The sequence below is a fragment of the Pelophylax lessonae genome, assembly GCF_965119305.1.
Source record: "Pelophylax lessonae genome assembly, chromosome: 9".
Lineage (NCBI taxonomy): Eukaryota > Metazoa > Chordata > Amphibia > Anura > Ranidae > Pelophylax > Pelophylax lessonae.
The window spans coordinates 50,566,878-50,810,670 of record NC_138776.1 but is presented as its reverse complement, the minus strand read 5'-3'; the positions used below and the strand labels follow the sequence as shown (position 1 = coordinate 50,810,670).

The 243,793-nt window shown below is 43.2% G+C and overlaps 1 protein-coding gene across 1 annotated transcript; it reads right to left on the bottom strand.

The window, feature by feature from the left end:
- Positions 1 to 1,680: 1,680 nt before the first annotated feature.
- Positions 1,681 to 141,655, bottom strand: HABP2 (hyaluronan binding protein 2; the record flags this gene model as incomplete). The annotated part of the gene is made up of 13 exons (XM_082268834.1): positions 1,681 to 1,917; positions 5,409 to 5,548; positions 7,559 to 7,693; positions 9,480 to 9,622; positions 12,800 to 13,103; positions 16,501 to 16,595; positions 19,182 to 19,353; positions 23,435 to 23,551; positions 27,817 to 27,933; positions 31,209 to 31,316; positions 38,093 to 38,170; positions 39,672 to 39,772; positions 141,459 to 141,655. 13 exons carry the CDS (start codon positions 141,653 to 141,655, stop codon positions 1,753 to 1,755), a joined length of 1,872 nt encoding a protein of 623 aa, XP_082124960.1. The 3' UTR covers positions 1,681 to 1,752.
- Positions 141,656 to 243,793: the final 102,138 nt, after the last annotated feature.

Sequence of the window (243,793 nt, the reverse complement as noted above, 5' to 3'; positions counted from 1 at the left end):
CCGAATTTAAATCCTTGCAAAAATTTGGAATTCATTAGAAAATGAATAAAGTAAATTAAATGAAACAAAACTAAACTAAATGAATTTCCGAAACAAATCAACAAAACACAATTAGTAACATAACAATTCTATCCGAAACAAAACACAGTTTTTCGTTCTGCACATGACTAGTCAATCTACAGATCGACTTCTGTTCAAACACCCTATCGGAAAAAAGCCAGTGACTCCAGTGCTCATCTGTGTATACTAACAGAGGGGGTGCAGCGCTAAGGATTCCCCCATCTACCTTGAGGAGGTGTGTCAGACCTCTACATAGAGACCACTGCTTTTAACACACTATTAGAGGTCCAACATCCCTACTGGCAGTGTCAGCATGCTGCAGACAAGGACCCTTGCTTGCTGTGTGGAAGCAGTGGTCTCTGTGCAGAGGTCTGACATGCCCCTTGCTGAATCAGAGCCAGAGCTTCCTATTAACGATGGAGTCTGAGATTTGAGAATTAAAGAACGCCAACTATGATTTAGCTTGGAGGTGCATTAGACCTCTGCAGAGACCGCTGCCTCTGCACAGCATGCTGGCAGGAGATAGGCTTTTCTACTCAGACTGCGGCTGGTTTGTAAAGAAAATTAGTGATAAGACTTTGCACACCTTTTGTTTTGAAGCACCTGGAATAAGCATAGCTAATTTAAACTGAAAGTTAATTTAGGATTTTAAATTTCATATTTACCTTGTTTTAGCCAGGGCTATTTTTCTCAGAGAATAGGTGCAGGAACTCCCCATATTTGAGTCACTCCTTGTCTCTGCTCCCTACCCATCTCCAAGGACTGTCTCTTGGTTCTGCCCCCTACACACCTACCAGTACCGTCCCTTGGTTCCACCCCCCCACCCACCTCACAGTACCGTCCCTTGGTTCCACCCACTACCCACCTCACAGTACCGTCCCTTGGTTCCACCCACTACCCACCTCACAGTACCGTCCCTTGGTTCCACCCCCCCACCCACCTCACAGTACTGTCCCTTGGTTCCACCCCCCCCACCCACCTCACAGTACCGTCCCTTGGTTCCACCCCCCCCACCCACCTCACAGTACCGTCCCTTGGTTCCACCCACTACCCACCTCACAGTACTGTCCCTTGGTTCCACCCACTACCCACCTCACACTACTGTGCCTTGGTTCCACCCCCTACCCACCTCACAGTACTGTCCCTTGGTTCCACCCCCCACCCACCTCACACTACTGTCCCTTGGTTCCACCCCCTACCCACCTCACAGTACTGTCCCTTGGTTCCACCCCCCCCCCACCCACCTCACACTACTGTCCCTTGGTTCCACCCACTACCCACCTCACAGTACCGTCCCTTGGTTCCTCCCCCTACCCACCTCACAGTACCGTTTCTTGGTTCCACCCACTACCCACCTCAAAAAAACATTTGTGTTGCGTGTAACCAGTGACAATGCTTCTTGTATCTTTAGGTTTGGCTATTGCATGTTGATTGCAGAATATTGTTGTCTTTCCTGTTTTTAATTATATTTATACAATTACAATGGTAAGAACACAATATCTTTTATGGTGCTTCCAAATATACATAAAATTACATAACAAGAGTGGCCCTTCAGAGGCCCAAAACAGACAATGTCCAGTACTTTGTTATTTCCTGTGTCCACTGATGGCTATAAATCTGCCAGGTAAAGTCCCAGTGTGTCCACAAGAGCGGCGCTATAGTATAAATTTTATCATATTCATAATTGCAGTTTTATGGATTTGCTTTGATGTTTTCTTTGATCCAAGGAATGAATCTGTAGACATGGGAGTAGACCCCTGGCTTGTCTTTCTCACCGCACTTTTCTCCCCAGCTAACCACGCCGGCGACTTGAACCACTCCGTTCTGTTCACAGGCAAGGGGTCCACCGGAATCACCCTGGAGGGGACACAAGAGGGATTAGAGAGTTGTGTGCCATTGTTAATGGTGTATTCTGTTAATGGTATATTCTGGAGGATTCAGGAAAAAGAGCGCAACTGTTGCCCATTGCGAGCAAACAGGTTACACGGACGGTAAGAGGTACAAATATACTCTAGTAAAACTTTCAATTTTCTGTGCCTGGGGAGTCGAAGTTGGTGTGGAGGATGCGGCCCTTGTCCTCATAAACATGAGGACAAGGTGCTTTGTTGGGGAGGAAGTGGTGGAAATACCCCCTCATGTTGAGGGCATCTGGCTTGGTTTGATTTGATGGGGGGGTTGGGCACGCCCTGGTTCTTCCCCCTTTCTGACCAGCCAGGCTGCATACTTGGATTAAGGTCTGGTATGGATTTCCTAGGGGGGCCCTTTATTTTTTTTTGTCTGAGGTCCCTCTATTAGGCTCCGTTCACACCTACGCAGATACAATAGTGCGTATGTGTATTTACAGGATTTCGTATACTGTGTTTATGGGAGCCCATTCATTTCAGGGGGCTGCCCTTTACGTGAAAATTGCACCAAAGAAGCACATGACCCTTTTTTTGGATGGGACAGTGACTTGGTCCATATCTGCTATTTAGTGATGTCTGATTTACAGTAACATTGATCAGAGCAACTTTAACTCAAACCCAGGGCATCCAAACTTTGTTGAAGTTCCTTGAACCATACTCAAACCAAACCCAAGTTCTGCTCATCACTAAGAGGAACTGTAAATGAGACATCACTAAATGGCGGATCCGGACCAAGTCTCTGTCCCATCCGGACCTCCGAGGTTGCGTCATTTAGGAGCCAGTTCTTTTTCCCCAGTCTCTGCTGCTGTCATTCTCACTGCAGAGCGGAGAGCAGAAGGCACAGCAGCACTGGATGCAGGGCAAAAGAGGGAGCTGCCCAAGTTAACCGGCAGGTGATTGGTTGCTAGGACAATGGGTGGTCATAGCAGCTAATCACCAGCTTGTTAATATGAAGAGTTAACTCCAGCAACTCCCATCCTCTGTCCAGTGCTGCTATACCCCCCCCCTCCCTGCTGCTGTGTATTGTGTAAGGTAGGAGAGTAAAAGGGGGCTAGGACGATGTGAAGGAGGGGGGGAGGGCACTGCTGTGGAGGGGATGATGTAAAGGGGGACAAAGAAGGGCACTGCTGTGGGGGGGAGGGGGGGTTGAAGTGATGCGAGATAGTGGAGGGCACTGCTTTGGGGAGATAAGGTGAAGGGGGGACAGAGGAGGACACTGCTGTGGAGGAAGGGGGATGATGTAAAGGGGGACAGTGAAGGGCACTGCTTTGGGGGAGATGGGATAAGGGGGAGCAGAGGAGGGCACTGCTTTGGGGAGGATTATGTGAAGGGGGGCAGAGGAGGATACTGCAGCGGGAGGGCAGGGGATGATGTGAAGGGGGAAAGAGGAAGACACTGCTGTGGAGGAAGGGGGGGGGGTGATGTGAAGGGGGACATAGGAGGATACTGCTTTGGGGGAGATCGGATGAAAGGAGAGCAGAGGAGGGCACTGCTTTGGGGAGTATTATGTGAAGGGGGGCAGAGGAGGATACTGTTGTGAGGGGGGAGGTTACAGTGAAAGGGGAGAGAGGAGGGCACTGCTTTGGGCAGGGGATGATGTGAGTGGTGTAGAGGAGGGCACTGCTTTGGGTGGGGGATGATGTGAGTGAGGTAGGTAGAGGAAGGCCCTGCTTTGGGGGGGGGGGGGTATAGTGTGAAGGGGGGCAGGGGAGGGCACTGCTTTAGGAGGGATGATGTAAAGGAGGGGAGGACACTGCTTTTGGGGGGATGATGTAAAGGGGGGCAGAGGAGGGCACTGCTATGGGGGGAATGATGTAAAGGGGGGCAGAGGAGGGCACTGCTATGGGGGGAATGATGTAAAGGGGGGCAGAGGAGGGCACTGCTTTAGGAGGGATGATGTAAAGGAGGGGAGGACACTGCTTTGGGGGGGATGTAAAGGGGGGCAGAGGAGGGCACTGCTTTGGGGGGATGATGTAAAGGGGGGCAGAGGAGGGCACTGCTTTGGGGGGGGGATGATTTAAAGTGGGGCAGAGGAGGGCACTGCTTTAGGGGGGATGATTTAAAGTGGGGCAGAGGAGGGCACTGCTTTAGGGGGGATGATGTAAAGGGGGGCAGAGGAGGGCACTGCTTTGGGGGGAATGATGTAAAGGGGGGCAGAGGAGGACACTGCTTTGGGGGGGATTATGTGAAGGAGGACAGAGGAGGACATTGCTTTAGGGCAGATAATGTAAAGGGAGGGAAAGGAGGATACTGCAGTGTGAAGTAAAAGGGAGACTGAAGACACTGATGTAAGAATGGGGTTTTGATATAAGAGGAGGGGGCTTTGATGTGAAGAATCTGAATCATTGCGCAAACATGCAGTTCTGACCTCTGCTGGAAGAAAATTGCTCTAACCAGTCCTCCAGGAATTTTAATTCAATGTCCCTTGATTTATTCTCCCAGGAGAAGAGACGCCTGAGAGGGGACATGATAGCAATTTATAAATATCTCAATGGTGATCTCGGCATAGAAAAAAAAAAATATTCAGTCGGAAGGATTGCATGAGGACTAGAGGGCATACAATGCGATTAGAGGAGAAGCGTTTTAACCTCAGGCAACGTGGGGGGTTCTTTACTGTTAGGGCTACAAGATTGTGGAATTTTCTACCACAAGAGGTGGTTTCTGCGGGAAGTATGGTGGTTTTCAAAAGACTCTTAGACGTACATCTCAAGAATCACAACATTCAGGGGTATGAGAGATGATTACGGCCACATACACCTGCACAGGTTGAACTGGATGGACTATTGTCTTTATTCAACCTCAACTACTATGTAACTATGTAACTATGTCCATGCTGAAAACCACTGGCACCTGCAATCCAGTTATCCACTCTTAGGCCCATATTGGCTTCTGTTAGTTGTCTCATATTGCTCTGAAAATCCACATATCAAAGTACTTATTGTACAATTCTTATTATGGATTTTATGGAATTCTTTAAAATAAATAATACGATGAATACATTTCATACATTCTTATTATTATGCAGTAGGGATGGGGGAGACTCATTGCAGTAAAGAAACAATTGCCACCATTTCGGCGGTGGGCACCTCACTGTAAGGCCAGATTCACACGTGAACATTCCGTCAATGAGCACCTAATTGTGTGTTTTTCATGCATGTTTTACGCTACACACATAGGGCAGCACATTCATTTTATTGGGGTGCCGTACACACAACAAATGAGCCAAAGTAGCTCATGAGTGATTAGCTTTGTGCATTTTTTAACTGCACCGCAATACCATGCGTCTACGTTCTGTGTTTGGGATGCCAATAATGATAAATGGCACCACAAACGCAATTCTTTTTTTTTTTTTTTTGCGCATTTCATAAACGAACAGTTTTGCGTGCGTTCACAAAACTCTCAGGTGTGAATAGAGCCTGAAGACACAGGAATAGTGAGACTGACCTGACAAGCATCAACTCCCCCCATGGGAACTCCGGCACACAGCATACTCCGGTCGATAAATTTGCCGTACATTGCGGGGTTGGAGCAGTTGGCTTCAGAGATGACCTGGACGGTGGCTTCCAGCAAGTCGTTGAAGAAACCTGCGTCAGAACAGAGTGAGATAATATTAATCCTGGAATTGGGTTTGTACACATGAGCCATTCTATTGGCCTCCATGGGCTCTGATTTATGTCCACCAACCTAATTGGCAGATCCCATTGAGTTTGAGGACAAGTAAATATCTGTAGGAAATACCTTCTTAAGGTAGTTGTAAACCCTTACATTACCCTCAGAGATACACAGAGATGAAACAAATCCTCCTACGTTGTACCTGTTTATCTGCAGCTGTCTTTCCCCTACATCCATTTAAAGTGCAGAATTTACAGAGGATCTCCCAGCTCTAAAAAGAAGGGGGAAATGAGCTCTGAGAGCTGATTGGAGGGAAGGGAGAGCTGATTGGAGGGAAGGGACAACCCCCCCCCCCTTCAAACAGCACACAGGAACAGAGCTAAGGCTGTCAATCAGCTGGAGGTCCCTCCCCTGTCACCATTTTTTTCTTGGTGTCAGGAAAACTTGTCAGAAGTGATTCATGCTGATAGCAGAAAAACCAGACAGTGGATAGAAATGACACTTATTGCTCAGGATTAAGACAAGTACATGCTATAGAAAGATGTGCTTTGTTCATATTTCATATCTAAGTTTTACAATCCACTTTAAGTACGGTTATGTGCTTAGTTAGCACCATCTGCTTGCTGCTGACTCTCACCTTGCGACTTGCTACAAAGTTACAATGTTACAGTCTGATCACTGGGGGAGAGGAGACTGAGGACATGCTTCCTCCCGCCTGCAATACACTGATGGCATCATCTCAGCCTAGGCAAAGTCACTAATTTGTAGTTTAACCGCTTGCTGACCATATGCCGCCTATTTAATGCGGCAGTGTGGCTCTCCCAGGCAAATTGACGTAGGGCTACGTTGGAAGCAGCTAGGAAGCTCCCGCCCCCCCCCCCTCGGCAGTGGGAAAGCCGATGCAGCGGGCAGGCGGCTCTAATTGCCGCCTGACACCCACGATCATTCCCCGCTGAGAGAGAAGAATGGTCGGATGTTGTAAACACAGCCGACCGTCCTTCTCCCTGGAATGGTCATAGAGCCCATGTGATCCTTCTATATAGGATCACATGTCTCTATGGTCATTCCATAAGCCCCCCCCCCCCTAGTTAGAAACATGCCCCTAGGTACACATTTAACCCCTTGATCACCCACAATGTTAACCCCTTCCCTGCCAGTGTCATTATTACAGTAACAGTGCATATTTTTAGCACTGATTACTGTAGTAATGTCACTGGTCCCCCCAAAAGGGTCAAAAATGTTAGTCAGGGGTCCGATATGTCCGCCGCAATGTTGCAGTCCCACAAAAAAAAGAAAAAAAAATTGCAGATCGCTGCCATTACTAGTAAAAAAAATAAAAACAATAAAAATGACATAAATCTTTCCCGTAGTTAGACGCAATAACTTTTGCGCAAACCAATCAAAATACGCTTATTGCAATTTTTTTTTACCAAAAATATGTAGCAGAAAACAAATTGGCCTAAAGTGTTAAAAAAAATATATTTTTTTATTAATGTTATATAGCAGAAAGTGAAAAATATTGTTTTTTTTTTTTTCAGAATTGTCGCTCTTTTTTTGTTTGTAGCGCAAAAAATATATATTGCAGAGGTGATCAAATACCACCAAAAGAAAGCTCTATTTGTGGGAAAAAAGGACATCAATTTTATTCAGGTACAGCGTTGCACGACTGCGCAATTGTCCATTAAAATAACGCAGTGCCGAATTGCAAAATATGGCCTGGTCATTAAGGGGGCAAATCCTTCCGGTCCAGAAATGGTTAAGGATGGCTATTTAATGATATCTTATTGGAGAAATGGTACCATTGCTAAATATTGTAACATGGCAGGAATTTATCCCTGCAGACTAGTGAAGTTACTGACAGGTCCACTAAGAAAAACAACAAAAACTAATTTAAAATATTAAAAAAATATAAAAAACATTTAGTTTGAGGTGTAACATTGCAACCTTTTTTCCTGTTCTGGTTACTGGAGATATTAACTCACCTCTCTCTGTCCTCCCCCACCCAGAGATGGCGCACATCTTTCCAGGGGGAAATTCCCAGTCTGGTAAACACGCCGTCTTTACAAAGCGCGTCTCCCTGGCGCATTTCCCCTTCACCTTCTTCAGTTTCATAAGAGCTGCAATCAGAAAGAAACAAAAATCGAATCAGAGGTGAAGTTTTAATCTACTTATATTTTGTCTTCAGTGGTTCTCTTCTCCCGCTTATCAAAATTTTTGTTAAAAAATGCAATGCAGGCAGATCATGGCTAGTGGGAGGGGCCATCAGGCTGGTGGGAGGGGCTGTATATAGCTTCCTGAAAACATCCCAGCACACTACCTCTGTACTGCTCTTGCGAGTCCTCAGTCCTGATCCAAGCAGTGGGAGGAGTTATGCAAATATCAAAACCCATTGATGGGTGGGTGTCAGTCTGAAAGAGTGGGCGTTCCTAAGCAGGCTTCATTAGCATGCAGACCACCGTAGGTAAGGCCCACATGTGATGCTGAGCTTCTATGATTGAAAGAACTACGGCCCCTTTCACGTGGGCGCACCACCCGACGGAGTCCGTTCTGCTTAGCGGGGATCGTTCCGCCGATCCCCGCTGAGCAGGCGGATGACAGGTCTGTCTCCGCTCTGTGTGCAGAGACGGAGCTGTCAGATCCCCGCTGTCCTCTCAACATAAGTGCAAGCATTCAGAGATGCATCTCCACACCTGAGGACTCCGCTACCAGTGCCGTAACATATTCTGCGGTCAGTTTTTTATTGTGGTCAGCCCTACCAATTAGTCCGTCAGTCTGTTCTGCCCGCCTGGTCCAATGCACAGTGGGGTCAGTGTAAGTCACACCTATATTTGATGTGATATATTTATTTGCTTTCTATCTAAAAATATGTATGCCTCTTTTTTAGTAATTGTTTGTGTTTCAGATATTAATTTTGTTGTTGTATATATACAATTGTAGAAATACCGGTCTGTCTTGGTCTCTCTGGCCCTTTGGAAGCCTTGTGTGAAACGCGTCGGCTTGCTGGGGACCCTTAGACCGTGCTCCATCAGAGACCCTTAAACATCTGATACCAAGTAGCCCCATTCCCTTATGGGAATTTATTTCTACACATGTGTTTTTCTGTTTTTTTTCTTTTTTATATATGTATGGGATTTATGCCCTTTTGATGTACATTTTTAATATGTGTCTAATAAAGACGTGTATTTTTATAAATAGTGTGATGTTCATGATCCTCCTCCTCCCATCTGATCTAAAAAGCCCCATCTTTTCTTTCCTTTTGCAATTCCCTGCTGTTCTCTATGGGGAGATCGGATGAGAACGGACCGCCTGTCCGTTCTCATCCGATCCCATCCGATCCTCCAGACGGATGCAAAATAGGGTTTCCATCCGTCCGGATTTCACGGACAGGATCGGAATCGGATAGCAGCGGGTGTCAGCGGAGATGTCTCCGCTGACACCCGCTGCCCCATAGGGATGCATGGAGCATCCGATCAGATCCACCTAAGAAACTGAGAGGCGGATCAGATTGCCCATGTGAAAGGGACCTAAAACCCAATGGCATCAGCAGGCAAGGGACTAGGGGGGGGGGGGGTGGGGGGGGGGGAGCTAGACGATGTTGGATGTCCTCCAACCAGTAAACAGGACAGGCTCTATCTGACCTGCTGCAGCTTTCTAACGCACATTGTGAGAAGCTCACAGTGTGCAGTGAAATCAGAGTAAGCCATTTAGGTACATTAGAGGAGCCGCTACAACTGTACAAGACTGGAGGCAGAAAGATCTTGCTCACGCAATTTTTACAAAACTCACAAAAAAAAATTGATTTTGGAAAAAAAATTTATAAAAAAATAATAATTTCAAAGCAGACACAAATTCTAGAACCTAAACTGAGCACGGCTCGATCGAATCTCCAGCATAGTCACCCACCCAAATCGTAGTGCAGGCTGTAGGATCCCTCTATAAAGTTTTCATGCATGATGATCTTCTCCACCTCCAGCTCCTGCTCCCAGCTCTCATTCTTCCTTAAGACTGATTTTCCCAGGAACACTTTCCAGAGGCGAGGCAGCGGTCTGCGTGAAAGAGAAATAATTCTTTATGTACAGGGGGCAACTTTGTTAGTTCATTACATATGCAGGCATTGCTTCCTTCTCAGTGACAGTGTCATATTCCTCTATCCCGGGAAAGTCTAATGCCCCATACACACGTGCAGATTATCTGCAGACTTTTGTCTGCAGACTTACCAAAACCATATAATATGAGGTCAAACCTAAACACTTTCAATTTGTATGCAATCCGGCAGGCCCTTGCACTACATAGAAAAGGTAAGTCTGCAGACAAAAGTCTGCAGATAATCTGCACGTGTGTATGGGGCATTAGGCAGGCCATACACAGTGCAAATTTCTTTCCTGCAACCCGCCCCCCTGGGAGAGGACAGTGATGACCCCTAGTGGCTGTAGCAGCCACTGGTGATAATTGTAAGAGAATCTGGTTGTACCCAAGCTGATCGAACCGTGTATAGCCGACCAAAAGCTGGCCATAGATGTGTGATTTTCTTTCCTGCAACCACAATTCCTTCATCAACAGAGTTAGGCCCAGTGTTGGTCATCTTACTTTAACCACTTTCAAACCGGAGGATTTGGCTGCTCAATGACCAGGCCCTATTTTGCGATTCGGCACTGCGTGAATTTAACGGGCAATTTCCCGGTCGTGCGACGCTGTACCTAAACAAAATTGGCATCCTTTCTTCCCCACAAACAGAGCTTTCTTTTGGTGATATTTGATCACCCGTGTGATTTTTATTTTTTGCGCTATAAACAAAAAAAGAGCGACAATTTTGAAAAAAAATATATATATATTTTTCACATTCTTTTATATGAAATTCTCAAAAAAAAAAAAAGTAAAAAATCAAAATTTAACATTTTAGGCCAATTTGTTTTCTGCTACATATTTTTGGTAAAAAAAAAAAAAATCGCAATAAGCGTATTTTGATTGCTTTGCGCAAAAGTTATTGCGTTTACTAACTACAGGAAAGATTTATGTCATTTTTATTGTTTTTTTTTTTTTTTTTTTTTTTTACTAGTAATGGCGACGATCTGCGATTGTGTGCGGGACTGCGACATTGCGGCGGGCAGATCGGACCCCTAACTGACATTTTTTACACTTTTGGGGGTACCAGTGACATTACTACAGTAATCAGTGCTAAAAATATGCACTGTTACTGTAAAATGGACACTGGCAGAGAAGGGGTTAACCCTGTTGGTGATGAAGGGGTTAAATGTGACCCTAGGGGCGTGATTCTAACTGTGGGGGGCGTGGCTTGTGAAGTCATCACAGAGACATGTGATCCTTATATCATGTTGACAGTCTCTGACCTTCTCTTGTGTGATGCTCACAGTCTTTGACCTTCTCTTGTGTGATGCTCATAGTCTCTGACCTTCTCTTGTGTGATGCTCATAGTCTCTGATCTTCTCTTGTGTGATGCTCATAGTCTCTGATCGTCTCTTGTGTGATGCTCACAGCCTCTGACCTTCTTTTGTGTGATGCTCATTGTCTCTGACCTTCTCTTGTGTGATGCTCATTGTCTCTGACCTTCTCTTGTGTGATGCTCACAGTCTCTGACCTTCTCTTGTGTGATGCTCACAGTCTCTGACCTTCTCTTGTGTGATGCTCATAGTCTCTGACCTTCTCTTGTGTGATGCTCATAGTCTCTGACCTTCTCTTGTGTGATGCTCATAGTCTCTGACCTTCTCTTGTGTGATGATCACAGTCTCTGACCTTCTCTTGTGTGATGCTCATAGTCTCTGATCTTCTCTTGTGTGATGCTCACAGTCTCTGACCTTCTCTTGTGTGATGCTCACAGCCTCTGACCTTCTTTTGTGTGATGCTCATTGTCTCTGACCTTCTCTTGTGTGATGCTCATTGTCTCTGACCTTCTCTTGTGTGATGCTCACAGTCTCTGACCTTCTCTTGTGTGATGCTCATAGTCTCTGACCTTCTCTTGTGTGATGCTCATAGTCTCTGACCTTCTCTTGTGTGATGCTCATAGTCTCTGACCTTCTCTTGTGTGATGCTCATAGTCTCTGACCTTCTCTTGTGTGATGCTCACAGTCTCTGACCTTCTCTTGTGTGATGCTCATAGTCTCTGACCTTCTCTTGTGTGATGCTCATAGTCTCTGACCTTCTCTTGTGTGATGCTCACAGCCTCTGACCTTCTTTTGTGTGATGCTCATTGTCTCTGACCTTCTCTTGTGTGATGCTCATTGTCTCTGACCTTCTCTTGTGTGATGCTCACAGTCTCTGACCTTCTCTTGTGTGATGCTCACAGCCTCTGACCTTCTTTTGTGTGATGCTCATTGTCTCTGACCTTCTCTTGTGTAATGCTCACAGTCTCTGACCTTCTCTTGTGTAATGCTCACAGTCTCTGACTTTCTCTTGTGTAATGCTCACAGTCTCTGACCTTCTCTTGTGTAATGCTCACAGTCTCTGACCTCTTGTGTGATTCTCACAGTCTCTGACCGTCTCTTGTGTGATGCTCACAGTCTCTGAACATCTCTTGTGTGATGCTCACAGTCCCTGGCCATCTCTTGTAACACATCAATAGTCTCTGGCCATCTCTTGTATCGTGTTCACAGTCTCTGACCATCTCTTGTATGATGCCTACAGTCCCTGACCATCTCTTGTAACACATTAATGGTCTCTGGCCATCTCATGTATCATGTTCACAATCTCACAATGCCTACAGTCCCTGACCATCTCTTGCCTCATGCTTGCAGTCTTCCTCTAATTTTTTCCAAAGGTTCCGACTGTCTCTTGTATAGTCTTTGACTAGATCCTGTATTGTGTCTGCTGTCTTTCACACTAATTATTCACTTAGATTTATGTGCGGCCCTATGGTGATTCTGGGAGCCATGCATGAGGCCCCCTTATCAAGAAAGTTGACGACCACTGTTCTAAGTGGGGTCAAACTGACGGTCATTTTTGACCGCAGTGGTAAAAAGATTCACATTTTTTCCTTAAATGTATGTGATTTTTGTTTGGTAAAGTCCATTCATTCCAAAATCAAATGTTAAAAGCAAATAAAATCTTGAAATATTTTTAAATGACATTCGAATGTACTGAGAATTTTTAGATGACATTTTATCAGTATAAACCCAGCTTTAGGCTTTGACACTCAACCGGATGGGAGTGTCTGCATCTAACCTGTACTACCAAAAGAGAGTGAGAACAATGTTATTGCTGGTACTCACAGTGGTTTAACACAGTGGGCAGCCGTCAGAATCCAGCACTCAGCTATTAGAGTGCCACCACACAAATGGCCCGAGGGGTACTCGCCGTAAGGCACCTTCAGCTGCAGCGAAGCCAACCAAGGGTGTTTTCCTGGTTGTGTCCTCTTCCCCCCAATGATCCTGCCACGGCTGTGTAAAGACAGTTCTATCATTCCACACGTGGAGAACGAAGCATTCACCTTGGCTGTTGTGCTGGGGATGGTCGTGGTTTTAGGCGGCTTCACGGTCGCAGTGATGTTAGGGCGCAAAACTGGAAGCTTCTTCTCTTTTCATGAAAACAAGATTTGAAAATCATTAAACTGAATGTCAGAATGCTCTAATAAGAAATGAAAGAACTTTTGAAACTGAAGAAGTTATGTGTTACATTCCTCTCTGGATGTGGCAGTGAGTAATACAGACAATTTTAAAGGTCAGAATTGCAAAAACGGGTTCGGTGAACGATGTGTATTTTCATTAAAAGTGGGGTGGAGGCTACTGTGTATGCTGGGTGCTTAGGCCATTTTCACATGGGCATTCCATTTTCTTCATCCGTTTCGTCACGTTTTTTTGTGTTAGAAAATCATATGAAAAACAGATGCAGACTTTTTTTGCCCTCTTGTGACTTCATTGACCCAGCATGCCCCTGGTCAATGATGCCACAAGGGGGAGGGGTCACTGTCCCTTAAGAACTGTCAGACTGCAGGGCGGGCAGATGGCAGGAGCCTTCGTCGGGAGCAGAGTGTTTTTTTCTACGGTCAGTGATCGACGATAAATGAGTAGGGGTACTATGTACCCATTATTCCTTCTTATAGGGGGGGGGGGCGGGATCCGGGAACCCCCTTGGTAAAAGGGAGCTTCCAGATTCCAATAAGCCCCAACCCGCAAATGCCCACAACCACCGGCTAGGGTTGTGGGAAGAGGCTCCCCCTGCCCCAAAGCACCCCCCATGTTGAGGGCATGTGGTCTGGTATGGTTCAGGAGGGGAGGGCACTCGCTCACCACCCCCTCTTTCCTAGCCTGCATGTTTGAATAGGGGACTGGTATGTATATGGGGGGGGGGGGGGGGGAACGCCGTTTTTTTAAAAAATTTGGTGTGGGATTACCCTAAAAATCCATACTAGACCCTAAGGGCCTGGTATGGATTTAGGGGGGGGGGGGGCTGTTTTTTTTCACAATTTTCTTATTGCCGGCAATTGTTTTTACATTCTGCTGCCAGCAGGGATCCCCACTGACAGCCAATGAGTCATCAGTTGTTAGGACGTCAGCGGGTTCTGGCTCCTAACAATGAATGGAAAAAAGGACCGTTTGACCGTTGACATCCATTTAGGTCTGCTTCCATTTTTTAAATAGAAGAAAAATAGGCCTTTGTTCCATTACAAAAAATGGATGTTAATGAAGGCAGATGTCAGCTGATATCATAGGATGATCATCCGCTTGCCCATAGGAATGCATGGGTGTCCGTTTTTCATTCGTCATCAGAACACCATGTGTGCCTTAGACTATTGTTTTGCGTAGGGTGAGGCTGCTGTGTTGGGGATGGTCATGGATTTAGGCAGCTTCACATTTCCAATGATGTCAGGGAACAAAACTGCAAACTTCTTTTCATGTCATTAAAACAATTTTTAAAAATCCTTAAGCTGAATTTCTGAATTCTTTAATTAGAAATGAAAGAACTTTTGCCTCTCTGAAGAAGTTATCTGTTACACTCCTGTCTGGATGTGGCAGCCAGTAATACAGACTTTTTTTTTTAGGTCAGATTTGCAACACCGGGTGCTGTGAACAATGTGTATTTACATTCAAATGTGTAGTGGAGGCTTCTGTCTGTGTGAGCTGAAAAATCTCTGCGCAGAGTGAGCAGGGCCGGCCTTAGGTGATCAGGCGCCCTGTGCGAGCTAATCCCGTGGCGCCCCCCCCCCCCCCCCCGCGCAAATTTTCTTGCACCTTTTTTGCACTTTATTTGACTTTTCTTTTTTATGATCACTAATAACTTAGCCCCCCTTACATAAGAGCCCCCCTTACATCAGAGACCCCCCACACAAAGCCCCCCTTAAATCAGAGACCCCACACACAGAGCCCCCCTCACATCAGAGACCCCCAACACAAAGCCCCCCTCACATCATAGACCCCCGACACAAAGCCCCCCTCACATCATAGACCCCCGACATAAAGCCCCCCTTACATCAGAGACCCCCCACACAAAGCCCCCCTCACATCAGAGACCCCCCACAGAGAGCCCCCCTCACATCAGAGACCCCCGACACAAAGCCCCCCTCACATCAGAGACCCCCCACACAGAGACCCCCTCACATCAGAGACCCCCCACACAGAGCCCCCCTCACATCAGAGACCCCGACACAAAGCCCCCCTCACATCAGAGACCCCCCACACAGAGCCCCCCTCACATCAGAGACCCCCCACACAGAGCCCCCCTCACATCAGAGACCCCCCACACAGAGCCCCCCTCACATCAGAGACCCCCCACACAGAGCCCCCCCGACACAAAGCCCCCCTCACATCAGAGACCCCTGACACAAAGCCCCCCTTACATCAGACCCCCCCCTCCCCACGGAGCCCCCCACATCAGAGACCCCTACACAAAGCCCCCCTAACATCAGAGACCCCCTACACACACACACACACACACACACAAAGCCCCCCTCACATCAGAGACCCGCCCACAAAAAGCCCCCCTTACATCAGACCCCCCCTCCCCACGGAGCCCCCCACATCAGAGAGCCCCCCCTTACATCACAGACCCCCCACAAAAAGCCCCCCACACACAGAGCCCCCCCCCACACATAGCCCCCCACATCAGAGAGCCCCCCCTTACATCACAGACCCCCACACATAGCCCCCCTCACACAGAGCCCCCCCCCCCCACACATAGAGCCCCCCCTTACATCACAGACCCCCCCCCTTACATTTTTTGAAGGAGAGAGATGTCACTTACTTTACTTTGTCTGCAGCTTTTTTTTTTCTTTACTTTGTCTGCAGCTTTTTTTTTTCTTTAAACATCCCCGGGAGTGTGGGCGGGCGGGAGGAGGAGAAGGGGCGGGGCGAGGAGGAGCTGACGATCTCTCCTCCCTCCCTGCACTGACGCCAGAGGAGAGATCGTCAGCTCCTCCTCGCCCCGCCCCTTCTCCTCCTCCCGCCCGCCCACACTCCCGGGGATGTGTGGGCACTGGGCAGGAAGTCAGCGTGGATTCCGTGGAAGGATCGGAGGCTGAGCTGTGTGAGAGATACACAGCTCGCCTCACTGCAGCAATAGGTGATCGAGGCACGGCTGCACAGCGGGAGGTAAGCGGCGGCCGCGGCCTGTGTTAACCCTGTCCAGGCCGCAGTCGCCGCTCACCTCCCGCTGTGCAGCCGTGCCTCGATCACCTATTGTTGCAGTGAGGCGGGCTGTGTATCTCTCACACAGCTCAGCCTGATCCTCTGCGAGCTGTGATGGCCGCACGGCGCCCTTGTTGCCCATGGCGCCCTGTGCGGCCGCACAGCTCGCACACCCCAAAGGCCGGCCCTGAGAGTGAGGCTGGGAGTGTAATCTTCACAAGCACTAACCCTTGTCCACTCCAAAAAAAAAAAAAAAGGCTTTGGTATTAGATATACAGTATGCTTGACGGGAATGGGTTTTCCTACACCGAGCAGCCAATCAGGTAGCAAGCTATAACATCAATACATACCCACAGGGCAGGCAGGAACTTCGCATGCATCCCATCTCAATTGCTTCTTCTCATCCAGGTAATAGCACCATGGTTTATTGGCTGCATCCGGATTCCTGTGTGGATGTGGCAGAGGTAAGACTTGGAGGTACATACAGAACATCAACCTTCTAAGCATTACTCAATAAATACTAACTAGCTACCTAGGGTAAAAAAAAAAAAAAAAAATAATAATTATAGATAATTTATTAAAGTTAAAATTTTATTCTGTTTTATATTTTGCCTTGCGTGGTTCCTCCATTCCCCCTCATCTAATTAATTTTTAAAAATAAAACCTTTCCATTTTCTTTGTATACTTTATTTTAGACATATCCCTGGGTCTCTGTGATTTTCTATGCAATGCAGGCAGGGAGCTGTACATAACTTACCATAAAACTGCTGCACCCCCAGTACCCCTCTCAGGAGCCCTCAGTCCTGATGCAAGCAGTGGGCTGGCTCTTGGGAGGCGTTATGATACCTTGATGGATGGATGTCAATCTGGAGGAGTGGGCATGGCTGTATTTGCATGCAGGCCATCCTAAGTAAGGCCCATGTGTGATATTCAACCTCCATGATAGAAAGAACTGAAATCCAGTAAATAAAAAGGGGCGGACAAGGAACAGCCAGGCTGGGGAGAAAAGAGCTAAATGATCCTGCACAGTGCACACCCTCAAGCCAGGAAATGAGGCAGGATGTATCTGACTTGCTGAGGCTTCTAATGCATCCTGTGAGAAGCTCACAGTGTGCAGTGAAATCAGAGTAAGCCATTTCAGTACAGGAGAGGAGTCGGTACAACTGTGCAATAGTAACAGGAAGCTTGTAGGTCAGATTTAATTATAAACAATTTATCAAATTAAAATAGTCATCCAAATCCTTACCCCCCCCCAAAAAAAAAAAAAAAAAAATGAAATAAATAAAAAAGGTATACTCCCTACATTTCACAAGGGAGCATATTCCTCTTCAAAAAACAAATTTACGGTAAAAATATGTTACATAGTTACATAGTCAGGTTGAAAAAAAGACACAAGTCCATCTAGCTCAACCAATAAAGAAAGAAAAAAGAAAAACACAACCATACAATCCCATATACACAATCCTATACCCGCAGTTGATCCAGAGGAAGGTGAAAAACCCCAGTAAAGCATGATCCAATTTGCTACAGCAGGGGAAAAATTCCTTCCTGATCCCCCGAGAGGCAATCAGATATTCCCTGGATCAACTTTACCTTTAAATGTTAATATCCAGTGATATTATGTACACTTAGGAAATAATCCAGGCCTTTTTAAAAGAAATCTACTGAGCTGGGCAGAACCACCTCTGGAGGGAGTCTCTTCCACATTTTCACAGCCCTTACTGTGAAGAAACCTTTCCGTCTTTTCCTCTAGATGTAAAGAGTGCCCCCTTGTCCTCTGTGATGACCTTAAAGTGAACAACTCAACACCAAGTTCACTATATGGACCCCTTCTGTATTTTTTTACATGTTGATCATATCCCCCCTTAATCTCTTCTTCTCAAGAGAGAATAAATTCAGTTCCTCTAATCTTTCTTCATAGTTGAGCTCCTCCATGCCTCTTATCAGTTTGGTTGCCCTTCTCTGCACTTTCTCCAGTTCTCCGATATCCTTTTTAAGAACTGATGCCCAAAACTGAACTGTATATTTCAGATGAGGTCTTACTAATAACTTGTAAAGGGGCAAAATAATATCTCTGTCTCTGCAGTCCATGCCTCCCATCCTGTATGTGTTCCAAAATGGCTACTGAACTGGGAAGGACTCTGGCCCCAACAGTGCTATAATGTATCCAACATACCAGAAAATATAATGTGATCATCAAGTTCCAAGGATGCAAACAAGGAATGAGCAAAATGAAGAGCTTTTGTTTTCCTATATTTTTTGGCAATAATTGGGAGATTTTGGCAAAATGTCCCCATTGCGGTCAAAATGCTTTTGAGCCAATGAAAGTTTGGTGGTTTTTAAGGACACAGTGGGCTTTTATTGGTGGTTTATTTGTTTTTTTGTTTGGTTAAGCCCATTTGTTCCAAAATTTTTTGTTAAAAGCAAACAAAATTGTCAGGATAAAAGGAAATTTGTACAGTTTCTAAGGGTGGATTGCCAGGCCAGTATCAAGGCAGACAACCTCTGCCTGAACAATTTGGGAGAATGGGCCTCCAAGTCCCAATGCATTACTATTATTCATATCCCCTGGTCTGGTGTAAACACGTGCACTTAAAGCACTGGGTTTCCCTGGAACAGGCCCAGTCTCCCATTTCCTTGAAGGTACTTCCATGGTTACGGGACCCCTGACCTCTTCATTTCGAGACCTCAGCAGCAAGTTCTCACCACCATAGTTCTTGGCTTCATTCCTAGGCATGGAGTTTAGGGTGCTTCCACCCACCATGGTGTGATGCCATTCCTAATGCTGCATTCTCTGTATTACAAAATGAATCCAGCAAGGATGGAGGGAACTTTTCATTAAGGCCATAACAGGTGTGAACAACCAGAATCTAAGGACAAAGATCAAAGATGTCACCACTTGAGTTCCTCAGAAATCATGAGGTGGCTTTTCTCTCTGTCTTCTACTAAAAAGTGAAGTATTAGTTTTAGGAGGACAGACCCTTGTTAGAAGAAGTAGTATTAGCAGTCAGCTATTAATGAGTAAACCTACCGGCAAAAGTTGTGCTCCCCAATCCCACGCTGCCAGATGTCTGGAATGAAGGCGTTGATATGCTCTCTACTCAAATGGTAAGAATCCCATGGCAGGCAGTTGTGTCCAGCCTCTGTGCGGCTGACATAGCCACGGTATCGAAATCCATTGTTTCGGAAGCAGTCCTGTGACTCTGGAAAACATTTTGATACATTGTGTCAAACATAAAAGGAGTAAAATACTTCTCTAAATGAATCTTTTCCACCTGGCCATGTATACACAAACCCTGTCCAAAAATAGCAGGCAGATCCAATCTATGCTTGACCATTCAATCAAAACTCAAGCAATAGTCTTTTATATCGGGTAGAATATAGAAATTTAATACCTTCATAAATGTTTGTTGTCTCTAAACCCCATTGGGGAGATCTTCAGCTTACTTTTAGTTCACATGTGACAGCAAGGGGTTTGCTTGAGTTCAATTTTCCGGTTGCCAACTCTAGTGTCTATTTTTTTATATTTCTATAGAAATGACAATAGGGGAATTCTCCGTAGCGCTCTACCCCATAAGGGCTGCTGGTTTGCTTCCTGGATTAGTACAACAGCAGCCAGGCACATAGCATCAGTCACTCTTCTGGCTCAATGAACAATCTAGGGGTTGCCTTTTTTAAATATATTGGTGAATAACTGGGGTAGGGTATAGGAAGTTGTGGCATACTCCATGAACGCCAAACAGTACAGCATAGCTGGGACCTCAATGAGTGTAGGTAGAAGCTGGGCTGCCTAGTAGGGCAGTAGACCTTCATGCTGGGAACTTTTCCTCCTGGACAAGAACAGGACCATTCCAGACCCCAGACTATTTATGTGCTCTACAACCACCTACTGGGCGCACCTCCCCAGGGACTGGCTGAGAGCCCATTAATATTCAGACTGCTCATTTGACCTGCTCCACTGGCACCTTCCAAAAGACAGGGAGAAGAAATCACATGCAGTCGTGAGACCCCGATCAGTCCAAAACAATCAGCCACTGCTCCACTGATTATAGAGGAGCCTAAAAAAACTACATTTACCTAGCCTATCCAGTAACCTCCCTAGAAAGGTGCTACATCTCTATAGGAATTTATTAAGAATCCACATAGCAGATAGAGCCTAGGTATTTAGTTCACAGCCAAGATTTGACTTCCTCATCAAGACGCCAGCAAAAAAAAAAAAAGACAAGAAGGGTCAAACCCTTTCTCATTCCACCAGTTTGGTGAAACTTTACTTTAAATTGGCTAATCCTGGCCATAAATCATGTTTATCCCTAGACAAAGCTAATCTATTCTAATCTTGGTTTTATATTAATCAAAGTCTAACCTTCATCAAGTCTTTCTAATCATTTTCCATTCTAATCACAGTTCCCTTAAACATCTAGTCTATTCTAACACAGAAGGTAAATGGTACCTAAACCAACTCTGGCCTTCAGACATGACAACTCTAATTCTGACCATAAAATATATAGTCAGCTCCATTGGGAGACAATCAGTGATCACCTTTGGACACTCCCAAATAATCCTTTCCAGGTCAGTTATCTCTGCTGACTTTTCCTGGACAATCGCTATTGTATTCAACAAGATAAGACAAGTCATTGAGGCAAGGGATATAAAGCTAGACTGGATTGTGACCACAATTTTCACTGTCATCTAATCTATTTTAAAGGTGACAATCAACCACAAAAGGTCATCACAGATCTTAAACAGGCCATGCATGGATTGAAATTTGGCTGGCCCAACAGCTGGTTCAGGACAGGTCAATTTCATATTATCACTGTATTCTGATTGCGGGGAAGTCAATACAATACCTCAGCGGGAGATATTCCCCCATCTGTAACAAGTGTGTGGATGGTGGAATCAAGTCATTTTTTTTGTTCAACCTCATGGTGAATGGAAAAAAAAAAAAAATGAATCACTTATGGGCTGTTTTAACCACTTGCCGACCGCACGCCTGCTGTAGGATTACTGCGGCAGGGCGGCTCGGCTGCGCTCAGTCACGTAGTACTATATGACTGAGCGCACGTGTTTTCGGCGGCGCCACGGGAGGCGGGCCGCGGGAGGAGCGGCGGCGATTGCCGCTGCCCTCCCACGATCATCGTAGAAACCGAGAGAAGACCCGCCTGCTTATGTAAACAAAGCAGGCTGATCTTCTGTCAGACAGGCAGCGAGAGATCAGCAGTTTCAGCTAAGCTGAAACTGCGATCTGTCTGTACCTGTCACAGAACCCCCCCCCCCCCCCAAAGTCAGTAAGCACTTTAGGCATACATTTAACCCCTTTGATCACCCCAGTATTAACCCCTGCCATGCCACTGTCATTTATACAGTAACAGTGCATATTATTTAGCACTGATTATTGTATTAGTGTCACTGGTCCCCAAAAAGTGTCAAAAATGTCAGTTAGGGGTCCGATCTGTCCGCCGCAATGTCGCAGTCCCGGTAAAAATCGCAGATCGCGGCCATTACTAATAAAAATAAATAAATAAAAAGTCCAAAAATCGATCCCGTAGTTTGTAAACGCTATAACTTTTCATGCGCTGGTGACGTCACCGGATGCTACTATATTAAATATCTCCTAAACGGTGCACGTATAGGAGAAATTTACAGTGCCTACAGGTAAGCCTTATTGTAGGCTCACCTGTAGGTAAAAGTAAACAATAGGGCTTTACTGTCACTTTTATATGGTCACATTAAAGCAATTGTAAATTCTCGCTTTTTTTTCTAAAAAAAATAACAAACATGTTATACTTACCTCCTCTGTTGCAGTTGGATTTGCACAGAGCAGCCCGGATCCTCCTCTTCTCAGGTCCCTCTTCTGTGCTCCTGGCCCCTCCCTCCTGTTCAGTGCCCCCACAGTAAGCAACTTGCTATGGGGGCACCCGAGTCGAGTCACAGCTCCCTGTGCCATTCAGACACAGAGCCCAGCCCATCTAACTCCTGATTGGCTAGCTGACTTTGATTGACAGCAGTGGCAGCCAATGGCTGTGTCTCAGCCAATCAGGAGGGAGAATCTCGGACAGCTGAGACACTTGTGGGCATTGCTGGACAGATAGGGACCTCAGGTAAGTATTAGGGGGGCTGCTGCACACAGAAGGCTTGTTATCTTAATGCATAGAATTCATTAAGATAAAAAACCTTCCAACTTTACAACTCCTATAACAAGAGGTAGATGCTACAGAATGGGGGAGGAGAAACATTGTCACCATCATATTATTATGGAGAAAACAGTAGTGGTTGGTTGTATAAGCGTTTCTAACCTGTCTCATTCAAATGTGGGGTGTCTGCTGCCGGCACAGGAAAGAGATTGAAAACCAATTGAAATCAAGATTAGGTGATGAACATTTCATGTATGGCCATCTTAATCATAGAATCTCCAGACACTCATCATACACTATATTAGCAAAAGTATTGGGACACCTGCCTTTACACACACATGAACTTTAATGGCATCCCAGTCTTAGTCTGTAGGCTTCAATATTGAGTTGGCGCACCCTTTGCAGCTATAACAGCTTCAACTCTTCTGGGAAGGCTGTCCACAAGGTTTAGGAGTGTGCCTGTGGGAGTGTTTGACCATTCTTCCAGAAGCACATTTGTAAAGTCAGGCACTGATGCTGGATGAGAAGGCCTGGCTCGCAGTCTCCACTCTAATTCATTCATCGGGTTAAGGTCAGGATCTGTGCAGGCCCCTCAAGTTCCTCCACCCCAAACTCGCTCATCCATGTCTTTATGTACCTTGCTTCATGCACTGGTCCAAATCATTTGGTAGAGGGGGATTATGGTGTGGGGTTGTTTTTCAGGGGTTGGGCTTGGCCCCTTAGTTCCAGTGAAGGGAACTCTTAAGGTGTCAGCATACCAAGACATTTTGGACAATTTCATGCTCCTAACTTTGTGGGAACAGTTTGGGGATGGCCCCTTCCTATTCCAACATGACTGCACACCAGTGTACAAAGCAAGGTCCATAAAGACATGGATGAGTTTGGGATGGAGGAACTTTACTGGCCTGCACAGAGTCCTGACCTCAACCTGATATAACACCTTTGGGACCTCACAAATGCGCTTCTGGAATAATACTCAAACATTCCCATAGACACTCCTAAACCTTGTAGACAGCCTGGAAAGTTCATGTGCGTGTAAAGGCAGGCGTCCCAAAACTTTTGGTAATATAGTGTATTTTTATATTTATAAGAGAAATAGAATTATGTTGAAATTAAAGAACTCTTTTTATAATAATATATTATTAGTACATACCCATTTCACAAAACTTCCCTTTGTGAGTCTTCGTACAGATACAGGCAAACTTGTTGAGCCCCTTCGGCACACATGTTCCTCCGTTCTTACACGGGTTCTGCTTGCAGGCTTCTTCCACTGACACAAAAAAGAGGAGTATTAACATACAAAAGGTAGACTTTACAAATCCCGGGAATAACTTCAGTATGTTCAATTTCCACAATAGTTGAGAAGAAATTTCTCAAAAGTGAAGGGAAATTTCCTCTTAGAGAGTTGTCACTGGAACAAGTGTCCCCATTGGGATCTTTCCAGTAATCGCCAGGACCAGTAGAAAGGGCAAACCTAACCCTCCCCTACTCAAAAACTAAACCTAAATTTGCTAAATCACACTGGGTAGTGACATTGCAACATCTCCTCCATCCTGTATGGTTGTGCTAATTAGATATACGCACACCGGAAATTTTTGTTTAGTTTCAGATGCAATCATTAATTGAAGAATTTTGTTTCGTCATATTCGTTATTGAACTGATTCGTTTTCAGGATTTCTTTTGTATCTTCGGGAATTCATTTCATATATATATATATATATATACACACACACACACACACACACAGTAAACCCCCGCTCCATCGCGGTTCAGTTTTTGCAGTCCCGGTATATTGCGTTTTTTTCTGTAATGTTATTTTACTAATTAAAACATTGAAAATTAAATATTTTTGTGTTTTCCATAGCTTTTGCTCTGTCTCTCAGTATCTTTTATGTGTTTAAATTAGTTTCTATTGTTTTAAAGTGTGTTTAAAGACCTTAAAATGCTTTTAAATGTACAGGGACAGTAAACAAACATGCCTACAATGCATTTTAATAGGGTTTTTCTATTTAGCGGATTTTCACTTTTCGCGGGTGGGTCCGGAATGTAACCCCCGCAATGAAGGGGGGTTTACTGTGTGTATATATATATATATATATATATATATATATATATATATATATATATATATATATATATATATATATATACACAGTGGGTACGGAAAGTATTCAGACCCCCTTAAATTTTTCACTATTTGTTATATTGCAGCCATTTGCTAAAATCATTTAAGTTCATTCTTCTTCCTCATGAATGTACACATAGCACCCCATACTGACAGAAAAACACAGAATTGTTGACATTGTTGCAGATTTATTAAAAAAGAAAAACTGAAATATCACATGGTCCTAAGTATTCAGACCCTTTGCTCAGTATTTAGTAGAAGCCCCCTTTTGATCTAATACAGCCAGGAGTCTTTTTGGGAAAGATGCAACAAGTCTTTCACACCTGGATTTGGGGATCCTCTGCCATTCCTCCTTGCAGATCCTCTCCAGTTCTGTCAGGTTGGATGGTAAACGTTGGTGGACAGCCATTTTTAGGTCTCTCCAGAGATGCTCAATTGGGTTTAAGTCAGGGCTCTGGCTGGGCCATTCAAGAACAGTCACGGAGTTGTTGTGAAGCCACTCCTTCGTTATTTTAGCTGTGTGCTTAGGGTCATTGTCTTGTTGGAAGGTAAACCTTTGGCCCAGTCTGAGGTCCAGAGCACTCTGGAGAAGGTTTTTGTCCAGGATATCCCTGTACTTGGCCGCATTCATCTTTCCCTCGATTGCAACCAGTCGTCCTGTCCCTGCAGCTGATAAACACCCCCACAGCATGATGCTGCCACCACCATGCTTCACTGTTGGGACTGTATTGGACAGGTGATGAGCAGTGCCTGGTTTTCTCCACACATACCGCTTAGAATTAAGGCCAAAAAGTTCTATTTTGGTCTCATCAGACCAGAGAATCTTATTTCTCACCATCTTGGAGTCCTTCAGGTGTTTTTTAGCAAACTCCATGCGGGCTTTCATGTGTCTTACACTGAGGAGAGGCTTCCGTTGGGCCACTCTGCCAATAAAGCCCCGACTGGTGGAGGGCTGCAGTGATGGTTGACTTTCTACAACTTTCTCCCATCTCCTGACTGCATCTCTGGAGCTCAGCCACAGTGATCTTTGGGTTCTTCTTTACTTCTCTCACCAAGGCTCTTCTCCCCCGATAGCTCAGTTTGGCCGGACGGCCAGCTCTAGGAAGGGTTCTGGTCGTCCCAAACGTCTTCCATTTGAGGATTATGGAGGCCACTGTGCTCTTAGGAACCTTAAGTGCAGCAGAAATCTTTTTGTAACCTTGGCCAGATCTGTGCCTTGCCACAATTCTGTCTCTGAGCTCTTCAGGCAGTTCCTTTGACCTCATGATTCTCATTTGCTCTGACATGCATTGTGATCTGGAAGGTCTTATATAGACAGGTGTGTGGCTTTCCTAATCAAGTCCAATCAGTATAATCAAACACAGCTGGACTCAAATGAAGGTGTAGAACCATCTCAAGGATGATCAGAAGAAATGGAAAGCACCTGAGTTAAATATATGAGTGTCACGGCAAAGGGTCTGAATACTCAGGACCACGTGATATTTCAGTTTTTCTTTTTTAATAAATCTGCAACAATGTCAACAATTCTGTGTTTTTCTGTCAGTATGGGGTGCTATGTGTACATTCATGAGGAAGAAGAATGAACTTAAATGATTTTAGCAAATGGCTGCAATATAACAAAGAGTGAAAAATTTAAGAGGGTCTGAATACTTTCCGTACCCACTATATATACATATATATATATATATAGAGAGAGAGAGTGTGAGAGTGTGAGAGAGAGAGAGTGTGAGAGTGTGAGAGAGAGAGAGAGAGAGAGAGAGAGAGAGAGAGAGAGAGAGAGAGAGTGAGAGTGAGAGTGAGAGTGAGAGTGAGAGTGAGAGTGAGAGTGAGAGTGAGAGTGAGAGTGAGAGTGAGAGTGAGAGTGAGAGAGATTTATATCTCTATATATACACTGTATCTATCTATCTATCTATATATATATTCAATACATTATCAATTATAACAGATTCAGTAACCCACCAAGAGAAATGGCATAATCCAATTGAACAACATTGACTGGCATCATGTGCATCCGAATTAACGAATGGAACGAAATTCAAATCCATTTGTTATCTGAATCAGAATTATCAAACTAATTTGAAAATTAAATGATTTTCCCATGGGCCTGAACCATTATCACATCACGGGATGCCATCCTAATGAAACAAATGCATTTGTTAATTTAGTTATAACTTGTTTCAGATTCGTTGACATTCCTTACTACGTCCATTCGGAGATTCGTATTTGTTCGAATTTACAAAAAAAATCGATTTTTCGTTGTAAATTAATTCATTACGAAACAAAACGCACATGTCTAGTCCTAACTGTGGTGGGCCCAGGGTGAGTAGACAGCAGCTGTCATTTCTGTACTCTGCCCAAGCTTAGACATTTTTCAAGCTTCATCCATATCAGTTTGGGAGCAGAAGGTTGTATTTTGGTATCTTTGCTTTGGGTGCCAATGGAACTTGTTCCAGATCTGTCTACTGTATGTTACAGGAGTGGCGGCCCGTGTATATGGGGCGCAGGGGCGCCGCCCCCCCATCCATGCGTCCGACCCCCTAATCTGCATGCAGGGCACCGGACGTATGGAGCTTAATGGGGATTTTATTTTTTTTTACATCACCTGATTAGAGCCAGAGGCTCTAATAGGGCGATGCAAAGGGTGGAGCCGGGGCGCAGAGCAGTGCGTCCCGACTCCACCCATTCTGTGACAATAGCGAATGAAAATTCGCTATTGCCACACCGATCCTCCTCCTGGCCAATCAGGAAGCGTGTCCGATACGCGTTTCCTGATTGGCCGCAAGGCAAACCCCTTGCCATTGGCAGAGGAGGAGGCGGGACCGGAAGTACTCGTGGAGACGCGCCGGAGGACAGAGTGAGGAAAAGCCGCCGCCGCCGGGACTGAAGAGAAGCCGCCGACAGGTAAGTGCATTGGTCTCGGGGGGGGGGGGGAAGCCCACACTGCATTGAAGGGGCACGCTGTGGCGCTCTGCAATGATTGGGGACAATGCTGTGGCGCTCTGCAATGATTGGGTACAATGCTGTGGCGCACACTGCAATGATTGGGGACAATGCTGTGGCGCACACTGCAATGATTGGGGACAATGCTGTGGCGCACACTGCAATGATTGGGGACAATGCTGTGGCGCTCTGCAATGATTGGGGACAATGCTGTGGCGCTCTGCAATGATAGGGGACAATGCTGTGGCACTCTGCATTGATTGGGGGGCACGCTGTGGCACTCTGCATTGATTGGGGGGCATGTTGTGGCATTCTGCATTGATGGGGGCATGCTGTGGCACTCTGCATTGATTGGGGGCACGCTGGTCACTCATTTTTCTGTTTGCGCCCCCCCAAAAATTTTGAGCACCAGCCGCTACTGCAGGAGACTAACAATTCATATAATTTCAGAAGCTATAAACACATCATACCTAGGTTGCAGGACAATCCATGATATGGGTAATGACATCGACACTTGTAGTAAGGAGCCAGTTTCTTTAGGACGCACTCTCCGTTGGGGCACGTGGTATTTTTACATGGGCGAATACCTACAATTAAATATAAATTAGATTTCATTTTCAACACAATGAAGAGAAGATATTTTCCATGGGACTTTAAGATCTCAACACCCAGATATTGGAAGGGGACAGTCCCCCACTTTTAAGAGCAATTACAAAGAAGTTTATTAGATATTGTGACACGTTGGAGTTTCATAGCGCAATGGCAGTGCTAAAACAGTGAGTTTACTCCATGGCAGATATCGTTTTCAGGGCTGTCCTGCCTACTTTTATTTAAAGGAAAGTCAAAAAAGTTCATTTAGGTATATCTTCCCACGCAAGGGGTTCTCACCATGAGTGCAACAAACATAACATTCAGCCTCCTGGCTCTCTTTGTGGTAGCTTTGGTCCTCCTGACCATCAAACATGTCCCAGTGTTTGTGCGCAGACCCTCTGTGTCTTTCCTCACAGCTCCCTAGCTGCTCTATCCCTCCTGGACTCTCTCAGTCTCGGGCCTTGGGCTGTCCTGACTTGGACAGTGTGATGCATGCCACTGATGCCAGCACCTCTCACGGCTCCCTTTACACACTGACCTCCTCGGGAGGGTGGGGCTCTGAACTCAAACTCTGGCTCTCATATGAAGCCAACACACACCTGTGCCATTAATGTGCTTGCTTCCTACAAAATCTGGCGTAAACTACCATTTTACCCAGTGGCATGGGGTCACCCTGCTACAATATCCACAAATTTATAATAAAACGTACCTTTCAGTTTAAATAGTTACATAAATTGGGGTGCTTATAAATGTAGCACCCTCCTAGGTAGGTGCTAGGCAAAACATATGTGTGGCCCTGTTCTGCTTATCAGGAGGGCCTGATCTGTCAGTTTAGCCTGTCACATGCTTCCAGGTGTGACTTATTGAGTCTGGGGAGTCTCCCCACTGTATCCAATGAGGGATCTTGTTGGACAGTGGAGGAAACCTAGCCAATGGCACACCAGGGTTTATGACTGTCCCAGTGGGTGGGTATTGCTGCAATGCATCCTGGGATTGGGAATAAATCCTGAGGGGGCATGTGACAGGGTGTCTTTTGGAGGGAGCAAAGTCCCAGGAGGAGGTGGACGGCTGTCTGTCCTCCTGCTGAAGTGAGGAAGGTGGTCCAGACAGTCGGCCTAGGAGCCAGGGGTTGAGCTGTGCTGCAGAAGATCCAGTGTGCTGACAAAGTGGAGCTGCTGGGCAGAATACTTCTGGAAAAACAGTATTGTGAGTACTTAAGGATCTGCCCAGGGGTCTGCCTGAGAGAGGGGACCACTCCAGAGGGGTCAAGGGGATTGAGGAGCCAGCTAATCCAGAGTGAAACAGTAAAGGGGGTGCCAAGTTGTCAAGCCCTGAAGATTAGGCGGTAAAGGGGGTGCCAGGAAGGGCCCTGAAGTCTCAGCGATACAGTCTACCTTAAAGATTAGCTGCCTCAGGAAGCTTTAAGGACTCTTTCACAGTCAAGGGCAAAGTGAATTAGCGGCCTAGCCGTGATTATCTCAACATCACCGACTCACAGCACTGTAGCCATCTTCTCTTTTTCAAGTATACCTACCTACAAAATGATGTGTACATTGGAAATCAGGCATCTTCCTCTAGTGGTATACTTTACCGGTTTTTAATTGACAGCTCATCTCTATTTATATGAAAACCCAAATGGTACATTTCGTGTTTTGAACTCTGGTTGACCCCTGAAGAAGGGTATTCACCCGAAACGCGTATGGTCTCTCCGGTTCTCCTCACCACTTGTACCCTGGAGTCTACCATAATGAGGGTGAACTGTCATTGCATGCAATTTTAGCCCACATTGTCATGTTATTGTCTATTTGTTCAAATTTCTTCTTTTTTATGTACAACTATAAAGTTTTGATGTTTTTTACTTTTTAGTTTTTTTCTTCTCTAAGTGTCTAGTCGCATTCATAGTCCCAACCAATCGGGGGTTTCCTCTTATTTCAACATAGTCGAAGATGTGTCTGAGGATTAAAGGGTGCAGTGCAGTCTGATTGGTCCGGTACCAAGAGGGGAGACTTCCCTACAGCTTAAAGCGGAGCGCCACCCAAAAGGGGAAGCTCCACTTGTCTGCCTCCCCCCCCCTCCGGTGTCACATTTGACAGGTACCCGCTCCCACTTCTCGCTGAGCTGAAAGTTCGACCCTCGCCGCAGCCGGCCCATTATGAAAGCGCAGCATGAATCGCGCATGCACAGTGAGGAATCTGCTGTGAAGCTGCAAGGCTTCACTACTGGTTTCCCTTACCCAAGATGGAGGCGCCAGCACCTGAGAGCCGATTCAAGAATTGGCTCAGATGAAGACAACGTGGGATCCCTGGACAGGTAAGTGTCCTAATAGTAAAAGTCAACAGCTACAGTATTTGTAGCTGACTTTATATTTTATTGGTGGGGGGGCTGGAGCTCCGCTTTAACAAAATGCTAGCCTTTCCCTCCTGATCAGGAACCTTTCCCTCCTGCTAGTTGAGGGCAGGGACTTAAATAGACTTCAAAAAAGAAAAATGCGATGCTTAGCACCTGGCTCCTGCGCTCAGAATCTGGTTCTCAGACTGCCTCTTTCTCGGGACTCTCACTTGGCATCCATAATGGCTAAAACTTGCTGCCCTCTACGACCGGGGTGGTCGACAAAACACTGTAGGCATAAACACAAGAAAAAAAGGCGCACCAGCCTAGCGCATTATCCTCAGTAGGCTTTTATTAGTAAATCATTAAAATGTCTACTCACAAACAGAGGCTCGGAGGAAGAGGCATTGCTTCGAAACACGTCAGCCCTTCATAGGATATAGGACTCCAACATTTTGGACATTGTTCGTCGGAGTTGACATGCTGGTTTACATCCCTTGTTTGCGAGTAGACATTTTAATGATTTACTAATAAAAGCCTACTGAGGATAATGCGCTAGGCTGGTGCGCCCTTTTTTCTTGTGTTTATACTTATATATACTTTGCTGACCAAAGATGGCCACCAAGGGTCACATGCCTGCAGCGTAGCCAACCGGAAAAGCTGCTCCATTGACCAAGGAGACCATAGAGAAACGGTATTTCCCGTTGACTTCCTCTCCAGGCTGTGGTACCGCTAAGATTGAGCGCCACCTACAGTGCAGACAACAGACTGCACCTGCCTACAGGCTCATCATCTCAGCCTAGGCAAAGTCACGGGTGGCTTTTTACCAATAAAAGGTGGAGCTTTTCTGAGAAATGATACTATTGCTGTATATTGCGACATGTCAGGACATATTCATGAAAACTTGTAAAGTCACTGAAAATGTTGATTCTTCTTCTCTCACCTTTCTCACAGTTTAATCCAGTAAAGAATTCTGTGCAGCGGCACATGTATCCCCGTTCAGTAGCCACACATGTCCCATGGTTAAAACACGGCTGCGATAGGCAGGGATCTATGGAAAAATGATTGGCACAAAACAGATTTTCTACATTGAATTTCTATCGCAACAATATTAAATTAGTCTGATGTGTGATGGAAACGCTGAGTGCAGAGATGTCACTGTGGGGTTAGCAAGCTGCTCATGTACTATAATGTAATATAAGGTAAAGTGGTAATAAACCCAAAGCCAAAAATGTAATATATTGCAGCTTACCAATCATTAGATGTGGTGGCTGCATTTGTTTTCTTTTTAAGGCTTCTTTCCCTCTGTTTTGACCTGGTGATCTGGCCAGTAACACACTTGGATTACAAAGCCTCAAACACTCTGGATGAAGGAGCACAGGGGGCACATTTGGACCACAACATTGTTAATCTAGGGGGTGGGGTGCTGGATGTACTAGCAGATTTAAATACAATAACAAATTGAAGCCAAACTCCAGCTAATACTTTATAAGCAATTACAGCAAACAGTTTTTCAAGTTTTAAATAAATGAAAGCTGACTAGCCACTTCAGCACCGGAAGGTTTTACCCCCTTAATGACCAGGCCATTTTTTGCGATACGACACTGCGTTACTTTAACTGACAATTGCGCGGTCGTGCAACGCTGTACCCAAATAAAACTTATATCTTTTTTTTTTTCCCCACAAATAGAGCTTTCTTTTGGTGGTATTTGGTCACCTCTGCGATTTTTATATTTTTTCTCTATAAACAAAAAGGCAGACAATATTTTTTACTTTCTGCTATAAAACACATCCAATAAAAAAAAAAAATTTAAAAATCAAAATTTCTTTATCAGTTTAGACCAATTTGTATTCTGCTACATATTTTTGGTAAAAAAAAATCCCAAAAAGCGTATATTGATTGGTTTGCGCAAAAGTTATAATGTCTACAAACTATGGGATAGATTTATGGACTTTTTATTATTTTATTGTTTTTATTAGTAATTGCGGCGATCAGTGATTTTTAGCGGGACCGCGACATTGCAGTGGACAAATCTGACACTTTTTGGGGACCAGTGAAACCAATACAGTGATCAGTGCTAAACATATGCACTGTTACTGTACTGTATAAATGACACTGGCAGGGAAGGGGTTAACAAGGGTTAAATGTGCTCCTAGGTAGTGCTTTCTAACTGTTTGGAGGATGGACGGACTACAGGAAGAGAGAGATCTTTGTTCCTGATTAGTAGGAACACAAGATCTCTCTCTTCCTGTCTGACAGAACGGTGGTCTGCCTTGTTTACATACTTTGTACTTTCCTTGGATATACTTGTTTCCTGATCCCTTGCATGGAACTACCTGCTTCTATTGAAACAATATTGGATGGGCTTTTGAGGAGACTGCTATCCCTCTTTTGGAAATTGAAAAATGGCTTCTATATTGCATAGCTGTCTTTTTTACCCTACGTGCATACGGCATTGCTCCCTCAGCTCCCGGGTCAGATGGTATTAGAGGGCCCTCCTTCACAAGTCTCATGAGGCAACAGCTTGGATAGATTTATAATCGATTGTACCAGCTCCTGAGGAAGTGTAGAAACACGAAACGCGTAGAGCATACATGGATGCAGTCTTTATGAATTTGTACCATGATTCATAATGCCTCTGTCTTTATAACCAATTTATTTCAAATTGTAACCTTAGTATCAATCATTGTACATTTGTTAACCACTTTAACACTGCTCACTGTGCCGCTACTGCGGCACAGTGGCTCGTTATCGTCTGGCGACGTAGACCTACATCACCAGACATTCCCCTCTCTCAGCGGCGCGCGCACCGCCGGAGGCTCGCTCCCGCTGTATTCAGTCACAGCGGGAGTCGGGCCAGGGGAGGAGTGGCGGTGATCACCGCTGCTCTTCCCCGATCGTTGGGGATCGAGTGTGGAGATCCGCCCGCTTTGTTTACACAAAGTGACAGGCAGGGTCAGATTGCAGGATTCAGCATAGCTGAACCTGCGATCTGTCCCTGTGTCACATAGTCCCCTCCCCCCCACACACACGTTAGTAAGCACCAGGCATACATTAACCCACTGATCACCAGTAAAAGTTAACCCCTTCCCTGCCAGTGTCATTATTACAGTAACAGTGCATATTTATAGCACTGATTACTGTAGTAATGTCACTGGTAACCCCAAAAGTGTCAAAAATGTCAGTCAAGGGTCCGATCTGTCCGCCACAATGTCGCAGTCCCGCAAAAAAAAAAAAACGCAGATCACCGCCATTACTAGTTAAAAAAAAAAAAAACATAAAAATTACATAAATTTCCCGTAGTTAGTAGCTGCGATATCTTTTGCACAAACCAAACCAAATTTTAATACGCTTATTGCGATTTTTTTTTACCAAAAATATGTAGCAGAAAACAAATTGGCCTAAAATGTTAACAAAAAATTTGATTTTTACATTTTTTTGGGGGGGAATTTCATATAAAAAAATGTGAAAAATATTATTATTTTTTCAAAATTGTCGCTCTTTTTTTTGTTTATAGCGCAAAAAGTAAAAATCGCACAGGTGATCAAATACCACCAAAAGAAAGCTCTGTTTGTGGGGAAGCAAAGGACGTCAATTTAATTTGGGCACAGCATCGCACGACCGCGCAATTGTCCATTAAATCAACGCAGTGCCGAATCGCAAAATATGGCCTGGTCAGGAATGGGGTAAAATCTTCCGGTTTTAAAGTGGTTAAAAATACACTTATTGAGAATTTTTTTGTCAAAGACATGTAGCTAAATACATTTTGGCCTAAATATATGACAAAAATTGAATATATTGGATATTTTTTAACTGTCAAAGTAGAAAAATATTGTTATTTTTTCTAAATTGTTGCATTTTAAATTTATATCGCAAAAAATAAAAATTACAGAGATGATCAAATACCACTAAAAGAAATCTCTGTTTGTGGGAAAAAAAGGACGTATAGTTTGTTTGGGTACGGCGTTGCATGACCGCGCAATTGTCAGTTAAAGTCGCACAGTGCCGAATCGCAAAAAGTGGCCCAGGCGTAAGACAGCAAAATCCTCCGGTGGTAAAGTGGTTAACATGCTTTGGTCACGTTGGACAATTTATATATATATATATATGCTATCTACTGTCTTTGCTATGTCACATGATTTCACCATCTATGGTATACAATTAAATTAATTTATATTTTGACATATTTCTTGGTCATATGGTCTTATTTGGTCACACGCCTCATTCAAAGTCCCAAACCCCTCTCTTTTTGCTTCTGAATTAGGGATGGAGGTACAACTCATCTTGAAACCTCATTTAAAGTCCCACTTTTCTACTGTTTATACATGTCTATTACAGTGATTTCCAGCTTCCAGGGGCATCGGCCCGGTATGGCACATCTATAGTTATATTAGTCCAAGCTGGATCAATGTAACTATGCAAAAATAGCCATATCTGACATTCAGCTTAAAGAAAATGTAAAGCCATTTTTTTTTAACTTAGGCTATAGTAGGGAAGGGTCAAAGCTCTGTTTTTGCCATTTGTGTCCCTTCACTTCCTTTCACAGGGACTCAATGGGAAGCAAAAATCCCTTCTTGGACTATTGTCATAAGAACAGGTGTCCCCATGCAAAGATTTCCACTCTATTCTTGTTCTAGTGACAACTGCAAACTTTTGGATTTCTCATCATTCCCTGACTTTGTGACACCAGGGCGAGTAGAGCAGTGTTAATTTTGGCAGCAAATTTCAATTTAGTTTTAGTCTTAGTCTTAGGACTTAAATGGCATTTTAGTTTTAGTCCTATTTTAGTCTTCTGCAAGTGTTTTAGTTTTAGTCGTATTTAGTCGACTAAAACTCCAGTATATTTTAGTCGACTAAAACGCCCTACATTTTAGTCGACTAAAACTCATTTTAGTCATCTATAATCAAATGGGTGTAGTTCAATTGTAATTTGTAATGCATTATTTAAGCATTTCTCTACAATTTCCAAACTCATTATATACTACTGCTGGTCCTGGAGTGAAAAATCTAATATGTTATTATTTATGCTTTGAGCATGCACCAGTGTTAATTTTTGGCAGCAAATTTCGATTTAGTTTGTTATAGTCTTTTGACTAAAATTCCATTTTAGTTTTAGTCGTATTTTAGTCTTAAGACTAAAATGCCATTTTAGTTTTAGTCGTATTTTAGTCATCTGAATTGTGTTAGTCGACGAAAACATTTTAGTCGGTTTTAGTCGACGAAATTAACACTGGAGTAGAGAGAACGAATCTCCCCAGCAGGGACACAGACAACAATAAAAACCTGACAGGGGTTCTCACAGAAAGGTTTCATCTATAAAGGATCTTTGCAGACTGTATATATGAAGGTTGCCATTGATGAACTTCTTCTGAAAATGTTACCTGCAGGGCTGACAGGCAATGCCATGTTGAACAGAAGATGCCATTATTGGCAGAATATGTGTTTTTTCAGTTGCTAAAAATCATAGGTGTGCTCAGGCTATTGCATTAGGGTGTGCACCTCAAAGCTCAAACACATACATGTGTGTATATATACTGATGGTGTCAGTAGAGCAGTGGTGGGTGTCAGTAGGGCAGAGATTGGTGTCAGAAGTTTTAATTTTTTATGAAATTTTACAATTTTATTATTTTTTTATAACAATTGTAGGAACCATTAGGGGGCTTTGCTAAAATACCAGGGGTTTAAATGGGGGAATCTGCGCCACACAGAGTGATTAGGGTGTGCCCAGGCACACCTGGCACACCCTGTGCGCACGCCTATGCTAAGAATACTTCATTAATCTTAGTGTGAAATAACCTGTATTTGTATAGTGCCAACCTAGTGTGTAGCGCTGTGAAAATGACATAAACTGGCCCCCACACTCTGGGGCCAGTTAGAACAGACACCACCAATGATGCCACAACAAAATGAAGAAATGTTGGCTCCATAGAAGGTTTATAGGAAAAGTATCTATACAGGGCTTTTCTTCAGCACTGGATATATGTTATGGCAAGGAGCACTAGGGTATGCTGGAGGGTCTATTAATGCTGGCTGCTGGGGAATCTATTGTTGAGGGAGGGATCTATTGTTGTTGAGGGGGTCTTATATTTTAGGGGGATTAGTTGTTGCCTAGAGCGATCTACTGCTGGGGGAGGGGTCTATTGCTGCTGACTGCTTGGAGATCTGTTGTTGCCAGGGGTCCATTTTTGCTGAGGCATCTATTGTTGTTGGGGGGATCTATTATTTTTGGGGCTTCCATTATTGCTGGAGGATCTATTGCTGTTGCGGGAATCTATTATTGATGGGGGATCTGTTCTTGCTTGGGTGGATCTATTTTTGCTGGGGGGGGGGGGGGGGGGGGAGTATATTGTTGCCGGGGGGGGTCATTATTGCTTGGGTAGGATATATTGTTGTTGGGGTAGGATAAATTATTGCTGGTGGATCTATTGTTGTTGGGGGATCTATTATTGTTGGGGGATCTATTATCGCTGGGGTAGGATATATTGTTGTTGGGGTAGGATATATTATTGCTGGGGTGGTCCATTATTGTTGGGGAATCTATTGTTGTTGGGGACTTTCTATTATTGTTGGGGGATCTATTCTGGCTGGGGGGTCCATTATTGTTGGGGATTTATTGTTGTTGGGGATCTATTATTGCTGGGGGGTCAAATATCGCTGGGGTAGGATATATTGTTGTTGGGGTAGGATCGATTATTGCTGGGGGATCTATTTATTGCTGGGGGATCAGTTATCATTGAGGTAGGATATATTGTTGTTGGGGTAAGATACTGTATATTGATTCTGGGGTGTTCCATTATTGCTGGGGATCGATTTTGTTAAGGGGGGGGGGTGTCTATTGTTGCTAGGGGGGCTTTTATTGCTGTGTAGAATCTAGTGCAACTGAGGGTAATGTATTATTGCTGGATGGTCTATTGTTGCCGAGAGGGTTTTTGTTGCTGGCTGCAGCAAGATCAATTTTTCTGCCTTTGTTATCATTAAAGTAGGAACTATGGGCAAAAATTATTATTTTTTTTTTTCATTTTGGATAGAACAAGGGAGGGTTATAACCCCTGTCGGAATTTTTTTCTGTCAACTCTGTCTAATTGTGGAGATTTCCCTTCATTTCCTGTCCCATAGCCAAACAGGAAGTGAGCGGAAATCCCTGCAAATTAGGAGAATTCCTTGGGGACCCCCAGCTCACCAAAATTAGTGTCCCCATTGGAAGTTTTCCCATCTACTACTCTTCTGGGGACAACCCAAAATTTGGGATTTTCTTTTATTTTCACTTTCAATGAGAATGGTAAACAAGACAAATAGAGAGGATGAATCTCCATAAGGTTCTAATACATCTCCACTCTATCCAAAGCTAAAAAAAAAGTTTTGCATTTAGTTATACTTGAACAAATTCCATACAAATTACTTAGCACCACAAAATGATACTTTGTTCTATGTTCTCTAAAAGGGGCAATAAGGGGAAATGGGGGGGGGGGGGGGGGGGGAGTAAGGGACGGTGCTCGGGGGTAAGTAAAAGGGAGGGGACAAGGGGGGGACCTGCATCTATTTATTGAGAAAAACAGCCCTGGATATATACAGTATCTCACAAAAGTAAGTACACCCACAGTTATTTTGAGGGGACAGCAAATTTACACTGTTATACAAGCTGTACACTCACTACTTTACATTGTAGCAAAGTGTCATTTCTTCAGTGTTGTCACATGAAAAGATAGAATAAAATATTTACAAAAATGTGAGGGGTGTACTCACTTTTGTGAGATACTGTATTTTTTAGCATTGTATAAGACACAATACTTATCGGTCTGAATTTATGGGATATATATATTTGGTACCCTCTATTTCATCATAGTGATACAGGCTCAGAGCGCGCAAATTCTCTGCAATGCTTTCCTCCAGTTCTTTCAAAATACCTGCAGAAGATAAAGAGCAACATGTCAGGACAGAAACTCTGGTATGCAACCTAGAAATACTGCCAATACTGCTCTTTATTATCCGCATACAGATGCTAAAATCTCTCCATGGAGTCCAGTCACAGCATTTATAAGCCCCGATGAAGGAGTAGAGTCTAAATACCCGAAACGTGTTGGATGTTCTATGTGGTCTTGTTATGAGCAAATACTAATAATAAATCCTTTCCACCTGCCCTAGTGTCCCTTTATAATGTTCTGAACGCCTGGGGGAAACGATTGGCAATCATGTAGGCATTGTGATTGGCTATCACAATGGTCACGTCTACTGATCATTAGTGGGGACCAAGAGCCGTCTGACATCAGTTGCACAGAGCCACATAAGGGCATTAACCACTTTACGACCACCTGCCACAGATGTACTGTGGCAGGCAGCCGCTCCCAGGCAAATCGCCGTACACGTATGGCGCTCGCTCTCGGGAGGCTAGGGAACGAGCGCGCGTCACCGGCGGCGCACCCCTGCCCCCACTCGTCAGCGGGGAAGCCGATGCACAGGTCAGGTGGCTCCGCAATCGCTCCCCGCTGAGAGAGAACGGTCGGCTGTTGTAAACACAACCGACCGTTCTTCTCCCTGGAATGATCATAGAGCCCCTGTGATCCTTCTATATAGGATCATATGTCTCTATGGTCATTTCAGAAGCCACGCCCCCCCCCCCCCCACAGTTAGAATCACTCCCCTAGGCTTACATTTAACCCCTTGATCACCCACAATGTTAAACCCCTTCCCTGCCATTGTCATTATTACAGTAACAGTGCATATTTTTAGCACTGATTACTGTAGTAATGTCACTGGTCCCTCCAAAAGTGTCAAAAATGTCAGTCAGGGGTCCGATCTGTCCGCCGCAATGTCGCAGTCCCGCAAAAAAAAAAATCGCAGATCGCCACCATTACTAGTAAAAATAAATAAATAAAAATAACCTAAATCTTTCTCATAGTTAGTAGACGTGATAACTTTTGCACAAACCAATCAAAATACGCATTTTTTTTTTTTAATAAAATTATGTAGCAGAAAACAAATTGGCCTAAAATGTTAAAAAAAAATTTTTGGGAATGTTATATAGCAGAATGTGAAAAATATTGTTTTTTTTTTCAAAATTGTCGCTATTTTTTTTGTTTATAGCGCAAAAATTAAAAATGGCACAGGTGATCAAATAACATCAAAAGAAAGCTCTATTTGTGGGGAAAAAAGGATATCAATTTTATTTGGGTACAGTGTCGCACGACCGTGCAATTGTCCGTTAAAATAACGCAGTGCTGAATGGCAAAATAGGGCCTGGTCAGGAAAGGGGGTCAAATCTTCCGGTCTTAAAGTGGTTAAAGTCCACCCCATATGTGATATGAAGCTGGTAAGAGGTAAAAAAAACTTTAGACTTCGGCTCTCATTGGACTCTACAGTTCACAGTCAGTGGCATTTCTTTGTTTAGGAACAAAGCCATGCGATCACCATGATGGCACTGATCCTGAATAAGCCATGAAATCCTGCTATAGAGTGATACAAGAGGGTTATTTACCGTGATGGCGATGATGACGGGTTCGATGAAGATGCTGTGGAGAGAAAAAAACAAAAGTGTGATTGTTTAAAAGTATTTTTAGGTAGTGCCGTTTTAAGCCATAGTTGTAAAAATTACCTAAGAAGTCATTTTTCCTTTTTATTTGTTCTATATACTTTCCACATGGAGTTTGCATGTTGTCCTTTTACTTGCGTGGGGTCCCGACGTGTACCCTTGTAAGAGGGGCTTTGTGGTTGGCTGAATTTGGTGCCAAAAACACAAGGCCAAACATCTGCTCCAACCCTTCTAAGAACCCTCCTCCTGCTGAGGCCGAACCCTCGACCATCTTGTTCCCTGCTTCTTGCCATTGGCCTCCATGTGACATTCCCGGCCATAGACCTTTGCATCTCCAAGGAAGGAATGTCCACACATAAAAGTTGTTTTGCTGCACTATACTGGCGGTGCTCAGTAAACAGCAATACAGTCACATCACAAGGACACACATTCCAGAGCAGTGTCGGGACAAGGTCACCTAGAGCCCAGGGCGAACATGCCAAACTGTTCCCAGGGCCGGTGCAAGATTATTTTGCGCCCTAGGCAAGACCAGCTACTTGCACCCCCCCCCAAAAAAATCTGTACACATTGCCCCCCTTCCTGCACATAATGCCCCCCTTTAACCCTACACTCCCTTTCTGAACACACTGTCCTCCCTTCCTGCACATAGTGACCCCCCCCTTAACGCTACACCCTCTTCCTGCATACACTCCTGTATACTCGGCCCTCTTTAACCCTATACCTCCCTTCCTGAACACACTGCCCCCCCCCCTCCAGCACACAGTGCCCCCCCTTTAACGCTACACCCTCTTCCTGCACACATTGCCCTCCTTTAATGCTTCACCCCCTTTAACCCTACACCCCCCTTCCTATACACACTGCCCCCCTTTAATCCTACACAACCCTTCCTGTACACACTGCCCCCCTCTCTAGAGGTGACATCCACTGGGGATGAGGAGGTGACAGGAGAGGAATGTGGCACTGGCCATGGTTGCGCCCTAGGTGGCAGTGCGCCCTAGGCGGCTGCCTAGTTCGCCTAGTGGTAGCACCGGCCCTGACTGTTCCCCCCCATCGACACACTTGTATAAAGTACTCGAAACCCATACTTGAGTAAAAGTACAAGTGCTCGATCAAAAAGTGACTTGAGTAGAAGTGGAAGTGCTCTATCAAAAAGTGACTTGAGTAGAAGTACTAAAGTATTCAACATTTTTTGTACTTAAGTATTGCAAGTAGTTTTTTTTTTTTTAATTTTGCTACTCAAGTACTGAAAGTAAAAGTACCAGCAGTTTTTATAAAAAAAATTGCTACTCAAGTACTGAAAGTAAAAGTACAAGTACTGTGTTATGTAGTTTTTAAAGAAAGAAGTCAAAAGTTTGAACATCATATTGTTTTTTATTATTTCAAATGATTAACCTAAAGGACAATCACAATTCCTTTGGCTGTACACATGACATTATACACATTTTTTTGAACTTCATGAAACCTGCCATCTACTGTTCTGGCAGTGGTAATTTTTATAATTGTAACGAGTAACTATGGAGCACAAAAAACAAATATCGGAGTAGAAGTATTGAAATCATTGAAAAAATGTAGTGAAGTAAAAGTGTAAGTAGGAGAAAAAAATTCTACTCTAGGAAAGTACAGATACCGCCTTTCGGTACTTAAGTACAGTAGTGAAGTAGTTCTACTTAGTTACTATACATCTCTGCCCATCGACATGTATGAGCATTATGTGTCAGCAAAAATCCCCCTACAAAAACACTGAATATTAGGCTCCTTTCACACTTGTGCGACTTGTACTGCGACTTGGGACTGCAAAGTCGCACGACAAGTCGTACTCCATGATTTCCACTGAGTACCGTTCATATCTGTGCGATTTCAAGTCACAACGACATCAAAGTAGTCCCTGCACTACTTTGGGCTGATTTTAATGGATTTTGAGGTCCATAGACATAGGCATTGCTTCAAGTCCAGTCAAAATCGTGTCAAAATCACCCCTCTCAGCACAAACCTTTGCCCCGCTCCTCCCAAAAATAAATAAAAAAATCACCCCTCCTAGCACAAATCCTCTACCTCTAAAATTTCCCCTCCTAGTAAACAGATTTCGTCTCCAAATACAGAAAGGTTTCTTCACCGTAAGAGCTGTGAAAATGTGGAATAGACTCCCTCCAGAGGTGGTACTGCCAAGTTCACTAGATTGCTTTAAAAAAAGGCCTGGATTCTTTCCTAGGTGTACATAATATAAGTGGGTACTAAAAATTTTTTTTAGGAACAGTTGATCCAGGGAATATCTGAATGCCTCTCGGGGGATCAGGAAGGAATTTTTTTCCCCTGCTGTAGAAAATTGTTGGGGTTTTTTTTCGTCTTCCTCTGGATCAACAGCGGTTATAGGATTGTGTATATGGGATTGTATGGTTGGGTTTTCATTACTGTTTTTTTTTTTTTTTTGGTTGAACCAGATGGACTGGTTTGGTTGAACCAGATAGATATATATTGTAAGGGATTAGCTCGGTGGTAGGCGTGGATGACCCCTTTGGGGGTGCGTTTTCACAGAGAGATAGCCGACAAGTGCTTGCAAACAAACAGTGTGGTTTATTAAATGGTGTTTTCTTCACCAGGCTGTATGCAGCAAAACATCCAAAATAAAATAAAACACAAAATAAATCCTTGCCTCTGTGGGCGGCTACCTTCTCACAGCTGGAACCTACCTAAGAAGTCTTTCCAACCTACTGTTGGGCCGACACTGCTGATCCTACAGCAGACACTCAAATGTCCATTTGTTTGCTTTTCACACAGCACAAACATTGTCCATTGAACATGTCCCTTTGTTTTCTTTCACACAGCACATGTTCATTTATAACAGGATCCTTTACTCTTCAGACTCTTCACATTGAACACAGTTCATTTAACAGGTCCCTTTACTCTTCACACTCTTCACATGGAACACTTCTCTTCACACTCTTCACATGGAACACTTTGTCTTCTCACCTTTGAGACGTCTTCACTCGTGGTTACCCTCCTTAGCTTCACATCGCTGTAGGGGGTCTTCTCCCATGCTCACCAGCTTGTCGGGAGGCACACATCCGACTGTCCCCCTCTCCCAGCCCACACGGCGACAGGCGGCAGCAGTCCTTCTCCCATGCCCACACGGCGTCGGGAGGTACACGTATGTCTGTCCTCCTCTCCCAGCCCACACGGCGACAGGCGGCAGCAGTCCTTCTCCCATGCCCACACGGCGTCGGGAGGTACACGTATGTCTGTCCTCCTCTTCCCAGCTCACACAGCGACAGGAGGCAGCACTCAATAGATTTTCTCTGGACAAATTATAGAGTCCTTGATCTCCTCATTCTGAACAGCTGAATGGTTTTCAACTTCCTGCTGGCTCTCTCTGCAGCCAACACCCTATAGTATCAGTGAACTTTCAAAGCAGGTGGGAATGTGTCTCCTCTCAGTGACTACATTCCCAGATTTACCTGACTTCCTGTCACAATATATATATATATATATATATATAATCTATCATACATACACTTTTACTTGCAGGACTCTGCCCCGCCAGAACATAATGAATGAGCTGCTTTAATGCAATGCACCTTGCTGCATGCCCAAGCACATTGATTGTAATTGTGAACGTGCATGTTTGTGTTGCATTATATTACACAGAATGGTCATGTGGTGGTGTTATCTTATGCCATATCTATGGCCACAGGAAGAAAAATCAAATATTAAGCAGCCACTGGACAGGGCATCTAAGGCAGCCCATACATTGATCATTTGTTTCTGTTCAACCAGCAGGTTTCCCGAAAAAAACCTACGTTGGTCGTGCACCTGTAGCTAGGGGGCGAGCGCGCGCTGGCAGCGCATGTTCGCCCCCACTCGGCAGCGGGGAAGCCGATGCACAGGCAGGTGGCTCCGATTGCCCCTGACACTCGGGATCGTTCTCCGCTGAGAGAGAACAGGCAGCCGTTGTAAACACAGCTGACCATTCTTCTCTCTGGAATGATCATAGAGCCCCTGTGAACCTTCTATATAGGATCACATGTCTCTGTGATTATTTCACAAGCCACGCCCCCCCCCACAGTTAGAATCACTAACCTAGGCTCACATTTAACCCCTTGAGCGCCCACAATGTTAACCCCTTCCCTGCCAGTGTCATTATTACAGTAACAGTGCATATTTTTAGCACTGATTACTTTAGTAACGTCACTGGTACCCCCAAAAGTGTCAAAAATGTCAGTTAGAGGTCTGATCTGTCTGCCGCAATGTTGCAGTCCCACTAATAATCGCAGATTGCCATCATTACTAGAAAAAAACAAACAAAAAAACAATAAAAAATTACATAAATCTTTCCTGTAGTTAGTAGACGCGATAACTTCTGTGCAAACCAATCAAAATACGCTTATTGCAATTTTTTTTTACCAAAAATATGTAGCAGAAAACAATTTGGCCTAAAATGTTAAAAAATTTTGATTTTTAAATTTTTGTTTTTGAGAATGATATATAGCAGAAAGTGAAGAATTTTTCTTTATTGTATTATTGTTTATTTATAGCGCAAAATATTAAAATCGCACAGGTGATCAAATACCACCAAAAGAAAGCTCTATTTGTGGGACAAAAAGGACATCAATTTTATTTGCGTACAGCGTTGCGCGACTGCACAATTGTCCGTTAAATTAACGCAGTGCTGAATCGCAAAATATGGCCTGATCATTAAGGGGGAAAATCTTCCGGTCCAGAAGTTGTTAAAAAACGCCCCTCCATGTTTTTCTATGGCCTCATGCACTTTTAGGGGCTGTAAGTGGCATAGGCATTTTTAACCACTTGCCGAACGATCACTCGAGCTCTACTGCGGCAAAGTGGTTAGTTCCCGTCCAGCGATGTAGGCCTACGTCGATGGACTCCTCCCCTTGTGGGTGGCGCTCGCGCTCCCCCGGAGGCTCGCTCCCGATGTATTCAGTCACAGCGGGAGTCGGGCCAGGGGAGGAGCGGCGGCGATCGCTGCTGCTCTTCCCCGATCGTCGGGGAATCGAGTCTGGAGATCCGCCCGCTTCTGTAAACAAAGTGGGCAGATCTCCTAAATGACAGACAGGGTCAGATTTCAGGGTTCAGCATAGCTGAACCTGCGATCTGTCCTTGTGTCACACAGTCCCCTCCCCCCACACATGTCAGTAAGCACCAGGCATACATTAACCCCTCCCTCTCCAATAAAATTAACCCCTTCCCTGCCAGTGTCATTTTTACAGTAACAGTGCATATTTATAGCACTGATTACTGTAGTAATGTCACTGGTACCCCCAAAAGTGTCAAAAATGTCAGTCAAGGGTCCGATCTGTCTGCCGCAATGTCGAAGTCCCGCAAAAAAAAAAAAGAAACGCAGATCGCCACCATTACGCGTTAAAAAAAAAACACCAAAAATGACAGAAATCTTTCCCTTAGATAGTAAACGCAATAACTTTTGAGCAAACCAATCAAAATACGCTTATTGTGATTTTTTTTTTACCAAACATAGGTAGCAGAAAACAAATTTTAATTTAAAAATTTAGATTTTTACATTTTTTGGGGGGGAATTTCATATAAAAAAATGTGAAAAATATTGTTATTTTTTCAAAATTTACGCTCTTTTTGTTTATAGCGCAAAAAGTAAAAATCGCACAGGTGATCAAATACCACCAAAAGAAAGCTCTGTTTGTAGGAAAAAATGGACGTAAATTTCGTTTGGGTACGGCGTCGCACGACCGCACAATTGTCAGTTAAATTCGCACAGTGCTGAATCGCAAAAAGTGGCCTGGACGTAAGACAGCAAAATCCTCCGGTTGTAAAGTGGTTAAGCTGTAAAAAAAAAAAAACCCAGGGCCAGCGCCTTCTGAAGTAGCAGCGTTAAGCTGTAAAAACGCCTGACGCTGCTTAAGGCTGCTTAACCCTGCATACAGCAATAGGCCATGTCAGATGTTTTTAAGCTGTAGTAGTTGGATTTGAGGTTGGTAAATAGAAGAGGGCAGAGAAAGGCTGCCAAATGCTAACGCTGCTAAACGTGGCTAAAACGTGCATTAACACCAATACAAAACGCTTCTAAAAGTGCGTTTTTACAGCTGCTTTTTTCTGGCGTCAGAACTGGCTTTGCAGCTCGTTTTTTCAAATGCTCTGTGTGAATGAGGGCTAAAAGTGCTGAGCTTGAGTGAAAGTCTGCTTTAAACTAAAAATCAAAGCCACTTACTCTTCTAAGTGCCGGTTCACATTATTGCGGCTGCGGAGATCGCATGTAATTCGGAGCGCACTGCTCCTTCATTACATGCGATCTCATGTGCGGGAATGCGAATTCAGCCATACACTTTGTATGGCTGAATTTGCACTGTATACACACCAAAGACGCACAGGACCCTTCTTTTCAGCCGCATCAGGATCGGATCGCACAGTGGTTCACACTTGTGCGATCCGATCCTGTGCGAACTGTCAGATCGCACTGCGATATGGGATCAAACTGGGGGTGTCGTTAACATTTAATTGACACCCCCTGCGTATCGCATATGGCAGTGTGAACTGCCAGATGTGCGGATGCGATGCGGGAACAGGCTGCGAATTCGCAGCCTTCCCGCATCGCACAAGTGTGAACCGAGCCTAAATGTAGGTATCCGAGAGCATTTGGTGAGCAATAGAAACACATACAGAGGCCAATATGTATGGGACTGGCTAGACGCAGGGATCCGCAAACTACAACCCTCCAGCTGTTGCGGAACTACTCGTCCCATGAGGCATTGTAAAACTCTGACATTCACAGAAATGACTAGGCATGATGGGAATTGTAGTTTCTGAACAACTGGAGGGCCATAGTTTAAAAGACCCCTGGCACGCTGAAGCTTACACCCGAAGAAAGGGGGGGGGGGGGGGAGTTGATTCAATAACAACCGTCCAACATAGCCAATGGTATTAGCCAAATGTGTCGAAAATAGCAGCAATACATAAAGCCCAAAACTGACACCACTTCTTATATTTGCAACAAAACAAGTAATGAGATGAGAAAAATTGTTTCAAAATTTTCTCCCCACAGAAGGTTGTATTTTATACAAATTCCCAACATACTTTTTCTATAAACTGGATTGAAATGCGGTGCTGGTAATTTAGTTAAAATTAAAAAGTTAAATAAAAGTTAGACTTGAACAAAATAATGGACCATGGTGAAAATGTAGTGGACAAAAATTTGATGGACATTGAAGAAAATTTGATGGACACTGATGAGAATTTGATGAAAATGTGATAGACCCTGGTGAAAATGTGATAGATCCTGATGGGAATTTGATGAAAATTTGATGGACACTGATGGGATTTTGATGTAAAGCCCCGTACACACGTACCGAACGTCGGCGAACGATCGGCCGTCTTTTGTCCGAGGGCTATCTTGTCTGTTGAAAACTGCAAAAGACTGCACACGAATTTTGTCGGCCAACAACAGCCGACTGCAGAAGTGATGTCAAGTGATGGTTAACTTTACTTGTCTTTTTTCTTTTCTGAGCATGCCCAGTCTTGCAAATCTGCTGTCGGCCGAATTCTGTACTGACTGGCGAACCATCGGCCGTTCTGGTGTTGGCCAACAAAAATTTTAATGCTTGCACGACAGATTCTGTTCAGCCGAAAATGCGCTGTCGGCAGCATCATACTAACAAGCCTACAATCGGCCGATCGGTCGTCGGCTGAATATTTACGGCCGACAATTGGTACGTGTGTACGGGGCAAAAGTTTGATAGACCCTGGTGAAAATGTGATGGACCCTGATGAGAATTTGATGAAAATTTGATAGATCCTGGTAAAAATGTGATGGACCATGATGGGAATTTGATGAAAATTTTATGGACACTGATGAAAATGTGATGAACCCAGATAGGAATTTGATGAAAATTTTAATAGACCCTGGTAATAATGTAATGGACCCTGATAGGAATTTGATGAAAATTTGATAGATCCTGGTAAAAATGTGATGGACCCAGGTAAAAAATGTGATGGACCATGATGGGAATTTGATGAAAGTTTGATAGACCCTAGTAAAAATGTAATGTACCCTGATAGGAATTTTATGAAAATTTGATAGATCCTGGTAAAAATGTAATGGACCCTGATGGGAATTTTATGAAAATTTGATAGATCCTGGTAAAAATGTAATGGACCCTGATAGGAATTTTATGAAAATTTGATAGATCCTGGTAAAAATGTAATGGACCCTGATGGGAATTTTATGAAAATTTGATAGATCCTGGTAAAAATGTAATGGACCCTGATGGGAATTTTATGAAAATTTGATAGATCCTGGTAAAAATGTAATGGACCCTGATGGGAATTTGATGAAAATTTGATAGACCCTGGTAAAAAATGTGATGGACCCTGGTAAAATTTAGTTTTCTCACCTGGTTTTGTTCACCCCCGACATATTTACATTGTACAATAAAGAAGTCTGGTTACTGATACCCTCAACTAGATTCCTCAACCCCCATATCCAATGGATCCCCAATACTTACAGAGGATGAGGCGATGGTCAGAAGGGAAAGGATCCCGATGAGCTGAGTGGGGCTCATGGCTGGTCAGGTCCTTCTCCAGTGCACACAGTACAGAGTCTATGTTGACCTGGACAGTTTACACACTCCTTGTGTCCAACCTCCTTTACATTAGTAAACAATGGATCCAATGGAGGGGGTGGTCAGTCCGACCTGAATGTAAACATGCAAGTACAAGTCCTGGAACAGGGCAGATCCCCCATTCCATGCTGTGAGACCTCTTTAGAAAAATTAGCACAATAATTGATACTGTTTTGCTGCGCTCCGTCCTATGTTGTTGCTATTTTTCCCCTCCCTTCTATTAGGTTTCACAATAGTGCACTGCAGCAAAGTAAATTTAAAAAATCTATACTGCCCTCAGGAAAGTTCACTCTTTAGGGAAAATATTCAGCTATTCCAATTAGCCCTCCTTCCCATTGACTGCAGCTTTGAAGTTGTGGGACTTCATCTGAAATCGCACGATCTCAATGCCCCATGTCAGTGCCACTTCGAGTGCAACTTGGAAGATATTTGTGCGGCTTCATGCACAGATGTCTATTCATGTCACAACCCAAATCGCCAAAAGTAGTGCAGAAACTACTTATGCAAATCGGTGCAAATCGCATGACAAGTCGCTCCAATGTGAATGAGGGGGGGGGGGGGGGGTAAAGGGTAAAGCAAATTTGGCAAATTGGCCTGCAATAAAACATGAAGTATTGAGGTCGGGTTCACAGTAGCTGCGGCCGCGGCTCGCAGCATGGGGTCCAGGGCGTCCCTGTTCTCCATTTCAGGTGTGAATCAGGTCTGAATTTTTGCCAAAGTTCGGACCAGAAACTGAGCCAAAGACGCACAGGACCCTTTTCCAGTGCGGACCGCGACCACCCTGGAGGTCTGTGAACTGGCTCCATTGACAGCCGGTCGCACTCTCCTGCCATGCGAATTGGATGCAGGGAAACCCACATCCAATTCGCATAAATGTAAACCCAGCCTAAAGCAGATGTAAACCTAATCATTAAAATCTCATGGAAGCTTTAACATGTTCATGTCATTTTAAATGTCACTTTTAACCCTTGTTAATCTGCAGCATTTATTTAAATATATGCAGGTGATCCCGCCATAAAGGTCTTTGATTAACCACTTCTGGACCGGAAGGTTTTTCCCCCCACCAGGCCATTTTTTGTGATTCGGCACTGTGTTATTTTAACTGACAATTGCGCGGTCGTGCGACGCTGTACCCAAATAAAATTGATGTCCTTTTTTTCCCACAAACAGAGCTTTCTTTTGGTGGTATTTGACCACCTGTGCGATTCTTATTTTTTGCGCTATAAACAAAAGAAAAGCGACAATTTTGAAAAAATAACAATATTTTTCACATACTTTTATTTGAAATTCTCAAAAAAAAATTAAAAAAATCTACATTTTTTTTAACATTTTAGGCCAGTTTGTTTTCTGCTACATATTTTTGGTAAAAAAAAATCCCAATAAGCGTATTTTGATTGGTTTGCGCAAAAGTTATCGGGTCTACAAACTAGGGGAAAGATTATGTAATTTTTATTTTTTTTAACTAGTAATGGCAGCGATCAGCGAATTTTTAACAGGACTGCGACCTGGCCATGGACAGATCGGACCCCTAACTGACATTTTTGATACTTTTGGGGGGACCAGTGACATTACTACAGTAATCAGTGCTAAAAATATTCACTGTTACTGTAATAGTGACACTGGCAGGGAAGGGGTTAACCCAGGGGCGACCAAAGGGTAAGTGTGAGCCTAGGGGGTGTTTTCTAACTGTACGTCACTTTGCGGGACCGCAAATGGGGGCACGTGTGCACCAAGGGGAAAGCTGATCTACGGGTCCAGTGGCCACGATTGCCGCCGGGCACCCGCGATCTCTCCCTGTGGAGACAGAACGGCTGTCTGCCGTTGTAAAAACAGCAGATCGCTGTTCTGTCAGCAATGAACACAGGGATCCTGTGTTCCTCTTATTTAGGAACACAGGTCCCTGTGTTCATTCCAAAAGTCCATCCCCCACACAGTTAGAAAGCACCCCCTAGGCACACATTTAACTCTTTGATCGCCCCTGGTGTTAACCCCTTCCCTGCTAGTGTCAGTAACAGTGCATATTTTTAGTAATATCACTGATCCCCCCCAAAAGTGTCAAAATTGTCAGTTAGGTGTCCGATCTGTCCGCCGCAATGTCACAGTCCCGCTAAAAATCGCTGATCGTCGCCATTACTAGTAAATAAATAAAAATGACAAATCTCTCCCCTAGTTTGTAGATGCGATAACTTTTGCGCAAGCCAATCAAAATACGCTTAATGGAATTTTTTCTACCAAAAATATGTAGCAGAATACAAATTGGCCTAAAATGATGAAAAATATTAGATTTTTACATTTTTTTTTTTAATTGGTAATGTTATATAGCAAAAAGTGCAAAATGCCCCAAAAAAACCACCTGCAATAACACACCTGGGCGTTTTTTTTTTTGGCGCAGGCGTTTTTTGGGGTCTTTGGAGGCAGGCAAAACATCTGAACTTCTGTATAGGGGTATATATACACACACATGTATGTATATATACACATATAGGTGTGATAGGAGCGGAGCCATATGCCTGTTAATTTTTTCATTAGCGCAAGCTAATATATATGTGTAGGTGTATATATACATACATGTGTGTGTATATATACCCCTATACAGAAGTTCAGATGTCATGCCTGACTCCAAACAGGTCCTCAAAAAAGCCCTATAAACGCCTGCAGCAAAAAGCAGGCTGACCGGAGAGAAGCCAAATCCCTGTTCTATAAGTGACCTAAGAGAAACGATCTTTTCTCTATAGCGGTCACCCTGAAATGGAAGGGTTTGGTCACCCTGCCATAGCAGTCAGAGTCAGTTCACCCTACACTACACTACGGTCACCCTGGCACTTAACACTTTCCCTACAGAAACTAGATTTTTGAAGCTAACTAAAGTGGAAAATAGCACCCTAACTACACTAGATATCCCTTTCCTCACAATAATAATTGGTAAATGACACAGAAGTAACAGAACTGCTTCCACTCTCTTCCACGTTCCTGTATTACAATGCTAGGAATTTGGCGGGGCTATCTTATATACTGGGGGGCATATTCACTAATGATTGGCCTCTGGACCCCCTAGTCACTCCAATCACATTCCTAGCATTCTCCTGCCACCCTCAATTGGCTTTTACTAATGGTTCTGGTCCAATCACGGGCTTTTAAAGCCCAGTTCCTGTCCCATTGCATTTTGGTCGGTTCAGGTTGCCGAATTCCGAACTTTTTCAGCAAAAAGTTTGGAATTCGGCCGAATTTCGAACACCCAATGTTCGGGTCGAACCAATGGTCGACCCGAACCGTTCGATCATCCCTAGACAGGAGTGCTTTAAAACATTTTTTGTTATTATTTGTTTTATCATTTTGATTTTACTTTAAGACTCGATTCACACCAGCGCGACTTGTCAGGCGACTTGTCAGCCTGACAAGTCGCGGTCCATTGACTGCTACAGGACCCGTTCTAATAGGAGCGACACAAGTCGCTCCGACTTAGAAAAAGGGTCCTGTACTACTTCGGGGCGACCTCGGAGCGACTTGCATAGACACTCATTATATGAAGTCCGTGCAAGTCGCGCCAAAGTCGCGGTGCACTGGACTTCACAAGTCGCCCCCGAAGTAATACAGAGTCGTGTCGCCATAGTGTGAACTGACTCTTACACTGTCTTTTAATTTTTTTTTTTTTATTACTTTTATTCCTATTACAAGAAATGTAAACATCCCTTATAATAGGAATAAGGTGTGACATGTCCTCTTTATGGAGACATCTGGGGTCAATAAGACCCCAGATATCTCCTCTACCCTGGAAAGCATGAGAAAAAAAAAAAAAACATTGATCATTGCTTTCCAGGGTAAAAAAAGCTGGCAGTGTTTACATCTGCCAGTGCCGGAAGTGACATCATGACATCGCTTCTGGCCTCCCAGGATCATCTTGGCCTGGGACCATCCGGACTATGGATGGGTTCACTGGGTCCGAATTTGCATGGGAGAGCCCAGAGAGGCACTAGAGAGCGTTGAGAGGGAGGGGCATTGTGAGTGAGGGGCGTCCCCTCCCGCTGCCTGTAAAAGCCATCCAGCACCTCATGAGCCCCTTGGATGGTTTTTACAAGATAGGGAATCGCTGGCTGAAAACAAAGATATCTGGATGATGCCTGTAGCAGCAGGCATCATCCAGATATCACTGCTTCAAGTCCAGGACGTCATATGAAGGCCTTCCGGCGGGAAGCGGTTAAGGCCAGTGGTGGCTTGTGTTTAAAATGTTTGGGGGGGCGCAAACAGAAAAAATCTAATAGGCATTGCTTTGCGGCAAAAAACGCGGCAAAAAATTGCATGACTTTGAGGTCACAAAAGTGTGAAAGGGGCCTTCAGTAATCAAAGTATAGTGGGCCCCCATCAATGCAGAGTTACTACAGTGTGCCCCCATTCAATGCAGAGTCACTACAGAGTGCCCCCATTCAATGCAGAGTTACTACAGCGTGCCCCCATTCAATGCAGAGTTACCACAGCATGCCCCCATTCAATGCAGTGACCAGCATGCCCCCCATCAATGCAGTGACCAGCATGCCCCCCATCAATGCAGTGACCAGCGTGCCGTGCCCCCTTCAATGCAATGACCAGCGTGCCGTGCCCCCTTCAATGCAGTGACCAGCGTGCTGTGCCCCCATCAATGCAGTGACCAGCGTGCAGTGCCCCATCAATGCTGTGACCAGCGTGCCGTGCCCCCATCAATGCAGGGACCAGCGTGCCGTGCCCCCATCAATGCAAGGACCAGCGTGCCGTGCCCCCATCAATGCAGTGACCAGCGTGCCGTGCCCCTTTCAATGCAGTGACCAGCGTGCCGTGCCCCCTTCAATGCAGTGACCAGCGTGCCGTGCCCCCATCAATGCAGAGAGACTTACCTGCAGCGGCGGATTCTCCTCAGTCCCCCGGCGTCTCCTCGAGTCCTCCTGCCTCCTCCTCGGCCAATGGCATGCGCTCGCCTTTCGGCCAATCAGGAGCGGGTATCGGACCCACTTCCTGATTGGCCAGGAGGAGAATCCGTGTGACAATAGCAAATTTTCATTTGCTATTGTCACACAATGGGTGGGCTCGGGGCGCACTGCTCTGCGCCCCGAGTCCACCCTCATCTGAAGCCTATTAGAGCCTCTGGTTCTAATCAGGTGACTAAAAAAAAAAAATCCCATTGAACTCCATATGTCCGGCCCCCAACACACCGGCCACCACTGGTTAAGGCCCTGTTGACCCTAGACCGCAGTGCGGGAAACCCACGATCTGTGTGCGTTTCCCGCACCATGTGCAGTTGCCATCTGTGGCGGATGTTAATGTTAAATAAATGACACCCCAAACGCAGGCCACTAACTCAGGGCGTTTGCCTGCACCGGATAGCTACAGGAGTACTATGTGATCCGGTTGCAGTGGGATTCCAAAAACAGTGCATGGACTACTTATGGTGTAGTGCAGTGCAATTTGAGTCCATTTAAAATTAATAGGCTCAAATCACACCACACTGAACCGCTATTGAAATGCACAAGAAAAACACAGTTCATTCCTGTACATTGCGGCCCCATGTGACTCTGGCAGCCATCTTGGGTCAGGCAGACCCTAGCCAGTCAAGTTCCTCCACCCCAAACTCGCTCATCCATGCATAGGTGTGCGCACAGGGTGTGCCAGGTGTGCCCAGGCACACCCTAATCACCCTGTGCAGCACAGGTTCCCCCTACTACCCTGGTTCCCTTTCCCCTTACCCCAACAGCTCTTCTGGCTTCCCTCCTCTCCTTTCCAGCCGGCTGTTGCTGTGGGGATGTTTTAGGATGAGTGGGGAAAGGGGCCGATAAATATATAATTTGCCGGCCCGCTCCCTTTCTGAATGAACATCGTGAGTGATCGGTAGTGTGTATTTGAGCTTTGGTGTGCACACCCTAATGCTTTAGGCTGCGCACACCTATGCATCCATGTCTTTATGGATCTTGCTTTGTGCACTGGTGTGCAGTCATGTTGGAACGGAAAGGGGCCATCCCCAAACTGTTCCCACAGATGTGGGAGCATGAAATTGTCCAAAATGTCTTGGTATGCTGAAGTTCCCTTCACTGGAATTAAGGGGTCAACCCCAACCCCTGAAAACCACCCCACACCATAATCCCTTCCCCCTCCAACTAATGATTTGGACCAGTGCACAAAGCAAGGTCCATAAATACATGGATGAGCGAGGTTGGGATGGAGGAACTTGACTGGCCTGCACAGATGGCTGACCTCAACCTGATAGAACACCTTTGGGATGAATTAGAGCGGAGTCTGCAAGCCAGGCCTTCTCGTCCAACATCAGTGCCTGACCTGACAAAAGCACTTCTGGAAGAATGGTCAAACATTCCCATAGACACACTCCTAAACCTTGTGGACAGCCTTCCCAGAAGAGTTGAAGCTGTTGTAGCTGCAAAGGGTGGGCCAATTCAATATTGATCCCTACGGACTAAGACTGGGATGCCATTAAAGTTCATGTGCGTGTAGCAAGGTTTCCAGGCCTATGGCCTGATGTGGGTCTGCCATTAGTACCGGGATCCTCTCCAGCCCATGTGAGCTGAGTCCCTGGGTGTGACAACTGAAGTAACGACAACTCTGGCATCTTTCTTTGTGTTTTTTTTATAAGTTATAAGTTTTATAAGTTGAAGGGGATGGGAGAAGGGAATGAGTGGGATACTCCTTTAGGCTCAAACTAATTACAATTGGGACTTTGATCCTGAAAATGCCAGTTGGCGCTTCCTTGATGCCAGCCAAAGCTCACTAACACTGAGTACACACTGCAACTTGATAGAAGCGCTGAATCCTCGACTGAAAGCCCAGAAGATCCAGGACTGTGAAACTGTAGAACTCCTGACACTGTTATGCTGTGTAAGTCACTGAATACTGTCCCCCGCTTTGGCCAGCATGAGGTAGTATGAAGTAGAACTCTGCAAATCTGTACTTGCAACTGACACACTCTATACAATTCAGGGCCCAGATGCAGATGACCCCTTGACTGTAACTCTTCAGGGTCCACTGACTATGCACCCCCTTTGTAACTTCAGGGTCCTCAACCTAGGTACCCCCTTTACCGCTAGCTGACACTGGATCCTAGAACCTCTTCCGGAGTGGTCCCCTCTGACTCTAGGCAGACCCCCAGGGGCAATCCTCAGTACTTACGACCTGTAGGCTTTCCTGGGACTGGACCCCTCTCTCTCTCCGCAGGTTCTCGGCACACCGGATCCCCTTCAGCTTAACTCAGCACTCTTTGGATCCTCAGGCGACACCCCGAGACATCCACCTTCCTCAGACAGGAGACAGCCGTACTCTCCTTCCTGGGACTCTGCTCCCGCCAAAGACACCGTGCCACGCACTTCCCCCCAAACTTATACCCACTCCCAGAATCCTTTGCAGCCTATTCTGCCTTCTGGGGTAGTTACAAGCTGGGATGTGTCCCCTGATTGGACTTCCCCCACTGCCCTATGAGAAGCCTCTCACAGGAGCCAATGGGGATACTTCTCCCCTCAGCAGGCACATCTGGAAGCCCTGACACCCTAACTAAATAAATCACAGCCCTGCTGTTAGGCAGACAAGGGCCACTATACATTTACCTAGCACCTACCTGTAGGGGGCTACATGCGTGTAAAGGCAAGCGTCCCAATACTTTTGGTAATATAGAGTATGCATTCATATGCAGGTGCCCCGACACACTTGCTCTTATGTATGTTATGTGGAGGCTTTTTTTTTTTTTGTGGGGGGGGGGGGGGATGTTAATTGCTTGGGTGTAGCTTTATTTCTTTTTACATTAAAACTTTATTTATATACCATAGGGAACCAAAAGTCTCCAATGTAACACGATTTTGCCGTGCCAAGTTCTCTTTATTGAGACCCCTGATATCTCACTTGCCCTCTATTAACCACTTAAGCCCCGGAAGATTTTACCCCCTTCCTGACCAGGGGGTATTTTGCGATTCGGCACTGCGTGATTTTAACGGAAAATTGCTCGGTCGTGCGACGCTGTACCTAAACTAATTCGACGTCCTTTTTTTTCCCCACAAACAGAGTTTTCTTTTGGTGGTATTTGATCACCTGTGCGATTTTTTGATCATGCGCTATAAACAAAAAAAGAGCATAAATTTTGCAAAAATAACAATATTTTTCACATTTTTTTTATATGAAATTCCCCCCCAAAAAAATTTAAAAATCAAAATTTTTTAACATTTTCGCCCAATTTGTTTTATGCTACATATGTTTGGTAAAAAAAAATTGCAAAAAACGTGTTTTGATTGGTTTGCGCAAAAGTTATTGCGTTTACTAACAAAGGGAAAGATTTTTGTCATTTTTGTTGTTTTTTTTAACGCGTAATGGCGGTGATCTGCAATTTTTTTTGCGGTACAGATCGGACCCTTGACTGACATTTTTGACACTTTTGGGGTTACCAGTGACATTTCTACAGTAATCAGTGCTATACATATGCACTGTTACTGTAAAAATACACTGGTAGTGAAGGGGTTAACTTTATTTGAGAGGGAGGGGCTGTGTGTGTCCCTAGGGGCGTGATTCTAACTGTGATTGGCTGTGGCTTGAGCTGTAGGAACAATGATTAACGGTCCTACATAGTAGAACCGTGTGATCAGTGTTTCTACACCAGGGAGAATGACAGGAGGCTTGTTTACACTAGCCCCCTGACTTTCTCCCTCTCCCCCGACGATCGCCGAGTGACCGGCAGACATCGGGTCCGCCGGTCACACGCGCGGGGGGGTCCGTGACCGCGTGGGAGCGCGCCTCCGGCGGCGCGCGCTCGCTCCCCAGAGCCTCACAGGCTAGCGACGTAAACCTACTTCGCTCTGCCTGTGAGGGGCTGACTGCCGCAGTAAACTATACAGTCGGCAAGCGGTTAATGGAGCACAGATCACAGGTCCTAAAGTGTTACTAAACCCACAACAGTAAAATCAGTCTGTATATGCAGTAAAGCATGCTTGTTATACTCACTGTGGAACCTAAGGGGTTAATCCTCCGCATTGTGTAAAAAGGCTGTTTGATCCTGTCTTCTCTGTTCCTCCCGTTCTTCCACTGTCCCCAATCCATCTCCTGATAGAGCAGAGGCTAGGGGACAAGCTACACATTCTCATTTGGGTGTGTATTGCTAGAGAGTTTCATTTGGGTGTGTATTGCTAGAGAGTTTTTCTTGGGAGGGTACATGTGATTAGCAAAGGGCCAATCAGCACTGTCTAGACAGAGGGTCAGGGGTCCTGCAGCCTGATAGGACAATCAGAGGAGAATGAAAACTCCTCCTACAAGCTTTAACCAGACACTGATAGAAGTCACAAGACTGCTATATACTGCTGATGAGAAAAGGTATTTAGCAGTTTATATTTACTAAAATAATTGCATTTCCATGTTCTGTGTACTGTGGGAGACCAGATTTAGTGAATGCAGGATCCTGGGGAGACCAGATATAATGAATGAAGGATACCGGGGAGACCAGATATAGTGAATGCAGAATCCTGGGGAGACCATATATAGTGAATGCAGGCTCCTGGGGAGACCAGATATAGTGAATGCAGGGCCCTGGGGAGACCAGATATAGTGAATGCAGGCTCCTGGGGAGACCAGGTATAGTGAATGCATGGGCCCTGGGGAGACCAGATATAGTGAATGCAGGCTCCTGGGGAGACCAGATATAGTGAATGCAGGCTCCTGGGGAGACCAGATATAGTGAATGCAGGCTCCTGGGGAGACCAGATATAGTGAATGCAGGCTCCTGGGGAGACCAGATATAGTGAATGCAGGATCCTGGGGAGACCAGATATAGTGAATGCAGGATCCTGGGGAGACCAGATATAGTGAATGCATGATCCTGGGGAGACCAGTTATAGTGAATGCAGGCTCCTGGGGAGACCAGATATAGTGAATGCAGGCTCCTGGGGAGACCAGGTATAGTGAATGCATGGGCCCTGGGGAGACCAGATATAGTGAATGCAGGCTCCTGGGGAGACCAGATATAGTGAATGCATGGTCCTGGGGAGACCAGTTATAGTGAATGCAGGCTCCTGGGGAGACCAGATATAGTGAATGCAGGGCCCTGGGGAGACCAGATATAGTGAATGCAGGCTCCTGGGGAGACCAGATATAGTGAATGCATGGGCAAAGCACAGGTTGATTTTAACCAAGCACAATGCAAATCTGTTATCAAAAGCCAGAAGAGCAAACAAATCAAAACTGGCTTTCAGGTAAGAGTTACAATAAGTCCTCCTAATGTGCCTTCACTATATATAGGTCCGCTTTTAGAAGTACATGTTGTTGTATCACACCTTTGCACCTTACATACATCAAAGCAAATCACACGTTAGCAAATATAACTATACCATGGCTCAGCAGGGAATGTCCTTGGACTTTGTTGCGGCATCAACCGAAGGTTGTATTCCAGCTACACTCAGTGCATCGACTGCCTGGGACTTGTCAGGGACATTGTATTGTTTAAAGATCTCATGTTCATGGCATTCAATTACACTAAACTCCTAAAAACAAATCTAAATTTCTCAAAAATGTACCTTCTTTTCCTCCAAATCCCTTTTCTTTTTGCTGCTGTTAGCTCACTTCCTGTTAGAGGGTGGCTACATTTGTTCTCCATGGTCCTACTGTATGTAGGAATGTAGCCACTCTCCCTTGCTTGCTCCCAAGATAGACTAGGGGCAGGGTATAGACAATGGACTAGGGACTAGAGACGATAGACTAGGGACTAAGAACTATGGACCATGGACTATGGAATATGGACTAGAGACTAGGGACTATGGAATATGGACTAAAAAAAAAAAGGCACTTACAGTGCATCTGGAAAGTATTTACAGCGCTTCACTTTTTCCACATTTTGTTATGTTACAGCCTTATTCCAAAATTGATTAAATTATTTAAATTCTACAAACAATACCCCATAATGACAATGTGAAAGATGTTTGTTTAACCACTTTACCACCGGAGGATTTTGCTGTCTTACGTCTGGGCCACTTTTTGCGATTCGGCGCTGTGCGACTTTAACTGACAATTGCGCGGTCGTGCGACGCCGTACCCAAACGAAATTTACGTCCTTTTTTTCTCACAAACAGAGCTTTCTTTTGGTGGTATTTGATCACCTGTGCGATTTTTACTTTTTGCGCTATAAACAAAAAAATAGCGTAAATTTTGAAAAAATAACAATATTTTAAAATTTTTTTTATATGAAATTCCCCCCAAAAAAGATGTAAAAACCAATTTTTGGCCAATTTGTTTTCTGCTACCTATGTTTGGTAAAAAAAATTGCAATAAGCGTATTTTGATTGGTTTGCGCAAAAGTTATTGCGTTTACTAACTAAGGGAAAGATTTCTGTCATTTTTGGTGTTTTTTTTTTTAACGAGTAATGGCGGCGATCTGCATTTTTTTTTGCGGTACTGCGACATTGCGGCAGACAGATCGGACCCTTGACTGACATTTTTTACACTTTTGGGGGTACCAGTGACATTACTGCAGTAATCAGTGCTATACATATGCACTGTTACTGTGCAAATGACACTGGCAGGGAAGGGGTTAATTTTATTGGAGAGGGAGGGGTTAATGTATGTCTGGTGCTTACTGACGTGTGGGGGGGGGGGGGGAGGTGACTGAGTGAGCCAGGGACAGATTGGATGTTCAGCTATGCTGAACAGTCCGATCTGTCACTCCCTGTCACTTAGGAGATCCGCCCGCTCTGTTTACACAGGCGGGCGGATCTCCAAACTAGATTCCCCGACGATCGGGGCAGAGCAGCGGCTGTCGCCGCCGCTCCTCCCCTGGCCCGACTCCCGCTGTGAATGAAAACAGCGGGAGCGTGCCTCCGGCGGCGCGCGAGCGCCGCCTACAGGGGGAGGAGTCTAGCGACATAGGTCTACGTCGCTAGACGATAACGAGCCACTGTGCCGCAGTAGCAGCACAGTGGCTAGTGGTAAAGAGGTTAACCACTTAAGCCCCGGAGGATTTGGCTGCTCAAAGACCAGGCCCTATTTTGCGATTTGGCCCTTGCGTGACTTTAACAGACAATTGCGCGGTTGTGCGACACTGTACCCAAATGAAATTGATGTCCTTTTTTCCCACAAACAGAGCTTTATTTTGGTGGTATTTGATCACCTGTGTGATTTTTATTTTTTGCGCTATAAACAAAAAAAAAAAAAAAAACGACAATTTTGAAAAAATAACAATATTTTTCACATTTTTTTAATATGAAATTCTCAAAAAAAAATGTAAAAATCTAAATTTTTTAACATTTTAGGCCAATTTGTTTTCTGCTACATATTTTCGGTAAAAAAAAAAATCGCAATAAGCATATTTTGATTGGTTTGCGCAAAAGTTATTGCGTTTACTAACTACGGGAAAGATTTATGTCATTTTTATTGTTTCTTTTTTTAACTAGTAATGGCGGCGATATGCGATTTTTTTTTTTTCCGGGACTGTGACATAGCGGCCAACAGATCGGACCCCTGACTGGCATTTTTGACACTTTTGGGGTTACCAGTGACATTACTACAGTAATCAGTGCTATACATATGCACTGTTACTGTCAAAATGACACTGGCAGGGAAGGGGTTAACTTTATAGGTGATCAAGGGGTTAAATGTGGTGAGCCTAGGGGCGTGATTCTAACTGTCAGGGGGCGTGGCTTGTTAGGTCATCACAGAGACATGCTATCCTACATAGCAGGATTGCATAGCCTCTGTGTTGATCTAAGGGAGAATGACAGACGGCTGAGGGAGATCGCGAGTGACCGGCAGACATCGGAGCCGCCGGTCACACGCAGAAGACAAAACTGAAGGGAAAATGCCCCAAGAACAAGCAGGAACTGAAGACAGTTGCAGTAGAGGCCTGGCAGAGCATCACCAGGAATGAAACCCAGCGTCTGGTGATGTCTATGCGTAATTGACTGCAAAAAGTGAAAGTTTGATTTATGATTGTTAATCTGTCCCATTACTTTTAGTCCCTTAAAAAGTGGTAGGCACATATACAAACTGTTGTAATTTCTACACCGTTCACCTGATTTGGATGTAAATACCCTCAAATTAAAGCGAAAAGTCTGCAGTTAAAGCACATCTTGTCTGTTTCATTTCAAATCTATTGTGTTGGTGTATATAGCCAAAAGGATTATAATTGTGTTGATGCCCCAATATTTATGGACCTGACTGTAAGTATAATCTCCCCAATATCACAATGGGTAAAAAATATACTAAAAGGAAAGTATCATCATTTATAAATTACACATTCCTTTATTGGGTCACTGGGATAAAAGTATCAGGTATTGGGGCAATGTATTCTCCTGGAAGGTGTCTTATGCAGCTGATGTTGGACGCAAAGACCTGGCTCACAATTGGTGTTCAACTTTTTCCCCAAAAAAGTTGGAAATTTTTTTGGTTGGAACCGTCGCTCAGTTTACCTCGAGACCACTAGAGGGCAATCTTGTACCAGAGAAATATAAACCCCATGAAATCTCTTATTCTCTTACCTGCTCTCCACAAACCTTAGATGCCAGACATCTGAGGCTCGAATTCAGCTTTACGAATTGGGCATTTATTAAAACCGCGGGCGACCATTGGGGAATGAGCTGTGTATCTTACACCTGTACGCTACAAAGTTAAGATGAATATGTTGTTTTTTGCAATATACTCTGCAGAATTAAACAAAGTTTAATGCACACCTACAACAGTTACGGTTTTGTTCTTGCTTGCACATTTAATAATGAAGGATATCTCTGAAAACCGGTAAAACATTAAAGTGATGTGCTTTTCACGGGGAGTAAAAAAAAAAAAAAAAAAACAAGTTTACAAACCCTTTCACAAAAAGTCAATTTTTTTTTGTGCTTATTGATTAATAATCCACTTTTGCATCTGTATCAACTTGACAACAGCTGCCATTATTTTTCTGTAAAACTCAGGGAAAAAGTTTGTTTATTTGTAAAAAAAAATGAAAATGCGGATGTGTCTAATATTTCATTACAGTAAAACTTGTTTTTGCTTCTATGATTCTATCCCTGTATGTAAGTTTAATGGAACGCGGCCAATCAAACTCTCTAACAATGCATTTCTGACAAAAGTGATTAATGTAAAGCAGAACTTTAGGCTAAGCAGCGCTAATGTGGAGACCTGCTCGCAGTGTGAGGATTCTCTAGGGGGCAGTAATGAGCATTGAAGTATTTAACTTTAGAGGATTGTGTTGTTGATGTAAAGGTAATCTAGCAATAAATTGGATCTCTCAGTAAATTTTTAAATCTGCAGAAATAAATTTCCAACGTCACATTATACAATATGCAGCAACAGTGTATTTTTTTTTTTTTGTTCATGCTCTACCTTTATTAATTAAAATGCAATTATTGTCAGTGATTTTGCCTAGGCTCGTGTGATGTCATCAGTCTGCTGCAAGAAGAAAGAAACATTTCCTCCGTCTCCTCTCCTCCAATGATCAGACTGCAGCATTGTAGCTTTGTAGCAAGTCACAAGGGGAGAATGGGCTGCCTTAACAAAACGCAAATTAACGTGTGCTGTGCATTAATACATTGCAATGGATCACTTACCTGTTAACTGTTAACCTGTTAACGCTTTTCTTTTAACTATATTGTATTCTACCCTAATGTATTTTTTTTTTTCTTTTAAGACACATATAGCTCTAGTCTGGTAGTGGGTTTGGTTAAATGTAATTTTAAACCCTTGGTTTTAATTCAGGAAAAAATAGGAAATTGTTTTTTTTGTTTTTTGTTTTTTTTTTTTTTTTTAAATGCATTTCCTGTATTTTTTCCTCTAGGCAAAAAAAAAAAATTGCATTTTCCTGTAATTTTTCCTCTAGGCAAAAAAATTGCATTTTCCTGTAATTTTTCCCCTCTTCAGAAAAAAAATATTTAACCTGTAATTTTCCCCTAAACAAAAAAGCAATTTTTCCTATATTATTTTCTCTACACAATTTTTACACAATACACAAATGTTTTACTTGTAAATGTCCCCTAAACAAAAATGCATTTCCTGTAATTTTTCCTCTAGGCAAAAAAAAAATAAAATAAATAAAAAAATAGCATTTTCCTGTAATTTTTCCTCTAGGCAAAAAAAATTGCATTTTCCTGTAATTTTTCCCCTCTTCAGAAAAAAAAATATTTAACCTCTAATTTTCCCCTAAACAAAAAAGCAATCTTTTGTTATTTTTCCCCCATGCAAAAACAAAACCAAAATAAAAAAACAATTTTTCCTCTAGGCACAAAAATTGCATTTTCCTGTAATTTTTCCCCTCTTCAGGAAAAAAATATTTAACCTCTAATTTTCCCCTAAACAAAAAAGCAATCTTTTGTTATTTTTCCCCCATGCAAAAACAAAACCAAAATTAAAAAACAATTTTTCCTCTAGGCAAAAAAATTGCATTTTCCTGTCATTTTCCTCTAGGCAAAAAAAAAAAAAATTGCATTTTCCTGTAATGTTTCCCCTCTCCGGAAAAAAAAATGTTTAACTTATAAATTTACCCTAAACAAAAAAGCAATTTTTTCGTAATTTTCCCCCTATGCAAATACAAAAACAAAATAAAAAAAAAATTCCTATATTATTTTCCCTACGCAATACACAAATGTTTAACTTGTAAATTTCCACTTAACAGAAAGCATTTTTTTTGTAATTTTTCCCCCCATGCAAAAACACAAACAAAATAAAAAAACTTTTTCCTACATTATTTTTCCTACGCAATTTTTACACAATACACACGTTTAACATGTAAAAAAAAACATTTTCCTATATTATTTTCCCTACGCAATTTTTACCCAATACACAAATGTTTAACTTGTAAATTTCATCTAAACAAAAAAGCATTTTCTTGTAATTTTTTCCCCCATTCATAAACTAAAAAAACATTTTCCTATATTATTTTCCCTACACAATTTTTACACAATACACAAATCCCCAAGATATTCACCTGAACCAACAAAATCTTCTGACTAAAAGCATATCACAGAAGTCACGAAATGGTAAAACGCCAAATTAAAGTTTGGGAGATTTGTGTATACATCACACAGGAAAAAATAAATTGTGTAAATTGTAACATTAAAGTAAAATTATGTTGGGTTTAAACAGACAAAAATTAGCATGACGGTGACATTTTCAAAGGTTTGTAGTCAACAAAATGTCACTGCGCTCCTGTATGTGGGGGTCCATTTACATTTTTGCGCTGTGATGGAATAATGAATGGGCTACCAATGCACCCTAACATGGCAAAAATCTGACATTGCCCTTTTTTGTAACCCAATGCATCGATTTGTGTTACGGGAGACTGCAACACAGTTTCATTGCCTTAGTCTGTTGGGGCGCCATTTAAAATGGATGGCAATGAATGTAATGACTGGCACTGCAATTCAGGATTGTGAGGAGAGGGGAGCATTTTTTATTTTGTACTGATTTCATAGTTACATAAATAGTTACATTGTTGGTGAGGTTGAATAAAGACACCAGTCCATCCAGTTGAACCTGTGTGCCTGGTGTATGTGTGTTACCATTTCTCATATCCCTGTATATTTTATTCACTAAGATGCACGTCCAAGAGTCTTTGAAAACTATCAATGCTTCCTGCTGGCACCACCGATTGTGGAAGAGAGTTCCACATCCTTACCACCCTTTTCCTTTTTTTTTTATTGATTGATTTGGCTATTAAAATTTCCTACATTTTGTGGTGCATCTAAATCAGATCAGGAGAGGGCTATTCCAGTCCACACATGCACCTCTGTAGAATCAGATCATTTATAATAGGGATCTACTATATCAACAAGCAATAGATCACTGTGGTAGGGATCTGCTACTGCAGAGAAATGCAGGGAAGAACTAATCCTATTCAAAGTATTCTTAATGGTGTAATTGTATAACATTTTCTGTAAAAATAATATATATATATATATATATATATATATATATATATATAATGATATAAAAAAAAGTTATTTATGCTTACATTCTCTTAACCACTTCCAGACCGCCCGTCGCAGTTATACATCAGTACTTTGTCGTTAAATACCAGGGTTATGGCAGCAGATAGCTGTCATAACCCCGGTATTTTTTTACTGGATGGGCCTCTTTCTCATAAAAGTGGTCCTAGAGGCGGATTAGTTGGGGGGCCACCTTTATGGGTGGTGGGAGAGGTGCCCCCTCCCGCTGCTTTCTGGTCATTTTCTCCACTTACCAGAGCCATCAGTAGCGGGGAAAATGATCCGGTCCAATGGAGTCCCAGGCAGGAAGTTAAAGAAAAGAAGAAAGATCCGCGCTTAGGATAAACTATCTATAAAATAGTGCGTAAAATTTCTATAAATAAAACACTAATGGCTGCTGCCCACTCCAAAAGATGCACCCCCAATGGGGGAGCGTCAGGTGTAAATGTCAAAAAGGGGAGTGATTGGCGCTGCCAGGAAGTTAGGTTAATGGGAAATCTGGGTTAGGCTCCTATAGTTCAAGACCAAGTTCAACACATGCAAATGCACATAGAATGTATGTGGGAATGAGAACTATATAAGTAATAGGATATAAAAACACAATGGGTGTGTAATATGTGTGTAAAATTAACACTATATGCTGATACCAAATCAATAAATAAATAAATGTGTTCAATACCTAACAGGCTTATTGAGACTCAACATAAATATGCAAATATATGTAAATGTAGGTATAAAAATATAAAAGCATATAAAGATAGTATTAATAAATTATGGTGATATAGAGAGTTAGTGTGCAAAGGTGCTAAAAAATAAATATAGTGCACTAATCAAACTAAATAAGGTGCATTCCGAATAGTCATAACCATCTATTCAATGAAGTGCAACTGCATACTCATAAGCAATGAAAATAAATAAGTGGGTGAACTATGTGCATCCCACACTGGTGACAATATAAACACTAGTAAATAAATAAGTGCAGCCGTGCAAATAACTATATAAATTATGAAAGTGAGAACCATATAAATTCAAAGGCTCAAAAAGCAGGTTCTGTGTATTTTAAAATTGTCCAAAAATAGTGCAATCAGAGTTGGTACAGAAATCATAAAGTTCTATAGTCCATATATGGATGGAGTAAGGTGCTCTTTTTTTCTATGAAGCCGGGAGTGCAGTGAGTGATTGGAAGATAGGGTGCTCCCCCTCTCCTGGGGTCCTGTGCTTACCGGATGTCCGTACCCCTACAGGGGTAAATGGCGGGTCGATAACAGGGATCGCTCCCATACACCGGCAATCTGGTTCCGTCCTATCCTTCCTATTACCACTCGTATCCACTCCTTGCTCCGGTACACATAGGGGTTAAAGCATCAGGGAGAGAGCTCCAGTACAATTTCCGGGTATATGAAAAAGGGGAAAAACAGAAGCCTCCGATAGTGCAGGATTGCCTTTAAAACTTTTATTTAGATTCCAAAAAAGACATGTACTCACATAAAATCAACATGCAGCGCATCCGTATGGCATAGGGTCCGCAACTACCTCGTTCGCGGTGCTCGCCTGGGATCAGCGTGCGTTCCTAGCCTCGGGATCGTTCAGACGGAAGTGATGTGGTCACGTTCTCGACGCGTTTCGTCACACTCCAGATGACGTCAGTGTGACGAAACGCGTCGAGAACGTGACCACATCACATTGCAGGGATTATAACAACCTTTGTTGCAGATTCCTACCTTTTATTATTCTGAAGAAATCCCTTTGTGTTTCTCTGTGCCCCTGTGGGAAAATGTTTCTAATGGGAGTGGTTTCATAATTATCAATCTGCTGTGGCACCTGCAGAGCACTAATGAGGAAATCTGCTGGGCCTGCATCCCTTTAGACATGTTCCTTTTGGGAGGCTCTCACCAAAAATGACATTTTTGTTGCAGGGGATGCCAGAAATCTGACTTGTATCTTAGTGCAGACTTCTGGGAAAATTGGTGAGCCAATCACACAAGCAGGAAATGATGTTTCAGGGGTGTGGTCAGTATACATTCTGTGTACAGAACCCAGGTAGCCATATTGTATTGCATTTTCAGAAAATTACAACAGCTGCAGATTGAAAAGGAAAGGTCATTTTTTTAATATTCAATTACAATATGATTTGTGTCGCAATTCTATACGCTATATTTGCTATTTGTTTTCCACAAAAGTGGAGTTACCCTTTAAGTGTTGGTCCTTCATTGCTGCTGACATCTTCTTCCAGCCTTCTCCCGGGTTTGGCATCTTAAGCCATCTTGATTGGCTGGCTTGGGATGATGTAACACCAATGCAGGCATTTGGGAGTTGATTTATACTCACACCAAGATTGCCTAGAATATACACTATATTACCAAAAGTATTGGGACACCTGCCTTTACACGCACATGAACTTTAATAGCATTCCAGTCTTAGTCCGTAGGGCTCAATATTGAGTTGGCCCACTCTTTACAGCTATAACAGCTTCAACTCTTCTGGGAAAGCTGTCCACAAGGTTTAGTAGTGTGTCTATGGGAATGTTTGACCATTCTTCCAGAAGTGCATTTGTGAGGTCAGGCACTGATGTTGGAGAGAAGGCCTGGCTTGCAGTCTCCGCTCTAATTCATCACAAAGGTGTTCGATCGGGTTGAGGTCAGGACTCTGTGCAGGCCAGTCAAGCTCCTCTACCCCAAACTTGCTCATCCATGTCATTATGGACCTTCCTTTGTGCACTTCTCCAAATCATTTGGTGGAGGGGGGATTATGGTGTGGGGTTGTTTTTCAGGGGTTGGGTTTGGCCCCTTAGTTCCAGTGAAGGGAACTCCTAAGGCGTCAGCTTACCAAGACATTTAGGACAATTTCATGCTCCCAACTTTGTGGGAACAGTTTGGAGATGGCCCCTTCCTGTTCCAACATGACTGCGCACCAGTGCACAAAGCAAGGTCCATAAAGACATGGATGAGTGAGTTTGGGGTGAAGGCTGTAACCAAATAATATTTATGTCCTTTTTTCCCCTCACAAATATAGCTTTCTTTTGGTGGCATTTGATCATTTCTGTGTTTTAATAAAAAAAAAGACAATTTTGAAATAAAGAAAAAACGAAAATTTTTAATTTCTGCTATAAAACATATCCAATAAAAAAAAGTAAAAAATCAAATCTATTCATCAATTTAGGCCCACATGTATTCTGCTACATGTTTGTGGTAAAAAAAAATCCCAACAGACATATATTGATTGGTTTGTGCAAAAGTTAGGGATATTTTTATTCATTTTTATTTATTTATTATTTTTTGTACTAGCAATGGCGGCGATCAGCAACTTATAGCAGGACTGCGCTATTGGTGTGGACATTCGAACACTGTTACTTTTTGGGGACCAGTGACACTAATACAGTGACCAGTGCTAAAAATTTGCACTGTCACTGTACTAATGACACTGGCTGGGGCAAGGTTAACATTGGGGGCTATCAAAGGGTTAAATGTGCGACTAACCAGTGTTTTACAACAGAGTGGGAGGGGCTTTTACTAGGGGAAGACATGGATCCTTGTCCCTGTTTTGCAGAGACACAGGATCCATGCCTTCCCTCCTGTCAGAAGGGCAATCTGCCTAGTTTACATAGACAGATTCTAGTTCCCTCACTGTGGCTGATGATTGGTGGGTACATTCGCCCCCCCCCCCCCCCCCACGCGGAAGTGCAAGTTTATGGATATATACGTGATCCTGCGCACAGCAGCATCCCTATAGCAGTAAAACTGCAAAAGAGTGGTTGGCAAGTGACACTAAACATAATTGTTTTTTTTTTTTTTTTACATCAATCACTCTAAAATACCAAGTATACCATGATTTTATTTTTATTTATTTTTTTTTTTTTTAATTATCTTACTGTTATCAGGTTTATTTATTTATTTTTTTTTTTTCTGTGCATGCTCTGGAGTCTCCACTGATGCACTTCACAGCTTTTTTTGTAGAGCAAGCAGAGCTGGTATTTCTAGTCCCATGATAGGCTCTGTTATGTGCACTATAATTCCCATAGGGCTGAATGTGTCTGCATGAAAAGGCGTAGTCTAGGGAAAGCAGGAAAGGGTGGCTATGTTCACACACACAGAGGGGGGCATGGAGAATGAACGTAGCCACCCAAATACAGGAAGTCTGAGAATAGAAGAAAAAAGCCTACAAGCCAGAGATGAAACAAAGGAGAGAGATAGATGGTGAATTTTACTTGCATATTACAACCATTATATTTTATTAAATAACGTGCGTTTACTGTCATGTTAACTGTTGTTTTTCCTGCTGTTTTTAATATCTATTTTTCTAATTATTAATATTTAGTTTTCTCTCCATTTATTTATTTTTTTTTTTTTTTTGTGTTGTACTTAAAAATGAACATAATTAAAAGCAAAAAAAGCTGTTAGTTCATTTGTAAAAAAAAAAAAAAAAATGCAATTCTTTGTACTAGAAATAAATATTTAAATAGGACAAATTATTAAATAAAAGTTACACTTTTATCTACACTAAGAGCCCATTCAGACTAGCGCGACGCGACTTTGGGGGGCGACCTGTGAAGTCGCGTGCACCGCTGTGCACCGAGACTTCGGCGCGACTTGCAGGGACTTCACATAATGGAAGTCTATGCAAGTCGCTCCCAGGTCGCCCCAAAGTAGTACAGGACCCTTTTTCTAAGTCGGAGCGACTTGTGTCGCTCCTATTAGAACAGGTCCTGTACTACTCAATGGCGAGCGACCGACCGCGACTTGTCAGGCTGACAAGTCGCCTGACAAGTCGTGCTAGTCTGAATGGGCTCTAACACTATTTTCTTTAGTTTGATCATATTTTAATCCATGGATTGCCCTGAAGCACATTTATGCTTGTGTGGGTTTCCTGTGCATAGAATAATATGGTGTCAGTATAGAAATTCCAGTAAGTGATGTGGATGTGTCTGAGCATGTCCGGCCCCCTGACCCCCCCCCCCCCCCTGCACATACATACATACATACATACATACATACACAGATATACCACAGGGCTGTGCTAGGACCTGAAGGCCAGACAGGGCCTTTAGGCACTTTTGCACATATGAAGACTAAAAAAGATGGCAGCATCAGAGAAAGGGGACTTAAAGCAGAGCTCCACCCAAAAGGGGAAGCTCCTTTTTTGCCTCCTGCCCCCCTCCGCTGCCACATTTGGCACCTTTCGGGGGGGAGCGGGCACCTGGTTTTGACCCATTTCCGGCTGACTTTGCCGGGGGGGGGGACTCACTTGGAAGTTCTACCCCCATCCTCCTTCCCCCACCGCCAAGCCATTCATAAAGTGAGTTTCACGCATGTGCAGTAGGGAACCGGCTGTGAAGCTTCAAGGTTTCCCTTACCCCAGATGGTGGCGGCAGCACCCGAGAGCCGATTGAAAAATTGGCTTGGGTGAAGACACCACTGGATTTGTGGACAGGTAAGTGTCCTAATATTAAAAGTCAGCAGCTACAGTATTTGTAGCTGCTGACTTTTATCTTTTTCTGAAGGAGCCTGGAGCTCCACTTTAAGTTCCTCTTTAAAGAATTACAAAGTTACTGCTGAAGACCTAAAGAATAAAAATTAAATAAATAGAAATTGCTCTGGTCAATAAGGGGTGTACAGGTGGGAGTACTGAGCTGGTTAAATACAATGGGGTTGATTTACTGAAAGTAGAGAGTTCAAAATTTGGTGCAGCTCTGCATTGAAGCCAATCAGCTTCCAGGTTTTTGAAGTTAGAAGCTGATTGGCTACCATGCACCAGATTTTGCACTCTCCAATTGTAGTACGGTAAATCAACCCCACTGAATTTTGTTGAGGTCTCTAGCACAGTCACAAACTTATAGCTTAGGCACACTGGACTCAATTCACTAAAGAATATATCATCAGATATCTGAATCATGTGACACATTTTTTTTCCAAATATCTCAAGCCATGCTGAAAATGTCAATTCACTATCAGCTTATGTAGTATTTATCTCAAAAAACAAAAATGTTTAGTAAATACCTTAACAAAGGGCAATAAGGCCCCTTTCACACTTGTGCGACTTGTCATGCGATTTGGGACTGCAAAATCGCATGACAAGTCGTTCTCCATTATTTCCAATGAGTACCATTCATATCTGTGCGACTTGAAGTCGCACCAACTTCAAAGTAGTCCCTGCACTACTTTGGCACGATTTTGAAGAGTTTTAAGGCCAAAGACATTCAAGCCTAGTCAAAATCGCGGTAAAATTGTGCAACTTTGACATTGCACAAGCGTGAAAGGGGCCTAAAGTTAATTCACTGAAGGAAATAAATTATTATTATTATTAATAATATACAGGATTTATTTAGTGTGCACAGTTTGTGCAGCGCTTTACAAATAAATAAGTTAATTAACCACTTTACCTCTGCTCACATTGCTGCTACTGCAGCAATGGGGCACGATCCCGTCCAGCGACGTAGACCTACGTCGCTGGACTCCTCCCCCTGTATGCGGCGCTCGCGCGCCACCGGAGGCGCGCTCCCGCTGTTTTCAGTCACAGCGGGAGTTGGGCCAGGGGAGGAGCGGCGGCGATCGCCGCCACTCTTCCCCGATCGTCGGGGAATCAAGTGAGGAGATCCGCCCGCTTGTGTAAACAGAACTGGCGGATCTCCTAAGTGACAGGCAGGGACAGATCGGAGTGTTCAGCATAGCTGAACATCCGATCTGTCCTTGTGTCACACAGTCACCTCCCCCCCCACACTTTAGTAAGCACCAGGCATACATTAACCCCTCCCTCTCCAATAAAATTAACCCCTTCCCTGCCAGTGTCATTTTTACAGTAACAGTGCATATATATAGCACTGATTACTGCAGTAATGTCACTGGTACCCCCAAAAGTGTCAAAAATGTCAGTCAAGGGTCCGATCTGTCCGCCGCAATGTCGCAGTCCCGCAAAAGTCCCGCAAAAAAAAAAAAAAAATCGCAGATCGCCGCCATTACACGTTTAAAAAAAAAACCACCAAAAATGACAGAAATCTTTCCCTTAGTTAGTAAACGCAATAACTTTTGCGCAAACCAATCAAAATACGCTTATTGCGATTTGTTTTACAAAACATAGGTAGCAGAAAACAAATTGGCCAAAAATTAAAAAAAAATTAGATTTTTACATTTTTTTGGGGGGAATTTCATATAAAAAAAATGTTAAAAATATTGTTATTTTTTCAAAACAAACGCTCTTTTTTTGTTTATAGCGCAAAAAGTAAAAATCGCACTGGTGATCAAATACCACAAAAAAAAAGCTCTGTTTGTGGGGAAAAAAGGACGTAAATTTTGTTTGGGTACGGCGTTGCATGACCACGCAATTGTCAGTTAAATACGCACAGCGCCGCATCGCAAAAAGTGGCCTGGACGTAAGACAGCAAAATCCTCCGGTGGTAAAGTGGTTAAGTAGTGGTCCAGGCAGGAGGTATTTAAGGAATCTAGTCTTCCTCTATGTTCTCACCCTGCCCTGGGGGGAGCGATTCAGTCGGCACCTCTCCAGTGGGTATCCCAAATCAAATACTTGGGTTTAGTTTTGACTAATTCAGTAGCAGGTTTCATGTCTCTAAATATCTCCCCACTGATCAATGTTCTTAAAAATAGACGAAATGCTTGGAAGAATCTTCCTCTTCCCTTGATAGGGAAAAAAATCAAGATGAATATTTTACCTCTTTTCCTTTATACTCTTAGGAGTTCCCCAATATGGATTCCCAAAGCTATCTTTAAGTCCATTGCTAGTCTCCTTTCCGGTTTCTTTTGGCAAAGAGGGACGCCTCGCCTCAAAATGGCTATTTTACAGCAGCAGTGGTGAGAGAGGGGTCTAGCGCCTACAAATTTCTTTAAGTATTTTCTGGCCGGACAGCTAGTGTTTGTCCATGGTTGTTTGACCACCACCTTCGATGATGCCGCAGTGTCCCTAGAAGCAGCATGCTTGGGATCCTAGGAGGCTTTACAGCAACTATTATACAGGGGTCCTAAGTCTCCACATAGTCTTACTACCTCCATGCGCTCTGTACTTAAGGCTTGGGGTGTGGTTCATGGCTCTGAACCCGACGTAGCCCCTAGGCTTTCTCCACATGTATCCTTGTGGAGAAACCAAAACCTGACTCATTTTTATTTGCATCCTGACCCAATAGTATGGATGAAATCTGGCATTAAAACATTGCAACACATTACATCTCAGGGCTCCTTAAAGTCCTTCGTTGAGTTAAAGGTACTGTACCAACTACCTAATTCCCATTTTTTTAGGTATTTACAATTATGACACTGTTTTCAGGCTCAATTTGGCCTTGGGCATATTTCCACAGAAGTTAGTGATATGGAATTGTTGCTGGGGGATGAGGACCTGATCAAGCCTTTGTCCAACATATACAAAGACCTTTTTCCAGAAACGATTACACTGATACGGCCCTGTAAAGCAGCCTGGGAAGTTGTGGCTCCTGGCCTAGATTAGAAGAAGTGGGGATGGCATTTGGGAAGCTCCCCTTACCAGTCTAGTCTCTGCTAGAGACGGTTTAATACACTTTAAATTCATTCACAGGGTCTATCTCACACCTGTGCTAAGATATGCTAAGATATTTGGGAACCAGTCCTCCCTTTTTTGGCAAAGTTCCACACCAGATGCAGATTTAATGCTGTTTTTTGGAACTGTCCGGCTATAGGTCCCTTCTGGAGGGAGGTTTTGGGATGCATTACTTCTATAGCCAGCATTTCTGTTACCCTCTCCATAGAAGTTTGCTATTAAGTTTGGTTGACTCACTTGCCACTACTAAAGCTATACGAACCCTCCTTATGCTGTTGTTTTGCATCAGAAAGTTGATTATATGTACAATCTTGGAAAAAATCGTCAGCACCCTATGTGGCAACATGGAAATCTTTGGTGAACAAAGCTGTCTCCTGTATAAGGCCAATGCAATTAGGGGTGCATTTACCAAGTTTGATAAAATGTGGAGTGGATGGTTGTCTTCTACGTATACTGTTTCTGACTAATTACCTTATGAACTTACTCTCTTAGCTGTATATTTATGGTTTATTCCCCTGTTGGTTTTTTTTTCATAGCTCTAGAGTTGAATGTACATTTCTTGTTCTGACTGGTGGGGGGATGTTGGGGAGGAGAGTTGGGTATTGGCATTTTTTGTGTATCTGGGAGTGAGTGATATGGGGGGGGGATTGGCATTTCACTGTTCAAGGGTTTTTCACCGGGTTGGGAGACTTAAACACTGGCAACACTGATGAGGCTACTATTGTACTGTTATTTTTACTTTCTTTGTTTAGTTTTTTGTTCTTCTTTTTGAATTGTGTATGGTTGTTACCTGGCAGCTTGTATGCTGCTCTGTTTCTTTTTTTGTAAACCCTTTAAAAATGCAATAAACAGAAGTTTTCAAAAAAAAAAAAATATATATATATATATATATATATATATATATATATATATACACACACACACACACATACACACACAATAGCCAATTTGGAGTAGTCTCTGCCTTTTTGGATCAGTTCTCTCAACACTTCAGGCTCCAGGTTTACTCCCTGGTAATCTCCCGCCTCGACTACAGCCTCCCTCCTCACTGGATTACCTTTACATAGGCTATACCCCCTTCAGTCCATTATGAATGCTGCTGCCAAACTCATCCACCTTACCAACTGTTCAGTGTCTGCTACCCTTCTCTGTCAATCCCTCCGTTGGCTGCCACTCATGCCGCAAATCCAATTCAAAGTACTAACAACTTACAAAGCCATCCACAACTCGGCCCTCAGCTACATCACTAACCTAGTCTCAAACTACCAACCAAATCGTTCTCCACATTCCTCCCAAGACCTCCTGCGCTGTGGCTATCTCGTCACCTCCTCCCATATTCGCTTCCATTTCCCCGGAGCCTCTCCCATCCTCTGAAACTCCCAACCCCAATCTGTCCACTTATCTCCTACTCTGTCCACTTTCAGATGATCCCTGAAACCCCTTCACTTCGGAGAAACCTATCTAATCTCCACCTAACAACTGTAATTTATTTTCTCTATCAGCTCCTCCCCCACAGCTATTAACATTTGTATCACAAGAACCTCTAATTCAAGTCAAATTAATGCCAAAGAGCTACATTTTGGTCTCATCTGACCACAGCACTTTCTCCCAACCCTTCTCTGAATCATTTAGATGTTCATTGGCATGACTGTACGTGTGTCTTCTTGAGGAGGGGGACTTGTCGTGTTTGGAGGAAGAAAAATGCTGACTATGACCCTAAGAGCACCATCCCTACAGTCAAGCACAGAGATGGAAAAATTATGCTTTGGGGCGATTTCTCTTCTAAAGGTACAGACCGACTTTGCCGCATTGAGGGGGCCAATAGATGGGGGCCATGTATAGTAAAATCTTGGATGAGAACCTTCTTCCCTGAGAACTCCCCTTCCCAGAACATTGAAGATGGGTCATGGATGGGTCTTTTAGCATGACAATGACCCAAAACATACCGCCAAGGCAACAAAGGAGTGGCTCAAGAAGAAGCACATTAAGGTCATAGAGTGGCCTAGTCAGTCTCCAGGCCTTAATATTATAGAAAATGTATGAAGGGAGCTGAAAATTCAAGTTGCCAAACGACAGCCAAGAAACCTTAAGGATTTGAAGAAGATCTGTAAAGAAGAGTGGACCAAAATCTCTTTCTTACCTCTGTGCTTGCCAACAAGATTTTCGTCACCAAGTACTAAGTCCTGTTTTGCTTGGAGATTAAATACTTATTTTACTCACTGAACTGGAACTCATTTAATAACATTGGTGTCATGTGTTTCTTCTGTATTTTTTGTTAATATTCTGTCTCTATGATAAAAATGATAGACCCCTAATTTCTTTGTAAGCGGGCAAAATTATCATCATTATCAGGGGATCAAACAATTATTTTCCCAACCGTAACTACAAATATATATATACACACACACACACATACACACATATACATATATATATATATATATATATATATATATATATATATATATATTTATATATATATGTATATATACAGTATCTCACAAAAGTGAGTACATCCCTCACATTTTTGTAAATATTTTATTATATCTTTTCATGTCACAACACTGAAGAAATAACATTTTGCTACAATGTAAAGTAGTGAGTGTACAGCTTGTATAACAGTATAAATTTGCTGTCCCCTCAAAATAAATCAACACACAGCCATTAATGTCTAAACCGCTGGCAACAAAAGTGAGTACACCCCTAAATGTGAGGGGTGTACTCACTTTTGTGAGATACTGTATATATATATATATATATATATATATATATATATATATATATAACATCTTTAACTACATGCTGACTGCCCTATAGCAGTTTTATATAGGTAGGGGGCGCACATGCGCGCCTTCCCTGGCTCACTGTATAATCACAGCGGGAGCTGATCAGCAGGTACCATGGATTCGATGTCTGCTGGCACCCGCCTATCATCCTGCAGAGACACAGAACAGCAGTTGTAAACAAGGCAGATTGCCATTCTGTCCGTAGTGAAGTCATGGATTTCTATGTTCCTGCGAAGCAGGAACATGGATCAATGCCTTCCAGTAGTAAAAGCACCTCCCATACTGTAGTAAAACACCGGCTAGGCACACAGTTAACCCTTTAATTGCCCCAAATGTTAACCCCTCCTCAGCCAGTGTAATTAGTACAGTTACAGTGCACATTTTTTAGCACTGATCACTGTATAAGTGTCACTAGTTCCCAAAAAGTGTCACTTAGTGTTCGAATGTCCACCGCAATATCACATTCCCATTACTGATCGCTGCCATTACTAGTAAAAAAATAAATAATTAAAAATGAATAAAAATATCCAATAGTTTGAAGAAGCTATAACTTTTGCGCAAACCAATCAATATACGCTTATTGGGATTTTTTTTTTTTATACCAAAATATATGTAGCAGAATACATATTGGCCTAAATTTATGAAGAAATTCGATTTTTTTATTGGATATGTTTTATAGTAGAAAGTAAAAAATATTGTTTTTTTTTTTTTCAAAATTGTCGGTCTTTATTTGTTGATAAAGTAAAACTCAAAAGTAAAAAAATAAAAGTGATCAAATACCACTAAAAGAAAGCTCTATTTGTGGGGGGAAAAAGGACATACATTTCATTTGGGTACAACGTTGCACAAATGCGCCATTGTCAGTTAAAATAACACAGTGCCGTATCGCAAAAAATGACCTGGTCCTGAAGGGGGATAAATCTTCCGGAGCTGAAATTCCTGCATTCTACACTTTTGTGACGAGTGACGTAGGTCTACATCGCTAGCCTGTGAGGGTCTAGGGAGCGAGCTCGGACCCCCGGAGGCGCGCTCCCGAGTGGTCACGGACCCCCCCCGCGCGTGTGACCGGCGGACATCGGGTCACTCTGCGATCGTCGGGGGAGAGGGAGAAAGTCAGGCGTCTAGTGTAAACAAGCCGCCTGTCATTCTCCCCTGTGTATGAATGATGATCATACTGTTCTACTATGTAGAACCATTGATCACTGTTCATACATCTGAAGCCACAGCCAATCACAGTTAGAATCACGCCCCTAGGGACACACATAGCCCCTCCCTCTCAAAAAAGTTAACCCCTTCACTGCCAGTGTAATTTTACAGTAACAGTGCATATATATAGCACTGATTACTGTAGAAATGTCACTGGTAACCCCAAAAGTGTCAAAAATGTCAGTCAAGGGTCCGATCTGTCCGCCGCAATGTCGCAGTACCGCAAAAAAAATCGCAGATCGCCGCCATTACGCGTTAAAAAAAAAAACAACAAAAATGACAAAAATCTTTACCTTTGTTAGTAAATGCGATAACTTTTGCGCAAACCAATCAAAATACGCTTTTTGCGATTTTTTTTACCAAACATATGTAGCATAAAACAAATTGGCTGAAAATGTTTTTTTTTTGGGGAATTTCATATAAAAAAATGTGAAAAATATTGTTATTTTTGCAAAATTGTCGCTCTTTTTTTGTTTATAGCGCATGATCAAAAAATCGCACAGGTGATCAAATACCACCAAAAGAAAGCTCTGTTTGTGGGAAAAAAGGACGTCAAATTCGTTTGGGTACAGCGTCGCACGACCGCGCAATTGTCCGTTAAAGTCACGAAGTGCCGAATCGCAAAATACCCCCTGGTCTTTTAGCAGCCAAATCCTCCGGGGCTTAAGTGGTTAAGAAAGAAATTCACAATAGAGTCCAGCAATGCCCTGATTCCTCCATACACCACATGTAGAGCGGATCCATTATGTTATACATATAAATGGCAAAAAAACTAGAATGAGAGATTTTTTTCTTTCTCTAGAAACACAACAAAATTTAAGCATATAAATCATCCAGCTCTTGGATGAGATGAAATAAATCAGTGTCATTTATCGGGCCCTGTAGGGAATTCTATAAGTCCAGGTGTATGGGATTTTTACTGTTTGGTTTATTGTCTGAGTATTTACTGTTTATGCACATAAACCTAGCGGGAAATAATATTAACCCCTTCACTTCAACAAATCATGTTTGATAAATGTAAAGTATTGTTTCTGAGAGCTAAAAACATGCATGAATTATACAATCCGGGAGTTGCTGGGTGAGAAAAATCCTGGTGTCCCAGTAGATCAGAGACATAATATATAATATAATAAAATATAATATAATATAATATAATATAATATATCACATTATAATATAATATAATACATTTTATATTATACTATAATATAATATATAATATTATATTTTATATTATAATAAATAATATAATATTATATAATATGATATAAAATATAATATAGTATACTATAATATAATATAATATAATATTATATAATATTATATTTTATATTATAATATATAATATAATATAACATAACATAATATAAAATATAAAATAATATAATATAAGAGGGGATCAACTCCCTTTGGTTTTACACGAACTTACAAAAACGGACCCTGATCATCCACAATCGATGTGTTCTGCTACCCTCTTTGATGATATGTTGATGACGATCTATGTGGACATTGCTAAACACTGCTCTGTTGATAACACATGTCATTTGACTGCTTTCTGTTTACTATATGTTTGCTTTCCTTAAAAATGTACTAATAGCCATTGTATGAAATTTCTATGCTTGTATAACTTTTTGTTTTTATTCAATAAAACTTTATGGAACAAAATAATATAATATAATACAATAAAAACTATGAACTTCTCTTATTTGCCCCATTTTGCCCCAGAAAAATATGCCATTGAAAGTGTTTTGCGCAAAAAAGCACAAAAAGAAAGCCTGGAAATCAGTTTTAATTTTAAAATGTAAAATTTCTGGTGTTGGGCTTAAATAAGAGCACTCAATGACAATATGCACCCTTTACAGCAAGCCAGATACTTTGAGGTTTAGGGGTTGATTTGCCAAATTAAAATAGGCTAATAATTTTGCAAGAGAAGCAGGGCCGAATAAACCAATTAGGCAGGGAAAGCCTATAAGCCCCTCACTGTTTAAGGGCTTGCAACAACAAATCAAAATAATATTGATTTGATCTTAAAAGAAAATTACAATAAAAAAAAAAACCTTTATGGTAAAGACTCTATAGAGAAAATAGTGTATTAATGTAATGTACCCAGTAATAACCTAAAGTGCATAAACCATGGACATCAGGTTCACATTACAGTTTGCCCCTAAAAACTCATCTTCTTTTAGCTGTCAGTCTGTAAAAAATTTTGGCGCAACTCACGTACGTATAATGTACAGTAGCGATGGTCATCTCCATCCAGCATCCGACGTGCACAATACTTAGCTCAATGCTATCCCACTAGAATGCGCATGAGAAACCTCCAGTCCCCTGCGAGGGTGGCCACCAGGTTTTGAGTAGGAGCTTTTACAAAGTTGAATCTGGCCCTGAAGGGAAATCGTACTTTACAAGGGACTTTGCCTTAGAGCTTAGTGAATACGATGAAGTTTCACTTTGCAAAGAATATTTAACCACTTGCCGACCAGTCACTGGGACTGTACTGCGGCAAAGTGGCTCGTTCCCGTCCAGCGATGTAGACCTACGTCGCTGGACTCCTCCCCTTGTGGGCGGCGCACCGCCAGAGGCTCGCTCCCGCTGTTTTCAGTCACAGTGGGAGTCGGGCCAGGGGAGGAGCGGCGGTAATCACCGCCGCTCTTTACCGATCGTCAGGGAATCGAGTCTGGAGATCTGCCTGCTTGTGTAAACAAAGCGGGCGGATCTCCTAAGTGACAAACAGTGACAGATTGCAGGGTTCAGCATAGCTGAACATGCGATCTGTCCCTGTGTCACTCAGTCACCTCCCCCCCCCCACACGTCAGTAAGCACCAGGCATACATTAACCCCTCCCTCTCCAATAAAATTAACCCCTTCCCTGCCAGTGTAATTTTTACAGTAACAGTGCATATTTATAGCACTGATTACTGTAGAAATGTCACTGGTACCCCCAAAAGTGTCAAAAATGTCAGTCAAGGGTCCGATCTGTCCGCAGCAATGTCGCAGTCCCGCAAAAAAAAAAATCGCAGATCGCCGCCATTACTCGTTAAAAAAAAACACCAAAAATGACAGAAATCTTTCCCTTAGTTAGTAAACGCAATAACTTTTGCGCAAACCAATCAAAATATGCTTATTGTGATTTTTTTTACCAAACATAGGTATCAGAAAACAAATTGGCCAAAAATTTAAAAACATTTAGATTTTTACATTTTTTGTGGGAATTTCATATAAAAAAATGTGAAAAATATTGTTATTTTTTCCAAATTTACGCTATTTTTTTGTTTATAGCGCAAAAAGTAAAAATCACACAGGTGATCAAATGCCACCAAAAGAAAGCTCTGTTTGTGGGAAAAAAAGGACGTAAATTTCGTTTGGGTACAGCGTCGCACGACCGCGCAATTGTCAGTTAAAGTAGCACAGTGCTGAATCGCAAAAAGTGGCCTGGACGTAAGACAGCAAAATACTCCGGTGGTAAAGTGGTTAAAGTGATTGTAAAGTCTTGTGTTTCTTTTTTTAAATACCAAGCATATACTTACCTCCTCTGTGCAGTAGTTTTTTCACAGAGTAGCCCGGATCCTCCTCTTCTCGGGTCCCTCTGTGGCTCTCCTGGCCCCTCCCTCCTATTGATTGCCCCCACAGCAAACAGCTTGCTATGGGGGCACCCGAACCTAGTCACAGCTCCCTGTGTCCATTCAGACACAGAACTGCCGTTTGGCCCTGCCCCCTCTCTCTTCTGATTGGCAAACTGACTTTAAATGACAGCAGCAGGAGCCAATGGCACCACTGCTGTGTCTCAGCCAATCAGGAGGGAGAGTCCTGTACGACTGAGGGACTTGTGGACATCACTGGACAGAGATGGGGCTCAGGTAAGTTTTAGGGGGTGCTGGGGGGGCTGCTGCACACAGAAGGCTTTTTATCTTGATGCATAGAATGCTTTAGGATAAAAAAATTATGACTTTGCAACCATTTTAATCACATGCAAGGAAAATAAAAAAAGAAATGCATTTTGCTTGCACATGATTAGATGATAGAAGGCAGCAGAGCTTCACCTTATTTACTAAGCTCTGGGGCAAATTCTCTTGCAAAATAAACAACATATTTGCCTTGAGTAAATGAACCAAATAGACTCCAGAAAGACGCATAATAATGTCCCTGTTCAAAGCATTAGTAGGGCCTCATCTGCAATATGAAGTTCTGGGCACCAGGATATTAATGGAACTGGGCAGAAAGGGGGCGTAGTGGAGCTCAGCTGTGAGAAAAGATTACCTGGCACAAAATGTACTCACTTTTCAGAAAGGATGAATCTAATCGGAAGATTGGATCTCCTTGAATAAATAGAAAATGCTCCATATGCACTAAAAGGCTAGGTCTGTAGACACCTGACCACCACACCTATATGAGCTTGTTGGATGTCCTATTCCATAACCTCCAATATTTCAACAAGATTTTGTAGTGTATTTGTTGGAATTTGTTCCCATTTGTGAGGTCAGTTACTGAAGTTGGATGAGAAGACCTGGCTCACAATTTGCATTCAAATTTATACCAAAAGTGTTCAGTAGAATTGGGGTCATGGCTCTGTGCAAACCATTTGAGTTCCTCCACACCAAACTTATCAAATCATGTCTATATGGAGCTAGCTTTGTGAAAAGGACCTTCCCCGAACTGTTACTGAAAGAGCACAATTGTCTTAGGGTGCTTTAGCATTACAAGTACTCAGGGCCAGATTTACATCACAGGAGTCTATGGGTAGAGAATTCTGAAGTGCCCCCAATCCCGCCCCACCTCCATTCATCCCCCCAATCCCATCCTGGCTGCATCCACCACCCCGATCCCATCCTGACTCCATCCACCACCGCTCCATCCACTGCCCTGATCCCATCCCGGCTCCATCCACCACCCTGATTCTGTCCCCCCAATCCCATCCCAGCTCCATCCACCACCCTGATCCCATCCCGGCTCCATCCACCACCCTGATCCTATTCTCGCTCTATCCACCACCCCAATCCCATCCTTGCTCCATCCACCACCCCAATCCCATCATGGCTCAATTCCCCGATCCCATCCTGGCTCCATCCACCACCACTCCATCTACCACCTCAATCCCATCCCGTCTCCATCCACCACTCTGATCTCATCCCGGCTCCATCCAACACCTCAATCCCACCCCAGCTCCATCCACCCCCCATATCCCATCCCGGCTCTATCCATCACCCCCATCCCATTTCGTCACCATCCTTCCCCCAACCTATTCCGGTTCCATTCACCACCCTGATCCCATCCCGGCTCTATCCACCATCACTTCATCCAACACCCAGATCCCAGCTCCATCCACCACTCTTATCACATCCCAGCTCCATCCATCCCTCCAATGCCTTCCCGGCTCCATCCACTACCCCAATCCCATCCCAGGTCCATCCAGCACCCCGATCCCATCCTGGCTCCATTCATCCCCCTGATCCCATCCTTGCTTCATCCATCTTCCCGATCCCATCCCGGCTCCATCCACAACCCCGATCCCATCCCGGATCCATCCATCACCACGATCTCATCTTAGCTCCATCCATACCCTGATCCCATCCTGGTTTCATTCATCCCTTGATCCATTCACAGCTACGATACAGCTCACGCTTCATTCAGCCCTCATGTAGGAAGGGGAGCAGGCTACATTTAGCAGAGGAGAGAGGGGGCACACAGCTCAGACCGGACACCCCACCAGCCCCATCCTGGGCTAGTTCTTAGAGAACATCAGGCGGTGTGCGAGGGATGTGATCACACTAATTGCACTGCCACTGTCCCGGGGGATGATCAGGCAGTATGTGGTATGGATCAGGTACCAGACGGAGAATGGAGAGAGGAACCCAATCCCCGGGGTGTAGGGCTGTGAGCATCAGACACCCACAAAACTGAGGTTAATGAGTAAAAAACATGTAAGCAAAGAGATGCATTGACCAACAGAGGGAGTACAAAATATGGCATGGCAAGATATCAACAGCAATATTGATATAAAAGATCATATATCATGGAGTGAGCAGGATACACACAAAATTGTCTTAAATATAGTGTACAACATAGTTGAAAACTCAACGCATTTCGTGGGTCTGTAGCCCACTCATCAGGAGTATATACAGGTAAACCTGTCAAAGAAATAAAAGACTTGTATGTAATGTCAAAAACCAATAGATGTTGGGGATAAATCAGCAAGTATGGATTTTCAACAATTGTATGACCCAAGTGGGGAAACCATACTTACATGGAGCCATATTTCACTGGTGAAAGCAACATTGCCATATGGTGGGGGCGCTAAATGTCTGACACGGGAGCTGAAGGAACATGAGTCCACGGCAATGAGACGGGGAGCCAGGCGAGGACAATGTCGGAGCGAGGATAATGTCTGAGCATGTTTCATAACGCAGCACTGAATAGAAAGATGTAGATATTTTATATCAGAGTATAAGAAGTACAATGTATAACTTAGTAGTAGCCAGAAAGGATATGAATGTATAGCACAAGGCTAGTGTAAAGACCAAGCCAAATCCAAAAGAAAGTGAACTAAAATCGCAGAGTGTGCTTGTCTGAATGTGATCAGAGTGATCCAAGGAGGATGACAGCGAAGTGTGGAAGATAGAAAGGTAAACGAGTATCAGAGTGTGGGAGATACAATGTATCAATTAATAATAGCCAGTCCAAACCTAGAAAAGGTGACAAAATATGCTTGTCTTAATGTGATCGAATAATAAAAGAGGGGCAACAACAATGACCCCACTTGGGTCATACAATTGTTGAAAATCCATACTTGCTGATTTATCCCCAATATCTATTGGTTTTTGACATTACATACAAGTCTTTAATTCCTTCGACAGGTTTACCTGTATATACTCCTGATGAGTGGGCTACAGACCCACGAAACGCGTCGAGTTTTCTACTATGCTGTACACTATATTTAAGACAATTTTGTGTGTATCCTGCTCACTCCATGATATATGATCTTTTATATCAATATTGCTGTTGATATCTTGCCATGCCATATTTTGTACTCCATCTGTTGGTCAATTGGAAGTAATTGATACGTTTGGAAACATCCATGAAGACAGTGAGGCTGTTTACTGGATCCAAGGTCGCTGTTCTTGTCAATATTGACCAATCATTGGAGATATGGATATATCCAAATTCCACGAATTACAGTTTAAACGAAGTTTACTGAATGTTCCTAATAACAAGACGAGGGACGCGGTGGCCATTTTGATGGTGGGATACCCATACGATCTAACCGCTGAATGCTGACTACAAGCAACCTAAATGTAAGCTGCTCTCCTTTTATTTCTAAATAAATATTTGAAATACTACACCATGAGGGGATCATCTTTTTATATTTCCTGAGTGCTTGAAGGAGTTTCTTTGGGGGAACCCAATCCGGTCGCCAGTGGGAGGAAGTGTATGGATGTGATCAGTCCTTCCCTGCCACAGACTTCACTATACTCTGGGCGTGTTTTGACCCTGTGGGGTCTATTAAGTCGGTAAGATTACCTCATTATACTGCTCAGTGGTTGACTTTCCTGTTTGCACCCCTCCATCTCTATGGTTTATGTGGACTCCATCATTGCACTTGGGACTTGTTTTCTCTTTTTTGTCAGCATTGTTTGTGTATTTGGATTAGCGCGACACCATCTCACACCAATGCATGTCTTTGCTTACATGTTTTTTACTCATTGAGCCCCGGTTCACACTTGTGCGAGTGCCGGGTTCGCATGTAATGTCGGAGCACACTGTTCCTTCATTACATGCGATCGGCTGTGCGAGTTTAGCCATACACTTTGTATGGCTAAATTCGCGCCGCAGCAAACACGCACATGACCCTTTTTGGAAGCCGCATCAGGATCGGATCGCACAGCGGTTCACACTTGTGCGATCCGATCCTGTGCGAACTGCACGATCGCACTGCGATATGCGATCAAACTGGGGGTGTCGTTAAGATTACATTGACACCCCCAGCGTATCGCATATGGCAGTGTGAACTGCCGGGGGTGCGTGTGCAATGCAGGAACAGGCTGCGAATTCGCAGCCTTCCCGCATCGCATAAGTGTGAACCGGCACTGAAATCTACTTTTATGCATCAGCAACTCATGCATCCACTTCAATTAAAGTCCCATCTGGGCCATTTTTCTCTTTCTTGCTTGATTTAGGAATGGAAGTGGATGTAATAGACAACATCAGACCATTTCCCAGTTTTTACAAAACTGAGGTGAGTCCCTAATACACCGAACCTACCCAACCCGCACTGCAATGTATCTGCTTCCCGCACCCCATGTGCATAGAGACCAGGAGTCAGGACATTCCAGCTCTGATCACCAGAGGAAATCCCACTGCACTACATACTGCCGCTCTGTTGTCCTCTTCCCCAGGATACCTCTGTGTGTATAGAGAAATCTTCTACAGACTGATCCTTATCCCAGAATTGTGATATCCCCCATCTACAGTCTGTGCTCTGTGTAGATCAGGATCAGTCTGTATATGATCAAAAACAAAAATCATGCAGATGGCTGCCCCTCTAGGAAGGATGCCTGTAGGCACATGCCTACAGTGCTTATTGGGAAATCCGTCTCTGCTAGTACTTTATACTGGGAACACCTGAACTCAATAATTTTGAGGGAAATTTACATACTTTTAGATATATACCTTGGAATTCATAAAGACTGGCACTGGCAGATTTTGCAAAAGTGTTGCTCATGCATGTAAAAAATGGTAAAGAATTTGTCAAATCCATGTACCTGTCTGAAACTTGTACTTGAATTTGGCTCATGCTGCAGCACTTTTAGAACGTATGAGAGACACTTTAAAAAAATCTTTCTGAGACGGATTTTCTCTGTGTGCGCCAAAGGAGCGTTGGTCTTAATAAGCTCCACTTTTACATTTTTTGGTACATTCAGTGCAACACAATGTAAAAGCGGCACATTTTAGAACTATCTGAATTTGGTGCACAAGTCGCTGTAAGAACCAATAGTGGATTTGGTGCATTACAACTGGAGAAAACGTGGTTTAACCCTTACAAAAAGGCTTTTTTACAGTAAGAGCTGTGGAAATATAAAATAGCCTTCAACATTACACACACTTCCTCCGTTAGCTCCCGTACTCATCTACATCATATACATTTCTCTCTAGATGGTATAGAGCCCCATCCCACCTAGCACAGATGTTTCCTGTGACAGACAATCACTGCTGGAGGGGTGTAACCAACAGGGCACTCTTCTTCACATGTGGTGGACATGATCTTGATCAGGGCCCTGATTTGTTGGATTGGGAAAGGGAGGTTGATGCTATCATAGAGGCAGAGAGTCGGATACATATGATCAAAGACCAACAAGATAAATTTAGGGACACCTTGTCACGCTGGATGTATTATTCCCTTGAAATAAATGCTAACTCACAATGAACTCCCACACTCTATCCCCAACGTGTATATATTTACCATCTGATTGGCCAACAGACATACCCAGCAGTAATTGGTAAATTGATTACTAATTTCCTTATATTCCCTTTTCCTGAAGTTGGCTTTCCTTTCCCTACTATCCTTTCTCAATCCTATGATATTCTACTTAAGCCACATCCAACCACCATACATGTATTGCATTGGTTGACCATATCGGATGTGCATACTTGATAGAGGTTCCTGGGGGACCTTGGTCTGCTACCGCCAGGTTGCCCACACTCGTAAAGACGATGGTGTGGGGGTGCGAAGGGGATCCGGATGCTTTTGGTTTCTGTTACATATCTGTTCTGTATATATGTAATGTAGACCCTGTGTCTAGTAGATTACTTTGAGAATGTACATCAGAGGTTGAATCTACAATTAATCCCCTTCTTTTTACTTCTTTGGGATACTCACTGTATACTTTGTATATAGTAATTTTCTGCAAACCTAATAAACTTTTATTATAAAAAAAAAAAAAAAAAAATAGCCTTCAACAAGAGCTGCTCACAGCCAACTCAACCTCTCGCTGACCGGCCTATAGTAAAAAAAAAAGGCATTTATTTGACATTAAATACTGGGGTTATGGCAGTATTTTTTTTTTTTTAGGTAATTCTCTTTCAGGTTTTAGGTAATTCTCTCTCAGGTTTTAGGTAATTCTCTTTCAGATAAAAGTGGTCCCATGGACTCACTGCGGCTTTGCAGTGGGATCACTTTTAACCACTTAAGCCCCGGAAGATTTTACCCCCTTCCTGACCAGGGCCTATTTCGTGATTCGGCACTGCATGACTTTAACGGACAATTGCGCGGTCGTGCGACGCTGTACCTAAACGAATTTGATGTCCTTTTTTTCCCACAAACAGAGCTTTCTTTTGGTGGTATTTGATCACCTGTGCAATTTTTTGATCATGCGCTATAAACAAAAAAAGAGCGACAATTTTGCAAAAATAATAATATTTTTCACATTTTTTTATATGAAATTCCCCCCCAAAAAAATGTAAAAATCTAATTTTTTTAACATTTTAGGCCAATTTGTTTTCTGCTACATATGTTTGGTAAAAAAAAAATTGCAAAAAGCGTATTTTGATTGGTTTGCGCAAAAGTTATTGCGTTTACTAACTAAGGGAAAATTTTTTGTCATTTTTGTTGTTTTTTTTTTAACGGATAATGGCGGCGATCTGCGATTTTTTGTGGGACTGCGACATTGCGTTGGACAGATCGGACCCTTGACTGACATTTTTGACACTTTTGGAGTTACCAGTGACATTACTACAGTAATCAGTGCGATACATATGCACTGTTACTGTAAAAATGACACTGGCAGTGAAGGGGTTAACTTTTTTTGAGAGGGAGGGGTTAAGTGTGTCCCTAGGGGCGTGATTCTAACTGTGATTGGATGTGGCTTGAGGTGTAAGAACAGAGATCAACGGTCCTACATAGCAGAACCGTTTGATCTCCATTCTTACACAGGGAAGAATGACAGGCGGCTTTGTTTACATTAGCCGCCTGCCTTTCTCCCGGTGTAACGGACGATCGCGAGTCACCGGCGGACATCGGGTCCGCCAGGCAGACGCGTGGGGGTTCCGTGACCGAGGGGGCGCTTGCTTGCTCCCTAGAGCCTCACAGGCTAGCGACGTAGTCCTACGTCGCTTTGCCTGTGAGGGGCTGACCGCCGCACTAAATAGTCGTGCAGTGGTCGGCAAGCGGTTAAAAGTGGCAGGAGGGGTGTCCCCTCCCTCCCAAATGAATGTTCAACCTCCCTGAAGTTAACCAGGCCACCTACTCTTAAGCTGGGAAAGGGGGTATATTAGTGGATTGGCAAAGCACCTTGGTCTTATGTTGATGGACGGCATCCCTATGACGTCATCAGTGCCAGGACGAGGTCATTCAGCGCCCAGGGCAAAGATGCCAAACTTCACCCCCCTTTTCTTTGGGGTTAGGGTCAGGGTGCCCCCATCCCTGGAATAAATGATTGCACCCAGGGCAGCCGCCCCTCCTGCCCTTCCCTTGTCCCAGCCCTGGACGCCATTGACCATATATGATGATGTCAATATATGGACAATGACGTCACACGTGCGACTGCCAGATCTGGTATGGTTCAGGAGAGGAAGCATGCTCTTACTGAGATCGCTGTTTCCTGCTAAACAGAATTGTAAAGGAAATTTGTTTTGGAACATGTCCTCCAGGGCAGTGCCTAGCCCCCTATGCAATTTGACTATCCCTAGCATATTAGCCTACAAAATGGCCAGTGAAAGTGCATATTTTAGCACTGTGTTAGTATCATTGGTTCCTGCAAAGTGTCAAAAGTGTGTCTGATTGTCTACCGCAATATCGCAGTCCCGCTATAAGTCGCTGATCGCTGCCATTACTAGTATAAAAAAACAAAACAAATAAAAATTCCATAAATATATCCCTGCAAAGTTCGGGAAATCAACTAGATCGCAGGACACAGGCGTTGCAATCAAAGGAACGCTTATTAAATTAAACAAGGTCACAGCAGAAAAAAAAAAAAAAACACAACAAAGGATAACAGTCTCAGCGACTTGCAGCATTCAGGACTGCTGTTACAGGCAAACAGTCCCCAACTTTTGAAGAGGGTAACTTCCCCTGCCAACAGATTTCCAGGCAGGATACTAATATGCACCCTCACGGCTGTACACAAATCCACCATCCACAGTCTCCTCTATACTCCTCCACACCACACCTGCAACTTCCTGTCTTTTTTTGAAACCACTTTCTCTGACCAGTGAGTTAACCCTTTTATTCCCTTAAAGGGACCACAGTCCAAACATCGGTCTGGACAATTAATTATTTTGAAAATTTTGGTGCTATCAGGACAGGGTGTTGACATAGTGCCGACTTGAGCTCCAAAAAAGCCTTTTTTAGCATCTGCATTCCACTCAACCATGACCAACGTCAGATTGCCGCCAATGTGGCAAAGTTAGGTACAAACCTCCTTCAGTATCTCACAATGCCCAGGAATGCACGTACCTGCTTCTTTGTGTGGGGACGGGGCCAGTTCTGTATTGCCTCTACCTTGTTGACCTGAGGTTTTACCAGCCCTCTACCTATGATATACCCCAGGTATTTCACCTTCTCCATTCCCAAAGCACATTTTTGAGGGATCACTGTGAACCCCTCCTTCCAAAGGGAGTCCAGCATTGCCTGGACTTTGGGCAAGTGTGATTCCAAGTCTCTGCTAAAAATGACTGTCGTCCAAAAATATAGAGGCATGCTCTAGGTGAGGTCGTAAAATCCATTGCTCGCTGGAACGTGGCTAGAGCAGTTTTTAGTCCAAAAGGTATTCTTTTGTACTAAAAACTCCCCTCTGGGGTAGAAAAAGCAGTATTCTCTCTAGCAGGCTTATTCAGGGGGATTTGACCTACCCCTTAGTAAGATCTAATGTAGTGATATACCTGGCTGGACCTAGTCTCTCAATGAGCTCATCTACCTGAGGCATGGGGTAGGCATCAAACCTTGAAACTTCATTAAAGCGGAGTTCCAGCCATTTACTCACCTGTCCAACGGTCCAGCGATGCGGCCGCCGGAAGCCTCGATCCTCTCCCTCGGCGCCGGCATCACTGCTGTGGGCACCCGGCTGTAACAGTTTGCGGCTTCACAGCCGGGTACCCACTGCGCATGCGCGAGTCGCGCTGCGCGCTGTGATTGGCCGGCAATCTTCTGGGACCTCTGACGTGTCCCAGAAGATTGCAGGGAGGGAGGGGGAGAGGAGAACTTCCGCTCAGGGCGCCGCGGCGCTCCGAGCGGAAGTGGGAGCGGGTACCTGTCAAAACTAGGTACCCGCTCCCCCCCCCAAAAAATGACATGCCAAATGTGGCATGTCGGGGGGTCAGGACTCCCTAAAGCGGAAGTTCCACTTTTGGGTGGAATTCCGCTTTAAGTTTCAAAAGCCAAAGTCCATAAATGTAAAAGTCCATAAATGTATCCCCTAGTTTATAGACACTATAACTTTTTCGCAAACCAATCAATATACACTTATAAGGTTTTTTTTTTTTTTTACCAAAAATATGTAGCAGAATACATATTTGCCTAAATTAATAAAAAAATGTGATTTTAAAAAAAAAATATTGGGTATGTATTATAGCAGTAAAAAATATATTTTTTTCAAAATTGTGTTTTTTTTTTTGTTTTTTGTTTATAGCGCAAAAAGTAAAAACCGCAAAAGGTGATCAAATACCACCAAAAGAAAGCTCTATTTGTGGGGGGAAAAAAGATATCAATTTTATTTGGGTACAGCCTTGCACAAAAGCGCAATTGTCAGTTAAAGCAACATAATGTCGTATCGCAAAAAATGGCCTGGTCTTTAAGGGGGTAAAACCTTCCAGGGCTAAAGTGGTTAAAGTCCGATGCAAAAAAAAACAATTTTTTTTTATTCTCCTGTGCCTGTTACACTGCCCTGACCCACATTCTGCACCAGTTGCAAAGTTCGGGAAACAGCTGGATCGCAGGACACAGGCGTTGCAATCAAAGAAACGTTTATTAAAGCGCAGTTGCACCCAAAAGTGGAACTTCTGCTCTTTTGCTTCCTCCCCCCTTCCGGTGCCACATTTCGGACCTTTCAGGTAGGAGGGGGGAACAGGTACCTGTTTTTGACAGGTACCCTTTCCCACTTGCGAGATGCGGCACCACGGTGCTGTCCCTCGGAAGTTTGGCTGGGTTCCCTTACCGGCAATGGCGGCGGCAGCACCCGATAACCGATGGAAACATCGGCTGTGGTTCCGGCATCGCTGGACTCCAGGAAGGTAAGTGTCCTAATATTAAAAGTCAGCAGCTACCGTATGTGTAGCTGCTGACTTTTAATTTTTGGAGGGGGGGTGGAGGGGAAGGCAGAACTCCGCTTTAACTTAAACTGCTTCACAGCAGCGAAAACAAAAAAAAACACAACAAAGGATTACAATGTTACCGACTTGCAGAGTTCATGACTGCTGTTGCAGTTAAAGTCCCCCCAACTTTTGGAAAGGGTAACTTCCCCTGCCAATAGGTTTCCAGGCAGGATAATGACAGGCACCTTCACGGCTGTACAAAAATCCACCATCCACAGTCAGTCTCCCCTATACTCCTCCACACCAAACCTGCAACTTCCTGTCTTTTTTTAAACCCACTTCCTCTGAGCAGTGAGTTAACCATTTTGTTCCCTGAAAGGGACCACAGTCCAAACAGAAGGGAGATATAGCGTCCTTACGGGACCCAGCCACGGCGTCTTGTACAATCTCCTAGTTTGTAGATGCTATAATGTTGTGTAAACCAATCAATATATTGGGATTTTTTTTACCAAAAATGTGTAGCAGAATATATATTCCCCTGAATTGATGAAGAAATTCGATTTTTTACTGGAAATATTTTATAGCAGAAAGTAAAAAATATATATATTTTTTTTTTAAATTGTCTGTATTTTTTGTTTATAGTGCAAAAAATAAAAACCGTAGAGGTGATCAAATACCACCAAAAGAAAACTATTTGTGGGGGAAAAATTACATACCGTATATACTCGAGTATAAGCCGACCCGAATATAAGCCGAGACCCCTACTTTTACCACAAAAAAATGGGAAAAATGATTGACTCGAGTATAAGCCTAGGGTGGGAAATGCAGCAGCTACTGGTAAATTTTAAAAATAAAAATAGATACCAATAAAATTACACCTCCACCTCCAACCCCCCCTCAACCCACATTAGGCCTTCACCTCACCTCCATCCCCCCCCCTCCTCTCAACCTGCATTAGGCCTTCACCTCCAACCTCCAACCCCCCCTCCCCCTCAACTCACATACCAGTAACAGTTTTGATCAGTGGCAGAAAGAGCCATCACCAGCAAATAGGTGGCATCTCAGAGGAAAGCATGTCACTGTCCTTGGGGATGTTACTTGCTTTTATTTAGTCATTACAGGGCTGATTCTGGATGCCATGGAGAACACACGATAATAAAAAGACTCCAACCCAGGTTACCGTAATCATAAATAATAAATACCGGTAAATAAATGGTGGCAGGTGTTCGGGTAATGGTTCCCTCAGTGCCTCCAGCTCACTTCTTCACTACTTCTTCTTCAGCAGCGCGGCTGCCAGCACTGGCTCCTCCCACGGTGTGACGTGCGGGCGCAGCTCGTCCACTGACTCTCCGCTGACTGTCTCCTCCGCTCCTCTGCTACAGAGGAGTCAGGCGGCGGGTCATGTTACTCCAGCATATTACTGTATTAACGGCGGCGGATACGGGGCGGGAGGGTCGGGGGTGAGATACACAGTCATTCCTGATCGTTCCTGGCATTTCTCCATTTTAATATTTTTTCTCACTCGAGTATAAGCCGAGGGGGTGCTTTTTCAGCACAAAAATGTGCTGAAAAAGTCAGCTTATACTCGAGTATATACGGTACATTTTATTTGGGTACATCGTTGCACGACTGCACAATTGTCAGTGTACAGGACGCAAAGGTTGGGTCCTGGAAGGATGCTATATAACCTTAATATTTGGGTTGTGGTCCCTTTAAGGGAAGTGTGGTAGTACTCAGGGGGTCACCTAGGAGGGGTGAGGAATTTCCAGGAATAGCCTTAATCAGGAGAGGACTGACTTGAAAACCCTGAAGTGCTATTCGGGTGGGGAAGGGTCTCCACCTCTGACTACAGGGATTCCAGCATACACAGGGTAAGACCCTCCAGGAAGCAGCTCTTAACCACTTTACCACCGGAGGATTTTGCTGTCTTACGTCCAGGCCACTTTTTGCGATTTGGCGCTGTGCGACTTTAACTGACAATTGCGCGGTCGTGCGACGCCGTACCCAAATGAAATTTACGTCCTTTTTTTCCCACAAACAGAGCTTTCTTTTGGTGGTATGTTGCGCTATAAACAAAAAAAGAGTGTTTATTTTGAAAAAATAACAATATTTTTAACATTTTTTTATATGAAATTCCCCCCCAAAAAAATTTAAAAATCTAAATTTTTTTACATTTTTGGCCAATTTGTTTTCTGCTACCTATGTTTGGTAAAAAGAATCACAATAAGCGTATTTTGATTTGTTTGCGCAAAAGTTATTGCGTTTACTAACTAAGGGAAAGATTTCTGTAATTTTTGGTGTTTTTTTTTAACGCGTAATGGCGGCCATCTGCGATTTTTTTTGCGGGACTGCGACATTGCGGCGGACAGATCGGACCCTTGACTGACATTTTTGACACTTTTGGGGGTACCAGTGACATTACTGCAGTATCAGTGCTATATATATGCACTGTTACTGTAAAAATGACACTGGCAGGGAAGGGGTTAATTTTATTGGAGAGGGAGGGGTTAATGTATGCCTGGTGCTTACTAACGTGTGGGGGGGGGGTGACTGAGTGACACAAGGACAGATCGCATGTTCAGCTATGCTGAACACTGCAATCTGTCACTCCTTGTCACTGAGGAGATCCGCCCGCTCTGTTTACACAAGTGGGCAGATCTCCAAACTAGATTCCCCGACGATCGGGGAAGAGCAGCGGCGATCGCCACTGCTCCTCCCCTGGCCCGACTCCCGCTGTGACTGAAAACAGCGGGAGCGAGCCTCCGGCGGCGCGCGCCACCCACAAGGGGCGGAGTCCAGCGACGTAGGTCTATGACGCCCTCACGATAACGAGCCACATTGCTGCAGTAGCAGCAATGTGAGCAGACCTAAACTGGTTAAAAGACAGGAAGTAGTGATAGGTGTGTTGGTGAGGAGGAGTTGGTGAATACACCTGTCTTGGAGAGCTGTGAGTCTGCTGGAGGCTGGAAAACAGGATTTAACAAGGACTGTTAAACCTTGGGGTGAAGATCCATTTACAAACTGTATGAGCCTTTTTTGCTTTTACTTTGTGCTGAAGACAAGCAGACTTTATTTTGTATTTTGGTGCTTGTGTGCTGCTGGAAGCCGCATTTTGTTTTGCTTGCTGAATAAAAGCCTTTTTGTTTAAAGTCTAACAGTTTTTGCACTCAGTCCTGTGGAGCCACAATCCCCCAAACTTACAACTGGTGCTTTGAATGCGGGCAGAGTGCACTTGCAGCCGCAAAAGCCGTTTAAAACTAAAAACTGACATTTAAAGAGAAAGCGTACCTATGGTATGTCTTGGGTGAAATCAGCACAAACACTGCAAACAGCAGGAAAAGGCATGGAGGAGGTCATCAAAGCATTGGGGCAAGCCACCGTGACCCAGCAGCAAGCCTCAGCAGAGGCAAACCATCGTCATGAGGAAGCGATGGCTCAGCAGCAGCAGGCCCTGGCACAGGCGGTAGCTGCACAACAGGAAAGCACGCGGTCGCTAGCCGCCCAGTTTACTGTCCAGCAGGAGTTCAGTCAAGCACAAGTGGCTGCCTTGCAGGAGGCAGTACAGCGTCTGGCTCAGGGACGAGAGCGAGCAGTCGTCTCCGCTGACAACCAGGTATCCGTGAGAGGCAGGCATTTTTTGCAAAAACACACCCAGCGATGATGTAGAGGCTTTTCTCACCACCTTTGAGAGGATAGCGGGGAGAGAGGGGTGGCCCCGTGACCAATGGGCTGGCATTATGTCCCTTTTCCTCACTGGTGACCCGCAAAAGGCCTACTTTGACCTCCCATCGGAGCACATCAGCGACTATGAGCGTCTGAAGGCAGAGATCCTGGCCTGTCTGGAAGTGACCTCAGCTGTCCGGGCTCAGAGGGTGCACCGCTGGAGTTACAAACCCATCCAACCACCCAGGTCCCAAATGCACAAACTGGTAAAGCTGGTCAAAAAATGGCTGCAACCAGAAAAGTTGACAGGCCCACAAATGGTGGAGCGGGTGGTGATGGACTGGTATCTGTGGTCCCTGCCAGAAGACCTACAGCACTGGTAAGCCATGGAGACCCTGCAACTGCTGACCCGCAGGTAGAGTTAGTTGAAAGGTACACCGTGGTGGAGGACCTGCTCGGGCCTGCCAAGCGTCGGGAACCCACACCAAGGGTAACCAGGCCAGCCACAGCACTTAGGAGAGAAGCCCTGCAAGACGCTGGAACCCAAAAACCTGCATGACCTTCCACAGAACCACGAAAGTTGGTTCCTGTCCCAAGGCTGGGGGAAATACAGTGTTGGCGATGTCGGTCCTGGGGGCATACCCGGGCCCACTGCCCAATTCAGGAGGAGTTAATGGATTTTGGGACTGGTCGGAGAAGCTCCTTCTATGTGCAAAGAGCATGTGCCACTCATCTTGATCTGGCTGCAGGATGGTTTTAGTGTGAAGTGTGGGTGAACCACCTTCCTGCCAAGGCTCTTCTGGCTTCCAGTAGCATGGTGACACTAGTACATGCCAGGGTGATGGGGAGACTCTGTCCAGTAAGTAAGACTCTAAGGGTGGTGTGTATCCATGGGGACACAAGGGAGTACCCCCTGGTTGCCTATGGCTGTACCTCAATGGCACAAGAAGTTGGGGTGGTAAGAAATCTGATATATGACATAATAGTGGGGCGGGACTGTCCACTGTTTTTTGAACTATGGAACCAGGTGCAGTATGAAATGCCTTGACAGCTAAGAGGACTGGGGACACGGGGCCTCGAAGGGACAGAGTCTGAGGGGTCCGGGCCTGAAACCCCCACAACACACACCCCTAATGTGGAAATACCTGTTCTTGCTGAGAATGTTGATAATGTTCCGGTTATAAGTCTCAAAACCAAATTGACCTCTCAAGGGGGGGAAGTCTCCCCATTACAGGTTATGCTGGGGGAGGATGATGAGGAACTCGTTGCAGTTGCAGGTTGAGGAGGTTGAAGGGGAAACATCCTCAAGGCCAGTGCACCAGACCTGGATGTATCCAGGGAAGCGTTCGGCACCACCCAGTTACGGGATACTACCTTGGTCAATGCTCGAGAGCAGATTTCTGTTATTGATGGGATCCCACAACTACCAAGTGCAGACCAGAGGTTTCCTCATTTTGCGTTGAAGGGGGACTTGGTTTATCGAGTGGCTGAAAGCCTAGGGGAAACTGTAGAGCAGTTGCTGGTTCTCCAGCCATATAGGTGGATGCTCCTCGATCTAGCCCACAACAATGCACTGGGAGGACACCTGGGGGCGGAAAAAACAGAGGCCAGGATAACCGACAGGTTTTACTGACCAGGAGTGAAGGCCGAGGTTAAAAGATATTGTGCATCTTGTCCCACTTGCCAGTTAACTGCCCCAGTGTCCCACTACAGAAATCCCCTGGTACCCTTACCAATCATTGAGGTGCCATTTGAGCGGTTTGCTATGGATCTCTTAGGACCCCTGGTGAAGTCAGCAAGGGGGGACCAATATATATTAGTCATCCTAGATTACGCAACTAGGTATCCAGATACAGCCTCTTTAAGGAAAACTTCCTCTAAGGTCATTTCCGGGGAATTGTTTCAGATGTTTTCACGAACTGGGTTCCCTAAAGAGATACTGATGGACCAGGGCACTCCTTTCATGTCAAAGGTGATGGCCAACTTGTGCAAACTATTTCAGATTAAGCAGTTGCGGATGTCCGTCTATCACCCACAGACCAATGGCCTAGTTAAGAGGTTTAATAAAACTCTAAAGTCTATGTTAAAAAGAGTGGTCCAGAAAGACGGGAGGGATTTGGATATGTTACTCCCTGCCCTGTTGTTTGCCATCCGGGAAGTTCCACAAGCGACCACGGGCTTCTCACCGTTTGAGTTAGTTTATGGGCGAAGGCCCCAGGGGTTGCTCAATCTGGTAAAAGAAACATGGGAAAGGGAGTCCTCCCCGCACAAAACCGTAGTAGAGCATATCTCCCAAATGGGAGAGAGGGTGGCTAAGGTGATGCCATTAGTGAGGGAGCATCTGCAGAAGCCTCAGGATGCCCAAAAAAGAGTGTACAACCGGTCGGCTAAAGTCAGACAGTTTCAAATAGGAGACCCGTTGGCTGTTATAATACCCATGGCGGAGAGTAAGTTCTTGGCCAAGTGACAGGGTTCATTTGAGGTAGTAGAAAAGGTGGGTGAGGTGAACTACAAGGTACATCAGCCCAGGAAAAGAAAGCCATACCAGATCTATCATGTAAATTTTTTAAAAACCTGGGGAGCCAGAGAACAGGTATCCACGGTGGTAGGTGTCCAGTCAGGGGACCCTGCAGGGATTGACCTGGTGCAAGTTGCTGCTACCCTGTCTAGGCCCCAAACCCAACAAGCAAAAGAGTTTCTGCAAAGAAATAGGGACATGTTTTCAGGGTTGCCTGGTCTCACCAACGTCATTGAGCATGACATTGTAACTGAGTCCAATTTAAAAATCCGGTAAAAGCCTTATCGTATCACAGAAGCTCATAGGGTGGCAATGTCGGATGAGGTGAAATGAATGCTTGAGCTTGAGGTCATTGAAGAGTCGCAGAGCAAATGGTCAAGTTCAATCACGTTGGTAACTAACCCAACGGCACTCTTCGCTTCTGTAATGACTTTAGAAAACTTAATGAAGTCTCCAAGTTTGATGCATATCCCATGCCCCGGGTAGACGAGCTAATTAAGAAGTTGGGTCCAGCCAGGTATATCACCACGCTGGACCTCACCAAAGGGTACTGGCAGACTCCTCTAACCAAGGAAGCCAGGGAGAAAACATCCTTCTCCACCCTGGAAGGCCACTTCTAATACAAAAGGATGCCATTTGGCCTACAATCTGCCCCCGCCACATTCCAACGGGCCATGGATAAAACTTTGCATCCACATCTATGATATGTTTCCATCTATCTAGATGACAGTCATTTCCAGCACTGATTGGGAGTCTCATCTTCCCCCATGTTCAGGCAGTCGTAGACTCCTTGAGAAGAGCAGGGTTCACCATCAATCCAGAGAAGTGTGCAATTGGGATGGAGAAGGCCATGTACCTAGGGTACATTGCGGGTAGAGGGCTGGTGAAGCCTCAAAGGAGTAAGGTAGAAGCCATACTGGACTGGCCCCGTCCCCTTACCAAAAAACAGGTCAGAGCATCTTTGGGCATAGTTGGCTACTACTGGAGGTTTGTCCCCAACTCTGCCACCGTTGCTGCACCGTTGACTGACTTGACCAAAGGCAAAAAGTCAGTGATGATAAAGTGGAATGCCAATGTCGATGCCGAAGAAGCTTTTCAGAAGCTTAAGAAGGCATTGTGCAAACATCCGGTGCTCGTAGCTCCTGATTTTGCTAGGGATTTTGTAGTGCATACAGATGAAGGTGAAGGGTTAGGGGCAGTTCTTTCTCAAAAGATCAATGGGGAAGAGTACCCCATAGTTTTCTTGAGTAGGAAGCTGACAACAGTGGAGAGAAACTACGCTGTGGTGGAGCAGGAGTGTCTTGCCATCAAGTGGGCTTTGGACTCTCCACGATATTTTCTCCTGAGTAGGAGGTTACGCCTGGTGTCAGACCATGCCCCATTAATCTGGATGAGACAGAAAATGCACACCAATGCCAGGGTGACAAGGTCGTTCCTTTCTCTCCAGGAGTTCAATTTTGTGGTAGAGCACAGACCCGGGAGATAACATAAGAATGCCGATGCCCTCTCTCGAGTCCATTGTATGGTGTCAAATGGTGCCTCCAACACCTCCGCGTTGAGGCAGAGGGGGGGGAGATATGTACAGGACGCCTAGGTTGGGTCCTGGACGGGTGCTATATAGCACCAATATTTGGGTTGTGGTGCCTTTAAGGGAAGTGTGGTAGTTAGTACTCAGTGGGTCACCCAGGAGGGGTGAGGAATTTCAAGGAATAGCCTGAATCAGGAGAGGACTAAATCACAGTTCTCTCTGTGTTAAAAGAGAGATATGTGGGACCTGGAATTTCGGAAACCCTGAAGTGATATTCGGGTGGGAAAGGGTCTCCACCTCTGACTACAGGGATTCAAGCACGCACATATGGTTATGAACCTCCAGGAAGCAGCTCTTAAAAGGCAGGAAGTAGTGATAGGTGTGTTGGTGAGGAGGAGTTGGTGAATACACCTGTCTTGGAGAGCTGTGAGTCTGCTGGAGGCTGGAAAACAGGATTTAACAAGGACTGTTAAAACCTTGGGGTGAAGACCCATCTACAAACTGTATGTGCCTTTTTTGCTTTTACTTTGTGCTGAAGACAAGCGGACTTTATTTTGTATTTTGGTACTTGTGTGCTGCTGGAAGCCCTTGTAGCAATACTCCCTTAGGAGCTGCTCATTACGGGTTCCCCTGGGTTACCATTAGCAACAACATGACATTTTGACTTTTTTCCAAGTGGTTTAGCTCAGTCAGGAAACAGTCCAGTAGCTTTGGTTTTTTTGTGTTTTTATTTGGAACTTGGATAGGAGAAGGGAATGAGTGGGATACTATAACTTTATACAACTATGCACAATTGGCTGGGACGACTTAAAAATGCTGAGTAACGCTGAGTAACGCTAGTCACGGCTAGGCCGCTGCTTCACTTTGCCCTTTGCTGTGAAGTATAAGTGAATGAGCTTTCTGAGGTAATCTGTACTGTACTGCTGAACAACTTCAGTGCCCTTCCTGGCACCCCCTTTGTTCCTAATCTTCAGGGTCAACTACACGGCACCCCCGTTATTGATACACCTCATTTGTGAGCTAGCTCCTTAATCCCCTGACTTCTCTGGAGTGGTCCCCTCTCTCAGGCAGACCCTTAGGCAAATCCTCTGGTACTCACAATACTGTTTTTCCCACAAGACTCTGCCAGCAGCTCCACTTGTCAGCACTCTGGTTCCTTCTGCAGCTCAGCTCAAACACCTGGTTCACTAGGCTGACCGCCTGAACCACCTTCCTCACACCTGCAGGAGGAGAGACAGCCGTCCACCTCTTCCTGGGACTTTTCTCCTGCCAAAAGACACCCTACCTCATGCGCTACCCGCTTTTATTACCAATCCCATGATGCACCTCTCCAGGTGCCAACCCACTGGGACAGTTACAAAAGCTTGTGTATCATTGGTCAGCTTTTCTCCACTGTCCCCAAAGAAAATTGTGATGCTAAGCACCTAACTCCTGCGCTCAAATACCAGGCTCCCAGTTCACTCCTATCACGGGACTCCTAATTGGCATCCTCAATGGCAAGACCTTGCTGCCCACTACGACCAGGGTGGTCAACCAAGAGCTACAAACAAAAAACAAAGAAAGGGCACACCGGCCTAGCGCATTATCCTCAATAGAGCTTTATTGATAACAGATAAAAATATATCTACTCACAAACATATGTCATAAGCCAGCATGTCAGATTCAGATAATGGAGTACATCATTATACAGTCCACAGTCTTAGTGAAATAGCGGCTAACGCGTTTCGAGGCTTTGCCTCTTCATCAGAGTGGCTCTTTTGAGGACATTGCGCGCTTTCTTTGTTTGTTTCTCCACTGTCCAACAGGCCTCCCTATTGGACACAGTGGGGACACGCCCTTAGACCAGATGAATACACACTGAGCACAGAGAGCAGGCCTCCCCTGATAAGCAGCAGCAGCATTAGATGCCTTTACCTAGCACCTATCTAGGAGGGTGCTACATCATATTTTGTTTTGCTTGCTGAAAAAAAACCTTTTTGTTTAAAGTTTAATGGTTTTTGCACTCGGTCCTGTGGAGCCACAATCCCCCAAACTTTACATCAGTTAAAGTGACGCAGTGTCGTATCACAAAAAATGGCCTGGTAACGAAGGAAGTCAAGTGGTAAAAATGTCATTAGCATATTGATGAAAGAGGAGGGCTTAACCAGAGAAGGCAAAATAAAAGCAGAATAAATTGAAGCTTTAAATTAGAACTAAAAATGTATACTTTCACCGAAAAACATGGGAGTGCTGAGATGGTGTGGTGTCATCCAGTCATGTAACCAATGTCAAGGCATCAATCACATGATCTCTACCACAAGCTTGTGTGGCCCTTTTGTTGAAACAGTCTACAAACATTGGGCCCCGGGGTCCTCTACAGCAGTCAAGACCACAAGGCTAATGCCAAGAGGCCAGACCTTCAATGGATTCATATTCTTTACTCTTTAACCACTTGCCGACCAGTCACGTTGACTGTACTGCGGCAAAGTGGCTCGTTCCCGTCCAGCGACATAGACCTACGTCGCTGGACTCCTCCCCTTGTGGGCGGCGCGTGCCGCCGGAGGCTCGCTCCCGCTGTATTCAGTCACAGCGGGAGTCGGGCCAGGGGAGGAGCGGTGGCGATCGCCGCTGCTCTTCCCCGATCGTCAGGGAATCGAGTCTGGAGATCCGCCTGCTTGTGTAAACAAAGCGGACGGATCGCCATAGCTGAACCTGCGATCTGTCCCTGTGTCAGTCAACTCCCCCCACACACGTTAGTAAGCACCAGGCATACATTAACCCCTCCCTCTCCAATAAAATTAACCCTTTCCCTGCCAGTGTCATTTTTACAGTAACAGTGCATATGTATAGCACTGATTATTGCAGTATTGTCACTGGTACCCCCAAAAGTGTCAAAAATGTCAGTCAAGGGTCCGATCTGTCCGCCGCAATGTCGCAGTCACACAAAAAAAAATCGCAGATTGCCGCCATTACTCGTTAAAAAAAAAAACACCAAAAATGACAGAAATCTTTCCCTTAGTCAGTAAACGCAATAACTTTTGCGCAAACCAATCAAAATACGCTTATTGTGATTTTTTTTTACCAAACATAGGTAGCAGAAAACAAATTGGCCAAAAATTAAAAAAAATTTAGATTTTTACATTTTGGGGGGGGGATTCATATAAAAAAATGTGAAAAATATTGTTATTTTTTCAAAATTTACGCTCTTTTTTTGTTTATAGCTCAAAAAGTAAAAATCGCACAGGTGATCAAATACCACCAAAAGAAAGCCGCGCAATTGTCAGTTAAAGTCGCACAGTGCCGAATCGCAAAAAGTAGCCTGGGCGTAAGACAGCAAAATCCTCCATTGGTAAAGTGGTTAAAGTGAAGTTCCACCCAAAAGTGTAACTTCCGCTTTAAGGCCTCCCCCCCGGCTCCTGTTTGTGAAACGGAGCTAGACTTCTGGACCAGTCAGAGAGCGCAGTGCCACTCACGTATGCCCAGCTGTGATGCATCAAGCTATCAGTTGGGTACCCATAGTAAAGATGCCGGTGTCGCCAAGGGAGGACACGGAGGAGACGGCTGGGGTGAGTACACTGCTGGACCGTGGAACGGTTGAGTGGCTGTTTATTAAAAGTCAGCAGTTACAAGCTGCCCTCTGCTCCAGGGATATTGGAAACAAATCATTACCTTCTTACACGACAAAATGGGCTCCCCCGTTGCAGTTGGTCCCTAAACAATGCCTTCTGGGTATATACCCTGATGATGTCATGGACAAATATCTTCTCATTTTTGTGCAGACCACACTGTTTCTAGCCCGGAAGCTGATTGCCAGGCGGTGGATGCGGGATCGCCCGCCCACGATTGGCGCATGTAAGGCCGAGGTTAATACTGTCATACCCTACCACAGACTTATGTACAAAAACAGAGGCAACCCAGCTAAATTTACTAAGATATGGGATAGATGGGTCCAGAGCTCGGATACCTGTCCGTGAGGCACTTTATGTCTATGGCTTGTGTCCCTTTCGGGACGCTATACTATATTTGTTGATTGTCTGTTTACATTGCACTTGATATGCCCTGTAGGCATGCACTGCTCTGATTCTCTATGTATGCACAGTTCTCGTTACTGTTTGTTGTTCTTATGCAACTAATTTTTTTGTATGTTTTTGTTCAATAAACTCAATGCCGGTTCACACTACCGCGACCAGAAAGTCGCCCCGTGACTTGAAGAGACTTGTTTAGAGACTTGGAAGAGACTTGGAAGAGACTTGTGCACTACTTTGAAGAGACAGGCGACTTTGTCTGTGGGGAATGCCTGGCTAATCTCTTTCTTCTTCCTGGAAAGTCTGATAACAAGTCGCTTCAATTAAGATAAGGAGGCGACTCCCATTGAAGTATATGGGACAAGTTGGGTCACAGGTCGCCTCAAAGTAGTACAGGACCCTTTACTGAAGTCGGAGCGACTTCAGTAGTGCCAATTAAGACGGCACTGATTGATTAACATTGCTTTTGTTATGTCAAGCAACCTGGGGCGACACAAGTCGCCTCACAAGTCGTGCTAGTGTGAATGGGCTCTCACTGTTTTGAAAAAAAAAAAAAAAGCCAGCAGTTACAATTTTTGTAGCTGATGACTTTCAAAAAAACAAAAAAATAACTGGGACTCCTCTTTAACCACTTCTGGAACGGAAGGTTTTACCCCGTTAAAGACCAGGCCATTTTTTGTGATACGGCACTGCATGCGCTGTACCCAAATAAAATGTATGTCCTTTTTTTCCCACAAATAGAGATTTCTTTTGGTAGTATGTGATCACCTATGTGGTTTTCATTTTTTGCGCTATAAACAAAAAAGAGCAATAATTCAGAAAAAAAAAACAATAATTTTTACTTTCTGCTTTCAAAAAAAAGTTTAGGCCAATTACTATTCTACTACATAATTTTGGTAAAAAAAATCCTAATAGGTGTATATTGATTGATTTGCACAAAAGTTATTGTGTCTACAAACTAGGGGATAGATTTATGGCATTTTTATTTTATTTATTTTTTTGGAATTATAAGGTCTGCTTCTGTGTTAAATTGTTACATTTTTTTTTTTTTAACACAGAGAAACTCCTTAAAATAACATTCTAGTCTCAGAGAAACCCTGCTAAAAATATTACTATACCTAGATCTCATGATATATTAGTGTGATGATCATTGGGAAGAATTGCCTCCTTGCAGATAGCTAAGAGGATCAATGGTGTCAGTGGGATCTTATCTGCGAGGCAGAAATCGCTCATTACTCATGGAACCCCCAGCAACCTCTGGAGGAACCTTAGTTGAGAAGCCCTGTTTTAGAGTAACTTGAAATGCAGAAAAGCATTTTACTTTTTGTTTTCTTTTATGGTTACATGTTTGTTGTTGCAGACTATCCAGCAGTGATAAACCCAACTGTTTTCTGGCCTTTTTTTTTAACCTCTGTTGCAGTTTTGTCACTCAGCACTCAAGTGAAAGATGATGTAAGAGGCACTTGGGGGGCCACATTAGGTTCAGATCCTTAAAGAGTTGGAGGGTGGGCCATGTTGAAGTATATGTTCAACAACCAGAGGAAATGTTGTATTACATTGTAAGACTATTCTGGACACTGACAGGACATCTTGTGCTCATTAATTAGCGCATCTCAGCACTTTCAAGCGTTCTTTTCAAAGGGGCGAGTTTTCTTTCAGCGACTCTTATCACAGCAAGATATCAGACAAACATTCCATACAGTTTCCACACAATAGTTTGAAAAATAAAACAGTCAAGGTATTGCAAGATGATTCATTCCCAGTCATTAACGACTAAAAAAGTATCATGCATTTAAAGGGGACCTCTCAGTAACTTTACAAATGTGCATGAATAAACTCCTCAATATACAGCAATAATATCATTTTCCAGAAAAGCTCTACCTTTTATCATTAAAAGCCATCCTTAAAGAGGACCTTCAGCCAACCCCCCTTTCATTTTTTTTTTCTATACACCCGCTTACGGGCAGGAGATTTCTGCACAGTTTGGATCAGCCTTTCTCAACCTTTTCAAGACAGAGGAACCCTTGAAATAAATTTCAGGTCTCGGGGAACCCCTGCTAAAAATGAAAAATCTACAACTTATGACACATTAGTGTGACAGTCAGTGGGAAGAATGCTCCTTACTCTTGTCATCATTGGGAAGAATTACCCCCTTACAGATAGCTTAAAGGAACAATGATGTCCTGTGGGAACATATCGGAGAGGCAGAAATTGTTCATTGCTCAAGGAACCCCTAGCAACCTCAGGAGGAACCCTAGTTGAGAAACTCTGGTTTGGATACTTACCAAACCCCTGAATCCAGCGTAGCCCAGCTGACATCCTTATGTTCACAGATACCGCTCATTCCCGTGCCACCATCTTACTTCTGACATCACCAAGAGATCTTCCAGCTCTCCCTAATTTAGTTGGCATGACCTCATGATAATGCACTGCTAGGCCTGACCTAGGGCCGGGACAAGGGGAGGTCAGGAGGGACGGCTGCCCTGGGTGTAATGGTTTCCTCTGGCAATATCCTCTGATGATGTCTGTGCGGACGATACGCGTCAGGAGCTCACAGTAGAACTTAATTTTAACACATTGCCTGTTACCATGCGATTCTTGTAAGTGCGATTCCTTTTATTTCATTAAAAGTTTTTAGCAATATTACGCTATGTGCACTCCTTGTTCTGGTTTTCATGTCATCTGGTCTTTAGAGACTTCCATCCCTCTGCCTACCACCTTATGAGCTGAAAACTACTTCCATGGTAATGATCGTAGGAGGAATCAGGATCACCTTGTAAAGCCTGAACAGGTCTGTTTGCTATATGGCAATTCAGACCCATTTGATCTGGTGAGAGCCCACTTTTACTGTTCACTTGGTGTTGGGATTCTTTTCATCACGTTTGGATTTATATATGTATACCAACAAGATGGATCACTTCTTTGGGACTTTTATTTAAGCCCTATTTCAGTATTGGACTTTATTTCACAATATCCTATATATTTTATATATATATGTTCAATTGTACTCTTGTATGTTATGTACACTGCACTTTTTTCTTCCACTTGTAATGGTTTATTGCAGGGATGGGGGCGCAGTTTGGCATCTTTGCCCTGGGCGCTGGACAACCTTGTCCCGGCACTGCTTGACCCCCTCCTACTCAATGAAAGGCTAAAGGCCTCCTGAGATATGTGATGTGCATATCGCAGGAGGCCCAGTGAGTGCTGTGCACGTCGTTCGTCTAGGCAAATGACATGCATGGAGGGTCAATAAAAAGAAAAAACCTAGCTTATTTGTGTAGAGGTGGGGAGGAGGGTGCAGAGGGAGGAACTTACTTTACATATAGGGTGAAGGTCTACTTTAAGCTCCAGTCCTGTGACTTTGCCTATGCTGAGATGGTTAATTTGCTTTGCATATGTAACATATGTCATTTGAATTTTTGTATCTCGATACAACTATTTTTAAATAATGTATTTGTAGCATCCTACAAGGTAGGTGCTAGGTAATGTATAGTGAGCATTGTCTGCTTAATAGCAGGGCCATGATTTTTAGCTGGACTGTCATGTCTCCCAGGTGTGGCTGTTGGGACTGGGGAGTCTCCCCACTGTACCTAGTGAGAGGGTTCTCATTGGGCAGTAGAGGAAACCCAGCCAATTGTTCACTCAGGCCTGTATCTACCCCAGCAAGGCAGATTCTGCCGCACAGCATTCTGGGACTGGGTATAAGTTGGAGGGGAGCACATGACGCATCGTCTTTTGCGGGAAGCTGAGTCCCTGGAGGAAGAGTGCGGCTGTCTCTCCTCCTGTCAGAGGAATTGGGTGTCCCAGGCGGCTTGCCTGAGGGGACAGAGGGCTGAGCTGAGCTGCAGAGAGGATCCAGTGTGCTGAGGACCAGCGGAGCTGAGAGGGGTCGAGTTTTAGGAAAGCATTCCCAGTTCGTGAGTACTACAAACTGCCCCTGGGGGTCTACCTAGTGATAGGGGACCACTCCGGAGAAGGTCAGAGGGATCCGGGAGCTAGCTAGCCGGTGCAGGAAGCAAGTGTACAAGGGGGTGCCAGTGTTGACCCTGAAGTATAAAGGGGGTGCCAGAGTTTGGGCCATGAAGTGTACAAGGGGGTGCCAGTGTGTGGACACTGAAGAGTAAAGGGGGTGCCAGTGTGTGGATCCTGAAGTGTAGAGGGGGTGCCAGCAGTTGGGCCCTGAAGTGTTCAGTGTACAGCGTGCAGTGTACAGTGTTGAGAGTTGCAGCAGCAGAAGCTCTGGAGGGAGCAGTGTTCAGGACTTTTGAGCTACCCAGAGTGTCAGAAGTCAGTTCTCAGCACAGTCCTGGACTTTTGAGCTAACCAGAGTGTCAGAAGTCAAGTTTCAAGTACAGCACAGCAAGTCAGTGTTTTTGAAGCGCCAGCAAGCGTTGGTCAGCCCCCAGCCGGCGTCAAGACAGCGCTGAAAGGCATTTTTCTTCAAGTGTCCCATTTTGTACCTAGTTGAGCCAGAGGAGTATCCAACTCATTCCCTTCTCCCATCCCCATATAGAATAAACAAAACAAACCAAGGATGCCGGACTGGTCTTTGACTCAAATCTCACACTTGGGTATTCAGCTTAAATGGACTGAAGGCGTTACCAGTGACCATGGCAGATCCACATCAGGCTCAATGCCTGGAAAATCTGCTACATATTAATAACATTTTTTTTTAATTGTTTATTCAGTGTTTGGGTACCGAGATAATCCATTTCTCCTATTGCTCTCTGGCGACCATTGGGGTTGGTCTCTGGTTTCAGTTTATTGTCATAACGTTATGATGGTACCCATCTCTCAAATTACTTTATTATCTCATTAATTATTTTATACTGAGATGATGTCATCAGTCTGCTGCAAGCAGGAGGAAGCATTTCCTCAGTCGCCTCTCCTCCAGTGATCAGACAGCAATATTGAGATACTGCAGCAGGGGCTGATATGTATAGAACATTTGTGAACATCACCAAGAATTGTGCATTCACCAGGATTTACATGATTGTATCATCTCTAAACTCACTTCTCATTTCAAGAAGTAGTTGGTGACTCTGGATGATGTTGCAACATAGATGGCTCTGCATTTCTGGAGAAATAAGGAGATCCCAATGGTACTGGTTTGAGAATGACAGCTCCGACATCAGTCATCAGCTGTATAAGGGAAGAGATGGGGATAGTAGTGACATCCTTAACCCAATATAGCCATGGCCATTATTTGGTCAATGTCATTGCCTAAAAATGAACAGTGATCATATTTGGGTATTGATGCCACTGCTATCTCCGCTCCTTTGCTTACGTGGCTGGGGATTCCTGGCCATGTAAGTCAATGTGCCAGTGACAGCGGAGGTTTGTAGGGATACGCTGCTTTCTTAGGAACCACTGACAGTGGGAAGTTGTCATATATAGAAGAAGAAATGCCACTTCTATATATGATGTATGGCAAATATGATGCATGGCATGCAAATCTCACTCCAAGTCTGAGACTAGCAGTGCCTTAAATAATCTCACAATGCAGATAGAGAGCTATGAGACTACAGAGTGCCTAGGCACAGAAAAGGTTCTGCTCCTTATGTAGCGCTACCCCTAGAAGGCCGCTGGATTTTAGGTCCCCATATTCCTGCAGAGCAAGGCAACATGCATTTTCTCACTTGCATCTAGACACAGAAGCTAGCCCTTGGCTTGTTTTTGTGGTTTTATTGGGGGAATAACAACTTGGATAATGATGAGCTCTTATGGAATGCCCAAAACTGAATATATAAGAGGACACACATCTCTATATACTAGTTGCAGAAAATATAAATGAATCCCAGACTGTACTCCCTCCAGAATAGTTTTAGTCCTTACAGAATTAGTAGCCAATATCCTAACTGTTGTCAGGAGCTCTATGTCCCCTTCCTTCTCCCTTGTTGGCACTGGGGGTGATAGGTAGAGGTACTCACACTGGCCCCTTTGCTCCGATTGCCTTGGTTAAGGGCTCTTTCACACGGGCGATCCGATTAGATCCGCCTGTCAGTTTTTTAGGTGGATCTGATCGGATCCTCCATGCAGCTCTATGGGGCAGCGAGTGTCAGCGGAGACACCTCCGCTGACACCCGCTGCCATCCGTATCCGATCCTGTCCGTGAAATCTGGACGAATGGAAACCCTATTTTTCCATCCGTTCAGTAATCGGATCGGATCGGGTGAGAGCGGACAGGCGGTCCGCTCTCATCCGATCCCCCATAGAGGGCAGCGGGGGCTGAGACACCTCCCTCTCCACTCTGCAAGCAGAGACGGAGCTGTCATCCGCCGGCTCAGCGGGGATCGCGGATCGATCCCCGCTGAGCAACACGGATCCGCCTACGGAGGCGGACCGTTTGAAAGAGCCCTTAGACTGCTGTTCAGCCCTCCTGCTTCCCATGCTAGACAGAGTGTCTCCTGGATGAGACTGAGGGGTGGTGAAGATCCCTCTCTCCAGCTTCCTCTCCTTCCTTCCTCAGCTGCAGCCTGGAAGCAGAGCCCCCCAGCCCCGAGGTCCTCTTCCAGACCTCACGATCCATAGCTCAGCACTTCATCCTCCAACCAGCAACAACAACCCCACTGGCCAGGCTCTTCAGTATTTAAGGCCCATCCAAACCACCTTGTCAGGCCTCCTGCCCAGGGATTGGTTAGATTCTCATAAATATGCAGACCACTGCCTTCTCAGCCCTGCCCACTAGCTTCTAGAACTTTCTGGTAGTTTCTAGAACCAGGGGGAGGCGCCAGACGCCTGACCTGTAGAACCCTGCAGCCTGACTTAAATCTGAACCCACAGAAATTACCCAGACTCACTTAAACTACTATGAGTCAGCTAAATTATGCTAACAACTTTGTGCACTAGAGGGTGCTACACTTATAAGGAGGAATTCAGGACAAAAAAAAAAAAAAAACACAACAATAATTTTTCTGCATACTTCTAGGGTACAAATATGATTTCTATATCTTCAGAAAATCTTCACATTTTGATCTCAGGTCCCATTTGAGGTAAATTAAGTGGACCTCATGATTTTCGCACAGCTGCATTGCTTACTGGATAACAGTTATCAATAGCACTCCACCGACTACCTGGAATTGTTTTTAACTTTAAGGGTTTAGGCTCCTGGTGCCTAACAGGCGGCTTTTGGTACTTTATGTGTGGCCCCTATGGGGGTCCTTGAAGACATTAATCTGTGTTTCCCTATAGCCCTAGTGATTTCATGTAATGTGTCTGGGGTCTATGTCTGTCTGTCTAAAGCATGTCCCACTCCTGTAGCATGTTCGGTCTCTGATCATCTCCTGTACCATGTCTGCACTCTCTGACCATTCCCTGTACCATGTCTGCAGTCTCTGACATCTCTTATATTATGCCTATACTCCTTGACTATATCCTGTTGTGCGCTAAATTCAATCCTAACCTTAACCTCATGGTAATAAACAAAGTCATGATAAACAGTGATGAGGATATTTTGAATGGTAATTTCTCCTAATGCCATATGGCAAACTCATTATTAATATACAGGATTTATATAGCGCCAGCAGTTTGTGCAGTACTTTACAATTTAAAGGGAGACAATACAGCAACAATACAATTCAATACAAGAGGGTTAGGAGGGCCCTGCTCCTGCAAGCTTAAAATCTAATAGGGAGGGGCTGGAGAAACAAAATGTAGTAACTGTGAGGGATGAACTGATGGGAGAAGTAGAGGATTCATTTGTTAGCTGCAGGCTGGATAGAGTTTTCAGAGATTACCTAAAAGTGTACTGAGTAGGAGATAGCCAGACACATTGGGGTAGTGAGTCCCAGAGGATGGCACAGGCTCTGGAGAAGTCCTGGAGATGAGCATGAGAGGTAGAGACAAGGGAGCTAGAGAGCAGGAGGTCTTGGGAGGAGCGGAGAGAACGGTTTGGATGATATTTAGAGACAAGATTGGTGATGTAGCTCGGGGTAGAGTTGTAAATGGCTTTGTATGTTATTGTTAGGGTTTTTAATTGTTTTTGTTGGACAATGGGAAGCCAGTGGACTGTCCAGTTCTGGTCGCCAGTCCTCAGGAGGGATGTGTTTGAGCTGGAGAGAGTCCAGAGAAGGGCAACTAAACTTATTAGGGGATTGGAGGACCTTAATTATGAAGAGCGTCTGCAATCGCTTGATTTATTCTCCCTGGAGAAGAGACGCCTGAGAGGGGACATGATAGCAATTTATAAATACCTCAATGGTGATATCTCAGCATAGAAAAAAAGCTATTCAGTCAAAAGGATTGCATGAGGACTCGAGGGCATACAATGCGATTAAAGGAGAAGCGTTTTAACCTCAGGCAACGCAGGGGGGTTCTTTACTGTTAGGGCTACACGATTGTGGAATTCGCTACCACAAGAGGTGGTTTCTGCGGGAAGTATGGCTACTTTAAAAAGACGCTTGGACGTACATCTCAAGGATCAGAACATTCAGGGGTATGTGAGATGATTACGGCCACACACACCTACACAGGTTGAACTGGATGGACTATTGTCTTTATTCAACCTCAACAACTATATACTATGTAATATGATTGGCAGAGAGGGGTGGCAGACAATGAATGGTTGGTAAGGTGGATGAATCTGGCAACAGCATTCATGATTGACTGAAGAGGGGATAGCCTGTAGGGAGGTAGGCCAATAAGGATGGATTTACGATAGTCAAAGAGGGAGATAACAAGGGAAAGAATAGGTTGCTTTGGGTTTCAATGGTTAAAAAGGGGCGTATTTTGGAGATGTTTCTGGGGTGAAGTATGGAAAATTTGGACAGTGATTGGAATTGGGGTCAGAGTCCAGGATTACACCTAGCACCCTGGCATGAGGAGAGGGACTGATGGTTGTAATATTGATCCTGATGGAGAAGTCAGGGGAGGGGGCACGAGCAAGAAGAAATATTATGAGCTTAGTTTCAGAAATTAAAGGCCATTCATTTTCAGGAAAGTGAAAATCGTTGTTTTCACATTAAAATCTCAATCTACCACCCATTCCTGTGAGGAACACATCTGATGGCTACTATCTTTGATACATGCAGGGCTGTCTTTAACACAGGGCAAAAGGGGCAGCTGCCCCGGGTCTAGTCATTGTTGTGGGGCCCAAAGCAGCTGCCCCTTGAGCCCCCAAATAGTTGATAAGTGGAATCAAGAGGGCCCAAGAAAATTTTTGCCCAGGGTCCAATCAAGAATAAAGACGGCCCTGGATACATGGATAACCTTTTACTGTTGATTTTGTAGTCAATGAGCTGAAATGTGTCTTAAAGGGAAAAGACTGGCCAGGAGGGAAACACCCTAAGCTAGGCGGGACCAAAGCCAGGAACTATGGCGAGGAGAAATCAGCACCAGAGATCCCAAGACTGCTGAAATATGCCATTTGGGTGGGCTGACTTTTTAAATCATAAAAATTAAAAAAAAAAGTAAAAAAAAAAAAAACACTCAGTGTTCTCCACAACAACAAGTCGATTGCCAGATCTTGGGGCAAAGGTCTTCTATTTAAATATGATAAGCTGACCATCCAATCAGCTGCGTATAAATTATGAAATAATGGCTTGAGGCCCAAACACAGCCTGGCGGATCGAAGCCTTCTGACTGACACCCAGGTGCGATTCATAAACTTCCACCATCCATTAGCTGTGACACTTCACAGCTTTCTCGACTCCTTCAAGGAATGGCAAAAAAAAAAATATGGATAATGAGGAATTTATAAAGTGAATCCTGTTCATCTCATATTTTACTCATGTTTTAACAAGATTTGAATAGATGCTAAAGACATGCAAGGAGGATGTCATTATTTCGACATGACGGTACGTTAAGATGAAACCATGTCAGATCGCGCAAGATTAAAGAATCCCAACGCACAGGAAAGAATTACTCCTGTACATCTGTTTAGCAGTAATATATTTCCTTCTTACAGAATGGAACTATCACCGGAGCTAATGGCAGGAAACGTGTATTTAAGAGTGTCAGTCAAGGGATTCAATGATGGAAAAAAAAATACTTTTTTTTTTTTGTGCGGCTTAATCTGTATTTTGAAATTCAGTGGAAAAAAAAAATACTCCTACAATTAAATTATGGGTCAAATTAGAGTTAACTTCCTGAACTGTGAACATCAATTTATTTATCGTGTTATGACTGATAATTAGGTATGTGGTTATAAACTAATACAAATTAGCAAGCAAAAGAATTGGATTTAAATGGCGAAAAATGTGTGTATATATATATATATATATATATATATATATATATATATATATATATATATACATATACAGTTATATATTGCAACTTTTTTCAGTTCTACAATATATGGCTTCACTAGACAAGGGAAAAAAAATATATTTATATTTACTTTTTTTACCACACAGTTAAAATAAATAATAAATCCAATGATGCACCTTAAAAATTTAATTTTTTCATTTATATTTAAAAATATGTTAACTCAACTTATGTAATTTTTTTCTTCTTTTTTACCATAGTTTTTTTTTTAATTAAAAAAGTCTAAGTTTCAAATAATGGACCTTAAATATTAAATTCTTTCATTCATAATTAAAAATTATTAAATTAATTAATTCAAAGGCTACAAATTCAGATCCCCAAATTTTTTTTGTGTTTTGCGCCACCTTCATATATATATATATATATATATATATATATATATATATATATATATATATATATATATATATATATATATATATATATATATATATATATAAAGATATATATATATATATATATATATATATATATATAGATATATATATAGAGATATATATATATATAGAGAGAGAGAGATATCTATCTATATATATATATATATAGATATATATATAGAGATATATATATATATATAGAGAGAGAGAGATATCTATCTATATATATATATAGATATATATATAGAGATATATATATATATAGAGAGAGAGAGAGATATCTATCTATATATATATATAGATATATATATATATAGATATAGATATCTATATATATATATATATATATATATATATATATATATAGATATAGATATATATCATGTGTTCTTTTGTTTTTCACCACACAGTTTCTTTCATTAAAAATATCTACACATCAAATGATGGACTTTAAGAATTAAATTTTTGTCTACTCAACACCAATTTTATTCCTATTAATGTTAACAGTTCTGCCCTAATCAATTAGGGAAGTGTATGATTTTTATTAGTTGAAAAAAAAATGACATTATTGTAGAAGACCTAAAGATTCTGGTTACTAATTACGCCACCTTAGACAGGGCATCTACAGCAGATGACAATTTTTATTTAATATTTGGGAAGCCTCTAGGAAGAAGGCAATTAAAAAAAAAAAAGACAAGACCATGCATTATTTAAATTTACTTTGCAAGCAAGTTGCATCTCAAGAGATTTGAGTTTATTTATTTTTCCCTGCAATTTGGCATGAAGGAAACATGCCACGAATGTATTTTTATTTGCTATGTGCTGTTTCTCTGTGAGCTGCTGGCCGATAGTGATAAGGTTTTTTGCATTTGGAGATGAAAGCTGTATAGAGGAATTATTTCCACACTGAAATGTGGCTGTCAGTTATCCTGGGAGCCTCGTTATGTGGGGATGTGTATGGGGGGATGCTTGGAGCGAATAAATATTTTGTTTCAATCTTCATTGCGGTTCCCTTGCCGACATAAGTACACGGCAAACGCACAATGGCGACATTCTGCATTTGAGGCACAATATGCTACCTCACAAGTAAGTATGGTATTGTCTCTTAATAATATAACAGTTGTGTTTTGCTACATATAATTCTTTTATAAAAAAAGAAAATGCTGAATCTTTTTAAAACTAGGAAAAATAAAAAAAGTTCTCACTGCCATTGATTGTACTGAAACCACCCTCACTTTTTCCGGATGTGAACAACTAATGGGGTTCTTAGAACACTATGCCCCAGTTTGAGCATCTGAACCCCGTGCTAATTCAAACTGATGATCCCGTAAGCCACCTCAGAGTTCTTGGCCTTCTCAATCTTTGAATGGAGGTCAAACAATAAAATAATGTAGGTGCTCTCCAATTAACTCAGGGTGTTAGGTTCCTCACCCACTGTCAATCTTCATGGCATATCCTAGCCAGTCAGTAGGTAGCGTACTTCTTTATTTGGTAACTTGCATATGGCTTGCATAGGTGGGAAAATGCAGGTCGAGATACTTCTTAATTCCATCTGAGTTCCTTCACAGGCAGTGCTGTATCTTGGCCTAGGCCTACAAGGCCCAGGCCTAGGGTGGCACTTTGCAGGGGGGGGCAGCAAAAAAGCTGCACCCCACAGGAAAAAAAAACAGCCTACTCCCAGTTCCCGCACAAAAGGAGTCCCCGCCGACTTGTGCTACACTTTTAGTATAGTGCCAGTCTTATGGGGCGAATTGGGCTGGAGGTCAGGGTCCAGGAGGCAAATCACTAATAAGGCAGCACTAATATGCTGCACTGATGGGCACTGATGAGGCTGAACTTATGGAACTGATGAGGCTGCACTGATGGGCACTGATAGACTGTGGCTGTGGTCTGTGGTTTACAGATGACAGGGCGGGTCATAAACAGGAAGGGGGTGTGACCTTTACAGGAAGGGGTGGCTTATATTTAAATTAGGGGGTGCACAAGTTTAGTCAGGCCTAGGGCAGCACAAAACCTAAATACACCAGTGTTCACAGGTGCATGTGGCCAAAAGTTGACCTTCTAACCCACTGACCTCCTAAGCCTCATTAAGCTGCTGAGCCCTTGAACTCCATGCTGTTTCACACCTATGATCCTGTAAGCCACATCAAGGTTCCTTGCCTCCTCATTCTTTGACTGAAGGTCTAACAATAAGGAAACACGTAGATATTCTCCAAATCAGCATTTCTCAACCTTTTCAACACAGAGGAACCATTGAAATAGCTTACAGGTCTCAGGGAACCCCTGCTAAATACTACTATATCAACATAGTAGAGTCATAGCACAAGTCATACTACAGTAGTGTTATGGTCAATGAGATGAATGCTCCTTACACTTGTGGTTAATGGGGAAGATTACTATCGAACAGATAGCTAAAAAGATCAATGGTGTCAGTGGGACGTATTGGAGAGGCAGAAGCTGCTCAAGTAACCCCTAGCAACCTCTGGAGGAACCCTGGTGTTCCATGGAACTATGGTTGGAAAACCCTGCTCCAAATTACCAAACCTATGAAATTAGGTTCTTTGCTCGATCTTTATGACATATCTTACTAAACCAGGAGCATACTTTCTTATTGGATGACTGGCAGAGGGATTGTGTAGGTGAGCCATTGCAGTTTTAAATACTAATGAATTCCATTTACATTTTTTCACAGGTGCATGTGACCAACAGTTGACCTTCTAACCCACAAATGACCATCTTCTAAGCTACATCAAGATGCTTTTGCATTCCCATTGATTTGTATGGAAAGAAAAGCAGTCCTGAAGTGAACAAAAGCCCATGCACACAGGCACATAATTATATCATAATGGAACATGGGTTTCAGGAATGCAGAAGCTGACTGTTAAAGAGGTCCAACGGGTCCTTTAACCAATATACTTCATGGGGATTTTGAATGAATGGAGTAACTGCAAAGTTTGTGAATATACAGAAACCACTGATGCACCTTTATTATCCCTAAAGAGATAATGTAACCCATACTTATTGTAATCATAAAGAACACAAAGCTTGGGAAAATGGTGGCACACTGACTGGCTGGGATGATTCTCCAAAAATATTCTTATAAATGCAGCCATAAGATAAGGGAAATTTTCACTGGGCCACATGGCAGTATTCCAACATGATAAAGACCCCAAACACACCAAGAAGCTGAGGGTAAAGGTGATGGACTAACCAAGCATGTCTTCAGACCTAAACCCTATTTAGCATCTGTGGGGCCATCCTCAAATGGAAGGTGGAGGAGTGCAAGGTCTCTAACATCCACCAGCTCCGTGATGTCATGATGGAGGAGTGGAGGAGGACTCCAGTGGCAACCTGTAAAGCTCTGCTGAACTCCATGCCCAAGAGGGTTAAGGCAGTGCTGGAAAATAATGGTGGCCATGCAAAATATTGACACATTTTGGGTCCAGTTTGGAGTCTTCACTTAGGGGTGTACTCACTTTGGTTGCCAGCGGTTTAGACATGAATGGCTGTGTGTTGAGATATTTTGAGGGGACAACAAATTTACACTGTTATACAAGCTGTACACTCACTACTTTACATTGTAGCAAATTATCATTTCTTCAGTGTTGTCACATGAAAAGATAGTAAAATATTTACAAAAATGTGAGCGTTGTACTCACTTTTGTGAGATACTGTGTATATATATATATATATATATATATATATATATATATATATATATACACTGTATATATACAGTATAAAACATCCTAAATAGATAGACATATACAATATATTTTCAATACATTTTTTTTTCACCTTTTATTTTCATCTAGCAAACCTGCCAGTATGTAGGCTAGTGCAGTCTACTTTCTCCACTGCAGGTGGTGCTCTTCCATAGTGGTACCATAACTGGAGAGTAAGTATAGAGAAACACAGTTCGTCTATGGTTTCCCGAGTCAATAGAAAGCACCCAATTGATGCTACCCCCCATGTGATTCCCGCAGCCATCTTGGGTCAGGCAGAACCTATTTAAGGCCCTGGCTCCCAGGCTCAGTGCACATTTTGTGCAAGTGGGCAGAATGAGGAAAGGTATCGTTAGAGAAAGGTTTCTGGCGAGGAGGGAAAGAGTAGGGAAGCATCTTTTCTGGACATTTTCCCGATTGGGTACTTAGGAAGCTGAGGAAGGAGGTGTGGCTTGCCCCTAAAAAAGAGTGGTTGTTTTCCTTCGAGGGTTGACACGTTGTTTCCCAGCTATTGACAGGTCGCTCCCCAGCGTCCTCCAACATCTTCCAACCCCTAGACCCCCCCCAGGGGTGTGGATTGACCGCCCGGCTACGGGCGGGACGTTGCTCTGAGCTCTCTCGGGTTACAGACCCCTTACACAGTATACCTTTGTGAGTGTAATTTAAATTTGTTCATAATAAACTGTGCTACACCAAGTGGTCGCCTGACGCCTCTCTCCCCTTCCATCTTTTGTTATCTCTCCCCCTTCCGTCTTTTGTTACAGTATGGGTTTCCAGCCCTTTCGGATTAGGAAGCCTTGCTCCCACTCTGGATCACCGACAGAACTTTTAATATTCTATAGGCATTTTTGGGCTTGATTCAGGTTCTACCCCCCTAAAACTTATCTGGACAGTGCATCATACTATTTTGTGGACATTTGTTATTAACTATTTTTATTGCATTTAGACAGAGAAGGTTAGCGCTGAGAACATTGTTTTCGGATTGGGCACTAGGCTGCATTCTGTCTCCTCTCAACAGTTACTGTCAGTCTGACTGGAATCTGCTTCTTTCATGTTGATGGAAACTGTGTTTGTAACCGCCTGGGTAGCCTTCCCACCTGGTTTGAACTGTTACTGCATTACTGCAATATAGTCTTCTTTTGCACCTACCTGTCAGGGGAGGACTGGACCAGGGGGCAGGGGGGCAATTGCCCCCTGGGCTGCCCTGATTCCCCATAAAAAGGCTGCACCGCTTTTGCCACAGACATGCCTAAAGGATTCCTGGTGAAGAAAAGTAAAAAGTTCTTGCCGCTGACCTACTGAGTGCGGGTTGAAGAAAAGGACAGAGCGCAGGACTCCCCTTAACATGGGTGGTGTAAACTTTGTCTGAGCAGAGGCCGAGTCCATGCCCCAATGGAGACTCTCCTCCCCCTGCCAGCCCCAACCGAGCTGTCCCAGCTCCCCCCCCAACCGCCCCCTGGCCGGATTCAGCCATTGAGTAGAGAGTACCTGGAGCAGGGCTTCGGCCTGGAATGGGGGTCAAGGGGAGGACAGGAAGAGGGTGAGTGGGAGGGGGGGGGCCCATGGGCCTCTGGTTTATACTTGCCCCCTGGGCCAAAAGTTGCCAGTCTGCCCCTGCTACCTGTGTGAATTACAGTATTGCCGCTGCACCACCCCTACAAGTAACACACTTCCTGTTCCTGGGTGACAACGCTCAATCGTTGCATCTATGGAGAAGCAACATTGTCACCCAAGGACAATACTACAAAATATCTCCATCTCTTCTGAACTTTATACCAGGGCAGCCAAACTACAGCCCATGGGTCAAATCTGTCCTGCTGCAACATTTAGGGTCAATGGCCTCTAATGCAGTTTTCACACTTCAGGTCAGCCTGCGGTCTTCATTTCATTTCTCCCCAACATTTACAGTCCCCCTTCCAGGCCCCATAGCAGGTCCCCTGGCTGCACTGTCTTAGCACTGTTGTTGATTACTTGGACCGCTGGTGTCCTAACAACCAAATCATGTAAGCCACCCTTATATCAGAGGTACGGTACCTATTACCCTATCAGTGTCCTCCCCTCCAGGTGCATTGCACGACCCCATTCGGAGTTACACGTTTTCCTGCACTACACTAAAATGTGCTGCCTCCTGCAGACATACGTGGGCTCCATTCATTTTCAAAGTATAAGGCAAAACTTTTTAGAGTGCAGGGGGATTAGTATGCTACTTAAGGCAGTCCATCCTCTCTATTTGCCCTGTTTACCATTGTCACTTAAAGTGAAAGTAAAAGAAAATTCTAAATTTTGGGTTGCCCACAGAAAAAAATAGAGGATTTAATAATAATAGAAATTATTTTCCAATAAGGACACTAGTTCTGGTGACCTGGGGGTCTCCAAGGGATTCCCTAAATTTGCAGGGATTTCCTCTCACTTCCTGTTTGGCTATAGGCCAGGAAGTGAGGAGAAATCTCTGCAATAGGACACAGATGGCAACAAAAAAACCCCAAAAAATCTGACAGGGGTTATAACCCTCCCTTACTCTATCCAAAATGGGAAAAATTGTTTTGCCTATAGTTCTATTTGGGAGTGCTAAAATGCATTGCCTCGCAGTACCATGTGGTTTATTGTGGTACAATTTAAACAGATCATGCCTGCACTTTACTTTTTTCACATTTCACGTGTGTAGGGAAGCCCATTGCAATTAATAGGCAGCCCTACATGCACTTCATACAAACATGTAGAAACACAGAACAAAAAGCATGCTCAGACACACCTTATGGTGTCAATAAACCCTAAAATTTTTTTGTTTTTCCTGTTATGTAAAAAAGCTGTTCCTGTCAGAAATCTTGTGAGCTTATCACTTCCTGGCTGTTTGCCTGTGCTGCACTTTTATCAGTTACATTGTTCCCAGCTCTGTAGACTACAGAACACCTCCCTTCTATGGTCTGGAGCACATGTGTCAAAGACAAGATCCACAAGCCGAATCCGGCCCCCCAGACCATTTCATGTGGCCCTCGCACCTCTTCTGCATCTGCAGCACCCCCTCTTCTCCACCCCCACCTTGTCTCAACAGTTGGCAGCATGGAGGACAGAACCCCACTGCCAGATTCTGCACCTCTTCATGCAACCACTGGAAGGCTTGCCTCTCCTGGGCCCCCCACCTCAGTAGTTGGCAGCAGAGAGGAGGGCAGAACCCCACTGCCAGATTCTGCACTTCTTCATGCAACCACGGAGAGGCTTGCCTCTCCCCGCCCCCCCCCCCCCTCAGTAGTCGGCAGCGGAGGGGAGGACAGAACTCCTCCTACAGATCCTGCACCTTTTTGTGGAGCCGCAGCACCTCCTCCTCTCTGTCTTACCTGGACTCAGTATAGCTGACTCTAGCCCTACTCTGGTCCTCCTCCAGACTCTGAACTTCCTGCTTCCCAGCTCTGCCCCCAGCTTCTTCCTGGTAGCAGCACAAGATAAGGGGGTGCACTGTGATGTAAGGGAGGGTGGAGGACTCTTGACTTCTGATGGTAGGGGGCTCTTGACATCTGATGTAAAGGATGATGGGGTACATCTAGTCTTACAGATACAACCGGCCCACTGAGGGCAACCATAATGCTGATGCGGCCCACAATGAGATTGAGTTTGACACGCCTGGTCTGGAGCATCAATCTCCAAACATCAGAAACTCTAATGTAAACAGGGACTTTCACGTAAAGGGGGGGGGGACTCTGATCTAGACCCTAAAATAACAGGGGACACTGAAGGGGACACTCATATAAGGGAGGACCCTGATGAGGACTCTCATGTTAAGATTCCAGTAAGTACTAATGATTGGTAGTCGGGGGGACCAGCTCCCGATCATGTAATCGCTATGATAGCCAATCACAGTGGTCACGTAATTGGCTGATCCTCTGCCTCCTCCAGGCATTCAGATGCTGCCAAAGGAAAGCCAGGGCTGGGCGGGAAGGGTTTAGGAAAGGTGGATTATCAATAAAAGGAAGCTATAATGGTTTAAAATCTAATTTATGTTAATAAGTGAAGATTGTACATGTTTTAATGTAATTAATCATATAAAATCTCTTTACTTTAGAAAAAAATGAATACAGATAATTCAGACATAATACATTAAGTGTAAAATGTACTTATCCTTTCAAAAACAATGTTTTAAAGTATATCTAAAGCTAAAACTGTATTGTTTTGGTTTTGGATAGAGTAAGGAATGGTTAATATTTATGTCAGGTGTTTTCTTTTGCTGTTTGTATCCATTGGGGGATTTTTTTATTTCTGTTCCTTTAAGTTAAAAAAACAGACATGTAAAAAAAATGTATTTTCAAAAAATAAATGTGTTCTATTGAACCTTTATTAGCTCTTTGGTTACCTATAATTAACACCTAATTAAGCTTTAATTAATTGCTTCTTCTCCTTCTCTGCTTAACTATAATTTTCTTGCTTTTTTTTTCTAGTTTATTTCTATTTTATTTATTATTTAATAATTCTATTTGATTAATATTTAATTTTTTCTTTTTGTTTGTATTCACTTTTATTCACAATTTTAACAGTGTATTTACAAAAGTGCAAAATTCATTTTTTTTTTTATTTGTAAATAACTTTGATTTTACTGTCAGTTAGAGAATAAAAATTTGACTTTTTATCTAATTATCTGTTTCTTTCCCTTCTATGCCTAACTATTATTTTCTGCTGATTTTTCCATTTGTTTCAATATTATTTATTTATTTTTATTTTTATTTTTTCAATTTTATTTATTATTGTTACATTCTATATTATACTATTTTTTGTTTTTATTCATTTAGTTTGTTAATTCTTTTGCATTGCATTAAAAAAAAGTGCAAAATTGAGAAAAATAAAACTTAATTTCATTTATGGAAAAAAAACTTTGATTTTAGTGTCATTTAAACAGAATAGAATTTCTACTTTTATCTACAGTAACAATACCTTTTTTTTTAAATGTAACTTTGATCAAACTAGAGATAAAGTTCTTTTTTTCAGTTTAGTTAAATTTTTTGTCTATGGATTGCACAAAAAATAAAATCATTTTACAAGTTTTTACAGCCATCACCAGAATAGGAATGGAGGGGAAATCTTCCACTGGGGCTACTGTTAGGGACTTTTGAACCATACACAAGGGTAGAGTCGGAGCATGTTCATTTTTTTCAGGAAATGTCCCGAGCATATTTACAGTTAGAACAACAAAAAAATTATTTTCGCAATAAGGGGCTTGGCCCCAGTATGACTCACAGTCACATGATCTTTTTTTTTTGCATACTACACAAATTACATTATTCCCACAACAAATTTTATATTCTCATGTGAAACTATTTCTGCAGAGTCAGACATATCTGAACAAACAAGATGTTATGACTATGAATCAAGGATAGCTACATGAGAAATAGAAAAGAATATGCAGCATGAAAACAGCAATAACCCTTCAGCTACCTGTTATGACGACAACTCTCTAATTTCACCCTCACTTTGGAGAGATTTCTTATTACTTCCTGTTGTTTTTCTGGGACAGGAAGTGAAGGAGAGGCAGACATTAAAATATAAATGGACTGGGATTTTAAACCTTCACTACCTTCCCCAAAACGAAAAAGTTTTGGTTATAAATACACTTTAAGACAGAATCAGAATGAGGATAATAGGATCATTTACACAAAATAAAATAGTTTAAAATGTAACTTCCAAAGTTTTGAAATTCTTATGGTTTTACATATGTAGGGATCCACTGCTCTATACTGTTAGCTGTTAATAACCACAGTGTTTTGTATAATTATGTATCAGCACTTCCTGTCTCTGGGAGGTTGGCTTCAAAACCACAAAAGGAGGAAGCGGGGAGAGGGGCTGACATGACATATCGACGTACAGGAACTGAATTACTGCAATACTGTGTTTTATCCAGACCTAAAGCAGAGACTATAAAGTAATCGTTCCTGGCAGGTTTTCAGGCTGTTCATCTGTAGCGGCCCATAACTTCTTGATCTGTTGACAGTGACAGACAAATCAATGTCCTATTGTTATTATAACCAGATAACCAAGTCTGTGCTACTGTATGTGTTTAGCATATTAGCAGGTGAACCTGTTTATTGCAATAGAGTTCATATGCAGCTCACATAATTTTAGTCATATGCAGCTCCTGTTATTTTTGTTATATGCAGCTCCTGTTATTATTGTTAACCCTGTTCTTTCTGGTCTGGGATTCTATAGCTATTTTTAGCTTAGGGCTCAATAACCAGCATAGACTAGAGCCAAGTTAGGCATCTGATGGCCTCTTCTGGTAGTTAGAGGTCTGGTTGCATAACCGATTAGAAACAACTATGAAGGGACTAAAGCTCAGAGTAGATAGGTTAACTATGAATTTCAGCACAACATCACGTGTCTACGTGTGAGAAGCTACGTTCCAGGCAAGTTGGACAACAGTTGGAGGATCTCCCCCTCACCACTGATCTTGTCTTCAGGTCTCTGAAACAAAGACAGATGGCCACTGCATCTGCACTTTGCTGCAACATTTATCTGGAGGATCTCTATTAATACCTATATATACCCGGATATATGTGCACAATTCCACCAGGACTTTTTTTTTGGGACCTTTGCTGTAAATACCTATTTGCACATTGGATGTAAATACAATTCATAATTTTTTCTTATAGAAATAAATTTCAGTAGAGGAGAGGAGACTGTACAACGATGCAAGACTGAAGGGAAGGCTGGAGGTCAGATTTAAGTGCCATTTGACTAAGATCAAGTGTAGTATCTGTTCTTATCAGTATCCAGTATGGGGTGCTGTGCCTCTATTTTGGCCTTTTTGTAGGAATGGCTGGCTGTATATTATCTCTGCTCAAGGTCTAACCTACTGGAACAGAAACCAAGGTGCCCATGAGATGTGGAGCACAGGAGTAGTTCCCCAGGTAGAAATCGAGGAGCCTAGTGCCTCCTGATTTGAATGGGTCTACCTGGTCTGGCCCTGGTCTGGCCATGGGCTTGGAAGGCAGAGAGTCTGCAGTGTCAGTGCTTCCTGGAAAATGGTCACCCAAGGGGTGCTCTTAGTATTACATGGGCTTGGGAAACCCAACGTGAGACTGAGCACAAGACCACCTTCCCATAAACTTTTTTCTACGCAGCACCTCTTTAGGTTAGGCCTTTTGGTTAAACTCAGGGCAACTTTTGCTACCACTGCACTTGCACTGGCACTATTTATTAAATTTTTTTTTTCTCACTGTTTTGTCACTTGCAATTTTGTCTATGTTTCTTTTTCTCACTAGGATGGAGGATGTGGGTCCTACCCTGAAGTCTAGGGGGAGGATGTGTGGCGGCATTCCCCATCTGGGGGGACATATTGTTCTTGGACTGGAGCAAATCCCTGCCTTAACACACTCAGCTATACGAGGTGTTTAAACCTTGATATCTGGCTTGGACATTCTACCCCTGGGCCCTCTCCACCAGGCTTCGTCATTAATATTCTATATAAATTGCTCCTATCCTGTGAAACATTGTGGCCCATGTCATATGATGACAAAAAATTTTTTTACACAGCCTTGACAACATTGGCATGTGTTTAAGCAGGACGCTCCAGTTCCAATGAACAAATCCCCTCGTTATTCATTACAACCTATAAGGCGCATTTCCTTATAGATATTTGGTACCTGAACTGCTTTCAGATGTTTGCATATACCACTTGCTCCAGAGGAAGCTTACAGTGATAAGCGAAACATGTAGGGCAACCTGGATAAAACTCAACATCTGTTCATCAGCATTGTATTGACGGATTTCAGAGACGGTTGTATATCTTTCTCTATAGCCGTCTCATGAATATATATGTTTCTTTTCTGTGATATATTTTATTGTCGCTATCAATTGAAGACTACATATTATGCTGTGTGATCTAACTTGCACATCGTTTTGAGGCTTACGCCTTATTTTAATGTATGCAAATTGTTTGTCTGTTTTTCATTCTATAAACAATTTTTTGGTTTTGTATTAATGCTTTTTGTGAGTTTACAATAAAAACATATTTTTAATACTGGTGCCAATAAAGTCCAATCTTTCTTCCCCCTTTTCTCTACCTCCTGTTGAAGGCATGTGGCTTAGTGTGGTTCAGGAGGAGGGGAGTGCATGCTTGTCCCCCCTTTTTCTGTACAGCTCAGTTTAAGGGTTTGGTGTGGATTTACTGGGGAACCTCATGCATTTTTTGTTTCTTTCCATGAGATACCCCCTTAAAATCCATTCCAAACTCAATGGGTCTAGTATGTATTTTGGGGAGACTATGTATTTTTGTTTTTATTCATGCTGAAGGATGTGATTTTTTGCATTGGCACATGTTCCCCAGGGCAGTGCCCACATCCCATGCTTATTTATTTTTTTTTTTTTACACCCTTTTCTTTTTAGCCCAGAAAATGGGCTTATTTAATTCAACAGATCTGGCTATCTTTGATTTCAATGGGGTTCGGGTTCAGCATCCAAACTTTTTGAGCAAAACCCAGGGCAGTTCAGCTCATCTAGAATAAGGGTTTGGTACAGATGAAGGGAATCCCAGTTGCCTTGTTTACAAAAAGAACAAAGCACATAGGAACTGTAATTTTGGTGGCAATTTACACACACTTTTTTCTTTGCAACTGTCAGTGTTGCTGTAGTAGGTTGTATACATCACACAGAAGCAGCACTTCACAGGCAGGGTTAGGGCATCCCTCAGGCATGTTTTTTTTAAGGACGTTTGCATTTTTAATGTTTCACTTTATGCATTACTAAAATCCCCGCCAAACAGAATTTTAAAAAATATTTTTGCTTTGGCACATGTTCCCCAGAGCAGTGCCCAACCGTGTTCTGTTTGTTTGACAATCCCTTGCCTATTAGCCTCGAAAAGGGCCCTGTTTGTTAGCATTTACCTCATTGACTTCAATAGGGTTTGGATTTGGCACCCGAATTTGTTTGTTGAACCTGTCCTGCATCAAACCCAAATGTGTTCTGCTCATGGTTAGTAAGCTGCAATATACACTATATTGTCAAAAGTATTAGGACGCCTGCCTTTACATGAACTTTAATGGCATCCCAGTCTTAGTCCGTAGGGTTCAATATTGAGTTGGCCCACCCTTTGCAGCTATAACAGCTTCAACTCTTCTGGGAAGGCTGTCCACAAGGTTTAGGAGTGTGTCTATGGGAATGTTTGACCATTCTTCCAGAAGCGCATTTGTAAGGTCAGGCACTGATGTTGGACGAGCATGGCTAGCAGTCTCCACTCTAATTCATCCCAAAGGTGTTCTATTGGGTGCAGGCCAGTCAAGTTCCTCCACCCCAAACTCGCTCATCCAAGGTATGGACCTTGCTTTGTTCACTGATCCAAATCATTTTGTTGAGGGGGAATTGTGGTGTGGAGTAGTTTTTCAGGTGTTGGGTTTGGGCCCTTAAGGGCCATACACACTATCAGATTATCTGAAGACTTTTTCCTTCAGATTTACCTTTTCTATGTAGTGCAAGGGCCTGCCGGATTGCATACAAATTGAAAGTGTTTAGGTTTGACCTCATATTATATGGTTTTGGTAAGTCTACAGACAAAAGTCTTCAGATAATCTGATAGTGTGTATGGCCCATTAGTTCCAGTAAAGGAAACTTCTAATGGGCCATGCACACTATAAGATTTTCTGAAGACTTTTTCCTTTAGACTTACCAAAACCATATAATATGAGGTCAAACCTAAACACTTTCAATTTGTATGCAATCTGGCAGCCCCCTGCACTACATAGAAAAGGTAAATCTGAAGGAAATCTAACCACAAAAGTTGTATAGTGTGTATTCAGCTTAAGGAGATAGATTCTACAAGGTGTTGGAAACATTCCTCAGGGATTTTGGTCTATAGTGACATGATAGCATCACACAGTTGCTGCAGATTTACAGCTAAGCTGAAACACAGATCTCTTTTTCCTCTAGTACATCCACTCTCCCCACAGTTAGATAGCACTCCCTAGGAGCACACCTAACCACTTGATTGCCCCTAGTGTTAACCCCTTCACTGCCAGTGTAATTTATACAGTAACAGTGCATTTTATTTAGCACTGATCACTGTGTTGGTGTCACTGGTCCCCAAAAAGTGTCACTTAGTGTCAGATTCATCTGCCACAATGTCGCAGTCCCGCTAAAAATCTCTGATCACCGCCATTACTAGTAAAAACAATAAAAAAAAAAAATAAAAGTCTATAAATCTATCTCATAGTTTGTGGACACTATACAAAAAGTGGTCACTTCCCTCACCTATAACTGGTCTAAACAGCAAGGAGCACTGGAAGGGCAAACGCATGTCAAAAAAGCCAAAGAAATTTCCAATCACAACTTACCAACCAGCCTGGGACCAACCGACTTAACCTGTCTAACAGTATGCGTTAAAAACAGGGGTTTAGTTGCACACATTTGCAAATACATGCATAAGCTGCAGTCCCTAGCAAGGCATCCTGATATCATTCTGCAGACCCAAACTCTACCTTTAAAGAGTCTCCTCAATGGGAGCACATATATTCTATTGGACAGATGGAGGACAGGTGACTGGAAAGAGCCACCCCTCCTATAAGGCGCAGGAAGGCACTGAACACACCCAGCACATTGCACAATGGCAGTAAAAGTGTCAGTGCGTTGCCTGACCAATATAACAACAATACAACAAATGGTCACTTCCCCCACCTATAACTGGTCCAAACAGCAAGGAGCACTAGAAGGGCAAACGCATGTGAACGCTACAACTTTTGCGCAAACCAACCAATATACACTTATTGGGATTTTTTTTACCAAAAAATGTAGCAAAATACACGTTGGCCTAAATTGATGAAAAAATTAGATTTCTTAAAAATATTTTTATTGGGAATGTTTTATAGCAGAAAGTAAAAAAAAAAATCTTCAAAATTGTCAGTCTTTTTTTGTTTATAGCGCAAAAAAAAAAAAAAAAATGCAGGGGTGATCAAATGCCACCAAAAGAAAGCTTTATTTGTGGGAAAAAAGGGACATCGATTGTATTTGGGTACAGTGTTGCACGACAGTGCAATTGTCAGTTAAAGCAACGCAGTGCCATATCACAAAAAATTGCCTGGTCATTAACCTTCCTAGCGGTATTCCCGAGCGTGTCTCGGGGTTAGATTTTAGAGCCAAAAGCGGTAACCCCGAGCCACACTCGGGGTAGCGCTAGGAAGATCGCTGGATCCTGGTAGAGGTTTTACTTACCTTTTCTCCGGGATCCAGCGAAGTATGCGGGCGGCATGCGGCGGCGGAGCTTCCTCCCGATCGTCTGCAAGCCCCGGCTTCCGTCTCCGGCGGCAAATTCAAATGTAAAACACACCAAACACACTGATACCATTCAAAATAAAATAAATTCACATTACATTGCCCCCCAGTGCCCTTTCCTGCAGTTTTACTGTACTTTTTATGTAAATATATATATATATATATATATATATATATATATATATATATATATATATATACACATATATATACAGGGCTTTTTTTCTCCGGGAATAGGTGCAGGTACTCCCCTCTTCTGAGTCACCCCTTGTCTCCACCCCCTACCCACCTCCGAGCGCTGTCCTTCGGTTCCCCCCTCTACCCACCCCCAATTACCCCCCCCCCCTTTTTTAGAGATTACAGAACCAAGTATCATGTTGTGGTTCTAGATCATTTCTATAGAATTTGTTAATGATAACTAGAAAAGCAGTAAAATAGATCCCCTGGAATCAGCAACAATAGACTCCCCCAACAATAAATCCCTCCAACTATAGATCCCTCCAGCAACAATAAATCTTCCTCTGCAACAGTAGAAAAAACGGTAAAATAGATCCTCTGCAATCAGCAACAATAAACCCCAACAACAATAGCCCCCCAGCAACAATAAATCCTCCCCTGCAACAATCACCCCCAATAAATCCTCCCCTGCAACAATAGACCCCACCCAATAACAATACAACAATAGAGCCCCAGCAACAATAGTTCCCCCAAGCAACAATAAATCCTGCAACAGTAGCCCCCCCCCCCACAACATAATGCCCTCCAGCAATAACAGATTCACCACAGCAACAATAGATCCCCCAGCAGCCAGCATTAATAGGCCATTCAGCTCACCCCACTGGCCCCAGCACCCCTTTGCCATTGCATACATTCAGACTGGAGGTGCCGGTACTGCGTTCCCCCGCGTTCCCGCTGAAAAAAAGCCCTGTATATATATATATATATATATATATATATATATATACATAATTCTTGTGAATGAGCAGCCCAAACCAACTGTATACATTATATATATATATATATATATATATATATATATACATATATATATATATATATATATATATATATATACATATATATATATATATATATATATATATATATATATATATATATATATATATATATATATAATATATATAATAAATGTATACAGTTGGTTTGGGCTGCTCATTCACAAGAATTACATGCAAAATAATGGTACCGCTTTCAGCACCTAAAATCCAAAAGAATCATACCGCCAGGGAGGTTAAGGGGGTAAAACCTTCCAGAGCTGAAGTGGTTAAACAAAGCTCAGTTGGTACTAAGGGGCCTAAAGTGTGCCAAGAAAATATCCCCCACACCATTACACCACCACCAGCCTGAACTGTTGATACAAGGCAGGATGGATCCATGCTTACGACAAATTCTGGCGCTACCATCTGAATGTCGCAGCTGAAATCGAGACTCATCAGACCAGGCAACGTTTTTCCAATCTTCTATTGTCCAATTTTGGTGAGCCTGTGCCAATTGTAGCCTCAGATTCCTGTTCTTCGCTGACAGGAGTGGCACCTGGTGAGGTCTTCTGCTGTTGTAGTCCATTTTCGATGTGTTGTGCGTTCAGAGATGGTATTCTGCATACCTTGGTTGTAACGAGTGGTTATTTGAGTTACTGTTTGCCTTCTATCATCTGGAACCGTCGCTCACTGGATATTTTCTCTTTTTTAGATCATTCTCTGTAAACCCGAGAGATGGTTGTGCGTGAAAATCTCAGTAGATCAGCAGTTTTTGAAGAAACTCAGACCAGCCCGTCTGGCACCGACAACCATGCCACATTCAAAGTCACTTAAATCCCCTTTCTTCCCCATTATTCTTAATCTTTATGGATAGTCTACAGACGGGAATGGTGCCAGCTGATTGGAAAAAAGCCAACGTGGTACCAATATTTAAAAAAGGGCCGAAATATATCCCGGGTAACTATAGGCCGGTCAGCCTAACATCAGTAGTCTGCAAGATTTTGGAGGGGATGTTAAGGGACCACATACAAGACTTTAGTAATGAAAATGGTATTCTTAGTAGTAATCAGCATGGATTCATGAAAAATCGTTCTTGCCAGACCAATCTATTAACCTTCTATGATGAAGTGAGCTGCCACCTAGATAAAGGAAAGCCTGTGGATGTGGTGTATCTGGACTTTCAAAGCCATTTGACACAGTTCCCCACAAACGCTTACTGTACAAACTAAGGAAGGTAGGTATGGACCATAAGGTGAGTACCTGGATAGAGAACTGGCTCCAGGGGAGAGTACAGAGGGTGGTGATTAATTAGGAGTACACAGATTGGGCGGGGGTGGAAAATGGGGTCCCCCAAGATTCTCTCCTGGGACCAATCCTGTTTAATTTAATCATAAATGATCTAGAGGAGGGGATATCGAGTACAATCTCAGTATTTGCGGTTATAAGCAGGGCAATAACTTCTATGCAGGATGTGGTAACTTTACAAGCGGACCTAAACAAAATAATGGGGTGGGCAACTACATGGCAGATGAGGTTTAATGTAGAAAAATATAAGGTAATGCACTTGAGCATCAGAAACACAAACACAAGCTACTCACTAGGGGGGGGGGGGACCTCTGGGTGAATCTAAGATGGAAAAAGACCTGGGGTACTGGTGGACAACAGGCTTGGCAGTGGCATGCAATGCCAAGCCGCTGCAAGCAAAGCCAACAGAATACTGGGATGTATAAAAAAAGGGATTCACTCCAGAAATAAAGAGATTATTCTCCCACTTTACAAGACTCTGGTCCGGCCACATCTGGAGTATGCTGTCCAGTTCTGGGCACCGGTCCTCAGGAAGGATGTGCTGGAACTGGAGAAAGTCCAGAGAAGGGCAACAAAAATAATTAGGGGAATGAAGGACTTCAGCTATGAGGAAAGACTACAAGCACTGAACCTATTCTCTCTGGAGAAGAGACGCTTGAGAGGGGATATGATATCAATGTACAAATACTGTACTGGTGACCCTAGCATAAGGAACAAACTTTTCAGAGAAAGGGAATACAATAAGACATGTGGCCACTCACTAAAACTAGAGGAAAAATGGTTTAACCTTAAAATACGTAGGGGGTTCTTTACTGTCAGAGCAGTAAGGATGTGGAATTCTCTTCCACAAGCAGTGGTATCAGCGGGGAGCATCGATAGTTTCAAAAAACTATTAGATGGGCACCTTAAAGACCACAACATACAGGGGTATTCAATGTATGGTTAACATCAATCACACACACACACACACATCATAGGTTGAACTGGATGGACTGATGTCTTTTTTCGACCTCACTAACTATGTAACTAGGTAACTATGTAATGCTCAGTTTGAACTTCAGCAAGTCATCTTCGCCACGTCTATATGCCCAAATGCATTGAGCTGCTGCCATGTGATTGGCTAATTAGCAATTTGTGTTATCAAGCAATTAAAGAGGTGTACCTAATAAAGTGGCCAATAAATGTAAGTAGATCTTGTCTTAAGAACAAATAAACTTCCAATGAACTTATAGATTTACAATAACCCCCCCAGATCATATCCGGGGAGCGTCTTCTAATAATATGTGCTGTATGGCAGCACATTTGGACAGGCTGTGTGTGCAGCGTTCATCTTTCGCCCCCCCCCCCCCCCCTAATTTAGATCTGGAGGTGTGTTCTCTGCATTAGTTTGCAGCTGTTAAATCAAACCCCTTCCAATGGAGCGATCATAAATATGGAAAGACAACGCTTTGATTTCATTTTTTCTATTTGTTTCCCTTGTTTAGGGAACAACATAAAAGGGAATTATAAAACACGATCCTGAGCAATATACCTCCTTTCTAGATACTGAATATTAACTGGGGGGGGGGGGGAGGTAGAAAAACACCCATTTGCAATGCAGCAACACGCAGTTACAAGCGCCACATCTGAAAGTGATCCGCCATAGGAAACCAAGACACGTGCTGACTCCAGAATCCTCCGACAGACATCAGGGACTCTGTCATCCCCGCCGCTCCACAGAGACATCAAGGACACATGTCACTCACATGGAGACACATTGGGGGCACCGCGCTCTCCTTACTCTACCCTGGGGGGAGGGGAGGGGGGTTTGTCAGCATATATGTCGCTCTATATACACACACACCACAAATATGTTATTTCATTACCTTATGAACGCTTTAACGGCATATACACAAACCCCAGGCTGTGTTTACACAGAACAATGAGCCTCATTTATGTACAAGTCTCCCTCCCCCAAAACCCAAAACATCAGATTTTTTTGCAAGCAGAGAAATAGGTTTTAGGCATCCATAAATATAAAGGAATGTTAATCAACCATGGTGCGCAAATCTCATCACAACAGCAATCAGCTCTATTCATGTGAAGTGTTATATACACTGATCAGCAATACCATTATGACCACCGCCATAACCCATCGAGGTATGGACTCCAGTAGACCAGTGGTTCTCAACCTCAGTCCTCAAGTACCCCCCAACTGGCCATGTTTTGGGAACGTACCTTAGGTAAAATAGCTCCCATCAATACCATGTCATTGAAATTGAATCAGCTGTGCAAAGTAAAGGAAAACCTCGAAACATGGCCCATTGGGGGTACTTGAGGACTGAGGTTGAGAGCCACTGCACTAGACTAGAGATCGACCGATTATCGGCAAAGCACTTTCCCCCGATATATCGGAATTGGCCACCAAGGTGACCGATATTGACGATATTTCGGGAAAGTGCTTGTACCGGAGTGATGCCTGCAGCTAGAGGCATCACCCCGGTACCAGTGTCCATAGCCGACAGTCGGCTTTCTTGTAATGACAACCGATGCGGCTGAGAAGCTGCTCGGCTGTCATTACAAGGATCGGGAGGGGACGTTCCCCCCTCCCGCCACCGTTCCCCTCCCTCCCGCCACCTTCCGCGGCTCGTCCGGGTCTCCCGTCCAACCGGGAGACCTGGGCAGCCATCCTGCATGGCCGTTGAAAAAACGGTCAAAGCCGCATTTGGCTCTGATCAGGTCTCCATGCAAAAACCCGGAAGCGATGTCATGACATCATTTCCGGGTACTACTGGCGCCAGATTAAAAAAAAATTACAGCATTCAAAACAGCCAAACTTGGCGTTTTGAATGCTTTTAAGTGCAAAGGAGGGGTTTGGGGTCTTTTAGACCCCCAGATCCCTCCACAAGAGTACCTGTCAAGTAAAAAAATAAAAATAAAAAAATAATAATTTTTTTAAATGTATGAAAATATCGGCCCATATCAGCCGATACCGATAAGGGATGACCAAAATATCGGTATCGCCAATGAATAAACTATATCGGTCGATCCCTACACAAGACCTCTGAAGGTGTTCTGTGGTATCTGGCGCCAAGCCGCCATTAACAGACATTGTAAGTTGCAAGGTGGGGGCTCCATGGATCAGACTTTTTTTTCCAGCACAACCCACAGATGCTTGATTGGATTAAGATCTGGTGGGTTCAGTGGCCAAGTCAACACCTGGAACTCGCTATGTTCCTCAAACCATTTTCTCAGTCATCAGACAAGGCCACCTTCTTCTATTGCTCTGTGGTCCAGTTCTAATGTTTATGAGCCCATTGTAGGTACTTTTAGCTGTGGCACGGGTCAGCATGGGCACCCTGACTGGTTTGTGGCTACGCAGCCCCATACACAACAAACTGCAATTCTCTGTGTGTTCTGACACCTTCCTTTGATCCATTGATGCGGTTCCATATCCCTGGGCACCATAACATCACCCAGAAGACTTTTAGACCTGCCTAGGTATACATATGGGTGGGTCCATATCTGTGGATGAGTGCGCACTCTGGTGGGAGTGGGCATGAGGAATTGCAGTGATTATTTGTATGGTTCTGGAGCACCTGTGTATGGAATTTCTTTTGAGGATCTGTTTTCACATCCTTCACCGGGAACACTTCATGGACTTCTTTTTTTAGGTGATATTTTCTGCTGATGACTTTACACTACTTTCATGTATAAGCAGTGCTTTAGGTGGCCCAAAAGAGGTGCCGGTACTCTATTATAGCCTATAAATTTTGTCCCCCCCCCCCCACCCCACATCAGGGTCCCCACAGAGCACCCCCCCTGGCCTGCCCACATGGAAGAAAAATATATTAAAAATATATTTTAAAATAAAATTTTTAACTTCTCCCAAATATATTGGAAATATATTTGAAATGCTACAATATTGGCCATATTCAATATATTTCAAAATATTTTTTCCCTAAATATATTGGAAATACATTTTTCTTCCATATGGGTGGGCTGGGACTCCGGAGCAGGGGGACTCACTGGTGGTGACTGATCTGGCTCTGGAGTGGGAAATATTCTTGGGGGGGGGGGGGGCAATTGAGGGCGCATATGTCCAAAATGAGCATACTGGTACACTAAGGCGCACGGAGAGGTGGGGGTATGCTCAAGAGCCATATTTGGAAGTGGCGGTACTGAGTACCAGTGCATACCGGCCCACTTAAAACACTGTGTATAAGCACTTTTTTATGCACTGCATGGCACTTTATGTATGTATATATTGCACTATTGCACATATTGGTTTGTATATGAATTTGCTTGGTAGCACTTTCATATATCCCAACTAGGTAGGGGGAGCACAGTATTTCCACTTTTAGCACCTTTTTTAAGAAGTTGAGCTACAGTCGCTCTTCTATTGGATCGAACTACACGGGCCAGCCTTCACTCCCCATGTCCATCAATGAGCCTTGGCTGCCAATGAACCTGTTGCCAGTTCTCCAGTTTTTCCTTCCTTGGACCACTTCTGGTTGGTCTTGACCACTGCAGATCGGGAACATTCCACAAGAATTACAATTTGACCAGTGGCGGCCCGTCCATTGGGGGCACAGGGGCGCGCCCCCCCCCCCCCATGCATGCGCCCGGCCCCCTAATGTGTTGCCTGCCAACCAACTGACCGTCGGGAGGGGGGTGCATTTGTTTGCCACCCCCCCCCCTCGAATTTGACCCTTGTCAAAGTCACTCAGATCCTTATGCTTGTCTATTTTTTTGCTTTTGACACTTCAGGGACAACACTTTTTCACCTAATATATTCCTTACACTTTCAGATGTAATTGTAACAAGATAATCAATGTAATTCATTATATATGTCAATGGTAATATTAGTATAGCAGAATGGTGTAAATTCCCCCTGTCATAAACAACTGTAAAGGAAAAAAAAATGTAAAAAATAAATACCCTTTTTTTTTATTTTATTTATTTTTAGTTTTTGCTTCCTGCATCCCCACCTAGTTGAGTATGACACATCCAGCGTGATGTCCCCACATCCTGTGCATGCAAAGATATGCTTTGGATTGGTCTATAGGAGCTGTCAGAGACCCTCATCGTGTCTGCACATGTGCAAAATCCAGAGATTCTCCCCCCAGTGCATGTCCAGATGCGACGCACATCTCTCCCTGTTCCATAGACTGGAAAAAACCTACTGCTTTCCACGCATGGGATTTGCAAGATTTCACGCACGCGCAGACATGGGTGTCCACAGAACTTTTTGCCCCCATAGACCCCCCTTTAGAGCAGGCAAGGCCAGGGTGCCCCATAGATCCTACAAGAAAACAACAAGAGAAGGGCGCACGACCTTGTGCATTACCACTTAAAAGTTTATTAAAATCAAAGAAGGGTAGCGTACAATATACTCACAAACGTAGCATATGAACAAGCATATAGGAAATGGGCGCCGCTCACTTCCAGGACACTTCTCTACTGCTGGATAGCGTGATGGCGTCCTCAAAACCTGATGTGGTTTACGCGTTTCGAGGGAGGACCCTCTTCCTCAGAGCCAAAATCGTCACTCGCCACTTTTTGCCCCCATAGATCCCCCTTTAGAACAGGCAAGGCCAGGGTGCCCCATAGATCCCCCTTTAGAGCAGGCCAGGGTCCCCATAGATCCCTCTTTAGTCTTACCTTTTCACCTATATTCCCCGTGCTACCAGGTTTTTTTGCACCACCAGGTACTCCAGGCTCTACCTTCAAAGAATATGTATATATTTAGCCAATATGACCCCCTTTAGAGCAGGCCAGGGTCCCCATAGATCTCCCGTTAGAGCAGGATTCCCAAGATTCCCATTTTAGAGCAGGCCAGGAAATTTCCAGGGGGAGCACTTGCCCCCCTTGCAGATGCCCATGCATGCAGACATGCCAAGGGTCTCTGCCAGGCCCCATAAATGACATATCTGCAGATGCACAGGATATGTTTCCAAGATGACAGCTCAGGAGCATAATCTGCAAAGAACTTTAGCAGGGAGAGAGACAAAAATGACAGCAATGAACTCCATGGACTAGTAGGTATATATTTTTTATTCTACTTACAGGAGTAATAACTAGGCATTAGAAATAAAAATGTATTTGGATAGGGTGGATATCCCCTTTAAGGGCCTATTCACACTTGTGCTTTGTGGCAACGCACAAAACATGCTCATTAACACCCATTGCTACAACCCATAGCAATGCACCTACTCTATGTGTGGGGAGTTTCAATGCCATTCAATGTGAATGGCACCCAGCTCTGTACAGTAAAGTGTAATGCACAGTACAACACTGCACACCACAACGCACATACGTTGCTAAAAAAGTTGTGTGTTTTTTTTATTTATCATGGTGCATTGGCAGCCCATTCATAATGAATGGGCTACCTTAACTCAACACACAATAATTTATGCCATAACGCATTAACACAAAACAACAGGTTACTTAAAGGGTAACTCCACTTTCGTGGGGAAAAAAAATAGCAAATAAATAAAAAACAATATAGTGTATACAATTGCGACACAAATCATATTGTGATTGAATGTTATTAAAAATGACCTTTCCTTTCCAATCTGCAGCTGTTGTATTTTTCTGATAATGCAATGCAATATGGCCGCCTGGAGCTGTTCTGTACACATAATGTATACTGACCACACCCCCAGAAACATCATTTCCTGCTTGTGTGATTGGCTCACTAATTTTCCCAGAAGTCTGCACTAAGATATAAGTCAGATTTCTGGCATCCCCTGAAACAAAAATGTCATTTTTGGTGAGATTCTCCCAATAGGAACACGTCTAAAGGGATGCAGACCCAGCAGCTTTCCTCATTAGAGCCCTGCAGCTGCCACAACTGATAGATAATTATGAAACCACTCCCATTTAACCCACTCAGCACAGAGGAATAAACAATGATTTCTTCAGAATAACAAAAGGAAGGAATCTGCAACAAAGTTTGGTAAAATCCTTGTAATGTACAGAGATAACCCAGGGGGGAATGTTACGCTTTAACCACTTTAACCCCGCCCACCGTACATTCACTGTGGCACTCAGCCGCTGCTGGGCAAAGCGACGTAGGGCTACGTCGCTTGCTCAGGAGACTGTAGGGGGCGAGCCCCACTCATTCCCTGGGGAGCCAGCGCGTGTGACCAGCGCCTCCGATGACCGCCAGCCACTCGTGATCTCCCGCAGCAGAGGGAGAAAGACAGACGGCTGATGTAAACACAGCAGTCTGTCATCCTCCCTGAAGTGATCACAGAGGCTATGCGATCCTGCTATATATAGGATCGCATGGCTCTGTGGTTACTTCACTAGCCACGCCCCCTGACAGTTAGAATCACGCCCCTAGGGACACACTTAACTCCTTGATCACCAGTAAAGTTAACCCCTTCCCTGCCAGTGTCATTTTCATAGTAACAGTGCATATTTTTAGCACTGATTACTGTAGTAATGTCACTGGTACCCCCAAAAGGTGTCAAAAATGTCATTTAGGGGTCCGATCTGTCCGTCCCAATGTCGCAATCCCGCAAAAAAAAAATCGCAGATCGCCGCCATTACTAGTAAAAAAATAAAAATTAGATAAATCTTTCCCATAGTTAGTAAACGCAATAACTTTTGCGCAAACCAATCAAAATACGCTTATTGCTTATTTTTTTACCAAAAATATGTAGCAGAAAATAAATTGGCCTAAACTGTTAAAAAATTTGGATTTTTAAATTTTTTTTTGTGAATTTCATATAAAAAAATGTGAAACATATTGTTATTTTTTCAAAATTGTCGCTCTTCTTTTGTTTAAAGCGCAAAAAATAAAAATCGCACAGGTGATCAAATACCACCAAAAGAAAGATCTGTTTGTGGGAAAAAAAGTATGTCAATTTAATTTAGGTACAACATCGCACGACCGCGCAATTGTCCGTTAAAGTCACGCAGTGCCGAATCACAAAATAGGGCCTGGTCATTGAGCAGCCAAATCCTCCAGGGCTAAAGTGGTTATAAAGTTAAAAGGTTTTTAGCTTGCTTTCCCTGCACAAAGGAAAAATAACCTTCCAATACATGTTTTCTCCACCCCCTCCCATGGGCTTTTTTCAGGGGGAGGCATCATTTTAAGGTCACCCATGCTCCGCCCCTTTTAACAATGTCATGAAGGGGAGGGGCTTAGTCATTATACTTATTTTGAGTATTTGTTTTTAAAGAGCAAACAGCAGCATTTATTTTTAAAGATCCTGTTCCCTTAAAGCATGTTATACAGCTGGGTGCTTTGCTGTGTAATTTGGCCCCTTCTATCACCTAAAATACCTAGCTGATCCTGCCTGGCTATGTCCTCCCCTCTGTAAACTGACCACGGTATGCCATGGCTGCTGAGCCCTGATACTGTGGTCAGTTTACGTGCCTCCGTCATCCACAGCCCTCCTGTCCTCCTCTGTTCTCTCTCCCCCTCCCTCCCTGCCTGTCTGCTCCTGTGTCAGTGCCCGCCCCCCTCCCCTCCCCTCCTGCTGCTGTAGTTTCATTTAAAGTTTCATATCCTGTCTACAGTCTGTTTAATAATCCTATGTGCCCCTGTGTCTGTGTTTTATAAAAATAAGCCATACTTTACAAGTTTTCAGAGCGACACTCGCCGCTCACGTGACCTGCCTCCTCTCTCCTCCTCTCCCCCTTCCCTCCTCCTCCTGTCCCGAGGAACATCAGTGAGGAATCCTCGGCTCCGTCCGCTGCAGGCAGCTGTCAGACGGGGAGAGGAGAGAGCCAACGGGTCACGTGAGTGGCGCTCAGCCCTCTGAAAACTGGTAAACAACGGCTTATTTATTTAAAAACACATACACAGACACACAGGCACACAGAATTATTAAACAGACCAGACAGGATGGTATAAAGTGCTTAACAACCACTTGAAAGGGGAAGTTGAGATTCCTGGGGGGGGGCATTTGCCCCCCCTTGCCCCTACCTGCGGACGCCCATGCCCCCTTCTAAATACTTACCTGAGTCCACTCTTGATCCAGTGCTGTCGTGTCTGCAACGACAACGTTTTTCTTGCTCTCACAGGACACACTGGGAGCAGCAGAAGCCATTGGCTCATATTGTCCTACTGCTGTCAGTAAATCTGGTGAAGAGGAAGTGGGGGGGGCGTGGCTGAGCCTCGCTGTGTGTGTCTAGGGATGCACACAGTCCAGCTCGGGAGCACAGAATGCATTAAGATAAAAAACCTTCTGACTTTAGAACCACTTTAACATTGAACCCAATGGACTAAGACTGGGATGCCATTAAAGTTCATGTGCATGTAAACGCAGGTGTCCCAATACTTTTGTTAATATAGTGTGTATATATATATCATCTACTGTATAAAGTGTGTATTGGAGTTGCCATTGCTGACCCCAAGATAAAAATAAGTTTCACATGGAATTAATTATGATACACAGAACAGAGGTCAAACTAAATGTCATTTGGATGGATTAACAGCTAATCGTTTGGTAATCTGATGTGTGGTATTGAAGTCGATGGAGATGCTTTAAAACACACGTCAGTGAGTGTTACGATGATCACTTGAAGGGCCCCGAGACTCATGGCTTCAAACAACGCATCACTACACATAAAACGGAGCCTCCCGTAAGCCTTCAGTCTCATCCTATTCCCAAATGACTCCCGGGTCCTCCATGCCTAGCCCCCTAGCCCTATGCCCCACTTGTCTCCAAGTGCGTTCCCATGTGTCCCCTTTTTGTCTCCAAGTGCACCCCCTGTGCTCCCTGTGTCCCTCCCCAGTGAGTCACCGGTGCACTTTGTTTTTCTAAGTGTGTCCTGTGTGCCCCATATTTACAAGTGAGTGCCCTGTGTCTCCAAGAGCCTCTCTTTTTCCAAGTTTCCAAGTGCATCCCCTCTGTGCTCCATTTCTCCAAGTGCATCCATCCCCTGTGCACCCTGTTTCTCCACTCCAAGTGGTCCTGTGGATGCCATGTCTCCAAGTGCATATCCTGTACACTCCATGTCTCCAACTGCATGCCTGAAGTGCTCCATGTCTCTAAGTGTGGACCTGTGCACCTCATGTCTCTAAGTGCATTCTTTGTGCACCCCATGTCTATAAATGCATCCCATGTGCTCCCCATGTCTACAAATGCATCCCCTTTGTACCCTATGCCTCCATATACATCCCCTGTGCACTCCATTTCTCCAAGTGCATCTTCTGTGTAGCCCATGTCTCCAAATGCATCCCCTGCGCACTCCATGTCTCCAAGTGCATCTCCTGTGTAGCACATGTCTCCAGGTACATCCCTATGCACCCTGTGTCCCTCTCCTGTGAGTCTCTGGTGCACCCCACATTTTTAAGTGGGTCTAAGGTTAATCCAGTATTTCCCGTGTTTCTAAGTGTGTCTTCTGTGCGCCCAACATTTGCAAGTGAGTACTCTGTGTGCCTCATGTCTCCAAGTGCCTCCCTTGTCTGTTCTGTGTTTCCAAGTGCATTCAATGTGCACTGCATGTCTCCAAGTGCATCTCCTGTGTAACCCATGTCTCCAAATGCATCCCCTGTGCTCCCTGTGGTCCTCCCCAGTGAGTCCCCTGTGCACTCTGTGTTTCTAAGTGTGTCCCCTGTGCACCCCATGTTTTTGCTTTTGTGCCCTGTGTATCCCATGTCTACAAGTGCCTCCCCTGTGTGCTTTGTGTTTCCAAGTGCCTCCCCTGTGCACTCCATGTCTCCAAGCACATCTCCTATGTAGCCCGTCTCCAAGTGCATCCCCTGTGCTCCCTGTGTCCCTTCCCAGTGAGTCCCCTGTGCACTTTGTGTTTCTAAGTGTGTCCCCTGTGCACTGCATGTTTTTCAGTTTGTGCCCTGTGTTCCCCGTGTCTCCAAGTGCCTCCCCTGTGTGCGCTGTGTCTCCAAGTGTCTCCCCTGTGTGCCCCGTGTCTGAAAGTGCCTCCCCTGTGTGCCCTGTGTCTCCAAGTGTCTCTCCTGTGTGCCCCGTGTCTCCAAGTGCCTCCGATGTGTGCCCTGTGTCTCCAAGTGTCTCCCCTGTGTGCCCCGTGTCTCCAAGTGCCTCCCCTGTGTGCGCCGTGTCTCCAAGTGTCTCCCCTGTGTGCCCCGTGTCTCCAAGTGTCTCCCCTGTGTGTTTTGTGTCTCCAAGTGTGACCCTGTGCACTTCTTTGACTCCTGTGTCTGTGTGCAACCTCCAGCACTCAGCATGCAATGTCCTTTGAATTGAATGTTGCACTGTGTGTTGATGCACATCACGATACATTCACATGCATCATGACTTGTTAAAATGTGTTTTGATGTGTTGCCATTAAAACACCTTAGTATTTACTGTATGATTAAATTAAGAGGTTAGGTCAAAGTTTAAATGCTAAGCAATGGCAAAGTGTTTAGAAAGAGTTTTTTTTTCAGGGCTAGTTTACAAGTCATCTTTAGTTTTCAGGGAATAGGTTATGGGTTAAGTAGCGAGCACACGGACAGAAAGAAATGAGCTAATGATACCTTGTGCCGTTCTAGGCATAATTTATGGAAAGCCATATTTTTGTGAAGGACAACATGGAGGTAAATGCAATTAACCCATTGAACTTACACTATCTTCCACTTTTCTTTTCAGTTGTAAAGTAAATAAAATTGCACAATAAATGTGTTATAGAAAGAATGTATTATAATGGTGAATTTCAGCTGTATAAAATAATACCACTACCACCATAACCAATAACGTTATGATTATATTTATTAAAATATGACATATTTATATTTCCTATATATCGCATAAAGTCAGCAGATGGTTAAAAAAATAGCGGATTTTTTAAGTACAATTCACAGTTGCTCTGTTAGCAGGGAAATCAGATTGCACAGACTGCAGCAGATCACAAGCACCCCATTCTGTCCTGGGGGAGTTGCGTAGCTTTGTCAGTTCTACATAGGCTGCCAACAAATATGCAAGCAGTACTGGGGTTTTTCCAAAGCCAATCTCGCATCCACTACTTTTGTGACTGTTATGTGACCAGCTGCCTTTACCAAAGCGGTGATTCGGCCATGTGACTAAAATCAGAGGGAAAAAAATTGAAAAAAGAAGAAACGTGGACTTTGCAGGCACTGGATACTTAAAATTAACATTTTATTAAATAATACATCTAAAATCATCACTAGAAGTCACAAATGACATATAGCAAAAGTATATCCCATGTAAAGAGGGTAACATAAAAATGCAAAAACAACGAATGAGTAATTACATTGTTGGTAAATGTAATTACACATCAAAGCGATCCTAACCACAGGTGACAGGGAGATATGCTGTCTTCCCGGGAAGATCGGGCGATGTGTTTAACAATAGATCGTAGAGTTCCGTTGAGCCATAGTGCTCGACATGTTTCGCCTTAAGCTTCCTCTAGGAGCTAATGGATCAATGTTCTGTATATTGATAGAAAATAAATCAATTAATCCAAATATGTTGAGTCAGTGCCCAAACGTAACTAATATTCCCAGACAGAAACGCCATGGGATGAGGATGTTCATGAATGAGGGCCAGAATATCTAAGGCCATCATACATACATATAAACATAGACTATTTGAACTGAGAAAAACACAGAAAATAGGGCATAAATATCAAAAGTATATTGACTGCTGTATATGATATTACATAACGAGATTGTATATATCTATAGTTGATGTTAAGCGGTGCTGCCTAAGGCATGTGGAAAACCAATATCACAGAGGCTGGCCAGCGAGCCCCAGGGTGGAGGGTATTGCCCATATGGAAACGATGTGGGGACCCAAGCCAGATACAATCATAAAAATGGCATAATAGGTAAACAGGGTATAAAGGATAACCTGTATAAAGGCAATGAAACCTAGAAATAAGGAAAAAAGAGAAAAAAAGGAAGGGAGGGGAAAGAACAAATGGAAAACAATGTATAAAGGGAAGGGAAAAAGAGGGAGAGAAGGAGGGGGGGGGGGAAGAAAGAAGGGGAGGGGGAAAAAAGAAAAACGAAAAAAAAAAAGTGAAGAAAGCAGGGGGGATGAGTAACAAAAAATAGACAGTAAAATAAAGAGTAGGATGTATAAATATGTAAATATATAAAACCCCACTCACCCGGCGCACAAAGATTAAAACTACCTTTGGTTAAAATTAATCCTTAAAAAGTGTGGTTTAAATCATATAGATAAAAACAAACCATAAGTCAGCAGCTGCTATTAAAGCAAAGAAATATATAACAAGGTGCACATAAATGGCTGAAAACAGCTAAAAGACACACTAGCAGCGCTTAATATAGAGCTTCAGTCTCTATAAATCCATAAAGTGAACGTGTGCAATGTCCATCCATATATTGGAAACCGATGCAGAGTCCAAATATTCCACCACCGTGCAGGTATGATATGAGCAGCCTTCACCACACCACCGTGCAAGCCCTATGGTAAAACACTTACCAGAGCCCTCTGAATCTAGGCAAAATGGATATCTCTGATTCCAAAGTTCCAAACCACGACTCCAGGTGGGATGATGTTGGACCCCTCTCTTTACTCATACACCCATGGCATTACGTGTTAACATGTAAGTGGATGGAATGATATCACATAGTGTAATACTGATAAACCACATGTTTATTTCACACAAAAAACTCTACAAAAGTTGCACTCACAAACGTTCAGTATTCAAAAAGCTCCACTCATGCTTGTTAACATGATTTCGTACCCGATCAACAAGGCATTCATCTTGTGAAAGTGCAGCCACTTCAGATATGTTATTATCCAGAAGGACTTCATCATATCCCTTCTCGAGAAACCTCTGCTTAATTACCTGGGATTGGGTACGAAAATCGCAATCTGTGGTGCAATTTCTCCTGACTCTCAAGAGTTGCCCCTTGGGTATATTTTTGAGCCACTGACGGTGGTGGCCACTTTGTATTGGGAGATACCCATTACGATCAGTGGGCTTGAAAAATACTTTCGTCTCCAACCTATCATTCCGCAACATAATTTCCACATCAAGAAAGTGTATTGAATGACGATCCCAGTTGAATTCCAACTTAATATTGTTACGGTTGGCATTCAGAGAGTCTGCAAAATCTCTCAGAGAATATTCCGAACCCTCCCACACAAAAAACAAATCATCGATGTACCGTCTGTACATCTTTAACTCGTCCTTGTGGGGAGCATACACAAATCTGTCCTCCCACTCCCCCATAAACAGATTGGCGAGGCTAGGGGCGAATTTAGCGCCCATAGCCACGTCGCGTTTCTGGTTATAGAACATGCCGTTGTACCAAAAGTAATTATGCGTGACCGTACTGCGGAACCACGCCCTCGGAAGAAGTCATTGGTTGACGAAACCGGTCAGGGCGTGGTTGCCGCGGTCACGAGGTTTCCAGCGTCTCGTGTCATGCCCGGAGGTCTGTCTGCGGAGGTACCGAGCAGGGACCCTTTTACATCTATGCTGACCTGACGCAAGTGTGCCTCTTTACATGCTATTACTATACTGAACGTTTGTGAGTGCAACTTTTGTAGAGTTTTTTGTGTGAAATAAACGTGTGGTTTATCAGTATTACACTATGTGATATCATTCCATCCATTTACATGTTAACACGTAATGCCATGGGTGTATGAGTAAGGAGAGGGGTCCAACATCATCCCACCTGGAGTCGTGGTTTGGAACTTTGGAATCAGAGATATCCATTTTGCCTAGATTCAGAGGGCTCTGGTGAGTGTTTTACCATAGGGCTTGCATAGTGGTGTGGTGAAGGCTGCTCATATCATACCTGCACGGTGGTGGAATATTTGGACTCTGCATCGGTTTCCAATATATGGATGGACATTGCACACGTTCACTTTATGGATTTATAGAGACTGAAGCTCTATATTAAGCGCTGCTAGTGTGTCTTTTAGCTGTTTTCAGCCATTTAAGTGCACCTTGTTATAAACAAAAAATAGACGCTACTAATACTTGCCTGTATATAATCAGCAAGCAATGACGATGTAGGTAAAAAGCTTAATTAGTAACCAACAGGGAAGGGGTATGGAGGATCAGAGTCATCAACAGCAATGGGTAAAAAGGCACATACGCAGCCAAGCGTCAGAAACCAGCAAGAATTAGCGTAAAGCACATCAGCTGGTGTGCCTGTATTTAAAGTGGAGTTCCGGCCTATTTTGCAACTTTAGTGATTCCTGGAGTGCTCGCTATGCTGATCAACAATTGGGCATTTTCCATTTTTTTTTAGGGGGTCCCTTACCTTATTTTCAGGGCATTTTTTATTGTACTTCCTCCTTCTCCCCACTCTTTGGCCACAGCCACCGACATCACTTCCGCCTTTGCATTGCATCCTGGGAGCTGTTTGTCATCACTCCCAGGAGGCTGGAATCAGGAAGAACTCCCAGAACACTCCCTGGAATCAGGAAGAAGGACACAGCAGATTACACTGCGGCTTCAGATGCCCACATCCAAGATGGCCGCGCCCAGACAGTGGTTTTAAAAGTAAGATTTTGACTAAAATCCAATACTGTACACCTTGTAAGTATGAGAATAGCGGTTCTGTAAAGGGTGATGGATTAGTATTATAGGGGTATTTTTAGTTAAAAAAGGTATTTGAGGCCTGAACTCCGCTTTAAGGACAAAAGTAAAAAATGATAAGCCAACCAAGAACTTGAAAACCAATTTGATAATATATTATGGACATGTCTGGGGTGTGCAAAACATAGAGATCACCTCAGAAGGGAAAAAAATAAATGGAGGGGAAAAAAATAAAATCAGAGGGAAACTGGTAAAATGGCTTCTGTAGGAGACATATATGTTTTACCCTGAAAAGAATAATTGTATCTAAAGCCAAAACGTTTACTTTTAATTTTGCATGATGTGGAGAAGTGTTAGAGCCCCTGTCAGATTTGTATATCTGTCTCTATTTCGCTGGGGAGATTCGCCCTCTCTATTTGTCTTGGTGAGGATTGTCACCATGGGAAAATCCAGAAAGTTACAATTGTTACCAGAACAGGAGGGGAAATCTCCTGATGGGCGCATGGCTGACTAAAATGGGATTTCCCTCACTTTGAGAAAGTTCCCTTTCTCTTCCTGTTGTGTGTACAGGGCAGGATGTACCGTAAATAGAAATATCCTCAGTGGGGCACAGATAGCAGATCACAGATAGCAGTAAGGGATAACTTGACACAAATTTGTGGCAGTGTTGAATTGTAGGTCTGTTAACTTGCTGCACATTTTCAATGGCAAGTTGGAAACTTGCAGAGCACAAGTTCTAGTTGGCACTTTTCCAATTTGTAGCAAATTTGCGTGGCAAGTCTCTAGCAAGGGCAAAATTGCAGTGGTGAGTCTACAACAAGAGCTCTGGAAGTCTACAGCATGAAAATTCAGCCACAGTGACCGCTGTGGTGGGATGACTATTGCACAACATAACTGAACCAGAACTTGCAGCAGACTTGCAGAATATTTGCAAAAATTGTTGATCTGGATTCGTGCATCGAGGCCTTGCTGCAATTGTGCAACAAACTTGTGAAGCCTGGCAAGTCTAGTAAGTCATTTTCAAACTTGCAGCACAATTGCTTGCTATCTGGGATATAAACCCAACACTGGTTTTAACTATCCCCTAATCCAGACGTCCCGGTGCATGCCAGAGGGGATCTGTGACGCGATGCCTGGGGAGTACGGAAGTTATCGTGCATTGTGGTACATGGTTGGACCCAATACAGTTCCACTTTCTCCATGATCGCTGACAATCAGACTTTGATTCCTCTCTTCCCCTCCCCAATGCTGGGGATGAGCACCATTTTACCTATGCTATAGTGGAAGGTTGAGCCGTCTGTGTTCTCCTCCTCATCTGCCTCGGTTGGATGCCCTTTGGACGGGCTTCCTCTTTCTGGGCTTAGACTCACCTTGCCTTGATCTCTTGGTCACTGGGGGCTACCTGACTAGATTGAAGTGAGCATCCATAACTCCCTCAGAGAGTTTGATTCACTTTTAACTCACCTGAACCCTCTCTATAAACACCCCTAAAAAAGCCATAAGGCGAAACGCGTTAGGAGGAGTCCCGTCCTCTTCATACGCTGTGATACACAGCAGACTTGGAAGGGGAGGAACTCCTTTAGTTTGAGGGTGGTGTTACCATGAGTTATTTACTATGATGTGCAATATCAATTTCTGGATTTGATTTTGTGTCATTTTTCTATGACCTAAACCTTTTAACTACCAATGTTTGGATTTAAATAAAGTAATATTTTTTACAATATGTATGTCTATTCTTAGTAGTACTGAAGGGGGAGGTCGACACCTATAAAGTCCCGTTGTTTCCAATCTTTTTATGTCTCTATCCTTTACTGGTGTTGATGGGATTGGCCCGGTCATTTACTTACACTATACCAGACGTTGTCAACCTGTTGATCACAATCTACCTATTGATCACAGGCATGAGACTGTGCATTACAACTAATCTCACTGTGCTGCCAATTCCTACCCCACCATGCCACCTCTCAGGCCTCAGATCAGAGGGGCAATGTGAATGCAGAGCTGAGTTTAGTCGTTGACTCCTCTTTGACTCTGACCTATCATATGGCACAGCCAGGGGAGACCTGGGAAGAGATCTCCTGCTCTGCCAGTCAATGTATTTTACAGAGGGAGGAGTTATATGTTTGTACTGAAATGGGGGCTATTTTATTTTTAGGGAGTAGATGTGTTAGTTACTCCTGACCTCTGCACTGTGTCTTACTGACTCCTGACCCCAACAACCTGAGTTACTTTCTAATGACCTCTAAATTCTATGTTACTTACTCCTGACCTCTGAACTCAGTGTTATTTACTACTGACCCCTGCAGTGTATGATTAAATACTACTAATCTCTGCATGCTGTGTTTCTTACTCCTGACCCCTAAAATCTGTCCTGTTACTGCTGACTCTTGTATTTTGCATTACATACTACAGACCGCTGAGCTCTGCATTACTTACTGTTGACTCCTGCACTCTGTGCTACATGCTACTGACATCTGAAGTATGCATTATTTACTTCTGACTCCTGTATTCTGCATAACTTTCTACTGACATATTAACTCTGCAATACTTATTCCTGACCCCTGGACTCTGCAATACTTACTCCTGACCTCTGCACTATGCTTTACATACTTCTGATCCCTGCACTCTGCATTATGTAATCCTGGCCCGTGTTCTCTGCATTACTGACCTCTGCACTTTTCATGTTAAATACTACTGGCCTTTGAACTTTGCATTACTTACTTCTGAGCCCTGCACTCTCTGTTACTCTCAACCTTTCCAGAGTTGCCCACCCCTGCCCTTCTTTATCTGAAAAAAAATGTTATATATATATATATATATATATATATATATATATACACACACACACACAATATTATATATATATATATATATATATATATATATATATATATATATAATAGATTAATAGGTAAAATATGGTAGAATTAATTGAGTTTTCCAAAACCTATATAGCTAGGCTTTTCAAGGATCAATGAATTTTTTGTTTTAGAAAAAAACCCAGTAGCATTAAATTATAAACTATGCTGGCAGAAAGCCACAGGGAATTAGGCTAAATGATCACTCCTTTAGGGCTATAATGAGTGAGACCTTCACAGTGCACCAACCATACATTAATAACATTTTGCACATAAGGTGCTTTGAACCCCAGCTTAACAAAATAATACCTGTTTTCTGTCTCTACACCATTTAGAAAGGAACATTGAAAAGATCCAGAACCAAGAGGTATTTGAAAAAAAAAAAGAATACTATTTATTTAGGCTATTGGCCCTCGTCAGAGAATACAGCAGATTTTCCCAAATTCATCAAGTCTAAGCTTGACCAGTAAATTCCCTTTGGGGTAATTACTGTATTCTGAATCTGAATACAAAAGAGTTTAATGGTTTTGAGATTTGCTTGCAATTAGTGCACTGTTTCTGAGTTCAGTGTGAGCCACGAGTATCTCCTAGCTGAAAAGGACATAACTCCCAAGACTTAGTCCATCTATGACCATTCGAAGTGAATGCCCCTAAAATTTTCTTCCTGACTCCCCAAAATCATCTAGATCAGTGTTAATGGTATTGTCCAATACAAGAAGTGCCCAGCTTTAGCCATATATTTCACCCAGAGAGATTTGCTGCCCCTAAGTATTTCCCACTGGTAATTGTGGCTGAAATGTCAAAGAAATTAAAATTCTTATTGTAAAAAACCTCTTCTTAGACTGAAGACAAATGTTTCCTTCCTCCATATGCAGCTTGTACCTAGAGATGAGCAAAATTGAGAATGCTCATTTCCATGAAATTTCAGCAAAAATCACTAGAGGGGAATACTTAAGGGATGCAACCTAGGAGCGCAATTCAACTTAAACCCAAATCTCTCTGGCAGAGATTTATGGCTGAATTTGGGCACTCCTTGCCTTGAGAAATCCGAATAATTTTTTTATCACCGATTATATAAAGAATCCACTTTAACCCCTGACCCAGCCAATTTCAGCAAAAACCACCAGTGGGGAATACTTAGGGGCTGCAACCTAGGACTGTAACTCAACGAAACCCAAACGTGTGTGGCTGAGATTACTGCTAAAGCTTGGCACTCCTTGTCTTGAACAATCCCATTCCTTCTCCATCACCGATGATATAAGGAATCCACTTTAACCCCTAATCCAGCCAATTTCAGCAAAAACCACCAGTGGGGAATACTTAGGGGCTGCAACATAGGACTGTATTTCAACAAAACCCAAAAGTCTGTGGCTGAGATTAATGCTAAAGCTGGGCACTCCTTGTCTTGAACAATCCCATTCCTTCTCCATCACCGATGATATAAAGAATCCACTTTAACCCCTGATCCAGCCAATTTAAGCAAAAACCACCAGTGGGGAATACTTAGGGGCTGCAACCTAGGACTATAACTCAACGAAACCCAAAAGTCTGTGGCTGAGATTAATGCTAAAGCTGGGCACTCCTTGTCTTGGACAATCCCATTCCTTCTCCATCATTGATAAAATAAAGAATCCACTTTAACCCCTGACACAAACAATTTCAGCAAAAACCACTAGAGGAGAATACCTAGAGACTGCAACCTAGGACTGCAACTCAACAAAACCCAAATTTCTCTGGCTGAGATTAATGGCTAAAGCTGGGCACCCCTTATCTTGGACAATCCAATGACTTCTATATCACTGATGATACCAAGTATCCACTTTAGTCCTTGACCCAGCTAATGTTCTCTACTCTAACCCCTGAGCTCAGTCCACTACGCAGCAAATGTAATTTAAAACAAATGCAGCAAAGTTGGATCCCGAACAAGACATACACAAGCCTTTAAAATCCTTCCAATATACACGGCCTTAGACAGCCTCCGGGCTGGTTCCACGCTTTTACAGTTTGTAACTTGACTCTAAGCAAACAAAATAATTAGTACTTTCCTGAATTTCCCTTCAATCATACTGCCAAGCTAAAGCAAGTGTTCAGCAAAAAAAAAAATTCAAGGAAGTACACGATCGTCAGGATTCATGTCCCCATCATTTTGTGCGTTGTTTAATTCCCGAAGCATTGAAGGCTCTGAGGTGCAGGCACCAGCTATTAAAATGCTGCCTCGGAACAGCACTAACACTCTAAAAAAAGAACTCGCTCTGTATTTCACTGTCAATACCAGTTAAAAGATCAGTAAAGGGAGAAAGGGGGGAAAAAAAAGACATGTTCGCATTTTTTTTAACACTGCGGCAAAAAAAAAAATGAACAGGCGCAGTCCGTGCAAACTTTTCAAACTTGACTTCTTAGTAAACTCTTCTTTACAATAGTTAATGACAAGCATGTCAAAAATAACAAACTCAGTCCTATAGAAGACCTATCAATAATTTAGCATGCCCCACCGGAGACCCTGTGTTTTGCAATAATGAAATATATGATTTTAAAAATAAATAATAGCTTCTTGTCAGCCTGATTGTAGCTAGGAGTTATGAAGTTGATTGATTGACTGAATACTTGTCGACGTTCTTTCTGGCTGGATCAAAGCAAAGCTGTTCCGTTTGCCCAAGGCCACTTGCAATTTATTTAGAGATTGCGTTGGTAACCCAGCAGGTAGCAATATTGGACCAAGATACACAGAAAATCAACTCTTTGAGGTTCTCCTAATTCCGAGGGGTGCCACAAATGAGTTTTTTTTTTTTCTTTCTTCCGCCAGTTCATTAAATCATTAACTGCTTAGTCTCGAGGACACGACCTAATTTCTTTTACAAATACGACTTTCCGTTAATTGCCGGGAAGGCAGCTGATGGCCGGGGCTTAATAGGCTGCCCTGGATTTCAGACGTCTCTGCCCTCGGACATGAAATGACAAGGAATGGAAACTGAACAATCAACGCTTCCCGAGGATTCGATGTTCTGACTGTAATAATACAGAGACTATATCTTTTCTTGTGCTTGCTGCACCGAGAAAAGTTTTTCAGAGTATTTACAACCAAGTTCACCTAACATTAAGTGTATGCTCCAATTTTCTCCATTTCTTAAAGGGTAATGCCACGTTCATGGGAAAAAATGGCAAAAAAAAGCATATACATACAACAAGCCATATTGTAATTGAATGCTAATAAAAATTACCTTTTTAACCGGTTTTGGACCGCCCACCGCATATATACTGCAGCAGGCTGGCCCTCCTGAGCAAACCAACGTAGGGCTCCGTCGGTCGCGCGCCTGCAGCTAGGATGCGAGCGCGCGCCGCCTGTGGCGCGCTCCCACCCCCACTCAGCAGCGGGAACTCCGATGCACGGGGCAGGTGGCTCTGATTGCCGCCTGACACCTGCGATCGCTCCCTGCTGAGAGAGAAGGACGGTCAGCTGTTGTAAACACAGCTGATTGTCCTTCTCCCTGGAATGATCACAGAGCGCCTGTGATCCTTCTATATAGGATCACAGGTCTCCATGGTCATTTCACAAGCCCCGCCCCCATACATTTAGAATCACTCCCCTAGGCTCACATTTAACCCCTTGATCACCAACAGTGTTAACCCCTTCCCTGCCAATGTCATTATTACAGTAACTGCATATTTTAGCACTGATTACTGTAGTAATGTCACTGGTCCCCCCAAAAGTGTCAAAAATGGCAGTTAGGGGTCCGATCTGTCCGCTGCAATGTCGCAGTCCCGCTAAAAATCGCTGATCGCTGCCATTACTAGTAAAAAAAATAAATAAATAAATAAAAATGACATAAATCTTTCCCGTAGATAGTAAACGCGAAAACTTTTGTGCAACCCAATCAAAATACGCTTAGTGCGATTTTTTTTTTTTACCAAAAATATGTAGCAGAATACAAATTGGCTTAAAATGTTAAAAAATGTTGATTTTTAAATTTTTATTTTTTTTTGGGAATGTTATACAGCAGAAAGTGAAAAATATTGTTTTTTTTTAAAGAATTGTCTTTTTTTGTTTATAGCGCAAAAAATAAAAATCGCAGAGGTGATCAAATACCACCAAAAGAAAGCTCTATTTGTGGGAAAAAAAGCACATCAATTTTATTTGGGTACAGCGTCACACGACCGCGCAATTGTCCGTTAAAGTAACGCAGTGCCAAATCGCAAAATATGGCCTGGTCATTAAGGGGGGAAATCTTCCGGTCCAGAAGTGGTTAATCTGTAATTTTCAGAAAAATCCAATGCAATGTGGCAATCTGAAACCCTTATGTACAAATTTGGTGAACAGAACAACCCCCAAAAATGTAATTTCTTGATTGTTTTATTGGCTCACTGATTTTCCCAGAAGTCTACACTAAAATACAAGTCAGACTTTAGTCATCCTCTGCAACCAAAAAAAATTTTTTTTGGTGAAATACTTCCAAAAGATTAATTCCTTATAAAGGGATGCAGATACCGCAACTTTCCTTTCCTCATTAGAACACTATATGTGCATCACCTCAGAGGTGTAACTAGAACCTTCAGGGTCCTGGTGAAAGAAACTATTAAGGGTCCCCTGGCCCTAACTGGGGCCCTTCCGACTTATTCCTAAACCCTTTACTCCCATTGTGGGACCCTTTATTATGGTCCTGCAGTGGGCCACCTTCCTGCTGCCTTGGGGTCCCAGGTGCGACCTTTGCGACCCTGGTAGTTCCGCCCCTTTTGTCAGTAGTTTTTTTTTATTGTTTTTTTTTTTAACAATTGTATTTCTTATTATTTTTTTAGGACCCCCATTGGGGGGCTTTGGGGGAAATATCAGGGGTCTAAATAGACCCCCCTAATGATCAGTCCCTTTGTATGCAGCCTAAGTTGCACAGAATGAATGAACAGGGCCAGCTCTGTACAGAGCTTTCCATTCATTCAAAAACTGAGGCAAAATAAACATAGTTTACTATGCCCCAGCTATGAATGAATTAAAGAAAAAAATGAAAAAATAGGTCCCGATCACTGACTCTATTAGGGTAAGAAAGGGGCCGGTAAATTACACAGTTACTGGCTCCTTCCCGACTCTCCATCCTGACGGATCCCCTGCAGCAGCCAGCGGGAAGGTCAAACCTGGCAGCACTGTAGGGGACCAAGGGAGGGGGGGTTGGGCAGGAAAGCACACAGGAGCCCGGGGCAACAGGACAGCAATAGGGAGGCGGCTGAAGTGGCATGTAGAGGAACCAATGCTCTCCATTTCCCTCCTGCAGCCGCTGAATCTCTGCAGGAGGGAGACGAGGAGAAGTGTCATTGACTGTTTGTCCTATTTACATTTATCTTTAAAAGTAAAAGAAAATCACAAATTTTGGGTTGACACTGAAACAGTAAGAGAGAGGAAATCTTTCAATTGGGACACTAGTTGTGTTGACCCTGGTGACACTCTTGGGGGATTTTCTCTGAATACCTGCTTTGGCTATAAGACTGGAAGTAAAGGGAAAACTCTCCTTTCTATGGGATACAAGATGTCAAAAAACAAAACAAAAATCTAATGGGGCTTAACCACTTGCCGACCGCCGCAAGTAGATATACTGCGGCGGTCAGCCCCTCACAGGCAAAGTGACGTATATAAACGTCACTAGCCTGTGAGGCTCTGGGGAGCGAGCGTGCGCCGCCGGAGGCGTGCTCCCGCTTCCGCGCGGTCACGGACCCCCCCGCGCGTGTGACCGGCGGACCCGATGTCCGCCAGTCACTCGGCGATCGTCGGGGGAGAGGGTCAGGCGGCTAGTGTAAACAAGCCGCCTGTCATTCTCCCTTGTGTAGAAACACTGATCACACGGTTCTACTATGTAGGACCATTGATCAGTGTTCCTACAGCTCAAGCCACAGCCAATCACAGTTAGAATCACGCCCCTAGGAACACACACAGCCCCTCCCTCTCAAAATAAAGTTAACCCCTTCACTACCAGTGTATTTTTACAGTAACAGTGCATATGTATAGCACTGATTACTGCAGTAATGTCACTGGTAACCCCAAAAGTGTCAAAAATGTCAGTCAAGGGTCCGATCTGTCCGCCGCAATGTCGCAGTACCGCAAAAAAATCGCAGATCGCCGCCATTACGCGTTAAAAAAACAACAAAAATGACAAAAATCTTTCCCTTTGTTAGTAAACGCGATAACTTTTGCGCAAACCAATCAAAATACGCTCTTTGCGATTTTTTTTACCAAACATATGTAGCATAAAACAAATTGGCCAAAAATGTTTAAAAATTTTGATTTTTACATTTTTTTGGGGGGGGGGGAATTTCATATAAAAAAATGTGAAAAATATTGTTATTTTTGCAAAATTGATGCTCTTTTTTTGTTTATAGCGCAAAAAGTAAAAATCGCACAGGTGATCAAATACCACCAAAAGAAAGCTCTGTGCAACCGTGCAATTGTCCGTTAAAATCACGCAGTGCCGAATCGCAAAATACCCCCTGGTCAGGAAGGGGGTAAAATCTTCCGGGGCTTAAGTGGTTAAAATCCTGTGTTACTTTATCCAACATGAAAAAAAAAATGTTTACCTTTAGTTACACTTCAAAAGGACATTATGGTATATTTTCAGGGCTTTTCTTCTCAGAGAATAGGTACAGGTACTCCCCCTTTCCGAGTCACCCCTTGTCTCCACCCCCTACCCACCCCGAGCACTATCCTTTGGTTCCACCCTTTACCTAGAGAATACAGAAAAGTATAATTTTTTTGTGCAAAGTAGTTTGTATTGAATCTTCTAATAAAAGGCAGTAAATTAGGTCCCCTGCAGGCAGCAACAATAGATTCTCCACAAAAAAAAAAAAAAAACTCCAGCAACAATAGATCTCCCAGTATCCAGCATCAATAGACTCTCCAGCAGCCAGCAACATTAGACCCCTCCCTTATCAGTAGATCTCTCTCATCAACAATTGACCCCACCAGAAGCAATAGAGCTCCCCACTAACAATAGTCCCCCTAGTGACAACAGTCTCCAGCAGCCAACATCAGTAGATCCCCCAGCACATCCCAGCACCCTTTGCATATACATTCAGTGCTGGAGGTGGCGGAACTGCGTTCCCCCGCATTCCCGCTGAAAAAAAGCCCTGTATATTTTTAATGAGTACACATTGGAATCAATTTACAAAGACATCCAAGCTGTTTTATTTTTAGTCTACCTTTTATTTTTAGTTACCTTACAATACTTATCTAATTAAACATGTTCAGTCCTCAGAGATTAAAGCGGAGTTCCGGCCTCGAGGGTCAATTTGAGCTAAAAATACCCCCAGGACAGTCAGGGCTAGTACATTCCATAATGGATAGCCTCTGAAATGTCCCGGGTCGCACTTACCTGTAAGAAGAAATACTTACCTTGAAAATTTCTTCTCCAGTGCTGCCATCTCAGGTGTGAGCAGCTGAAGCCGCAGCGTCCCTCTTCGTGTCCTTTTCGTGACGTCAGAGTCCCACAATGCACTGCACCGGCCCCGCTCATCACTTCCGGTGCAGGCGTGGCATCCCTGGGCATGCCCAGAAGCTGTTTAGCAGTGAATACCGTGCCTGAACCTGAACTGACGGGCGGGGCCGGTGCAGCCGCATTGATTCCTGAGAGCGATGACGTTCAGCTTCCAGGAATCATCGCAAACCGGAAGTGACGGCGCGGGCCGCGGCCGCAGAGGGAGGAAGGGGAAGGAAGGTGAGTATATTTTCTTCTATAATAAGGTAAGTGACCATTTCTTTTTCAGGTTCCCCTTAGCAAGCGGATGGCCCAAAATCGATTTTATCGATTGTGAGGCAGGAACTTCGCTTTAATGTTGTACTGCTGTGGTTTACTTTTCTTTTTTCACGTGAAATAAACACTTTAGGTGTTGAAAGCTTCTTATCTCTGAAAGTGTTATTTTATCACAAACTTAAACAGTGCCTGCTCTCTTCAATTAGCACTTCAGCCTTGTTGAAACTTCCAGTTATACCCAGCCTGAAGCCGCTATATGTTAATGAAAAACCCCAGAAAAAACATTAAAGTAAAAATAGCAGTTTTCGCTGCAATACTCACCAGCAATCCTGTGCTATCCACTGCAGTAATTACTTTCCGTCACTTGGTGTCCTCAGTCATCTGCGGTAAATGATGGACAGTGTTATTTAATCCATTTCCTCAAAGCCCAAACTGTCATTGACCTGCCCCCCTTGGGAGGGGCTGGGCTTTGAATACTACTGAACTGAATGGTGCCCACACAACATTACGTTCAATACAGGAGTAAGGACCATCCCTTACAGGAAAAAGAGGAAGGCCATGTGACATCAAATATATACACTATATAAAATATATATATATATATATATATATATATATATATATATATATATATATATATTATAATATATATATATATATATATATATATATATATATATATATATATATATATATATATATATATACACAGTATATAACATATATAAATGTGTATAGATATATATATATATACATATATACAGTCATTCATGGCCAAAAATATTGGCACCCCTGCATTTCTGTCAGATAAGGCAGCCCTTCGCCCAGATATTTGTTGCAATTAGAAATCTTTAAGCATTCTCATGTTTATTTATTTTGTTTGTATTGGTATGACACAAAAAAGTGGAGAAACAAAAAGTCAAATTTGACACATTCCACTCAAAACCCCAAACATGGACTGGACAAAATTATTGGCACCCTCAATGTAATATTTGGTAGCACATCCCTTGGAAAAAAATAACTGAAATGAATTGCTGCCTGTAACCATCAATGAGTTTCTTACACCTCTCTACTGGAATTTTGGACCGCTCTTCTTTCGCCAACTGCTCCAGGTCTCTAAGATTGGAGGGGTTCCTTTTCTCAACTGCTATTTTGAGATATCTCCACAGGTGCTCTATGGGATTTAGATCTGGACTCATTGTTGGCCAGTTCATTATTCTCCGGTGTTTTGTCTTAACCACTTCAGCTCTGGAAGGTTTTACCTCCTTAATCACCAGGCAGCTTTTTGCGATACAGCACTGTGTGGCTTTAACTTATAATTGTGCGGTCGTGCAATGCTGTACCAATATTTAATTTATGTGTTTTTTCCCCACAAATAGAGCTTTCTTTTGGTGGTATTTGATCACCTGTGCGTTTGTTATTTTTTGCGCTATAAACAAAAAAAGGACCAAAATTTGAAGAAAAAACAATATTTAAAACATACCCAAATTTTTTTTTTTTTAATCTGATTTTTTCATCAATTTAATGAAATTCTGCTACATATTTTTAGTAAAAAAAAAAAAATCCTAACAAGTGAATATTGATTGGTTTGCACAAATGTTATAGTGTCAACAAACTATGGGATACATTTATGGACTTTTTTTTTTACTAGTAATGGCGGCGATCAGCGATTTTTAGCTGGACTGTGACATTGCGGCAGACAAATTTGACACTAAGTGAAACTTTTTTGGAACCAGTGACACCAATACAGTGATCAGTGCTAAAAAAAAAATGCATTGTTGCTGTATAAATTACACTGGCAGGGAAGGGGTTAACATCAGGGTTGATCAAGGGGTTAAGTGTGCTCCTAGGGAGTGCTTTCGAACTGTGGGGGGGAGTGGATGCACTGGAGGAAAAGAGAGATCTGTGTTTCAGCTTCTCTCTCTTCCTCTGTGACAGAACAGCGGTCGGCCTTGTTTATATAGGCAGAACGCCATTCTGTCATCTCTCTGAACGATGGACGGGTCCCAGGAGCCATCACGGCAGTTGGACCCGCTGATTGGCTCCCACTATGTCCAATCACAGTGGGAGCGGGAGCGAGCGCTCCGGCGACAAGTGCGCGCCCCCTACATCACCTGCACAAAATCACATACATGTACGTGATTTTGCGCAGCTGGGCCGTCCTGCCACAGTATATATGCGGTGAGTGGTCCGGAACTGGTTAAACCATTTCTGGGTGCTTTTTGATGTGTGCTTTGGATCATTGACCTGCTGTAAGACCCACAACCTCTGTCGCAGATCCAACTTTCTGACATTGGACCTTACATTGCACCCCAGAGTTCTTTGGTAGACTTCCGATTTAATAATGCCTTGCACACGGTCAAGACAGCCAGTGCCTGAAGCAGCAAAGCAACCTCAAAACATCAGTGAACCTCCACCATATTTGACTGTAGGAACTGTATTCTTTTCTTTAAAGACCTTATTCATTTTTCTGAAAACAGTAGAATGATGGGCTTTACCAAAAAGCTGTAATTTTGTTTCGTCTGTCCACAGCACATTCTCCCAAAAGAATTTGGCTTCCTCAGGTAAGTTTTAGCAAACTCCAATCTGGCTTTTTTATGTTTCTCTGTCAGCAGTGGGGTCCTCCTGGGTCTCCTACCATAGTGTCCTTTCATTCAGACGACAACGTATAGTGCAAGCTGACACAGTTGTACCCTGTGCCTAAAGGTCAGGTTGAATTTGTCTGGAAGTTGATCGAGGTTCTTTATCCACTATTCGAGCAATCCTTTGTTGCAATCAATTTTTCTCTTTCGTCCACATCCAGGAAGATTAGCTACAGTGCCATGGGCTGTAATTGTCTTGACAATGTTGCGCACAGTGGACACAGAAGCATTAAGATCTCTGGAGATGGACTTGTAACCTCGAGATTGTCCATGCTTTTCAACAATTTTTGTTCTCAAATCTTAAGACAATTCTTTGCTGCTCTTTCTTTTCTTCATACTCCGTGTGGCACACAGAGACACAACAGAAAGGTTGAATACATTTTTCACGATTTTAAAGGGGAGTTCGGGCCTCAAATACCTTTTTTAACTAAAAATACCCCTATAATACTAATTCATCGCCCTTTACAGAACCGCTAGTCTCATACTTACAAGGTGTACAGTATTGGATTTTAGTCAAAATCTTACTTTTAAAAACGCTGTCTGGGCGCGGCCATCTTGGATGTGGGTATCTGAAGTCACAGTGTAATCTGCTGTGTCCTTCTTCCTGATTCCAGGGAGTGTTCTGGGAGTTCTTCCTGATTCCAGCCTCCTGGGAGTGATGACAAACAGCTCCCAGGATGCAATGCAAAGGTGGAAGTGATGTCGGCGGCCGTGGCCACAGAGGGGGGAGAAGGAGGAAGTACAATCAAAAATGCCCTGAAAATAAGTTAAGGGACCCCCCAAAAAAATTGAAAATGCAGAATTGTTGATCAGCATAGCGAGCACTCCAGGAATCACCAAAGTTGCAAAATAGGCCGGAACTCCACTTTAACTGGCTGCCGGTGTGATTTACATCTTGTCAGGACCTGGTAATTGATACAGGTGAGTTTATTTACAAATTACAGGGGAACCAAAAACTTGGAATTCAATTCTTTCTTACAAATGCAAGGTGCCAATAATTTTGTCCAGTCCATGTTTGGGGTTTTGCGTGGAATGTGTCAGATTTGGCTTTTTGTTTTTCTACTTTTTTGTGTCATACCAATACAAACAAAAGAAATAAACATGAGAAATATTTTTGGCCCCGACTGTATATATTGGTGACGTATAGTGCGAGCTGACACAGTTGTACCCTGTGCCTGAAGGACAGCTTGAATTTGTCTGTGTGAACAGTGGCCTCCCTTCTGCTGGATTACGGATTTCTGTCTTCTCTAACAGCTACTGCCTACACAATGCCAGGGGCAGACTGGACACTTTCAGCCCAGGGGGCAAGTACAAACCAGAGGCCCATGGTGCAGCAACTCGGCCCCCTTCCCACTTTCCCTCACCCCCCCCCCCACTCTCCCAATCCTCCTCCTGACCCCCATTCCAAATTGAAGCCCTGCTCCAGATACTCTCTACTTACCGTCTGAATCCGGGTTCTTGACCTGGCCAACAATCGGGGACAGCTCGGTTGGGGTTGGCTAGGGCAGAAGAGTCTCCAGTAGGGCATGGAACCAGCTTCTGCTCAGACATAGTTTACACCATCCATGCTGGGGGGAGTGGAACGGGGGGGGGGGGGTTGAAGAGGCCTGTGCTTCGTCCTTGTCTTCAACTCACACTCAGTAAGTCAGCGGCAGGGACTTTTTACTTCTCTTCACCAGGAATCATGTGGCAGATGTGGTGCAGGCTTTTTACGGGGCACTAGAGTGGCCCAGGGGGCTGTTGCTCCCCTGCCCCCTGGCCCAGTCCTCCACTGCACAATACACTTCAACATGCCCACTCTCCCCGACTGCTCACAGCCCACACAAAAAGCAGCTGCTAGAAAGCAAGTAAATTACTACGCATGCACCCTCCATGCCAATTATGTTCAGCCTGAGAATGAGGGAAGGCCAACAATGGGTGTGCCAGAACAGGCAGAGTGGTATACCTATCTACAACATGCATTACGAGCTTTGACATATTTTAGCCCTAGGGGCCAATCCACCAATCCAGGGCTCTTACTCCTCAATGGCAATCCAATATCAGACCAAAGTCCTAATTGGAATAAACACCTAAAACCTTTAGCTCCTTACACCTCTCCCATTTCTTCCAGTTTAAATTAATGTCTGAGTCGTGTTTGGCCTCCAAAAATGTATGTCACTTTTTTCTTCCATATCAGAAATCCATCAACAAAGAGCAATCACGGGACACTTTTCATTGTACATAGTTATTAGTGAAGAATGCGTGTTGCCTAGAGGTGTTCTTTAAACCAGAAATGGTCAGGTGACTCCACGCTCCATACAATGTAAATATTCATTCTTCTCTGGAATAATTACATAGGAAGAGATCTCAGTGTGCTTATTATACACTGCAATCCTCCGACTATAATTTATCTTGCAATTATCATAATGCATATTATATGCTTATTTCACAGCGGTTTCAACATTGGTTCATTTCGCCTACTGGCAGATAAGCTCGCTCCGTGCTTTCCTTCTCCCTTTCATGTCGAAAGACTGCACAATGTTCATTGGAGATTAATCAGAGTAATAAGAGGGGGGAAATAAATTAGGGGGAGGCAAGGTGTTAAGGAATATCTGGAGAAAAAAAAATTTACCTCCCCCTCTCCCTACACTGGCCTATATAAGCTGAATTAGGGGTCTATTCCTGGAGAGGTTACTGCAAAATCCAGTGATAATATCATTGGCGGCCCTTTAAAGGAATGGGACAGTGTCTATCATTTAGCTACTGTATATGATTAATAAAAGAGAAGAAATAAGGAGTCATTTCTATCTCAGAAAATAACAATTTTCTTCCAAGATGCTTTGGCATAATTTGAGTTGTATAGAAATTATAGTGAGCTAGAAATAGAGCACTGAAAAGGAAAACCATACCTGTCTATTCTTTTAGGAGAAACTGCATTTATTTCCATTTAAGTACATGCACTTCCCAACTGAATGACATTTAGGGGGGTATTTACTAAAGGCATATTGCAAAGTGCAGTTGCACACTGCAAGAGCCGTTACTGCAGAGCTTAGTAAATGAGCAGAAGCTCAGTTGACTTCCATCATCCAATCAAAAGCAAGCATAAATGCTGTTTTATTTTTAATTTTCCTTGCATGTGATTGGATATTCTTTGCAAAGTGAAGCTTTCCTTCATTTACTAAGCTCTGGAGCAACTGCTTGCAAAGTGCACAGTCTATTTGCCGTTTAGTAAATCAACCCCATAGTTTTCTAAAGCACTGTGTACCATAAAATATTTAATATACTAACACTTTGTACTCCTCTTTTTTCTTCTTTTTAATTTCCCTTGCATGTTCCCCTCAAATCTACAGTTACTGCCCTTCCAAGTGCACTTGTAGTGCACAGTGGATTTGCCTTTAGTAAATAAACCCCAATGTGTTTCCTATTTCTATATCACGGAGAAGAAGGAATGGAGAAATAAAAAAATAAAAAAAGAAGAAGAAATAGAGTAAGGCCGGCCAAACACGGTTCGAATTTCGGGTTCCTGCTGAACCGGCTGGGATTTAAACTGTTAAAGCGGCTGTATCCACTGTGTAAAAAAAAAAAAAAAAAAAACCTGCAGGACAATGGCATAATGCATCACATACTAGCACATTATGAAATACTTACCTTAGAACGAACGAAGCCCCCACACAGTCACCCGGAAACTGCTGAGGGAGCTGACATTTTCCCTCTGCATCTCTTCCGGGTTCGTCGGCTCCGGCGCTGTGAGTGGCCGGAGCTGCGATGATGTCACTCCCATGCATGCGCGTGGGAGTTCACTTTCCGGCAAGGAGCCGATAAGGAGCTCTGAAGCTCTGAAGGTTGGGCAAGATACGCCGGACCTTCAGAGCGCATGCATCGCTGGTGTCAGTGGCTGCATGCAGGGTGAATATTTCCTAAACTGTGCAGGTTTAGGAGATATTAATTTTACCTACCGGTAAGCCTTATTATAGGCGTTATTATAGGCTTACCTGTAGGTAAAAATTAAAAAGCGGAGTAGACTACAACTTTAATGGTCAGGTTGAATGTACCAAGTTGATCGATCAATCAGCTTGGGTACAACCAGCCTGTCGGATTCTCCTGCTATAGCCACTAGTGATAATCACTGTTTTCTCCAGGTGGTGACAGCTTCCCCCACCCTCCCCCACCCCCCTGTGAGGAGAAGGAAATTTCTGATTCTGATTCCCCTGTCAACACTGTCTGTGCTGATGGGGAAATCATGCAAATTTCTTTCCTGCAACCTGTGGTTACAGGAAATAAATTTGCATGGTATATGGCGGGCCTTATAAAGAAGGTTAGAAGGGTAATTAGGAAATAATGAAAAAGGAAGGGAAGTAAACAAGAGATAATAGGGAGAAACTTCTTTGCTGTAATCCAAAAATGCAATATCAAATGTAGGCATTTCAAATTTCAAATGATATGGGGAAGGTGGGGGGTTCAAGAAACAGTTGGGTAGGTGACATTGGGGGTGAGGTAAATCTAAGAACAGGCACTAATCCCATCTGAATTGGAATGGGTTAGGAATTCTTTAAGTTGCTATAAGTCTTTGTATACCAACCAGGCTGACCAAACATTATTACATTTTTCAGTGGTGTCTTGGTAAATGGCCACCAATCTTCCAAATGCATTATATCATAAAGTATCTCTAACCATTCACCTAGCCCAGGAACTCAGGGGGGATTTCCAGTACTTAGAGATCGCTTGATGTGAAGTGAAAATAAAAAATCTTAAAGCGGAGTTCTGGCCTGGGGGTCAAATTTAGATAGAAATACCCCGGGCCAGTCAGGGCTAGTACATTCCACAATGGATAGCCTCTGAACTGTCCCGGGTCGCACTTACATGTAAGAAGAAATACTGACCTTGAAAAGTTCTTCTCCAGCGCTACCATCACAGGTGTGGGCAGCTGAAGCCAGCGTGTCCTCTTCTGCGGCCTCTTCGGTGACGTCGGAGTCCCACAATGCACTGCACCAGCCCTGCTCGTCACCTCCGCTACAGGCGCGGCATCCCTGCACAGCTTTTGGGCATGCCCAGAAGCTGTTTATCAGGGAATGCTGCGCCTGCACCGGAAGTGACGAGCGGGACCGGTGCAGGTGCATTGACTCCTGGGAGCGATGGCGTTCAGCTCCCAGGAATCATTGCAAACCGGAAGTGACAGCGCGGGCTGCGGCTGCAGAGGGAGGTAGAGGAAGGAAGGTGAGTATATTTTCTTCAATATCAAGGTAAGCGACCAAAAAAAAAAAAAAAAAAATGGGAGCATCCATTTCTTTTTCAGGTGGCCCTCAGCAAGGGGATGGCCTAAAATCGATTTTTTCGATTTTGCAGCTGGAACTACACTTTAATAAAGAACCCTTAGATGATGAATGTGTTTGCGCATCAAAAGAAGAGTGATTTTTGGAAAGTTTACCATAAGTTTTTAGTAAACTCTGTTCCCTATCCTGAAGATTGAGTCCCAGAAGCATCTGATGGGTTGACATTCCCACCAAATATGAATATTAGTGATTGGAAGTCATCTGACTTCTCCAGCAGATAAGTGGGAAGGAAATATAGATTTTGAAATTTTGTTTCTGAATTTTACATGGCATAGACAGTTATGAATAGATACAAATATTCTATGCCATTTCTCTTCAGCAATAGAAAGTCTCATCTCTGCAACCTACTTTTCAGTCTAGGTCAGGAGATGAGATGATACATTGGCCAGAGAAAGTGTATACAACAAGGAAACGGTATGTTGGGGGGAACGTGGTTGACACACATAGGCACTCAAATGTTGTTAAATGTCTAGGGCTCATGTACAGTATAGAGACCGACAGAAGCTAATGGTTGCTTATAGGTCAACAATAAGCCTTTAGAATGTGGGTGTAGAGACTGGAAATGTGGAAAGGAGAGTAATGAGTTATTAGAAGTAATATGTCACAGTTGATGCCAAAAGATTCATGTTCCTATCTAAAATGAAAGGAGAGTGGAGACTAACAGGAAATGCTGTGTTATCAAGTGTGTGTGTGTGTGTGTGTGTGGGGGGGGGGGGGGGTAAGAGGACTGGGTGTAGAATAAAAAGAAGGAGAATGGTGATTTTGATGTCATCACCAAAGGGTACTATAAACGAGAAAAGGCTAGAAGATCTGGTATCCAAGATGAGAAGGAAAAACCCATGCAACAGCTTTGGGATGTAAGAGAGAGGTGTCAAATCCCAAATTAAAGCGGAGTTCCGCCCCCCTCCAAAACTTAAAAGTCAGCAGCTACACATACTGTACACATACTGTAGCTGCTGACTTTTAATATTAGGACACTTACCTGTCCTGGAGTCCAGCGATGTCGGCACCATGTTTCCATCGGCTGTCGGGTTCTTCCGCCGCCATTGCCGGTCAGGGAACCCGGCAGTGAAGCCTTGCAGCTTCACAGGTGGGTCTCTACTGTGCATGCGCGAAGTGCGCTGTGCATTCAGATTGGCTCGGCGGCGGAGGGTAGGAGGAGGGAACCTCACTTCGCCGCAGCGCCATTCCTGGAAGTGGGGAAGGGTACCTGTCAAAAACAGGTACCCGTTCCCCCTCTCCCCTGAAAGGTGCCAAATGTAGCACCGGAGGGGGGGAGGAAGCAAATGAGCGGAAGTTCCACATTTGGGTGGAACTCCGCTTTAACCCATTGTTTACTCTGCTCTTGGTGGAATTAGTCTAGAAAAGGAGAAAGACATGAGTATAGTTTATAGTCAGGAAACCCTGTCAATCCTCATTCCTTTTTCCTAATGAAGATGTTGGGATTAAGCTTAGGTTTAGATAATCTCCAAAAATCTCCACATAATATCAGAGATAAGTTTTTTAAGTTAAACAAAAAATGATTTGGGCAATCTGATAGGGGGGGTTTGAAATAAATAAAGAGACTTGAAGAGGATGTCCATTTTAATCTCACTGATGCAGCCAAACCACAAGTCATCAATTCTTATTTAATTTTGGCTAGTATGGGTAGATACCTTAGGGCACAGAGCGAGTTAGGGGCAGAGGTTATTTTAACCCCCAAAAACTTTACTACAACAGACAATAACTTCAAAGAGAAGGTGAAGCTTAAAGGTGAGACTGATATTTTTTTTTTTTACTAATGATATTTTAAAATTATCAACATCAACAAGGAGATTTTTCTCTTTCCAATATGGGAGTCACCAGGTGGTTCAGTTATTTTCCTATAAGTATCCTTGGTAATCCAGGTTTAGATCTTCTCTTTACTAAACAGCAGAAGGCCTACAGGCCAAGGTTTCCCCCTCTCCTCGATTTCTGCCTCCTCTTCCCTTGAAGTACCCCTCTACCTCCTTTTTTTAAACTCATAACAAATGTTTTTTTCTTGGAGTCTTTGGTTTTCATCCTCTTCCTAATCTAGTGGTGTGCAGGTCCTGAAAGCTCCAATATGTAGTATTACGTGAAGTTCCTCTCTGGAGTATTTTTCTGTTAGTCCAGGGTGGTTAATGATCTGCCTCCAGGGAGTAGGTTTTTGACACACTGGCTCATTCAAACTGTTAGAGGACCAGCACTGAACTATACTGAAGGACATGTGGAGCACAGCTGGAGCATGGAAAACTATTTTTTCCAAAGGTGGGGGTGGGTTCGATTAAAAAATATTGGCACTGGAGTTGGCCTTGGATAACAAAATAATAAAAACAGACAATATTAATGTCATACATTATCTGTACTCTTTTTGCTCTGAAAGAAAAAATAAAATTATAAGGCTAATGGGTATGTTTTGGTACCGGTACAGGTCCAAGATAATTGAAAAGAGCTTCTTTAGGAGTTATTTTAAGTGGAAAATCTACAGTCCACTTGCAGAAGAACTTAGAATCTCACTTCATATGTGCTTCAACCAACCTCAACTGATAGAACACCTTTGGGATGATATAGAACGGAGACTGCAAGCCACACTCCTAAACCTTGTGGACAGCCTTCCCAGAAGAGTTGAAGCTGTTATAGCTGCAAAGGGTGGGCCAACTCAATATTGAACCCTATGGACTAAGACTGGGATGCCATTAAAGTTTATGTGCGTGTAAAGGCAGGCGTCCCAATATTTTTGACAATATAGTGTGTCTGGTGTTGCTTGTTCATACTTCTTGCCTAATACGAGGATAAAGGAGTCCCTCTGTGCCTTTTGTACCCCCTTTCCTTTTTGTTTTCTGTACCCCTGAAAATGTTTTGTTTTCATGAAATAAAAATTGATAAAAATACAAAGTCATACCAAAACTATGATATGAAGTAAAATAAGCACTTTACCTTTGCTAATACACAAAGTGATTTATTTGAAGGTTAAAATATATTTATTGAATGTTCAAAATGAACAAAAAGAATCTCAGCAATAAGTATAAAAATAATTGTTGATAAAAAGCTGTATCTGTCAAGATGATTTTTTTCAGTTTGTTATAAAACTATTCTCTGCTGACTCTTTTCAAGAATCAATATCAATACAAACACTTAGCTTTCAAGCAATTACAGTCCATAGATACCTACCGTTGTTCAAAGCACAAAGATTGGAGATAAATACAAGCAACGAGTCACAAAGAACTAAAGAAACTCACGTCTCCGTCATTTGTTAACTTCTGATCACTTCAGTAAAGAATATTTTTTGGATATCTTTTTTTTTCTCATTTTTTCTGAATTGCATGGTCAGTGTAAATCACCTGCCTTAGATAATCCCAAAAGTAATAATTTTTACAGAATACTATCTGAAATACTACTGAAATACTTCTTAAACTTTCTTCTGAAAAATCAATTTCTGTATGCTTAGCCTTAGAGATGCCTAGCAATTTATAGGGAAAGGTGAACAGTTTTAGGTCAACATTTTCAAAATTATATCTCTAAGTTCTATAAATGGGAATCATCAGAGTGATTTCTGCAACATTGATTTTGCGGTGAAAATACAAATTTTTTCCGTTGGGGAAATAATTTACCAGAACTGAGACTTTCAATTTCACTTATTGAGATGCAAACTTTACTTGAAAAATGTATTTGGGGGGGGGGGGGGGGCAGTTTTGTTTCTTTATTGTAATGTTCTTTTTTTATTTGTTTCTCCTTTATTTAATACATTGATTGTTTGTTTAATGCCGTTTTGATTTTTTTTTTTTTACAACTTTTTTTCCTGCTGTATGTTTTTTAATATGTCAATAAAAAAGTTAGATTTTATTTCCATCATTTTTTTGGTTTTCTGTTATTTTGAAAGTGTAAATGACGGAAATAAAATCTAACTTTTGTTGACATATTATAAGAATGTTTAATCTGTAATGTGATGCCTTTTGGAGATTTTTCCATCCTTCCTTGGCTTCTTTATGCACATTAATACAAATTTTTACCTGGGGTGCCCAAACTTTCGATCACCACTGTAACTGTGGTTTAGCTAAAAAGAGCACTGCACAAGTGCTTCCAATTCAGGCACAAGTCTGCTTTTGAATTAGACGGCGTCATCGATAAAGCAGGCGTCAATACTTTGTCTATGTCTAATTCACTTAGGTACATAACTTTAGAAAATATTTCTTATTAAAAAGAAACATTTAAATGTAATTTCATTCCTGGCCATACACTAAATTATGAACAAATACAGCCCCTTTAATAATTCCCTACTGCAATAGGAAAGAGATAAATATTTTCTGCAACCGTTGGTAGAATTGCACGCAGAGAATATTACTTTTAAACTTTATTATGTAAAGCTATAAAACACAAGTGTGTCACATTGTGTAGATCTGACAGATTGAGAATGTGACTGATCATTTGATGCACAAATAATTAATGAATTGTAGCTACGGCTGTCTTTGGCTTCCAAAGCAACATTACTGAAGAAAAATATAATCACTGTGTGGACACTGCAGTCAGTAAGATTAAAGGGAAAATATAATTGTTTTTGGTCAATTTATTTATTTATTTTTGAAAGTTTCTATATTTTTATATATATTTTACTGGTCTTACAACTCTTTGTTTGACAAATAAAAAATTAATATAGGGTACATGACACAAAATTCCCAGAGTGCTATGTGTTTTCCAAAGAAATATCATGGTAGAAGCTGTTCTAGCTGATTGAAACTCTAGAGCAGGCAGGGAGAGGGAGGAGCCACTTCTCTGAGTCACTTACTTGTGAGAACGTTTGAGCTTGGGTTATTGAGCTCTATAAACATTATAATTTTTTTTAAAGCAAATAAAGATAAGCTGGAAAAAAAATAATAGGAAATTAAATTAAAAAAACAGAATAAAATAAAAATATTAAAACTTATTTTTAATAACTTTATTTCATAGTCCTGGTCAGAAATTAAGAAAATATTTAGGTGAAACAGTTCCCTTTAACTTAAGATAAAATGTATATGGTGTAAACTGTGTTATTGCAGTCAGTTCTGAGTAATGTGACCAAATAAATTATAACAGAAGTTCGCCATGTTCAATTTCTACGGAACTGTACTTTTTTGTCCCTTTTCTAACATACAAGCAATTGCTTTTAAATACAGTCCTATAGACCATTATTGCTATGGGCCTACTGATTTCTCAATAACATTATTATTACCATTGAAACCAAAGTAATACATTTACATTATCTGTGTTTAGGAGAAAATGTTGCTGGTTTTGTTTTTCAGGCAGTATAGTATTTTATAAATTTTATAAAGAAGCAAAATTAAAAATAATTAAACATTGGTAAGATTTAAAAGATTAAAGTAACTTTTTTTAATGTTAAATACATTTTGAAATGCCTGCCTTTTAGACCCCGTTCACACTGGGGCGACCTGTCAGGCGACCTGGTCGCCTGACAGGTTGCCTGGCATAGAGAAGCTGTGGACCCGTTCTAATAGGAGCGATACAAGTCGCTCCGACTTAGAAAAAGGGTCCGGAGCTTCTTTGGGGCGACCCAGAGCGACCTGCATAGACTTCAATGTTATGAAGTCCGTGCCGGCCGCTCCGAGGTCGCGGTGCGAGCAGCGCGCCGCGACCTGTGAGGTCGTCCCGGGAAGTCAGATCGCCACAGTGTGAACGGGGCCTTATTAAGATTCTAACTCTATGTTTCTGATACAAAGTGTAGCAAAGTAAGGTTTTGGTGCATTGGTTTTTGATGTTACAAAACCAAACCAACACAGTATATGTAAATGAAAAATGTTTGCATACAAATGGCTAAAAAAAATAAAAAAATAAAAAAATTGAAGAGGAAAAAGAGATAAAGTAAAGAATCAGGTACTAAAAAGCAACAACTTTTATTTATAGTCGATGAACAATAGCAGTGACTTCAGAGAATAGATGAGATAACTTCAAATGTGTTATCTCTTTGGCTAACCTATAGTGCTCTGGAAATCCTTTTTCATATAGTAAATGTTTATTTGTAAATGAAAAATTGTATACAGTATATGTTAGTGTCAAGTGTAAACATATACAATATCACTTTAGAAACTTATCTAGATTAAAAATTAAAAAAAAAAAATACATAAAATGAAAGCTTCAGAATGTCTCCTAATTGTTCCAACCTATTACAGGAAATTATTATTCCACAGTACAGTCAACGACATCATAAAGCAATTGTGGCATACAATAACCAGTATCATAGGATGGTCCAACATGACATTGCACAATGGTTTATGTTTTTCTGTCCTTTGGGATTAAAGCATACAATCATTACATAAATATAGAATTCCCTTACATATCAATGCATAGCTAAGGGACCTCATTTATTCCTAAAAAAAACCTTCAATGCTATTTGATATAATAAAGAGATTTAACAGAATAATAAAGAGATGCAATAGATTAAAATTATTAAAATTTTGCAAATTTTTTTAAATGATACATAAAACCTTTAATTAAAGCAGTTCTAATACACTAAGCCTTGTTGTGTCCCCGCTACACATTTCCCTGTGTGTAGCTCGACATGCAGCTAAACCCTCCTATTCTGCAATAAGCCAGGGGGTTGTTTTGAAGCTTTATTAACAAAACAGGGTGGGTGAAACTATTAGGAAAAACAAATACAGATAAATATAATCAGGATATGAAATATACAGAAATACAATAAACAAACTAGGCAGTAGATGGCGATAAGTAATTCACCAGCGATGCTGCATTTAGGAGATGCAAGTGGATGCAGGTTTTAGTCAAACATGTGTTCTGATAGCTGGTTCCCTCTTTTGATCTCTAAAATGGAGTCTGGGTTCCCAAGATGCACCTGTTCCTCTTCCTTAGACTGAGGAATGATGGGAGCTTTTGTTAAAGGTGAACAGTTTCTAGTTTCTGCAAAACTGTAAATTCACCACTGGCTCCATCTTGTGGTCAAATCATATATTACAAGCAAAACAGGCAAAACAAATTAATTTATTGCTTGCTGGAGGCAGAACAAGCCTGAGTTGCTATGCTATATTTTGCTATCTGTTGACTGTATGTGCACCCACCCGTCCTTCAATTGTTATTATATGGAGATGGTAGACTGTAGCAAAGCAAGCAATGGACTTCGTTATGCTATTTATCATCTCTGTATTTTTTTTTTCTTTATAAGGTTCAGAACTAAAGCTATAGTTTAAGTAAAAAAAAAAAAAAGCATGTTTACAGAACTTAATAGCACAGCTGAATTAGCCAAAGCACTGACTTCTACCCGGGGCCCCTCCCTGTCTGCTCTGCTCAGAAGGTACCATAAAAAGTTTCAATCAGAGAGAAACCGCCTGAAAGAAAACAGCTCCTTCCTGCTTGTAAAAATGCCATACTTCTCTGTGAATACAGTGTCATGGGTGCAACCTGCAAATAAATGTTTGTTTGTAAAACAAAAATTATGAAGTCAAAAACAGAAAAAGTGACAAAAGAAGTGATACATAATAAACTTAAACCAGAATCATTATAGTTTTTTTCTTTAAAGTGGTTTAAAAGAAAACTCACAGATAATTTCTATAGATAGATAGATAGATATGATTTTGTGCAGACATTAAAAAAGATATGTTTTATAAAAATGCATGAATTTATATAAACCATTATATTTTTAATTTACAAAATAGACAACGTGCCTCTCATTGTAATAAAGTTCACACTCAATAAAAAAAGAACCTAAACAACTCTTAGGGCCAATCCACACCAGTGTGTTGAACTGCGTTTTAGCGAAGCTGTAAAACGCAAATAAATGGAAGGACATCTGAAAAATAATAATTTCCAATGTGTCCAAGTCCCATCATGATGTTGCACATGCATGTCAATGGACATCAAAATGTTTGTCAACGGACATCAGCGAGCGTTAAAACGCGACTAAAATGGATGGAAATGTGCATGCATTTTCCATCCATTTTAGAGGAAGTCAGTGTGAATTGGCCTTTTATACAATTCCATCTACAATGTATATTACTAGAATAAAAAAATAATTTAATATGAAAAAAAAAAGTTTCACTACAAGCACAGGTTTGTTTTGACTATTAGAAAGTGTTAATGAATGTTTTATGTACTCTAAAAAGTGATAAAGAATTTGGGGGATATACAACAATGTGTGAATAAAATACATAAATCTAAAACAGAACTCGTCTCGGAGCAAAAAGGTTACTGCACATTGCTGACATTGCATCCCACATGTGACCCCCTAATGTTACTTTTAAGGGTAAAAGAATGCGTGTTTAATTGCCGTAATGGACAGATGGGAGCGCCAGATTTGGCTACTTAATGAAAAAACATTCAGAGGATTTAAAATACATGTGTGCAATCTATTACCAGCTCCCCTGGGGTTTTGCTCTCACTCTTTTCAATATTTCCAAGAGATACCTCTGTTTGTTTTTAGAGACAGAGCAAATATTTTTTAGCTAGCAACAATGGAACCAGGGAAAGGAAGAGGGGTGCACGTAATCCACCAATCTGTCCAAAATATAAAAAACAAAAAACATTTTATTGGACCTTTCCTTAGAATGTCAAATTTTGCACATGTGCTGTACCATATTTTGGTTGTTCAATTACATTCGCGTCAGTCTTCTTAATCAACAGCTGCTGAGATGAACTCTTGGCCAACGTAGGCAATGCATTGCTTTAAGTCTTTCTCTGACTGATAGACTTGCACTGAGAAAGAGCAGCGTAACCTTTATATCTAATGAGCAAAGAAATGTTTGCTATAATTTACATGAATATATTAGGTATCGACCGATATAATTTTTTCATTGCCAATACCGATAACGATATTTTGGTCATCGCGTATCGGTATCAGCTGATATTGGCCGATAATTTCGTACATTTAAAAAAATTTATTTTTTGTTATTTTTTTTACTTGACAGGTGCTCTTGTGGAGGGATCTGGGGGGTCCTCCTCTGCACTTAAAAGCATTCAAAACCCCAAGTTTGGCTGTTTTGAATGCTGTAATTTTTTTTTTAATCTGGCGCCAGTACCCGGAAGTGATGTCATGACATCACGTCCGGGTTTTTGCATGGAGACCCGATCAGAGCCAAATGCGGCTATGATCGAGTCTTCGGCGGCCGTGCAGGCTGGTTGCCCAGGTCTCCTGGTGGGACGGGAGACCCGGGCAAGCCGCGGAAGGCGGCGGGGGGGGGGACGTCCCCTCCTGCTCCTTGTAATGACAGCCGAGTGGCTTTCTTAGCCGCATCGGTTGCCATTACAGGACAGCCGACCGTCGGCTATGGATGCCGGTACCGGGGTGATGCCTCTAGCTGCAGGCATCACTCCGATACAAGCACTTTCTGAAATATCGGTAATATTGGCCACCTTAGTGGCCGATTCCAATATATCGGGGAAAGTGCATCAGCCCTCGATATATCGGCTTTGCCGATATTTGGTCGATCCCTAGAATATATATATTTACAAAATATACACAAAGGCGTTAATTTACCAAAGTGCACTTGGAATTGCAGTCACTGTAGATCTGAGGGGAAGATCTGAAATGAAGGGAAGCTCTGCTGATTTCTATCATCCAATCACGTGCAAGCAAAAATGCTGTTTTTTATTTTCCTTGCATTTCCCTCTCAGATCTACAGCGACTGCACTTCCAAGTGCACAGTGGATTTGCCTTTAGTAAATAAACCCCCCTGTTTCAGAAGCAAGCCATTTTTTACATGATTAGTTCTTCTTTACCAAAAAAGAAAATCTGCCTATGCAGTGTAAGAGGCACTTGTAGATACTATAAAAAACAAACTGTAAAGCTTTCACCAAAGGTAACTAATGCCTTTGTATAGATGTAGGCCATTTATCTACCGCCCAAAGTCTGGCTAAAAAACTCCCAGAGATGGCATCCTCCACCCTGCCTTGTTGCTAGGACATTGCTAAGACTCTCTCTTGATTCAAACCCTCCCACGTGCGCTCTCTCCTCTCTTATAGTAGCTCTGAGCTTAGCGATGCTGCCACTGAGGAGAGAGTAGACCACACAGGTGCAGGGTTTGAGAGCTCACTCCTCTTAGCATTGTCCCAGTGTAGCACCCCTCTGACACCCCAAAGGCAAGAAAGAACCCCTAGAGGTCAGAGGTGGGCTAGGATTTCACCCCAGGGCTTATTTCATGGCTAAGGGTGAGTCCGTTATCTAAAATGTAAGGCCCTGTTCACCCGGCAGACTCCGTTTTGCTCAGCAGGGATCGATCCACCAATCCTCGCTGAGCAGGCGGATAACAGCTCCTTCTCCACTTACTTTGCAGAGACGGAGCTGTCAGATCCCTGCTGTCCTCTATGGGAGATCGGATGATAACGGACCACCTGTCCGTTATCATCAGATCTTATCCGATCCGATCCTCCAGATCTATGGAAAATAGGGTTTCCATCCGTCTGAATTTCACAGATCGAATCGGATAGCAGCGGGTGTCAGCAGACATGTCACCTCTGACATTCGCTGCTCCATAGGGATGCATGGAGCATCCGATCAGGTCTGCCTGAAAAACTGACAGGCGGACCCGATCGGACAGCCCATGTGAAAGGGGCCTAGGATACATTTTAAAACACACTGACAAAATGAGTTACATATTATACCGATCAATTTCACTATAACAAATAGCCTTTACCACTTCCACATGGCCCCATATATCCTACTACAGGGCGGCCCTCCTGTGCCAAATCATGTATATATAAGTGATTCTGCACTTCCACCTGGGGGGAGCGTGCACGCTGCCGGCAGGATTACTCACAGAAGAAGCTGACCTGCGGGTGCCAGGCAATGGATGTCTGCCGGCACATCTGGCAGAGGCACAGAACGGAGCTCTGCCTATGCAAACAAGGCAGATCTTTATTCTGATAGGGCAAAAGACATGGATTTTGTATCTTTGCCAAGCAGGGAATAAAATCTATCACTTCCTTTAGTAAAAGCAGCACATACAATACATAAAAACACTGCCATTTAACCTTTTGATTGCCCTAGATGTTTAACCTCCTTAGCAGTATTCCCGAGCGTGGCTCGGGGTACTGCCAGAAGCATCGCTGGATCCTGTAAAAGAGGTTACTTACCTTGTCACCGGGATCCAGCGATGTATGCGAGCGGTATGCGGCGGCGGATCTTCCTCCCGATCCTCTCCGTGCCCTGGCTTCCGTCTCCTGCGACGTGACGTTCGCAGGGGGGTGGAACCGGCGGCAAATTCAAATGTAAAACACACCAAACACACTGATACCATTCAAAATAAAATAAATTCACATTACATTGCCCCCCAGTGCCCTTTCCTGCAGTTTTACTGTACTTTTTATGTATATATATGTACGTATATGTATATATATATATGTATACTGTATATATATATATATATATATATATATATATACATACATAATACATACTTTAACTTATTTATAGTTTTTTATTATATTATAATTTATGATTTGGTGTTTCAAACTTTATCATACCCAAGATGTTATAAAGAAGAACGCACAGAAAAAAAAATCATATGTAAATAGTTGGTTTGGGCTGCTCATTCTTAAGAATCACATGCAAAATAATGGTACCGCTTTCAGCACCTAAAATCAGAAAGAATCATACCGCCAGGGAGGTTAACCCCTTCCCAGCCAGTTTCATTAGTACAGTGGCAGTGCATATTTTTAGCACTGATTACTGTGTTAGTGTCACTGGTTCCTATAAAGTTCAAAAGTGTCAGTAAGTGTCCGATTGTCTGCTGTAATATCGCAGTCCCACTACAAGTCGCTGAACACTGCCATTACTAGTATAAAACATAAATAAATAAATAAAAATCCCAGTATACCATAGTTTGTAGACGCTATAACTTTTGCACAAACCAATCAATATATGCCTATTGTTTTTTTTTAACCAAAAATATGTAGCAGAATACATATTGGCCTAAATTTGTGAAGAAATTTGATTTTTTGACACGTTTTGATGAATATGTTTCTAGCAGAAAGTAAAAAAATATATTATTTTTTTTTTAAAGTGTCAATCCTTTTTTGTTTATAGCGCAAAAAGCGCAAAAAAATAAATAAAAAATGCAGGAGTGATCAAATACCACCAAAAAAAAGCTCTATTTGTGGGAAAAATGACATACGTTATTTATTATATATATGTATTATTATTATTATTTGAGTACAGCGTTGCATGACCGCGCAATTGTCAGTTAAAGTAAGGCAGTGCTGTATCGCAAAAAATGGCCTGGTCATGAAGGAGGGGGTAAATCTTCCAGAGGTCAAGTGGTTAAGTCAGGCCCTCAGCTTGGGTATAATATGATTTCTGCTTATTTTACTTGTACATTTATTACAGGTTAGGCCCATCCCTCTGTGACTGGTGTCACAAGGGAGTAAAGACTTTAACAAGCAGGCAGGAGCTGCTTGCTTTCAGACTGTCTCTAACAGAAATTTCTCTTGTGTGAACAGATCAGACAGGGAAGGGGATGAGTCAACATTCTAATTCAATTGGGCATTTAAATTTCAGCTGAAGCCTTTTTTGAAACATTCTTTATCCACTTAAGCCCCGGAAGATTTTACCCCCATTCCGACCAGGGGGTATTTTGCGATTCGGCACTGCGTGAATTTAACGCACAATTGCGCGGTCGTGCGACGCTGTACCTAAACGAATTTGACGTCCTTTTTTTCCCACAAACAGAGCTTTCTTTTGGTGGTATTTGATCACCTGTGCGATTTTTTGATCACGCGCTATAAACAAAAAAAGAGCGTCGATTTTGCAAAAATAGCAATATTTTTCACATTTTTTTATATGAAATTCCCCCAAAAAAAAATGTAAAAATCAAAATTTTTAAAAATTTTCGGCCAATTTATTTTATGCTACCTATGTTTGGTAAAAAAAAATCGCAAAAAGCGTATTTTGATTGGTTTGCGCAAAAGTTATCGCGTTTACTAACAAAGGGAAAGATTTTTGTCATTTTTGTTGTTTTTTTTTTAACGCGTAATGGCGGCGATCTGCGATTTTTTTTGCGGTACTGCGACATTGCGGCGGACAGATCGGACCCTTGACTGACATTTTTGACACTTTTGGGGTTACCAGTGACATTTCTACAGTAATCAGTGCTATACATATGCACTGTTACTGTAAAAATACACTGGTAGTGAAGGGGTTAACTTTATTTGGAAGGGAGGGGCTGTGTGTGTCCCTAGGGGCGTGGTTTCTACTGTGATTGGCTGTGGCTCTAGCTGTAAGGACACTGATCAACGGATCTACATACCAGATCCGTTTTATCAGTGTCTTTGCAGCGAGGAGAATGACAGGCAGTTTGTTTACACAAGCTGCCTGACATTCTCCCTCTCCCCCGCCGATCGCCGAGTGACCGGCGGACATCGGGTCTGCTGGTCACACGCGCGGGGGGGTCCGTGACCACGCGGGAGCGGGAGCGCGCCCCGGGGGGCGCGCGCTCGCTCCCTAGACCCTCACAAGCAAGCAACGTAGCCCTACGTTAGTTTGCCTGTGAGGGGCTGACCGCCGACGTAGATAGTCGTGCGGCGGTCGGCAAGTGGTTATTTAAGACGGGAGAGAACACATTAGGAACTGCTTGCCTTCAGGCTTTCTGTCTCTTGTTTGAACCCTGACAGAGCTGTGGATATTGGAGAAAGAGTCCATATTCTTAAAGATGAGGAGTCACAGCTCTGAACTATTAAGCTCTGTCTGTAAATTTCAGCTTGAGCTACTGAACTCTTTATTCAACAGTCTATTGTCATCAAAGCAAATAAGGGAGCATATTGCTTCCTCTGATGGATATAAATGGTAATCCAGAATATTAATTTTCACACTACAAATAGACTCCTATCCAAGTTTATCATTGTGTCCTGAATGCTTTAAAGTGAACCTATGCTTTGCCTGTTCATATTACATAGTTACATAGTTACATAGTTAGTGAGGTTGAAAAAAAGACATCAGTCCACCCAGTTCAACCTATGATAAGTGTGTGTGTATGTTTGCAGTTAACCGTACATTGTATATTCCTGTATGTTGTGGTCTTTAAGGTGCCCATCTAATAGTTTTTTGAAACTATCGATGCTCCCTGCTGATACCACTGCTTCTGGAAGAGAATTCCACATCCTAACCGCTCTGACAGTAAAGGTTAAGGTTAAACTGCTTCTCTTCTAATTTTAGTGAATGGCCGTGTGTCTTTTTAAATTCCATTTCGCTGAAAAGTGCAACTCCACTTTTATTGAGAAAAAAACAATCACCTCTGGATGACCTATATATGGATTTTAGCCAACTTGCAGATTCCTACTTTTTTCTGTTCTGACTTTATGTTGTTTGTTTCACCATATCTTTTCTGGACTGATTCCAAAAAGGGAATGTCTTCCTTCAATAAAATTAGGGATAAGTTCAGGTTTGGGTCGACCATGAATTTGACCCCTATCCTGTTTATTCGCTGTTCATCCTGGTCCGGGCACAGGTGCACTCAGTTGAAGTATGTCGGGGCCATGAGTGAGAAGGACTTGGATTCCATCAGTGGATGTTACAGGAGCAGCGATCGAGCTCCGTGCTACTTGAAGGGGCCATCCAGGAGAGGAGAAGAGGAATACCAGTTGTACATGCCCATACCATCCGGGAATATGTAAGTGCAACTATTACTCAAGCCTTGTTTTATGTCTTCAATAAAAACTTTATTATGCTAGGGCGGCCGTGCACTTGTCTTCCTTTGAATCTTTGTACAGAGCATTCGCTGTTCACAGAATGGGCAAACTAAATTGCCAGATTTGTCCAGTACAGATGCCAACTGTAACCTCTGACTGCCGCATCCAGAAGTCATTTGTTTAGTGGTGGCATCACTACTATTCACTAAACGACAGATTCCTGCTGGCATTTTTTACATTGCAAACAAGGGTATCCGAAGTGATGACCATATTTGGTCAATGACATCACCCAGCATCACTGGGGGGGGGGGGGTTTGTTTACACTCAGCATGGAGTCAGGGAGCTGTCATTTGTAATGGGACTCTGACCCGAGAAGGCTATCTTGACCCGCATGGTTCTGCAATCTCTGTTACTTGTCGTCCACGCTGGCCCGCACGCATACACACAAGCATGGCGCCCATGCCAGATGTTATGTAGTAGGCAGTTTCGGGGCCTTGTCACATCCGGTGGCACCGAGTCAAATAGATGATCGGTGGGATATGACGCTAGTTGTGGCTCCCAGAGGTTTGTGCTGACAGACGGGCAGTTGAGGAAAATTAGGTAATGTATCCCCTTATAGTTTGTAGGTCCATGGAACTTTTGTTTTATATGGGCAGAGTTTGCTTAATAAAAGCACCCATAGATGCTATATAGTTAGACATAGGGGCTACTCATAAAGGAGGTTAGATATGGGGGACGCCACACACGGGGGAAGTCTAGAAGGCCTATCTATCATTAATCTCTTTCAATTTTCCCAGGCAAGCATCCCGCTGATGGACAAATCTCCCAAACAGTACAACTCAAACCAATTACTTACCTCAACTGATCCTTATACCCTTACCCGCTTGAAGATCGAAGGCATGGTCCAGTACCCATCAAAAACTCTTCCCGGTCTGTGTTACTTACACTGTTGGGTGGCTACCAGGTCAGTGATGCATGTTATGTTTGCGTGCCACACATGCTTGAATGATTGAGGGATCTTCACTGAGTGGAAATGGTGAGTACAGTTTGTTCTTAATTATATATCTGTGATATTATTGTGTTTATACACACTATATATATATATATATATATATATATATATATATATATATATATATATATATATATATATATATCTTACTCTTTTCTTCTTGTTTTGTTTAAGTTTACAATAATAATTTGGCTAACACAGGGGGTCTCTGAGGAAGCGAAGTGTGAACAACTTGTTCTGTGAAATGCGTTAGACCTCCTGGTCCTGTTTTTCAAAAATTATGTAATTGTATAATATCCCTTCTTAGCGGATGTGGATCTATATATTTTTTTTTCATGTATTTTATGGTCAATATTTATATCTATTTTTATGTGAATAAAATGTATATTTTTATACAAATGATTAGATTTTGATGTGCTCATCCATATGTGACAACCCCACATATCCTCTAAAGTCCTATTCTTATGGGTGGGGGAGATATCTCTCTCCAAACCCCCCCCGCCCCCTTCCTTCTCTTTCTAGTGTTTGAGGATGTGGATGTAGGACGTTGTCCCTAGGACTGATACACTTACATATCTGGCCATCATGGCCAAAGTCATCATGCCGGTGGGTCATCTGAGGGACATTGACATGATTTACGCTAGATCTAATGACCATATTTGGTCAATGACGTCACCCAGCATCACTGGGGGGGTTAGTTGACACTCAGCATGAAGCCAGGGAACTGTCATTTGTGACGGACCTCTAACCTGACCCGAGAAGGCCATCATGGTCCAAGTCGTCCAGCCAGTGGGTCATCTGAGTGTCATTTACGTGATAAATATTAGATCTTCATTGTGGGGTGTTGCTTTTTTAAAAGGACTTTTCTAACATTGTCTGTGTGTTTATTATTTTTTAGTAACTACCTTACTCATTTACATAGACGGGGACTCTTTTATTCTAAAGGGGACCAGCAGAATTCAATAAGTCCCCCCTCAGTGCAAACTTTCACATCTACTAAACCAGGGATGTGGGGATTAGGCCGTTGTCCCCATCAACATAGGGTGGAGGAATATGAGTTCCTCATGGTAGTATCCAGCTACCCATTCCCTATATTGCAAACTGGCTTAGATAAAAACCAGAAAAAAAATTAAAGATTTGGATCCCATAGACTTGTATTTTACTGCAAGGTCTGCTTTAAAGATTAAAAATAATGATGACTTGAAATTACTAATTAATGCTGAGATTTTAGTAATTGGGTTTACATATACTTTGAGTAATGATCCTTTGTGCTATTATCTATTGGTTTGCAACACCTTCAAGGAACAATACTGTCACGGACACTGGCTGCAGAAGATACTTTATTTCAACAACTTCATAACTTCAGCAAACCTTATTTTATTCAGCTGTACACTGTCTCCAATGTGTCGGTCTACTACCAATCCCCTTATTAAAGTTTAAATAGGCCTACAATTAAAAATTAATAAAACTGTACCTTATGCTCCCTTCATTCTAGTATCAACTGTGTTTTCTTTCTTAAATTTTTCTTGTCTACTTTACCTGGTGATTCTACCAGTTTGGAGGTTTCCATTCCTAGGGGAACAATGCCCCATGAGCAACTCCCTGTGCAAGAGCACCATTATTACTCTAGAACAGGGGTGCCAAACTAAATTTCATAACAATTAAAAAAAAAGGGGGATATGTGGGACTTTAAATGAGGCAATGACTGGGTAGGGTCATATGCCTCCATCCCTGGTACAGATAAAAGAGGAGGGAGGTTTCATTCAAAGTCCCAAACCTCCCTCCTCTTTTATCAATTTCATAACAGGCCGCATTAGCATTATGGTTGCCCTCAAAGGGCCGGTTGTATCTGTAAGGCTAGATGTCCAGAGCATCCCACTCCACCCCTTACATCAAATGTCAAGAGCCCACCCACCATTAGAAGTCAAGAGTCCCCCACCCTCCCTTAAATTACAGTGCACCTCCCTTACCTTGTGCTCCTGCTGGGGAGAAGTTGGGGGCAGATCTGGGAAGCAGAAAGTGCAGTGTCTGGAGGAGGACCAGAGGAGGGCTGGAGTCAGCTTCTGGAGTCTGCTGAATGCTGAGACCAGGGGAGGCGGAGATGAGGGGGTGTTGTGGCCGCACAAAGAGGTGCCGGATCCGTAGGAGGAGTTCTGCCTTCCTCTCTGCTGCCAACTGTTGAGATGGAAGGGCAGAGATGAGCCTCTTTATGGTTGCATCGAGAAATGCAGGTTCTGGCAGAGGAGGAGGAGTTTAGTCCTCTCTGCTGCTGACTACTGAGACAAGGTGGAGGTGGAGAGGGGGGTGCAGGAGAGGTGTAAGGGCCACACGAAATAGCCTTGTGGGCCAAATTTGGCCTGCCGGCCTTGTGTTTGACATATCTGTCCTAGGATGCATGTTCCCTGTGGATGACGTGACTGCACAGCTGACATTCAAAACAGAATATTGATAAAACGTTTCATTCCACTACCATATCTCATGTCCTAACTTCTGTGTTAGTATGAGTCCCCCATTACCTAAGGGAGCATATAACCTGTACAGTTCAACACCATGCCATGACACTTTACCCACACTTGCCCAGCAAAGCCAGGTTCCAGATCAAAATAGACCAGGAGTAGGGAGGAGGTGAGTCCAGTAGATTTTCAAAACTGTATTCGAGAAAGGGTATGGCCGACAATATTTCACATTTCCGGCAAGGCTTGGCAGTACCTTCCCCAGAGCAGGCATACTTCATCCTCACCCTACAACTAGTCCCAGCTAGGGTTCCAATATCTCTTCAGATATCCCCCAAGCTGGAGAATACCTCATACTTCCAAAGTTACATGATTGCAAATTAGACAACAATCATCTCCATGGGGGGCCAACTCTAGCAAAGAGGATACCATCCAGTCCCATGGGAGCCCACTCCAGCAACTACCTCCTCTCTGGTCTACACAATTGACCCTGTCTCACTCTACATACAATTTTTTAAGCTACCAGAGGACGCCACCTAGTGTCCAAACTGGGAATTAAGCTAACACCCCCCATTTAAGCGTATGAGGTGCCTGCATAAACAGGACTCAGTGGAGAGGAGAATGTTGGTTTGACACAGTGCTGGAGTTCTATAGCCAAAAAGTATTGAAAAAACACCAGCTAAGGATTGTTTATAATATGATAGGTAAATGTTATGTTAGAGTATAGTTAGAACTTTGACAATACCCCAACTTCTTTCTCTTTTATGAAGAAAGCACTATTATTATACAGTGTGATATCAATTTCATTATATATATATATATATATATATATATATATATATATATATATATACACACATTTTTTTTTTTTGCATCAGGGCAATTATATCAAATCCTTCCCAAGAGGTTGAAGCCATCATATCCCTGAGCCTATATCATGCTAATCTGCCATCGCTGCCCATTCACGAAGCACAAGGCTCACTCCACAAATGCCGTCTAATATACTAAATGCACGAAAAGCTCCGAGGGGTCAATAGAGCCAACACAGGACGCATCTTTAGTCACCGAGCCCGTTATCTCTCTGGCCGCACGGAATCGACTGTAACAAGATTTGTGTTTTTTTTTTTTTTTGTTTGAAGTGCACAGATGTGGATTTGAAATATTAATAACGTGTCTTTATCAGGATTTGCCTGGGAAAAGTAATTTCGCACTCTCCCTCTCTGCTATCTCTCGTCCCCACCAAGGAAGGTTTTTTTTTTTTTTTTTATCGAAAAAACTTCCATGTCATTTCTCAATTAGCCTAGAGCGAAAACAAGTCCTTTATGTAGATGTGCTTTGCTAATGGCTGCTGAGCGTTTGGGGTACTCGAGTAAACATCAGTGAAACATCTGTAGCCCCAGGTACCGCCATTTCTTGTCCGCGCATTTAGAAAACCAGGAGGAATGGAGACAGAAACAAATCTTTCTTAATTGAAGGCAACCTAAGGAGAAAGTGAGACCTCCTTGGCAGATTAAGCGGGGAGGGCTGCGGGGGCCTGGAAGGTGACAGGTGCTGATGGACCAAATGTTTAATGAACACATTTAAAGTGTAACTCCGGGCAAGCATAGAAAATCACCTATATATATTTCTTTGTATGTATGTAAAATTTGTTCCCATACCAAGCTGCTGCTTGACTGTTAAAAAAGCTAGTTGGGGTATCTGCCGGCTAAGATGATGGTGGTGATGGGAGAGATATGGTCATACACAAGATACAGGGTTTAAAAGAGAAGTGTGGACAAAGCTTTTTATAGCCATTTTTATCTTCTAGGTCAGGGAGTGCGCTTTCTTTTGCACTCCTGGAGCTCAGAGTCATCTGACATCACAGAGCTGCGGTAGGCTCTGGAAAGATATGGACCATATTGTATGGGTCCACCCAGCTACCTGATTGACAGCTGATGCTGGCTCTCAGAAAGTGTGCCCACCCCCTTTCCAGTCCGGCACTCCAGTGAGTGCTGGAGGGGCAAAGCCAAGAGCGGGGATGATGGTCACTGCTCTCTGCTCCAGGAGACCTAGAACTGAGCAATCAGCAGTCATGTGATTGCTCAGTTCTCTGGTTTAGAGCCGTGGGGGACAGCTGCAGCATTGGACCAAGTAAGTATCGTTTTTTTGGAACCCACACTTTCATGACCAGGTGCCATTTGAGTTTAGATGCCCAGACCAAATTTAGCAGCCTCAGTATGTGTAGTTAACTTGACAATATTTATAAGACCAACTAGCCTCCATAAAAAAGTATAATTATTTTAAGGACATATAGTTTCAATTGTGTACCCTGTTTTCTTTTCTTTTTTTTGGTTGGTCACCAGACCTTAATTTGGAGTAAACTGTAGATGTTCCTCTCAATGGAAATCTTTAGTAAAAGAAAGATTTACTTGATCTGAAGAGAAACCTGAATATTGGTACCCTGTTTATATATACTGTATACAGAAAACCTGGTCAGGACTTTTATATTATAGGCTGACAAAAGGAAACAAAGGTTTATAAAATATTGGCTTTATTTTTTTTCAAATTCGTTTTTTTGCTGCATTGCGCACCCACGCTACACCACTGGCCATAGGTCCTGATCCATATCTGCTAGTTACCTTTTTTTTAAATAAATTTTTTTGTATACTGGCCCTAAACTGGCTTTGAATATTTTACTGGTGTGTAAACAAGGTTATACTAGATAACCAATTTGTACAGATGATGGGAAAATTGTGTGCCTTGCTAACTATATAGGGACAAATCACCTCTTTATCTCTATAGCCTATAGCAGTGATGGCGAACCTATGGCACGCGTGCCACAGCTGGCACACATGGCCCTCTCTGTTGGCACGCGAGGTGGTTCAGAAATGAAAGAGTGCCCAGGCCACAACAGTGTGCCCTGGAGTTGAACCAGCCAGAGAGGAGCAAGAGGATGGTGCTGAGAGGACACCATCAAGAGTGAGGAGGGTGATCAAAGGCACCAACAAAAGGAGAAGCTGCTGCCAGGCACACCGACACTGGACACCGGAGCCAGGTGAGTGCTGAATTGACTACAATCCCTCTTGGAGTGTGCGGTCATCTCCTGGGTGGCTGGGTATCTGCAGTTTAATTACAGGGTTGGCACTTTGAAAAAAATAAGTTGGTTTTGTGATGAAGTTTGGGCACTTGGGCTCAAAAAGTTTTGCCATCACTGGCCTATAGGAAGAGACCTACTAGCTACTGCACCTCATTGATCATCCTGCCCTAACTTAGATTGTAAGCTCCTTGAGGGCAGGGAATGATGTGAATGTGTAATATACTGTGTTGTAAAGCATTGCGGAAATTGAAGGCACTATATAAGTACCTGTAATAAATATAAGGGCCTTTAGTGTAGACTTATGTTCTCTACACCAACAAGGGAATGATAAATGGTTATTACTCCCCTTCCGATAGAATAAATAACCCACCGCCAAAAATCTTAAATTCATGACCTAGTGGCACTAGGGGAAATCTTCTGGATGTAGACACAATGCTGCAAGGTCGTTGGTTGTTTCAGTCAGTCAGGGAGGGATAGGAGTCAAGGACTTAAGGACTACCCACTGGCTCTCCCATTGTGGAAGTAAAACATTATGGAGGTCAATTTGACCCCTTTACCAATTCAAATACCTCCATTAAATATACAACAGATGACCTACGTGGTTCAGAATTCAGAAATTGGCCAGTAGTTCGCTGTGACTGTCCCCTGTTCTTGCTGATGCAAAACTTCCCCAACAATGGCATATTTCTATCCAGCTCTGATTAAGACCACAAATGATACAGCATTGTAAAATTGGCCAGAAACATAGAAACATAGAAACATAGAATGTGTCGGCAGATAAGAACCATTTGGCCCATCTAGTCTGCCCAATATATCTGAATCCTATGAATAGTCCCTGGCCCTATCTTATATGAAGGATAGCCTTATGCCTATCCCATGCATGTTTAAACTCCTTCACTGTATTTGCAGCTACCACTTCAGCAGGAAGGTTATTCCATGCATCCACTACTCTCTCAGTAAAGTAATACTTCCTCATATTACTTTTAAACCTTTGCCCCTCTAATTTAAAACTGTGTCCTCTTGTGGTAGTTTTTCTTCTTTTAAATATGCTCTCCTCCTTTACCGAGTTGATTCCCTTTATGTATTTAAAAGTTTCTATCATATCCCCTCTGTCTCTTCTTTCTTCCAAGCTATACATGTTAAGGTCCTTTAACCTTTCCTGGTAAGTTTTTTCCTGCAATCCATGTACTAGTTTAGTAGCTCTTCTCTGAACTCTCTCTAGAGTATCTATATCTATATGCCAGCAGCAGGATATTTTTATTGAAGGAGGATCTGCCAAAATTACTTAAACAGAGTTATGGACAGGGGTTTTACTACAATAATTTGGAGACTGCATATGACACAGTGGCATCTGTGTCACTTCAAATGGGGTATCACCTGTTGGTATTTTGATGTTAAGTATCTTTGATTAGTAGGCATCCATTCAGGGATTAAATATAGGTTAGATAGAAGGCTAGAAGGATAGAAATCAGGCTCACCTGTAAATGAATATCCAAATCGGGCGGCATACAATTTGGATATTCATTTACAGGTGAGCCTGATTTCTATATGGTCACTTATATTTAACCCTAAAGGGATGCCTACCAATCAGAGATACTTACCTTAACATCAAAATACCAACAGGTGATATGATACCCCATTTGAAGTGTAAAATGTCGGCAACCCATGAACCTGTTCCCGTAAAAGCCAGCTTAAATTCCTAAAGCAGTGGTCCTCAACCCTGGCCTACAGGGCCCACTAACAGGCCAGATTTTCAAGATAACTGAAATACATCCCAGGTGATATCATTTGCTGCTCAGTGATTGCAGTACTCTAGTCTGCATCTCCCCAAGTTAATACCTAAAATCTGGCCTGTTAGTGGGCCCTGTAGGCCAGGGTTGAGGACCACTGTCCTAAAGGACTACTGGGATAAACATCAATAATATATATCATAAATTGGTCTGACCTGCTCCCCTATGTCTGTCCCGGGCAGGCCATTGGAGTTTCTCTGAGATAAATGTGTGTATATCGTCACGGTCCTGAGGAAACTACATGCGAAACGCGTTGACCAGTGAAAAGACGAGAACCATCTAACTGCATTCTTTTGTGATATGTACCAATTTAATTTCTATATGTGTATGAATACATGACAGTAGTTGTCTGGAGACATTGATCTCTGATGTGTGAGCTGAGCCTAAGTGGGGCCAGGCTCTATGTTTTATTATGATGTTCTTAAAGAATATCTAATAAATTGTATTTTATGGAAAAGAATATATAATTTATGTATGTCTCACGTTGTGCCCTTAAAGTCCATATGTGACAGTTGTTCCATGTGAACATCTGTCCTTTCTCATTTTATCCTTGCACTTAGTTTTCTTTTTCTTTCAAAGCATGTAACAAATGGCCATTGTTTTTATAAATGCAAGGGTTGCAGCCCAAATAATGGGCATAGCCTATGGGCAGGACAGCAGCAAGTGACCACTAACCTCAGAGCAACCACAAAATTAAAGGAAAGAGAAAAAGCTTCAAACAAAAAGAACAAACAAAATAAGGCGGCAAAGGGGTTGACTGCCCAAATAGTTAGTGTCCCAGAACGGTTCACAAGAAGAACTGGCACATCTGCTAATGCCCAAAGGAATCACAGATTGTGGGCATCTAGGCATTTACCAATGCAAATGCACAAGCTTGCGGCTGCAAATATTAATGCGCAATCGCGCACACAATGCGTGACAGATTCTGGCGCCCATTGGCCTATTTAAAGCCACCAACCTGATCCACGAGTTGCTGGATTATCTTCAGCTCCCCTTGTGTTCCTGTGCTCTGCTTCTTATGTTATTGGATTCCCTGCTACCGACCCGACTAGTCCTTGACCGTCTCCAGTCCTGGCTCCTGACTCTTGGCTTGTTCTGCCGACTATGCTTCTGCCTGCTTACCAGTGTAAGACCTCAGCTTACCTTCTTGATTCCGCTGCTGCCTGATTCCAGTGTATGACCCCGGCTTGTTCCTGATTCTGCTTCCTGCCACTGCTCCTGGCTGATATCCTGTGTATGACTACCGGCTTGACTTCTGACCTGACTCCCGGCTCTTCCCAATATCAAGCATCACCTGACACATCTGAGGGACTCCTGCCCTGCAGAGCATCCTGCTTGTCTGGCCATCATCTGGTGTACATCACTTCTGTACCTCAGTCTATCACAGCTGGCGACCTCTGCTTCTTTGGGCCTAACATACCCTGTTACCACGTTCAGCTGCAAGGGAAGCCCTCTCAGCCCTCTGGCCTCCGACCAGGTACGTGACAGTTAGCAATCAGAATTAAGGTAAGTTTCTAACCAATTCTAATCTGTCATCAAACTGTTTGCTAGCAATATCTTCTAATACGCTGATACTATGGCTACTCTGTGCCCCCCCCCCCCCACCCCACTCCCATTTGTAGTAAGGGGGTTGCCTAACCCAAAATTATGTAGTGCATCATAGTTAAAATAATTCTCTTAAATCTGCATGTAAATTCGCTAGGACCTTGAATGTCAAACCTGCAGGATTTGTCTCAGACCCATGAAGCAACAAACTCGAGCCTTATCCCTGTTCCCCAACTGTCACCCACGTGCACACCATTTCTGCTTTGTGGCAGAGTTTTAAATCAAAGTATGTTTTTAGCCAAAACTCTCTTTATAGCTTTTGGTTGAGTAAAGAATGGTTGGAACCCCTGTCCGTTTTCCTTTCTATGTGCAATCGGGGAGATTTCCCTTCACTTCCTGTCCCCAAAACAGGAAGTGAGACAAAATTCTGTTTTACACAACTGGCACTGGAACAGGTGTTCTCATTATAATATTTCCCATCACCTCCTGGTATAGTGACAACTGTAAAATTGTGGGTTTTCCATAATTTTTGTCCCAGTGAGAGTGGTCACCAGAACAAATATGGGTGAATCAATGTTTTGGCTATAAGATATTATTTAACCCACCAACAGTGTTAAAGAAAAGCTTGCTTTTTTCCTGAAAACATCAACCAATTAAGGACTAACCTAAGATGCCCTTGCAACGGGTGGAGTTGGGAACCCAAATGCAGAGAGTTGCCTGCAGACATATAAGTAGGCATTTGAGCTTGCAAACATCCAGTCCAAAACTTATGGGTAGAAGGACCCTTTAAAGAAACCCCCTGCAGTAAACTTCTGGAGTGACCCTTTCATTCGGAAGTGCCATAGTTTGGGGCAAGTTTTGTTAACCTGTGCGGTGCTGCCAGCCGCCGATTTCAAACAGACAGAACTCGGTGGCAGCTCTTCAGACGGCTGCTTCTTTTTTATTTCAATTCCCTCAAAACCCTTTTTCTTAGTGAAAGCCAGAGAGAGCCGAGATCAAGCAGGGGAGATGATGTTGTCTCAAAAGTTTAGATAATATAAAAAGGGTACTTTTCAATTCTTTCTGTCCTTCCCCGGTGTGCTGCTGTGATTACCATCAAATGCTCTGCGTCTGAGATTTTTGTCGAGCTTAAATAGATTTATCCCGGCAATGGTCCTTTGTGCGCTAACAATGTGAGCGGCAGCCCGGTCGGTCGCATTGTTAAATGGAAGAAGAGCTCGCTGCTTGCCGCAAAGGCTTCTGTGTTTGCTGTGAATGTTGGTGCCGGGAAAAGCTTTTGCAATCTCTGCGTGTATTGTAATATGATATGCGGAGGGGGAGCGAGGAAACGGGAGACCTGGCAGTGTAAGAAGACCAAGGATCTGGAGCAGGAAAATGTCACCATATAAAAGAACCGGGTTAACGCCTTCATTGCCCAGGTGGCTTAAATATTCCATGCTGTAGCTCTGGTTAAAGGGCCAATCCTCCTAAAATCCCATTTTAGTTATAGGTGGATTCTTGTAGGTCGAGTCGGTCGCAGTGAACTTAAAGCGTAACTCCGCTTTTGTTGAGAAGTGGTTTCATAATTATCAACCAGCTGTGCAGCTGCAGAGCACTAATGAGGAAATCTGCTGGGCCTGCATCCCTTTAAATGTGTTCCCATTGGGAGTATCTCACCAAAAATTACATTTCTGTTGCAGAATCCTACCTTTTGTTATTCTGAAGAAATCCCTCTTTGTTCCTCTGTGCCAAATGGGCCTAATGGGAGTGGTTACATAATTATCAACCAGCTGTGCAGATGCAGGGCACTAATGAGGAAAGCTGCAGGGCCTGCATCCCTTTAGACGTGTTCCCATTGGGAGTATCTCGCCAAAAATTACATTTCTGTTGCAGAATCCTACCTTTCGTTATTCTGAAGAAATCCCTGTTTGTTCCTCTGTTCCTCTGTTCTGAGTGGGTCTAATGGGAGTGGTTTTATAATTATCAAACAGCTGTGCAGCTGCAGAGCACTAATGAGGAAAGCTGCTGGGCTTGCATCCCTTTAGATGTGTTCCTATTGGGAGTATCTTAACAAGAATGACATTTCTGTTGCAGGAGATGCCTGAAATCTGACTTAGGCAGACTTCTGGGAAAATTGGTGAGCCAATCACACAAGCAGGAAAGGATGTTTCAGTATGGTGTGGTCAGTATACATTCTGTGTACAGAACAACTCAAGGTAGCCATATTGCATTGCATTTTCAGAAAATTACAACAGCTGCAGATTGAAAAGGAAAGGTAATTTTTAATAACATTCAATTACAATATGACTTGTGTCACAATTATATATGCTATATTGTTTTTTCTTTATTTGCTATTTTTTCCCCCATGAAAGTGGAGTGCCCCTTTAACTTTACAAGCAAGTGTTAGTAACTTTACAAGTCTGCATGAATAAATCCCTGACATGTCACAATTTACACCTGCAATGTAATTTTTTCCAGAAAAAGCTCCAATTTTTATCATTACCCACTTGACCTCTGGAAGATTTACTCCCCCCCCTCCCGACCGGGCCATTTTTTGCGATACAGCATTGCTTTACTTCAATTGACAATTGCGTGGTCATGCGACACTGTACCCAAAATAAAAATGATGTCCTTTTTTTCCCACAAATAGAGCTTTATTTTGGTGGTATTTCATCACCTCTGCATTTTTTTATTTTTTGCACTATAAACAAAAAAATACCAACAATTTTGGGAAAAAAAACAATATTTTTTTTTTGTTTCAAACATATTTTTTTTAAACTATATATCGTGTACAATACAAAAAAGTGTTATTTGTACATTATGATTATACATTTGCAAAAATATGTTTTATTTTCTGCTATAAAGCCTATCTAATAAAAACATTGAAAAAAATCGAATTTCTTCATCATGGCCAATATGTATTCTGCTACATATGTTCGGTAAAAAAAAATCCCAATAAGCGTTTATTGATTGGTTTACACAAAAGTTATAACATCTACAAACTATGGAATTTTTTTTTTTTAGTAATGGCAGTGATCAGTGACTCATAATGGGACTGCGATATTGCGGCGGACAATCTGACACTTTTTAGAGACCAGTGACACTAATACAGTGACCAGTTGATCAGTGCTAAAAATATGCACTGTCACTGTACTAATGACACTGGCTGGGAAGGGGTTAACATCAGGGGCAAAAAAAAAGGGTTAACTGTGTGTCTAGCCAGTACTTTACTAAACTGTGTGAGGTGCTTTTACTAGGGGAAGAGATGGAATTTATTCCCTGCTCTTCAGCGACACAATCTCCATCCCTTCCTTCCTGCCAGAATAGCAATCTGCCTTGTTTACATAGGCAGATCGCAGTTCTGTTTCTCTGCCAAACGATTAGCGGGTGCTGGAGGATATGGAAGTACCCTGCACCCGCTGATCGGCTTCTGCAGTGTGTAATCAGCGAGCCGCCGCCGGTGCACACGCGCGCCCCCTACCCAGAAGTTTCAGATCATGTACATATACGTGATCCAGCGCAAAGGTAACGCCCTCTAGCAGTAAAACTGTTATAGGGCGGACCTAAAGTGGTTAAAAAATGTCCGGTTCAGTAACCTTGCCTAGGCTAAACTGATGTCATGCGTCTGTTGCAGGCAGGAGGAAGAATTTCCTTAGTCTCCTCTGCCCCTCTGATCAAATGCTCACCATGAATTATGCCTTCAGGAGGGAAAAGCAGATGAAGACGCTGTCGGGGGGAGTACTGAGATCTCTGTGAGAGGCAATAAACAGCTGGAGGTGTTACACTGACACATTACTTACCATGCAGACACTTATCATGAAGAAATATGACTGATGATAGACCCTCTTTAACCACTTCCCGACCACCCGCCGCAGGTTTACTGCGGCAGGGTGGATCTCCCGCGCAAACCGACATAGACCTACGTTGGTCGCGCGCGGGATGCTACGTGGCGTGCTCTCGCCCCCACTCGACAGCAAGGAAGCAGATGCACGGGTCAGGCGGCTCCGATTGCTGCCTGACACCCACGTTCGCTCCCCACTGAGAAAGAAGGACGCTCCGCTTTTGTAAACACAGCTGACCATTCTTCTCCCTGAAATGATCACAGAGCTCATGTGATCCTTCTATATAGGATCACAGGTCTATATGGTCATTTCACAAGCCACGCCCCCCCCCCACAGTTAGAATCACTCCCCTAGGCTCACATTTAACCCATTAATCACCCATAGGGTTAATCCCTTCCCTGCCAGTGTCATTATTACAGTAACAGTGCATATTTTTAGCACTGATTACTATAGTAATGTCACTGGTCCCCCCAAAAGTGTCAAAAATATCAGTTAGGGGTCCGATCTGTCCACCCCAATGTCGCAGTCCCGCTAAAAATCGCAGATCGCCGCCATTACTAGTAAAAAAAAAAAACAATAATATTACATAAATCTTTCCCGTAGTTAGTAGACGCGATAACTTTTGGGCAAACCAATCAAAATACGCTTATGGCAATTTTTTTTAAAAAAAATATGTAGCAGAAAACAAATTGGCCTAAAATGTTACAAAATTTTGATTTTTAAAATTTCTTTGGAGAATGTCATATAGCGCAATGTGAAAAATATTGTTTTTATTTCAAAATCGTCGCTCTTTTTTTGTTTATAGCGCAAAAAAAAAAAAAAATCGCACAGGTGATCAAATACCACCAAAAGAAAGCTCTATTTGTGGGAAAAAAAGGACATCAATTTTATTTTGGTACAGCGTCACACGACCACGCAATTGTCTGTTAAATTAACGCAATGCCGAATCGCAAAATAGGGCCTGGTCATAAAGGGGGCAAATCCTTCCGGTCTTAAAGTGGTTAAATGTTTTGGAGGGGCAAGCAGAAATATCTCTCCTCCATAAATCAGGGGTTCTGGAACTGGACTTTACCCTAACCCTAAAAATAAATCTTTGACTTGATCCTAACACTTAACCCTCACTGTAACCTGAACTCTTACCCTAAAAACTCAACATAAAATTGGATACTTACCTCTTTAGGACCCAAAGCATTGTAAGTAAAATCCCTACTGTCTCTGTGTTGGGGTATTGAAATGACAAGTATGGTTTTCTGCTGTGATTTGCCATAAAAAGTGTTCTATTCCTTATCTAAGTTACAACAATAGACAAACACAATGTGCTTAAAGCAGAGCTCCACCCAAAAGTGGAAGTTCCACTTTAAGGACTCGTCCCTCACTCCTCTTGAAGAATTGGGGGAGAGTGGGTATCCTATTTTGACAGGTACCCGCTCCCACTTCCACTCCGACCGCCTAGGCCGGAGCTGAAGTTCTCTTCCCTTCCTCCACCCTTGCAATCTTCTTGCACATGTGACAGGTCCCAGGAGACTGCATCCACGCATGCGCACTGGGCACCGCAAGCTGTCACTGCCTGGTGCCCATAGGGAAGATGCCGGCGCGGAGGAAAGAAGATATCAGGTGAAACCGACTGCGGTGATCACACCGCTGGATAGTAGGGCATGTGAGTGGCTGTTTTTTTAAAGTCAGCAGCTACAGTTTTTGTAGCTGCTGACTGTTATTTTTTTCACAGGAGACTGGAACTCCTCTTTATAAGCTGGTAATACACAAATGATTCTAGTTTCTTGTGTCTTTATTGAACACATGATGTTCCAACTTGTGGTGTGATTTGTGCTCTGAGGACCTTGACCCCACGTCAAAAAAAAAAAAAAAACAGAGTGCGTCCCCCCCTAAGATCCAAACCAGGCCCTTCGGCCTGGTATAGATTTTGAGGGGTACCTCCACACAAAAAAAAAAAAAAAAAACATGGCGTGGGGTCCCCCCCCAAAACAAATCCACACCAGACCGTTATATGAGCATGCAGCCTGGTAGACCAGGAAATTGGGGGCAAGCGAGTGCTCCCCCCCCCCCCCTCCTGGACAATACCAGGCCACACGCCCCCTACCCCAAAGCACCTTGTCCCCGTGTTGATGCTTTTAGCACACAATATTAGGTAATTGAGCACATAGACCAGGGTTTCTTAACCAGGGTGGTTCCTTGAGCAATGAGCAACTTCAGCCTCTCAGATAAGTTCCCACTGACACCATTGATGTATTTAGCAATCTGTAGGGGGGTAATTCTCCCAAATGACCACATGTGTAAGGAGCATTTTTCCCACTGACCACCACACAATTTTTCATGAGTAGATATAGTAATTTTTAGCAGGGGTAACCTGAGGCCGAAAAAAAACGTATTTAAGGGTTTCTCTTTGTTGAAAAGGTTGAAAAAGGCTAAAATAGACTCTCTTTTGATTGCCCTGAATGCAACCACTAGAAATTGAAAGCAGAATGTGAATATGGTGTGACCTATTTGTAGCTTTATGTTTTTCTCCAGACATGAGTGGTAGCATAGAATGTCTGGAGCATATATGGTACTAAACCAAAACCAAAAAGTGTTTAGGCTTGCAAACACATGCGTGTGTGTATATTGTCAGTAGGGTAGTGTACTTTGTCGGTAGGACAGGGGACGGTGTCAGTCGTTTTTTATTTTTGTTATTTTATTCTTTTTTACAATTTAATTTATTCAATTTTATTTTTTGCAATATTTTTTTTTTTTCAATTTTTAGGAGCCCCATCGGGGGGCATGGTGAAAATTAGGGGTCCAAAGTAACAGACCCTTGATGTCTCACTTTTGAGACAGAGAAAGGGACTAAGGCTGGAAATTTTCCAGCCTCTTTCTCTGCAGCCTCAGCTGGACTGGACAGAAGCACAGATCTACAGCATGGATGAAGCAGAAGCAGAGAAATACTTGCACTGCAGGTACAGCTTTCTCACCAGCAAAGAGAACAGTGAGAAGCACTGTAGTGACATTACCAAATCTCATTCCAAATCTGGTGAGACTCGCAGTCAGAGACAGCAACATCTTAGGGTATCTCACACTGCAGATATTTACAGGGCCATCTTTAATGCAGGGCAAAAGGGGCAACTGCCCAGGGCCCTGTCATTGTTTGGGGGCCCAAAGCAGATGCCCCTTGAGCCCACGCTGCCCATGCTTGCCAAATGTCATGAATTTCACTAACCTGCCTGTCCTGTGGTGCTCTTGTCCCCGGCTGCATTCCGAAAAGCAGAGCCACGGTCGGGACAGCTTGCAGCCATTTCACTCATTGCTACATGTTTGCTACCCAGTGTCCACACAACTCCGCCCCCTGTACCTCCCCCCTACCTCGCTCACTCATCAGTAGTTTCTCTGTCACTCACCTGCAGGACTAAGAACCATCCCTGAGGTGGAGCCTCCAGGCTTTTGCTGTTTGAGTGGGCTGGATGAGGTTGGGCTCCGAGATCGTGCCTGTCTGGAATTGAGTGTTCAAACAGCAGCTAAGCAGAGGGTGCACAGCGAGTGTGTCTGGAGGTAAAGACATCTAGCAGTTCATTGTGGATTAGTTTGCAGGCACCTCTATGCTGAGTCTGCTGAGTTGCTGCAGCTTAGCATAGAATTACTGCCTGTTAGCTGAAAAATAGGAAGATGGCTACACTGCTACAAGGTTTTCACTATCTCCCGGTGTGGTGTGTGTCCTCCCAACCCCCCTGTTATGTGCCCTCCCGACCCCCATAGTGTGTGCCCTCAGGACCCCCTGATATGTGCCCTCCCAACCCCCATAGTGTGTGCCCTTAGGACCCCCTGATATGTGCCCTCCTGACTCCATAGTGTGTGACTTCAGGACCCCCTGATATCTGCTCCCCCAACCCCCCTGGTATGTGCCCTCCTGACCCCCCGTACTGTGCCCTATGGACCACCCTGCTATGTGCCCTCCTAACCCCCTGGTATGTGCCCTCCTGATCCCTGTGGTGTGTTCTCTCCTGACCCCTGTGGCGTGTGCCCTTCTGACCGCTAGACTGTGTCCTCCTGACCCCCCTGGTATGTACCCTCCCGACCCCTGGTATGTGCCCTCCTGACTCCCGTGATGCGTGCCCTTCTGACCCCTGTACTGTGTCCTCCTGATCCCCCTTGTATGTGCCCTCCCGACCCCCGTACTGTGCCCTTCCAGCCACTCTGGTATGTTCCCTCCTGCACCCCGTACTGTGCTCTCCCAAGCCCCATACTGTGCCTTCCTGACCCCCCGGTGTGTCCCCTCTGACCCCCCATACTGTGCCCTCCTGACTGCCTGGTGTGGGCCTTCCCACCCACCGTACTGTGCCCTCCTGACCCCCCTGTACTTTGCCCTCACTCTATGCACTGTGCCCTGTGCTCTCCTGACCCCTTTAACTGTGCCATGCTGACCCCCTCCATACTGTGGCCTCTTGACCCCTGTCCTCTGCCCTTGTGTTGCCCACTCCTCTGCCCTACTGATCCCTGTACACCTTTCTACCTTCAAACAACCTCGGTACACTGCTCTTCATCCCACTGACCCCTGTACACTGTCCTGTTGCCCCTTGTCCTCTGCCCCTACTGACCCCCTATCCTCTGTTCTGTCAACTCCTGGCCTCTGCCCTGCTGAACCCCCTGCTCTCTGCCCTACTAACCTCTGTACACATCTCTACATAATACTGACTCCTGTACACTACCCTGCACACTACTGACCCCTGTACACTGCTCTACATACTACTGACCCCTGTACACTACCCTGCATTCTACGGACCTCTGTACACTGCTCTACATCCTACAGACATCTGTACATTGCTCTACATACTGCTGACCCCTGTACACTACCCTGCATACTTCTGACCTCTGTACACTGCTCTACATACTACTGACCTCTGTACACTGCTCTAGATACTACTGACCCCTGTACTCTGCTCTACATCCTACTGACCTCTGTACACTGCTCTACATCCTACTGACCTCTGTACACTGCTCTACATACTGTTGACCTCTGTACGCTGCCCTACATACTACTGACCTCTGTACACTGCCTGACTTACTATTGACCTCTGTACACTGCCCTACATACTACTGGCCTGTGACTTCTGTACACTGCCCTACTTACTAGAAACCCCTGTACACTGCCCTACATACTACTGACCCCTGTACACTGCTCTGCACACTACTGACCCCTGTACACTGCTCTACATCCTACTGACCTCTATACACTGCTCTACATACTACTGACCCCTGTACACTACCCTGCATACTACTGACCTCTGTACACTGCTGTACATCCTACTGGCCTCTGTACATTGCTCTACATACTACTGATCCTTGTACACTGCCCTACGTACTACATACCTCTGTACACTCCCTACATCCTACTGACCTCTGTACACTGCCTTACATACCACTGACCTCCGTACACTGCCCTACATACTAATGACCTCTGTACACAGCCCTACATCCTACTAACCCCTGTACACTATCCTACAGCCTACTGACCTCTGTACACTGCCCTACATACTACTGACCTCTGTACACTGCCCTACTTACTACTATCCCCTGTACTTCTTTACCTACTACTGACCTGTGTACACTGCCCTACATTCTACTAACCTCTGTGCACTGTCCTACATCCTACTGGCCCCTGTACATCCCCTACATACGACTGACCTCTATACAATGCCCTACATCCTACTTACCCCTGTACACTGCCCTACATACTACATACCTCTGTACACTGCCCTACATACTACTGACCTCTGGATACTGACCTACATACTACTGACCTCTGTACATTGCAATGCATCCTACTATCCTGTGTATATTGTCCTACATCCTACTGATCCCTGTACACTGCCCTACATCCTACTGACCTCTGGACACTGCCCTACATCCTACTGACCTCTGTACACTGCCCTACATCCTACTGACCTCTGGACACTGCCCTACATCCTACTGACCTCTGCACACTGCTCTGCCTACTACTGACCTCTGTACACTACTCTTACATAGTTACATAGTTTGTGAGGTTGAAAAAAGACACCAGTCCATCCAGTTCGACCTATGATGTGTGTGTGTTTGCGGTTAATAGTACATTGTATACCCCTGTATGTTGTGGTCTTTAAGGTGCCTATCTAATAGTTTTTTGAAGCTATTGATGCTCCCTGCTAATACGACTACTTGTGGAATAGAATCCCCCCCCCCCACATATTTTAAGATTAAACCGTTTTTCCTCAAGTTTTAGTGAGTGGCCACGTGTCTTATTGTATTCCCTTTCTCTGAAAAGTTTGTTCCTTATGCTAGGGTCGCCAGTACAGTATTTGTACATTGATATCATATCCCCCCTCAATCGTCTCTTCTCCAGAGAGAATAAGTTCAGTGCTTGTAGTCTTTCCTCATAGCCGATGCCCTCCATTCCCCTAATTATTTTTGTTGCCCTTCTCTGGACTCTCTCCAGTTCAAGCACATGCTTCCTGAGGACCAGTGCCCAGAACTGGACAGCATACTCCAGATGTGGCCAGACCAGAGTCTTGTAGAGTGGGAGAATAATCTCTTTATTTCTGGAGTGAATCCCCTTTTTTATACATGCCAGTATTCTGTTGGCTTTGCTTGCAGCGGCTTGGCATTGCATGCCACTGCCAAGCCTGTTGTCAAGCAGTACCCCCACGTCCTTTTCCATCCTAGACTCACCCAGAGGTTCCCCCCTAGTTAGTAGCTTGCTTTTGTTTTTCTGATGCCCAAGTGCATTACTTTACACTTTTCAACATTAAACCTCATCTGCCATGTAGTTGCCCCCCCCTATTATTTTGTTCAGATCTGCTTGTAAGGTTTCCACATCCTGCATAGAAGATATTGGCATGCTTAGTTTAGTATCATCCGCAAATACTGAGATTGTACTCGATATCCCCTCCTCTAGATCATTTATGAATAAATTAAACAGGATTGGTCCGAGGACAGAACCTTGGGGGACCCCACTTTCCAAACCTGCCCAATCCGAGTATTCCCCATTAATCACCACCCTCTGTACTCTCCCCTGGAGCCAGGTCTCTATCCAGGTACTCACCCTATGGTCCATACCTACCTTCCTTAGTTTGTACAGTAAGCGTTTGTGGGGAACGGTGTCAAAGGCCTTTGCAAAGTCCAGATACACCACATTCGCAGGCTTACCTTTATCTAGGTGGCAGCTCACTTCATCGTAGAAGGTTAATAGATTGGTTTGGCAAGAACGATTTTTCATGAATCCATGCTGATTACTACTACTCTACATTCTACTGACCTCTGTACACTGCCCTACATCCTACTGACCCCTGTATACTTACCTACATACTAAGGACCTCTGTACACTGCCCTACATACTAATGACATCTGTACACTGCCCTACACACTACTAACCTCTGTATACTGCCCTATTTACTACAAACCCCTGTACACTGCCCTACATACTACTGACCCCTGTACACTGCCCTACATACTACTGACCTCTGTACACCGCCCTACATCCTACTGACCCCTGTACACTGCCCTACATCCTACTGACCTCTGTACACTGCCCTACATCCTACTGACCTCTGTACGCTGCCCTACATCCTACTGACCCCTGTACACTGCCCTACATACTACTTATCTCTGTACACTGCCCTACATCCTACTGACCTCTGTACACTGCTCTACCTACTACTGACCTCTTTACACTACCCTGCATACTACTGACCTCTGTACACTACCCTACATCCTACTGACCTCTGTACACTACCCTACATACTAAGCACCTCTGTACACTACCCTACATAATAAGGACCTCTGTACACTACCCTACATAATGAGGACCTCTGTACACTGCCCTACATACAAATGACCTCTGTATATTGCGATACATCCTACTGACCTCTGTATATTGCAATACATCCTGCTGACCTCTGTACACTACCCTACATACTACTGATCTCTTTACACTGCCCTACATACTACTGACTTCTGTACACTATCCTACATACCACTGACCTCTGTACACTGTCATACATCCTACTGACCTCTGTACACTTCCATACATCCTACTAACCTCTGTACACTGCCCTACATACTACTGACCTCTGTACACTGCCCTACTTACTACTATACCCTGTACTTCTTTACCTACTACTGACCTGTGTACACTGCCCTACATTCTACTAACCTCTGTGCACTGTCCTACATACTGCTGATCCCTGTACACTGTCCTACATCCTACTGGCCCCTGTACATCCCCTACATACGATTGACCTCTATACAATGCCCTACATCCTACTTACCCCTGTACACTGCCCTACATACTACATACCTCTGTACACTGCCCTACATACTACTGACCTCTGGATACTGACCTACATACTACTGACCTCTGTACATTGCAATGCATCCTACTATCCTGTGTATATTGTCCTACATCCTACTGATCCCTGTACACTGCCCTACATCCTACTGACCTCTGGACACTGCCCTACATCCTACTGACCCCTGTATACTTACCTACATACTAAGGACCTCTGTACACTGCCCTACATACTAATGACGTCTGTACACTGCCCTACACACTACTAACCTCTGTATACTGCCCTATTTACTACAAACCCCTGTACACTGCCCTACATACTACTGACCCCTGTACACTGCCCTACATACTAAGCACCTCTGTACACTACCCTACATAATAAGGACCTCTGTACACTACCCTACATAATGAGGACCTCTGTACACTGCCCTACATACAAATGACCTCTGTACATTGCGATACATCCTACTGACCTCTGTATATTGCAATACATCCTGCTGACCTCTGTACACTACCCTACATACTACTGATCTCTTTACACTGCCCTACATACTACTGACTTCTGTACACTATCCTACATACCACTGACCTCTGTACACTGTCATACATCCTACTAACCTCTGTACACTGCCCTACATACTACTGACCTCTGTACACTGCCCTACTTACTACTATACCCTGTACTTCTTTACCTACTACTGACCTGTGTACACTGCCCTACATTCTACTAACCTCTGTGCACTGTCCTACATACTGCTGATCCCTGTACACTGTCCTACATCCTACTGGCCCCTGTACATCCCCTACATACGATTGACCTCTATACAATGCCCTACATCCTACTTACCCCTGTACACTGCCCTACATACTACATACCTCTGTACACTGCCCTACATACTACTGACCTCTGGATACTGACCTACATACTACTGACCTCTGTACATTGCAATGCATCCTACTATCCTGTGTATATTGTCCTACATCCTACTGATCCCTGTACACTGCCCTACATCCTACTGACCTCTGGACACTGCCCTACATCCTACTGACCCCTGTATACTTACCTACATACTAAGGACCTCTGTACACTGCCCTACATACTAATGACGTCTGTACACTGCCCTACACACTACTAACCTCTGTATACTGCCCTATTTACTACAAACCCCTGTACACTGCCCTACATACTACTGACCCCTGTACACTGCCCTACATACTACTGACCTCTGTACACCGCCCTACATCCTACTGACCCCTGTACACTGCCCTACATCCTACTGACCTCTGTACACTGCCCTACATCCTACTGACCTCTGTACGCTGCCCTACATCCTACTGACCCCTGTACACTGCCCTACATACTACTTATCTCTGTACACTGCCCTACATCCTACTGACCTCTGTACACTGCTCTACCTACTACTGACCTCTTTACACTACCCTGCATACTACTGACCTCTGTACACTACCCTACATCCTACTGACCTCTGTACACTACCCTACATACTAAACACCTCTGTACACTACCCTACATAATAAGGACCTCTGTACACTGCCCTACATACAAATGACCTCTGTATATTGCGATACATCCTACTGACCTCTGTATATTGCAATACATCCTGCTGACCTCTGTACACTACCCTACATACTACTGATCTCTTTACACTGCCCTACATACTACTGACTTCTGTACACTATCCTACATACCACTGACCTCTGTACACTGTCATACATCCTACTGAACTCTGTACACTTCCATACATCCTACTAACCTCTGTACACTGCCCTACATACTACTGGCCTCTGTACACTGCCCTACTTACTACTATCCCCTGTACTTCTTTACCTACTACTGACCTGTGTACACTGCCCTACATTCTACTAACCTCTGTGCACTGTCCTACATACTGCTGATCCCTGTACACTGTCCTACATCCTACTGGCCCCTGTACATCCCCTACATACGATTGACCTCTATACAATGCCCTACATCCTACTTACCCCTGTACACTGCCCTACATACTACATACCTCTGTACACTGCCCTACATACTACTGACCTCTGGATACTGACCTACATACTACTGACCTCTGTACATTGCAATGCATCCTACTATCCTGTGTATATTGTCCTACATCCTACTGATCCCTGTACACTGCCCTACATCCTACTGACCTCTGGACACTGCCCTACATCCTACTGACCTCTGGACACTGCCCTACATCCTACTGACCTCTGCACACTGCTCTACCTACTACTGACCTCTGTACACTACTCTTACATAGTTACATAGTTTGTGAGGTTGAAAAAAGACACCAGTCCATCCAGTTCGACCTATGATGTGTGTGTGTTTGCGGTTAATAGTACATTGTATACCCCTGTATGTTGTGGTCTTTAAGGTGCCCATCTAATAGTTTTTTGAAGCTATTGATGCTCCCTGCTAATACGACTACTTGTGGAAGAGAATTCCCCCCCCCCCCCCCCACATATTTTAAGATTAAACCGTTTTTCCTCAAGTTTTAGTGAGTGGCCACGTGTCTTATTGTATTCCCTTTCTCTGAAAAGTTTGTTCCTTATGCTAGGGTCACCAGTACAGTATTTGTACATTGATATCATATCCCCCCTCAATCGTCTCTTCTCCAGAGAGAATAAGTTCAGTGCTTGTAGTCTTTCCTCATAGCCGATGCCCTCCATTCCCCTAATTATTTTTGTTGCCCTTCTCTGGACTCTCTCCAGTTCAAGCACATCCTTCCTGAGGACCAGTGCCCAGAACTGGACAGCATACTCCAGATGTGGCCAGACCAGAGTCTTGTAGAGTGGGAGAATAATCTCTTTATTTCTGGAGTGAATCCCCTTTTTTATACATGCCAGTATTCTGTTGGCTTTGCTTGCAGCGGCTTGGCATTGCACGCCACTGCCAAGCCTGTTGTCAACCAGTACCCCCACGTCCTTTTCCATCCTAGACTCACCCAGAGGTTCCCCCCTAGTTAGTAGCTTTCTTTTGTTTTTCTGATGCCCAAGTGCATTACTTTACACTTTTCAACATTAAACCTCATCTGCCATGTAGTTGCCCACCCCATTATTTTGTTCAGATCTGCTTGTAAGGTTTCCACATCCTGCATAGAAGATATTGGCATGCTTAGTTTAGTATAATCCGCAAATACTGAGATTGTACTCGATATCCCCTCCTCTAGATCATTTATGAATAAATTAAACAGGATTGGCCCCAGGACAGAACCTTGGGGGACCCCACTTTCCAAACCTGCCCAATCCGAGTATTCCCCATTAATCACCACCCTCTGTACTCTCCCCTGGAGCCAGTTCTCTATCCAGGTACTCACCTTATGGTCCATACCTACCTTCCTTAGTTTGTACAGTAAGCGTTTGTGGGGAACGGTGTCAAAGGCCTTTGCAAAGTCCAGATATACCACATCCACAGGCTTACCTTTATCTAGGTGGCAGCTCACTTCATCGTAGAAGGTTAATAGATTGGTCTGGCAAGAACGATTTTTCATGAATCCATGCTGATTACTACTAATCTACATTCTACTGACCTCTGTACACTGCCCTACATCCTACTGACCCCTGTATACTTACCTACATACTAAGGACCTCTGTACACTGCCCTACATACTAATGATGTCTGTACACTGCCCTACACACTACTAACCTCTGTATACTGCCCTATTTACTACAAACCCCTGTACACTGCCCTACATACTACTGACCCCTGTACACTTCCCTACATACTACTGACCTCTGTACACCGCCCTACATCCTACTGACCCCTGTACACTGCCCTACATCCTACTGACCCCTGTACACTGCCCTACATCCTACTGACCTCTGTACGCTGCCCTACATCCTACTGACCCCTGTACACTGCCCTACATACTACTTATCTCTGTACACTGCCCTACATCCTACTGACCTCTGTACACTGCTCTACCTACTAATGACCTCTTTACACTACCCTGCATACTACTGACCTCTGTACACTACCCTACATCCTACTGACCTCTGTACACTACCCTACATACTAAGCACCTCTGTACACTACCCTACATAATGAGGACCTCTGTACACTGCCCTACATACAAATGACCTCTGTACATTGCGATACATCCTACTGACCTCTGTATATTGCAATACATCCTGCTGACCTCTGTACACTACCCTACATACTACTGATCTCTTTACACTGCCCTACATACTACTGACTTCTGTACACTATCCTACATACCACTGACCTCTGTACACTGTCATACATCCTACTGACCTCTGTACACTTCCATACATCCTACTAACCTCTGTACACTGCCCTACATACTACTGACCTCTGTACACTGCCCTACATTCTACTGACCTCTGTACACTGCCCTACATCCTAAGGCTAGGTTGACACTTGAGGGGGCCTGAATGGGCTGTTGTGCCTACGTTTTCCACAAAAAAAAAGGTGCCTGTACCTTTTTCAAAATGCAGCTGCAGGGAAATCGATTTCCTTCCAATTCCTGTACCCGCAACCACCTGCTACAGTGTGAACCTAGCCTAATGTCCAAAAACTCTCTTAAACTCTTGTGCAATATGAGCCGCTATAAGAATTTTTTATTCCACTTTTTCTGCCAGAATTTCTGAAATTTTTCCGCTCCTAATGTGCATGTTCTCTAAACCCTGGTTCACACCAGTGTGTCTTTTTTCCTGAGTACTAGTTGGCAATGAATAGAAAGTCTGCATAGTTTAAAAGTGTCCTTATTCAAATGAAAGCAGGAGCCCAAATAAGCAGTGACGCAATTTAAAATCGGCTGTGATAATTAATCCTTCCAGCGTGTTTGACCTTAGCCTTGGCGATTATTTGATTATCTGCTAAGCGCATCTGAATGCTGGAGGTATCCGGAGCACTTTATGGTGATATAGTGTGTTATTTAAAGCACCGGTGGATGTTTCATTTAGCAGTGGATTTTTCACTGACACTGATTGAAAGGCATGAATCTTTTCACTGACATTGGTTTTTTGGATGGACTTATCATTGAAATGCTTTTCTGTTTAAAAGTGATATTTTAGTGCAACACTTTTCTATTTAAATATTTTATGTACACAATGTAGTATTGGGTATTTTTGTGAGTGCTGCTGTATTTATTGATGACTGAGTGCAGTTTACTTTACACTTTTATTTAGTTATTTACAGTAACCTATAGCAACTAATCAGATAGCAGTAATGATGCGCAGTAACCTCTAGCAACCAATGGGTGAGCGGTAAGAATGTGCAGTGTGGACCAGTTCTTTATGGTACATTAGTAACATTTTTTGAGCTAAGTCTATGTGTGTGTTTATTTGTTTTTTTGGGATGTTGGGGTGGAAAGCAAAATTGCATAGGGGGGTCCAAGAAAATTTTTGCCCAGGGTCCAATCAATATTAAAGATGGCCCTGCAGATATACAGATATTAGGCTCAGGGCACAGGAAGTGCCCGGCTAATTTTCAAGAGTTATACAAGATAAAAAGTAATTTTTTTAGAGTACTTGTTAGACACCATTGCCATTTCTCCATAAGATAAAACAAATTTTAAAAAAGAGACAGCAGCAACTCTGCCAACAGGCTTTGGCAACAGAACATTGAAGTTGAGTAGGAAAAAGTTTTTTCCAGAAAAAATTAGCAGACTGGTTGGCATTTATGTGTGGGAGACTATACCAGAAAGTAACTAGTTCCAAAAGTAACATTCCTTTTTGAGAACTTTGGTGTCAGGACTGAGCCAGTAGAAGAGACTCCCAGAATATGCTTGTGGCCACATCTAGTGGAGTGACATGTGGTCTAATGACCTTTGGCAAGCCAAAAGCATAATTGTTGGATTTTCAGTTGCTACTTTGAAACAATCCTTCTGTTGCCCCCCCCCCCCCCCCCTTACACATTATTATCATTTCTTTCATCCAAGGACAAGAATAATGAATAAGGATATTCTTTACTTTTAAAACTGTGGTTACAATTAAACTTTTGAGAAACTGGAAGCTTTCCATAAATCAGGTCTATGGTAAAGTAATATCCCCTCCGAAGGTTTTACGTAACACACAAAGGCAGACTAGAAATCCAAACAACAAGCGATCCTAGCCAACATTGTAATATCACCATTAATAAAAGTTAGGTTTGTTTTAGATGGAACAGATGGAATACAGAGTAATTAGACAGCGATTAAGGAGGCCCGTATGAAAACTTGTCACGTAGCATGGGTGACCCTCGTCGGTCTAATTAATGTAATAATATGTCATTTTGCAACTTAACTGAATTAAATGAGCAAAGTAGAGGAAGCGAGTAAAGAGAAAAGGGTAGATGGGAACTTTTAAAGGAGAAATCCAAAATCCTAATAAATTAGGCACTTTTCAGACAGCCACGTAGCAACACTGAAGGGTAGATGGTCTGTTTTTGTAAACTTCCACGAATATTCTCTGCACACTGCTACACATTCTTACATATTTCTAGCAAACCTTTGTTCTTGGTTCACATATATTGCAATACGTGTTAAAGCTGGTCAGCTGCATCCAAGTGCAGTTTCTGGCTAGTTCCTACTCTAATGTGCAAAATGCCAAATATTTGCTTATAGCATACTTTAATGATCATTCTGTACTAACAGGAGGCATAGAGACACAGCTAAGGGAGCTACAGACTCTGGTCACTGACCTGCACTATGTAAAAGAAATGAAAAGATGTCTGTACCCAAATCAAAATGGCCTACATATACATCAGGGGTCTCCAATCTTTGTAGGACAAAGGACCAGTTTACTGACATTCAAACTTTATTGGGGCTGGACTGTGGTCAGTGGGTGTAGAAAATATCCTGGCATCAGTGGGAGTAAACAATGTCCCATTTTTAGTATCAGTGGGAGAATAGTGCCCCATTGTTGGTGTAAGTGGGAGGAAGGGTGACCCATTTCTAGTATCAGTGGGAGGAAGAGTGCCCCGTTGTTGGTATCAATGGGATGAATAGTGCCCCATTTTTGATATCAGTAGGAGGAAGTGTGCCCCATGTTTAATATCAGTGGGAGAAAGAGTGCCCCATTATTGGTATCAGTGTGAGGAAAAGTGGCCCAAGGCTGGATAAAGGCAAGCAAAGGGCTGCCTCTGACCCACTGGCAACAGTTTGGAGACCACTGACAGTGGGAGTAAACAATGTCCCATCATTGGTATCAGTGGGAAGAATAGTGCCCTATTGTTGGTGTCAGTGAGAGGAAGAGTGCTCCATTGTTGGTATCAGTGGAAGAAAGAATGCCCAATTGCTGGTATCAGTGCGAGGAAGAGTGCTCCATTGTTGGTATCAGTGGGTGGAAGAGTGCCCCGTTATTGGAATCAGTGGGAGGAAGAGTGCCCCATTATTGGCATCAGTGGGAGGATGAGTGCCCCGTTATTGGAATCAGTGGGAGGAAGAGTGCCCCATTATTGGAATCAGTGGGAGGAAGTGTGCCCCATTGTTGGTGTCAGTGTGAGGAAAATTGCCCTAAGGCCAGATAAAGGCAAACAAAAGGCTACATCTGGCCCACTGTCCACAGTTTGGAGACCACTGATATACATATATAAAAAGTTAAAGGGATGTGACCACATAATAAGACAGACAATTTGGAATTACCTTCCCTAGATACAATATTTCTAGAAAATGTTTGCATAAAAAGGACTGTTGGTTTGCATAAATTGCAATACATGGTCAAGCTTTCCAACTGCAAAAAAGTGTTCCCTCTCTGGACAGTCCTTACTCTACTGTGCAGGCCAGTGGCCAGACCTCAGTCTGTAGCTCTCCCCCAACTGTGTCTGCCTGCCCCATATTAGCATTATATTCCCATCAACCTAAACTATAAGTAAGAGTTTGTCATTACCCACAGTGGAGTAGGGATTGGCCAGAGAAGGATCACTATGACACAGTTGGGCACTTGAAAATTCCTTCAGTAGGAAGATTATGGTAGAAGACAAGTGGGCACTTCTTGCATCTGGAGGAAATAATGTTTAACTTTCACATACACACCTCTCTCTCTTTCACTGATCACAGAGGCGCGGACCGCGCGGCACTAGCCGCCTCTGTTCTCACACATCTCAGACTGTCAGGGACTCGGAGGGAGACCCTGACAAGTCTTTGCAGAGCCGCAAACGGAGAGGAGAGGGACATACTAAGAGGGGGGAAACCAGCGGCCAGGCGCCCTAGGCGGCAGTGCGCCCTAGGCGACTGCCTAACTTGCCTAGTGGTAGCACCAGCCCTGCATACAGCAAGGGTTGTTACAGAAAGGCCAGCTACACACTTTTGCATTACAGTAATGCATGCAATACTGTGTGCATTACCTCAATGGACAGTCCCATGGCATGCATGCGTTGCATTGTGGCACCATTTATTCCTTATGACTTTTCAATGCACTTAGACTTAGAGACAACAAACTTGTATTTCAGGACATCACATTGCACAGTATTACACTACTATGAATAGTATAGCAATGTGTTGCCCAGTTTTTGGTATGTTGGCAGCCCATTCAAAATAAATTGGCTGCTTTAATGCAATGCACATTAGGGCACTGCAATTCATCACAAAGATTATAAAGAGGCCCTACGAGCTGTGCAAATGTGGACTAGTTATTGCCAAGAGCTGGTCCCAGCCAACTCAGTAGATTGCTTAAAAAACGGCTAAATGGGTTTTTATTTGTCCAAAATGTTGATGTTTACTAATAATTAGAAGAAATAACACAGTCACTCTCCCATTAAAATCCGAGGGGCTCTACAGTCCAACAGCCGATCTTGTTCTGTTTATCAGGATCACTGATAGCAGCTACTGTATAAATGAAGACTGCCAACATGTTGCAGCCTTCGTTCATACATTAGTGCTTATGTGAAAATCAAAATATCGTCATTTTGTTAATTTGCACATAATGTCAGTTTAACGAAAACTGCAATTGTTAAAGAACAAGGGAGTCTCTGTTTACCTCGTTTTAACCCTTAGTTACTTGTTACTAAGTTCCCCCCCCTCTTCTACCCTTCAGATATTTTTTTGCAGATTGTTTGTGCCTTAAGCTGGCCATACACTAGCCGAAAAATCATTCAAACACATTTTCGAAAAACGAAAAATCAGCCGTGAGCGCAGACGATCGTGCCATCATGTAATGACCAAATTTCGAACGATAAATCGTTCAATGGATGTTTTTCTTTCAGTTGGTCACATATGCCTAGTGCAAACAGTTTGGCCGAGAAATACGTTAACCTTTAAATTTATCGTTCGTTCGGCAGAGTTTTCCAAACTGTTCCTTCGATTTTTCGGCTCTGAAAAGTTAAAAACGATTTTCTATTTGTGCCCATTAACTGGACGAAAAATGAACGATCGGACCAAATGACAGATTTTCGAACAATGTTTCGGCTAGTGTATGGCCAGCATTACTATTGATTCATATGAAAACTATATGTTCAAAAATATTTATTTTTAAAAAGCCTAATTTGTAAATACCACCATGCTTTGTTTTTTTTTTTTATCAGAAACATAACTAGGGACCACGCACGCTCCGCCCCCCCTATACGCGTTACGTCGAGCGTGATGCTCCTCTGACTGGCCGACGCAGACCTTCTCTCCAGTGTACTTATCACGATCTTGCCATTACAGCAGGCACGGCTGAGTGCCTTGTAAATGTGAGTTGAATGTATTTTCTTTAATAAAGCCCATTTGAATCACTAAGCAGAGAGCACTAGATTTTGCCATATCTTTTCCCCATTTATGTCTCGTGATTCCCGGAGGTGACAAGCAGGGAGGCCCTTTCCTGGAGTCCTACAATCTTTGATATATGCATTTGCTGGCCCGTTTGGGTCTTGCAGGAAGGTGAGAGGCTAATCCATCTGGTAGAGGGATTCACGTATCGGTGTTCACAATTTGTGTTATTGGTCACCACAGGATTATTCTATTGAACACTGGGACACTATATATATATATATATATATATATATAATATTGGATCTGAGCACGAGCACTACTGTGTGTCTTATGGACTGGATTTTCTTATAATTATTTATATATTATATATTATTATCACTCTTATCATTTGTGTATTTCTGGCGCATCACGCTTTTTGTATGATTATCAGTTTATTGTGATTTGTGAACACGATTGGTGTATGCTGCCGGATATCTCTTATTTTTACAAGCTGATGTTTCACATTTATGCACTTTATCCACGCACAGTGATTTTGTGTTGAGTTTACATTACTTATTTGGTTTGCACTGATAGTTTCTTTTATAATAACTAGGGACCAATCACAGTATAAAATTGCATTGCTTATGAATTATAAGCTACTTTAGTTCCCGCAAAAAAGAACATGTTTTAGACCAATGTTTGCCAACATTTTTAAGTCACGGAACCCTTTTAGAGCCCATTCACACTAGCGCGGCTTGTCAGGTGACTTGTCAGCCTGACAAGTCGCGCTCCCTCGCGGTCCATTGACCGCTACAGGACCCGTTCTAATAGGAGCGACACAAGTTGCTCCGACTTAGAAAAAGGGTCCTGTACTATTTTGGGGCGACCTCGGAGCGACTTGCATAGACTTCCATTATGTGAAGTCCCTGCAAGTCGCTCCGAAGTCGTGGTGCACTGTAATGCACAAGTCGCCCCTGAAGTAGTAAGGAGTCGTGTCGCCTCTATGTGAACCGACTCTAAGTCCCGGTTCACATTTCTGCGATGCGGGAATGCTGCGAATATACAGCATGTTCCCGCTTCGCATCCGCACCCCTGGCAGTTCACACTGCCATATGCGATATGCTGGGGGTGTCAATTAAAAGTTAACGACACCCCCAGATCAGATCGCATATCGCAGTGCGATCTGTAAGTTCGCACAGAATCGGATCGCGCTAGTGTGAACCACCATGCGATCCGATTCTTTTCCAGACCAAAGAAAGGGTCCTGTGCATGTTTTAGTGCGATTGCGGTGCGAATTCAGCCATACAAACTGTATGGCTGAATTTGCACCGCACAGTGATCGCATGTGATTTTAGGAGCAGTGCGCTCCAAATTACATGCGATCTCTGTGATCGCACAAATGTGAACCAGCAATAAAAGTTTTCAAAATCTTGAGGTATCTCATTAAAAATTTTAATGTTACTGTACTTATCTTATCAATGGGAAACCTGAGTGTAGGACAATGCACACAACCAACTTCATGAAATTACCTTTACATAAGATGCCCCTCTTCACATCAGAGGTCCCCTCATCACATTAGATTCTCTCCTTCTCTCGTTGCAAGGACCCAAGTAACATCAGAGCTCACAGTCACCCCTTCACCTCAGAGGCCTCCATAACCTCACAGTCTCCCCATCACATCAGAGCATCCCCATCACCACAGTCTCTGATTTCCATCAGAGCCCCTCCATCACAGAGCCCCCCTAATCACACAGTTCCCCCATCAAAGAGCCCCCCCCCCAATCATAAAACTGTCCACTTCTCACATCAAAGTCCTACTTCCAGCAGCAGAGTGTGGGAGGGGATGGAGATCTGGTGGGAATGGACTTCCATCTTCTCCTGAATGCTATGGCCCTGCATACCACCTGCCTTGGACGAGAGACATACCTTGCTACAGTGCGGGAAAGTTGGCCATTATCATCATGGCTACTTATAACACAGTGTGTCCTGGCCCCTAAAGAGTCACTGTTTGTTATATTGCTGGTGACAGCCCATCTGCACCATGGAAGCTCATCATGATGCTGATGCGGCACCATGGTTGTGAAACACTGTGTTAGATAACACTGCTTCCCTGTGCTTATTCCCTTTGCAATAACTCATAAAAGCCAAATACCTCCTAATTCTCCCTGCTAAAATCTATAGCTCAACTGAATCCTTTTTTTTTTTTTTTTTTAGGTAGAATGGAGACGTCAACGTAATGACGAAACATGTAAAGCTGACGGACATGCCTACCACAGACTTTTGAATCAGAGTACAAGCTACGTTCATCCGCCTGCCAGTTGCCGGAGATCGATTGTGATGAGAGCATATACAACATACACACGGTACTAGTGCAGAGTGCGGTTAGCGTTAGCGGGGAGCTTGTTAAATGTTTATGAATTTTAACTGGTATATTTTTAAATAAATACATTTAAAGAACGTATTACGCTATGTGGAGCCCCTTGCTGTTTTTTGCCTGAGTTGTGCAGGACACACTGATGGAGGTGCAAGGAACAGCATAAGCAGTGGACCCACAGGCTTTGGAGTCGCCCTGTTTGCAGGCGATTATCCATTTAAACAAAGCTTGAGCACATTTTTATTCCGGTAAGCCTCCACCTACTCACAAAGTGTTTGGGTGATAAGAGGTCCCCACCATTGGTGATAAGAGGCCCCCACCACCATCTATCCCAAGAGGTTCCCACCATCACTATCCTTCTGCATGCCTAGGAATATACATGGACTGTTGCAAGGCATAGCATAGCTAAAGGACTGTTTTTGATAATTGCACAGAGCACTGGAGCACTTTTCTATACAAACATATGCACTTTATATTGATATTGTTTTTTAGATTATGCACTTTAATCAATTGGAAAATATTGATAATATTGCAACATATTGCACTTTAATTATCTATCTATTGCATGTTTTGCCCAAATTGTTAGATTTATATGTTATGAGTATATAAGTGATATTGCACTGAAAGGGATTACTGCGCTGCTGTTTAGGGTTTTTAATAGAATGGAGAAAAGGATAGAAATCCTGATTGGTTTTGATTTCCAGTCTTTGTCCCTAGTGGGGAGCTTCCTTTAAACTTCCTCTCTGCACAGGACGTGATGGAAAATCTCTTCAGTGGGGGCACAGAATGATCCAAAATACTTATTTTTTATTAGTAATATAAGGACGTGTTAAAACCTCTGTTGGGTTATAATTTCTTCAGAAGATGCAGGTGGGAGGCTCTGGATCTGAAAATGATTTTGTTCCTCAGACAAAGGGTACGTCTATACTATGAAGGACAATGACTCTGGCCCTGCCGCTCTCAAATACAAAGGAGCCTAAAAGGTTCCCTGGGTGAACAGTGAAAGATGCAAAGATAATAATAGAGATGTGCACGACGAAAAAATTGGTTACGTTTCAGTTTCATTTGTCATTATTAGGTTATGTTGGAATGATTCATTTTCGGGACGATTCGGTATTTTAGGAGAGTATATAATTGTTGTTCCAAATCTGTTATTCTTTTGGGGAGATTGGCTATATTTGTTTTAACCTGTTAAAGCGGAGTTCCACCCACATTTCCCACTTGGCTCCATGCAGATCTTTGCAGGCTAAAAATGTTTTTTGTGGTTTTTTTTTCAGTCGATTTACCTTCTTTTTAACCACTTAAAGCGGAGGTCCGGGCACAAAAACTAACTTTTTTTTTTTGTGCCCATCCGCTTGGTCTCCTTCACCTGAAAAGGAATTGGATAGTTAGGCATTTTTTTTTTTCACTCACCTTGTAATTGGAGATTGAAAATACTCACCTATTCTCTACTTCCTCCCTCGGTGCCGCGGCTCCGACGTCACTTCCTGTCTTGCAATGATTCCTGGGAGCTGAACGTCATTGCTCCCAGGAATCAATGCGACGGCACCGGCCCTGCTTTTCACTTCCGGGGCGACGCCGCATTCCATGCTAAACAGCTTCTGGGCATGCTTAGAAGCTGTGGAGGAATGCAGCGACGCACCGGAAGTGACGAGAGGGGCCGGTGCGGCGCATTCTGGGACAAGAAGACATGGAAGAGGACGCAGAAGAGGATCGCGCTGGCTTCAGCTGCCCACAACAGAGATGGCAACGCTGGAGAAGAAATTTTAAAAGTGAGTATTTCTTCTTGTAGGTAAGTGCGAACCGGGACAGATCAGAGGCTAGCCATTGTGGAATGTACTAGCCCTGACTGTCCCGGGGGTATGTTCACTAAAATAAAGTTTTCGTGCCCGGAACTCCGCTTTAAACCCCGGATTTTACCCCCTTCCTGACCAGGGCCTATTTTGCGATTAGGCACTGCGTGACTTTAATGGACAATTGCGCGGGCGTGCGACGCTGTACCTAAACAAATTTGACATCCTTTTTTTCCCCACAAACAGAGCTTTCTTTTGGTGGTATTTGATCACCTGTGTGATTTTTTTATCATGCGCTATAAACAAAAAAAGAGCGTAAATTTTGCAAAAATAACAATATTTTTCACATTTTTTTATATGAAATTCCCCCCCAAAAAATGTAAAAATCAAATTTTTTAACATTTTAGGCCAATTTTTTTTTTTTTTTACCATATGTTTGGTAAAATAAATTGCAAAAAGCGTATTTTGATTGGTTTGCGCAAAAGTTATTGCGTTTACTAACAAAGGGAAAGATTTTTGTCATTTTTGTTGTTTTTTTTTTTTTTAACGCGTAATGGCGGTGATCTGCGATTTTTTTTTTGCGGGACTGCGACATTGGGGCGGACAGATCGGACCCTTGGCTGACATTTTTGACACTTTTGGGGTTACCAGTGACTTTACTACAGTAATCAGTGCTATACATATGCACTGTTACTGTAAAAATGACACTGGCAGTGAAGGGGTTAACTTTTTTTGAGAGGGAGGGATTATGTGTGTCCCTAGGGGCGTGAATCTAACTGTGATTGGCTGTGGCTTGTTGTGTAAGAACAGAGATCAACGGTCCTACATAGTAGAACCGTATGATCACCATTCTTACACAGGGGAGAATGACAGGCGGCTTTGTTTACATTAGCCGCCTGCCTTTCTCCCAGTGTAACGGACGATCGCGAGTGCCCGGTGGACATCGGTTCCGCCGGCACACGCGCGGGAGAGTCCGTGACCGCGCGGGAGCGGGAGCGCGCCTCTGGCCGCGCACGCTCGCTCCCTAGAGCCTCACAGGCTAGCGACGTAGCCCTACGTCGCTTTGCCTGTGAGGGGCTGACCGCCGCCATAAATAGTCGTGCGGCGGTCGGCAAGTGGTTAATGCCATATCTGTCCCCTTCCTGTGTACCTCGTTGCGGCGAGGTACGTCATTTCTGGCAGCACATTGGTTCCTGGGAGATGAGTATTATCAATCCCAGGAATCAATGCGCAACGCCGGCCGCTTGTTTTACTTTCTGGTTCCTTCATTGATAGAAGAGGTTTCCATAGCAACAGGGTGGGAACTTCCACCGATGTCGCCATCGCTATGGAAACCCAGCCAACATGCGCTGGGGCGCGATTCCATTGCACTGCACATGCGCAAGATCGGCTACCCAGCATGCATCGAAACCCAGAACAGAGACCCAAAGGGCTTCACATGCCCACAGTCTACATGGCCGCGCTGTTCAAAAGAAGAGAAAAGTACGTTTTCAATGCAGCTCAAAAACAAACCAGGGGACACTTCTGAAGATAGCTTACGTTAAATAAACGAGCAGCGACTATACCAGGGGTAGTTTTATCTTAAAAAAAAAAAAAAAAAAGACCGGAACTCCACTTTAATTCCTTTTTATCAGGAGATTAGTCATTTGTTTATAAGAAAAATATTTGGAATTATTCCTAATTGACTTCGTTTGTTGGAACTCGCACATGCAAATTACACGAATGCTCTCTCAACCCCAATACAGAAAGAATCCTAATAGGATATTCAGGCTGCACTCCCTAAACAGATTGATCCGGTGGCAGCGCGCTTCTGCCCCCACTAGGCAGCAGGGAATGCCGATCCACAGAACCGGCGGCCGCGATTGCCACCAGACACCCGCGATTGCTCCCCACTGATAGAGAAGGACGGTCAGCTGTTGTAAACACAGCTGACCGTTCTTCTCTCTGAAATGATCACACTTCTATACAGAATCACGGGTCTCTATGGTTATTTCACAAGCCCATCCCCAATACAGTTAGTAAACACCCCCTAGACTCACACGTAACCCTTTGATCACCCCTAGGTTAACCCCTTCCCCACCATTGACATTAGTACAGTAACAGTGCATATTTTTAGCACTGATTACTGTAGTAATGTCACTGGTCCCCCTAAAAGTGTCAAAAATGTCAGTTAGGGGTCCGATTTGTGCGCCGCAATGTCGCAGTCCTGCTAAAAATCGCAGATCGCCGCCATTACTAGTAAAGAAATAAAATTAAATAAATAAAAATTATATAAATCTTTAGCCTAGATTGTAGACGCGATAACTTAACCACCTAATCAGTGCCCTCTAGTGCTGCCTCATCAGTGCCCGTCAGTGCACATCAGTGAAGGAGAAAAGTTACTTATTTACAAAATTTACTGACAGAAACTAAGAAAAACTTTTTTTAGCAAGAAATAAAAAAAAAAAAAAAAACAAGTGGTGATTAAATACTACCAAAAGAAAGCTCCATTTGTGTAAAAAAATGATAAAAATGTCATATGGGTACAGCATTTCAGGACTGAGCAATTGTCATTCAAAGTGCGACAGCGCGGAAAGCTGAAAACTGGCCTGGGCAGAAAGGTGGTGAAAGTGGCCGATATTGAAACGATTAGGAGAGAGGGTTGAAGTAAGTGCATCTAGTCACTGACAGCTCCCTCTGGTGGGCAATTTACAAATCTCCACATTGAACTCAATCGTAGAAATATGGAAGAGCAAGCTTGCAAAAATGCGAAAGTTACATATAGAAAAAAAAATGACTTTAAGGTTTGACTCCGAATATGTGCTGAAAAATAAACTCAGCTTTCCCTTTAATCAATGACAACAACAAAGCCTTTGCTTACAGAGGCAGCCAGTGCAGAAATCCTGCTGTGCAAAGCCAACCGCCAGATCCATCGATATCCCAACTCCTCCTAACACCAGAGTGTAAAACGCGGCTCTCTGCCCCCGGAGCAGCTAATGCTCCCTCGGCGCGTCCGCCCAGCATCCCTCTGAAGGTTGGGAAACTCAGAAAGACAGCTGCGGAGATGGGAGAGATGCGGAGGAGAAAAAATGTATTGATTACGTGTTCAATGAAAGGTCAACGTTCCCTTTGTGGGTCAGCAGACTCTAGATCCATAGCTCAAGCTCTTGCTAGACCCCTTGTACCTGGGGTAAAACCTACGATGCAAATGAGCTAATCATCGTTACCGTGCCGCCACCAAAAAAAAAAAACCTTCCAGGCTGACATCTCTCTAATAGCTGACAAATGTCAGGGTGGTCTTTTTTTTCCAAAAAAAAAAAAAAAAATCTCTGTTAATTGAATTGGTTAATTAGGTCCCAGAGGCCTAGCCTCTAATTACGAGCTGCTGCCGCAGACGCATTTCGCTCCAACGGAGAGAGAGAGAGAGACGGCTAAAAACAAAAGCCGGCGACAAAATAGGAAAAAGCGCAGCTTTGTGTTCTTTTCGTAGACGGTGTGACGGATTCTCCTTTATTTATGACCTGCCACATGTTCCTGGCTTCTTGATGTGTTTCTGTATTAATGTAAAAAAAAAAAAAAAAGAAGGGGGGGAGGGGGGATCGCCAAATCTGAGGGTTTGTTTTTCCTGTGCGAAGCATCTGCTCTGAGCTGGTACGCAATCATTAATTTTATGCCAATTAGCAGAAATAAATATATAAAAGAGAAAGTAGATAGTTGGGATTTGCATCTTAACACAGTGACGTCCCTGGAGTTTTGGAAAGTTTAGAGACTTTTTTTCTGGGGGCTGTCATATGGCTTTAGGTTAAAGTTTGGGTTCCAAGTTTAAAGTGGAACTCTTGGTAAAATAATACATGACATAAATATCAGCAGTCTGTCAATAGCATTAAAGAAGTAGGGCCAAAGCTAATTTGGTCATACTTTTCCTGTAGGTCACAAGAGGGCACTTCGTTCTGCACTCCTGTGACCCATATTCAGCCGACAGCAGGTAAATGTCTGCTGTCGTCTGATGTCACCCAGCCAGTCCAGACTCTAGAAGGTCAGGATCCACCCAGATGCCTGACCAGTAGCTGGCTCAGCCCCTCAGCACGCTGCTGAGAGCCAGAAGCAGCCGCTCTCGCACCCCCCGCACAGCCAGGGCCAGTATTCTCATTAGGCACTGTAGGCATGTGCCTACAGGCGCCCTTAATAGAGGGGACCCACCAGAGGGGTGACACCATTAAGTAGGAAGTGAAATCCGACCACGATGGTGTCACCCCTCTGGTGTCAGCGCGCTGAGCCAACCACATCTTTAATCGACCGCGCTGGGACCCCAAAACTAGTCTGGGGGGGGGGACAATCGCGGCATGGGCATGTGATTCTAGGATGCGGGAACATTGCCGTAGCCAGGTTACCTGCTGGAAGGCTCAGTGAGGTCACTGGCTAGACAGGAATTGCTGTGCGCTGTGCATTGTGCAGCGATGGAGGCAGTGGGAGAGAGAGTTAAAGAAAGAATAGAGAGGGATACTGGGGACAGGCAGGAGGGGGAGGGAGAACAGAGGGCTGTGTAATAGGGAAGAGTCCCGGGGTGCTGTAAATGTATAGAGGAGCTCCACCATAATGACAGCTGTGATATGAGAGGGCAAGTGACCATACCGTGAGGAGGAGAGCATAGGGCTTCTAGCAATGAATGAGAAGGAGTAAATAGAGTTTGAGGACTAAAAGTGGAGCAATATGGAGAGAAATGGGGAAATAAGTGGACTGTCTGTGCAATAGGAGATCATAGAGGGGGCCTGTGAAAGGGGAGGTGGGTATAAGGGTAGTAGAAGGGGCACGTGGAGAGGTGGGTATAGGGGCAGTTGAAGGGGTATGTGGCGGTGGGTATAGGGGTAGTAGAAGGGGTATGTGGAGAGGTGAGTAAAGGGGCAGTTGAAATGGTATGAGAAGAGGTGGGTAAAGGGGCAGTATTAGAGGTATGAGGAGAGGTGGGTATAGGGGTAGTAGAAAGGGTATTTGAAGAGGAGGGGATGGGTAATAGGGCAGTAGAAGGGGAATGTGGAGAGGAGAAGTGGGTATGGGGGCAGTAGAAGGAGTATAAGGAAAAGTGGGTATAGGGGTAGTAGAAGGGGTATGTGGAGAGGAGAGGTGGGTATAGGGGCAGTAGAAGGTGTATGAGAAGAGGTGGGTTTAGGGGTAGTAGAATGGGTATGTGAAGAGGAGGGGGTGGGTAATGGGGCAATAGAAGGGGTATGTGGAGAAAAGGGGTGGGTATAGGGGTAGTAGAAGGGGTATGTGGAAAGGATGGGGTGGGTATAGGGGTAGCAGAAGAGGTATGTGGAGAGGAGAGGTGGGTATATGGGTAGTAGAAGGGGTATGTAGAGAGGAGAGGTGGTTATAGGGGTAGTAGACAAGGAATGTGGAGAGGAGGGAGTGGGTAATGACCCAGTAGAAGGGGTATGTGGAGAGGAGAGGTAGGTATAGGGGTAGTAGAAGGAGTATGTGGAGAGGATAGGTAGGTATAGGGGTAGTAGAACGGGTATGTGAACAGGAGTTGGTGGGTGTAGGGATAGTAGAAGGGTTATGTGGAGAGGGAGGAGGGGGGTGGGTATAGGGGTAGGAGAAGAGGTATGTGAAGAGGAGAGGTGGTTAGAGGGGTAGTAGATGGGAATGTGGAGAGGAGGGGGTGGGTAATGGGGTTGATAGAATGGGTATGTAGGGAGGAGAGGTGGATATAGGGGTAGTAGAAGTGTTAGGTCGGGAGGAGGGGGGGGGTTGGGGGTGATTAGGAATTCTCTGCCTATAGGCTCCTGAGATGTAAATCCGGCCCTTCGCACAGCCCAGTGCTCCAGTGAGCTTTGGAAAGGCAGAGCAGAGAGACGGTGACAGAAGACTGAGAAATGAGCAATCAGTTGTTTTTCATCGCTCAGTTCTCGGTCTTAGAGGCAATGCAGAACAGATGCACTACCGGTTCTGCATCCACCTAGGTGAGTATGTAGGTCTGTTATTTTAAATACCGCACTTATCTTTTTTGAATCCCCCTCTGTTATCTAACATAGATTTATTACATATTGATCCTGCCACTAGAGCTATTATTTTTCTACTTCCTGTAGCAGGCCAAGCTATCCAGCAACAATGGCAGTTACAGGGGTTGAAACAATCCTATAACACAAACCATATATAAGAGTGATGTCCCTGGAGTTTTTGAGAAGCCTTGAGACTTTTTTTCTGGGGGCTGTCACATGGCTTTAGGCTTTAGGATGAAGTTTGGATTCCAAGCCTAAAGTGGAACTCTGGGCAAAAAAAACCTGACATATATGAGGCAGTCTGTCAGTAGCATTAACACAGCAGTTTTAGTTTTTCTGATCCCTCACCTGATATATAGATGTATTACATGTTGATCTTGCATCTAGATCCATTATTTTTCCAGTACTTGTAACGAGCCAGTCTGTCCAGAAAAAAATGGCAGTTATAAGGGTGGGACTTGAAGTGTAACTAAGCATCCAAAAAAACTCACCTCCACCTTCCAGCATTGTGGCTGTTACATCTCTTGCCAGCCGCTGTCACCTTCTCCCTGGGTGCCGGTGTTCCGTGAGAATTACCTACCCGTGAGAAAAACCTACCCCTCGTCACTTCCGGTACTCCGCACTGTATGTAATGCAGCGGGTACATTAAAACAGCTGTGCTGAAATAGGAGTGATCTCCGCTCCTGTCCCGGTCACTTCCCTGCTCTCGGATAGTAAATATAAAAGCGGCGGCGGCTGTATGAAAACATAAATCACTGAGCCGAAAGCCGCTTTTATATTTACTTGCCGAGAGCAGGGAAGTGACCGGGACAGGTGCGGGGATGACTCGTATGTCAGCACAGCTGTTTTAGGTAAGTGCCGCGTCGGTAGGTTTTTTTCACGGTACACCGTGATCGTTTTATACTAGTGCGCATGCGCACTAGTAAGCTCCTCTGTTCTGCCATTAGGTATCCGGCGCTCTGAGCATGCGCACTGCTGCGCTGCTCAGATGCTTCTGGCCGGAAGTGACGAGGGGTAGGTAATTCTCACAGGGTAGGTAATTCTCACGGAACACCGGTTTCTTGGCCTCTTGAATAGCAGGTACGGGATGATATCATCCCATGCATGCATATGGGAGTCAGTCATTCCAGCACAGCTGCAGTGTGCCATGAATGCATGCAGAGCTGCTCATGCGAACCTCAGTGTGCATTCAATAGAAGATTGTGAGCGGGCGGGGAAGTGTGTGTTATTGCAGAAGAGACATAGTATGCCTCCTACAAGTTAGGTTTAGTTCTGCTTTAGCACCAGTTGTCAGTATATATGTGTCAGCCAGCCCCACTGATTTGTGCTGAGAGAATGCAGTGACCAAGTGGTTGCGTCTTATGATCTGGACCTCGTAGGTGAAGTTCCTGTTCATGTGAACATTGCAAAAGCCATGAAAGGACTGCACCCTTCCAAGTCCTGAGTGTGCATCTTAGGTTCCGCATCGGGTGCTGGCCTTCAGAAGCTCTGCCCGCTTGGCAAATAGAGCAAAATGAAAGGACAAAGCTGCACTCTGTGAAGTCACACCATGAAGTTTAATCAAAGTAGTTGGGTTCCAATACAGTCTTCCCTCCCCCACAGGCCAAACCCCTGAAATGCATTTCACCCCGATTGGGTTTATTTGTAGAGGTTGACCTCTGCTGCATGCCAACTACTTTGATTAAAACTTTCGGTGTGACTTTATGGAGAGCAGCTTTGTCCTTCATTTTCACTTCAACAGCCAACCACTGTGGTCACATGATGAGGAGCTCAGAATCCCCTAAGAGGCCATTAGGATCTGGCACAAGGGGGTTAAAAGTGTTAGCTGGAGTTTGTTTTTACCTAAAGTCAATTGAAACTACATGTCCCTCTAAGACTACCCTGTTCACAGGGTGGCAATGCTGCTATATAATGTCACTGCAATCTGAACTATGTTGTCACCCTGTTAAAGCCCAGGCATTCTGGATAACATGATTCTGTTTACCAGAAGCATTGTGGCCAATCTCAACCAGGGTTCTGTGGATCCAAGCTCCTAGGGTTCCTCCAAAGGTTGCTAGGGGTTCCTTGAACTTTGGCTGACTGATCTCCCATCAAATGATGACTGTATAGTTCCAGGTCAAACTCAACTTGGAGGAACCACATCAGTGATCTTTTTGTTTCTCTGTAGGGTGGCGTTTTGACCACCAATGTAAGGGACATTTTCCTCAATGACCACCAGGGCCGGGACAAGGGATGAGCAGAAGGAGTGGCTGCCCTGGGCGCAGAGGTATCATGTGAGGTGGGGGGCACTGCATGGAGAGGTCCTACATACAAGCTGCAGGACTAGTGACAGCAGCTTCAGAGTAATAAACATTTGTGCTGTGGTTGAGAGTATTTGTGCTAGAAGGGGGAGGGAGAAGAGGATTGGTGTTGGGAGGGGGGATCTGGACAGAGAGGATTTGTACTGGGAAGAGGAAATTTGGAGGCAGCAATGGCAAAATGTATTTAAATTTGGGGAGGATTTGTACTAGGAAGGGAATTTGTGTTATGAAGAGGGATTTGGGAGGATTTGTGCTAGTAGGGATGATGGGGAGAGATTTCGGCTAGGAGAGGAGATTTGGGAGGGGGGGGGGGTTAAGGATTTATGATCAAAGGGGAAATTTGAGGGGTGGAGGATCTGCACTATGAAGGTGAACGGGGGAGGACTGGGCCTGAGGGCAGGGGGGCAATTGCCCCCTGGGCCACTCTGATGCCCCGTAAAAAGGCTGCACCACTTCTGCTACAGACATGCCTAAGGCTCCGTTCACATGTAGGTGTTTTTGGGCGTTTTTGGGGAGTTTTTCTGCTCTAGGATCAGCTCTCAAAATGCCCAACAAGACAAATCCTATTCATTTCAATAGCCCCTGTTCACATCTGAGCGTTTTGACGCTGTAAGCAAAACGCCCAACGCTCAAAAAAGTACATGAGCTTCTTTTTGGGCAGATTACAGGCGTTTTCCCTTGGTTTCTATTCAATATAAAAACGCCTGCACAAAAAACGCCTGTAAAAACGCCTGTAAATCGCGGTAAAAATTGCGGTAAAATCGCGGTAAAAATCGCGGTAAAATCGGTGTGAATGTAGCCTAAAGGATTCTTTGTGAAGAGAAGTAAAAAGCCCCTGCCGCTGACCTACTGAGTGCAGGTTGAAGACAAAGACAGAGCGCAGGCCTCCCCCCAGCAAGGATAGTGTAAATTGTGTCTGAGAAGAGACTGGTTTAATGCCCCACTGGAGACTCTCCTCCCCCGGCCAGGCCCAACCAAGCTGTCCCAGGTTCCCCCCACTGCCCCCTGCTGGCCAGGTTGAGAACCGGGATTCAGTCGGTGAGTAGGGAGTAGCGGGAGCAGAGCTTCAGCCAGAAATGAGGGACAGGAGGAGGACAGGGAGAGGGAGAATGGGAGCGGAGCCGAGTCGCTGCACCATGGGCCTCTGGTTTGTATTTGCCCCTTGGGCTGAAAGTTGCCAGTCTGCCGCCGAAGGTGAAGGAAGATGGTTGGGGCAGAGATTTGTGCTGGGTTGGAGGTTTCAGCAGGGGGTGGAGGTGGGGGGTTAGTTGTACTGGAAGAGGGGGAGTATTTGGTTTGAAAAGGGAATGTATTCTTGGGGATAAGCATGTACATTAGTGCTCAATTTTTGGGGGGGTGAGAGAGGGGATTTTTTTGAACACATAATCCTCATACATTTTAGGGGGTGACAATTGGCATCTCTAGGCATATAGGCCCTGGGCGCTATTTGACCTTGTCCTGGCATTGAAGACCCCCAATGAATTGGTTTTAGCAGGCGTTCCTCGAGACCTGAAATTTATTTTAAGGGTTCCTCTGGGGTAAAAAGATTGAGAAAGGCTGGTCTATTTTTTTCAGACAGATCTTGTCTGGAAATTTTGCAGACGGTTAACAGGATCAGAAAGGCGTTCATAAGATTATTCACAATATACGGTAGCTAAAAACCAGGATCCTGTACAGTTTAGACTCTTATCACCTTTTCCCCATCCACAATAAAAATGCCTTTAATGTTTTGAAATATTTGCCTTTTTTTGAGTAATTGCTTATTTTATTCCTTTTGATGTTTCCCTGATTCAGATTTACTTTTCCTAGATACCAGGGGGGATGATTTGTAGATGCAACGCACATCACAACTGATGTGTTTCCTATGCGGCAAGCTGAACTACATTTCCCGTGACACTATTTGTATGAGGGTGGTGCTCAGGGCTGCGCTGCCAGTCAGTTAGCACCATAGGTGTGTACAGACTATTGCATTAGGGTGTGCACCCTAAAGCAGGGATCTTCAAACTATGGCCCTCCAAATGTTCCAGAACTACACTTCCCATCATGCCTAGTCATGTCTGTAAATGTCTGAGTTTTACAATGCCGCATGGAATGTGTAGTTCCACAACAGCTGGAGGGCTGTAGTTTGAGGATCCCTGCCCTAAAGCTCCAACAAATATGTGTGTGCATGTGTGTATATACTGACGTGTCATTTACCACTTAAGCCCCGGAAGATTTTACCTCCTTCCTGACCAGGGCTTATTTTGCGATTCGGCACTGCGTGACTTTAATGGACAATTGTGCGGTCGTGCGACGCTGTACCTAAACAAATTTGATGTCCTTTTTTTCCCACAAACAGAGCTTTCTTTTGGTGGTATTTGATCACCTGTGCGATTTTTACTTTTTGCGCTATACACAAAAAAAGAGCATCAGTTTTGCAAAAATAACAATATTTTTCACATTTTTTTATATGAAATTCCCCCCAAAAAAATGTAAAAATCTAATTTTTTTAACATTTTAGGCCAATTTGTTTTTATGCTACATATGTTTGTTAAAAAAAAATTGCAAAAAGCGTATTTTGATTGGTTTGCGCAAAAGTTATTGCGTTTACTAACTAAGGGAAAGATTTTTGTCCTTTTTCCTTTTTTTTTTTTACGCGTAATGGCGGCGATCTGCGATTTTTTTTGCGGTACTGCGACATTACGGCGGACAGATCGGACCCTTGACTGACATTTTTGGGGTTACCAGTGACATTACTACAGTAATCAGTGCTATACATATGCACTGTTACTGTAAAATGACAATGGCAGTGAAGGGGTTAACTTTTTTGAGAGGGAGGGGTTATGTGTGTCCCTAGGGGCGTGATTCTAACTGTGATTGGCTGTGGCTTGAGGTGTAGGAACAGTGATCAACGGTCCTACATAGTAGAACCGTATGATCACTATTCTTAGAATGACAGGCGGCTTGTTTACATTAGCCGCCTGCCTTTCTCCTGCTCTAACGGACGATCGCGAGTGACCGGCGGACATCGGGTCCGCCGGGCACACACGCGGGGGGGTCAGTGACACGCGCGGGAGCGCGCCTCCGGCGGCGCGCGCTCACTCCCTAGACCCTCACAAGCTAGCGATGTAGCCCTACGTCGCTTTGCCTGTGAGGGGCTGACTGCCGATGTAAATAGTCGTGCAGCGGTCGGCAATCGGTTAAAGCAGTGGACGGTGTCATTAGGGCAGTGATTGGTGTCAGTAGGGCAATGGATGGTGTTAGTAGTTTTTAATTTTATTATTTAATTTTTTTATTCTTTTTTTTTACAATTTTGTTTAGGAGCCTCATTAGGGGGCTTTGGTGAAATACCAGGGGTCTAAACAGGGGGAATACGCATCACACAGGGTGATTAGGGTGTGCCCAGGCACAACTGACACACCCTGTGCGCACACCTATGGTTAACACATTACCACTCCCATTCAAGATAATCTGGAACTACCCTGAAACAGAGGGAATTGGGGGCATGTTGGAGAGAGAGAATAGAATGAAAGAAAAATAATCTAATCCTCTGGCCTGGAGCTCAGCTTTAAAGGGGCCCTCCACTTTTGTGGGGAAAAAAATCAGCAAATAAAGAAAAAATAATATAGCGTATACAATTGCGACTCAAATCATATTGTGATTGAATGTTATTAAAAATTACCTTTCCTTTTCAATATACAGCTATTGTAATGTTCTGAAAATGCAATGCAATATGGCTACCTGGAGGTGTTCTGTACACAGAATGTATACTGACCACACTCCAGAAACATCATTTCCTGCTTGTGTGATTGGCTCACCAATTTTCCCAGAAGTCTGCCTAAGATACAAGTCAGATTTCTGGCATCCCCTGCAACAAAAATGCCATTTTTGGTGAGATACTCCCAATAGGAACACGTCTAAAGGGATGCAGGCCCAGCAGATTTCCTCATTAGAGCCCTGCAGCTGCCACAGCTGATAGATAATTATGAAACCACTCCCATTAGACCCACTCAGCACAGAGGAACAAACAATGATTTCTTCAGAATAACAAAAGGTAGGAATCTGCAACAAAGTTTGTTAAAATCCCTGCAATGTACAGAGATCACCCAGAGGGGAAGGTTTTTTTTCTCAACAAAAGTGGAGTTACGCTTTAAAGTGTTTTTCCACTTTTGTAACCAAGCTGAGATAACAAGGACAGACTTGGGACAGGCATACGCTAACATTGTTCAAAAAACCTTGCAGTCAGCCATGAAACCCCCTCCTGAGAAGCATCTTGAATGTAAGAAATATTTTTTTTATTTGACTGCAAAAGTGGAAATATGCGTTAGGCACATTCTCGTGTGCACTAACAAGATCAGCAAAAATACTACATCCTTACTAAATTTAGACTAGAGCTGGCATCATATTATCTTTGAAAAATGGTTCATCAGGAGCTTGGCACTGCCATGGAGGGCATGTACCAAGGGAAAAAAAATATGATTTAGTGATGTAGGGCCTCTGTGTGCACCTTAACCACTTGACCTCTGGAAGATTTACCCCCCATCATAACCAGGCCATTTTTTGTGATACGGCACTGCGTTACTTTAACTAACAATGGAAATTGAAATTTATGTATTTTTTTCCCCACAAATAGAGCTTTCTTTTGGTGGTACTTGATCACCTCTGCATTTTTTTTTTCTTTTTTGCGCTATAAACAAAAAAAAAACGTCAATTTTACAAGAAAAAAAAAAATAGTATTTTTTACTTTCTGCTATAAAACATTTCTAATACAAAAAAAAAAATTGAAAAAATCAAGTTTCTACATTAATTTAGGCCAATATGTATTCTGCTACATATTTTTTGTAAACAAAATCCCAATAAGCGTATATCGATTGGTTTGCGCAAAAGTTGTAGCGTCTACAAACTATGGTATATATGTTGGAATTTCTATTTATTTTATTTTTTTTATACTAGTAATGGCAGCAATCAGCAACTTATAGTGGGACTGCGATATTGCTGTGGGCTTTCTGATTCTGACACTAACTAACACTTTTAACACTTTGTGGGAACCAGTGACACTAATACAGTGATCAATGCTAAAAATATGCACTGTCACTGTACTAATGACACTGGCTGGGAAGGGGGTTAAACATCAAGGGGCTAAATGTGTGCCTAGCTAATGTTTGTGTACAATAAGTGTGGTGCTTTCACTAAGGGATGCAATGGATTGTATTCCCTGCTTTGCAGGGAAAAATAAATTCAACACTTCCCCACTGTCAGGACAATGTCCATTGTGCTTTTTGGATGATCGCGGGTGCTGGCGGGTATCTATTGGCTGGCACTCCCTAACCAACATATGCTGTGTTTAATCACAACATGGCCGGGTCACTGGCGGCACGCGTGTGCCCCCTACCCGGAAGTGCCAGTTTATGTACTAGGTACATGATCTGGTGCAGCAGGACCACCTTGCCATAGTATATCTAGGTTATACAGCTGGAAAGCGGTTAAAGGGCACCATTGAATATACACAAATCCTGTAAATGACATACTTGGAGGATGCCCTAAAGTTGCAGACAGTGTAAAGGAACAGTATGATGTAGATTAGTGGTCTCCAAACTACAGCCCGGGGGCCGGATGTGGCCCTTTGCTTGCTTTTATTTGGCCCTTGGGGCACTATTTCACCCACTGACTGCAATGATGGGGCAACATTCCCCCTTCTGACACAATAATGGGGCTCTTTTCTTCCACTTGATACCTACAATGGGGCACTATTCCTCCCAATAGAACCAATGATGGGGTACGGATGCCGAGACATTTTCTACTCCCACTGGCCACAATCTGGCCCCCCTTAAGCCTGAAGGACAGTAAACTGGCCCTTTGCTTAGAACGTGTGGAGACCCCTGATGTAGACCTTCAAAGGTGATGTTATGAGGGCCCCCTTAAGATTTAAACCAGTCTCTTATCTAGGCATGCAGCCTGGGTGGCAAGGAAGGGAAGGGCAGTAAGCATACAGTTTCCCCTTCCTGTGCCTTACCAGGCCATGTCTCTTAAGGAAATATAGAAGAGTGACAGCATAAAAAAGACCATGTGGTCCTATGAGTCTACCCCCCCCCCCCACTTTTTTTTATTTCTAGATCTTTCTTTTTTTTTTTGTTTTTACTCACTTGGAGACTGCCTACCCCAGATATACTGTGACAGAGTGGCCCCCCTACTCCGGATTAAGTACATGTACAAGAGTAGGGGGCATGTGCCGATCAAAGGGTTCCGGGCAATGATTTATGGCGGGCACCCACTGATCGGCTGAGCAAATGACAGAAGAGGGCCCTGTGTAGGTAAACAACACAGAGCTCTCTTCTAAAAGCGCCGATGTGCCATTTTTTTTTTCCTTGCAAAAACAACACAGCACACACAGTAAACATTGTAGGCACACAGTTAACTTTTTGATTACCCCTAAATGTTAACCCCTTCCCAGCCAGTGTCATTAGCACAGTGACAGTGCATATTTTTTAGCACTGATCACTGTATTAATGTGAGGGGCAGAGTGGCAGTTAGTTAGTTCCCCCCAGCGTCAGTTAGTGTCTGGTTGGCCGCTGCACTATCACAGCCCCACTATAATTTACCGGTTGCCACCAATAGTAGAATTTAAAAAATTCCAGTATATATACTATTGTTTGTAGATGCTATAACTTTCACGCAAACCAAACAATAATTTGAATATTTTTTTACACCAAAGACAGAAAACATTTTGGCCAAAATGTATGACAAAATTCGATTTTTTTAATTTTTTTTATAGCAGAAAATAAAAAATATTGGCTTCTTTTTTTTTTTAATTCCCTTTTTTTAATTATCTGTTAATAGTGTAAAAAATAGAAAAATTATATAAACTTAATTTGGCTACAGCATTGCATGACCGCACAATTGCCAGTTGAAGTAGCACAGTGCCAAATGCAAAAAATGCCCTGGTCATGAAGATGGTAAAATCTTCCAGTGGTTAAAATTGGCAGTCCATTCAAAACCTAACTAAGCTTAGAGCTGCTCTCACCCCCATTGTTAGCCAAATACTAACTACTTAGGTTAGTAAAGGAAAAAGTAAAGTTAGTTAGTAAAGGAAAGATGCTTATACTTACCTAATCTAAGGGCGCTCTGGTCTGGTCATGTGGCGTCCCCAGCAGTAGGGCCAGGGGAGAGGTGAGAGCAGGGACAACGGCTGCAGAGCATGGATGGTGATGTCACCCACAGACTACAATGGTCATTTCCTTTATAAGGGCCCCCCCCCCCCCAGATATCAACTGGGGAATTATTACAGGGGTACATTACAGTAAAAAAGACAAAGAAAATTATATAGCTCACTCCTACTTGTGCTTTCTCCTTCCTCTGCTAGTGCACAGAAAGTGTCAGTCTCCTTTCAAAAAGTAAGAAGCTTTAGAAGCATTAGAAGCTTGCCGGCAAATCTTCTTTTATTAGATAAAAATAAAAAAACATACAGGGGAACCAGTCAGCAAGTGGTACTGTAGACCCTTTTAAGAGGTTTTCTAGGTCAGTCTTGCCTTGCTAATAAAAAGAACTAAATTAGAAAAAAAAAAAGAAAAGTTGTTTACAGAGCTCAATAGCCTAAGCTAAAATTTACACACTCATTTCTGTAAGTCAGATCAGCGTCTTCTCCCCTCACCCCCACTCCCTAATTGCTCTGATCAGATGTGTCCATTTGAAATTTTAATTAGAGAGATGCCCTAAAAGCATACAGGTGCTGCTGTGTGATTTTTTAGCAGACATACAATGCTCTTTGAAGCTCGTGTCATGGGTGTATAAAATGTTTTTATTATTATTACTTTTAAGTTATAAACTGAAAAAAAAAATCACAATGTTTCAGTTTCTCCAAAACCCTAACCTATTAATCCTAACCCTTAACCAAGGCCCTAAACCCCAATCCTAATCAGACTCAAACAATAGCCATAACCCCACATTAATGTTGCTGTGCGCTAAACCAACCTGAACTACAATGATGACTAAAAATGTAAAGTGTATGCAAACGCAAAACATTTTGTTATTGCAGTCTGTGACCCCCTAGGGACATTCTCTCTATTTATTTGCACATCTGGCCCTGACACCAAGACAGAAAGTGATGGGTAATCCAAAATGTTACAATTGTCACCAGATCAAGAGGTAAGGCAAAATCATCCAACGGAGACAAATGTTCCAATAACAACTGTCTAAGGAAGAAATTCCCTTTACTTTACATATATTTCCTCTCGTTTCCTTTTGCATATTCAGAACAGAAAGTGAAGGAATTGCCTATACATACACTTTGACTGCCCAACACATAGCCTAATGGATTTTTTTTTTTTCAACATGCTTAAAACGGGACTATAACACCAATGGAACCCATAGTACATTGCTCATCTTTGAAAAGTTGAAGCATGTAAAATGGGTCATTGGTGGGCATAGTGTGGCATCTTAATCTAACATCTGATACCCTATCATTGGCTTCATTAGGCCAGACGACAACTGCAACTTTGACCATTCCTGGTGATGGGCAAACTTGGATAGAAAAAAACATACAGAAGGCATACTGAACCGTGATATGGTGGGGATTAGAGCATCTTTTGACCATATCACATATCCTCCTGACCATCCAAAGTCCAAACAGATATCAGGTATCCTTAAACATTAAAAGCAACCAATTCACATGTCACTTCTCAGTACAGATGTAAAAATACTTTCTTGCCAATAACGATTGCATAGACACCCTAAATCTGCCCATATGTGGAATAATTACTGTGCAGATTAGTTTATTTCACTAATAATTTGCTGAAGATGCCCCAAAAATGGGAGGAATCTGACCACCTCTTAAAATGTGGAGAAATTTTACCTCCTCGACAAACAGAGCATATTTATTTCCTCCAAAAGTAAGGAGAAAAGTTACGTCCATGCAAATCACCCATAAAATGTACCCCCTCCCAATCATTACCCACTTTTGTATAACTCAAGTGTCTTTTTGGCCTTAAGGTGGCCTTGTCCTTGTGGTCACTCACAATCGTCAATGTCAACAAGACTATTTGACCCAAATCTGTATAACCAATTTGTCACAAGTGGTCATCTTAAGAAACAAAGAAAGCCACCAGCACTCCAGAAAAGTCTTTCAACCTATTATATTGTGAAAACTAACAATTTGGGCCATCAATCAGTTCCTTTTCCCAAGGTAACAATGTAACTTTACATAGTTGCCATTGGAAAGGGACCCTATGAGGCCCCTAAACACTTGTGTTGAACTTGTGACATGGAAGCTTCTCAATAAAATAGGTTAAAATTTTCTGGAATGCTGGTGACTGTCTACATTTTTTGGACTATTCAAACAGCGCTATCCATTATGTCCAATCGAACAGCCACCATTTCTAAAGGTCATACCAATGTCTGAGGACCCTAAACATTGTTATTGAACTCATGGCTTGGATTCTTTTTAATAAAATAGGTAAAAATAATTTTCTGAAGTGCTGGTGACCTTCTACATTTATTGGACTATACAAATACGCTTTAAAGACCCACCATTTGAAAAGGTCATAGATTGAATGGAGTGCACATGGTTCCCTTTGCCAAGGCAACAATGGGACTGTACTTTTTTGCCTAGAGAATGGGACCCTGTGAAGCCCCAAAACGTTGGTAAAGAACTTGTGACATGGAGGCTTCTCAATAAAATAGCTTACAAGAATTTGCTGGAGTGCTGGTGACTTTCTACATATATTGAAATATTCAGATAGCTCTTTCTGTTGTGTCCCTTCAAGCACCGACCATTCCTAAAGGTCATACCAAAGTGTGAGCCCCCTAGACATTGGTATTGAACTAGTGACATGGATACTTTTCAAGAAAATTGGTAAAAAGATTTTTCTAGAGTACTGGTGACTTTCTACACTTATTAGACTATACAAACGGTACTATCTGTTGTGTCCATTCAAGCACCCACTATTCCAAAAGGTCATACCAATGTGTGAGGCCACTAAACATTGATATTGAACTTGTGACATGAAGACTTCTCAATAGAATAGCCTAAAAGAATTTGCTAGGGTGCTGGTGACTTTCTACATTTATTGGACTATTCAGATAGCTCTTTCTGTTGTGTCTCTTCAACCACCCGCCATCCCAAAAGGCCATACCAAAGTGTGAGGCCCCTAAACATTGGTATTGAACTAATGACATGGATACTTTTCAATATAAGACATACAAAGTGTCGGTGACTTTCTACATTTATTGGACTATACAAACCATACTATCCTGTGTGTCCATTCAAGTACACACCATTCTAAAAGGTCATACCAATGTGTGAGGCTCCTAAACATTGGTATTGAACTTATAACATGAATATATTTCAATACAACAGATAAAAATATTTTTTTTGAGTGCTAGTGACTTTCTACATTTATTGAACTATACAAACTGTGCGTTCCATGGTGTCTATTCAAGCACCCATCATTCTTAAAGGTCATACTAATGTGTAAGGTCCCAATTGGTATTTAACCTATGGAATACTTTTTTTTTTAAATAGGTAAAAAGATATTTTTGGAGTGCTGGTGACTTTCTACATTTATTGGACTATACAATCACACCTTGAAGACCCACCATTTCATAGGTTGCATGAAGTGCAGCTCACAACAGGGCTATTCCATTATGGTAATCCTAAAAGATGCCTGAATAAGGGCAGCACAGTGGCTTATTAATTGGCATCTGTGCTTGACAGCACTGGAGTTGTTAATTTAAACCCCAACGCACTACTTACTGCCCGGAGTTTGCATGTTCTCCCTGTGCCTGCATGGGTGTCCTCCCATACCCCAACGACATGCTGGTAGGTTAATTGGCTCCTGTCTAAATTGATAATTTCCTGAATATGCTATATATAAAGCGTGCAGACGGGTGCAGGCTTTGCCTTTGATAATGTCCTAATTGGGACAAAATGCGTCAGTCACACCCGCACGTCGACACGCTTACCTTGGCTTCCCTATTCCATGCGCATTCATATGGTTGGATATGCTGATTATTGAGTGAGGTTTGAATCACTACCTGCATTGATTAGATTGCCGCATTCTGGAGATCTTCCTATTCCAGGGGAATCTTTTGGATATACGCCTATTTTGACCTACCCTAACCGGTGGTCAATTTGTTCCGGTAAGCGGACACCCTTTTAATTTGATGCACGTGGTGATTTTTTTCCTCCTACCTTGATTCCATCTCCAGGTGTTGGACTTCTTGGTTCCCTACTTTTGGGTTGTATTACCATCATTTGTGGGACTTTATTCATTGAACTGGATTTCCTCAGCGTTTGTGCTAATACATGTTGGCGCTGTACTTTTATTATTATTCCTGTCTAAATTGGCCCTACTATGTATATCTATGAATGGGAGTTAGTGACCTTAGATTGTAAGCTCCTTTGGGGCAGGGATTGATGTGAATGTACAATATGTGTAAAGTGCTGGGTAAATTGTTGGCTTTATAAGTATCTCAAAGAAATACATGAAAATGAGCACAAAATGGAACTTGTTCTGTTTTATATTTTCACGTCTTCGCTTGCTTATTAACTGCTCAAGTTTGTCATGTGTATGAAAAAAAGAAGACAATTTCTGTAAAGTTTTCCCCAAAGTTTTGCCTGTGGCTGCTGAGCTGAGCGCACATCGAACACAAAATATTGACACAACACCTGCGGAGCGTACACGAGCTATCGATAACTGGTGTCACTGAGGCTCTGAGTTCAAGCACTCGCCGAAGACTTTCATGTTTGTAAACAGTATTGATCTGCATAATCAACTTGCCATTAGGATGACGGATTAAATGAGGACGAAGAGAGAACATTTGGGAGATTATATCCGGAAACAGTTAATTAAAAGCAAAGCCACAATCCGAGACTGTAAGCATCCAATTAGTGGCATGATGCAAAGATCCAGGCAAACTATTCCTTTTTTATGCTCTAAAGGGAATTAAGAAAAAAAAAAAAAAAAGTCTCATTGTATTCTGGTTGCGGTTTTGAACGCCGTGAAGGAATTTTTTTTTTTTTTTCATCCTTAAGGGCAAGCTAACTTCTCAGGGTATGTTATATACAAAACAAATCTATTTTTTACTGGCTGTGTGTATTATTCTCTTATAGTTATCATATTTTATGCTTTATTTTACACTTTTTAGCACACACAAAAGCAAAAAGCTTACAAGCTGGGAACATCAAAATGGAGTAAAAAATAAAAAAAGGACAGGTAGCCACTCATGCTGGCCATAGACGCCAGATGTTATTGGATATGCTGCGGATGGAAAGGGGTGGGCAAGGAACCCTGGAGATGCCACTGACACTTAGGGACAGTAAAAGACAGTGTTATTTTTAGACCGTCTAACCGCTCTTTTTTTTTTTAAAGGGCTCATTCGGTGGTGGTGTTTGTAAAAGACATGAAATATTACTTGATCTGAAGGTCAATTTTCCAAGCTAAATTTTTAATTATCTATAAACAAAATAGGAAAGAGAGGAAAGCCGGTTATAAAATTATGCTTTCCCTTGTAAATCCAGTTTAAAAAAAGTTCTCAGGACTTGATTGGCTCGGTAGGTGGCAACAAAACAATCTGTGAAATTTGCTCTGCCTGAGCTAATGGGAACGCTTAGACTGATCTACTGCGCTATTAATGACAAATCCCCCAGAGCAAGTTCAGAGAGGTGTAAAATAAATAGCACCTGTCAAGAGAAGACCCCAGTGGAATTTATCCCGAGTGGCTTAGCCGGGTCCCTGGGCAAAGTTTTAGTGGGGTCTTGCAGATTTGGCGCAGAGGATGAATGCAGAACTGAATGCGTGTGCAACAAGAGACATGTGCATCATTTTTAGACTTAAAGGCCCTTGAGCTCCAAGGTCAAAGTAGAATGATGGAGACAGCAAATGTGCATCAACCACGTTGACTGGCACATGGACAAACACTTGTTGCCTTTTAGTACTAGAACAGTGTACAAGCAATGTGTCAATGAACTCACTGGCTTTAAGACTTTCTGAAATTAAAATTGAAGCATCACCCCATTGGTAAGAAGTCCAGATACAACTTAATTTCAATAAATTCATTGGGGAAGCCAACACGCTTTGAGGTTCACAAATGCCCACTACTTCAGGGCTTGATTAACCACTTGCCGACCACTGACTCGAGCTCTACTGCGGCAAAGTGGTTAGTTATCGTCCAGCGACGTAGACCTACGTCGCTGGACTCCTCCCCTTGTGGGTGGCACTCGCGCGCCGCCGGAGGCTCGCTCCCGCTGTATTCATTCACAGCGGGAGTCGGAGATTCTCGTCGGAGAATCGGGTTTGGAGATCCGCACGCTTGTGTAAACAAAGCGGGCGGATCTCCTAAGTGACAGACAGTGACAGATTGCAGGGTTCAGCATAGCTGAACCTGCGATCTGTCCCTGTGTCACTCAGTCACCTCCCCCCACACATGTTAGTAAGCACCAGGCATACATTAACCCCTCCCTCTCCAATAAAAATAGCCCCTTCCCTACCAGTGTCATTTTTACACTAACAGTGCATATTTATAGCACTGATTACTGCAGTAATGTCACTAGTACCCCCAAAAGTGTCAAAAATGTCAGTCAAGGGTCCGATAATTCGCAGTACCGCAAAAAAAATTGCAGATCGCCGCCATTACTGGTTAAAAAAAACACCAAAAATGACAGAAATCTTTCCCTTAGTTAGTAAACGCAATAACTTTTGCGCAAACCAATCAAAATGCGCTTATTGTTATTTTTCTTACCAAACATAGGTAGCAGAAAACAAATTGGCCAAAAATATAAACAAATTTTGATTTTTAAATTTTTTTTTTTACATTTTTTAAAAAATGTGAAAAATATTGTTATTTTTTCAAAATTTACGCTCTTTTTTTGTTTATAGCGCAAAAAGTAAAAATCGCACAGGTGATCAAATACCACCAAAAGAAAGCTCTGTTTGTGGGAAAAAAAGGACATAAATTTCGTTTGGATACGGCGTCGCAAGACCGCTCAATTGTCCATTAAATTCGCACAGTGCCGAATCGCAAAAAGTGGCCTGGACGTAAGACAGCAAAATCCTCCGGTGGTAAAGTGGTTAAAAACAACCACGTACAAGGTTTGTGCTTGTAATCACAGTGGAAAAAACAGGGTCAGGTTCACTTCAAATCTATTCACATTTTTTTTTTTTTTTTAATAAAGCCCTGATGAATGAGTGATTTGTGGACCCCCAAGCCTCATTGGCTACTCATTGTATTGTCCTCCTGACTTCTATTGGAATACAGTTGTATCTGGACCTCAGTTGAACTATTTGCTTCAATTTTCATTTTTATTGGAGCCATGGAGTTTCTTGGGATGTAGAAGCCACCTGCCCTGGAATCAGATTATTTACATCAACAGCAATAATTTAAGCTAACAATGCCAGTTCATTACTTTCCGAATCACTGGCCTTCAGCAAGTAAACAGAGTGGAAAAGTCAGTAAGTCAGACTCCTTTTCCACATACTTGTTCTTGATTAGTTACTAAAAATATTAAACTCAATGGAATAAATTATCATAACAGCAAGGGAACTATCATTTTCAGAAAAAGATCAGCAGTGCCACCCCCCACCTTTCTCTTATGACTGTTGTGAAACAAGGGGCTCTTAGTACAGTGGTCAAGAGGTAGGGACATCTGAACACACTCAAGACACCACTAAAGCACATGATACTGGTGACATTTCTCCACTCATTCTAGTGGCCTAAATGAGTGTCCAGGACAAACCTCACATGAAATCACTTTATCACCATGGAATGTTTCAAGCAAATTGATATAATGTATTCAAAGAGATAAGAAATCATCGACCTACAGGTTCAGCTGAACTTGTTAAAAACTTACAAACCTCCAAAATTTTAAATTTTTAAATTCAAATTTAAATTTTTAAATTAGAAGTTCCAATTAGGCCAATGGCTCCTCTGGCACCTCTCCTTAAGCTCCCTGTCCAGTGGGTTCCTGTTCCTGACATATCCACACGCAAAAAGCATGCCAACTGCAGTAAGCCAGTGCCTTTTAAAAAATACTGCCCTCACTAAAGATGGACGAAGGGGTCCATCCAATCCAATCAGACAGCCGCTTTCCCGATGACAAGTACGGAGGCCTAAGAGGAATGTGTATTCCTTCTGTCCTCCACTTTTCCTGCCAGGTGGTTTGCGACAGAACCACCTATGTAAGGAGTTCAACCTACACCTGTCTACATGCAAAATTGTTTAGAATAGTTTGGAAAGCTCCTGGCAGCTCCTCAACCATGCGTTTTTACCATCCCCCAACCACAACTGTACATTAGGCCTAACAGTTTTGTGCACAATGAGAAAGAGATTTACTGCACATGGCGTTGCCTGCCTGATAAGATGATCAAGCTAAAAAACAACCTAAGCCACCTTCCCTTAAAAATTCTACCAGAGATGCTAAAATGGAAGGGTAAGACCTGGTGGCACTGGCAGCCAAGCTAAGGGTGCTTGGGCAGCAGCAGAAGCAGATATAAGGCACAAACAGCCTTTGGAGCTGTTCTTGATCCCTTTCTCCCAGAGGACTTTTGGAAATCTGAACCACCAAAAATAAAACTGCAATTTGGATTTGGGGTTGGCCATCTGAATCAGTGAAGTTTGGTCTGAATTTACCCTCATCCTAAATTTGGAATCAACTCTAGGCGTTAAGTGTTTGAGTCACGTGGCTGAAGGTTAACCACTTCAGCTCTGGAAGGTTTTACCCCCTTAATGACCAGGCCATTTTTTGCAATTCGGCACTACGTTGCTTTAACTGATAATTGCACGGTCGTGCGATGCCGTACCCAAATACAATTGACGTCCTTTTTTCCCCACAAATAGAGCTTTCTTTTGGTGGTATTTGATCACATCTGCGGGTTTTAGATTTTGCGCTATAAACAAAAAAAAGCCACAATATTTTTTACTTTCTGCTATAAAACATTCCCAATAAAAATTTTTTAAAAAATCAAATTTTTTTTTTATCATTTTTGGTCAATTTGTATTCTGCTACATATTTTTGGTAAAAAAAATCACCAAAAAGCGTATATTAATTGGTTCGCGCAAAAGTTATAGCGTTTACAAACTGCGGGATAGATTTATGGACTTTTTATTTATTTTTATTTTTGTTATTAGTAATGGCGGCGTTCAGCGATTTTTTTCGGGACTGCGACATTGCGGCAGACAGATCGGACACCTAACTGATATTTTTGACATTTTTTGGGGACTAGTGACATTAATACAGTAATCAGTGCTAACAGTGCTAAATAATATGCATTGTTACGGTATAAATGACACTGGCAGAGAACGGGTTAACACTGGGGGTGATCAAGGGGTTAAATGTGTTCCCTTTTTTGCGGAGAAATGGGTTGGACAGAGGCAGAGTGAGATCTGTGATTCAGCTTAGCTGAATCACACGATCTTTCCCTGCCTGTCTGACAGAAAAGCTGCCTGCTTTGTTTACATAAGCAGACGGCTCTTCTGTCATTCTAGCCGATGATTGCGGGAGGCCTGCGGCGATCGAGCCTGCTCCTCCCGCTGTCTGCCTCCCACTGTGTCTAATCACAGAGGGAGCGCAGCTTGCTTGTTTGCGCGCTGCGGAATCCATGTGCACATAATCACGTAGATCTACGTGACTATGCGCAGCCGAAATGCGCAGCTGCATCAAATCTGCCTGGGGCAGTACGCAAGTGGTTAAATAGGGATGTTAAAACACCATTATTTCCTAGATGACTGATGGTCTTAAAGTCCCCACTCCTGTTTAGGGATGCCTGCTCCAGTTTGATGTAGCTAGCGTCTTTTTTGTCTGTTACGAACCTGTTGTCCAAAAAGTGCACTTTACTGCCTTAGAAAGAATATAATTTCTCCTTAAGTGCAGGAAGGCTGCTGAGTTCTAACCTGCACAGGGAGCCCCCTGGGCCATACATTTGTTGAGCAGTTGTTTTACCTTTTCAGTTTTCAGGTCTTTGTATTCCTTACTACACTGCTTTGCATAATAAAAGTTCTTTGCTTATGTTTTTGTGTTGGGTCTTTTGGATGTACAAGCTTCTTTCTAACTGAATGTGAAAAATTCAAAGCTCTTTAGGGATTACACAATTCTCAACATTCATCAAGAAGTTGCAATATGAAAACAAGCATCCACAGCCGGAAAAAAAGGCAACTGGAGATGCAGATTTGATTTGGAATGAATTACGAAGCAAGCTTTCCTCTGCCAATTTTGCAAAATTGGGTCTGGGTCATTCTTTTAATAATGGAAGCTCCTGATGCAAAGGAAGTGTTTTCCAAAACCTTGAAGCCTTGAAATGAGTTGGATCTTTTAGGACTTGCTTATACTTAGGTTGCCCTCTGAGAGAGCAATCTGTGTTGTATCGCTCTCGTTATATCACCTCCTTACTGGCTGTTTCAACCTCTTAAACCCCCCACCAGCGTGTCATAATTGCATGTATCGCACGTGGTTGCAGGGAGCCCCAATTCAGTTGAATGGGTCACGTTTGACAGGTAGCGATGCCTGCCAAATGGAAACGTTGAAATCATTTTTGCCGCAGTGCAACATATGTATACCCCCTCTGCTGCATTTGAGGCTTAATAGGGTGTATTTGGGGACCAGTAAAAAATCTACTCAACCGTGCCCCAACTGCAAGTGTACATAAAACAGTTTTGTGCTCAATGAGAAACAGATTTACTCAACATGTCGCTGTCCAAAGGATCATTTATTGTATTCATACATTGGTCAATGTTGGCACAATGTACATTTGCATATTTCTGACCTGATGGATCACTGGGGAAGCTGAAAATCACTGTAGTATTCTTCACTACTGCAGTAATGGCTTCAATCTTCAGGGTCCTGCTGGGGTTCTGTGCAAGCGACTTCCCCTCTGTACAGAGAACACAGTCACTCGCTCGACACCTCCCCCATTCATAGAACCTTTTAGGATTTTTTTCAGTGAATAAAATGCATTCTCTGATTGGATGATGTGGAGAGAAGAGGAAGTGATGTCATGGTCTCCAATCATTGAAAAAAATGTGAAACATTTTATAAATTGCAGCAGTGGCAAGCAGAGGGGAAGCCACTTGCACAGAACCCCAACAGGACCCGGATAATTGTGGTTATCACTGTTTGCTACATCAATATGTGTCTAAACCAGCCATCTATCGGGTATGAGATATGCATACTTACATTGTGCCAATCTAGACCAAAGTAAGTATGCAATACTTAAAGTGGTTCTAAAGGCAGCAGCCTCCCTCAGCCTCCCTTATATTTACCTGAGCCCCAACTCGATCCAGTGAAGTTGCACGAGAGACTCAGCTGTCTGGGACTCTCCCTCCTGATTGGCTGAGACACAGCAGAAGTTGCCATTGGCACCCCCTGCTGTCAATCAAAGTCAGAGAGCCAATGAGGAGAGAGATGGGACAGGGTTGAGCAGCGGCTCTGTGTCTGAATGGACACACAAAGCAGCTGCTCAGTTCGGGTGCCCCATAGCAAGGTGCTTACTGTGGGGGCACTCGGCAGGAGGGAGGGGCCAGGACCGCCGACAGGGAACCCGAGAAGAGAAGGATCTGGGCTGCTCTGTGCAAGACCACTGCACAGAGCAGGCAAGTATAAAACGTGTGGTATTTAGTATCACTATAACGTTCAGGTTTAAAAGTAGCCTTGCTAAAAGGCATTGAACTCCCAAATCTTGGTCTTAGGAGATTACATCAACCCATCAAAGCTTTGTCTGGGATCCAGCGGCATGAAAACCCAAACTTAAAATATTTACATGTCACTTGTACATGTCTCTTTTGAGTGCTGCATGCCTCCTCCACACTGCAGAATCAGAAGGCCAGATAAAATCCAGGCCAGCAATAACTGCCCCTATATTTTTATCTTCACAGGTCCTGGTAGGGATTTGCACAGAACTGATGCACATTTCTTGACCTTGGAAACATCGCTACACCAAGCAGCTTGATGACATAGGTAATGTTTTTTTTTCTTTCTAGTTACTAGTCTGTTCTCTTGAAGGCCCATGGTACCCATCTTCAACCATGGCCAAGGACTAGGGTTGCCACCTCATCCCTTTAAACCTGAACACATATGAATTAAACAGGTTCTGAGGCTAATTGAATGCAGATAAGGCAGCAAGTGAGTTTATTTACCACCTTAATCAGCCACAGAACTTGTGTAATTATTATGTGTTCAGTTTTAAAGGGATGAGGTGGCAACCCTACCAAGGACTGAGGAGAAGGGGAGAGGTGTGCCGCTCCAGGTGAAGACAATCCTCCCTCTAATGACTGGGTGCAGGACCAGTCCGCGGTCTGGGCAAGCACCTAAATGAAGAAATAAATGTTGGCCTCACTCCACACCATAGAGGATAAAATACTATTCTTTATTCCATATGATCCAAATGTAAAATTGTGTCAAAACAAAACAATACAGAAGAGCAACAGTAAAGATTGACGCGTTTCACAAATTAACTTTGCTTAATCATAACCTAGG